This window comes from Oncorhynchus mykiss, chromosome 9 (assembly GCF_013265735.2).
Source record: "Oncorhynchus mykiss isolate Arlee chromosome 9, USDA_OmykA_1.1, whole genome shotgun sequence".
In the NCBI taxonomy this organism is placed as follows: Eukaryota; Metazoa; Chordata; class Actinopteri; order Salmoniformes; family Salmonidae; genus Oncorhynchus; species Oncorhynchus mykiss.
In genome coordinates, this window is record NC_048573.1 from 39,045,906 (window position 1) to 39,257,303 (window position 211,398).

At 44.4% G+C, this 211,398-nt stretch overlaps 3 protein-coding genes across 6 annotated transcripts; all 3 read left to right on the plus strand.

The window, feature by feature from the left end:
- Positions 1-18,244: 18,244 nt before the first annotated feature.
- On the plus strand, positions 18,245-26,480 carry LOC110532019 (translocating chain-associated membrane protein 1-like 1). The gene is made up of 11 exons (XM_021615603.2): positions 18,245-18,641; positions 19,033-19,093; positions 19,237-19,355; positions 19,667-19,783; positions 19,893-19,951; positions 20,609-20,693; positions 20,911-20,981; positions 22,154-22,258; positions 22,497-22,640; positions 22,787-22,947; positions 23,057-26,480. Exons 1-11 carry the CDS (start codon positions 18,522-18,524, stop codon positions 23,122-23,124), a joined length of 1,110 nt encoding a protein of 369 aa, XP_021471278.1. The 5' UTR covers positions 18,245-18,521; the 3' UTR covers positions 23,125-26,480.
- A 38,969-nt stretch (positions 26,481-65,449) lies between these two features.
- Positions 65,450-191,503, plus strand: LOC110531165 (nuclear receptor coactivator 3). Of its 4 annotated transcripts, none has more exons than XM_036987940.1 (23): positions 65,450-65,588; positions 143,909-144,050; positions 144,930-145,021; positions 162,618-162,725; positions 163,668-163,828; positions 176,285-176,385; positions 176,492-176,666; positions 179,496-179,678; positions 179,893-179,979; positions 180,195-180,335; positions 180,568-180,715; positions 181,196-181,734; positions 181,883-182,964; positions 183,180-183,318; positions 183,474-183,659; positions 183,936-184,166; positions 184,327-184,438; positions 184,549-185,038; positions 185,282-185,383; positions 186,341-186,581; positions 186,725-186,902; positions 186,983-187,220; positions 187,385-191,503. In XM_036987940.1, exons 4-23 carry the CDS (start codon positions 162,637-162,639, stop codon positions 187,394-187,396), a joined length of 4,635 nt encoding a protein of 1,544 aa, XP_036843835.1. In that variant the 5' UTR covers positions 65,450-65,588; positions 143,909-144,050; positions 144,930-145,021; positions 162,618-162,636; the 3' UTR covers positions 187,397-191,503. The 4 variants fall into 4 exon arrangements, with proteins under 4 accessions (XP_036843835.1, XP_036843837.1, XP_036843838.1 ...); XM_036987941.1 differs by lacking the exon at positions 65,450-65,588 and adding an exon at positions 122,128-122,503; XM_036987942.1 differs by lacking the exon at positions 143,909-144,050 and having other exon boundaries at positions 65,453-65,588.
- Positions 191,504-194,273: 2,770 nt separating this feature from the next.
- LOC110532020 (RNA-binding protein 38) lies at positions 194,274-210,721 on the plus strand. The gene is made up of 4 exons (XM_036987944.1): positions 194,274-194,783; positions 200,254-200,377; positions 203,168-203,222; positions 207,211-210,721. Exons 1-4 carry the CDS (start codon positions 194,574-194,576, stop codon positions 207,563-207,565), a joined length of 744 nt encoding a protein of 247 aa, XP_036843839.1. The 5' UTR covers positions 194,274-194,573; the 3' UTR covers positions 207,566-210,721.
- Positions 210,722-211,398: the final 677 nt, after the last annotated feature.

Here is a 211,398-nt window from a genome sequence, read left to right on the forward strand (position 1 = left end):
AATCTATCCCCTTACAAATCTAAATGACACCCAGCCCTAAACCCCCCTTCCACCTCTCCCGGGCAGCATGCTGCCCCCACTTCCTCTCCTCCCTCTTCATCCTCCTCCTTAAATCTCCTTCCACCCTCCTCACTATCCCTTCCACCCCCCAATCTCTCCCTGTCTTCACCATGTTCTGCCTGGCTTCCCACAGCCCCCGTTTAAAGAGACTCATGAGAAGCCAGAGCAGAAACCTGTCCCTATCCGTCCCTCTCGCTCTCCCTACACCTCTCTCTAACCTGGCCCACGTCAATACAAAATCCCCCCTTACCAAACCTAACAACACCCGTGCCCTAGCCCATACTACTCCGGCAAAGGCACAGTCCCAAAAGACATGGCGCACAGTCTCCTCCCTGCCACAAGAAGATCTTGGACAGGTGGGGGATTGCACCAAACTATACCGGTACATGATGGAACGTACTGGCAAGCACTTATGGAGGCTCAACCAATACAGGTCCTTGAGCTTGTTGTCCAGACCCCGCGCCTGCACTCCCTCCCAGACCACTTCCGAGATGCCCACTACAGGCGCCGGACTCCCTGCCTTTCTGACCTCCTCGTACAGGTGCCTGTGATCTAAACCTACTCGGGCAACTTCAACCTCAGGGTGCTCACGCAGCCACTTGGCCGCATGACCAAAGTGCCACGGCAGCTGTTCCGCCCGAGGACCCGTGTTAGACCACACCATTACGCTTCTCGCCTGATACGAGAAGAACACCCGCAGGAGGTAACCGGACGGGTGTATCACTGGATGAGCAAGCTCCGTTAACAAGAAAGAAACAAAAATTGCGTCCAGCTTGAGGGGGAAATGTGGTACCCCCCTACCTCCCTCCCCGATGGGACAAAGCATGCGTGCCCTGGCGACCCACTCGCACCTGCCACTCCACATGAACTGAAACACAAGCCTCACTAGAGGCCTCCTCAGACTAGCCGGCAATGGGTAGATGTACGCCAAATACAAAAGAGACGGCAACACATCCACCTTTAGAACCAGGACTTTGCCCATAAAAGACAAATACCTAGCCTTCCACATTGCTAGCTTCCTCTGTACCACTGCGATACGCATGTTCCAGTTTAGCGTCGCTGAGCCGGAGGTCTCAAAATGGACCCCGAGAATCCTCAGGGCCCCCTCACAGAGAGATAACCCCCCGGGCACATCCGTTCTACCGCGCCATCTTCCGAAAAACTTGACGGAAGACTTTGCATGGTTCAGAACTGCTCCCGACGCTCGGGTGAAATCCCCAAAGATGGCAAGGGACCTTGTCAGGCACGAGTCCTTGCACAGCAGCAAGGAAGTGTCGTCGGCGTACTGCGTCATCTTAACACGCAGCCCACCACTTCCAGGGATCAACAAGCCTTCCACCCCTGTGTCTGCCCTAATGGCAGCCCCCAGAGGCTCCATGTACAGAACGAAGAGGAGAGCCGAGAGTGGGCACCCCTGCCTGACCCCAGACGAGAGGTCAAAAACGTCACCCAAGTGACTATTTACACTAACTCGGCACCCCGCTCCGACATATAATGTACGAATCCATCCTATGAACTTCTCCCCAAATCCTAATCGACCTAACACTCTGAATAAAAATGATCTATTCACGCGATCAAAGGCTTTCGCCTGATCTAGCGCTGCTACCATTAAAGGCAGTCCTCTATCTTCAACCCAAGCGATGGAGTCCCTGATTAACTGTAGGTTCCATCTAATAGAGCGGCCCTCTACCCCGCACGTCTGATCCTCATGGACGACGTAGGGAAGGGCTGTGCGCAACCGGTCTGCTAAAACCTTTGCAAGTAGCTTGTAATCTACACACAGCATGGTCAACGGCCGCCAGTTGCCAAGGTCTGTTACTTCCCCCTTCTTATATAAAAGTAACAGCACACCAACAGCCATTGATCCCCCCGGGACCCCCGTCTCAAGGATGGCCTTCAAGACTTCGAGGACCACTGGTCCAAGTATACCCCAAAACTTGAGATAAAACTCAGCCGGCAGCCCATCTATCCCAGGCACCTTCCCTTTTCCCATCCTCCTAAGAGCGCTCTCAACCTCTTCTAGTGAGATCTGGGCCTCCATCACTTCTCTAATGTCCTCCGGCAACCGCCTGGACAAGTGTTCTAAAAACACATTTCCCTGCTCTACATCTATTTCCCTTTCCTTAAATAAACCTTGGAAATGATCAGTTGTCACCCTGACCATATCCTCTGGTTCTCTAACTATACTACCATTTTCTTCCCTAACGCCATGCATTACCTTCCTACTCTGTCTGGCCCTAACCGACTTAAAGAACATAGCAGAACAAGTCTCATTGTGTTCTAGAAAGCCACTATGCGCACGCTCCAGGAAAGCTCGAGCCTTCCGCTCCTGCAACTCCCTGAGCTGCGCCTTTAGGGTTGCGGATCTCTCCCAGTCAAACGACCCGCCGAGGTTGCCTGCCTCGTACTCAAGTTCAATTAACCTTTGGATACGATCCACCTCCCTCCTCTCCTCCCTTTTTTTCCTCTTGCAATACCCTATTATAAAAGCTCTAATCCTCACCTTAACTAATTCCCACCACTCTAACACCCCCTCGCACATGGACCGGAGACCCTCAAGCCTCCAAAAGAAACCATAAAACCCGTCAACAAAAGCCTGCTCCTCCAGCACATCCCGATCTAGCTTCCAGTACCCCCTACCAAAGAGGCAGACTGGCGACCCCACCTGCAGGAGCACCCCGTCGTGATCCGAAAAGAAAACAGGCAACAGCCGCCCAGACAACTTACCCAAAGACCTGGGTACAAAAATATAGTCGAGCCTCCGCTCAACCCCCCTGGAGTTGCGCCATGTAGGACCGTCCATTTTCGGAGTAGTGTGCAGACCACCATCTACCAGACCATGGCAAGCCATTAGCCTGGCAATGGCGCCTGCACTGCTATCCCCCCCTCTTCCTAAATCTGTATTAAAATCCCCCCCTATCACTAATTTCCTATTTGTGACACACAGGGGCGTCAGACAGTCCACCATCTCCCTCCTGTCTGCCACCACCTGTGGTCCATACACCACCACTAATCTAAAATTACAATCCCTTATCGTGACATCCACCCCTATAACCCTCCCCTGCATTACCACAAAAGAATCCTCCACTTTAACCTCCCTGTGCCCACACAAAATCCCTACCCCCGATGAGTGCACCCCCCCAACACCCCAAACCGACTCCCCCTTGTCCCACTCCCTCTTAAACCTATTAACATCCCCTCCATCCCTCAGGTGAACCTCCAGTAAAAAACAAAAATCAAACCCCACACCCTCCAAATAACTAAAAACCGCCCTCCTCTTAACACAATCCCTTAAACCCCTTACATTTAAACTAACAAAAGTAAAATCAGACCCCATGAAAGAATAAAATAAAAACATGTAATACACTGTAATTCTAAACCCAGACAGAAAAAAACAAAAACAGGAGACTCACCCGATGCTCCCCTGCTCCATATCTACCGGTGATGACACCATCTGTACTCCCAACATCCCCCCCTCTTCCTCCATCTCACCAACCCAGGATGCAGGAATAGTGTTTGGCTCCGGGGTGCCCTGCACCCTGGGTCTACCCCCACAATCCTCCCCCTCCCCAGTGCTGCAGCTGGATTGGAAAAAATTCGGGGAGGCTGAGTCCCCAAACAAAAAACTCCCCACCTCCTCCTGTACCCAGTCCTGAGTCCTGTTAGGTGTGTCCCCACCCAACAGATATTAAGAGCCTGTGGAAACCAGCAGCAACCCAGAGGTTTCTCCCACCCCCATCACTCTCTTGGCCATTCCCTCCCTCTCACTGTCGGCCAATCGCTCCCTCCTCTTCATTCTCTTCTTTGGTGATGACGGCAGTGGAGAGATACCAACCCCCCCCCCCCCCGCCAGCTCCTCCACCATACCCCTCATCTCTTCCACCAGGGCACATTCCCCCCAGTCCACTTGCTCTTCCACCGTCTCCACCACTCCTCCATCGCTTTCTTCTCTCTCATGCTCCTCCACTCGGTTGCCGTCTTCCGCCGCTTTTCCTGGTTCTCCTACTCCCGTGCCTTCCGTTTCCTTCTCTCTTCCTTCCGCCGCTTCTTGCTCCTCCTCCTTCCTTGTGGCCTTCCCCTCTGGACCTGTACTCTGATCATGAGGCGTGCTTCCTTCCCCTCCTCTTCTTCCCCCATCCCCCGCCCCTGCTCCCCCCCAGCCGCAGACGCATATGACTGCTGACGGGCCGGGCACCCCCGCCACAGGTGTGCTGACGAGCCACACCCATGGCACGTCTTAGGCTTGTCACAATCCCTCGCCTCATGATCCTCAGATGCACAAAATCTGCATTTTCTTGTACTGCATGAGGCGAAGATGTGACCGTAGGCCATACAGCGTCTGCAAAATGGGGGCTGACGTGCATAAAACAACGTCCCCCTGTCAGCCCCTAGGGAGAACATAGCAGGAGGATGGAGGTAGCCACCATGTCCCTTTGGGTCCTCTCTGAGGAGGGCCTGGAAACCTCTCCTCCCATTCCAAAACCCAAGGGAGTCTTTGAGGTGCCTTGCTGAGGAGACGTTATCCATATATCTCCCCAGAAAAGCCCTCACCTCTTCGTCCTTAACGTAAGGGTTGTAAATGTTGACAGTTACAACGCTAAAATTATTCTTCGCCAGGCTTGTTATTTCGTAGTGGCACATCGGCCTCTCACCTCCCACTGCTCTTGCCCTTCTCAGGATATCATCGTGTTTTGCCTCTGTATATAGTGCCACGTCATATGCTCCCTCCAACGAGTTGCCTTGGAAACAAAACACGTCCTTCACCGTCAGCTTTAGAATCCCCATCAATATTATCCTTCCAAAAGATTCCCGTCCTAAAGGCTCCATCTCCTTTTCCTTCCAAGCAAACCTAATCGTGTTAGCCAGCCCAATCCCAGGGACCGACCGTGTTGATGTATTTAGCACCATCTCCGCAAGGAGAATGGCGCTCGTTCTCTTCTCTTCCAAAACAAGTGAAAAGAAAAAAAACAAATGACTGAGCCTATTTTTTTTTTTATATAAAAAAAATGTATTATCATCAATACCATTCATTCTGTACAACTCATAATTTCCATACAAACTCAAATAGTGGTATTTTAATTTAAACAAAACAAAAACCCCAAACAAAACCTCAGGGGAGCATCTTCCCTCCCCGTCATCCTACAAACTACCTTTCCCTATCTCCCCGTCCCTAATCTATCCCCTTACAAATCTAAATGACACCCAGCCCTAAACCCCCCTTCCACCTCTCCCGGGCAGCATGCTGCCCCCACTTCCTCTCCTCCCTCTTCATCCTCCTCCTTAAATCTCCTTCCACCCTCCTCACTATCCCTTCCACCCCCCAATCTCTCCCTGTCTTCACCATGTTCTGCCTGGCTTCCCACAGCCCCCGTTTAAAGAGACTCATGAGAAGCCAGAGCAGAAACCTGTCCCTATCCGTCCCTCTCGCTCTCCCTACACCTCTCTCTAACCTGGCCCACGTCAATACAAAATCCCCCCTTACCAAACCTAACAACACCCGTGCCCTAGCCCATACTACTCCGGCAAAGGCACAGTCCCAAAAGACATGGCGCACAGTCTCCTCCCTGCCACAAGAAGATCTTGGACAGGTGGGGGATTGCACCAAACTATACCGGTACATGATGGAACGTACTGGCAAGCACTTATGGAGGCTCAACCAATACAGGTCCTTGAGCTTGTTGTCCAGACCCCGCGCCTGCACTCCCTCCCAGACCACTTCCGAGATGCCCACTACAGGCGCCGGACTCCCTGCCTTTCTGACCTCCTCGTACAGGTGCCTGTGATCTAAACCTACTCGGGCAACTTCAACCTCAGGGTGCTCACGCAGCCACTTGGCCGCATGACCAAAGTGCCACGGCAGCTGTTCCGCCCGAGGACCCGTGTTAGACCACACCATTACGCTTCTCGCCTGATACGAGAAGAACACCCGCAGGAGGTAACCGGACGGGTGTATCACTGGATGAGCAAGCTCCGTTAACAAGAAAGAAACAAAAATTGCGTCCAGCTTGAGGGGGAAATGTGGTACCCCCCTACCTCCCTCCCCGATGGGACAAAGCATGCGTGCCCTGGCGACCCACTCGCACCTGCCACTCCACATGAACTGAAACACAAGCCTCACTAGAGGCCTCCTCAGACTAGCCGGCAATGGGTAGATGTACGCCAAATACAAAAGAGACGGCAACACATCCACCTTTAGAACCAGGACTTTGCCCATAAAAGACAAATACCTAGCCTTCCACATTGCTAGCTTCCTCTGTACCACTGCGATACGCATGTTCCAGTTTAGCGTCGCTGAGCCGGAGGTCTCAAAATGGACCCCGAGAATCCTCAGGGCCCCCTCACAGAGAGATAACCCCCCGGGCACATCCGTTCTACCGCGCCATCTTCCGAAAAACTTGACGGAAGACTTTGCATGGTTCAGAACTGCTCCCGACGCTCGGGTGAAATCCCCAAAGATGGCAAGGGACCTTGTCAGGCACGAGTCCTTGCACAGCAGCAAGGAAGTGTCGTCGGCGTACTGCGTCATCTTAACACGCAGCCCACCACTTCCAGGGATCAACAAGCCTTCCACCCCTGTGTCTGCCCTAATGGCAGCCCCCAGAGGCTCCATGTACAGAACGAAGAGGAGAGCCGAGAGTGGGCACCCCTGCCTGACCCCAGACGAGAGGTCAAAAACGTCACCCAAGTGACTATTTACACTAACTCGGCACCCCGCTCCGACATATAATGTACGAATCCATCCTATGAACTTCTCCCCAAATCCTAATCGACCTAACACTCTGAATAAAAATGATCTATTCACGCGATCAAAGGCTTTCGCCTGATCTAGCGCTGCTACCATTAAAGGCAGTCCTCTATCTTCAACCCAAGCGATGGAGTCCCTGATTAACTGTAGGTTCCATCTAATAGAGCGGCCCTCTACCCCGCACGTCTGATCCTCATGGACGACGTAGGGAAGGGCTGTGCGCAACCGGTCTGCTAAAACCTTTGCAAGTAGCTTGTAATCTACACACAGCATGGTCAACGGCCGCCAGTTGCCAAGGTCTGTTACTTCCCCCTTCTTATATAAAAGTAACAGCACACCAACAGCCATTGATCCCCCCGGGACCCCCGTCTCAAGGATGGCCTTCAAGACTTCGAGGACCACTGGTCCAAGTATACCCCAAAACTTGAGATAAAACTCAGCCGGCAGCCCATCTATCCCAGGCACCTTCCCTTTTCCCATCCTCCTAAGAGCGCTCTCAACCTCTTCTAGTGAGATCTGGGCCTCCATCACTTCTCTAATGTCCTCCGGCAACCGCCTGGACAAGTGTTCTAAAAACACATTTCCCTGCTCTACATCTATTTCCCTTTCCTTAAATAAACCTTGGAAATGATCAGTTGTCACCCTGACCATATCCTCTGGTTCTCTAACTATACTACCATTTTCTTCCCTAACGCCATGCATTACCTTCCTACTCTGTCTGGCCCTAACCGACTTAAAGAACATAGCAGAACAAGTCTCATTGTGTTCTAGAAAGCCACTATGCGCACGCTCCAGGAAAGCTCGAGCCTTCCGCTCCTGCAACTCCCTGAGCTGCGCCTTTAGGGTTGCGGATCTCTCCCAGTCAAACGACCCGCCGAGGTTGCCTGCCTCGTACTCAAGTTCAATTAACCTTTGGATACGATCCACCTCCCTCCTCTCCTCCCTTTTTTTCCTCTTGCAATACCCTATTATAAAAGCTCTAATCCTCACCTTAACTAATTCCCACCACTCTAACACCCCCTCGCACATGGACCGGAGACCCTCAAGCCTCCAAAAGAAACCATAAAACCCGTCAACAAAAGCCTGCTCCTCCAGCACATCCCGATCTAGCTTCCAGTACCCCCTACCAAAGAGGCAGACTGGCGACCCCACCTGCAGGAGCACCCCGTCGTGATCCGAAAAGAAAACAGGCAACAGCCGCCCAGACAACTTACCCAAAGACCTGGGTACAAAAATATAGTCGAGCCTCCGCTCAACCCCCCTGGAGTTGCGCCATGTAGGACCGTCCATTTTCGGAGTAGTGTGCAGACCACCATCTACCAGACCATGGCAAGCCATTAGCCTGGCAATGGCGCCTGCACTGCTATCCCCCCCTCTTCCTAAATCTGTATTAAAATCCCCCCCTATCACTAATTTCCTATTTGTGACACACAGGGGCGTCAGACAGTCCACCATCTCCCTCCTGTCTGCCACCACCTGTGGTCCATACACCACCACTAATCTAAAATTACAATCCCTTATCGTGACATCCACCCCTATAACCCTCCCCTGCATTACCACAAAAGAATCCTCCACTTTAACCTCCCTGTGCCCACACAAAATCCCTACCCCCGATGAGTGCACCCCCCCAACACCCCAAACCGACTCCCCCTTGTCCCACTCCCTCTTAAACCTATTAACATCCCCTCCATCCCTCAGGTGAACCTCCAGTAAAAAACAAAAATCAAACCCCACACCCTCCAAATAACTAAAAACCGCCCTCCTCTTAACACAATCCCTTAAACCCCTTACATTTAAACTAACAAAAGTAAAATCAGACCCCATGAAAGAATAAAATAAAAACATGTAATACACTGTAATTCTAAACCCAGACAGAAAAAAACAAAAACAGGAGACTCACCCGATGCTCCCCTGCTCCATATCTACCGGTGATGACACCATCTGTACTCCCAACATCCCCCCCTCTTCCTCCATCTCACCAACCCAGGATGCAGGAATAGTGTTTGGCTCCGGGGTGCCCTGCACCCTGGGTCTACCCCCACAATCCTCCCCCTCCCCAGTGCTGCAGCTGGATTGGAAAAAATTCGGGGAGGCTGAGTCCCCAAACAAAAAACTCCCCACCTCCTCCTGTACCCAGTCCTGAGTCCTGTTAGGTGTGTCCCCACCCAACAGATATTAAGAGCCTGTGGAAACCAGCAGCAACCCAGAGGTTTCTCCCACCCCCATCACTCTCTTGGCCATTCCCTCCCTCTCACTGTCGGCCAATCGCTCCCTCCTCTTCATTCTCTTCTTTGGTGATGACGGCAGTGGAGAGATACCAACCCCCCCCCCCCCCCGCCAGCTCCTCCACCATACCCCTCATCTCTTCCACCAGGGCACATTCCCCCCAGTCCACTTGCTCTTCCACCGTCTCCACCACTCCTCCATCGCTTTCTTCTCTCTCATGCTCCTCCACTCGGTTGCCGTCTTCCGCCGCTTTTCCTGGTTCTCCTACTCCCGTGCCTTCCGTTTCCTTCTCTCTTCCTTCCGCCGCTTCTTGCTCCTCCTCCTTCCTTGTGGCCTTCCCCTCTGGACCTGTACTCTGATCATGAGGCGTGCTTCCTTCCCCTCCTCTTCTTCCCCCATCCCCCGCCCCTGCTCCCCCCCAGCCGCAGACGCATATGACTGCTGACGGGCCGGGCACCCCCGCCACAGGTGTGCTGACGAGCCACACCCATGGCACGTCTTAGGCTTGTCACAATCCCTCGCCTCATGATCCTCAGATGCACAAAATCTGCATTTTCTTGTACTGCATGAGGCGAAGATGTGACCGTAGGCCATACAGCGTCTGCAAAATGGGGGCTGACGTGCATAAAACAACGTCCCCCTGTCAGCCCCTAGGGAGAACATAGCAGGAGGATGGAGGTAGCCACCATGTCCCTTTGGGTCCTCTCTGAGGAGGGCCTGGAAACCTCTCCTCCCATTCCAAAACCCAAGGGAGTCTTTGAGGTGCCTTGCTGAGGAGACGTTATCCATATATCTCCCCAGAAAAGCCCTCACCTCTTCGTCCTTAACGTAAGGGTTGTAAATGTTGACAGTTACAACGCTAAAATTATTCTTCGCCAGGCTTGTTATTTCGTAGTGGCACATCGGCCTCTCACCTCCCACTGCTCTTGCCCTTCTCAGGATATCATCGTGTTTTGCCTCTGTATATAGTGCCACGTCATATGCTCCCTCCAACGAGTTGCCTTGGAAACAAAACACGTCCTTCACCGTCAGCTTTAGAATCCCCATCAATATTATCCTTCCAAAAGATTCCCGTCCTAAAGGCTCCATCTCCTTTTCCTTCCAAGCAAACCTAATCGTGTTAGCCAGCCCAATCCCAGGGACCGACCGTGTTGATGTATTTAGCACCATCTCCGCAAGGAGAATGGCGCTCGTTCTCTTCTCTTCCAAAACAAGTGAAAAGAAAAAAAACAAATGACTGAGCCTATTTTTTTTTTTATATAAAAAAAATGTATTATCATCAATACCATTCATTCTGTACAACTCATAATTTCCATACAAACTCAAATAGTGGTATTTTAATTTAAACAAAACAAAAACCCCAAACAAAACCTCAGGGGAGCATCTTCCCTCCCCGTCATCCTACAAACTACCTTTCCCTATCTCCCCGTCCCTAATCTATCCCCTTACAAATCTAAATGACACCCAGCCCTAAACCCCCCTTCCACCTCTCCCGGGCAGCATGCTGCCCCCACTTCCTCTCCTCCCTCTTCATCCTCCTCCTTAAATCTCCTTCCACCCTCCTCACTATCCCTTCCACCCCCCAATCTCTCCCTGTCTTCACCATGTTCTGCCTGGCTTCCCACAGCCCCCGTTTAAAGAGACTCATGAGAAGCCAGAGCAGAAACCTGTCCCTATCCGTCCCTCTCGCTCTCCCTACACCTCTCTCTAACCTGGCCCACGTCAATACAAAATCCCCCCTTACCAAACCTAACAACACCCGTGCCCTAGCCCATACTACTCCGGCAAAGGCACAGTCCCAAAAGACATGGCGCACAGTCTCCTCCCTGCCACAAGAAGATCTTGGACAGGTGGGGGATTGCACCAAACTATACCGGTACATGATGGAACGTACCGGCAAGCACTTATGGAGGCTCAACCAATTCAGGTCCTTGAGCCTGTTGTCCAGACCCCGCGCCTGCACTCCCTCCCAGACCACTTCCGAGATGCCCACTACAGGCGCTGGACTCCCTGCCTTTCTGACCTCCTCGTACAGGTGCCTGTGATCTAAACCTACTCGGGCAACTTCAACCTCAGGGTGCTCACGCAGCCACTTGGCCGCATGACCAAAGTGCCACGGCAGCTGTTCCGCCCGAGGACCCGTGTTAGACCACACCATTACGCTTCTCGCCTGATACGAGAAGAACACCCGCAGGAGGTAACCGGACGGGTGTATCACTGGATGAGCAAGCTCCGCTAAGAAGAAAGAAACAAAAATTGCGTCCAGCTTGAGGGGGAAATGTGGTACCCCCCTACCTCCCTCCCCGATGGGACAAAGCATGCGTGCCCTGGCGACCCACTCGCACCTGCCACTCCACATGAACTGAAACACAAGCCTCACTAGAGGCCTCCTCAGACTAGCCGGCAATGGGTAGATGTACGCCAAATACAAAAGAGACGGCAACACATCCACCTTTAGAACCAGGACTTTGCCCATAAAAGACAAATACCTAGCCTTCCACATTGCTAGCTTCCTCTGTACCACTGCGATACGCATGTTCCAGTTTAGCGTCGCTGAGCCGGAGGTCTCAAAATGGACCCCGAGAATCCTCAGGGCCCCCTCACAGAGAGATAACCCCCCGGGCACATCCGTTCTACCACGCCATCTTCCGAAAAACTTGACGGAAGACTTTGCATAGTTCAGAACTGCTCCCGACGCTCGGGTGAAATCCCCAAAGATGGCAAGGGACCTTGTCAGGCACGAGTCCTTGCACAGCAGCAAGGAAGTGTCGTCGGCGTACTGCGTCATCTTAACACGCAGCCCACCACTTCCAGGGATCAACAAGCCTTCCACCCCTGTGTCTACCCTAATGGCAGCCCCCAGAGGCTCCATGTACAGAACGAAGAGGAGAGCCGAGAGTGGGCACCCCTGCCTGACCCCAGACGAGAGGTCAAAAACGTCACCCAAGTGACTATTTACACTAACTCGGCACCCCGCTCCGACATATAATGTACGAATCCATCCTATGAACTTCTCCCCAAATCCTAATCGACCTAACACTCTGAATAAAAATGATCTATTCACGCGATCAAAAGCTTTCGCCTGATCTAGCGCTGCTACCATTAAAGGCAGTCCTCTATCTTCAACCCAAGCGATGGAGTCCCTGATTAACTGTAGGTTCCATCTAATAGAGCGGCCCTCTACCCCGCACGTCTGATCCTCATGGACGACGTAGGGAAGGGCTGTGCGCAACCGGTCTGCTAAAACCTTTGCAAGTAGCTTGTAATCTACACACAGCATGGTCAACGGCCGCCAGTTGCCAAGGTCTGTTACTTCCCCCTTCTTATATAAAAGTGACAGCACACCAACAGCCATTGATCCCCCCGGGACCCCCGTCTCAAGGATGGCCTTCAAGACTTCGAGGACCACTGGTCCAAGTATACCCCAAAACTTGAGATAAAACTCAGCCGGCAGCCCATCTATCCCAGGCACCTTCCCTTTTCCCATCCTCCTAAGAGCGCTCTCAACCTCTTCTAGTGAGATCTGGGCCTCCATCACTTCTCTAATGTCCTCCGGCAACCGCCTGGACAAGTGTTCTAAAAACACATTTCCCTGCTCTACATCTATTTCCCTTTCCTTAAATAAACCTTGGAAATGATCAGTTGTCACCCTGACCATATCCTCTGGTTCTCTAACTATACTACCATTTTCTTCCCTAACGCCATGCATTACCTTCCTACTCTGTCTGGCCCTAACCGACTTAAAGAACATAGCAGAACAAGTCTCATTGTGTTCTAGAAAGCCACTATGCGCACGCTCCAGGAAAGCTCGAGCCTTCCGCTCCTGCAACTCCCTGAGCTGCGCCTTTAGTGTTGCGGATCTCTCCCAGTCAAACGACCCGCCGAGGTTGCCTGCCTCGTACTCGAGTTCAATTAACCTTTGGATACGATCCACCTCCCTCCTCTCCTCCCTTTTTTTCCTCTTGCAATATCCTATTATAAAAGCCCTAATCCTCACCTTAACTAAATCCCACCACTCTAACACCCCCTCGCACATGGACCGGAGACCCTCAAGCCTCCAAAAGAAACCATAAAACCCGTCAACAAAAGCCTGCTCCTCCAGCACATCCCGATCTAGCTTCCAGTACCCCCTACCAAAGAGGCAGACTGGTGACCCCACCTGCAGGAGCACCCCGTCGTGATCCGAAAAGAAAACAGGCAACAGCCGCCCAGACAACTTACCCAAAGACCTGGGTACAAAAATATAGTCGAGCCTCCGCTCAACCCCCCTGGAGTTGCGCCATGTAGGACCGTCCATTTTCGGAGTAGTGTGCAGACCACCATCTACCAGACCATGGCAAGCCATTAGCCTGGCAATGGCGCCTGCACTGCTATCCCCCCCTCTTCCTAAATCTGTATTAAAATCCCCCCCTATCACTAATTTCCTATTTGTGACACACAGGGGCGTCAGACAGTCCACCATCTCCCTCCTGTCTGCCACCACCTGTGGTCCATACACCACCACTAATCTAAAATTACAATCCCTTATCGTGACATCCACCCCTATAACCCTCCCCTGCATTACCACAAAAGAATCCTCCACTTTAACCTCCCTGTGCCCACACAAAATCCCTACCCCCGATGAGTGCACCCCCCCAACACCCCAAACCGACTCCCCCTTGTCCCACTCCCTCTTAAACCTATTAACATCCCCTCCATCCCTCAGGTGAACCTCCTGTAAAAAACAAAAATCAAACCCCACACCCTCCAAATAACTAAAAACCGCCCTCCTCTTAACACAATCCCTTAAACCCCTTACATTTAAACTAACAAAAGTAAAATCAGACCCCATGAAAGAATAAAATAAAAACATGTAATACACTCAAATTCTAAACCCAGACAGAAAAAAACAAAAACAGGAGACTCACCCGATGCTCCCCTGCTCCATATCTACCGGTGATGACACCATCTGTACTCCCAACATCCCCCCCTCTTCCTCCATCTCACCAACCCAGGATGCAGGAATAGTGTTTGGCTCCGGGGTGCCCTGCACCCTGGGTCTACCCCCACAATCCTCCCCCTCCCCAGTGCTGCAGCTGGATTGGAAAAAATTCGGGGAGGCTGAGTCCCCAAACAAAAAACTCCCCACCTCCTCCTGTACCCAGTCCTGAGTCCTGTTAGGTGTGTCCCCACCCAACAGATATTAAGAGCCTGTGGAAACCAGCAGCAACCCAGAGGTTTCTCCCACCCCCATCACTCTCTTGGCCATTCCCTCCCTCTCACTGTCGGCCAATCGCTCCCTCCTCTTCATTCTCTTCTTTGGTGATGACGGCAGTGGAGAGATACCAACCCCCCCCCCCCCCGCCAGCTCCTCCACCATACCCCTCATCTCTTCCACCAGGGCACATTCCCCCCAGTCCACTTGCTCTTCCACCGTCTCCACCACTCCTCCATCGCTTTCTTCTCTCTCATGCTCCTCCACTCGGTTGCCGTCTTCCGCCGCTTTTCCTGGTTCTCCTACTCCCGTGCCTTCCGTTTCCTTCTCTCTTCCTTCCGCCGCTTCTTGCTCCTCCTCCTTCCTTGTGGCCTTCCCCTCTGGACCTGTACTCTGATCATGAGGCGTGCTTCCTTCCCCTCCTCTTCTTCCCCCATCCCCCGCCCCTGCTCCCCCCCCCAGCCGCAGACGCATATGACCGCTGACGGGCCGGGCACCCCCGCCACAGGTGTGCTGACGAGCCACACCCATGGCACGTCTTAGGCTTGTCACAATCCCTCGCCTCATGATCCTCAGATGCACAAAATCTGCATTTTCTTGTACTGCATGAGGCGAAGATGTGACCGTAGGCCATACAGCGTCTGCAAAATGGGGGCTGACGTGCATAAAACAACGTCCCCCTGTCAGCCCCTAGGGAGAACATAGCAGGAGGATGGAGGTAGCCACCATGTCCCTTTGGGTCCTCTCTGAGGAGGGCCTGGAAACCTCTCCTCCCATTCCAAAACCCAAGGGAGTCTTTGAGGTGCCTTGCTGAGGAGACGTTATCCATATATCTCCCCAGAAAAGCCCTCACCTCTTCGTCCTTAACGTAAGGGTTGTAAATGTTGACAGTTACAACCCTAAAATTATTCTTCGCCAGGCTTGTTATTTCGTAGTGGCACATCGGCCTCTCACCTCCCACTGCTCTTGCCCTTCTCAGGATATCATCGTGTTTTGCCTCTGTATATAGTGCCACGTCGTATGCTCCCTCCAACGAGTTGCCTTGGAAACAAAACACGTCCTTCACCGTCAGCTTTAGAATCCCCATCAATATTATCCTTCCAAAAGATTCCCGTCCTAAAGGCTCCATCTCCTTTTCCTTCCAAGCAAACCTAATCGTGTTAGCCAGCCCAATCCCAGGGACCGACCGTGTTGATGTATTTAGCACCATCTCCGCAAGGAGAATGGCGCTCGTTCTCTTCTCTTCCAAAACAAGTGAAAAGAAAAAAACCAAAGTGACTGAGCCTATCTGGTGCAACAAACACAGAGACAGGAACAATCACCCACAAGAGACCTAAAGAATATGGCTGCCTAAATATGGTTCCCAATCAGAGACAACGATAAACACCTGCCTCTGATTGAGAACCACTCCAGGCAACCATAGACTTACCTAGAATACTTAACTAAACACAATCCCATAAACTACAAAACACCTAGACAAAACAAACCACATAAATCACCCATGTCACACCCTGGCCTAACCAAAATAACAAAGAGAGCACAGAATACTAAGACCAGGGCGTGACACACACAACATAAAGTATGTAAACTTGATATACACAGTATGGAAAAATCTTCAAGTTACAATGTTTTCGTTATAACGTCTTCATGATACTTTAAATGACGTCACAAAATAGGCATCATTCCCAATATTCGGATGTTCAAATATATTGTCCCAGTGTCCATGGTTTGATGTTGTAGTTTTGGGCAGAGAACTCTTCATAAGACACAAAGACATTCTGATCACCCAAACTAGGCACCAAAAATAATTGTCTGCCTCCTATGGTTTACGATCAACGTGCGGGGTCATAAAAACCCCACATCCATCCCTCTCCACCTCTGTGAGAGAACGAGAGCTCTGTAGAGCTGATCCACTGTCACTTGATCTTTTGGATCCTCACAGGAGAGTCATGACAGTGTTTTGTTTTTCCAACTGATATTCAACACAACAACAATAAATGTATGTATTGTTTTGGAAATCATTAAAATGCTAGTTAGTATAGAGTCCTTACATGACCCGACTCTATTAGTCAATATGTAATTCATATACAGTAATTATATTTTGCTTCGTAGAAGCCTAGTGGTTAGAGTGTTGGGCCAGTAACTGAAATGAACCGAAAGGTTGCTAGATCGAATCCCCGAGCTGACAAGGTAAAAATCTGAAGTTCTGCCACTGAACAAGGCAGTTAACCCACTGGTCCTAGGCCGTCATCGTATATAAGAAATTGTTCTTAACTGACTTGCCTAGTAAAATAAAAATAATTCAGTCCCCCATGAAATAACACCATACATGGATCCTACTGATTATTCTCAACCACACTTCTACCTACACTACCGGCCAAATGTTTTAGAACACCTATTCATTCAAGGGTTTTTCTTTATTTTTATTTTTTTACTATTTTCTACATTGTAGAATAATACTGAAGACATCAAAACTACGAAATAACACATATGGAATCATGTAATAACCAAGAAGTGTTAAACAAATCCAAGTATATTTTATATTATTTAAATAGCCACCCTTTGACTTCATGACAGCTTTGCACACTCCTGGCATTCTGTCAACCAGCTTTACCTGGAATGCTTTTCCAACAGTCTTGAAGGATTTCCCACATATGCTGAGCACGTTCCTTCACTCTGCGGTCCAACTCATCCCAAACCATCTCAATTGTGGAGGCCAGGTCATCTGCACTCCATAACTCTCCTTCTGGTGAAATAGCCCATACACAGGCTGGAGGTGTGTTGGGTCATTGTCCTATTGAAAAAAACAAATGATAGTCCCACTAAGACCAAACCAGATGGGATGGTGTATCGCTGCAGAATGCTGTGGTAGCCATGCTGGTTAAGTGTGCCTTGAATTCTAAATAAATCACAAACAGTGTCACCAGCAAAGCACACCCACACCATCACACCTCCTCTTCCATGCTTTATGGTGGAACACACATGCGGAGATCATCCGTTCACCCACAAAGACATGGCAGTTGAAACCAAACATCTCAAATTTGGACTCCAGACCAAAGGACAAATATCCACCGGTCTAATGTTAATTTCATGTGTTTCTTAACCGAAGCAAGTCTCTTCTTATTATTGGTGTCCTTTAGTAGTGATTCATTTGTTTAATACATTTTTTGTTACTACATCAAATTAAATGTTATTGGTCACATACACATGGTTAGCAGATGTTATTGCGAGTGTAGCAAAATGCTTATGCTTCTAGATCCGACAGTGCAGCCGTATCTAACAGGTAATATCTAACAATTCCACAACAAAACCTAATATCTAACAAATTCCACAACAGAACCTAATACACACAATCTAATAAAGGGATGGGATAAGAATATATAAGTATAAAATATATGGAAGAGCAGTGACAGAGCGGCTGAGATGCAATAGATAGTAAAGAATAGATAGTGAAGGATACAGTATGCAGTATATACATATGAGATAAGTAATGTGAGATATGTAAATATTCTTAAAGTGGCATTATTAAAGTGACTAGTGTTCCATTTATTAAAGTGGCCAATGATATCAAGTCTGTAGGTAGGGGTGGCTGTTTGAGAATCTGATGGCCTCGAGATAGAAGCTGTTTTTCTTTTTCTGTTTTTCATGATTCCATATGTGTTATTTCATAGTTTTGATGTATTCACTATTATTCTACAATGTAGAAGGAAGTAAAATAAAGAAAAGCCCTTGGAGGAGTAGGAGTTCTAAATATATAGATTCTACAGAACCTACTGTATTGAGTATTCCCAACCCCACTTCTACCTCTGTACATATAATAGTTGTTTCTCTAAACATTGAACATTGTATTTTTCGATATTGGTCTTAAAAAAATGTTTTTAGAGGCATGTTTGTAATTGTTTTCGTAAATTCCTCACTACATTTGCTTATAAGCACAATACAAATGTACATTGATTCAAACGTAATGCAGCATCTTGATTGACTTCTCCACGTTGCAGTTTTCAATTGCGGGCTTTTATTTTGACGGTTTCCTCATTACCATACAAAATAGACGTCAGCATTTGTGCAGCTGGCAAAAAAAATACTGGTGGACGTTTAACTGACTTACGAACAAATCGCGTGTGTGTTTGGTACATCTTTTTTTGTTGTCGTTTCTTAGCTAACACATGACCTGCAATTTACCCAGTGTACTGGCAGTGGTGGAGGGAGCAAAAGAGGAGAGTTTGCATCTGTGTGCAAGCGGGGGGCAGCGAGTGACTGAAGTGCGGCAGGGAGGGAGAGCTGTATCGGTCAGCCATGGGTTTCCGAAAGAAGAACAAGAGCCCGGCGGTGCTGAGCCACGAGTTCGTGATCCAGAATCACGCCGATATGGTTTCGTGTGTGGCTATGGTCATTCTCCTCGGCCTGATGTTCGAGGTACAGTGTTAAATCCTGGGATGTATGCTGTATAAGTTAGCTTAGGTAGGGCAAGTAGCTAGATCTTTAAAAAAAAAATGTATAAAAAAAGCATCGTCTATGTTGACGAGGGGGGCTGGGCGCTAGCGTCTCCCTTCTCATGTGTCACACTGATTGCACACGGGGGGGCACTGTTCAAGCTAGTGGCTGCCTGGTCAGCTGGCGTTTCACACAGCCTAGTTGGCGATCTAATATTGCCAAATGGATTGCTAGCCAGTTAGCTTTGAAATATATCCGTGTTACAGCAAAATACGGGGATTGTTTACATTATCCACCCCAACCTCTGCCTAACACATTTGTACTGTTTTTGACTCTCACGCACATTTACACTTATGTCCTTCCTTTATTGTAGGTGACAGCGAAGTTTGCCGTCATGTTCATCACTGTCCAGTACAATGTGACGCAAGGTCTTGGTAAGTTTTTACATTTGTCTTTTGTATCTATTTTTAAAACAAGATAATTTGCCTTTTTATTACATTATTTAGTACTTGTATCCAATACCTTGTATTTGATTCCCTCAAGCCATGTTTTTTGTTTGTTCTTTGTGTGTTATCAGATGAGCGGGCTGAGCCAGTGAACCTGTACCAGTACGGCCCTAAAGACATGGCCACTGTGTTCTTCTACCTGCTCATTGCTGTCATACTCCACGCCTTAATACAGGAATACGTTCTTGACGTGAGTGGCTATGCACACAGACCCTGACACACTGTGTGTGTGTGACCTGAGAGAGAAAGCGGGACCTCTGTAAAGGTCGTTGCTCCACAGAATACATACGTCACTGTGTATGCGAGTGTCCCCCCCCCCCCCCTTCTTTTCCATCTCTCTGTGTGAGTCATAAAATAAGGTCTGGCCTTCTCTCATCAGCCTTATCCTCCTCACCCTCTTAGCCATTCTAATAGCATCCCCCCACATCCACTACACAGCCCACAACAAATGATAACTGACACGTTTCCCAGCTTCTCATGTCCTATTCTCTCTGATTTCAGAAAATGAATAGGCGGTTGCATCTGTCAAAAACCAAACACAGCAAGTTCAATGAGTCGGGACAGCTTGCTGCCTTCTACTTAATCTCCTTCATCTGGGGCTGCAGCATCTTAACAGCGGTAAAAAGGCCAACGAAGCACTGCCAGGGAACATTATGTGACGAGACGAGCACTCCATCCCGTTGTATTTGTTCTTTGGCTCACGCCTTCTCTTCTTTTCATCTGTTAGGAGGAATTTGCAACAAATCCTACTTTCCTATGGGCGGGCTATCCACACACCCACATGGTGTAAGTAAGGATTTATGCATTTCATTTTACACCTTCAGCTTGCTCGGTCATTATTTCAACAATATGTCAGTAGGCCAGGGTAAGACCTCTATTCATCACGGCTCGTTCTGTGTGTTCTTGTTTAGAGTTACCAAGCATTCTTGAACACAGGTTTTCTGGGAAGGCTTGGCTGTTTTGAGGTGGCACATCGGACAGGCCTTGCTTTCCCAGGGTGCATTGCAGCCCCAGTATTGCGTGTGGGAGTACACTTCTGCTGTATTGGGCTGCCTCATCAAATCCATGTTAGATGTCAGGTTCCCCTGAAATATTTATTAAGAATGGGGTATTTTACTCAAGCTAGACACACAGCGCCAGGTGTCTCTGTCTTCCCATCCTTTCCAGATTTGTCATTGTGTTACGAGGCATCTTATTTCTATGCCTTTTAATTTGTGGGAAATGGAATAAGCAGGTATGTATAGATTGTGAACGGAATATTTTCTCCCATATTACCTTTTTATTATTGATGTACTTTAATGTACCATCAAATAACATGTTTGTAAAATGCATATATTACGGGATTGAAGTTATCATGGTCAAACCTTCCAATCATATCCACTCCCTCCCTACATTGATAGACCTGATCTCTCCCTCTGCCTGCCTGTCACCTGTCCTCTGCAGCTTTCAGGTGAAGTTCTTCTACATTTGCCAAATGGCCTACTGGCTCCACGCCCTTCCTGAGCTGTACTTCCAGAAAGTGCGAAAGGTAAGCGCCCATGATCGCACCATGGGTTATGTCCTAAAGATGACCCATCTGTTATTTTAAAACCTGGAAGGATATATCTTGTTATACTGTAATTGTGCTACGTCTTGTGACTAATTCCCCAATGTTTCATATAAACATATACGGTTCCTATTCTTTATTCTCATCTTACACTGATACAGCAGTCATGAATAAAGGCTCTGTCCTGCTTGTTTCTCAGGAGGACATTCCCCGCCAGCTCTATTACATTTGCCTTTACGTCTTCCACATCACCGGTGCCTACGTCTTAAAGTGAGTGTGTCCTTTTCAGTGAAGTGGTCAGATAAGAGGATGAATGGGCTATTAGAATGGAGCTGCCGTTCGGAAGTTTTCTGTTTGCACTTTTATTTAGCCTGTATTCCACGGCCTTGAGTGAGCCGTTTCCCAAATAGTTGAATGAAGCGGCAGAACCTCTCTTCAAGCCGAGGAAAGGGTTTAGTATGGCAGAGGGGTAAACGCACTCCATATCTGGGTGCTCCCGTCATTGCAATGAAGTGTGTGTGAGCAGCTGTGGATATTCCCTTATCGCCTCGTGACTGTGTGTGAGGTGGCCTGGTTTAGTGTGATGGGACGATGCGGACAACAAGGGAGGTATTCAAACTATGCCAGAGGGATACCGCTGTCAAAACAATCCCGTTTATGTCATATATCCCAACGAGAGTTTGTGTGCTGGGTGGGGGAGATGGGCAGTCTTTTAAACTTACCACACACAGGTTATGTCTGACAAACTCATTTGTTCTGGGGAAAGTGGCTATGGAAAGATTTAGTAGTAATAGCAGATGGTAGAATCATCAGTAGTCAACTAAACCAGTTAGAGGTACTTCTGAACCGTGGCCCAATATTATGTAATGGCCCTCCGTCCTCTCTCCTTCAAGACCGCTGGTCTGGCAGCACAGGGTATTCATTTGATTCTAGTGCGCCCCACAGGGCATTCATTTGATTCTAGTGCGCCCCACATCTGTTCCTGATCACCGGGCATGGCCGACGGGAGTCTAGGGAAGGAAGGAGGATGTTCAAGACTATTTTCAAATCGCTTCAATGTGATGTATCCTGTACCCCTGTCGGGGCTGGCTGACCATGTCCTCAATCGGCCTCAGGGTTGACGTTTCCGCTAGGGTAGCAGCACTCGCAGTGGTGCTGTTCTTACCAAATAAAACAAATGCAATCTTTCTAATAGATCTGACACCTACTACTGAACAATATTGGAGTATTGCAGCTTATAATTGCATGCATCAGTTATAGGCTGTTATGGTAGATATGCATAAATCATCTGGATGTCTTTAAAAGACAATGCTTCCTGCTGCAAATGTGAATAATATTGAGTATTTCAGTGCTGTTAATCCCTGTACAAAAAATGCCATCTGAAGTTCTGATATGTTTCACCTGGTGCTGTGCTGACTTCCTGTTTCCTGTGTGTTCACTAGCCTCCACCGGCTGGGCCTGGTGCTGCTTGTACCTCACTCCCTGGTGGAGCTCCTGTTCCACGCCTCGCGCCTGTTCTATTTCAGTGACGAGAACAAGCAGAAGGGGTATGGATTGTACACTGGCAGTAGAATCTGCATACAGGGTTTTGGAGTTTAGTTAGAATTATCCCCAGCCTTCAGCAACTCACTCGTGTGCTCCAATGGGAGCTTGTCCTTCTATGTTGGTGTCCCCTGATTTTGGTTTGAATAACTTGGTAGTGATGGTGTCTTTACATCAGGGTTTCCTAAACACCCCCCCCCCCCCCCCCCCCCCCCCCCCCCCCCTCTGATTCTCCTTTCCCAGTTTCACTTTGTGGGCGATGCTTTTCGTCATCGCACGCCTCGTCACCCTCACCCTCTCCGTACTGACATTCGGCTTCGGACTGCCCCGTGCAGAGAACCAGGGATTCTCATTGGCGGAGGGAAACTTTAATGTGCTCACCGTTAGGCAAGTCATGTTCCTTAAGGTCACTTTTTAATTTGCCCTCTCTCCCCTTCTGATTGGGGCCTTGAGAGCAAGTTAGAACTTTTCCTCTATCTAAAAGAATTGAAGCCTGCTCATGGCTGGTCCTCATGTTTCCTTCCCTGACTCAGGATGACATGCCTGGCTGCCATTTGCCTCACCCAGGCCTGGATGATGTGGAAATTCATCAACTTTCAGCTGAAGAAGTGGAGGGAGCACAGCCAGAGCCAGGCTTCCAAGGTGAAGGCTATCAGCCCAAAGAGCAAGCCCCACAAGAAGGACCCAGCCCGGGGTGAGTCCCCCACCGCTGCCCACTCTAAACACCCACCTCCAGCCATTTGTAACTCTGTGACGCAAATATGTTTCTGACATGTTGTTCTTGTTCCTTTTTGTTTTGTTAGGTTCTGCCAACGGTGTTGGTCTGAAGTCTGATGACAAGACATCACCTCGGGCAAGAAAAGCCTTGTAGAGATGGAGGGCGAGAACTAAGTGAGGGGGCTGCTCTCAATGTGACACTTTTCACCACATAAAAAAAGTTAACTTACTGTTCGCCAAAACAACCACTTAAATGCACAAAGAAACCGTAACTTAACCATCTCTTGAGTTAGAACTGTTAAAAACTAGGTTCTGTTTTGATGACCTGATATGTTTGTGTTCAGTCGTTCTTTCTCAGGATGTAATTAATGTAGGCCGGGCATGGTCGACTGGTTCAACGCTTTAACTGGATAAATTGGTCAAAAAAGTGTCCCTTTTTGGAGAGGACTTCCTATTGCATCCAGCTTCAGGGCCTGATTCTATCAAACTTGTTAACCGGGTTTATGAGGAAGTCAAACAAGTACTGTTCAATTTGCATTAAAAGAGTGCATGTCAGGATTCATGTTCTCAACCGAACATGTGGAAGAAAGAATGGGGAAGCATTGGGCATGAAGTTTAGCCGTTTACCTGGCCGTTGGTTTCGATTGAATAGGGACCTCACCATTAACTCCTAAAAGGTGTCTGTTTACTGCCTGTATTGTTACCTGCCTTTTGCCATATGAAACCTGGGCTATTATGGGATTGAGGGCACTGTTTGTCATTAGTAGCCCCCATCTTCTGACTCAACTGGCCTTCATCCAGGAACCGGAACTCCTGACGGGAGATACTGTCTTTATCCATGCAGACCTAGATCTCTTGAGCAGATGATGCATTCGTGTAAGAGTAGGATTTGTGCAGGTGAGGTTTGTGTGTTTCATTCAGTTCAGGATTTCGATCCATGATATCTTCATTTAACAACGGCGGTCCTTTCTGCGCTCAAGTTGTTGTTAAGCTTCGAGGGTCATGGTTAGGTTTTGACGTGCTGTCATGTTTGAGTTTGCATATCTCAGAAGCATTCGGTGGCCTTTTTTTCACATCCGCTGGTAGAGTTTTGAGTTATTTATTTCAGTCGTATCTTGTTTAAAAAAATATTTAAAAAATAATAATGCTTTGGTAACTCTCTTAACCAGCATAGACGAGGTACAAAGTGAAACGCTTTGTCTCGGCGCTCAACCCAAATAATACAAAACTCCTTTAAGTGTCCTTAAAATGTCAGTGACGCGAGCTGTGAAATTTTCCTTGGGTTTCCTTTTCTGTTTGCCTTTTTTTTTATATCGGGGTATATGATGGCGGGCAGCTGCCTCCGGACACACCCACCTATTCTACTGTACGTCCCGTTCTCAGATGGGAGAGGAGTCTGTTGGTGCGTGTTTGAGCCTTTGTGCATTGTTACCTGTGGTAATGCTTCTGTTGCGTCCGTGAGGAAGTGAATGCGCCGCATGAGTCATGCTTTCGTCTTTGCTTTTTTTTCTTGGTGAGGGGGGAAAAAAAAGTTGTTGCCCTTGTGGTGTTATAGAATGCGACACAACCAGTTTATAGACTCCCCTCGTTTCCTTTTTGAATCCTCTACCTTGTTTTCATTTCACCCTTTTTTGTTCATTGGCGAAAGGCCTTTGTAACGAAGACGATGAGTGACAACTGAGTATATTCTATATAAAGTTAGTTGTTGGATGCTTATAACCTCTGGCCCTTCCTTAACCCTGTCCTGTATGAAAGAGATTCTGTGAGTTCTGTTTGCCAACTTTGGGGTGACGGGGGGGGGGGGGGGATTCTTGCTCCACCTTTCCAGTGATTTGGACGTTTGCCTTTGAACACTTATGTCCTACTGCAGACCCAATGCTGTTGCCACAAATGGGCCAGGTTACCACTCCTGCTATGGTGAACCTGATCTCAACTCTGCTTCACCAACTTCTCTGACTAGCGTTATAGTTGGCTGAATCATGTACTGGTCTGGGACCAGGCTACTTGTTTGGTAGGTTGCGTATTTATTTTTTTTGGCAGGAAGTACATGAGGAGTCGTGACTAGTTTAGTCCTCATAGAGTGTTATCTTAAGTTGAGTGTGGAGGACTTGTGTTCTGTTATGTGGCAATGTCTCTGAGGAGGAAAGGTGGAGCAGAGGACCTTTTTTACACCAGTCTGTACTTTACTGTATCGGATGTTTAAAATCTACATGAATCTAACGCTACACTGTGCTAAAAATGGTCCGAATTTTTAAAGCTATTTTTATATATTTGAAGAACTTAGTTCACCAATATTCGGCACACAGATATAAATATCTGAATATTATTTTGCATCCACATTGGCATGTTTTTCTACATCAAAAGACAAAGCTTTCTCCCCTTTCTAAGTCAGGGTTCACATGTCAGTTTCACCATCGTAGTCTATTTCATAGACTCGGCTGTATATATTGAGTAGAGTAAATGAGAACCACTCTGCCATAAGATGATGCTCAGAAAGCACTATGTGGAAACTGTCTACTGTAGTTGTATTGTATTCTACTGTAATTGCTATCTGCTGTCCATGGCACTAGGTAGCAAAGCTACTGTTTTATCAGCAAGGATCCTGATGTGTTTTTTTTTATTGTTCTAAGGTGTATTTAAATCAGTGGGTCGTCCTCCTCTACTAGCCTGATCCCAGACCTGTGTCTTCTTTAGCCAACTCCTCTGCTAGCATGACAACCATAGTCAGAGACGTTGACTAGGATATTAGTATCTGATCAAGGACCAGGCTATTGCTGACCCTGTAAAACAACACATTTCACTTCACCTAGCTGGTGTGTGGCACTAACACATCGAACTATATACAACACTTTGGTGAAGTGTTAATTACAATAAAGGAAAGATGATCATTTTGCCCTTCATCGATTCCTTTATGAATTGATTTGATGTCATGATACACTGAGGGGCCCGAGTAACAGGAGTTTCTCTAGCCAGGTTAGGACACACGCTAACCCTGTAGCATTGAGAAGAGTTGTCTTCTCAATGCTACAACCGCTATTGAAATATACAGTGTCGTGAAGCATGACACCAATGGATGCCCCTGTGTACTGTCAGCATGTTGGGTTGTAAGCACTGTTCTGTAGCCTAGCGCGAGTCTTGACTGCAAGGACCGTTTGATCTCTGGTAAGGTGGCAATGGGCCAACACAATGCAAAGACCCATGCTAATCATTTATTAGTGTATATCAGCCGTTTAGGGGGCAACGACCATTTGATGCATTTGCAATGGGATGCATACTCCTTCATAGCAGCCAGGTACACAGAAGAGAAACATGGTTATGGTTCATGCACTGTCCTTGTTTTGTGTTTTTGCTGCTTGCTTCTAGATTTTTTAAAAAATTATTTCAAAAAAAAACGTGTCGTCTCTGAAATGCTCTGGAATGTAAATTTATGCAAAAATCTTGGTATTTCTCAAATTTCTTTTGTTTGTACGTATTTCATGTTTGAATAAAGCCTTTGATTATCCAGAGTGATGCTGTCGTCTTTAGTGGGATTTGTTACGTAACCTAACGTTTGGAGTGTTTCTACATATGTCGGCGCGGGGGGTGCAGTCCTTTTAAAATACTCATTACTGTATTAGAATGAGGAATGTCTTGTCAGGCGTACAGCAGGGGCTTATGAGACACCATTCAACTGATGTTTATATTGCTGTGTCTGCCCCTCCCACTGTTTTTCTTATGTTCAACTTTAGATTGGTGTACCATCACACACTCATGCTTAATTTTCACTACATGGATACCAATTTGAAACTTCTGCAGACGAGGCTCACGTTTCTATTTTGACTTCATCTCAAAAGTATTTTCCATGATTATTTGTGCCATCGAAACATCAGAGGAAAGCAAGATTTTGTGTGTGTGGCTCAGTTGGTAGAGCATGGCGCTTGCGACGCCAGGGTTGTGGGTTCGATTCTCAAGGGGAATTGGAGCGGATTGTTTTAGATCTCTGAAGATCAACGGGGAAAGTTATTTCACAGACAAACAGGTGGACATTTTGTGTGAGGGCAGAAAGAACGATGAATAAAATACTGCTGCTTATCATTTGGATTATGCAGGCCGTTTTTGTAATGCTCCTTCCGATTACAAACGATGTTCGGCAATGGTTCTCCATTGTTCATGTATTTTGTTAAATAACAGGGTAGCTAGGCAATTAGCTGATTTTGTAAATGGTGCGCAGAGAAGACCAGAAAAATATGAGCCATTTGTTTTCAATATGTGAGGGTTACATGTTAAACAGTGAAAGTTACGTTGAAACTGTATTGTAGCCGTTACTGGGTTCAAAGGTTCACTCTGGGTTCAAAGGTTCACTCTGGGTTCAAAGCTACTTTGGCCTAAATATTTCTGTACCTTAAATAGTATTGTGTGTGTGTTGTGTAATTGTTAGATATTGTAATAATATGCCTTTACAGTCTCCACGTATTACTTCCTTGATCAAACAAAAAGCTACAAAGGAGTTTGCAAAAGCGGAGATGGACTATTTGCAAGGCTAATGGTTAATCAATAACTAATAGTTAAGCACATTTGGATCCGAGGCCTTCTAATTTTGTCATTTCAAATCAACGTTCAAATATGAAATTTCAACTACTGTAGGTATAACTAATACATTCCCCTACATACACTGCTCAAACAAATAAAGGGAACACTAAAATAACACATCCTAGATCTGAATGAATTTAATATTCTTATTAAATACTTTTTTCTTTACATAGTTGAATGTGCTGACAACAAAATCACAAATTATCAATGGAAATCAAATTTATCCACCCATGGAGGTCTGGATTTGGAGTCACCCTCAAAATGAAAGTGGAAAACCACACTACAGGCTGATCCAACTTTGTAATGTCCTTAAAACAAGTCCAAATGAGGCTCAGTAGTGTGTGTGGCCTCCACGTGCCTGTATGACCTCCCTACAATGCCTGGGCATGCTCCTGATGAGGTGACGGATGGTCTCCTGAAGGATCTCCTCCCAGACCTGGACTAAAGCATCCGCCAACTCCTGGACAGTCTGTGGTGCAACGTGGCGTTGGTGGATGGAGTGAGACATGATGTCCCAGATGTGCTCAATTGGATTCAGGTCTGGGGAATGGGCGGGCCAGTCCATAGCATCAATGCCTTCCTCTTGCAGGAACTGCTGACACACTCCAGCCACATGAGGTCTAGCATTGTCTTGCATTAGGAGGAACCCAGGGCCAACTGCACCAGCATATGGTCTCACAAGGGGACTGAGGATCTCATCTCGGTACCTAATGGCAGTCAGGCTACCTCTGGCGAGCACATGGAGGGCTGTGCGGCCGCCCAAATAAATACCACCCCACACCATGACTAACCCACCGCCAAACCGGTCATGCTGGAGGATGTTGCAGGCAGCAGAACGTTCTCCACGGCGTCTCCAGACACGTCTGTCACGTGCTCAGTGTGAACCTGCTTTCTTCTGTGAAGAGCACAAGGCGCCAGTGGCGAATTTGCCAATCTTGGTGTTCTCTGGCAAATGCCAAACGTACTGCATGGTGTTGGGCTGTAAGCACAACCCCCACCTGTGGACGTCGGGCCCTCATACACCCTCATGGAGTCTGTTTCTGACCGTTTGAGCAGACACATGCATTTGTGGCCTGCTGGAGGTCATTTTGCAGGGCTCTGGCAGTGCTCCTCCTTGCACAAAGGCGGAGGTAGCGGTCCTGCTGCTGGGTTGTTGCCCTCCTACGGCCTCCTCCACGTCTCCTGATGTACTGGCCTGTCTCCTGGTAACGCCTCCATGCTCTGGACACTACGCCGACAGACACAGCAAACCTTCTTGCCACAGCTCGCATTGATGTGCCATCCTGGATGAGCTGTACTACCTGAGCCACTTGTGTGGGTTGTAGTCTCTGTCTCATGTTACCACTAGAGTGAATGCACCGCCAGCATTCAAAAGTGACCAAAACATCAGCCAGGAAGCATAGGAACTGAGAAGTGGTCTGTGGTACCTACCTGCAGAACCACTCCTTTATTGGGGGTGTCTTGCTAATTGCCACAGAAGTGTGATTGACTTGGAGTTACATTGTGTTGTTTAAGTGTTCCCTTTATTTTTTTGAGCAGTGTATTTATTTGGACAGTGAACTTTTACACTCTGAGCATTTTGGATTTTGAGATCAAATCTTTGAGGTCGACAGTACACCTTTTATTTGAGGGTATTTTCATATATACAGAATCAGTCGAAAGAGTGTGCAAAGCCGTCAAGGCAAAGGGTGGCTACTTTGTTTTAACACGTTTTTTGGTTACTACATGATTCCATATGTGTTATTTCATCGTTTTTGATGTTTTCACTGTTATTCTACAATGTACAAATCAAGAAAAGCCCTTGAATGAGGTGTCCAAACTTTTGACTGTTACTGTATGCTTTACCGTTTTGACATTAAAGCACTATGTATCTAGTCCCCGCATTTGAAGGTGACATAAGTATTTGGACAAATTCACTTATCGTGTGTATTACATTTAGTCAAGTTTGTATGTGATCCCGTATTCCCAGTACACAATGACTACATCAAGCTTGTGACTACAAACTTGGATGGGTTTGCAGTTTGCTTTGGTTGTGTTTTAGAATACGCTGTGCCCAATAGAAATTAATGGTAAATGTATTGTCATTTTGGAGTCACTTTAATTGTGAATAAGAATAGAATATGTTTCTGAACACTTCTACATTAATGTGGATGCTACAATGATTACGGATAAATATCCTGGTGGAGGGGAACAAAATAGTCAGCTAAGAACAAATTCTTATTTTCAATGACGGCCTAGGAACAGTGGGTTAACTGCCTGTTCAGGGGAATGTTATGGGGCCATGGTTTTGTGCATTTGTAACTTTTTCATTATTATTCAGGGTAGGGTAGCCGGGTAGCAGGGTAGCCTAGTGGTTAGAGCGTTGGACTAGTAACCGGAAGGTTGCAAGTTCAAACCCCCGAGCTGACAAGGTACAAATCTGTTGCTCTTCCCCTGAACAGGCAGTTAACCCACTGTTCCTAGGCCGTCATTGAAAATAAGAATTTGTTCTTAGCTGACTTGCCTAGTTAAATAAAGGTAACATTTAAAAAAAACATGGTAGCATCCAAATTCATGTCAAAGGGTGGGGATCCTGACTGGGGGGGAAAATCCTGTGGTTGTAGATGCACCGACCTTGCTTCTATGGGTTGCAGAACTATATGGGTTGGTTCTGTTTAAATGTGAGGAAGATCCGGAGTTCATGAAAATGGCCCCAAAAGGGCCAAAGGAAAGTCTCCCCACCTCTTCAACAACAAAGACCTCACCAACCACGAGCAGGTGAAAGGGCTGCTGGAAAAGGTGTAGGGGAACAAAGGAAAGTCTCCCCACCTCTGACTTTGACCGCTATAACAAGGCTAATAAATAAAATATAAAAGGGGGTACCAGTACAGAGTCAATGTGCAGGGGTACAGGTTAGGCGAGGTCATTTGTAAAGTGACTATGCATAGGTAATAAACAGCCAGTAGCAGCAGTGTAAATAAAAATGTAAATAGTCCGGGTGGCCATTTGATTAATTGTAGCTCCTGGATGTCAGGAAGCTTGGTCCCAGTGGGCCGTACGCACTATCCTGTGCAGCGCCTTATCGTCAGATGCCGAGCAGTTGCCATACCAGGCGGTGATGGGCCTATAAGTTGTGGGGGCAATCACATGTAAAGCTGTAGGGTGCGGTGCAGCAGTAGGAGGGATTGCAGGGTTGATGGTGGGGCCGGATGCGGCACCCTACCCCAAAGGCCACAGATATAAACAAGCAGCAGTGAAAGTGATAAACTAGTGGCCGTGTTAGGGACTACGGCAGTTAGAGACGAAGACAGCTCTGGGGTGCGGAGGCTGTACAGTAGCTGCAGGAATTGTTTATGCTCTACACTGATTGTACAAAATATTAGGACCGACTTCCTATTATTGAGTTGCACCCCCTTTTCCCCTCAGAACAGCCTCAATTTGTTGGGGCACAGACTCTACAACGTGTCAAGCTTTCCACAGGGATGCTGGTCCATGTTGACTCCAATGCTTCCCCCAGTTGTGTCAAGTTGCCTGGATGTCCTGCTGTTGAGAGTGAAAACCCCAGCAACTTTGCAGTTCTTGACACACTCAAACCAGTGCGCCTGGCACCTACTACCATACCCCGTTCAAAGACATTTAAATCTTTTGTCTTGCCCATTCACCCTCTGAATGGCACACATACACAATCCAATGGAGTAAATAGTTTATTGATGTCAATAAGGGATCATAGCTTTCACCTGGATTCACCTGGTTAGTCTATCCCATGGAAAGAGCAGGTGTTATACTCAGTGTATATTTGACTGAACAAAGTAAAGAAAACACTAGCATTTGTAAGATCTGTCATTGCTCTGATCTGGAATGTGCAAATGCAAATAAAGCTGTTGACTAAACCTTTGAATTGCAGGGATTTAAGACAGGGTACGTGGGAGTCGATGCAAGACACAAGTAGAGACATTCAAAATTAAGCACAACTAAGGAATTATACATTACAATTAATACATGTGGTTTTATTTATTCAAATGAGCTAACTTGCTTAGGTCCTTTGCACTTAATCATGTTCATTGTGGATCCATATGAAGTCTTCAGTGTGTGTGCATGTGTATAACTGCAAATAGGCTGGTGTTTGATGATGCACTTTTGAGACAGATGCACAAGAAAAAGTGTGTTTTCTCATATCATCTTTTCCCCCTTTCCTCGCCATCCTCCCTTATTTCCCTCTGGTATTGAGGCTTCCTGTCTTAATGTGAAAATAATGGTACAATCCTCCTGATTATGGAAAAAGCAGGACTGCAATAAGCATCTTCTACCTTTGGCCCACAAGAGGGCAATGATGAGTCTCACCTGAGGGACCATTGCAGTCTGCAGGGGGATGCAGGCAGCTCGACCTGCATTAATAAATCACCACTCAGAGAGAGAGAGAGAGAGAGAGAGAGAGAGAGAGAGAGAGAGAGAGAGAAAGAGAGAGAGTCACTCACACACACACACACACACACACACAGTTACAGACGCTCTCACACACATTCAACCACAGAAATACGGAAGCACACACACACACACACACACACACTCTCAGACCTACAGTCAATATCGTTAGCGTTAAAAGCCACACTAAACAGGCGTACGGGGGAGAAATGGATAGAGAGAATGAGGGAAAAAATAGATTAAGAGAACGAGGGAGAGAGACACGGTAGAAACAAACCTCTGCCTCGGTGCTAAAGCATCTCGTGTGGGTGCTATGTTTCAGAGTGATGGGGATTTTCTCGGTGATCAGACAGCATGATGGATCAGTGGGAACCAGACAATCAGACTGCTCTGCAGGGTCGCCAGGATGACACCAGTTCTCGCACACACACTCTCCATCACACACACCACACCAGGCAGCAGCTATTCAGCTCTTTACAAGGCTCCCAAACCTCTGTGAGTGAGTGAGTGAGTGAGTGAGTGAGTGAGTGAGTGAGTGAGTGAGTGAGTGAGTGAGTGAGAGAGTGAGAGAGAAAGTGAGAGAGAATGACCCAGCGGTAAGGTTTCCCAGTGCCCAGAGTGAGGCTTTTATTAGCCAACGGAAAGATATAGGCCAGCGAAAAGTATTTACAAAAAAAGAATCAACGGGATCAAAAAGAGCTCTTTCAAACAAACACCCAGCAGCATGCCAACCTGTTGCCTGTCCCACAAACAATGAGAGGACAGGCCCCCTGAATATGTAGAAACTCCTCCTCTCCACGGAGAACATGTGCCGTACATATGCTTCAATCATCACTGCAAAATACAACACATGCAAATTAGAACATATTGTCTACTGAAAAGAAGCATTCTGTGACAATTACATCACACGTGTCCCTGAATACAATGACAAAATCTACACGGCTTATAGAGCCCTCACTCGGTTGGGTGAGTGGGTGTGTGGGTTGGTTTATGTAAGAGAAAGGGGAGAGGAAAGAGATGTGAAGGATAGAATACTCTGTCTGTATGTGGCCAGTCTGAGATCAACTCCAGTCTCCTATTGTGCCTGCTGACATCATGCGTATGTTCATCAATGGGCGTATTGAGTGAATATAGTCATTCACTTAATGACTAGCTAATGTCAGAAATGCTGGTGCTTTACAACGTATCACAGTTCAAAGGAGAGGTGAGCATCCTAAATTGTTGCAAATGAAACGACTGCTGCAGAATCTACCGTTGCCCATTTTGTTAACCTCTGTCTACAGGCCCTGCGACCTGGACAGTGGTTATACCTGGAGACTTATAGGTTGAAGGCAGTCCTGCATAGAGGTTTGTGTTGCCGTTCTCCATGCATGGAGTTGACAAGGATAACACATGGCAATGGCAGGGCTCTACGCTGACCATTTTTACAAGGAGCATGTGTGCGCCTCAGTTGAAAAATGTAGGCACACACAAAGAAATGAAAAGTATTTTAGATATTAAAGCTAGAATTCTTCCTTTTTTTTCTAGGCGCACTGGTTCTACTAAATTAAAATCCCAGGTCACACAGCAAAATATTTAGGCGCATATGCAAGTAAAATGGTCGCACTGTAGAACCCTGTACTGTACCACTGTATAATACAGCTTCTGCTTGTGTTGAATTGTTTTGCTCTTACAAATAAAAATAGTGTTTAAAATCATTCCGTTTTATTATCAATGACGTAATGCTTTTATCTCCTAGAGTGAACGCTTAACAGAGTGATATGTTTTCCATTACAGAATTCACTATATTTGCCGTTTGTGCAGAACCAGCACTTCACGGCCAAGGGACCTTTGGGACCAGATCTTCCCGCCTCCGGACCCCCAGAACCAAAGATCAATTGTCCTATGCAGTTTAGGGCTAAACAAAAATGATCTGAATAGACATCAATATAGAAAGCCACCAGACCCTGCCCTATTTTTACGGGTAAGCCTACACGACTTTGATTCATTGTAAGAATTATTGTAATTACAACCATTGTACAGTATGCATTGTCCATTGGTAAAAGTAACAACCCTTATAATTACACTGAATTTGCTATTTGCCCTTCAGATGCAACAACGTGTCTTGGAGGAGATTGGTTTGGAGGTTGTTCTCTCAGAGGGGGATATTGCCTACCTCACCCTCTTCTTGATATGCAGGGGGTTAAGGGTTGTTGTGAGCAGTGGAGAATTTCGAAAGTGGACCCACTTTGCCTGGCTGGACTGTAAGTAGCCAATGCAATTAGTCTGAAATGTAATTTGATATAGACGGAAAGTACTAAGTAAAGGGACTGAATACTTATGTAAATAGGATATTTCAGTGTTTTATTTGTAAATCATTTGCAAACATTTCAAAAAATCTGTTTTTTTGCTTTGTGATTTTGGGGTATTGTGTGTAGATTGATAAGAAAATAATGATTCAAGTCATGGGGTCTGAGTACTTTCCGAATGCACTGTAGGTACCAATCAACACGTCTCTTGCTATATTGTTCAGTATTATTCCATGTTTGAGACAATTTCAATAATGACCGTAAAAGAATGATGAACAGAAACGACATCTGTTTTTATGAAGCCCTTGTGGCTCAGGCAGCAGAGCAACAGTGGCATGAAAATGTTACAACACGGTTGATTGATTCAAGAATGGAATTTACCATCCTCTCCCTGTTTCATGTATCATGTCATCTTAGACAGTATTCTAATTATAAGCATGTTCAATTTAGTAATGTTATGTTCTCCCTGATTCTCCCTCTGTTCCTTGATACAGGCGTCGAGAGCATGCTACAGACGTTTGAAGTGTTGATGTGTATTAACGGCAATGAGTACTTCAAAGACAGTGTGGGGTACACAGGGAATTGGAAACGTGGAGTTCTCCGGGGGGGGGGGGGGGGGGGGGTATTTCACATGCCCATTTTTTCCTTGATGGTGCCTAGACTGCCAGTTTTAGGTACTGGGGAAAGAAAGAGCAGGGGGATGGAGGTCTGTTATGTCTGTGACAGAGGGGTGGAAGAGAAGGGGGGGGGGGGGTATATCCGTTACATATAGGTGAGGGGGGGGGGGGGGGTGGGCTGCGTGGGTACTGAGGAAAGAGAGAGAAACTCCATGAGGGATATATGATAACCACACCGAAGAACAAAACAACACTGCACACTACATTCCTACTAAACAGTTTGTTGAATCAATCACACAACGCATACTAATTACAATTGAACATGATAGACTCTGTGTACATGTGTTTTTGTGTGTTTGTTAGACTACATGCAGGAGACTACTGGTTGACCCATCAATCAATCACATTTTATTTGTCACATGCACCACATACAACAGGTGTACACATCAGACGAGTCCCGAGACGCTTGTGGGGGTAGTAGAGCAAGACGGAGTACGCCATCGTGAGAGTCTCATGTTTCCATAGAGGGGTACAATAATAGTTTAATAGTTTTTGTCGGCCAAGCCGTTCGGATGCTACAAACAATTCTGTGAGAAGACCGATTGCCGGGAGGTCTCATGGCCTGACAAACACCTCTCTAGCTCTGTCACCGCAGATGCGGAAGTGAGACATAGGCGAATGCGGTGGATATCTCTAACTTAAATGTACAGATTTGTATTTTTCTTATGCTAATTGATTTCCAGTACATCAACCTTAGGGGGTTTACAAAGTACAACATTTGCAAATAAAAAAAGGAAATAGTAAAACAAAATATCAATAACAAGGCTATACTGTATGTATACACTGAACAAGAATATAAAATGCAACATGCAAGAATTTCAAAGATTTTACTGAGTTACAGTTCATATAAGGAAATCAGTCAATTGAAATACATTGATTTGGCCCTAATCTATGGATTTCATAGGACTGGGCAGGGGCGCAGCCACGGGTGGGCCTGGGAGGGCATAGGCTCACCAACTTGGGAGCCAGGCCCTCCCACTGGGGAGCCAGGCCCAGCCAATCAATGAGTTTTTCCCCACAAAAGGGTTTTATTACAGACAGCTTTCTTAATCCTCAGTTTCATCAGCTGGCTGCTCAGACGATCCCGCAGGTGAAGGAGCTGTGTTATTGTCTTACTTTTTATTTGTACTTTTTATTTTAGCCTACTTGGTAAATAGTTTCTTCTTCTTGAACTGCACTGTTGGTTAAGGTCTTGTAAGCAAGCATTTCACGGTAAAGTCTACACTTGTTGTATTCGGCGCATGTGGCAAATAAAGTTTGATTTGATTTGGATGTGGAGGTCCTGGGCTGGCATGGTTCGACATGGTTTGCGGTTGTGAGGCCCAGTTGGACGTACCACCAAATTCTCTAAAACGACGTTAGAGGCAGTTTATGGTAGAGACATTAACATTAAATTCTCTGGCAACAGCTCTGGTGGACATTCCTGCAGTCAGCATGCCAATTGCCCGCTCCCTTAAAACTTGAGACATCTGTGGCATTGTGTTGTGTGACAAAACTGCACATTTAAGAGTGGCCTTTTGTTATCCCTAGCACAAGGTGCACCTCTGTAATGATCGTGCTGTTTTAATCAGCTTCTTGACATGCCACACCTGTCAGGTGGGTGGATTATCTTGGCAAAGCAGAAATGCCCACTAACAGGGATGTAAAGAAATGTGTGCACAAAATTGGAGAGAAATAAGCTTTTTTGGGGTACAGAACACTTCTGAGATCTTTTATTTTAGCTTGTGAAACATCGGACCAACACTTTACATGTTACGTTTATATTTTTGTCCAGTATGCAAGAAGTACCAGTACCGAGTCTGTGTACTGGCAGTTGACTTGATGAGGTAATATGTACATGTAGGTAAGGCTAAACTGCAAATACTCCGGGTAGCCATTTGATTAACTGTTCAGCAGTCTTATGAGATGGCTATCTTGCAAATTTACTTTGGATGATGTGTAATTTGTGTAGGCAGGAAGCATATGTACTGGCCCACACAATATTGCAGCAAATTAGATATTTTAAACTAAATGTAGTATAGAGTTAGGATGCAAGCCTGATGAACCACAGGACTCATCTTGTTGATGATACCAATGGACTTCATCACTTTACTGCAGACAAAGCACTTTCAAACTCCTATGTATGCTGCTTTGCCATCTTAGGATTTATGTGTTGAGTATAACCTGTACACAGGGTTGGTAAGTTACTTTCTAAATGTAATCTGTTAGTTACTAGTTACCTGTCCAAAATTGTAATCAGTAATGTACTTTCCCCTTAAGGGGCATCAGAAGAAGACAAAAATGTATGTTACCAATTGAACGACATCTATTGCAGGATAAATCCATGTTAAAGTTGACATAGTTGGCCAGATATAAATGTTACATTTTACTTTATGGGTTGGTTAAGCTATAGAAAATGTATGGGCAGAACTGAAAAAGCGTGTGCGAGCAAGGAGGCCTAGAAACCTGACTCAGTTACATCAGCTCTGTCAGGAGGAATGGGCCAAAATTCACCCAACTTATTGTGAGAAGCTTGTGGAAGTCTACCTGAAACATTTGACCCAACTTAAACAATTTAAAGGCAATGCTACCAAATACTTATTGAGTGCATGTAAACTTCTGACCCACTGGGAATGTGATGAAATAAAAGCTGAAATAAATCATTCTCTGTACTATTATTCTGACATTTCACATTCTTAAAATAAAGTGGTGATCCTAACTGACCTAAGACAGGGGATTTTTACTAGGATTAAATGTCAGGAATTGTGAAAAACTGAGATCAAATGTATTTGGCCAAGGTGTATGTAAACTTCTGACTTCAACTGTATGTGAGAAAAATGAATGCCTTATGCTGCCTTTGCTCTAGGCCTATTGTTTACCTTTTTGTTGGGGACACTTTGATATCTTGATAATATGCAGCTGTTTAAAGGGCAAATCCACAGATGAAACAATAAAAAAATGGCCACCATGCCTCTGTTTTAGTACAAAGCTGAGGGATGGGCCTGGAGAAACGTAACCACTCTCAGATGAATAGACAGAGCTATGGATGTAAGGACTGACCATCCATGATATCAACATTATTGTTTTAACCGTGTTATGAGGCTATAAGGCGTTTGTTTACATTTACAATGTTTACAAACATTGGAGAAAAACAAGCTTATATTTTGGGTTCTCATGGAGTGTGGCAGTTGAACTAAGCTCATGCAGGATTTACAAGTTATATTCTTCAAGAATCAATGGATATATACATGGGTTTTTCTTTATTTGTACTATTTTCTACATTGTAGAATAATAGTGAAGACAAATAACACATAATGTAGTAACCAAAAAAGTGTTAAACAAATCAAATTCTTCAAATAGCGACCCTTTGCCTTGATGACCGCTTTGCACACTCTTGGCATTCTCTCAACCAGCTTCATGAGGTAGTCACCTGGAATGCATTTCAATTAACAGGTGTGCCTTAAGTTCATTTGTGGTATTTCTTTCCTTTTTTAATAAAATGTCACCTTTTTTTAACTAGGCAAGTCAGTTAATTAAGAACATATTCTTATTTACAATGACGGCCTACCAGGGAACAGTGGGTTAACTACCTTGTTCAGGGGCAGAACAACAGATTTGTACCTTGTCAGCTTGGGGATTCGAGGCACTAACCACTAGGCTACCTGCCGCCTTGCTTTCTGGTTGGCTGGCATGTTTCACCCTCCAACTATTTCAGATCCACAGGAGGGCAAGTTTCACCATGGGAACCCTTTTAAGTGGCACGGACAACACCATTCAATCAAGAGCGTCTAACCTATAGCAGAGCGCTTTTGACACACCCACCGCTCCGAGACCAGTCCGGGACGCAGCTACCTATACTCGAAGAAAACTGCTGGACGTAATGACAAGACACTTCAAAAAAGAAAAAAACTTTTCCTCCCACCTATCTGTCTCATGTCTCAGGTAGCCCGCGAAAGCCAAGCAATTGACTAATACTTGTTATATTCTAATCATTCTCATGTGCCAACGTATTGCCAAGCTCCGTGCCATGGGGAGACTTGCACTCCTGTAGATCTGAAATAATTGGATGGTGAAACTTGCCAGCCAACCAGAAAATCAAAGCGAAGCAATTCAGGCGTTCTTGAAAGTCAGGAAAATCCTTGTCATGCAAATAAAACATTTTATAATTGAAAAAAATGTATTTTGCAAGCAGTAGGCATTTAGAATGAAATGTGAAGTGGAGCTTATAGTTACTGTATGTGATGACATCACTGGCCCTGAATACATTCAAAAGTATTCGGCAATTATTTATTCGAAAAACACAGTTTCCATAATTTCTCGCAATAAAGAAAGTTGGACAAAAGAAAAATCCACACCTATCAAACGGATTAAACTGTCGTGGATCTGTAGAAAATGACGTCTGTATCTGCCGTTCCCGCTACATTTTTTTGCGTCATTGCTTTTGTCGAATAAACCTGGGTCAACGGAAACCTGCCTATAGAAACACCATGTGCTCGAACGCGCCCCATTTGCCCTTCAATTTTATGAACAGGGAATTAACAGAAGCCTCTTCAATAAACGAGGAATAAAATATAATCATACATGACAAGAAAGTGTAACATTGTACCTGGAGAGGCACAAACATAGGTTTTGGCGCCAACAATATGTAACATGCCGACGCTCTTCTTTTACAGGTGATCAACAACAATCAAGAGGACATCTCTAACCCACATTATTATCAATAAATAAATGTGCTTCTCATCAACTGGGGCTCCGCACTGCATCGCAGTGCTATAGGCGTTACTACAGACCCTGGTTTGATCCCGGGCTGTATCAAATATGGCGGCGCACAATTGGCCCAGCGTCGTGATCCGGGTAGGCCGTCATTGTAAATAAGAATTTGTTCTTAACTGACTTGCCTAGTTAAATGAAGGTAAAAAAAAAAAAAAAAAAACGTAAATCGTCGCTGTCTGGTTATCAATAATTTATTTTAGATGAGTACACGGGACGATCATCAGCGTGTCTGTCTGCGTACTCCTCAACACATTTTCGTCCTTAACTTTACAGCCCCGAAAAGACAGTCCCAACCAATTAGAAGAAATCGGTCAAAATCACTCATGTTCTTTTAGTCTAATTCCTCCCCCTTCATCCAATGAGCATACATCTCTTTCTGAATCGTGCGAATTATGTGTAATTTCCATATAAATGAGCTTTATTAAAAAGGGAGACTTTCTAGTTTAACGAGTCTCATTTGGAATTCTGTATTTAATAAGACATGTAATCCTAGACTCGCCCACTAATAGCCAACGATTAGCATGGCTGTAGTATCAATGGTGTGTGTGTGTCTGTGTGTGCGTGCGTGCATGTGTGCATGTGCGTGCGTGCGTGCAGGGGCGGAAGTAGTGATGTGGAGGCCCCAGGGATTTAAAGTAAAGTTTTAATGTCCAGGGAAACATGAAATGCTTTTCTTCCAACTTCAAACCCCAAAATGCAGTAATCAAAATCAATGTAGCACAACAAAAATAACATAAGGTAGGACAAATTAAAATACGAAATAAGAACACAGAAAGTAAAACGCTATATACAGGGTAGACATGTAATTTATATTGAAAAAAATCAAATTAACAGAACAAGTGTTGGTTTCATGAGCTGAAATAAAAGAGTCTAGAACATTTCCATACGCACAAAAAGCTTACTTCTCTCAAAATGTTGTGCGCACATTTGTTTACATCCCTGTTATTGAACATTTCTCCTTTGCCAAGGTAATCCATTCCCATGACATGTGTGGCATTTCAAGAAGTTGATTAAACACCATGATCATTACACAGTTGCAGGGCTTTTGCGCAATTGCTGTAACCACACACCTCCAGAACCCAATCGACCCATTCAATGCTCTAATATTTACTGTACTATGCTTACTGACAGTGAGCTGTGAAAATATAACACAGTGCAGACATCCGTGCAACGTTCTGCATACAGTGGAATTCACTATTTGATGCAAGACTGATGACTATAAGAAATGTGCTAAAGGCCATCTTTTACAGTCTACGTGTAATTTTAAGGATAAAAATTATTGAATAGAAAATTATCTTAACAAAATTCTCTGAATAACTTGAAATAGATATACATTAAATATACATTAACCTCTTAAATTAAAATAAATGAACATTATCATCTATAGAATGATATAACAAACAAAATAATAAAACCAGTGGCAAATTTTTGAACTAAGTATACATACCAACTATAAAATAAGCAGCTGTGAAAGTGGAAATGGAAAACAACATGGAAATGGAAATGAAAAGGCCTGATGGTGGCGCTAGAGGAAAGGTCAAGAGGTCACCAAATCAATAGGTTTCTTCCACTTGGGGTCTTGATTTTGCACAACAAATATTATGGCAATCCAGCCATTACTTTGAGATACATCTTGTTCTCAGTCTGTTCTCAGCGCTGAGCCTTCTTGCTAGCAAAGTCACCAATCAAATCTTTGAAGTCCAGCTTTCTAGCTAACTGACTTTCAATGGACAGCATGGCAAGACTGCCTGGGACATAGTTATTTTTTTAAATCAGTTTTAGCTTACTAAAATCTATCTCACCACCAGCAACGGTCACAGGCAGTGTGCAAAATAGATGTAAAACAATGCACACTTCTCCAATAATGCCTTACAAATTGTATTCAGGAGACCAAGAGGGGACAAGTCATGGGGGAAAGTGGCAGCATATACAGTGTTCAGGTGTCTTACTTCCTTTTGAAACTCAAAAATCAAATCACTTTCAAATCAACTTTATTTGTCACATGCGCCGAATACAACAATTGTAGACCTTACCGTGAAATGCTTACTTACAAGCCCTTAACCAACAGTGTAGTTCAAGAAGAAAATATTCACCAAGTAGACTAAAATAAAAAGTAACACAATAAGAATAACCATAACGAGGCTGTATACAGGGGGCACCGGTACCGAGTCAGTGTGCAGGGGTACAGGCTAGTTGAGGCAATCTGTACATGTAGGTAGGGGTGAAGTGACTATGCATAGATAATAAACAACAGCAAGTAGCAGCAGTGTACAAAAGGAGGGGGGTTCAATGTAAATTGTCCGGTGGCGATTTTATGAATTGTTCAGCAGTCTTATGGCTTGGGGGTAGAAGCTGTTAGGGAGCCTTTTGGTCCTAGACTTGGCGCTGCGGTACCGCTTGCCGTGTGGTAGCAGAGAAAACAGTCCATAACTCCGGTAACTGGAGTCTCTGACAATTTTATGGGCTTTCCTCTGACACACCTATTATATAGGTCCTGGGCCGTTTGCATTACCCTCTGTAGAACCTTAAGGTCAGATTCCGAGCAGTTGCCATACCGGTCGGTGATGCAACCGGTCTGGATGCTCTCGATGGTGCAGCTGTAGAACCTTTGAGGATCTGGGGACCCATGCCAAATCTTTTCAGTCTCCTGAGGGGGAATAGGTTTTGTCGTGCCCTATTCACGACCGTCTTGGTATGTTTGGACCATGATAGTTCGTTGGTGATGTGGACACCAAGGAACTTGAAACTCACGACCCGCTCCACTACAGCCCGCATTTTCCTGTTGTTCACGATCAGCTGCTTAGTCTTGCTCACATTGAGGGAGAGGTAGTTGTCCTGGCACCACACTGCCAGTTCTCTGACCTCCTCCCTATAGGCCGTCTCATCGTTGACGGTGATCAGGCCCACCACTGTTGTGTCGTCAGCAAACTTAATGATGGTGTTGCAGTCGTGTTTGGCCACGCAGTCGTAGGTGAACAGGGAATACAGGAGGGGACTAAGTACACACCCCTGAGGGGCCCCAGTGTTAAGGATCAGCGTGGCAGGCGTGTTGTTGCCTACTCTTACCACCTGGGGAACGGCCCGTCAGGAAGTCCAGGATTCAGTTGCAGATGGAGGTGTTTAGTCCCAGGGTCCTTAGCTTAGTGATGAGCTTCGTGGGCACTATGGTGTTGAATGCTGAGTTGTAGTCAATGAACAGCATTCTCACGTAGGTGTTCCTTTTGTCCAGGTGAGAAAGGGCAGTGTGGAGTGCGATTGAGATTGCGTCATCTGTGGATCTGTTGGGTCGGTATGCGAATTGGAGTGGGTCTAGGGTGTCTGGGAGGATGCTGTTGATGTGTGCCATGACCAGCCTTTCAAAACACTTCATGGCTACCGACGCGAGTGCCACGGGGCGGTAATCATTTAGGCAGGTTACCTTCACTTCCTTGGACACAGGGACTATGGTGGTCTGCTTGAAACATGTAGGTATTTTAAAAAAAACATTTTTTTGGAGGATGGATCAGCTTAATGTTGCGTAAAGAATGTTGCTTCCAATGTAATTGTTTGCATCATTTCCAATCCCCCATATTTTTTTAGTAAATATATATATCCATACACGCATGCATATATATACACATACAGTGGTGCAAAAAAGTATTTAGTCAGCCACCAATTGTGCAAGTTCTCCCACTTAAAAAGATGAGAGAGGCCTGTAATTTTCATCATAGTTACACTATGACAGACAAAATGAGAAAACAAAATCCAGAAAATCACATTGTAGAATTTTTCATGAATTTATTTGTAAATTATGGTGGAAAATAAGTATTTGGTCAATAACAAAAGTTTATCTCAATACTTTGTTATGTACCCTTTGTTGGCAATGACAGAGGTCAAACGTTTTCTGTAAGTCTTCACAAGGTTTTCACACACTGTTGCGGGTATTTTGGCCCATTCCGCCATGCATATATCCTCTAGAGCAGTGATGTTTTGGGGCTGTTGCTGGGCAACATGGACTTTCAACTCCCTCCAAAGATTTTCTATGGGGTTGAGATCTGGAGACTGGCTAGGCCACTCCAGGACCTTGAAATGCTTCTTACGAAGCCACTCCTTCGTTGCCCGGGCGGTGTGTTTGGGATCATTGTCATGCTGAAAGACCCAGCCACGTTTCATATTCAATGCCCTTGCTGATGGTAGGCTTTGTTACTTTGGTCGCAGCTCTCTGCAGGTCATTCACTAGACCCCCCCGTGTGGTTCTGGTATTTTTGCTCACCGTTCTTGTGATAATTTTGACCCCACGGGGTGAGATCTTGCGTGGAGCCCCAGATCGAGGGAGATTATCAGGGGTCTTGTATGTCTTCCATTTCCTAATAATTGCTCCCACAGTTGATTTCTTCAAACCAAGCCGCTTACCTATTGCAGATTCAGTCTTCCCAGCCTGGTGCAGGTCTACAATTTTGTTTCTGGTGTCCTTTGACAGCTTTGGTCTTGGCCATAGTGGAGTTTGGAGTGTGACTGTTTGAGGTTGTGGACAGGTGTCTTTTATACTGATAACAAGTTCAAACAGGTGCAATTAATACAGGTAATGAGTGGAGGACAGAGGAGCCTCTTAAAGAAGAAGTTACAGGTCTGTGAGAGCCAGAAATCTTGCTTGTTTGTTATTGACCAAATACTTATTTTCCACCATAATTTGCAATTAAATTCATAAAAAATCCTACAATGTGATTTTCTGGATTTTTTTTCCTAATTTTGTCTGTTTTAGTTGAAGTGTACCTATGATGAAAATTACAGGCCTCTCTCGTCTTTTTAAGTGGGAGAACTTGCACAATTGGTGGCTGACTAAATACTTTTTTGCCCCACTGTATGTACATACACATACCTATATAGACATACATACTTTTTAAAAGAATATACCTTTATTATTATTCCTCGCAAACCCTTCCGCCGATCCCCCAATTGGAGTAAACTAATAAACACTTCTGCTTCTACCTTCAACCCATACATCATATACATTCTACAGACACAGTCTACTTTACAATATTTCTCTTGATTGTTCTTAGTCCTTCCTCTATTTCTGATGTCCATCCAGTTTGATTTCTATTTGTAACTATGCTATTTCACAAAAGCTCCGAACCTATATACATTCTACAGATCCCTTATGCCCTACATTGTTTATCTTGTTATTAGTCCCACCCTTCAGCTCCACTCAAACCCTCCCATCTGTCTCTCAACATCATCCATTTCGGATTTCTACTTGCCACATATTTTTCAACTGTGCTGTGATGCTTCACAAAATAATTGAACCTTCCTATTCTCATAGCTTCTACAGATTGTAAATTAAAAATAAACATTTTTGCTAAAATAATTATTATACTATTGATTGATTGACTATGGCTTTTCAAATCACCCAGTATTGCTATCTGTAGTGTTAGTTCTAGGCAAATGTTGCAACTCTTCAGCCATTCCTGGACCTGTGACCAAAAATGAGCTACATATGGACAGTACCAAAATAAATGATCTAATGACTCTGCCTCCTCACAGCAGAATCTGCAGAGCTGGGAAGATTGTATCCCCCATATATATAACATTCTATTAGTTGCAAGAATTTTGTATAGTAATTTATATTGAAAAATTCAAAGTTTTGAATCTGGCGTTGTTTTGCGTATCAATTCATAAACCTTGTGCCATGGAATGGGTACATCGAAAATCTCTTCCCAACTATTTTGCAATTTATATGGCACAGCTGTCAGTTTTTTGGTCCTTAAATGAAATTGGTATATGTTTTTATTTATCACACTTTTCTTTAACCATTTATGTTCTTTAATACAGGGCCGACATACAAGTTCCTTACTTTTTCCACCTTCCACTTGCCTCTTCCATTTTTGTGGTAATGCTGCAATTAATTGGTTGTAATTTTGGGCAGAGCAGACATTTCCATATGTCTGTGTTAGCTGCATGTGTGACATAACTCCACCAGTCCTATTTATGATATCATTCACTAAATGTATACCTTTTTTAAAAATTTCTTCAATAAATAATTATTTTTTAATCAATTAGTATATTTGAATTTAACCACAATATTTGTTGTACTATTTGTTCCGTCCTTTCAGGTGGATTAAACTGAAATTGCAACCAACTTTCTAAGGCTTGTTTAAAAAATAAAGGTATTTTGGAGATTATTTCCTTTTCAAACAACCGAAAGTGAGCAGGTGTAATCTGAATAAAGGGGAAAAGGCCCTTCCTGAATATAGGATGAGACATTCGTACCAATTGACAAGAGAACCAGTTTGGATTTAAGTATAACTTTTTTATGACTGATGCCTTTAGTGAGAGGTCTAATGCTTTAATATTTAATAATTTCTGCCCACCGAATTAATATTCGTTATATAAATAGGCCCTTTCAATTTGATCTGGTTTGCCGTTCCAAATAAAATTGAATATATTTTGTTCATATAATTTAAAAAGCAGGTCACTGGGTGTAGGCAAAACCATAAGCAAATAGGTAAACTGTGATATGACTAAAGAGTTAATCAGGGTGATTTTTCCACAAATAGACAGGTATTTGCATGGTAGCAAGATCTTATCTATTTTTGCTAACTTTCTATAAAAATGTATTGGAGTGAGATCATTTCTTTCTTTTGGGATTTGTATACCGAGTATGTCTACATCTCCGTCAGACCATTTAATTGGTAAACTACATGGTAATGTAAAATGTGCATTTTTTAGTGATCCAATACGTAATATGGTACATTTATCATAATTTGGTTTTAATCCAGAGAGGATAGCAAAAGTATCTAGATCCTCTAAGAGGCTGTGGAGAGACTCCAATTGTGGTTTTAAAAGAAAACATGAATCATCAGCGTACAATGACACCTTAATTTTTAGGCCACGGATTTCTAATCCCTTAATATTATTGTTTGATCTAATCTTTGCAGCTAACATTTCGATGGCAATAATAAATAGATATGCCGATAGTGGACAACCTTGTTTTACTCCTCAAGATAGTTTAAAACTTTCTGAGATGTAGCCATTATTTATTATTTTACACCTAGGGTTACTATACCTAACCTTAACCCATTTTATAAGAGATTCCCCAAAATTGAAATATTCTAGGCATTTATATATAAACTCCAGTCATACTTTATCAAAAGCCTTTTCAAAATCAGCTATGAAAACCAGGCCTGGTGTCCCCGATATTTCATAGTGTTCTATTGTTTCCAGTACTTGTCTTATATTATCTCCAATGTATCGTCCATGTAAAAAACCTGTCTGATTAGGATGAATAATATTTGACAATACTTTTTTAATTCTGTGTGCCAAGCATTTTGCTAGGATTTTTGCATCACAACACTGAAGTGTAAAAGGTCTCCAATATTTTTAATGGACTGGATCTTTATATATACCACATGGGTCCTGTTTCAGTAATAATGATATCAGACCTTCTTGTTGCATGTCTGATAATCTACCATTTATATAGGAGTGATTAAAACAAGCCAACAATGGTCCTTTGAGAATACCCCAAAAAGTTTTGTATACTTCCACTGGTATGCCATCCAGCCCTGGAGTTTTCCCATCCTTAAAGGCCCCAATCAGGCCTCAAGCAGTTCCTCCTCTGTAATTTGGCCTTCACATGAGTTATAATATATTACACTAGATCTTTCTTTAATAAGTTCCTCCATTTGTTTTTGTTTTTCAATTCAATTCAATTCAAGGGCTTTATTGGCATGGGAACATGTGTTAACATTGCCAAAGCAAGTGAGGATAAAGGTTTCCTCTAACTTATTCTGTGCCTCTATAGTACCGTTTTTATTGCTATCTAACTGTACTGTTAGTCCTTCAATTTCCTTTGTTAATATGGACTCTTTTGATCTAAATTGCTTTTGTTTTATAGATGAGTACTGTATTGCATTGCCTCTAAAGGCACATTTAAAAGTGTCCCATACAGTAAGGGGATCTGCTGTACCTATGCTATGTCTGAAAAAGTCAGTTATAAATTCTTCTGTCCTAGTTCTAAACAATTTATCATCTTGTAGGCTTTGATTACATTTCCAATATTCTCGCCCACGTGGAAGTTCTGTAAGAGTAATATATATATGCCAATTACGTGATGATTCTGTCCCCTATCAACACTTTTTAAACTTTTGGTGCCAGAGAGAATGGTATAAGAAAGTAGTCAAGGCGACTAGCTTGATTAAGCCTCCGCCTTGTATATCTCACTAGGTCAGGGTATTTAAGTCTCCATATATCCACTAATTCCAATATATCCATGACATTCATTATTTCCTTAAATGCCTGAGGGTGATAGTTTGTAGTGTGATTTCCTTTCCGGTCCATAGAGGTATTTAAGACCGTATTAAAATCCCCCATCATAATAATAGAGTCTAGTGTTGCTTGTAGAGTTAATAGATTCTTATATATATTTTCAAAGAAGCTTGGATCATCATTATTCGGACCGTATAGGTTAATAAGCCATGTCTGTTTATTGTCCAATAACATATTTAAAATAATCCATCTACCTTGAGGATCTGTTTGGACAATTTGCACATTTGGATCAAAATTATTGTTAATTAAAACCATCACCCCTTTTGAATTTCTTTGCCCATGGGAGAAGTGTATTTCGCCCCCCCCAGTTCTTTTTCCACAAAACTTCATCTAAAACTGTTGAATGGGTTTCCTGTAAACAATTAATATTATATTCCTTCTCTTTTAGCCAGGTAAATACTGATTGTCTTTTCTTATTATCTGCTAGGCCATTACAATTATAACTGGCTATACTTATTTCACCACTTACCATAATGAGACACAACTTTCAATTCTATTTATCAAAATATATGTTTGTAAACGTACCATTAAAAAGTAACATGATGATTGAGTGTCTACAGTGCCTTGCGAAAGTATTCGGCCCCCTTGAACTTTGCGACCTTTTGCCACATTTCAGGCTTCAAACATAAAGATATAAAACTGTATTTTTTTGTGAAGAATCAACAACAAGTGGGACACAATCATGAAGTGGAACGACATTTATTGGATATTTCAAACTTTTTTAACAAATCAAAAACTGAAAAATTGGGCGTGCAAAATTATTCAGCCCCTTTACTTTCAGTGCAGCAAACTCTCTCCAGAAGTTCAGTGAGGATCTCTGAATGATCCAATGTGACCTAAATGACTAATGATGATAAATAAAATCCACCTGTGTGTAATCAAGTCTCAGAATAAATGCACCTGCACTCTGATAGTCTCAGAGGTCCGTCAAAAGCGCAGAGAGCATCATGAAGAACAAGGAACACACCAGGCAGGTCCGAGATACTGTTGTGAAGAAGTTTAAAGCCGGATTTGGATACAAAAATATTTCCCAAGCTTTAAACATCCCAAGGAGCACTGTGCAAGCGATAATATTGAAATGGAAGGAGTATCAGACCACTGCAAATCTACCAAGACCTGGCCGTCCCTCTAAACTTTCAGCTCATACAAGGAGAAGACTGATCAGAGATGCAGCCAAGAGGCCCATGATCACTCTGGATGAACTGTAGAGATCTACAGCTGAGGTGGGAGACTCTGTCCATAGGACAACAATCAGTCGTATATTGCACAAATCTGGCCTTTATGGAAGAGTGGCAAGAAGAAAGCCATTTCTTAAAGATATCCATAAAAAGTGTCGTTTCAAGTTTGCCACAAGCCACCTGGGAGACACACCAAACATGTGGAAGAAGGTGCTCTGGTCAGATGAAACCAAAATTGAACTTTTTGGCAACAATGCAAAACGTTATGTTTGGCGTAAAAGCAACACAGCTGAACACACCATCCCCACTGTCAAACATGGTGGTGGCAGCATCATGGTTTGGGCCTGCTTTTCTTTAGCAGGGACAGGGAAGATGGTTAAAATTGATGGGAAGATGGATGGGGCCAAATGCAGGACCATTCTGGAAGAAAACCTGATGGAGTCTGCAAAAGACCTGAGACTGGGACGGAGATTTGTCTTCCAACAAGACAATGATCCAAAACATAAAGCAAAATCTACAATGGAATGGTTCAAAAATAAACATATCCAGGTGTTAGAATGGCCAAGTCAAAGTCCAGACCTGAATCCAATCGAGAATCTGTGGAAAGAACTGAAAACTGCTGTTCACAAATGCTCTCCATCCAACCTCACTGAGCTCGAGCTGTTTTGCAAGGAGGAATGGGAAAAATGTCAGTCTCTCGATGTGCAAAACTGATAGAGACATACCCCAAGCGACTTACAGCTGTAATCGCAGCAAAAGGTGGCGCTACAAAGTATTAACTTAAGGGGGCTGAATAATTTTGCACGCCCAATTTTTCAGTTTTTGATTTGTTAAAAAAGTTTGAAATATCCAATAAATGTCGTTCCACTTCATGATTGTGTCCCACTTGTTGTTGATTCTTCACAAAAAAATACAGTTTTATATCTTTATGTTTGAAGCCTGAAATGTGGCAAAAGGTCGCAAAGTTCAAGGGGGCCGAATACTTTCGCAAGGCACTGTATATAGCTGTACCATGATCTTTGCCTTTCTACTAAGTAAACCTCCAATTGGTCCCTACTATTCCACCCGCTAAAAGCCCTCCTCATCCCGAGGTTGCTTTGTTATCCCAATGCCCGGCAGACCACCCTCGACCCCCTGTATCCCATAACCCATAACCGACTGGGATCCATCCTTTGGAAAGAGCACACAGTGCCATTTACCGAATTGAAGTAGGTTAAGTGCCAAATGCATTTCCCTCACCTCGATTTGTATTATATATAGCTGTGGATCATCCTCTATTGTCCCTTACATCTTTTACTTCTTCCCAACAGTTGTGGGATACACACATACACCCACACACACTCAACCCATACCCCTAGACAACCATAAGCTCACTTACTCGACAATTGCACCACCCCAGAGCCCAACTCAAGACAGGTCTTGAATTACAAATGTACTCGCAGTTGCAGCTGCACGAGAAGGCCTGCAAAAATTGGGCAAAAATTAAGAGATTTTATTTATCATTGTCAGATCCTAGATGATGGAACATGTAGGTATTACAGATTCGGTCAGGGAGAGGTTGAAAATGTCAGTACACGTCCTGTTAAATCCGTCTGGCCCAGGAGGCTTTGTGAATGTTGACCTGTTTAATGGTTTTGTTCACATCGGCTACCGAGAGCGTTATCACACAGTCATCCAGAACAGCTGGTGCTCTCGTGCATGCTTCAGTGTTGCTCGCCTCGATGCGAGCATAAAAGGCATTTAGCTCTACTGGTAGGCTCGCATCACTGGGCAGCTCTCCTCTGGGTTTCCCTTTGTAGTCCTTAATAGTTTTCAAGCCCTGCCACATCCAACGAGCGTCATAGCCGGTGTAGTATGATTCAATCTTAATCCTGTATTGACGCTTTGCTTGTTTGATGGTTCTTCTGAGGGCATAGCGGGATTTCTTATAAGAGTCGGGATTAGTCTCCCGCTCCTTGAAAGCGGCAGCTCTAGCCTTTAGCTAGATGCAGATGTTGCCTGTAATCTATGGCTTCTGGTTGGGATATGTATGTACAGTCACTGTGGGGACGACGTCATCGATGCATTTATTGATGAAGCCGATGACAGAGGTGGTGTATTCCTCAATGCCATTGGATGAATCCCGGAACATATTCCAGTCTGTGCTAGCATCCGCGTCTTCTGAACAATTCCGTATTGAGCGAGTCACTGGTACTTCCTGCTTTCGTTTTTTCTTGTAAGCAGGAATCAGGAGGATATAATTATGGTTGGATTTGCCAAATGGAGGACAGGGGAGAGCTTTGTATGCATCTCTGTGTGTGGAATAAAGGTCGTTAGGATTTTTTCCCCCCCTGGTTGCACATGTGACATGCTCGTAAAAATTTGGTAAAACTGATTTAATTTTGCCGGCATTAAAGTCCCCGGCAACTAGGAGTGTCGCTTCTGGGTGAACATTTTCTTCTTTGTTTATGCCCTTATAGAGTTGGTTGAGAGCAGTCTTAGTGCCCGCTTCGCTTTGTGGTGGTAAATAGACAGCTACGAGTAATACAGATGAGAATTATCTTGGTAGATAGTGTGGTCTGCAGCTTATCATAAGGTACTCTACCTCAGGCAAGCAATACCTTGAGACTTCTTTAATATTAGACATCGCGCACCAGCTGTTATTGACAAAAAGACACACACCCTCACCCCTCGTCTTACCAGAGGTAGCGTCTCTGTTCTGCCGGTGCATGGAAAATCCTATGTCCTATATTGTCCGTATCTTCGTTCACCCACGTCTTTATGAAACATAATATGTTACAGTTTTTAATGTCCCGTTGGTAGGATAATCTTAAGTCGGTCATCAATTTTATTTTCCAATGATTGCACGTTAGCAAGAAGAATGGAAGGCAATGGGAGTTTAATCGCTCTTCTCCGGATTCTCAGAAGGGTGCCCGATTTGCTGCCTCTTTTCCGGTGTCTTTTCTTCACGTAAAAGACGTGGATCTGGGCCTGTTCCAGTGAAAGCAGGATATCCTTCTCGTCGGACTCGTTAAAGGAAAAAGTTTCTCCCAGTCCGCGGTGAGTAATCGCTTTTCTGATGTCCAGAAAGTTCTTTACCAAAATAGCACAATTGGTTGGGAGAATGTAAAACGTCATCCATGTTCTTCGGCGCCATCAATACCAGGTGTAAGATCTCTGGGATACTTACTGATCAGTGGTTGGCACACAGAAGGGACTTTATCCTCACTCATCTGCCCAACTTTCAGAACGGCAGAAAATGATTCTACAATTTTAGCAGTGGTGTGGAACCTAGTGTCCAAGTCACTTATGATATTGTCCATAGCAGTAAAAAAAACTGTGTTTCCGAAACACCATTGCTGCACTGTCCTGAGCTGTGTCCTCTTGAGAGGTCTTGGAATGGAATGGAATCTCTCCCTTTTCCTCTGGCGGCTGTGTTCATTGCTAAATTGAGGTGCAACATTAATTTGCTTAGAAATCAGTGTCGCCTCAGACAGGAGAGACTCCCATCCATCTCTAAGAGCCCGCATCTCTTCCTTTAAGGCTCTGATATTGGCTGCCTCTGTGTCAAGTGAGATTTTTCCTGACTGGAGAATCACATTCCTGTCCTCAATGCATTGCAGTATCTGCAATTATGCCAACTGACATGCCATTCAACACAATGCTGTTCACCTCCTTCTTCAGTTGGGAGTAGGGCTGGTTCAGGGGTATGGGGATGGGGAGACGGTGCTGCTGAGCCTGAAGCTGCGTCTGTTGGGCCTGGTACCAGGCAGGGGCAGGGGCAACTGATCTGGTATGAATAGCCTGCCTGCATTGATTAAATGTCGGCTAAAAGAAGAGTGAAATGTAAACACTGAATTTTCTGTGAAGATATTAAGTAACTAATGTTAGGGGAGCAAAAGTAGCCTATTTCACTATGGACTAAGCTAACAGGTTCATTTCCACCACACACAGACAACACCCACCAAATTGGGTGACAGTTTTCTCTCTCCTGTCTTTCTTTTCTTTCTTTTTGTTTTTGGGAGCCAGATTTTACTTTAGGAAGCTGAGACATCATGCTCCACTGGCACTCCTCACTCGCAATTCACTGCTCTAAAGTCACGATTGCGCCTGATTTGGGGGCAGGACCGAACCATTTCATTTAAATAGGGGGTTTGGGCAATACAGAGGCTCTCTGGATGTTTAGTTTTTGCAAAAAACAAGAAAATAAAAAGAAACCATTAGTTTTATTAGTACATTGTAAATATTAACTATGATAGGTTAATAATTTAATATTGAAAAGAATGTACCTAATGTTCTAATAATTTTTTAGGGCCCCTTAGTATCGTCCTAAGGAGGAGAGATGATTTGAAACGATTTGGTTGACCGTTTTATGTGTGGATTAATTGTTGAAGTAGAGGACCTTGTGCATTTCAGGTAAAATAACAACTCATCGCTTATATCCCAGGACAAATTAGCTAGCAACCGCAAGCTAGATAAATAAGACAAATAAGCTAGCACCTGCAAGCTAAATTGCCATAAATGTTAATTTTTTTCCGACTTGTTCCCAAATTAATATAATTGGTTCAGAGTTTGTTATGATATTTCAACCTGCGTGTCGTGATCATATTTGGTGTGGAGGGGACAAAATCAATTTGCTCACGATGGCGCACGCGCGTGTCCAGTTTGGGTATGGTGTAAGAGGGAAACATGACGTTACCCCGTTACCTGGCACATGCACAGATCAAATACCCCACTATCAAGCTGTTTAATCAGCATTTCAGTTGGACCTTGTTGACCAATAAAGGGATCTTAATCTGTGTGTCTCAGTGATACGGTCATAGAAAAAAGGTGCTCCTCATAGGAGAACCCTTTTGTATATACCTGGAACCAAAAACCAAAAGAAGATTCTTCAAAGGGTTCTCCTATGGGGACAGCCAAACAACCATTGTAGGTTCTAGATAGGGCCTTTTATTCTAACACGCTGACCACGCTGCTCGCGTTACATGCACGGGTGTTGCAAAATAAATGTACACATACATGTTACTCAATCATTGCATCCAAACTGTCGTCATAGGTGCAAAAAGTAGAACTTGGTTCTATTTGTGATGCTTCATGCGCTGCATGTCCCGCCTCTCCCATCTCCTCATTGTTTTTTAGGACCATATACACACGTGGGTGATTCAAAGAGGAACTGCCATCCACTCTCCAGTCCAGTTGGTGGTGATAATGCACCTTAAAGTTGGTTGCCAACCGCCATATAAAGTCCAAAGATGAAGAAGAAGAAGCCTGAAGGAGGAGAGATTACTAGAAACTAACTCGGTTTACTAATTTATCTGTGGATTAATTGTCAGAGTAGAGGACCTTGTGCATTTCAGGTAAAATAAACACCCAATGTTTGTATCCCAGGACAAATTAGCTAGCAACAGCAAGCTTACTAGCTAAATTGCCATAAATGTTACATGCGTTTCGACCTGTCCCCAAATTAATATAGTTGGTTCAGAGTTTGTTTTGATATTTCAACCTGTGTGTCCTGATCGCCTCTGATGTGGGTAGACAAAATCAACATGCGCACGCGGATGTACGTGCCTGGTCTAGTCAGCATGTAAGAGTGGATCACTATGGGAACCGCCGGAGAACCCTTTTAGAACTATTTTTCTAAGAGTGTATACCGGCTGTATTTCTGTATTTTGAAAGTTATATATCTTCAAAACTTGATTGCTGACATGCAAAAGATTTTGGGACTATATCAACAATGGACTAATAAAACAAATACCAAGAGATCGTTTTGGGGTGGAATTTTCCTTTAAGGCTCCAGTGTGCCGTGAGGAGGGGGATGTGGCGAATCAGTGTCAATGTCCAGCCAGCAAGCCAATGGGAGAGAGAGAATGAGGGAGAACTAAAATGAAGGAGGAGAGGAGAACAGAAAGGTGGGTGGAAGGTAGGCAGGGATAGAATAACTGTGAGGAGAGGTTATTTATCATGTAACCAACCACAGTAAAGGAGAAGAAATGAGGGGGTGGAAAGAAGGGGAAGGACGGAACGAGTTTAGTTGAGGGAGGAGAGGAAGAGAGGGAAAGGAGAAGGGAGGGGTGGGAGCATGGCAGTGCTCTGAATCTAGGACACCACCACTCCAAAACTGCATGAGCAACTCTCCTCAATCTAGAGCTTACATTACATTATGACTGTGTGTGTTTGTGCGCGAGTGTGCCTTTGTGCACTGTGTGTGTCAGTGGTGTAGGCAGAAATCCATTGATGACAGGGCCAGCAAAAGTGTAGGTTGACCAAAATTTGGGCACTCAAATCATCCTTCTTAGTTGAGATCACTTTATGAGTCGAAATGCAAGCCAAGTGCAATTCTCTGCTGGGTGCGGGGGATCAAGTGGGCCTACAATGTATTGTGTGATATCAATTAAATGATCAATAGACTGGTTATAGGGCCTAACTATAGTGCATGGGAGTAGAAGCACAGGCTAAAGTTATATTTCCAATGATAAACTTGGTGGTTCAAGTCCTGAATGCTGATTGGCTGACAGCCGTGGTATATCAGACCATATACCATGGGTATGACAAAACATATATTTTTACATATATTTTTAAGGCACCTCGGGGGTTTGTGGTATATCGCCAATATACCACGGCTAAAGGGCTGTATCCAGGCACTCTGCTATAAATATAGTTTTTCTGCATTTGCCTATTTCCAGATATAAGAAGAGAAATCCGCTTTTCTCCAAGTAGGCCTACCCCTTATTGTAATTAATGTAGAGTTCCTTATATTTCAAAACTTGTGTCTCAAGCTAAGCTATATGATGAAACGTAATAGATCAGTTGTTGTAGCCTGTTACTTGCGAGGCACATCAGAGAATAAATTGAAATAACTTGATTTTTTATTTCACTGGACTGATAATCGTGTCTCAGCGAGTTGAAGTGAGAAGCATGCTTCATGATTTCTAAAAGTGTTGAAATAAAACATTGTTGTGGTGCTGATCATTGTCTCTTAATGTACTAAAACTGTCTTTAAGGCCCTCGATTAGGTCAATGTAATCAGTGATTGATACAGAGGGGGACTGGAGGCCCTTCATGGCAAAATCACTGTCTCTTGAAAAAAAATTGTTTGCAATTTTACTTGTTTTTGCCAGCCAAGTTGGCTAGTGAGTCTGAACTACCTTGCTAACGGTGAGTAGCCTACACAGTGTAGCTTAGCCTACACAGCGATAGCACATAGTATCCGTGCGAAGTGACACTTGCCAAGACCTGCCCATTATTTTGAAATTGATAAGCTGATTGTTTTTGCTTTAGAATTTTTTTTTCAGGGTAAATAATCAAGCATAATTCAATTCGTCGGCGCATGGATTGGGTATTGAAAGCGTTCCATAGGGAGGCTGGCCCATGTTGACTCCAATTCTTCCCACAGTTGTGTCAAGTTGGCTAGATTGAAATAGGTGCCGGTACCATTTATATTTAGGTGCAGGAACTCCTCAATGCATTTGAGCTAATATTCTATGGGAGGTGCAGGAACTCAAGCGGAAGAAAATGTGAGTTGCCAGGTACTCAGTTCCGGTGAGTTCCTGCCCAAGTCAAGTACCAGTGCTTAGGTTCAAAAACAAATAATGTCCTGTTTGGAATGCTGACAAGTAGAGCAAAACAAAAAAACAAAAAAACAGACACTGTTAATTACTTGGCACCATGGGAAGTCTGTTTTGTGCGTGTATGTTTGTGAGCGCGTGTGTGTGTGTGTGTGTGTGTGCATGTGCGTGCGTGCGTGTGTCTATGTACGTGCCGGCAAGTGTGTGTGATCATGTCCATGCAGCTGGGATCAATAACAAACTGTGCGTCTGGCACCGTGAATATTTACCACAAACACAACACAACACACACAGCAGTGGCATGGCCAGCTGCGTTGGCAGCTGACGGCACCAGTAAGGTCAGGTGTTGGTTTTAGACCCAGTCTCACTGCTTCTATGTGTGCTGTTTTGTTTGGCTGTGCCCTTTTTATATTTTCCGTTGATTTTAACTCCTTAAATCCGTGTAATAATCTCCTGTGACAAACGGATGCCTAAAATTCCATGAGTAAGGATGAACCTTGAATCCAACTTGTTCACATACTGTACATTTAGTTTAGTGTGTTTTCACAGAGAACAAGCGCATGGGAGTCCCTAGAGGCAGTTTCTGAGGATGGACCTATTGCAACATTCATCTTCTCATGTTTACTGTTTATATTAACAATATCAACTTGTCTGTAAAAAAAAATTGCAACCTGAACTACGGTGTATGCTATTGCCCCCATGGTTGACCAGGCTCTATCTGAACTACAGTCTGCCTTTGTTGGATTACAGGAAAACTTAATTGACCAGAAATGAGTATTGAAAACAGGAAAAAAACGATGTATATGTTGTTCTCTAGAGCACATCAAAATAACTCTGAAGATTTATGCATATGTACTTTGGATGGTGTCCATATTGATGGTGCCCCTGCTTACAAATGTCTGGGCATCTGGAAAGATGAAAAGCTGTCTCTTAAAAAGCATATTGATGAGTTAGCTAAGAAGCTGAGAATAAAAATGGGCTTCTTCTATAGAACTAGGCCCTGCCTCTCGCTAAACAGCAGGAAGCAGATTTTTCAGTCGACTCTTCTATCGGTCCTAGACCGATGGCGACGTCTTCTATATGAACGCAGCTGCCACTTCATTAAAGCAGTTAGACGATGGCGACGTCTTCTATATGAACGCAGCTGCCACTTCATTAAAGCAGTTAGACGATGGCGACGTCTTCTATATGAACACAGCTGCCACTTCATTAAAGCAGTTAGACGATGGCGACGTCTTCTATATGAACGCAGCTGCCACTTCATTAAAGCAGTTAGACGATGGCGACGTCTTCTATATGAACGCAGCTGCCACTTCATTAAAGCAGTTAGACGATGGCGACGTCTTCTATATGAACGCAGCTGCCACTTCATTAAAGCAGTTAGACGATGGCGACGTCTTCTATATGAACGCAGCTGCCACTTCATTAAAGCAGTTAGACGATGGCGACGTCTTCTATATGAACGCAGCTGCCACTTCATTAAAGCAGTTAGACGATGGCGACGTCTTCTATATGAACGCAGCTGCCACTTCATTAAAGCAGTTAGACGATGGCGACGTCTTCTATATGAACGCAGCTGCCACTTCATTAAAGCAGTTAGACGATGGCGCACTGCCCTTTATTAAAGGCAACAATTTTAGTACTCATCACTGCATTCTCTACCAGGAAGTTGGTTGGCTCTCTTTGATGTCACCTAGATTGATACATGGCTATGTTTTCATTTTAAACCCTTTTACAAGAGGTCCCACTGCACCTAACGTCATAACGACACTTTAGACATACGAGTTACCACACCCGGGTCTCAGGGCTGGCTAAGTCTTGAAATTCCCTTTGGTCTCTACTGATTTTGGTAAATCAGTTTATTTGCGAAACAATCTTCAAAACGTTCTTAAGTGTGATGTTCTGGTGCCTCTAGGTCAATTTAGAAATCTGATTGAGGACCTTATTACTGATGAATGGGTTTGTTCTTTAAGACCTTGTTTTGCTTTCTGCTCACATTTTGTATGTTCTATTTTGATGTGTGTAACTTATGTAATTCAGGGCTCATCTGTAAAGGAGTCCTTGGTCTTAGTATGACTCCCTGATAAAATAAAGGTTAAATGAAAAAAAAAAAAAATAATCTGATTGATCTGCTATAATCATCAAGTCCTATTGATTTGGCTTTGTTGTGCTGATGGGAGCTCTACAGGCTGCAACAGGAGGTGGCCGCAGTAAAAGGAGGCTGCAGTAAAAGGTGGCTGCAGTAAAAGGTGGCTGCAGTAAAAGGTGGCTGCAGTAAGAGGTGCCTGCAGTAAGAGGTGCCTGCAGTAAGAGGTGCCTGCAGTAAGAGGTGCCTGCAGTGGTGGGATGGTAGCTGAGACTATGAATAGATGGGTGACAGAGAGATGATCAGCCCTCCTTGTTTTGTCTCTCCTTCCACACAGCGGCGGGAAGTACAGGTGCTGCTGGTGCTGCAGCATCCCCTGGTGGTGAGATGGTAAAACTGCAATAATTTGTGTTGTTTAAATAACAAAAACCTTTTAAAAAATTCTGTTACATTATTGATATAAAAGATAATGGGATTGGGGTGGAAGCGAGAGAAAAACATAGGATATTTATATATGGGAGAGCTCTTGGAGAGCGGTGCACTCATTGTACACTCGTATCTATTCTGTTGTGGGAGTTTGGAGTTGGACACACTGCTGTACGATAAACAGTTTAGCTTGAGTTAATCAGGTCCCTCTCCTCCCCCCTCTGTCCATTTCCTCTCTCCTCTCTCTCTCTCTCCCTCTTCTCTTCTCTCCCCTTGTGGTGTATATCACGTGATGTGGAGCGGTGCTCGCAATAGTTTACAATTCTAAACTTGGCGAAAAGGTAATGGAAAAAATATCACATAAGGAAGATTACATTCTCTCCCCCTCAGCTCGCAGGCCTGCTCCTGCCCATGTCAAACACATTGGTGTACTAGCCCATTTTATTTAGAAAGGTGATTTTTTTTGCCCCCCCACCGCTCGCTCGCACTCACCCCCACCCCTCGCACCCCCCCACCCCTCGCACAACACCTTCCCATCCTTATATCCATCTTTTTCTCTGTGTTGTCAGCCTCTCTCTCTCTTCCTCTGTACTCCTATCCACTCTCCTATCTATCCCACCCCCTGCTTTTCACCTCTCCCTTTTGTGTCTTCCCTCATCTACCCTCTCTCTTCCCTCATCTAGCTCCTTCCCTCAAAATGATACACCTGAGTCCCTGCAAGCTTCTCTATTCACCCCACGCTCGCTTTCTTTTTCTCTCTCCGCCTCTACACTCTTATAAAAATGGCCTCTAAAAGGGGTCTCCTGCTTCCCCGTAGGATAACTTTTTTTGGTTCCAGTTAGAATCCTTTTTTGGATTCCATGTAGAACCCTCTGTGGAAAGGCTTCTACATTGAATCCGAAAGGTTTCCACCTGGGACCAAAAAGGGTTCTTCAAAAGGTTATCCTATTAGGACAGCCAAAGAACCCTTTTTTGTTCTAGATAGCACCTTTTTATCTAAGAGTGTACCTGTCCCTCTGTCATATGTGGCAAAAGAGGGTTATTGTGATTAAGGTACGATATAACAATCTTATGCTATTAAGTCCGTCCTGAGCGGGCCCCTTATAATGAGGAATGGACAAAACCTTTCTCTCTCTCCCCCCGCACTCACTACCAACCCGAGCTCCCGCTCCACGCTCCGGCACAGCCATTACGATACCAAACGCTACTACAACATTGCAGCCAGCTAGCTACCACACCAAGATAACGTTGTGTGTGTTGAAGTGTGGAGGCGAACGTAATAGAAGAAGATGAGGCCAAAAATTGCTGAAGTAGCCTACTATTAGCTGGTGGTAGAATTACAGGTGTGTGCGTTTTGAATGCGTGTCGACTCGCGGAGGGAGTGAGCACTGGAGCGACTGTTTGGTTTTTGATTGTGTTATTGTTTGAACTGTCTCCTCTCTTTGTGGCACCCTTACTATATTTATTTGGTTTAGTCCGAGGGCATTTTGCTTTGCTAGTGTTCCTGACGATTTGACAGACAAGAGTTATTCAGTGATTCAGATGTCATACAGTCACCAGTTTTCTCTGTCTCGCAGTTCCTATGCGGATGTTGTGGGTGGCCTTGACGCGACTCCCCTAGAACTCTGAACTCTCGCCACGGTCCAATTATCAAGTGCACTACTGCTGATCTGCACTACGGGCCCATACTACTGTGAGAGCGTCAGCGTCAACAATCTAAGGACTTATCTTTATTGTATATTGTACCTTCATTGTTTTATTTTTCATTTTATATTTAATTTGTTTATCACTTTTTATTATTTGATACCTTTTTAAAAAGAGACTTTTCCCCAAAAAAATATCATAATGTTATTCTGGTCTCAAGCCTCTTCCCTGGGTAAACAGTGTGAGTTTCCACCAGATTTAAGAACCTGTATTGTAATGTTAGGTAGAGCTCCCTTTGCTCTGGTTTAAACCTGGGGTGGTGTAGAATCGGCTAGTACATGTATTTTCAATAGCGCCTAACACCTCTCTCTACCAATCTCCTACTACTCTCTACCCCCTCCCCTTCTTTTTCCCTACACGACACCTGTGTGCAAGTGGACGTTTCCAAACCCATCCATCTCCTCTGTACTTTCACTCTCTCTTTCTGCCTCCCCCTCTCCCTCCCACTGAGCCCCTGTGCGTTATACCTGTGTGTGCCACTGGCTGCTCTGCTGCTCCTGAATTCTCTCTACCTGTTTGGAATGTTAAACAGCCTCTCTCTGTCTATTCCCCTCCCTCCCTCTCACTGTCACTGCAGTACTGAAAACTTCCAGGATTCTGTCTCAGTAACATCCGGGACATCTCTATCCAATTACTGCTCTTTGACTTATTCTGCTCTACATGTGTTTGATACAGACCCGGGCTCTTTGCCTGTTCAGTTTCATGCGCGTATGTGATTATGAAGGAGGGTGGGGTATAGGACAGTTTTCCACCACAGTGTGTGTGTGTGTGTGTGTGTGTGTGTGTGTGTGTGTGTGTGTGTGTGTGTGTGTGTGTGTGTGTGTGCGTGCGTGCGTGCGTGCATGCGATCATTCCTACCCTGCTATACAGTTTGGAAGCCTGGACTCCATCGAAACATTTCACCAACGCCACCTCAGGATAACGCTTAACATCAGCTGGGAAGACAGACAAACCATCATCGGTGTCCTGGAGAAAACCAACTCCCCCTGTATAGAAGTCACCACTAGGAAACATCACCTCCGATGGGCCGGTCACCTCGTGAGGATGAGAAAATCGAGGCTCCCTAAACAAGTTTTCTAATCCCAAGCTCAGGGATAGATCCCGTGCCCCTGGAGGTCAGGGGGGAAGAGTTACCGTGACGACCTCAAAGCACGCCTCAAGAAATGCAATATAGATCAAAACAACTGGGGGATCCTCATGTCAGGACCAAAATCACCAACTCTTGGAGGCCGAAAGAAGGCAGCACTTATCTGGAAAAAGAGCATGCATTAAAACACAGACACATTTGCCAGTAACAACAATCCCTGTTCACAAGAGGAACCATCGCTGTACCAACTGCGACCAGATCTGCAGGCCACGGGTTGGCCTATTTAGCCATTTCCGGACCCATGGCCAGCCGGACCCACACCACAACCCGGACCCGTGATATCTCATATTCGACTACGAGGGATCCTAAAGGAAGAAGGTGTGTGTATGTGTGCGTGTTTGTTTGATTTTTACTGTCCTTGTGGGGACCAGAATTCTTCACAAAGATAGTAGAACAGGGAGAAAACAGGGAAATGTGCTGACGTTTCACCGGTCCCCACAAGGAAAAAGGCTATTTTAGGCTTAGGGGTTAGGTTTAGGGTCAGGGTTACGATTAGGGTTAGGGTTAGGGGTTTGGGTTTAAGGACATCTTTTTCAACCTCTCTCAGACATATTCTTTTTCATGACAGATGACTCTTTTTCACCCTCCTCCTCCTCTCCCCCTCTCTGTGCCCTCTCGCTTTAATGGGGGAGTATGGACAAAAGCACTGATAGTGGTTTGGCTTTCTGCATTGTGTGGTGATGGGGGAGGGGGGGGAAGACAAGACTCAAGCCCACCCCTAGTTCTGTAGAGAAAATGGAGAGGAGAGCACACACACACACAGTTACACACATAAACAGACGACAAACCTCATCAAAGCAAATCCAATAAAATATACTTTTAGGCTTGAAGAGTTGTCACCAAATAACTTCACGCGAGCAATGATTCATTCACATATATAGATGGGAACCAATAGAGAAGGTCAATCCAAAGAAAAACTAACTTTAGAATCAGGATGTTCCTGAGGCACTTTTCGCCGGGCAACACAATCCTCAACGCCGAGAAGCTATCAAGTACCAGTCTGTTTGTGCTGACACTGCTTCCTAAAAGAAGTACCATAATTGAAGGCCTTTCTCCGGCGGTATAAATAGCGTGTGTCTTGTTTGTCGAAGCTGTTTGGGACATGTTCAGAAAATGTGCTGCTTGCCAGCCTGCTGCTGCTGCTTGAGCTGCAGTTTTCACTTGGACACTTTTCATCACTAAAAACTTGATGTAACTTCTGCAGTGTCAGTCGTCCACCCCTTTTCTCTTTCACTCTCTCTTAAAAAAAAGGTTTGAAAGGACACATAGTACAAGCATCTTTCTTTTCCTCTGGTCGTGTTCCTTGACTTGGTGGATTATGCCCAGGCCAGGCTAATTGCAAAGTCCTGTTCTCCTCCTGCTCATTCCTCCCCCTTCGCTCTCTGTCGCCTCTCTTTCACTCTCTTTCTTTTAGCACTCTCTCTCTCTCTCTCTGGGTAATTCTCTGACTGGCTCTGCTTAATGTTTTCTATCACTCTCTCCCTCCTCATCTTCACCCACCCTGCACATTCACATCACTCACTGTTTCTCCCTCTATTTCTCTTGCACTCTCTCTCTCTCCTTTTCTCTCATTGTCCTCCTTGCCTTGTTTTCTGTATTTCCAACCATTTTTCTCCCTCTCCTCTCACACTCACTCAATCAACAAAACAAGTCTTACTGGAAAATTACAGTTGGCCCAGAACAGAGCAGCACGGCTGGCCCTTAAATCAACACGGAGGGCCAATATTAATAACATGCATGTCAATCTCTCCTGGCTCAAAGTAGAGGAGAGATTGACTGCATCACTAGTTTGCCTTTGTGGGAGGTATTCACGTGTTGAAAGCACCAAACTGTCTGTTCAAATAGCTAACACACAGCTCAGACACGCATACATACCCCACAACACATGCCACCAGGGTTCTCTTCAAAGTCCCCAAGTACAAAACAGACTCTAGGAAATGTGCAGTACTACAGAGAGCCATGTCTACATGGAACTCTCTTCCACATCAAGTAACTCAAGCGAGCAGTGAAATCAGATTGTACATTGTAATGTTGTGGTATTGTGGATTTTATATTGTACATGTGTATTAATAGATTAATAATATAATTACGTCTTGTATGATGCGTTGTTTTACGTAGGATGTAGGCTGTTTCATTTGATTTATTGTGATGTAATTGTTTTATCGCTGTTTGAACGCTAGGAAGAGTACTTGGCAGTAGCTAATGGGGATCCTAGTAAATACAATATACTAAATACTCAATTATAGCAATACATCTGTGTCCCTCTTCACCCATCTTCCAGCCTTTCTGCCACTCCATATCTGTTTTTACACTCTCTCCTCCTTCTCTCTACCTGATTCTCACTTTCTTCCTATCGCTCTCCCTCCCTCAATCTCTACCCCTCCCTGGCACAGCTGAAACCCTACTCTCTGCTCTGCCTGTGTGTGTGCCTACTCCCCTGCCTGCCTGGTATCACCATGGTGACGGGTTGGTGCTATCCTACCCTGTCTCTTCTTGGCAGGGGTACAGGTTCTGGGCCGACTGTGCAGATTGTGCCCCAGTCCCCAGGCCACCATGCAGGCTCTGACGCCACCGGTCCACACTGACCCTGCCAGCTTCCCCATATTGAGTCCACATATGGGCCTCATCTATAAGACATACAGGCCTGGAGGTCCCACTGTTCTACAGATACAAAATGAAACCACGCAGCCCTTTCCAGGTCCAGAAAATATTAGTACAGCTAGCAATTCAGAGTTAGCTCTCACTAAGGCGTAAAGACTGCCAGACTAAATCAAAGCATCATGTTATTTAATAGCAGTTCAATCAAACTCAAAATCACGGTTAAAGTGGTTTGATTGAATATGGCACCTCGCAAAGTATTACCACTCATAACAAATAGAGAGATACGTGATCATGTGCAAACGCAAGCAAGGTTTGAAATGATTATGTTTTAGTGAAATATTATATAATGTTTGAGTTTCTTGCAGTCAATTTGAAGTCTACAAATTATTAGCAATTATGTTCCTGGCCCCCTCACCATCCGCTCATGAAAAAATCGGTCCAGCGGCTGAATTTAGTTGATGATCCCTGCTGTAAATGTTATAAGTTTTACTTAGACATTATGACCAATCCACACCCCTTCTGCAAATCGTCATGACCATGTTAGAGCAGATGATAGCAGAACAGCCTATTAGGTAATACAGGCATTTGCACACAACAAGTCACTGTTTGCTTTTCAAGTGCTCCTCATGTTAACTAAAAATAAACACCATGGCATTTTTCTGCTCTAATATCGTCGCTGTCAGCCGTCTACACCAGAACTCGAGATCTCCTCTTGGGGGCATACGTAGTTGTAGTCCGTATCCGGGAGGTCTGCCCTAGCGAAAAGAACAGTGTTCGACGGGGAATAAAACTACTCTACCCAGAAACCCCAACGCTCAGCCACAAGCTGGCTTCTTGGGCTTCGGGAGTGTTTCCCATTTAAACAAACACAGCGCTGAAGATGGCGGAGAGTTAATAGCGAAACGAAGAAGATATCGGTGCGCTCACAGAGATACATCGATTTGGTGAGTTTACGACGTTTTCCCCTTTACACGTTCCTTCTATACCAAGCTCGGTTTTGCGCACGAATGGCATTGTCCGTCGTTCGGTTGGACGGACTTTGTTGTCCACTAATGTGTAGTAGGACTCTATACACTCTTCATAACACAATACAGGTTGGTGCGCCGCACACACGGGCACTGTGCATATTCCCGTTTATTTTGACAGCAAATGAAAAGTATAACTCCAGGTCCAAGCCAAGGTCATGGATTTTGGTTTGGGTATAGCGCGCTGAACCCTATGGTCTCTGGCATAGTGGCTTTGAACCTATTAATGGTCATAGCCGAGGAATTGAAAATAAAGTGCCCTTTAGTTTGGAACTTGAAGGGACACATTTTCTAACTTACTAAGAGGACAAGGTTGAGAGAGAAAAAAAGTGCTGTTTATGTTCTGGCACACTTGGCGCGGACGACACGACATAAATGACAGTATTTTCTGACTCGTAAACTAGCCTAGGACATGTTGCTTTCATTCGGTAAGTTCATGTCGCCCGGCGGCGCAGGGGTAAAGTCTAACCAAGTCAAATGTAAATGCGCTCTATCTCTCTCCCTCTCTCTCTCTCTCTCTCTCTCTCTAGTTCTCTCACTCACACACCTCTAGTCAAGGTTTACTTCACCGAAGGAGATTTAACTTTACAGCGAAGCCTTGCTGTGTGTTGCTCCATTATTACATTGTTATTGCTGCTCGAGTTTGTTACATGGTGTCAGTGTATGTCGGTACGTCGCAGCCTACGTGTGATACCCATCCTACTATTGATACACTGTAGCCAGCTGCAAATGTTGCTCGTCTATGTTCAAGTTAGATACAGGGCCACCCAATCAGATTGAATTTGTTGTGCTCTTTAATTGTCATTGTTCCAAACAGGGAAGGATTTGTCTTTTTACCTGAACATGCAAACATCATCAGATAGAATTTCTAGCAAGTGGTGCACTGGGTTCGTCAGATTTGATGAAACGGAACTGGGATGAATTCTCTTACAGGTTGGCGTTGCCCAAAAATATTGAACTGAAAGCGACACCCCCAATAAGCCACGAATATGACTGCACTGAGGCGTATGTCACAGTGCTTCTATGGCGTTATGCACCGTGTCACGGACTGTTTCATTTGTTCATTTAGCAAACAAGACAGCTCTTAATCCAGTTCCGTTGTCACAGCCATCACACAGAGTTATGGCCTATTTTAGCTTTAAAAAAAGGCAACATTTTGGTAAAATGTGTAGAATAGCACGAGTTTCCATATAAAACGGCAAATTATCCCCCGCCCCCCACTGGTTCCTTGCACAATGTTTGAAGAATCAACGGAATGATTTGAATAAAAAATAAACAATGTCGCTAGTCTGTGTGTGTTGTCAAATGTTGACTAAGGGAGTACATTCTAGTGAATTTAATGTTTAATGTTTATTGTTGCTCCGTCATTTAGTCCATGAAGCCCATCGCTGTTGGAGAAGGGGCGACGGGGAAGGGTTGTGATAGGTCATAACTCTGTACATGGATACTTTTAGGAGGTGTACACTGTGCAGAGATGTGATTCTGGTTCACATGATAAGGGTCCGAACGCCAATAAGGGACAGACGTGCGGCGTGCAAGTCAGACAGTGCTCTCCCAGGATACAGTAGACAATGTGCAGATAGTGTCGATGTTTCCTTTACCCGAGCCCAACGTGGTTCGTTTAATTTCCCGTCTCACATGTATGTCAGTGTCATCTTAGACTTTGCTGCAACTTGCCGTGTGTGTGTGTGTGAAATAGTTCATCTACTCTAAAGGTCCTGTCTTTCATGACCCTCCCCCAATCCCTATTTATATAACCATCCTCTTGCATAGTTATCTTACTTGAATTATTATAGAAACATCTATGATCTTATATATTGTCCTTCTGCTTATTAATATAGTGTCTCCATGTGTCAAAGAGAGAGCCTATGAGGTGTGTTGCAGGCAGCAGGGCCAGGGCAATAAGGTTGAGTTAATTATAAAAGCCTCGGTTTAAATTTAGCTCTGTGTCTCCGGCTTTGTTCCCGGATGACCTGGCTGTGTGACTGTGTTGCCTGGGTAGAGGGCCGAGTAGAGGGTGTGGCGGCCGGGCAGACAGCGTCTTCTTCCTCAGCGCCCCGCTGGCAGATTTTACAGTGATGTCTCTCTGTGGCCAAACCTTCAATTAACAGACACACGCTCACACCCTCGCAGTCACACACACTTGCCCCACCTCTCCCCTCCACGCTGGCTTACAGAGGGCTCCTAAATTGAGGTGGTGCAGGGAGACTGGACATAGACAGGCTGCTGGGCCTATAGGCCCCCAGATGGGGGTTGGGGATAGTAGTTGGATGGGGGGGGGGGGGGGGGGGGGGGGGGGGTGACAGTGATGCATGGTGTTTGCTAAATAGAAGAAGGGGGGTCGAGGGCAGGGGTGATGTTAGTGACTGGGTCCGGCTGTGGGGGTGAGGGGTGGAAGGAGGAGGATAGGCAATGGGTGCTAAGCAGAGGAGGCAGTGGGGACCTCCTACACTAGTCTGGGATGATGGGGAGGAGACAAGGGGGGATGTGTGTGTGTTGGTTCGGGGCTGGGGGGGGGGGGGGGTGTTTGTATTTGGAGTCCCTGCAGGGAAGTGGCTCAGGTTAAGCTACCTGTCACAGATCCCTCCGGAACTTTCATTACGCACACCTGGCCCCTATTCCCAGTGATTAGTAATTGTATAAGTGTGTCCTTGGTTTACCATTGTCGTGTCGATTATTGTTCCAATGTCCGTTGGTTCGTGTGAGTACCTGTGCTTTGGCTTTCGTGCCATTGTGGATTGTGCAGATGATTACGGGTCTTGTCCCGTGTGTTAATCATTGTGCCCTTGTGTTATTTATTCGAGGTACTCCTCGCTCTTTTGTTTGGGTTTCAACCCTGTGTTTTGTTACGTGTTTGTTTGGTCTTCATCCCCGTGCCTTTACACGGCACGCCGTAATTTGTGTATAGTAAAAAAAAATATTACGCATTCCTGCGCCTGTCTCCCGACCCTTTATTCCAGCGTGACACTACCTGCTGGAATTTTTTACCTCATTATTTGCCTTTTTGTCTGTTTCCTCCTGCTCTTTTTGCTGCAAGTTTGTTCATCACATCTCTTTCTTTTCAGTTTGTATGTGTCGGCCTCTCTTGCTCGCTCTATGGTGTGTGTGACAGTGCCCCTGTCTCCCCCAGCTGCAGTGTGATGAGCTGATCTGTTGCGTTGCCTCTCTCTAAACCAGAGAGAGGTGGCCGTCCTGATGCCTGAGGTTTTGGGTATTTTCAGGCAGTGTACCCTTCTCCATAAGGACAGATTTTTGGGTTGTCCTGTCACTTGGACCTCTAATTAAGCAATAAGGCCCGAGGAGGTGTGGGTATATGGCCAATATACCACAGCTAAGGGCTGTTGTTAGGCACTACGCCATATATAACAAACCCCTGAGGTGGCTGATTGCTACTATAAACCTGCTACCAACGTAATTAAGGTAGTGCAAATAAATGTTTTGTCATACTCGTGCTATACGGTCTGATATAACACGGCTGTCAGGCAATCAGCATTCAATTAAACTGGGAGGATCGTACCCTGAATGCTGATTGGCTGACAGCCGTGGTATATATTGGCCATATACCACACCCCCCCATGCCTTATTGCTTAAATGCAGATTAGTCTGGGATGCACAATACACACAGACACACACAGACTGACAGACTGACAACAGTAGCAGCTAATTCTATCTAGTTGTGGTGTATAACGTTGAGGTCTATGCCCAGGGCAGACCTTTATCTCCCTGTTTTTCTACTAGCACAGAAGAGAAAAGACTACTTGTTGCGTCACTGCCAAGTCATTCACTTCCTAAGTGAGCAGCATTAAACTGACAAACCCTGAACTAGCCACTCATTTCTGTACCGAAGACATTTTAGTGGCTGGCTCTTGCGATCAGGTCTGAAGTTAGAAGATTGCTTGGCACGGGCTGGACCGCTACGGGTTGTTTCAGAGAAGATTGCGTGTGGAGTCTGAGCACAGCCGCAATGAAAGTCTCTGTGCCCAGTTGAATATTTGTCCATTTGAATGGTTGCGGTATGTGTGTGCTTACGGCTTACAGAAGCAGTAGGTGTCAGGTTGCCGACGGAGTTGTGTGTGTGTGTGTTTGTGCGCGTGTGGTTTTGAAAGTAGGTTTTTCTGGTAAACCGGTTTTGAAAGCTCACGGAAGGCAGACCAGCATGCACTTGAGTGTCGCCGGTTAAGGTCGGAAGTAGAACTATCTTTAACAACTCGTTTCCGGTTTCCAAAAATGCCTGTTTTGTTGATCGCTGCTGTTTAAAATGTGGTGCGCTTAAGAAGCCCCTGTAGGAGGGAGGGGGAGAGGAGAGAGAGAGAGAGAGAGAGGACTGATTGAGATGGAGGAAGGAAACAGGACAGGAGGAGAGGGGACAGTTGGAAAGGCTGTTGTATGTGATTCTCTTCTCCTTATTTCCAGCCAGTGCCTCCAGTACACCTCATGTCCTCAGGTTTCTGATCTTTACTGAGCCGTCTGTCTCCCCTGTGAGAGGAATGCCAAGTGTCTCTCTCTCTCTCTCTTTTCCCACCCCCTCTCTTGTACCAATTCCATCACTTGCTTTCCCTCTTTTGCTCTGCCTCTCTCTCCCTCGCTATCCCAGACTCCATCTCTCCCCTCTCTCTCTTTCATTACTCATAATTCATTTAATTCTAAGTCTTAATCCCCTTTAAGGCTGAATCGCAGAATTCAGGCTAAATACGTTGTCTGCTCTTAAATGACTGGGAGGTGAGAAGGTGATTTGAATGTACAGGACGTTTTGTGTTTTTCCAAGTATGTATTGTGCATCCGTGTGTGTTTTGGGTGGGGTGCGTGTGTGCCTGCGTGTGTTTGCACATGCAAGGATGTGTGTGTGTGTGTGTTTTGTAAGCACATGTTTGCGTGTGAATGTATGCGACTGTGTGTGTGGATGGGATGGCATTGTCTCATGTGGGTGTTGTACCTGCCTGCCTGGTGCGGGTGTGTTGTGTGACTCTAGCTAGCGAGCTCTGCTGGAATGCTTTCCAGATGGAGCTGGTTGGAACCAAGTCTGTGACATCCTCCACCATGTCCTGCTCCCTCCAGCTCGACTCTCCTGTCAGCTCCGTGTTGCCTGTCCACAGACCAACAGCACAACACTAAATAATGACACATATTTTAATGGCCAAGGGCTGTAGGACCGCTTTGATTGACAATAAATGATTCAGTTACTCAATAATATTCATTAATATATGCATGACCTAATTACGTTCCCCCCTGCGTTTCCCTCATTTCGGTTCCTCCCCATGAATATTTTAATCGAGGTAAAATAAGTGGCATGTATTACCGTTTAATGACTACGTATTTGATTATTTTTAAAATGTTTTTATGCAACCAATTCATAGACACGGGAACCAATGCATTACCTCCTACTCTGACTCACTGGTGGACGATCAGTCAATGGTTTGGACAGAGTTGCTCTTTTCTTTTGTCTGAGAGTACAGGTCTACATACGTGTGAGGGAGGGAGGGAGGGCGGGATAAATAGGAGAAAGAAGAGGGGGGAGGAGGAGAGTGTCATTTTTATTAACGTGGCGACTCCCGCTAAAATTCAGGGAGTGCTGTTGCATCCAGCTGTTACTGGTTGGGCGAAGCTTCGTTGCCACGGCAACTCAGCCCTGCGCTCAAGGTCGTTCATCCAGTTCTGAACCGAGCAGCGTGCTACACACACACTCACACACACACAATGCTATGCACACGGATGGAGAGAGCGAGAGAGGAGGGGAGGAGAATGGGAGAGACGAACGGAGAAAGAGAAGAGAACCGCTTCAATGTGACCAATCACAAGCACTTCACTGCCCCCCTCTTTCCTCTATAAAGGAAGAAAAAAAAAGAGAGCCCCTGGCCTTGGGGGTTGTAGGTTCTTCTGCCAGTTGATAAAATATTTAGCTGGTCAGAAGTAGGGAGGGAGGAATGGAGAGAGGGGGATAGTTGGAAGAGAGGAGAGCGGGGGAGATGCAGAGGAGTGGTGAAAGGGGTTTGTGTTGTGTTCTCTACATGTTGCATTGCTCTGAGACTACTAGCTGATGTTGCTACCTGGAGTCTTCTTCAAAGCCTCTCTCTCCCAAGCCCAGGGCGTTGTTAGCCTCCCTGAGGGGTAAATGTGTATAGGGCTGGACGATATGGCCAAAATATCATATCACAATATTTTTCTCATCGTTAAAGGTATGTCCGTATTTTAATGGCATTTTATGTTCTTGAATCATCAAAGTTCTAAATATGATCAGTGCTTGACTTGGACTGAAGTAGGGGCCGGTACTCAATTTGGGTGCCGATACTGTTTGTATTTAGATGCAGGAGCTCCACAATATTTTTGAGTGTGAAGTTTGACCCAGTGGTTGGATTTTTACAGTGAGGAGGCAACGGCAAATGTTGACTTTTCTTGCACAGGGTGAGGCTTTTTATTTGCAGCCTGACAAAATACACTGGCCAAAGCCGTACAGATATTTACAAAAGAAAATAACAAACTGGTCATTGATCAAAGATCATCTGGATCCAAATATGTAGAGCTCTATCAAAAGAAAAACCCAGGCTGCAAATATGCCTGTAACCCAGCAGCATTCCCACCTGTCCTGTCCAACAAATAAGGAAATGACAGGTGCTTAAATACATATACCCATGATGCAACAGCCAATGAGAATCAGTTTTGCGTCAGGGTACCCAATTAACATTCAATTGCATGAATTTCAAAATACACATCCTCAGATGATAAACCCACATTAATAACCTTAAGTTACACATGTCAATAAAGGTTCGAACATTTCCTTAGCATAGATACACTTTGGGGTATGAACATTGTACGTCCCTCCAGGATAACCTATTACCGCATTACCCGTCAATGGAAAAACCATGCTCTAATGGGCCTCATTTGCCTGTCAATTCTCCGAACAGGAAGTGAACAGAAACCCCTCTTCAATCACAGAGGGAAACAAGGTAAATCCTTTACATTTCTACAGCTTTACCTAATTCTCTTGATAAACATGTTCGCATCACAGTTGGAACTGTTATACGTGTTAGGAAGAGTAACGTTTTACCTTGGAGATGCACAACAATAGGTTTCTGCACCAAACCATATGCCATCGCTCCAACCTCAAACTCTAATACACGTTTCTCATCTACCTAAGTCATTTTTGGGGGGAATTTTTACTTTATTATTTATATTTGGACTACTTTCACTTTTACTCCACTGCATTCCTAAAGAAAATAATGTACTTTTTACTTCATACATTTTCCCTGACACCCAAAAGTACTCCTTACGTTTCCGAATGCTTAGCAGGACAGGAAAATTGTCCAATTCACACACTTATCAAGAGAACATCCCTGGTCATCTCTGCTGCCTCCGATCTGGCAGGCTCCCTAAACATAAATGCTGAGTTTTTAAATTATGTCTGAGTGTTAGAGTGTGCCCTGGCTATCCGTAAAAATAAATACAAGTAAAATGGAAGTCGTACTGTCTGGTTTGCTCAATATAAGGCATGTGAAATGATTTATACTTTTGATACTTAAGTATATTTAAAACCAAATGCTTTTAGACTTACTCAAAGTAATATTTTACTGGGTCACTTTCATTTTCTATTAAGTACACTACCGTTATAAAGTTTGGGGTCACTTAGAAATGTCCTTGTTTTGGAAAGAAAAGCACTTTTTTTTGTCCATTTTAAAATAACATCAAATTGATCAGAAATACAGTGTAGACTTTGTTAATGTTGTAAATGCAAAACACCAGTCTCAACGTCAACATTGAAGTGGCGAATCTGGGATGGGGCGACTTCTTTGCAACTCTGCCTAGAAGGCCGGCATCCCGGAGTCGCCTCTTCACCGTTGACGTTGAGACTGGTGTTTGGCGGGTACTTTTTAATGAAGCTGCCAGTTGAGGACTTGTGATGTGTCTGTTTCTCAAATTAGACACTCTAATGTACTTGTCCTCTTGCTCAGTTGTGCACCAGGGCCTCCCACTCCTCTTTCTATTCTGGTTAGAGCCAGTTTGCACAGTTCTGTGAAGGGAGTAGTACACAGCGTTGTACGAGATCTTCAGTTTCTTCGCAATTTCTCGCATGGAATAGCCTTCATTTCTCAGAACAAGAATAGACTGGCGAGTTTCATAATAAAGTTATTTGTTTCTGGCCATTTTGAGCCTGTAATCGAACCCATAAATCCTGATGCTCCAGATACTCAACTAGTCTAAAGAAGGCCAGTTTTATTGCTTCTTTTAATCAGGACAACAGTTTTCAGCTGTGCTAACATAATTGCAAAAGGGTTTTCTAATGATCAATTAGCCTTTTAAAATGATAAACTTGGATTAGCTAACACAACGTGCCATCGGAACACAGGAGTGATGGTTGCTGATAATGGGCCTCTGTTCGCCTATGTAGATATTCCATTAAAACAATCTGTTTCCAGCTACAATAGTAATTTACAAAAAAATTGCTAAGGACATTGGACATTGCTAAATGACCCCAAACTTTTGAACGGTAGTGTATATTTACTTTTACTCAAGTATGACAATAAGTACTTTTTCTACCACTGGTACAGTGCCTTGCGAAAGTATTCGGCCCCCTTGAACTTTGTGACCTTTTGCCACATTTCAGGCTTCAAACATAAAGATATAAAACTGTATTTTTTTGTGAAGAATCAACAACAAGTGGGACACAATCATGAAGTGGAACGACATTTATTGGATATTTCAAACTTTTTTAACAAATCAAAAACTGAAAATTGGGCGTGCAAAATTATTCAGCCCCTTTACTTTCAGTGCAGCAAACTCTCTCCAGAAGTTCAGTGAGGATCTCTGAATGATCCAATGTTGACCTAAATGACTAATGATGATAAATACAATCCACCTGTGTGTAATCAAGTCTCTGTATAAATGCACCTGCACTGTGATAGTCTCAGAGGTCCGTTAAAAGCGCAGAGAGCATCATGAAGAACAAGGAACACACCAGGCAGGTCCGAGATACTGTTGTGAAGAAGTTTAAAGCCGGATTTGGATACAAAAATATTTCCCAAGCTTTAAACATCCCAAGGAGCACTGTGCAAGCGATAATATTGAAATGGAAGGTGTATCAGACCACTGCAAATCTACCAAGACCTGGCCGTCCCTCTAAACTTTCAGCTCATACAAGGAGAAGACTGATCAGAGATGCAGCCAAGAGGCCCATGATCACTCTGGATGAACTGCAGAGATCTACAGCTGAGGTGGGAGACTGTCCATAGGACAACAATCAGTCGTATATTGCACAAATCTGGCCTTTATGGAAGAGTGGCAAGAAGAAAGCCATTTCTTAAAGATATCCATAAAAAGTGTCATTTAAAGTTTGCCACAAGCCACCTGGGAAACACACCAAACATGTGGAAGAAGGTGCTCTGGTCAGATGAAACCAAAATGGAACTTTTTGGCAACAATGCAAAACGTTATGTTTGGCGTAAAAGCAACACAGCTCATCACCCTGACCACACCATCCCCACTGTCAAACATGGTGGTGGCAGCATCATGGTTTGGGCCTGCTTTTCTTCAGCAGGGACAGGGAAGATGGTTAAAATTGATGGGAAGATGGATGGAGCCAAATACAGGACCATTCTGGAAGAAAACCTGATGGAGTCTGCAAAAGACCTGAGACTGGGGCGGATATTTGTCTTCCAACAAGACAATGGTCCAAAACATAAAGCAAAATCTACAATGGAATGGTTCAAAAATAAACATATCCAGGTGTTAGAATGGCCAAGTCAAAGTCCAGACCTGAATCCAATCGAGAATCTTTGGAAAGAACTGAAAACTGCTGTTCACAAATGCTCTCCATCCAACCTCACTGAGCTCGAGCTGTTTTGCAAGGAGGAATGGGAAAAAAAATTCAGTCTCTCGATGTGCAAAACTGATAGAGACATACCCCAAGCGACTTACAGCTGTAATCGCAGCAAAAGGTGGCGCTACAAAGTATTAACATAAGGGGGCTGAATAATTTTGCACGCCCAATTTTTCAGTTTTTGATTTGTTAAAAAAGTTTGAAATATCCAATAAATGTTGTTCCACTTCATGATTGTGTCCCACTTGTTGTTGATTCTTCACAAAAAAATACAGTTTTATATCTTTATGTTTGAAGCCTGAAATGTGGCAAAAAGTGGCAAAGTTCAAGGGGGCCGAATACTTTCGCAAGGCACTGTAATTATGTGAGAAATGGCGGTGGAAAAGCCTTTGTGCGAAAATATTGATATACTGTAAGTTATGATGAACTTCACAGGCTGGTGAAAGTGCATGGTGATCTTGATGCTCCTTTCCAATAAATATTGAGGGTCTTAGTCGGGTGACATGATGATCGATGCCTTTTGACAAAACAAAATCAGTAGAGTTGAAAATGCAATGGAGACTCATAGAACTTTAGATTGTATTCGGTACATGAAAGCGTACGTGAAAAAGTACATTTTGTTGCACTGTCATCTCGCACCGATTTAAAAAAAAATCTGTAACAAACACACCACTGGTGGGCAGATTAGCATATTTTCTTAATGCGTATTCTAGAAAATTCACATGAAAGTTTGTTGCCAATTGGATGGAAACCTAGCTACTGACCATTTATTTTCAGGAAATTGGCAGTTATTGCCCTTGAGCTAGCTCTGCAGAGTGGTCACTAGCTGGCACAGCCACAAAGTCATAAAATCAGATTTTAAACCTAACCTTAACCACACTGCTAACTCTTAATGCCTAACCTATTTTTGATTTCAATTCATTTTTACGATATAGCCAATTTTGACTTTGCAGCTGGCCCATCTAGCGGAAATCGATCTCAGTTCTCCGTCCAGGGCAAGATTCATGGCGATAAACGTAAACTCAATGGCTGCTATTACTTTTTCCACAAGGGACATTGTGTCGATTTCTAAGGTGCTTTTGGAACCTGTGCTGTCTCACAGGGAAGATTCATGGCAAAAAATGTACATGTCCTCACTGGAAGCTCTTAGCAAATGAGCAGTTCTCAACTTTTGTCAGTCTCTTACTAATGGTAAGACCGGATGATTGTCAATATTTTTTTTTGAGTTTCCTCATGTAGTTATTACTTTTAACAAACAAATATTGAAATATTTTTTATGTAAGGTAAAGTAAAAATCCAAACCGGTCCGTGCATCAATACAGGTATATAGTAAAATCGACACAGTTTGTGTGTGAGTGAGACTGTCTGTTCCTGTGTGTGTTTCTCCATTCAGATCCACTTAGTGATGAGCCTGTGAGTGTCAGTGATATGTGGGGTCTCTTTCTGTTAGTGCTGGCTGCGTCCTGTTGGGTGGATGGGGGAGGGGGGGGGGGGGGGGGGGGGTGGAGAGTGGAGAGTCAGAAAACCCCAGGCTGTCATCCCCTTTTGAGCCCCAGGGAGAAGGTAGGGGTTGTTGGGGGAACCAGAGTTTCACAATTGTCCTTCGTTTCTGGACTGTAGGGTAATATGGATGGGTGATTCTCATTAAATCCATTTTAAACTTGTCTGTAGCAAATTGAGTTAAGAAGCCATGGTGTATCTCCAGAAATCAACTGGTATTCTGAGGATAAAGATGTCCAGTTTTGGGCTTTATTTTGTACACTTTCACCCCAAGTTCTCATTACCGAAATGCATCCGGATTAAATTCTCGGGCAATTTTCTAAAATCTTACGATAGAAAAACCTAATGTACAAACAGTGTCTGTGGACATCTCTTTACCGTAACAATTTTTTTCAAATTCCTGTAAAAACTCAAATTTGTTTTTAAATAAATAAGTTAATTTATTCACATACAGTACCAGTCAAAAGTTTGGACACATGCTCATTCAAGGGTTTATCTTTATTTTTTACAATTTTCTACATTGTAGAATAATAGTGAAGACATCACAACTATGAAATAACACATATGGAATCATGTAGTAACTAGGGTTGAACATTTTGGGGAATATTCAGAGGTGTAAACTTTCCGTGGGAATTAAAGGGAATATATGGGAATTAATGGAAATATATTAATAATAATACCACTTAAATCTAGATGTTTTTTGCATTGGATATATTTACCATAGCATATGGAGACAGAAACATAAACCTTTTACTTTATCATAAGTAGACATAATTGCAAATGATTAAATCCTTCCAATATAATTTTTTACAACTATTTAGTTAAATTCGTAACTTTAATTAAATGAGTTGACTCTTCACATGGGATGATTTCACTGAACAACAAAAGAAAGGGAATATTGAATGATCCCCAATGATCCTTCGAATCGCCCAAAAACGTTTCAATGTACATCTGTAAAATTATAGTCTAGAAACTAAAGCTTTGGTTGTCTTCCTCTCAGACTTCCATGTCTTCTCCCTGGACCTCCTCAATGTCCACCTCTTGAACATCAGAGTCTGAGGCCTCATCTTCACTGTCACTTTCCAACCTTGTTAAGTATGACTCGTTGTCAGGCTCACAAAGCCTAAAATTTGCCCGGATGGCCACCAATTTTTTTATCTTTGTTCTGGTCAGCCTGTTGCGTGCTTTGGAGTGTGTGGTCCCAAACAGGGACCAGTTGTGCTCTGAGGCGAATGATGTTTGTGGGATTTGGAGGATGATGGAGGCAACAGGGGAAAGAGCCTCAGATCCACAAAGTCCCTTCCACTGGGTGGCTGATGAGATATGTTGACACGACTGTCATATTGCATCTCCATCCCAAAGCCCTTGCTTGGAAGTGTACTTCGCCAGACTGCCAAGAACCTTGCCCTCATCCAGGCCAAGGTGGCAAGACGCGGTAGTGATGACACCATAGGCCTTGTTGATCTCTGCACCAGAAAGGATGCTCTTGCCAGCATACTTGGGGTCCAACATGTAAGCTGCGGCGTGTATGGGCTTCAGGCTTCAGGCAGAAGTCTTCACGCTTTTTGATGTATTTCAGAACTGCAGTTTCCTCTGCTTGGAGCAACAGTGAAGTGGGCAGGACAGTACGGATTTCTTCTCTTACATCTGCAAGCAGAGTCTGAACATCAGACAGCATGGCATTGTCTCCCTCAGTCTGTGCAATGGCTACTGCAATAGGTTTTAGGCTGCTTACCACTCTCTCCCAATATACATCATCCAGGAGGATCCTCTTGATTGGGCTGTCCATTTCGGCAGACTGTGATATGGCTATTTCTTGGAGAGACTCCTTCCCCGCCAGGAGACTGTCAAACATGAGGACAACACCACCCCAATGGGTGTTGCTGGGCAGCTTCAATGTGGTGCTCTTATTCTTCTCACTTTGCTTGGTGAGGTAGATTGCTGCTATAACTTGATGACCCTTCACATACCTAAACATTTCCTTGGCTCTCTTGTAGAGTGTATCCATTGATTTCAGTGCCATGATGTCCTTGAGGAGCAGATTCAATGCATTAGCAGGAACAGCCAATGGGTGTGATGTTAGGGTAGGACTCCTCCACTTTAGACCAAGCAGCCTTCATGTTCGCAGCATTGCCTGTCACCAGTGCAAATTAAAAAAATTATTCTAAAAAACCCAAATACAATTCCATGTACAGATAAATAGTGAAACACTTAGATTAAACAACTCCTTTGTAAGAAAAATGAAAATTGTATCGAAACAGTTGAATTAACAATCCTCAGTTAGCAGGCTCAAACAAGCTAAAACCCAGATGGTAGCAAAAACTAACTAGCAGAAATGGATAACAAGTTAGAAATGATTTAAACACCATTTGCTGTAGGCTACTATTTACTAGTTAACAAAAAAAGTATGTATGTCATAAAATATATTCACCCCACCCAGTATTGTAATCAAAACTTACCAGAAAGCATGTAGTCCTTGGCTCAGACAGTGTAGTAGTGTGGGATAAATAGCATCTCATTAGTGTGCAAGATCTTGAGAATCCGCTGTACATGTGATGGAAGATTGCACTGTGCATGCAGAGGGTTGCAAATCCATTGAATTGGGGATAGTTTATCCCAAAAATGCTACAGGACCTAGAATTACGTGTATCCCACAAAATACACGTACGTGCCTTACGTGTATCCCACAAAAAAGGTTAACCGTTATAAGCTAACTTCTTTGATGAATATAAACCAGGTTTCCGACCCTTTGCAACCCTAGTAGTAACCAAAAAAGTGTTTAAATCCAAATATATTTACAGTGCCTTGCGAAAGTATTCGGCCCCCTTGAACTTTGCGACCTTTTGCCACATTTCAGGCTTCAAACATAAAGATATAAAACTGTATTTTTTTGTGAAGAATCAACAACAAGTGGGACACAATCATGAAGTGGAATGACATTTATTGGATATTTCAAACTTTTTTAACAAATCAAAAACTGAAAAATTGGGCGTGCAAAATTATTCAGCCCCCTTAAGTTAATACTTTGTAGCGCCACCTTTTGCTGCGATTACAGCTGTAAGTCGCTTGGGGTATGTCTCTATCAGTTTTGCACATCGAGAGACTGACATTTTTTCCCATTCCTCCTTGCAAAACAGCTCGAGCTCAGTGAGGTTGGATGGAGAGCATTTGTGAACAGCAGTTTTCAGTTCTTTCCACAGATTCTCGATTGGATTCAGGTCTGGACTTTGACTTGGCCATTCTAACACCTGGATATGTTTATTTTTTAACCATTCCATTGTAAATTTTGCTTTATGTTTTGGATCATTGTCTTGTTGGAAGACAAATCTCCGTCCCAGTCTCAGGTCTTTTGCAGACTCCATCAGGTTTTCTTCCAGAATGGTCCTGTATTTGGCTCCATCCATCTTCCCATCAATTTTAACCATCTTCCCTGTCCCTGCTGAAGAAAAGCAGGCCCAAACCATGATGCTGCCACCACCATGTTTGACAGTGGGCATGGTGTGTTCAGGGTGATGAGCTGTGTTGCTTTTACGCCAAACATAACGTTTTGCATTGTTGCCAAAAAGTTCAATTTTGGTTTCATCTGACCAGAGCACCTTCTTCCACATGTTTGGTGTGTCTCCCAGGTGGCCTGTGGCAAACTTTAAACAACACTTTTTATGGATATCTTTAAGAAATGGCTTTCTTCTTGCCACTCTTCCATAAAGGCCAGATTTGTGCAATATACGACTGATTGTTGTCCTATGGACAGAGTCTCCCACCTCAGCTGTAGATCTCTGCAGTTCATCCAGAGTGATCACGGGCCTCTTGGCTGCATCTCTGATCAGTCTTCTCCTTGTATGAGCTGAAAGTTTAGAGGGACGGCCAGGTCTTGGTAGATTTGCAGTGGTCTGATATTCAATATTATCGCTTGCACAGTGCTCCTTGGGATGTTTAAAGCTTGGGAAATCTTTTTGTATCCAAATCCGGCTTTAAACTTCTTCACAACAGTATCTCGGACCTGCCTGGTGTGTTCCTTGTTCTTCATGATGCTCTCTGCGCTTTTAACGGACCTTTGAGACTATCACAGTGCAGGTGCATTTATACTGAGACTTGATTACACACAGGTGGATTGTATTTATCATCATTAGTCATTTAGGTCAACATTGGATCATTCAGAGATCCTCACTGAACTTCTGGAGAGAGTTTGCTGCACTGAAAGTAAAGGGGCTGAATAATTTTGCACATCCAATTTTTCAGTTTTTTTTTTGTTAAAAAAGTTTGAAATATCCAATAAATGTCGTTCCACTTCATGATTGTGTCCCACTTGTTGTTGATTCTTCACAAAAAAAATACAGTTTTATATCTTTATGTTTGAAGCCTGAAATGTGGCAAAAGGTCGCAAAGTTCAAGGGGGCTGAATACTTTCGCAAGGCACTGTATATTCTTTAAAGTAGTCACCCTTTGCCTTGATGACAGCTTTGCACACTCTCTCAACCAGCTTAACTTGGAATGCTTTTCCAACAGTCTTGAAGGAGTTCCCACATATGCTGAAAACTTGTTGGCTGCTTTTCCTTCAGTCTGCGGTCCAACTCATCCCAAACCATCTCAATTGAGTTGAGGTCGGGTGATTGTGGAAGCCAGGTCATCTGATGCAGCACTCCATTACTTTCCTTCTTGGTCAAATAGCCATTACACATCCTGAATGTGTGTTGGGTCATTGCCCTGTTGAAAAACAAATGATAGTCGCACTAAGCGCAAACCAGATTGGATGGCGTATCACTGCAGAATGCTGTGGTAGCCATGCTGGTTAAGTGTGCCTTGAATTCTAAATCAATCACTGACTGTGTCACCAGCAAAGCACCCCCATACCATCACACCACCTCCTCCATGCTTCACGGTGAGAAATACACATGCAGAGATAATCCGTTCACCTACTCTGCATCTCACAAAGGCATGGCGGTTGGAACCAAAAATCAAAAATGTGGACTCTTCAGACCAAAGCACAGATTTCCACCGGTCGAATGTCCATTACTTGTGTTTCTTGACCCAAGCAAGTCTCTTCTTCTTATTGGTGTCCTTTTTAGTAGTGGTTTCATTGCAGCAATTCGACCATGAAGGCCTGATTCTCCTCTGAACAGTTGATGTTGAGATGTGTCTGTTACTTGAACTCTGAATAATTTATTTGGGCTTCAATTTCTGAGGCTGGTAAATCTAATGAACTTATCCTCTGCAATAGAGGTAACTCTGGATCTTCCTTTCCTGTGGCGGTCCTCATGAGAGCCACTTTTATCATAACGCTTGATGGTTTTTGCGATTGACCTTGAAGAAACTTTCAAAGTTCTTGACATTTACCGGATTGACTGATCTTCATTTCTTAAATTCGTCTTAAATGAATGTTGAATTGTCGTTTGTCTTTGCTTATTTGAGCTGTTTTGCCATAATATGGACTTGTTCTTTTACCAGAGCTATCTTCTGTATACCACCTCTACCTTGTCCCAACACAACTGATTAGCTCAAACGCATTAAGAAGGAAAAAAATTCCACAAATGAACTTTTAACAAGGCACATCTGTTAATTGAAATGCATTCCAGGTCATGAAGCTGGTTGTGAGAATGCCAAGACCGTGCAAAGCTGTCATCAAGGCAAAGGTTGGCTACTTTGATGAATCTCAAATATAAAATATATTTTGGTTTGTTTTGGTTACTGCATGATTCCATATGTGTTATTTCATAGTTTTGCTGTCTTCACTATTGTTATACAATGTAGAAAATAGTAAAAAATAAAGAAAAACACTTGAATGAGTAGGTGTCCAAACTTTTGACTGGTAATGTTCATAATGAGGTTCTTATTCTCAAACATCCCCTTTACCCCACTTAGTCTTCTCATTACCGAAATAGCTAAAAAAGATCAAATTGGGAAAAAGTCCAATTAAATGTTATAATAATTGTAGAATTATGTTTTTTCAGGCCTTTACATTAGGGGATCAATGGAAACAAATATTATAAATGGATTTTGTTTATTACTTTTTGGGACTGTTGCAGCGGCAGGTAGCCTAGGGGTTAGAGCGTTGGGCCAGTAACCAAAAGGTTGCTAGATCGAATCCCCGAGCTGACAAGGTAAAAATCTGTCGTTCTGCCCCTGAACAAGGCAGTTAACCCACTGTTCCTAGGCAGTCATTGTAAATAAGAATTTGTTCTTTAACTGACTTGCCTAGTTAAATAAAGGTGAAAAATAATAATAATAAATGACAATTTTGTGGAAATTTTGCTAAAATGCTTTGTCCCAAAGGGGAGTGGGGAAATTTCCCCACGAGGGAAAATTTTCCTTGTTTTACTATCCTTGTGGGGACATTTGGGGATTTTAGGTCCCCACAAAGATAGAAGAACCAACCCACACACACATGCACACATTTTGTCACTTTCATGAGTATGACACTGATGCTTGTTAAAGGAGTCCGGAAAGGGGCGTGTGTAAGTGGGTTCTGTTTTAAAAAAAACTTTATTTCCATTGTTAAAGAGTGAGTCTTGTTTATCTGTTGAAGAGCTCCATCCCCTACACACACATACACATACACACATACATATACACACACACGTTATGTTCTTCTATACTCGTGGGTATTTACATTTAATTTCCATTCAAAATCCTATTTTCCCTAACACCTAAACCTAGCCCTTACCTTAACCCAAACCCTAAGTCTAACTCCTAAACCTAACCTTTAACCCCTTACCCTAACCCTAATTATAACCCTAACCTAACCTCTAAGCTTAAATAGTTTTTGTCCTCATGGGGACGTGGGAAGTGTCCCCACAATGGATAATTTTCCTTGGAAATTGTTGGTCCCCACAAGGATAGAAGAACCGACACACACGCACACGCACACACACATTTGTAAGGGTTGGAGCACAGCTAGCGAGTGACTTGACTCTGCCTGAACCCAGCTGTTATGTGACCACCTCCTCATCCCATTCACGGGTACATCTTGTCACCAGCATCCATCATCATCAGGGAAGGGAGACGAGGTTCTGCAGGATCCTACACCCCTCCCTGTCTCCACCCCCACCTCTCGTTACCTTGGCCTCAACCCTCCGAACGTGCTATGATCCAACATGGGTCTCTCGTTCCCTCCCCTTTTGGAGGTAATTTTGTTGTCGTAGTGATGTCACAGAGACGCGGTTTACCTGGCCCCAACCCTGGCAACAGTGTGGCGATGTACAGGTAACTGCCAAAATAAAGGGAACACCAACAAATTGTCCTAAAAGGGCATTGGGCCTCCACCAGCCAGAACAGCTTCAATGCACCTTGGCATAGATTTTTACAAGTGTCAGGAACTCTATTGGAGGGATGCGACTCCAGTCTTCCATTAGAAATTCCATCGTTTGGTGGAAAACACTGTCTCAGACGGCACTCCAGAATATCCTATAAGTACTCAATTGGTTTGAGATCTGGTGACTGAGACGGCCATGGCATATGGTTTACATCGTTTTCATGCTCATCAAACCGTTCAGTGACCGTTCAGTGACCACTTGTGTCTTGTGGATGGGGGTGTTGTCATCCTATAGCCATAGTAGGCCACCCCAGCATTTTTATGCATGGCCCTAAGCGTGATGGGATATCAATTTCTTAATAAACTCAAGAACCACAACTATGTGGAAGCACCTGATTTCAATGTACTTTGTATCCCTCATTTACTCAAGTGTTTCCATTATTAGGGCAGTTACTTGTGTATCCTCTTCTACAAGTTTACAATGCTGCAGGAGACTGGCAATTAAACACTCCTTATTATGCATCCTGGTCCTTTCATTTCTTCCTCTCCTCGGTGTCTTCTAGTAAATAGAGCCATCTAGTAGATGAGCACTCTGCTGATTTTCATAGCGAGGGAAGATCCTTATTCCTCTGTTCAGTGCATAACCCCACTCCCTGCGAACTGTAAAGAATTGTAATTCTGATCTATGCCAGCTTCTCTGCCAAGCTGGTGGATTCCAAACTCTGCCGTGGACAGGACAGCTGTAGCCACGGCTCTTCCTTCTCCAAATGGCTAGGCTGAGCATGGACAACAGTACATATAGAACTCAAAAGGATCGCTTTTGCGCTGAGCCTCTTGCCTAGATTAATCGCGGAGGGGAACACTGTCGTGGTTTTGTGGGTGTCGTTAATCAACCTAACCTCAATCTGCTTCATGAACTACTCTACTGTACAGCTGGGAGTTGATAAATACAGTAGACACCCACTTCTGTAGCATCAGCTTTCGCTCCTCTCTTGCTAGATTAAACTAGTAGGCCTAATTCCCCTGAGTCGCTCCAAGTTATATTAAATAGGCAGTGACAACAGAATTTCACTCTTTAGTGAGAGAAAGGGGACAGAATTGAAATATTGATTTCATGCCATTCAAGACAACGGCGCTCATCCTTACTTTTTTATTTGGGGCTTTTCTAGGTTTCAGTTTTTATTGTGAATGGTTAAGTGCATTCCATTAAGGCCAGATGTACAGCTGAGGGGGTGGCGGGTCGTGTCTGTCATCAACTATCTAAGAGTCTGTGTGTGTCCGTGTTGGTGTGCGTTTCTGTGTAGCCTGCCTGAATGGACCTCACCTTGCTCTTCTGCAACCAACCACCGGACCGCTAACGCTATGCTAACCAAGTAAACAAGACCGGCCAGCTAACACGATGCTAACCAAGTAAACAAACCGGCCATCTAACGCTATGCTAACCAAGTCAACCAACTTCCCTCTCAACTGTCACAGCCCTGGCTGGAGGGCTGGCTGGAGTACTGGGTGAGGGCTGGGTGGCACAGGTGGAGAATGCTACTGGTCATTTCCATGTAAAAAAAAGACCCATGAGTACCAATGTGAAGTTCATAGGAGCATATCAAATGAACGCTAAGAGTCGATATATAAAATTTAAAAAACGGACATATGAAGTTTTCAACTATTTTCCTTCCTAAAAAATTTGGAATAAGCAAAGGCTTTGATGTCTGGTCAAACAAATGGAAAAGGGGTTTTAGAAAACATCTACCAGAAAAAGTCTTAACCCTTTGACACGTACCAACTAGAGGTCGACCGATTACGATTTTTCAACGCTCATACCGATTATTGTGGGACCAAAAAAAGCCGATACCGATTAATGGGACGATTTGTATTTGATTTTTTACATGTTTTTTATTTGTAATAATGACAATTACAACCATACTGAATAAACACTTATTTTAACTTAATATAATACATCAATACAATCAATTTAGCCTCAAATAAAATGAAACATGTTCAATTTGGTTTACATAATGCAAAAACAAAGTGTTGGAGAAGAAAGTAAAAGTGCAATATGTGCCATGTAAAAAAGCTAACGTTTAAGTTCCTTGCTCAGAACATGAGAACAAATGAAAGCTGGTGGTTCCTTTTAACATGAGTCTTCAATATTCCCAGGTAAGAAGTTTTAGGTTGTAGTTATTATAGGAATTATAGGAGTATTTCTCGCTCTACGATTTGTAATTCATATACCTTTGACTATTGGATGTTCTTATAGGCACTTTAGTATTGCCAGTGTAACAGTGTAGCTTCCGTCCCTCTCCTCGCCCCTACCTGGGCTCGAACCAGGAACACATCACAACAGCCACCCTTGAAGCAGCGTTACCCATCGCTCCACAAAATCCGAGGCCCTTGCAGAGCAAGGGGAACAACCACTCCCAGAGCGAGTGACGTTTGAAACGCTATTAGCGCGCACCCCGCTAACTAGCTAGCCATTTCACATCGGTTACACCAGCCTAATCTCGGGAGTTGATAGGCTTGAAGTCATAAACAGCGCAATGCTTGAAGCACAGCAACGAGCTGCTGGCAAAACGCATAAAAGTGCTGTTTGAATTCATGTTTACGAGCCTGCTGGTGCCTACCATCGCTAAGTCAGACTGCTCTATCAAATATCAAATCATAGACTTAATTATAACATAATTACACAGAAATACGAGCCTTAGGTCATTAATATGGTCGAATCCGGAAACTATCATCTCGAAAACAAGACGTTTATTCTTTCAGTGAAATACAGAACCGTTATGTATTTTATCTAACGAGTGGCATCCATAAGTCTAAATATTCCTGTTACATTGCACAACCTTCAATGTTATGTCATAATTCTGGCAAATTAGGTGGCCCAAACTGTTGCATATACACTGACTCTGCGTGCAATGAACGCAAGAGAAGTGACACAATTTCACCTGGTTAATATTGCCTGCTAACCTGGAATTCTTTTAGCAAAATATGCAGGTTTAAAAATATATACTTCAATGTATTGATTTTAACTTCTTGATGCACCCATCCTGTTAGCGGGATAATTTTCACCAACACCCGCTGCAATAGCAGCAGTGCAATATTGCAAGTGCAAGTGCAATATAGCAAAACACAGCTTAGCTTGTTGTTAATCCACCTGGCGTGTCAGATTTCAATACAGCTTTTTGGCGAAAGCATAACAAGCCTTTATGTAAGGACATCTCTCTCAGTAGACAAATTATAACAAACAGCTAGCAGCCAAGTAGATTGGTCACGAAAGTCAGAAAAGCGATAAATTAAATCGCTTACCTTTGATGATCTTCGGATGTTTGCACTCACGAGACTCCCAGTTGCACAATAAATGTTCCTTTTGTTCCATAAAGATTATTTTTATATCCAAAATACCTCCATTTATTTGGCGCGTTATGTTCAGAAATCCACAGGCTCGAGCGGTCACGACATCGCAGACAAAAATTCCAAATAGTATCCGTAATGTCCACAGAAACATGTCAAACGTTTTTTATAATAATATATACTTTTGTATTGATTTTAAGAATGGGATTGATGTTTATGGTTAGGTACACATTGCAGGAAGACAGTCCTTTTTCGTGAATACGTACCGCATCGATTGTATGCAACGCAGGACACGCTAGATAAACTAGTAATATCATCAACCATGTGTATTTCACTAGTGATTATGATTGATTGATTTTGTTTTATAAGATAAGTTTAATGCTAGCTAGCAACTAACCTTGGTTTCTTATTGCATTCGCGTAACAGGCAGTCTCCTCGTGGAGTGCAATGTAATCAGGTGGTTAGAGCGATGGACTAGTAACTGAAAGGTTGCAAGATTGAATCCCCGAGCTGACAAGGTAAAAATCTTTAATTCTGCCCCTGAACAAGGCAGTTAACCCACCGTTCCTAGGCTGTCATTGAAAATAAGAATGTGTTCTTAACCTCTCTGGGGTAGGAGGGCCGCTTGCGTCCCACATGGCCAATAGCCAGGGAAAATGCAGAGCAACAAATCCAAACACATTTCTATAAAAATCAAACTTTCATTAAATTACACATGCAAGATAGCAAATGAAAGCTACACTCGGTGTGAATCCAGCCAACATGTCAGATTTCAAAAAGGCTTTTCGGCGAAAGCATAAGATGCTATTATCTGATGTTAGCACAACAGTAAACAATGAGAGAGTAGCATATTTCATCTCTGCAGGCGTGACACAAAACACAAAAATAAAATATAAATCATGCCTTAAATTTGACAAGCTTCTTTTGTTGGCACTCCTATATGTCCCATAAACATCACAAATGGTCCTTTTGTTCGATTAATCTCGTCGATATATATCCAAAATGTCAATTTATTTGGCGCGTTTGATCCCAGAAAAACACTGCTTCCAACTTACACAACGCCGCTACAAAATATCTCAAAATGTACCTGTAAACTTTGCCAAAACATTTCAAACGACTTTTGTAATACAACTTTAGGTATTTCTAAATGTATATAATCGATCAAATTGAAGACGGGATGATCTGTTTTCATTACAGGAGCAAAACAAACACTACTTTTCTGGTTACGCGTACACATGAAATGACTCTCGTTCTGATCTATGGTACTTCTTCATTACACAAAGGAAAAACCTCAACCAATTTCTACAAACTGGTGACATCCAGTGGAAGCGGTAGGAACTGCAGGAAAGTCGATTAGAATTCTGGATTCCCCATGAAAACGTATTGAAAAGACAGTGACCTCAAAAAAAAAAAAAAATCTGAATGGTTTGTCCTCAGGGTTTCACCTGCTAAATAAGTAATGTTATTCTCACAGACATGATTCAAGCAGTTTTAGAATGTTTTCTATCCAATACTAAAAATAATATGCATATATTAGGATCTGGGACAGAGTAGGAGGCAGTTCAGTTTGGGAGTGCTATTTATCCAAATGTGAAAATGTTGCCCCCTACCCCAAACAGGTTAACTGACTTGCCTAGTTAAATAAAGGATGAATAAAGGTGTAAATAAATACATTTTTTAAAAATCGGCCAAATCTGTGTCCAAAAATACCATTCCGATGAATCGGTCGAGCTCTAGTACCAACACACGGGTGTGTTCATTCAAACCGTAATATGAATTAGCTAATAGCTACCCCCCCATCAATCTTTCCAGCTTTCAACCTTTCGATAACCACTCAGCATGAAAGGGGGAAAAAATGTCATGCTCTGATCTGTTGGAAACGTCCTAAAATAGGTCTACCCGATTTACTTCTTATTCTTTGGGCAAATAGCCTACAGCTGTCTTCTCATTGGCGGGAGCAAGTTTGCTAGCACGAGCTTTGGACCGGACCAAGTTTAATAGTTGATGGAATGTTCCTTGCAGACAGGCCATGCGTAGCCAATGTGATTTATAGGATATTTATTTTAATCAAGCTATTTTCTACCTGCGGGCTGCAATGTTTTTATTTGTTGGCTTTATGTAGGCTATTTTTACATATTGGAAATGGAAATATAAGTTACTTTTAGATTTGTGTCACTTTCATTTAGATTGAATTTTGATTAACCACATGACATTGATTTTGCGATATGAAAAATGTGCATATGAAAATCATAACTGGCACGCGGATCAGTAAAAATGGTACGATAACTTGGCACTCCAAATGGAAAAAGGTTGCCAAACCCTGGTGTAGCCTATTACTGGCAACTTCAGGAGCATAACGGCAGAAATCTGCTAAGGCCAGCAGCAGTGGGAACAGTTATTGTTATTCTGGTTAGGCTATATTGATCTCTGGCTCCCTCTTTAGTAATTTGTGTGTCTTAATTTGTAATCGCAGTGCTTAAAGCATCAGACAAGCTCAGTAGCCTACATATAGTTGATTTTATTCTAACATAAGGTATATGAAAAAATATATATGAAAAAATACACATTTTAAAATTTCAACCAAGCGATTGGTCGAAAGCACAGACGACTCTCGGTCTACCAATATATATTTTTTTAAAGTTGGGGACAGCCCTAACGATTTGTCACCCGTACTGAATAGACGTGAATAAAAAATGAAGTACATTATGCTCCATATATACGGTATTCTACAGTAGAAACGACAACACGATATCCAGAAAATAAGACACTTTCTTTGATGGGAACGCACACATGTCCAAAGTTATTATTTGTAAGGAATACGAAAATGAAAATTTTACGAAAATACGAAAAATGTGCCAGGTGGAAAAAGTTTTTGCAAGACTGCGCAAACGCCTGCATACTTGATCTGGGGAAACACCGGGGAAGTGCTTGGGCTCTCGTCGAAAAGAGAAGTTTGTCCGGCTCGGTAAAGCCTCAAACCTAAATTGCCTGCAACAGTGAAATGGCCTACTTCTATGGGAATTACTGAGGAGGCTGAACATACCTCAATTCAAACTGTTGTAAGAAAATAAAACTTGTTTGAAAATAATTTGAAATTGACAAGTTGAAACACAGCCTATAGATAATTAGCAGGCAGCGTGTCTTTGTTTGAAGGCACCGCGGGTTAACTGTCCTGTTGCGTAACAATCACATTTTGGAACAGTGAGTGCATTGTGACATCACGCACATAAAAAAAACTCATGCTGGGGCGACCGTTAGAGATATTTGGAACTCAAACTTGAGAAAGGTATTAGAAATGCATCAAAACACAATCGTGTTGACGTAAACACCCCAGCCAACTAACACTTTTATATTTAGTTTAGTAAGCTTAAGAAACATTGCCATGTTGTGCATTTGAAATTCTGTTACCAAAAAATCCACGTCTTTAAGATATATTTTCAAATTTCTCGCCCTCACGAAGAGGGAGAGTGTCATGGCACCCCATTCTTTCTGCAGACATTGTTGAATTTTAATTCAGAGCACATAATTAAGATTTTTTGGAAAACATGGACACACAGTGTAAATAGTTAAAAGGATTCCTTGTGTATAGAGATTAATGGTTTGTTCAAGTTTGAAATCAGTGTTTTTTGTTATACATTTTAAGTGAAAAATCGTAGTCTCAGCGCAATTCCATTACCGTGGAATAGCCCTACTGCTACTAGTCATACACATGTATGTTAGCAGGAAAAGAAACCATTTGTCACTCACACTTCTGTGACAGGTCTCCAGAAAGTCCTTGTGGAGAGTATGTGCTTAGCCAAGCACGATCTCACTCGCTCTCTCACACTGGGTTAAAAATGTGAGAGAGAGACAGAGAGAGAGACAGAGAGGGCGGGAAGAGAGAGAGGGCGGAGAGGGCGGTGAGAGAGAGAGAGGGCAGAGAGGGCGGTGAGAGAGAGAGGGCAGAGAGTGAGAGGGCAGTGAAGAGACACACAGGGTGCAGAGAGCGAGAGTCACACAGGGTGCAGAGAGAGAGAGAGACACCGGGCAGAGAGAGAGAGAGAGAGAGACACAGGGCAGAGAGAGAGAGAGAGAGAGAGAGAGACACAGGGCAGAGAGAGAGAGAGAGAGAGAGAGTCACAGGGCAGAGAGAGAGAGAGACAGAGGGCAGAGAGAGAGAGACACAGAAGGCAGAGAGAGAGAGACACAGAGGGCAGAGAGAGAGACACAGAGGGCAGAGAGAGAGACACACAGAGGGCAGAGAGAGAGAGCGATACAGAGGGGAGAGAGAGACACAGAGGGCAGAGAGAGAGAGAGAGACATAGGGCAGAGAGAGAGAGAGACACAGAGGGCAGAGAGAGAGACACAGAGGGCAGAGAGAGAGACACAGAGGGCAGAGAGAGAGCGAGACACAGAGGGCAGAGAGAGAGCGAGACACAGAGGGCAGAGAGAGAGCGAGACACACAGAGGGCAGAGAGAGAGCGAGACACACAGAGGGCAGAGAGAGAGACACACAGAGGGCAGAGAGAGAGAGACACAGAGGGCAGAGATAGAGACACATAGGGCAGAGAGAGAGGGAGAGACAAACACAGAGAGAGACACAGAGGGCAGAGAGACACACACAGAGAGAGACACAGAGGGCAGAGAGAGAGAGACACACACAGTGAGCACAGCCTTGCCTTTCAGAAGGGTAGACACAGGAAAACCTGGCGCCGTGTAGAGGAAAGGCTGTGCAACCATTGCACAACAGCAGAACCTGAGACAGAGATGCATTTCCTGACAAAATGTTAAACAATTAGTGTTATTTCCCCAAATTTGAAACCCAAAGACCTCTCTGATGAGAGTAGGCTACCCGTCCTGTTGGGGGAGGACGCTGAGAGCTGTGGGAGAGAGGGAGAGACACGCAGAGGGAGAGACACGCAGAGGGAGAGACACGCAGAGGGAGAGAGGGAGAGACACGCAGAGGGAGAGAGGGAGAGACACGCAGAGGGAGAGACACGCAGAGGGAGAGAGGGAGAGACACGCAGAGGGAGAGACACGGAGAGGGAGAGACACACAGACGGAGAGAGGGACACCCACACACAGAGGGCAGAGAGAGACACACACACACACACAGAGGGCAGAGAGATACACACGCGCGCACACACACACACACACACACACACACACACACACACACACACACAGAGGGCAGAGAGAGACACACGCGCACACACACACACACACACAGAGGGCAGAGAGAGAGAGACACACATACAGAGGGCAGAGAAAGTGAGGGAGAAGGAAGAGAGAAATACACAGAGGAGGTGATGGAAGGGGGCAAGAGGTCCACAAAAAATAACATATCTCATCTATAATTCACCTGAAGTTTGATCAGCTAATGGATGGCTCTGCTTGGCCATAGAGATATGCTGCTCAATGTACTGTCCTCTATGGACTTCTAGTGCTCTGACTAGAGGTCGACCAATTATGATTTTTCAACACCGATACCGATTATTGGAGGACCAAAAAAACCAATACTGATTAATCGGCCGATTTAAAAAAAAATATATATATATACAGTGCCTTGCGAAAGTATTCGGCCCCCTTGAACTTTGCGACCTTTTGCCACATTTCAGGCTTCAAACATAAAGATATAAAACTGTATTTTTTTGTGAAGAATCAACAACAAGTGGGACACAATCATGAAGTGGAACGACATTTATTGGATATTTCAAACTTTTTAACAAATCAAAAACTGAAAAATTGGGCGTGCAAAATTATTTAGCCCCCTTAAGTTAATACTTTGTAGCACCACCTTTTGCTGCGATTACAGCTGTAAGTCGCTTGGGGTATGTCTCTATCAGTTTTGCACATCAAGAGACTGACATTTTTTCCCATTCCTCCTTGCAAAACAGCTCAAGCTCAGTGAGGTTGGATGGAGAGCATTTGTGAACAGCAGCTTTCAGTTCTTTCCACAGATTCTCAATTGGATTCAGGTCTGGACTTTGACTTGGCCATTCTAACACCTGGATATGTTTATTTTTGAACCATTCCATTGTAGATTTTGCTTTATGTTTTGGATCATTGTCTTGTTGGAAGACAAATCTCTGTCCCAGTCTCAGGTCTTTTGCAGACTCCATCAGGTTTTCTTCCAGAATGGTCCTGTATTTGGCTCCATCCATCTTCCCATCAATTTTAACCATCTTCCCTGTCCCTGCTGAAGAAAAGCAGGCCCAAACCATGATGCTGCCACCACCATGTTTGACAGTGGGGATGGTGTGTTCAGGGTGATGAGCTGTGTTGCTTTTACGCCAAACATAACATTTTGCATTGTTGCCAAAAAGTTCAATTTTGGATTCATCTGACCAGAGCACCTTCTTCCACATGTTTGGTGTGTCTCCCAGGTGGCTTGTGGCAAACTTTAAATGACACTTTTTATGGATATCTTTAAGAAATGGCTTTCTTCTTGCCACTCTTCCATAAAGGCCAGATTTGTGCAATATACGACTGATTGTTGTCCTATGGACAGAGTCTCCCACCTCAGCTGTAGATCTCTGCAGTTCATCCAGAGTGATCATGGGCCTCTTGGCTGCATCTCTGATCAGTCTTCTCCTTGTATGAGCTGAATGTTTAGAGGGACGGCCAGGTCTTGGTAGATTTGCAGTGGTCTGATACTCCTTCCATTTCAATATTATCGCTTGCACAGTGCTCCTTGGGATGTTTAAAGCTTGGGAAATCTTTTTGTATCCAAATCCGGCTTTAAACTTCTTCACAACAGTATCTCGGACCTGCCTGGTGTGTTCCTTGTTCTTCATGATGCTCTCTGCGCTTTTAACGGACCTCTGAGACTATCACAGTGCAGGTGCATTTATACGGAGACTTGATTACACACAGGTGGATTGTATTTATCATTATTAGTCATTTAGGTCAACATTGGATCATTCAGAGATCCTCACTGAACTTCTGGAGAGAGTTTGCTGCACTGAAAGTAAAGGGGCTGAATAATTTTGCATGCCCAATTTTTCAGTTTTTGATATGTTAAAAAAGTTTGAAATATCCAATAAATGTCGTTCCACTTCATGATTGTGTCCCACTTGTTGTTGATTCTTCACAAAAAAATACAGTTTTATATCTTTATGTTTGAAGCCTGAAATGTGGCAAAAGGTCGCAGAGTTCAAGGGGGCCGAATACTTTCGCAAGGCACTGTATATTATATATATATATATTTATTTGTAATAATGACAATTACAACAATACTGAATGAACACTTATTTTAACTTAATATAATACATCAATAAAATGAATTTGGCCTCAAGTAAATAATGAAACATGTTCATTTTGGTTTAAATAATGCGAAAACAAAGTGTTGGAGAAGAAAGTAAAAGTGCAATATGTGCCATGTAAAAAAGCTAACGTTTCAGTTCCTTGCTCAGAACATGAGAACATATGAAAGCTGGTGGTTCCTTTTAACATGAGTCTTCAATATTCTCAGGTAAGAAGTTTTAGGTTGTAGTTATTATAGGAATTATTGGACTATACCATTTGTATTTCATTAACCTTTGACTATTGGATGTTCTTATAGGCACTTTAGTATTGCCAGTGTAACAGTATAGCTTCCGTCCCTCTCCTCGCTCCCCCCTGGGCTCGAACCAGCAACACAACGACAACAGCCACCATCGAAGCATCGTTACCCATGCAGAGCAAGGGGAACAACTACTAGAAGGCTCAGAGCGAGTGATGTTTGAAATGCTATTAGTGCGCTAACTAGCTAGCCATTTCACTTTTGTTATAACAGCCTCATCTCAGGAGTTGATAGGCTTGAAGTCATAAACAGCGCAATGCTTGACGCACAACGAAGAGCTGCTGGCAAAACTCACAAAAGTGCTGTTTAAATGAATGTTTACGCGCCTGCTTCTGCTTACCACCGCTCAGTCAGATAATTAGATACTAGTATGCTTGTATGCTCAGTCAGATGATATGCAACGCAGGACACGCTAGATAATTTTTTTTTTTAAATTTATTTATTTTTTTACATTTTTTTATTTCACCTTTATTTAACCAGGTAGGCTAGTTGAGAACAAGTTCTCATTTGCAACTGCGACCTGGCCAAGATAAGGCATAGCAGTATGAGCAGACAACACAGAGTTACACATGGAGTAAACAATTAACAAGTCAATAACACAGTAGAAAACAAAGGGGGAGTCTATACACAATGTGTGCAAAAGGCATGAGGTAGGCGAATAATTACAATTTTGCAGATTAACACTGGAGTGATAAATGATCAGATGGTCGTGTACAGGTAGAGATATTGGTGTGCAAAAGAGCAGAAAAATAAATAAATAAAAACAGTATGGGGATGAGGTAGGTGAAAATGGGTGGGCTATTTACCAATAGACTATGTACAGCTGCAGCGATCGGTTAGCTGCTCAGATAGCTGATGTTTGAAGTTGGTGAGGGAGATAAAAGTCTCCAACTTCAGCGATTTTTGCAATTCGTTCCAGTCACAGGCAGCAGAGTACTGGAACGAAAGGCGGCCAAATGAGGTGTTGGCTTTAGGGATGATCAGTGAGATACACCTGCTGGAGCGCGTGCTGCGGATGGGTGTTGCCATCGTGACCAGTGAGCTGAGATAAGGCGGAGCTTTACCTAGCATGGACTTGTAGATGACCTGGAGCCAGTGGGTCTGGCGACGAATATGTAGCGAGGGCCAGCCGACTAGAGCATACAAGTCGCAGTGGTGGGTGGTATAAGGTGCTTTAGTGACAAAACGGATGGCACTGTGATAGACTGCATCCAGTTTGCTGAGTAGAGTGTTGGAAGCCATTTTGTAGATGACATCGCCGAAGTCGAGGATCGGTAGGATAGTCAGTTTTACTAGGGTAAGCTTGGCGGCGTGAGTGAAGGAGGCTTTGTTGCGGAATAGAAAGCCGACTCTTGAATTGATTTTCGATTGGAGATGTTTGATATGAGTCTGGAAGGAGAGTTTGCAGTCTAGCCAGACACCTAGGTACTTATAGATGTCCACATATTCTAGGTCGGAACCATCCAGGGTGGTGATGCTAGGCGGGGATGCGGGTGCAGGCAGCGATCGGTTGAAAAGCATAATATCTAGTAATATCATCAACCATGTGTAGTTAACTAGTGATTATGATTGATTGATTGTTTTTGATAAGATAAGTTTAATGCTAGCTAGCAACTTACAGTGGCTTCTTACTGCATTCGCGTAATAGGCAGTCTCCTTGTGGAGTGAAACGAGAGAGAGGCAGGTCGTTATTGCGTTGGGCTAGTTAACTGTAATGTTGCAAGATTGCATCCCCCGAGCTGACAAGGCGAAAATCTGTCGTTCTGCCCCTGAACAAGGCAGTTAACCCACCGTTCCTAGGCCGTCATTGAAAATAAGAATGTGTTCTTAACTGACTTGCCTAGTTAAATAAAGGTATAAAAAATATAAATAAATAAATACAGATTTCCGATTGTTATGAAAACTTGAAATCAGCCCTAATTAATCGGCCATTCTGATTAATCGGTCGACCTCTAGCTCTGACTGTAGAAATAGGCTGCATAGAACTGTCATTCTATTCTATACGTTTTTCTACTTAATGGACAGATTGGAGCTCGACGGGGAGGTTGACAGAGAGGTTGACGGGGAGGTTGACGGAGAGGTTGACGGGGTGGTTGACGGGAAGGTTGACGGAGAGGTTGACGGAGAGGTTGACGGAGAGGTTGACGGGGGGGTTGACGGGGAAGGAAAGTAGAGAAGGAGCTGTTGGTTTTAGGTAATGGGCTTGGAGTCTGAAGTTCGAAGGAACAGGAAGAATGGGTGATCCATTTCACATTCAATTATTGCATTTTCAAACAGGCCTTTTGCAAAACACCCCTTTATTTTGGCCGTTCGAGGTGGGGCTGCTCAAGCATGTCCTAAATTAATATTTCATATTTTGAACTGTGTGTGTGTGTGTGTGTGTGTGTGTGTGTGTGTTTACACCCTTCACTGTTTGACGATATTACATGTTCATATCAGTTAAAGATCAAATAACTGTTTCAATAGCACACCTTTTATTTGGTTGTCGTTCTGGCCATGTTTGTGGGGTTAAGTATGTCATCGTTTTCTATGTGCGTGTGTGTGTGTTTCTCATTACTCTCTGTCTGGACTGGCAACACACACGCATACCAACACACCATTCTGCACAGATGTCCACACTGCATCTGCTGCATTGGGCAGGAAGTTTGACCTCACAGGATAGTGGGCAACTGGCAGTGGTCAAGGGACTTTGTGTAAGTGTGGGTTTGTAGGGTGAGTAGCAATGGCAACACACTCACTCACTCTCACACACACACGTACCTTTACACACTTACATTTGTTTCTGCTCGGACAGACAACACTGTTTCACCCCCCCCACCCCCACCCCTTCCTTCTCTCCTAAACTCCACGCTGGAACAAAAACAACCCACAGACACTCTGCCTGACACCAGAGCAGGGCAAAGGCTATCCTGTAATGAGGAGAAAAGTGAGAGAAAAGAAAAGAAAGAGGCTACTGAGAGTGAACAGGGGGGGGGGGAGCCACCATTTTAAAGCACTCCTCGGTGAGGAGAGGTGTTGTAAGGAGATCTGTCACTGCATTAGGGCTGACCCCATTTAGTCGACCGGTCGATTGTTTGGTCGATCGGCCGTTGGTCAAGCAGTCGCAAATATATATATATATATATATATATATATATATATATATATGGCACATGGGACATCCTGTCTGATTGACGCCTGTCTCAGGGGACTAATCCATTGCGGGGCTGGCACAACAGTATCACCAATTTTACATGTACCATTAATTCACATCATTTCTAATCTACAATGTTTGTTTGCTTATGGTAATTTCTGTTGATGGGTGAAATATATTATTATTCCAGTCTTTCGCCGTTGACATTGTTGGAGTGGACACGTTCATTGCGGACCGCACAGCCTAGGTTACACTTGTGAGGAACACGTTTTTGGTTTATCTCATTCCATTTATTCATTGTCTTTTGTTTGCAGCGCTCCTGACAATGTCGAGTAAGGACGCGCACGTGATTATGCATAGATGTAGGCCCAGTCTACCTGGCCTGCGAGCAAATGTTGTAATAGCGTGTGTGTTGGTGGCAGGAGAATCGAACTTGGTATAAATGGAGTTGTTTAAAAGACTTAACAAAACGCCAAAACCAAAATTACAAGATCAGTAAAAGTGTGTACAAGAACCCGTCGCACACCAATACATAATACACAAACATACAAACAAACAATCCCCGACAAGGACGTGATGGGAAACAGAGGGTTTAAATACACAATGTGTAATTGATGGGATCGGAACCAGGTGTGAAGGAAGACAAGACAAAACCAATGGAAAATGAAAAATGTATCTGTGATGGCTAGAAGATCGGTGACGTCGACCGCCAAACACCGCCCGAACAAGGAGAGGGACGGACTTCGGTGGAAGTCGTGACAGATGCGCGGCTCTCGTCGGCACCAAACTCGGGGACGACCTGGAGGGCGAGGCGCAGGGCGATCCGAATGGAGACGGTGGAAATCTCGCAGCATGGAGGAATCCAACACGTCCTCCACTGGAACCCAGCATCTCTCCTCCGGACCATACCCCTCCCAGTCCACGAGGTACTGAAGGCCCCTCGCTCAATGTCTCGAATCCAGTATGGAACGAACGGAGTACGTTGGGGCCCCCAAGAGGGGCACAGGAACCTCAGACTCCTGGAGCAGGCCAGCCACCACCGGCCTGAGGAGAGACGCTGTAACCTATAACATACCTCGTTCACTCTCCTCAGGACGTTAAGTGGCCCCACAAACCACGGACCCAGCTTCCGACAGGGCAGGTGGAGGGGCAGGTTTCGGATCGGGAGCCAGATCCTGTCCCCCGGTGAGAACACCGGGGCCTCACTGTGGTGACGGTCTGCGCTTTCTGGCACAGTACGGCACGCTGAAGGTGGACATGGGCGGCGTCCCATGTTTCTTCCGCACGCTGGAACCAGTTGTCCACCGTAGGAGCCTCGGTCTGACTCTGATGCCTAGAAGCCAGAACCGGCTCATACCCCAATACACACTGAAAGGGAGAAAGGTTAGTGGAGGAGTGACCCAGCGAGTTCTGGGCCATCTCTGCCCAGGGCACGAACGCCGCCCACTCCCCCGGCCGGTCCTGGCAATAAGACCTCAGAAACCTACACACATCCTGGTTTATTCTCTCCACCTGTGAAACCCTGAGGTAAGTCTGCCCAAGACCCCCAGACTCCATGAATGCCTTCCAGACCCTTGACGTGAACTGGGGACCCCGATCAGACACTATATCCTCAGGCACACCATAGTGCCGGAAGACGTATGTAAACAGGGCCTCCGCAGTCTGTAGGGCCGTAGGAAGACCAGGCAAAGGGAGGAGACGACAGGACTTAGAAAAACAATCCACAACGACCAGGATCGTGGTGTTACCCTGTGAAGGTGGAAGATCGGTTAGGAAATCCACCGACAGGTGCGACCATGGCCGTTGTGGAACGGGTAAGGGTTGTAACTTACCTCTGGGCAGGTGTCTAGGAGCCTTGCACTGGGTGCTGGGTCCTTAGCTAAAGTGGGCCACCAGTACTTCCCACTAAAACAGCGCACCGTCCAACCGATCCCAGGATGACCAGGGGAGGGTGACATGTAGATAGATCAGCCGATAGCAGACAAAACATCCCCACAGCATGAGTACAGACAGCTGGGTACAGACACATAGCTCCTACCCTAGGAAGGAGACGGACTGTTGGAAGAACAGGCATTTCTCAGCCTTGGCGTACAGATCATGCTCCAACAGGTAACCAAGCACTTTGCGCACCAGGGACACATGCTCGGCGCATGTAGCAAAGTATATCAAAATGTCATCAATATACACCACTACACCCTGCCCGTGCAGGTCCCTGAAATTCTCATCTACAATCCATCATTCATGCATTCATCAATCCGTACGGCATGATGAGGTACTCATAGTGCCCAGAGGTGGTACTGAAGGCCGTCTTCCACTCGTCTCCCTCTCGAATACGCACCAGATTGGAAGCGCTCCTGAGATCTAGTTTGGTGAAGAAGCGCATTGACTCTATCGCTGTGGCTATGAGCGGTAGCGGGTAACTATACCTTACCGTGAGCTGATTTAGACCCCGGTAGTCAATACACGGACGCAGACCTCCCTCCTTCATCTTCACAAAAAATAAATTAGAGGAGACGGGTGAAGTGGATACCATACCCAAAGGAGCGGTGACCTCCTGAATTAACCCTGACCCTAATTGTCGACTATCTAAGGCGTGAACGGGGAAAGGCACATCCACGGGAACAATAGGGGTCTCTAAACTATGAGCTAACGCTCTATCAATGAAATTCCCAGCCGCGCCTGAATCTATGCCTTATGCTGGGAATGCGGGGAAAACTCAGGAAAAGTGACAGACACAAACACATGTACAACAGAGGACTCTGGGTGAGAATGGTGCCATCTCACCTGGGGTGACGCCAATCAACCTACACACAATACCCCATAATGACAAACCGAAAACAGGTTGTCAAATGTATAAAGAATGAAAAACAAAAAATACCTTATTTAAATAAGTATTCAGAACCTTTGCTATGAGACTCGAAGTTGAGTTCAGGTGCATCTTGCTTCTATTGATCATCCTGTTTGTATTGACCATCCTTGAGATGTTTCTACAACTTGATTAGAATTCACCGGTGGTAAATTCAATTGTTTGTACATGATTTGGAAAGGCCAAGCCATGAGGTCGAAGGAATTGTCCGTAGAGCTCCGAGACAGGATTGTGTCGAGACACAGATCTGGGGAAGGGTGCCAAAAATGTCTGCAGCATTGAAGGTCCCCAAGAACATAGTGGCCTCCATCATTCTTAAATGGAAGAAGTTTTGAACCACCAAGAGTCTTCCTAGAGCTGGCTGCGGGGCCAAAATGAGCAATCGGGGGAGAAGAGGTGACCAAGAAACCGATGGTCACTCTGACAAAGGTCCAGAATTCCTCTGTGGAGATGGGAGAAGCTTCCAGAAGGACAACCATCTCTGCAGCACTCCACCAATCAGGCCTTTATGGTAGTGTGGTCAGACGGAATCCACTCCTCAGTAAAAGGCACATGACAGCCCGCTTGGAGTTTGCTAAAAGGCACCAAAAGGACGCTTATACCATGAGAAACAAGATTCTCTGGTCTGATGAAACCAAGATTGAACAATTTTGGCCTGAATGCCAAGCGTCACGTCTGGAGGAAACCTGGCACCAATCCTATGGCGAAGGATGGTGGTGGCAGAATCATGCTGTGGGGATGTTTTTCAAGAGGCAGGGACTGGGAGACTAGTCAGGCTCGAGGGAAAGACAAACGGCCAAATACAGAGAGATCTTTGATGAAAACCTGTTCCAGAGCTCTCAGGACCTGAGACTGGGGCGAAGGTTCACCTTCCAACAGAACAACGACCCTAAGCACACAGCCAAGACAACGCAAGAGTGGCTTTGGGACAAGTCTCTGAATGTTCTTGAGTGGCCCAGCCAGAGCTTGGACTTGAACCCATTCAAACATCTCTGGAGAGACCTGAAAATAGCTGTGCGCGACGTTCCCCATCCAACCTAACAGAGCTTGAGTGGATCAGCAGAGAAGAATACAGCTGTGCCAAGCTTGTAGCGTCATATCCAAGAAGACTCAAGGCTGTAATCACTGCCAAAGGTGCTTCAACAAAACACTGAATAGTTTTTTAAACCATTATAGAATTCCTAGAATTTTTGAAATACACTGTGTAGCGTATGTCACAACAGGTGTAAATATATGGGTCATGACAGTATTATGATGATATTATGACAGTTTGTCAGCTGTTGCGACACGTTTATGACTATGTCATAACATGTTATGACCCTGGTTGTCAAGTAAAGTCTATCCAAAGTGAAAAACTGACTCATTTTTATTTGTCACAAACAACTATATTCCAAAGGAGAGCCTTTGACTTGACTGTTAGACCCAATGATGTGTTACTACGCATGAGCTTAGCTCGCCAACGTCGCCATGACATCGCCTACCAAGTGTGAACTGGGATTTCTGATGGAGGAGCAGTTTCAGCCTATTTTCATACTGTACTGTCTTTGATCAAACGTTTCCACGGTTCGTACGGTCATGAACAGAGAACAGACTAATAACTTGGTAGGCAATTCAAAACTTTCCACCCACACTTGCAAATAAGGCCATACAAAGTGGATGTTCTTTAAACATTTTTATTTTTTTTACTAAATGAACGATTCACTTCGACATTGTATTTGTTGGGATTTAGTTCAATCACGGTGACGGTGAGTCATACGAATGAGGCTTCCAATGTATGGGACATTGCTACTCAATACATGCTAGTCAGCCTGCATAGTAAACACTTCCAAGGTAGCTAAAATAAATATGACTAATCTCGAAGAGGTACATTTCCTGAAGAAAATGTGTGGGCTTGCTTAAGTTATATATTTGTAGCCTAACATAAGCAATTGCTCTTTGATATATTGAGTAAGTGAATTATTTCAAAAGGCATAAAACATTTTTGGTTGTAATTTTACAATGTTTTACATCAAGGGTGGTCAACCTATCCTCCAGGAGAACTAATGGGTGTGCAGGCTTTTATTCCAGCCCGCCTCTTAACAACCCACATTTTAGAAATGAGCTGCTCAACCGGACCTTGATAAACTGGCTCTGATATGTTTGAGCAGGGCTTGTTTGAGCATGGGGAGGGTGCGAGAGGGAGAGCGAAAATATTTTCTGACTGTAGATTTTGCACTGCTTTGGTAAAATTCTCCGCTCTGTCTGGCATAGGGCTGGGCTGTATACCGTATTTTACGATATACAAAGGAATTGATGCACGGACCGGTTTGGGTTTTTACTTTACCTTCTGTAACGGTATTTGAACGTTTGGTTAAATGTGATACGCTGTGTAACATCCATTTTTATAGTTTACTTTGCTGTCACCACTCTGCTCGCTCTCTCTCTCTCTCTCTCTCTCTCTCTCTCTCTCTCCCTGCCGCTTTCCACACAGAACTATCCCTGTCACTCAAGGAGCGCATTTATTGTTCCTCGACCACGAGACACCTATATTCAGTCTGCATGGTCAATGCAGCGAATGCAACAATGTTGATAACAAGGATGCTCTTTTCACGTTGCTTCTTAATATACATCTACTAGCATTATATAATTACACTATTAGTTTGTGTTTCTTACATCTGTAAACAGCTAGTTTGTCATTTCTTAGCAAGTTGGGCCTAAAATCTTGTTAGCCGCTAATGCTAATCGCTAGTTAGCTGGCTAGCTCGCTATCTAGCTAGCTAGCTAATACATGTACTGAGTCAGAGCCAACTTAATTACCTATACAGTCTGATAACACCCGTGATGGTGTAGACCTAAACCAGCATGTTGCAATAGTATCATCTAAATCAAAGCGGGATACACAAAGCATGAATATGTTAGCTACATTAAGTAGCTAAGTGAAAACATTTAATGTAGCCAAAGATTATAGGGTCCAACAGGAAACACTTATCAACACTTTGATTCCTACCCTGTCACAATAACTCCACTCTGGCATTTTAATTTGTTGTCATATCAAACAACACTGTATTCAAAGTACCCACTATTATATTGTAACTATAGAATTAGAACAACTATTCGAAGTCAAATCGCAATTGCAACATTCGATTAGAAATAGATTGTTTGCCCCAACGTGGCAGTGTGGTAATGATCTGAAATGAGTGCTTGAAATGCGAAAATTGATGAAAATGGTGAAAAGATTTGTTTTATTCAATTGAACAGATTAAAACAATCAGAATGGAGAAAGACCCGTTGAAATTACTTAGAATGTATGTGTTGCCACCATAGGGCCACGCACTACTCATAAAGCAAATGTAGAACCTTTATTATTAAAAAACATAAAATACCGTCAAATACCATCGTAGTCTGGCCTACATTCCTCTTTTGCATTCTGTATCACATATTAATTGAAATAGGCTATAGGAATAGGCAAATTACTCAATGTCACTTGTGTGCTGCCCTGCTGTGTGTTGCGAGAATCCATTCTTTACAGTGGTTAAAGCATTGTCTGTCACATCACGATGTCATCACCATCGACAATGGCTGTCAATCATCGTCGACAGACTATGCTATCGTAATATCGCTCAACCCTGCTTAGTACTAAGCATGGTCATTAAACACACAGTCACACAACTCCTGTACTCCCACTTTCATGAGGCTTGTAGGCGTACTGCTTAGCCCCAGCCATTCCTGACTCTTCCCTGTCTGTCTGTATGCTCTGCTCCCTCTATTTGCCAAGCTGCCCCTCCCCTTCCTTTACTGAGGCTATAATCTAACTGCAGCCAGCCTCTCTCCTCCTCTCTCACTCCCTCTCTCTCTCTCTCTCTCTGTCTCACACACACACACACACACACACACACACACACACACACACACACACACACACACACACACACACACACACACACACACACACACACACACACACACACACACACTGTTCAGCAGTCACTGCTCTGCATAGAGATATGGGTGTGCCTCTGCCGTTGTTGTTATGTATGTATTTTCTATCAACAACCACAAGTGGAACATGAAGACTGGGGCTGTGTCAATACCAAGGCATGTGTTCTGGCAGAAGAGAGGAGGAGGGAGGAGGGGTTGTTGATCTTGTGCTTCTGATCCTCCCCCACTCGTCTTTCTCTCTCTCTGGCAATTCAAAGGACTTTATTGGCATGGGAAATGTTATATGTTTACATTGTCAATGAAAGTGAATAGATGATAAGAAAAAGGGACATAAACAATCAAAAATGAACAGTAGACATTACACTCTTATAAGTTTCAAAAGAGTAGAGAACATAAAGAACATTTCAAATGTTATATTATGGCTATGTACAGTGTTGTGACAATGTGCAGGTAGTTGAGGTACAAAATGGGAAAAAAATAAAAAAATAATGTGATTCACTGGTTGCCCTTTTCTTGTGGCAACAGGTGACAAATGGTGCAGCTGTGGTGGCATTAGTGTTGTTACGATACCCGACGTTTGACTTTGATACCAGGTTAAGTATCACAATGCTCGATACTGTCACGATACCCAATACCAAAATGATACTACGGCAAAAAAAGAAGGGTTAATTAGCCTTCAGAATAGCATTTGTTCCAGACAGGTCTTTTCAGTTCAATATCATTACTTTTTATTTATATTTTTGAATATATACACTACCGTTTAAAAGTTTGGGGCCACTTAGAAATGTCCTTGTTTTTGAAAGAAAAGCAATTTTTTTTTTGTCCTTTAAAATAACATGATATTGATCAGAAATACAGTGTAGACATTGTTAATGTTGTAAATCACTTTTTATTGTAGCAGGAAACAGCTGATTTTTAAAAATGGAATATCTACATAGACGTACAGAGGCCCATTATCCGCAACCATCACTCCTGTGTTCCAATGGCACGTTTTGTTAGCTAATCCAAGTTTATCATTTTAAAAGGCTAATTGATCATTAGAAAACTCTTTTGCAATTATGTCAGCACAGCTGAAAACTGTTGTCCTGATTAAAGAAGCAATAAAGCTGGCCTTTAGACTAGTTGAGGATCTGGAGCATCAGCATTTGTGGGTTCGAGTACAGGCTCAAAATGGCCAGAAACAAATAACTTTATTCTGAAATTCGTCAGTCTATTCTTGTTCTGAGAAATGAAGGCTATTCCAAGCTAGAAATTGCCAAGAAACTGAAGATCTTGTAGATCTTTTGCGTTATGGTTTGCAAACAAGCTACTAGTGTAGTGAATTTATGTTGGCTTCAGCTGTAAGCTAGCAAGTTAAGTTGGCCTATAAAGCTGGATACTAAATCAAATCAAATCAAAGTTCAAATCAAATGTATTTGTCACATACACATGGTTAGCAGATGTTAATGCGAGTGTAGCGAAATGCTTGTGCTTCTAGTTCCGACAATGCAGTAATAACCAACGAGTAATCTAACCTAACAATTCCAAAACTACTACCTTATACACAAGTGTAAAGGGATAAAGAATATGTACATAAAGATATATGAATAAGTGATGGTACAGAACGGCATAGGCAAGATGGAGTAGATGGTATCTAGTACAGTATATACATATGAGATGAGTAATGTAGGGTATGTAAACATTATATTAAGTAGCATTGTTTAAAGTGGCTAGTGATATATTTTTACATCAATTCCCATCAATTCCAGTATTAAAGTGGCTGGAGTTGAGTCAGTGTGTTGGCAGCAGCCACTCAATGTTAGTGGTGGCTGTTTAACAGTCTGATGGCCTTGAAGCTGTTTTTCAGTCTCTCGGCCCCTGCTTTGATGCACCTGTACTGACCTCGCCTTCTGGATGATAGCGGGGTGAACAGGCAGTGGCTCGGGTGGTTGTTGTCCTTGATGATCTTTATGGCCTTCCTGTGACATGGTGTAGGTGTCCTGGAGGGCAGGTAGTTTGCCCCCGGTGATGCGTTGTGCAGACCGTACCTCTGGAGAGCCTTACGGTTGTGGGCGGAGCAGTTGCCGTACCAGGCGGTGATACAGCCCGACAGAATGCTCTCGATTGTGCATCTGTAGAAGTTTGTGAGTACTTTTGGTGACAAGCCAAATTTCTTCAGCCTCCTGAGGTTGAAGAGGCACGGCTGCGCCTTCTTCACGACGCTGTCTGTGTGGGTGGACCAATTCAGTTTGTCCGTGATGTGTACGCCGAGGAACTTAACTTACTTACTTTTGCCTTATGGCAAGGTGCTCCATCATACTGGAAAAAGGCATTGTTCATCACCAAACTGTTCCTGGATGGTTGGGAGAAGTTGCTCTCGGAGGATGAGTTGGTACCATTCTTTATTCATGGCTGTGTTCTTGTGAGCCCACTCCCTTGGCTGAGAAGCAACCCCACACATGAATGGTCTCAGGATGTTTTACTGTTGGCATGACACAGGATTGATGGTAGCGCTCACCTTGTCTTCTCCGGACAAGCTTTTTCCGGATGCCCAAAACAATCGGAAAGGGGATTCATCAGAGGAAATTACTTTACCCCAGTCCTCAGCAGTCCAATCCCTGTACCTGTTGCAGAATATCAGTCTGTCCCTGATGTTTTTCCTGGAGAGAAGTGGCGTCTTTGCTGCCCTTCTTGACAACAGGCCATCCTCCAAAGGTCTTCGCCTCACTGTGCGTGCAGATGCACTCACACCTGCCTGCTGCCATTCCTGAGCAAGCTCTGTACTGGTGGTGCCCTGATCACACAGCTGAATCAACTTTAGGAGACGGTCCTGGCGCTTAATTGAACTCAATCAGGATGACAGAGTGATCTTCAGCCTTGTCCTCGTCAACACTCACACCTGTGTTAACGAGAGAATCACTGACATGATGGCAACTGGCATATTGTGGCAGGACTGAAATGCAGTGGAAATGTTTTCTTTGGGATTCAGTTAATTTGCATGACAAAGAGGGACTTTGCAATTTATTGCAATTCATCTGATCACTCTTCATAAAATTCTGGAGTATATGCAAATTGCCATCATACAAACTGAGGCAGCAGACTTAAATTAATATTTGTGTCATTCTCAAAACTTTTGGCCACGACTGTACATGCCGTGTTACGTTATTCAAGTTTGTTAACTTAGATTTTGATTTGATTAGGGTCCCCATTAGCCGACGCCATTGGTGACAGCTAGTCTTACAAGTGTCCGGCACATAACTAAAAAATACATTACAGACTTTACAATTGACATACATTTAAAACATTAACGTGTGGGTGTGCATGTATCAGTTACACATACAGTGCCTTCATGAAGTATTCAAACCCCTTGACTTGTTGTTATAGCCTGAATTTAAAATGGATTAAATAGAGATTTTTAGTCACTAGGCTGCACACAATATCTCATAATGTCGAAGTGGAATTATGTTTTTTGATTCATTTTTTTCAAATTATGAAAGAAAAAATCAACTGAAATGTCTTCAGTCAAAAAGTATTCATTTAATAGTGTCGTGAAGAGGGCATGACAACCTATTCCCCCTCAGGAGACTGAAAATATTTGGCATGGGTCCTCAGATCCTCAAAAGGTTCTACAGCTGCACCAACGAGAGCATCCTGACTGGTTGCATCACTGCCCGGTATTGCAACTGCTTGGCCTCCGACCGCAAGGCACTACAGAGGGTAGTGTAAACAGCCCAGTACATCACTGGGGCCAAGCTTCCTGTCATCCAGGACCTCTATACCAGGCGGTGTCAGAGGAAGGCCTTAAAATTGTCAGACTCCAACCACCCTAGTCATAGACTGTTCTCTCTACTATTGCACGGTACCGGAGCGCCAAGTCTAAGTCCAACAGGCTTCTAAACAGCTTCTACCCCCAAATCATAAGACTACTGAACATCTAATGAAATGGCTACCTAGACTACTTGCATTGCTACTCTCTGTTATTATCCATGCATAAGTCACTTTAATAACTCTCCCCACAAGTATATATTACCATGACTAACCGGTGCCCCCGCACATTGACTCTGTACCGCTAACCCCTATATATAGCCTCGCTATTGTTATTTGCCCCCCCGCACCTCTCTGATTCAGAGGGTTTGGGTTAAATGTGAAAAAAACATTTCAATGGAATACATTCAGTTGGACAACTGACGAGGTATCCCCCTTTCCTGAATACTTACTTAAATGAAATATTTCTAAAAACATGTTTTCACTTTGTCCTTATGGGGTATTGTGTGTAGATGGGTGAGGAAAAATATATATTTAATTCGTTTTTGAATTTGGGCTGTAACCCCACGAAGTGGAATAAGTCAAGGGGTATGAATTATTTCTGAAGGCACTGTACATGTCAGTACATACACACAACAAGTAAGTCACATGTGGGAGAGGCGTTGTGCCGTGAGGTGTTGCTTTATTCATTTTTTAGAAACCAGGTTTGCTGTTCACTTACACCACAGTGCATTCAGAAAGTATTCAGACCCCTTTCATTTTTCCACATGTTGTAACTTTACAGCCTTATTCTAACATGGAATGAATTACTTTTTTCCCCCTCATCAATCTACACACAATACCCTTTAATGACAAAGCGAAAACAGTTTTTTTGAGATGTTTACAATTTATTAAAAGTAAAAAACATAAATACTTTATTTACGTAAGTATTCTGACCCTTTGCTATGAGACTTGAAATTGAGCTCAGGTCCATCCTGTTTCCATTGATCATCCTTGAGATGTTTCTACAACTTGATTGGAGTCCACGTGTGGTAAATTCAATTGATTGGACATGATTTGGAAAGACACACACCTGTCTATATAAGGTCCCACAGTTGAAAGTGCATGTCAGAACAAAAACCAAGCCATGAGGTTGAAGGAATTAGAGTAGAGCTCTGAGACAGGATTGTGTTGAGGCACAGATCTGGGGAAGGGAACCAAAACATTTCTGCAGAATTGAAGGTCCCCAATTACATAGTTGCCTACATCATTATTAAATGGAAGAAGTTTGGAACCACCAGGACTTTTCCTAGAGATGGCCCTCTGGCCAAACTGAGCAATCGGGGGAGAAGGGCCTTGGTCAGGGAGCTGACCAAGAACCCGATGGTCACTCTGACAGAGCTCTAGAGTTCCTCTGTGGAGATGGGAGAACCTTCCAGAAGGACAACCATCTCTGCAGCACTCCACCAATCAGGCCTTTATGGTAGAGTGGCAAGACGGAGGCCCATCCTCAATAACACATGACAGCTGGCTTGGAGTTTGCCAAAAGGTACCTAAAGGACTCTCAGACCATGAGAAACAAGATTCTCTGGTCTGATGATACCAAGATTGAACTCTTTGGCCTGAATGCCAAGCATCACGTCTGGAGGAAACCTGGCACCATCCCTATTGTGAAGCATGGTGGTGCCAGCATCATGCTGTGGGGATGTTTTTCAGCAGAAGGGATTGGGAGACTAGTCAGGATCGAGCGAATGATGAACAGAATAAAGTACAGAGAGATCCTTGATGAAAACCTTCTCCAGAGCGCTCAGGACCTCAGACTGGGGCGAAGGTTCACCTTCCAACAGGACAATGACCCTAAGCACACAGCCAAGACAATGCAGGAATGGCTTTCGGGACATGTCTCTGAATGTCCTTGAGTGGCCCAGTCAGAGCCCGGACTTGAACCCATTCAAATGTCTCTGGAGAGACCTGAAAATAGCTGTGCAGCAACTCTCCCCACCCAACCTGACAGAGCTTGAGAGTATCTGCAGAAAATAATGGGAGAAACTCCCTAAATACAGGTGTAGTGTCATACCCAAGAAGACTCGAGGTTGTAATCGATGCCAAAGGTGCTTCAACAAAGCAAAGGTCTGAATATTTATGTAAATATGATATTTCTAAAAACCTGCTTTTGCTTTGTCATTTTGGGTTATTGTGTATAGGGGGGAATAAGATAATAGAATTAGAATAAGGCTGTAACGTAACAAAATGTGGAAAACGTTCCATGCAGTCATGGCTCTGTATAATACTGTAAGTTTCCTTGAATTTGTGTTCTGGACCTGGGGACTGTGAAAAGACCCCTGGTGGCATGTCTGGTGGGGTAGGTGTGTGTGTGTCAGTGCTGTGTGTAAGTTGCCAATGCAAACCATTTGGAATTTCCAACACATTGTTTCTAATAAAAACAAAGAAGCAATGCTGTCAGTCTTTCCTCGATTCCTAGCCAAGAGAGACTGGCATGCATAGTATTGATATTAGCCCTCTGATTACAAGGAAAAGCTAAACGTGCCGCTCTGTTTTGGGCCAGGAGCCGCTTAACTAGGTCCTTCTTTGCAGCACTTGACCATAAAGACTGCACAATAATCAAGATAAGATGATACTAGAGCCTGCAGGACTTGCTTTGTGGAGTGTGGTGTCAAAGAACGCAGAGCATCTCTTTATCACGGACAGACCTCGCCCCATCTTTACAACCGTTGAATCGACATGTTTTGGCCATGACGGTTTACAATCGAAGGTAAAAACCAAGTAATTTAGTCTCCTCAACTTATTCAACAGCCACACCATTCATTACCAGATTCAGCTGATGTCTAGAACTTAGGGAATGATTTGTACCAAATACAATGCACTTTAGTTTTAGAGATGTTCTGGACCAGTTTATTACTGGCCACCCATTCTAAAACTGACTGCAACTCTTTGTTTAGGGTTGCAGTGACTTCACTAGCTGTGGTTGCTGACGTGTATAGGGTTGAATCATCAGCATACATGGACAAACAGGCTTTGTGTAATGCCAGTGGCAGGTCAATGGTAAAAAAAAAAATGTAACCGTATTTGCAGCATAAGTGGCGATGCAGCCAAGGCTCCCAGTGCGTTCAGTGTTTGCTCATGGCAGGCTAGAGCTAGCAATGAGTAAGTGGAGCAGGCACGGTGCTCTAGCACTATGGGGACATTGGCTGCTCTGAATGACAGACTTGTTGCCCTGTCAGTCAGTAGACTGGGTGAGATTATTACTAAAGTAATACATTCTAGTACCAAACCGTATTTCATGTTCTAGTACCGAAAAAGTACAGACGTTTTGGTGTACCATGCGACACTAGATGGCACTCAGGTATTTCACATAACAGATATGGGAAAAATTCGATTTGGTTTCGAATTCTTTATGGGTCTGTGTAATCTGAGGGAAATACACAACATGACCATATGTGTACACCTGCTCGTCAAACATCTCATTCCAAAATAAGGACCTTCCCCATACTGTTGCCACAAGTTGGAAGCACAGAATTGTCTAGAATGTCATTGTATGCTGTAGCGTTGACTTCCCTTCACTGGAACAAAGGGGCCTAGCCCGAACCATGAAAAACAGCCCCAGACCATTATTCCTCCTCCACCAAACTTTACAGTTGGCACTATACATTGTGGCAGGTAGTGTTCTCCTGGCATCCGCCAAACCCAAATTTGTCCGTCGGACTGCCAGATGGTGAAGCGTGATTCATCACTCCAGAGAACACGTTTCCACTGCTCCAGAGTCCAATGGCGGCAACCTTTACACCACTCCAGCCGACGCTTAGCATTGCTCATGGTGAGCTTAGCCTTGTGTGCAGCTGCTCGGACATTTCATGAAGCTCCCGATGAACAGTTGACCGGGGCAGCTCTAGCAGGGCAGAAATTTGCCGAACTGACTTGTTGGAAAGGTGTCATCCTATGATGGTGCCACGTTGAAAGTCTCTGAGCTCTTCAGTCAGGCCATTCTACTGACAATGTTTGTCTATGGAGATTGCATGGCTGTGGGCTTGATTTTATACCTTTAAACCTGTCCACTAATTTGAACGGGTGTCCACATACTATTGTATATATAGTGTATGTGTCTAATATGGTCATATATATGGCAGGAGGTTTGGAATTGCAGCTCATTATCCACCTCATTTTGTGGGTAGTGTGCACTAGAGGTCAACCGATTAATTAGGGCCGATTTCAAGTTTTCATAACAGTCGGGAATCGGTATTTTTGGGCGCCGATTTTGCAGATTAAAAAAAAATAATAATAATAATACCTTTATTTAACTAGGCAAGTCAGTTAAGAACACATTCTTATTTTCAATGACGGCCTAGGAATGGTGGGTTAACTGCCTTGTTCAGGGGCAGAGCGACAGATTTTCACTTTGTCAGCTCGGGGGATCCAATCGTGCAACCTTACAGTTAACTACTCCAACGCTCTAACCACCTGCCTCTCGTTGCACTCCACAAGGAGACTGTCTGTTATGCGAATGCAGTAAGCCAAGGTAAGTTGCTAGCTAGCATTAAACTTATCTTATAAAAAACAATCAGTCAATTATAATCGCTAGTTATAACTACGCATGGTTGATGATATTACTAGTTTATCTAGCGTGTCCTGCATTGCATATAATCGATGCAACGCTGGGGGAGGATTTAACAAAAGCGCATTTGCGAAAAAGCACAATCGTTGGACGACTGACTATACCTAACCATAAACACCAATGCCTTTCTTAAAATCAATACACAGAAGTATATATTTTTTAAAACCTGCATATTTAGCTAAAAGAAATCCAGGTTAGCGGGCAATATTAACCAGGTGAAATTGTGTCACTTCTCTTGCGTTCATCGCACGTAGAGTCAGGGTATATGCAACAGTTTGGGCAGCCTGGAACATTGCGAACTAATTTGCCAGAATTTTACGTAATTATGGCATGACATTGAAGGTTGTGCAATGTAACATGAATATCTAGACTTAGGGATGCCACCTGTTAGATAAAATACAGAACGGTTCCGTATTTCACTGAAATAATAAACGTTTTGTTTTCGAAATGATAGTTTCCGGATTCGACCATATTAATGACCAAAGGCTCGTATTTCTGTGTGTTATGTTATAATTAAGTCTATGATTTGATAGAGCAGTCTGACTGAGTGATGATAAGCAGCAGCAGGCTCGTAAGCATTCATTCAAACAGCACTTTTATGCGTTTCGCAAGCACAGCGCTGTTTATGACTTCAAACCTATCAGCCTAATGGCTGGTGTAACCGATTTGAAATGGCTAGCTAGTTAGCGGGGTGCGCGCTAATAGCGTTTCAAACGTCACTCGCTCTGATACTTGGAGTAGTTATTCCCCTTGCTCTGCAAGGGCCGCAGCTTTTGTGGAGCGATGGGTAACGCTGCTTTGAGTGTGGCTGTTGTCGATGTGTTCATGGTTCGCGCCCAGTTACGGGCGAGGAGAGGGACGTAAGCTATACTACACTGGCAATACTATAGTGCCTATAAGAACATCCAATAGTCAAAGGTATATGAAATACAAATGGTATAGGGAGAAATAGTCCTATAAATACTATATTAACTACAACCTAAAACCTCTTACCTTGGAATATTGAAGTCTCATGTTAAAAGGAACCACCAACTTTCATATGTTCTCATGTTCTGAGCAAGGAACTCAAACATTAGCTTTTTGACATGGCACATATTGCACTTTTACTTATCCAACACTGTTTTTGCATTATTTAAACCAAATTGAACATGTTTCATTATTTATTTGAGGCTAAATGGATTTTTATTGATGTATTATATTAAGTTAAAATAAGTGTTCATTCAGTATTGTTGTAATTGTCATTATTACAAATACATTTTTAAAAATCGGCCGATTAATCGGTATCGGCTTTTTTTTGGGGTCCTCCAATAATCGGTATCGGTATCAGCGTTGAAAAATAATTTTTAAGTTAATAATTTTTCTACTTTTGTGGATTGGGTGATCAGTCCTATGTTACAAATATTGGGGAAGATGACAGAGCTGAGGATGATGTTTAAATGTAGCCAATTTTGATTAGTGTTCTTTATGTTTTATCATATAATTTAGGATACCATCAACACCACAGGCCTTTTTAGGTTGGAAGGTTTGTATTTTGTCCTGTAGTTCATTCAATGTAATTGGAGAATCCAGTGGGTTCTGGTAGTCTTTAAAAGCTGATTCTAAGATTTTTAATTGATAATGTATGTGTTTTTGCTGTTTGTTCTTTCTTATAGAGCCAATGGATGTGAAGCTTGAACATGCTAATATAGTTACCATTGACTTGCATTGGATTTGTGCCACAAATGCTAACAAGTTAGCATTTGAAACAATGTCCAGTTAAACAAACAAATACAGTATCCATAAACTGCTTGGAGGGTAAGGAAACCAATATGGGTGAATTTGGAGGGGAGTTCTTTAAATAATAATAATAATTGTAGGAACAGCACCTAGTGGTCAGAACCTAGTCATGTCAAGATGTATGATAGGACATAAACCTAACAACTTCAATTACTAATTTCTCTGAACAGGGGGAAAAACATCATCAAATGAATTGAGAATAGGATGAAGAAATAATACTCTGGCCATTGCTAGACAGTCCTAACATAGGCCATTCAGGAACATTCAATGTCGTCTTGGTAACAAGTCCAGTGTATATTTGGCCTTGTGTTTTAGATTATTGTCCTGCTGAAAGGTGAATTTGTCTCCCAGTGTCTGTTGGAAAAAAGACTGAACCAGGTTTACCTCTCATGGTGAAATCCCTGAGCAGTTTCGTTCCTCTCCGGCAACTGAGTTAGGAAGGACACCTGTATCTTTGTAGTGACTGTGTGTATTGATACACCATCCAAAGTGTAATTAATAACTTCACCATGCTCAAAGGGATATTCAATGTCTGCTTTTTTTTTTTAGCCCATCTACCAATAGGTGCCCTTCTTTGCGAGGGATTGGAAAACCTCCCTGGTCTTTGTGGTTGTGTGTTTGAAATTCACTGCTCAGCTGAGGGAGCTTACAATTATCTGGATGTGCGGGGTACAGAGATGAGGTAGTCATTCAAAAAGAACACTATTATTGCACACAGAGTGAGCCCATGCAACTCATCATGTGACTTGTTAAGCACATGTTTACTCCTGAACTTATTTAGGATTGCCATACAAAAGGGTTGAATACTTTTTGACTCAAGACATTTCAGCTTTTCATTTTTCATTTAATAGTAAAAAAAAAAAAATCTACAATAATAATTACACTTTGCTATTATGGGGTGTTGTGTGTAGGCCAGTGACACAAAATCTACATGTTAAATTCAGGCGCTAACACAACAAAACGTGGAAAAAGTCAACGTGTGTGTGGATACTTTTGGGTGTGGCCATGGTTTGTTTGGGGGGGGGGGGGGGGTCTAGGCTGTTTGGGATTGTGGCTGGTGATACTGTGGTCTGGGTTTAGGTCCCCCTGGCGTGGGTCTTCTAGGTGCGGGGGGGGGGGGTCTCGCAGGTCCGGAAGGGGGTCTTGCTGGTCTGCTCGGGGTGTCTGTTGCTCCTGTAGGGTCCTGTTGAAGGTGGGGACCTGGTCATAGGGGCAGTTCACAAATCCAGGGTGAGGTGGTGGGCCAGGTAGACATTGGGTTTTGAGGCACAGTCTCGTGAAATTCTTGCAGGGTGGAGATGACCACTTGTGTGTTAGGGAAAGTGGAAGAAGCTTTTTCAATCACTCTCTTGAGTGCTTTGGCCACCCTTTCCTGCTGGGCCCTCAGGTTGTTTGTGCCTGTTTTGTATTATGTGGCTGGGGGACACACTGACACACACACACACACACACACACACACACACACACACACACAGCGTTCAGCAGTCTCTGCTCTGCATAGAGATATGGGTGTGCCTTTGCAGTTGTTGTGTGTGTGTTTTTTTTTTTTTTATCAACGACCACAAGAGGAACATGAAGACAGGGGCTGTGTCAATACCAAGGCATGTGTTCTGGCAGAAGGGAGGTGAGGAGGGGAGAGAAGAAGGAAGGGTTTTTGATCTTGTGCTTCTGATCCCCTCTACCCTCCCTCCCTCTCCTTCCTCCCTCCCTCTCTCTCGCACTCTCTCTCTCTCTCCCTCTCTCTCTCTCTCTTTCTCTGAACACAACACTTATCTAGAGACGGGGATAATGAAATCCGAATAAATACACACTCTGCCTTAGATCAGCAACACTGTTGTTCTGTCCTATATGGTCTGGGTCGTTCAAATAAACACGGAAAGAAATAAAAACAATAAAAGCTGTGGAGAATAGGTGGAAAAAAGAGAGGGAAAAACCTTTGAAATGGAGAGGCGAACCTCAGATCTATACAGTCGTTCTTGGAGTGGGTCAAAGTTCACCAGCAGCTATCGCTGTGTTCTGATTGGCTGCGGAAAGGTGAAATTTAAACCACAGTAAACTTTTGACCCCGCGGGAGATTGGGAGGGAACGCCCATCGCTGAATCGGGAGCGCGCATTCCTCTTTTGCTGTCCCTTCCTCACATTCCTTTTCTCTCTCATTTCTCTCTCTGTTCTCTCACTCTCTGACTCTCTGGCTTTGCTCTTTTCCAGTCTCCCCCATCCCTCTGTCTTCCTCTCGCTTCTCTCTTTCTCTCTCTGTCCCTCTCTACTCCCATGAATTGGTGCCACGCTGCATGTAGCCCAACGAACAAGAGGGAGGGAGGGAGTGAGAGGCACAGAGAGAAGGAAAGGGGGAGGGGTAGAGAGGGAGGAGACAGCAGGAGAGGGGGGGGGGTGGGGAGGTAGAGAGATTGAGAGCATGAGAAAGGACCGAGCGAGGCAGAGAAGAGGAATGCAGCCTTTTTGACTGTTTACCATAATGACACAAACTGCTCCCTGTTAAAAGACAGAGAATCCAAAGGAAAGAGAAGGGAAGGAATGTATAAATAGATGTGGAACTGAGGGTCTAGGCTCCAGCGTGCAGAGCGTCAGGGCGGAAGGGGGAGCCCATTTATTTTTTTACTGCTAATGCTTTGTCTCATTACACATCAAACGGTTTGAGGGGGTCTCGAGTCTGCCGATTTAACAAGCTTTCATGAGCTAACTAGAAGAGCAGCCCTCTCCCTCCCTCTCTCTCGCTGGCTACTTTGATTCCATGTGCAAATGCACGCACGCACACGTGCGCACACAGGCGGGCAGGTAGGCTGGCAGGCAGAGGACTTAACTGTCTGCTGTGCCGCGCTAGCTTAGTCGTAGCTAATTGCTTTCAGGCGTTCTGTCTCTCATCTCTGCTAGCCGAGTCACTCTAGTGCATCTAAAATAGTTTATTTAGTTAGTGTAGCGCGTCCCCTCTTTCTCTCTGGAAAAGAGTTTGTGTCAAACAAACACACACACCTGAAACATGGCTCAGTTAGCTATCAGCACAGGGAGGTTGGCACCCTGACAGGTCTATCGGGTGATTTGAAGTAATCCATTTTGGGATGGATGAAGTAGTAATTTGACCTGAGGATTGTTGTGATATTCACTGTTCAGCATGGGGATTTGTACAGGTAGGAGGAAGGGATATGCAAAAGGAAAGGGAGGCCAGAGTGATGACGAGGGGGAGGGTATGTGGGGGGCACAAGATGGACGGGATTTAGATTTTGGTTCAAGCCATTGAATCAGAGAGGTGTGGGGGGTGCCTTAATCAACGCCCATGTCATCGGCGCCCGTGGAACAAGTGTTGCTGGGAGGTTATCTGCCTTGCTCAAGGGAAAAATGGCAGATTTTCACACCCTACCGCCTCAGGATTCGAATCATCAACCTTTCGGTTACTGGCCCAACGCTCTTAACCACTAGGTACCATAGGTGACTCGTTTCAAGAACTATGTGTATGTCGCACATCACAACTTCACAGAAGTGGTATCTGAACATAAACATACATTTTTTTTATCAGATTGCATTTTTTGGCAAAAATGCCTTCTGGAACATGTGAACTGTGCCATCTGTAAATACGAATAAAATTGTTAAATTTTGAGCCTAGTTGACACTGCCACGGAAAAAGGCAGGAACCTTCCCGCTAGCCATGATTGGCTGAGGTAATGGCTGGGCTGGATATGTCGAGAGATGAGTTCGGCTTGGTCTGCCATGTAGCACGCTTCTTTCTGTCTATAGAATGAGCTGGTCAGTATGTGTAGGTAATCCTTTCTTACATGGCTTTTTTGAAAGATTTTTGAAATCAGTGGAATGCCTGGTGGAAGCAGAGTATGATAGCAAAGGATATGGAGAAAATTCTGGCGTTTGATTGCAAATACGCGGAGGGAGTCGAAATGGAGAACACAGAAGGCTGTTTTATAAAACACCGGTCTCCGGATTACATCTTCAAACTATGTGCAACCATGGCATCCGTGACAGAGAGGGACAAGCATTCATCCATGTATACAGATAAGACACTCAATTTACCAATATTATATGTTTCTAATTTTGTCATTTTCATTGCAAGTTAAAGCGTACTGTTGGCTAGCTAATGTTAGCTGGCTAGCTAGCTAATGTTAATGTGTATGATCTGTGTAGTAATATTATTCAGATCCCAGAGCCATTTGCATTGCTAGTTATAGCCACATGTAAGCTAGCTAGCTAACATTGCACCTAGTTGGTTAGCTACCTGCAGACTCATGCAGGATAGTAATGTCATGAGTTGGGAATATGGTCTATTGTTTAGCCAGCTAGCTAACTAGCTAGCTAGCTACATATCTAAACACCTTCTGCATCCTGTTCATGTGACAAATAAACATTGATTTTATTTGATATAGTGTGTGTTTACCAGAGACCGTAATGTGAAGAACAACATGACCTGCACCAAAGTCAAATTAGGATATAACGTTAGGCCAATGAGAGTGTCCAAGTTCTAAAATTCACAGGTAGAATGCCCAGCTTTTATTTCGTCACACTCACAACCGTAAGCTATTTTCTGTTATTAAGATAATTCCCTTGTAAATAATGATCTTGTTGTGAGTTTATTTTCCTGTAATAATGAATACAAATGAGATAAAGTTATGTCATTGTCAGCTATATGATATGGTCATTATTTAAACTGGCTAGCCAGCTAACTTGACGTTAACTAGCTAGCTAACAAGCTAGAAACTAACATTGTTTCGAAAGTTCCTTTTAGTTGCCTGGTTTGCTAGATTGACAAACACTAAATTCATTTTTACAGATGGGTTTATTGGTGTTAAAATACACCAGTTATTCTATTTTAGACCACCAGGCTGCTGATTTGGAACAATGTAAACAACACTAAATAAAGTATAAGCGTACGAGAGAGTCTGTTGTAACCTTTTTTTTGTTAAGAATTTATTACAGCAAAGACTAAAAACAGACGTATTCAGTCATGAATGCAATTTCCCGAAATTGAACAGTTTATTTATTGTTTAAGCTAATTATTCAAGGCTTGCTTTATTTTAAAACTAAAATGCTTAATTTAATTTCAAATCATGAAAAACTCGTATGCTGTGTGATGACGTGAATGAATGATTAATTGATACAGTAGCCTATAGGCCTATTGAAATATAGGCTTAAGTAAGTTACGGTATTAAGACTAAACAGGATGCGTTCTTTGGCATACAGCTCAATGGTGGTTATACAAGGCTGCTATACTAAGCCTACTAATGATGATGACGTTAGTTATTATTATAATAATAATTATAGTAATAATAACCATAAAAAGGAGATCAGGAAAAAAGAGCGGTATTATTATTATTATACATAATTTCCCCAACAATTTGTAACAGTGTAAACACCATTTCTTTTCAATAAATAATACCAGAGGCTGTTCTAACGAGGGGAAAAAAGTATAAAGCCTTTATTACAGCAAAGCAAAGATTCAAAACAGCCAAATTTGTGAAATTGTTTACTTTACTCGTTGTGTGAGGCTTGGTGCAACAGAAGCAGGATCTGTCTTATTTCTGTAGATATATTGAGGATTTATAAAGCCACGCACATTTAACAGTTAGACTACTGATTACAGACCTAATTAAGTTTGGGTTTCCTCTCCTCAGTTTTCTTAGACAATAAGGCAAGGGTTGTTTTCTCATCTCCTAACTCTGCTGCTGCCTCCGCGGCATTGTCCTATACGCTAGTTAACTTTGCTATTATGCACATAGCAACAAGGTCTAGGAAATTGACGGCAATTCAACAGCACACTGATGCGTTTCAGAACCGTGGACAGCGACCGCTATCGAACGAGGGAGGAAGAACATTTGTTATATAATAATATTTATTTTATTAGTGTTACATCATTGTTCTTATGTAATATAACCATATACAATTTCAGTAGCACATGTCTTAAACTGATGGACTGTGCCCACGGCCTCCATAATGGATCAGTCCACTCGGTGCAAATCAGACAGGTGTCTTGTACACCATGTTATTTAGATTATTTTGCTACTGCTTGACTAAAGAAATCTAGGGTGACTAACAGCCTGTCGACCAAACAATCGACCAGTCAACTAAATGAGTTCAGCCCTAATACTTTTGCTTAACGACAACAACAAGTTTGATGCTGGGCGACAATAGACCTTTAGTCTTGACATTTTTGGTCTCACATGTGAATCCTTAAAGAGATGCGGCCTCCCGAGTGGCGCAGTGGTCTAAGGCACTGCATCGCAGTGCTAGCTGTGCCACTAGAGATTCTGGGTTCAAGTCCAGACTCTGTTGCAGCTGGCCGCGACCGGGAGACCCATGGGGCAGCGCATAATTGGCCCAGCGCCGTCCTGGTTGGGGAGGGTTTGGCCGGCAGAGATGTCCAAGTCCCATCGTGCACTAGCGACTCCTATGGTGGACCGGGCGCAGTGCACGCTGACACGGTCGCCAGGTGTACGGTGTTTCCTCCGACATACTGATGCGGCTGGCTTCCAGGTTAAGTGGGAATTGTGTCAAGAAGCAGTGTGGCTTGGTTGGGTTGTGTTTCGGGGGACTCGCGGCTCTCGACCTTCGTCTCTCCCTAGTCAAAAAATATAAAAAAACATAAATAAAGAGATGGGTGGGGCTTAAGAGTGTTTGAACGATGCTGAATGGGTGTAGACAAAGAAGAGCTCTCCAGTAGGTGTACCAAAATATTCAAGGGCCATTTTCTTAAAAACTATCAACTTTCAAAGCAGAATTACTTTTCCATTGTTCCTCGACTGTAGTTTATGATTTACCATTGTCAAGCTCTCAGACTCTACTTTTATCCAATGTAAAAATAACACAATTTCAAACTTTTCTACATAGGACCGAATCCAGCCAGTCGGTCACATATGGTCTCACAACGTATAGCTCACATTTTTTTTTCTCTCTCTCTCTCTCTCTCTGTTTTCCTCTCCTCCACCTCTACCGCTCCCCCTCTCCCAGCCAATTACCTCACCCTTAAGAGACAGCCCATTAGGTAAGGGCAAAACACACACGCACACATCCCATTAGGTAAGCAGCACGCCCACCCCCGACACGCGTGCACACGTGGCCCCCATGAGATAAGACGCACCCCCACAAACATATATTACACACACACAGCCTCTTAGTTAAGGGCCCATCCCCCTCTAATGGGAAAGGAGATTGATATAGACAGAAAAAAAAGACTTCTCAAGATGTCGCTCTCCCTCTGCTTAGCTCGGCCCGGTTGAAATATTTAAAGCCAAGATGGTATTTTTCTTTCCTTTGTGCAGTCATGGATCTGTTGATTTTCTCTGATGTTGATGTGCGTATGCTCAGACAGTAGAGCAGGGGAAAAGGTAAATGCATGCATGTAGGGGATTTTGTGTTTTTAAATACAGGTTGGTGTGTGTTCTTTTCTCTTGGTGTGTGTGTGTGTGTGTGTGTGTCTGTGTGTGTGTGTACACTGCTGTTTTGGCTATTGATTTTCCAAAAGTGTGTGTTCGCCTATGTGTGTCTAGGCGCTACGTGTGGTTTTGCGTGTTGCCATGCAGTTTGTGTGGCTCTCCAGTGTGTGCTTTTGTCTGTGGGAGTGATGGATGGCAGGCAGGGAGCTAATGTGATTTGGATATGCCACCAGGAGAGAGTGTGTGTTCGTTGTGAGTGATAGCCTCTGTTTGTGCGCCTCACTGTGTGTCGGTACTCATCCGTGCATGCCTGTTTGTGTGCGTGTGTGCATGCTTGTGTGTGTGTGTGTGTGTGTGTGTGCGCCTGTCTGCCAGTGTTTGTGTGTGTGTGTGTGTGTGTGTGTGTGTGTGGCGTTTTAAGATTATCCACAAGGAGTGTGTCAGGCTGTTGAAGGCTTTCTGCCCTACCTCTGTAGATAGCTGAATCTGCAATGTGCACCCTCCTCTACCTCCCTCTATCTCTCTACTCTTTCCTTCTTCTCCCTCCCTTCCTCCCTCTCTCCGCCCTTTTCTCTCCCTCTTATTTCACTGTGCTTTGCAGTTTTTGGATGGAGGAAAAAAAGAGGAGGAGGGTGTGTGTGTTTTAGTAAAGGAGAGAAGAGGAGGAAGCTGGAACAGCCAGGGAGGGAGGGGTTAAAGGCAGGAAGGACGGATGGGCGAGAGGGAGCTCTCTCGGTGACGGTTATTGTGAGCCAGTTTACGTCTGTGTGGTCTCGTCTCATGTTTTCAGCAGTGGACCTGGATGAAGTTTGAGGATTGTACTACTAGTAGTTCCCAAGCGTGGCGTTTGGTCTGTCGTCACAATGTGCGCTGCACACTTAACTGGACAATGCAGTTATCCGGAGCAATTGAAACTATAGCACTGAAAGTTTTCTCTTGTCCAACATGCTCTTAGCGTAAGTCTATTGGACTGTATTACTGCTTTCACATAGGAACTATTTTGCATGTGAAAAAAAAAAAAAAGGGCAATGCTTATATGACCCCCTACAATCAGGCCCATTTTTACCACATTCCTGCCCCACATATGCCTTTCATACCTCCCGTGTGCATGCCTGTTGATGAGTGGGAGTAGAGTTGTGTTGATGTGGGTGGTTGTCTATTTGAATAAATACATTTGATATACACCATCAACATTTCAATCCATCATTCGTTCATTCAGGCAAGTCCTAAGACCAATAATAACATGCGGGACAAAATGTTCTAATACAATGATCTAAACTAGACAGGATGATCCGAGCAGCACTTACCTCAACGTGGCTAACATTTCCCCCCCCAGCCTAGGTGTAGCCTAACCGGTAGTTAGGGTTAAGAAAACAGTGCGTGCTTAAGTGGCGGGGCGACGCGAAGAGATGGGGCGAAGCCTTGCAAAGTCTTAAATTGCCAGATGGATGGTTAACTGGCACTACCGAGCAACTATCAAGAGCCTCGGCGTTAACGGCTACATTTCACACTCCGCCTGTAGGAAAGGGATACAGTATACAGTCTGTCCTTAACAACCCATGTCACCTGACTGTTGTGTTGCAGTGTAGTCACGTAGGCTATACATTAGACCCAGTGTCTGAACGGATGGCTCAGAGTTCTGTACGCTGGTCTGGCGTGCTCGACATTTGTCAGATGGAGCCGATTTACCCAACCTGAACCCCCTTTTCTTTCTCTCTCGTTCGGTCCCTTTGTTCCTCTCTCTCTCTCTCTCTCTCTCTCTCTCTCTCTCTCTCCCTCTCTCTTTATCTTTCTCTGAACTCTACTGTGAGCTCCAGCTTTTCCTTCTGACCTGAGCTAGCATTTACACTACATTGTGGTGTTTCTTGTTGCTTTTATGACTGCCGCTATATTCAGGACAGATCATGGTGTCTCACTGGCAGATCAGAGGTCTTATTATTGTATTTGGATAAGTAACCTGGTCTGTTTTTAATACTATAATCTAAGGGGGAGAAACATGTCCTTATGGGGAATGTGCGTGTGTTAGGTTACCAGGTGAGGACAGAGGGAGAACAGGAGCAGATGATTGGCCGGTGGAAAGGCAAGCTTCCCGTCAGCTTCACATTTCACCGTGGAGCCTCATGTCCGATCGCATTCAGCGATAGCATATCAAACCTTTCAGTGTTTGTCCTGTTGTCCAAGTTCAACACTTGATACTGGGACTGGGTAGGATACTCTGTTAATCCCATAGAAAGATATAGTGTAGCTCACTGTTTCTTTAAATAAACCACGTTCTCAGAACCTTTTTGGATCATTGGGAAATCCCTAAGCAGTTGCATCAGTGACACGGCTATGCTAAGCTAATTGAAGTATATATTTTTAAATCAACGTAGCTGTCTGATGCGCTCTCACGTCACACTCGGGTGTAGTGGTAACGTACAGTAGGTGGAATGGTGTGTCGTTTTTTTTGGAGAGCAGATTTCTGATCTCTTAAAGTTGTTGTGACTCGGGTTTGGTTTAGCGGTTAGCTGAAAGTGATCGAGTAAGACAATACATGGAGAGCGAGACACTGTGAAAGAATGGGGGTGAGAGGGAGGGATGGTTGTGTGTGTGTGTGTGTGTGTGTGTGTGTGTCATGGTTCCTGTCTCTCTGATGCTTTTTTCATGGCGCTTCCCTTCTGTTGCCATGGCAGCAGAGTGACTTTCAGGGCGGGGTTAGGGGGCGGGGCTTATTGATTGACCTATTACAGTAATGAGGTCTGAGTAGCCTCCTGTGTGCACATGCACGCACGCACGCACACAATGGCCCAGGGAGGTATAAAACACCCGCCCGCATATGCGTAATTATATTATAAATAGACCCACCAGAATGTTTGGAAACTATGTAATTTTCCCAGGGAGGGATATAATTATATATATATTTTTCACTCTAAATTATAGTGTTCTCTCTCTCCCACTCCCCTTTTACTTTCTAACCTCTCCCTTCTTCCCCCTGTTGTGCAGACAGAAAGAAAAGCAATGTGTAACACTGTTACCTGGTCATATCTTGACACTGCTTTACTGTAGGCCTGCTACCCAGTACTCTACCCTGCAACTTAGAGACTGCTGCCCTATGTACATAGATCCATTGAACACTGGTCACTTTAATAACGTCTACAGTATGTACAGTGCGACTTTTTGTTACATCACAGCCTTGTTCTAAAATGGATTAAATAGGTGTTTATCCTCATCAATCTACATGCAAAACCCCATAATGACAAAGCACAAACAGGTTTTTAAAACTGAAATATCACATTTACATAAGTATTCAGACCCTTTACTCAGTACTCTGTTGCACCTTTGGCAGCGATTACAGCCTCGAGTCTTCTTGGGTAGAACGCTACAAGCTCGGCACACCTGTATTTAGGGACTTTCTCCCATTCTTCACTGCAGATCCTCTCAAGTGCTGTCAGGTTGGATGGGGAGCGTCACTGCATAGCTATTTTCAGGTCTCTCCAAAGACGTTCAATCGGGGACAAGTCCAGGCTCTGGCTGGGCTTCTCAAGAACATTGAGACTTGTCCCGAAGCCACTCCTGCGTTGTCTTGGTTGTGTGCTTTGGTTCGTTGTCCTGTTGGAAGGTGAACCTTAACCCTAGTCTGAGGTCCTGAGCACTCTGGAGAAGGTTTGCATCAAGGATCTCTCTGTACTTTGCTCTGTTCATCTTTCCCTCGATCCTGACTAGTCTCCCAGTCCCTGCTGTTACTGTTGAAAAAATCCCCTCCGCATGGTGCCAGGTTTAGTTATGAATGATCCTATGTGACTACTGCTGTACACACCAGTGTGTGTGTGTGTGTGTGTGTATGTATACAGGTCTACATTTTTTTCCGGATTCTGACATTGCGCGTTCTGATATTTCTTCATTTCTTTCTATATGCTTTTTGGATTATGTGTGTATTGTTTTGTAATGCTTAGTATTATTGCTGTACCGTTGGAGCTAGAAACACATGCATTTGGCTGCACCAGCGATAACATTTGTCGACGCGACCGAATAAACTTTGATTTGATTTGAGGTGCTTCCATACAGGTGTGGTTCCTGAGTTAAATAAGCAATTAACATGCCGTCATGCTGCGGGTCATGTATAAACATGCCAAATTGCCCGTTATTGTGGCTACCATGGCTAGAAGAGGAGATCTCATAGGTTTGAAAGAGGGGCCTCAAATGAGCATAGGGGGTTTAAAGTGTGTGTGTGTGTGTGTGTGTGTGTCTCAGTCACTCAACCCAATTCAACACTTCTGGGAGATTCTGGAGCAGCACCTGAGACTGCGGTTTTCACCTCTATCAACAAAACACCAAATGATGGAATTTATCGTTGAAAAAAATGGTGTCGCATCCCACCTGTAGAGTTCCAGGCACTGCATTGAATCTGTTCTGGCTGGTAGTGGCCCAACGCCTTACTAAGGCACTTTACTTTGGTGTTTCCTTCATTTTGGCAGTTACCCGTAGAACGTGTTGTTGTGAAGTGTCTCTTGCCTCCAGCCTCACCTAGGTGATAAAGGTAATGTGTGATATATCACACACACACGCTCCACACGTGTCCCGTCACACTCTGTTATTGTTCTTCGGGGTTTAGCTGAGGATGTGTGTTTATTTCCCCACCTCCTTATCTTATCTCTGCTCTGCTTGTGTCTCGGGAGCAGCTTCACAGCCGGCCAGTCGTAGCTAACACACTGGAATGTGTCCCAGCCTTCAACAGTTATTTTCCTTCTCTCTCTCTCAATTCAATTCAATTCAAGGGGCTTTATTGGCATGGGAAACACATGTTAACATTGCTAAAGCAAGTGAAGTAGATATACAAAAGTGAAATAAACAATAAAAATCAACAGTAAACATTACACTCACAGAAGTTCCAAAAGAATTATGACATTACAAATGTCTTATGTGTTACAGTTACAGTGTTGTAACGATGTGCAAATGGTTGAAGTACAAAAGGGAAAATAAATAAGCATAAATATGGGTTGTATTTACAATGGTGTTTGTTCTTCACTGGTTGCCCTTGTGGCAACAGGTCACAAATCTTGCTGCTGTGACGGCACACTGTGGTATTTCACCCAGTAGATATGGGAGTTTATCTAAATCGGGTTTGTTTTTCGAATTCTTTGTGGATCTGTGTAATCTGAGGGAAATGTGTGTCTCTAATATGGTCATACATTTGACAGGAGGTTAGGAAGTGCTCAGTTTCCACCTCATTTTGTGGGCAGTGTGCACATAGCCTGTCTTCTCTTGAGAGCCAGGTCTGCCTACGGTGGCCTCTCTCAATAGCAAGGCTATGCTCACTGAGTCTGTACATAGTCAAAGCGTTCCTTAAGTTTGGGTCAGTCGGGCCTCCCGCTGTACTGCAGCGCTAGCTGTGCCATCAGAGTCCCTGGGTTCGCGCCCAGGCTCTGTCGTAACCGGCCGCGACCTGGAGGTCCGTGGGGCGACGCACAATTGGCCTAGCGTCGTCCGGGTTAGGGAGGGATTGGTCGGTAGGGATCTCCTTGTCTCATCGCGCACCAGCGACTCCTGTGACGGGCCGGGCACAGTGCGCGCTAGCCAAGGTTGCCAGGTGCACGGTGTAGCCTCCGACACATTGGTGCGGTTGGCTTCCGGGTTGGATGCGCGCTGTGTTAAGAAGCAGTACGGCTAGTTGGGTTGTGTATCGGAGGACGCATGACATTCAACCTTCGGCTCTCCCGAGCCCCTACGGGAGTTGTAGCAATGAGACAAGATAGTAGCTACTACAACAATTGGATACCACGAAATTGGGGAGAAAAAGGGGTAAAATTTAAAATACATTTTTTTTTTTTTAAGTTTGGGTCAGTCACAGTGGTCAGGTATTCTGCCACCGTGTACTCTCTAAGGCCAAATAGCATTCTAGTTTGCTCTGTTTGTCTGTTATTGTATCAAGTAATTATCTTTTTGTTTTCTCATGATTAGTTTGGGTCTAATTGTGTTGCTGTCCTGGGGCTCTGTGGGGTCTGTTTGTGTTTGTGAACAGAGCCCCAGGACCAGCTTGCTTAGGGGACTCTTCTCCAGGTTCTTCTCTCTGTAGGTGATGGCTTTGTTATGGAAGGTTTGGGAATCGCTTCCTTTTAGGTGGTTGTAGAATTTAACGTCTCTTTTCTGGATTTTGATGATTAGCGGGTATCAGCCTAATTCTGCTCTGCATGCATTATTTGGTGTTTTATGTTGCACGCAGAGGATATTTTTGCAGAATTCTGCGTGCAGAGTCTCAATTTGGTGTTAGTCCTATTTTGTGAATTCTTGGTTGGTGAGCGGGTCCCCAGACATCACAACCATAAAGGGCAATGGAGCTCTATAACTGATTCAAGTATTTTTAGCCAGATCCTAATTGGTATGTCGAATTTTATGTTCCTTTTGATGGCATAGAATGCCCTTCTTGCCTTGTCTCTCAGATCGTTCACAGCTTTGTGGAAGTTACCTGTGGCGCTGATGTTTAGGCCAAGGTATGTATAGTTTTTTTGTGTGCTCTAGGGCAACGGTGTCTAGATGGAATTTGTATTTGTGGTCCTGGCTACTGGACCTTTTTTGGACCACCATTATTTTGGTCTTACTGAGATTTACTGTCAGGGCCCAGGTCTGGCAGAATCTGTGCAGAAGATTTAGGTGCTGCTGTAGGCCCTCCTTGGTTGGTGACAGAAGCACCAGATCATCAGCAAACAGTAGACATTTGACTTCAGATTCTACTAGGTTGAGGCCTGGTGGTGCAGACTGTTCTAATGCCCTCGCCAATTCGTTAATATAAACTGAGCAAAAAAAGAAACATCATCTCACTGTCAACTGCGTTTATTTTCAGCAAACTTAACATGTGTAAATATTTGTATGAACATAACAAGATTCAAAATCTGAGACATAAACTGAACAAGTTCCGCAGACATGTGACTAACATAAATGGAATAATGTGTCCCTGAACAAATGGGGGGTCAAAATCAAAAGTAACAGTCAGTGTCTGGTGTGGCCACCAGCTGCATTAAGTACTGCAGTGCATCTCCGCCTCATGGACTGCACCAGATTTGCCAGTTCTTGCTGTGAGGTGTTACCCCACTCTTCTACCAATGCACCTGCAAGTTCCTGGACATTTCTAGGGGGAATGGCCCTAGCCCTCACCCTCCGATCCAACAGGTCCCAGACGTGCTCAATGGGATTGAGATCCGGGCTCTTCGCTGGCCATGGCAGAACACCGACATTCCTGTCTTGCAGGAAATCACGCACAAAATGTGCAGTATGGCTGGTGACATTGTCATGCTTTAGGGTCATGTCAGGATGATCCTGCAGGAAGGGTACCATAGGGAGGAGGTTGTCTTCCCTGTAAATCACAGCGTTGAGATTGCCTGCAATGACAAGCTCAGTCCGAGGACGCTGTGACACACTGCCCCAGACCATGTCAGACCCTCCAACTCCAAACTTATCCCGCTCCAGAGTACAGGCCTTGGTGTAACACTCATTTCTTCGACGGTAAACGCAAATCCGACCGTCACCCCTGGTGAGACAGAACCGCGTCTCATCAGTGAAGAGCACTTTTTGCCAGTCCTGTCTGGTCCAGCGACGGTGGGTTTGTGCCCATAGGCAACGTTGTTGCCAGTGGTGTCTGTTGAGGACCTGCCTTACAACAGGCCTACAAGCCCTCAGTCTAGCCTCTCTCAGCCTATTGCAGACAGTCTGAGCACTGATGTGGGGATTTTGCGTTCCTTGTGTAACACGGGCAGTTGTTGTTGCCATCCTGTACCTGTTCCGCAGGTGTGATGTTCGGATGTTCCGATCCTGTACAGTTGTTGTTACACATGGTCTGCCACTGCGAGGACAATCAGCTGTCCATCTTGTCTCCCTGTAGCGCTGTCTTAGGCGTTTCACAGTACGGACATTGCAATTTATTGCAATTGCCCTGGACACATCTGCAGTTCTCATGCCTCCTTGCAGCAGCCCTAAGGCACATTCATGCAGAGGAGCAAGGACACTGGGCATCTTTCTTTTGGTGTTTTTCAGAGTCAGTAGAAAGGCCTCTTTAGTGTCCTAAGTTTTCATAACTACCTTAATTGCCTACCGTCTGTAAGCTGTTAGTGTCTTAACGACCGTTCCACAGGTGCATGTTCATTCATTGTTTATGGTCCATTGAACAAGCATGGAAAACAGTGTTTAAACCCTTTACAATGAAGATCTGTGAAGTTTTTGGGATTTTTACGAATGATCTTTGAAAGACATGGTCCTGAAAAAGGGACGTTTATATGTTGAAGAGGGTGGGGCTTAAGCTGCATCACTGTCTCACCCCATGGCCCTGTGGGAAGAAATGCGTGTATTTTTTTGCCTTTTTCAACAATACACTTGTTGTTTTTGTACATGGATTTTATAATGTTGTATGTTTTTCCCCCAACACCACTTTCTATCAATTTGTATAGCAGATCCTCATGCCAAATTGAGTCGAGGGCTTTTTAGAAATCAAAGCATGAGAAGACTTTGCTTTTGTTTTGTTTTGTTTTGTTTGTTTGTCAATTAGAGTGTGCAGGGTGAATACGTGGTCTGTCGTACGATAATTTGGTAAAGAGACAATTTGACGTTTGCTCAGTACATTGTTTTCACTTAGGAAATGTACGAGTCTGCTGTTAATGATAATGCTGAGGATTTTCCAAAGGTTGCTGTTGACACATTTCCAACGGTAGTTATTGGGGTCAAATATGTCTCCACTTTTGTAGATTGGGGTGATCAGTCCTTGGTTCCAAATATTGGGGAAGATGCCAGAGCTAAGGAAGATGTTAAAGTGTTTTGATTTGGCCAATTGGAATTTGCTGTCTGTATATTTTGTAATTTCATTGAGGATACCATCAACACCACAGGCCTTTTTGGGTTGGAGGGTTTTTATTTTGTCCTGTAGTTCATTCAAGGTAATTGGAGAATCAAATCTAGTGTATTTCTGTATTGTTTTAGTGATTCACCATAGTGAAGACATAGACTCAGGTTTTTTGGGTCTCTATGTTTTTGGTTGGACAGGTTTCTCCATTTCTTTCTTAGGTTTTTGCATTCTTCATCAAACCATTTGTCATTGTTGTTAATTTTCTTCAGTTTTCTGTTTTTATTTTTTTTTATTTGATAGGGAAGCTGAGAGGTCAAATATACTGTTAATATTTTCTACTGCCAAGTTTACACTTTCGCTATTACAGTGGAACGTTTTGTCCAGGAAGTTGTCTAAAAGGGATTTGATTTGTTGTTGCCTAATTGTTTTTTGGTAAGTTTCCACACTACATTCAATCCATCTATAGCATGTCTTAATATTACTCAGTTCCTTTGGCTTTGATGCCTAATGATTGAGTATTGCTCTGTTCAAGTAGACTGTGATTTTGCTGTGATCTTATAAGGTGTCAGTGGGCTGACTGTAAACGCTCTGAGAGACTCTGGGTTGAGGTCAGTGATAAAGTAGTCTGCAGTACTACTGCAAAGAGATGAGCTATAGGTGTACCTACCATAGGAGTCCACTCGAAGCCTAACATTGACTATGTACATTCCCAGCGTGCGACAGAGCTGCAGGAGTTGTGACCCATTTTCGTTGGTTATGTTGTCATAGTAGTGCCTAAGGGGGCATATGGGGGAGGGAATGCTGTCACCTCCAGGCAGGTGTTTGTCCCCCTGTGTGCTGAGGGTGTCAGGTTCTTGTCCAGTTCTGGCATTTAGGTCGCCACAGACTCGTACATGTCCCTGGGCCTGGAAATGATTGATTTCCCCCTCCAGGATAGAGAAGCTGTCTTCATTAAAGTATGGGGATTCTAGTGGGGGGATATAGGTAGCACACAGGAGGACATTATTCTCTGTTAAGATCATTTCCTTTTGAATTTCTAGCCAAATGTTCCTGTTTTGATTAATTTAATAGAGTTAGTTATGCTCTATACCAAATTAGCATACCCCCTGAGTCCCTTCCCTGTTTCACACCTGTTAGTATGGAGGATGGGGCTGCCAGCTCTCTGTAACCTAGAGGGCAACCAGTGGGTCTGTCTCCACTATACCATGTTTCTTGTAGGATGACAATGTCTGTATTTCCGATTTCTTTGATGAAGTCCAGGTTCCTGCTCTTTAGGCCAAAGGCAGTTGACCTCAGGCCTTGGATATTCCAGGATGAGATAGTGAATGCTTTGTGTTCCATAAACTGTCCAGTGTTGTTGGTCGTGTGGTTTTGCATCAGGCCAGTAAGTGTGAGCAGATCCTGCTGAGCATCTGGTACATGCCATTGGCTTGGGCTAGTGTAAGAGTGGGGGTTGGGCCTGTTTCCCCGCTCATGGCTTGGGCGTATGTGTGACTTCCATGTTGAGGCCCTCTTTGCGGGGGTGGGGTGCATGGGGTGGGCAGGAGGGGCATAGGTCTGATCTGAGGGGGCCTAAATGGGGTGTGGGCATGGTTGACTTGGGGGAGTGTTGATTGGTTGGGGTGGGGGTGGGGGTTTGGATGTGGCTGGGGGTGTTGTGGTCTGGATGTAGGTCCTCTCGGCGTGGATCCTGTATGTGTATGTCAAGGGGTCTGGGAGAGTGTCTCGTTTGTTTGGGCGGGGTGTCTATTGATCTGTTGCTCCTGTATGAAGTGTTGGGACTGCGTTTGAGAGCGATGTCCTTTAGGGTCCAGGCGAAGGTGGGCACTGCTGCCTTGTATAGGTGGACCTGGTCACAAAGGGTGATCAAGTCTAGGGTGGAGGGGTGGGCCAGTTAAACATTTGGTTTTGAGGCACAGTCATGGGAAATAATTGCTTTTACCCGCTGTATGGTATCAGGGTGGAAGTCTTTTCGTGGTAGCAGGGTGGATATAACCACTTGTGCATTGGGGAAAGTAGTAGAAGCTTTTTCAATCACTCCGTTCAGTGCTGTGGCCACCCTTTCCTGCTGTGTTCTCGTCGTTTGTGCCTGTGTGTATTATTATGTATTATTATGTGGCTAGGTGAACCTAGTTGGTCCTCAGACAGAAGGTCTAGGGCGCGCTGGGTGTTTGTACACCAGAGTTTAGACACACTGTGTTTGGGAAAAAGTTTATTTTCTTGTATATATTTCCCATTTGAGTCCATAAGGAGAACAATCTGTGTCTTGTGTATGTCCTCAGTGGGTGTGGGGGGGTTGTCAGGAGGGCTGACAGGTGGGGTGCTCAGAGGGGGTGAGATCCCCTGGGCTTGGGGTTCTTTATTTGTCTGTCCCGCTGTGATGTCGACATGGTTAGGGTCTGGGGTGGACTGTTCTCCTGTGGTGGCGAGACTTTTGTTGGGAGCTGAGGTGGGCTGTTCTGCTGGCTTCTCTGCGGGGGTGGCCACCTCTCTAGTGGGTTGTTCTCTGTCACACTCCATCCCCCTTCTACCTCTCCTCCAGGAGTCTGACCCTCTCTTCTAGTGCTCTGTTCTTCTCCTGCTCCTGCTTTTTCTCCTGTTGAAGTTGTCTCACCATAGTCCAGAGTGCAGATATGTCTCTCTCCACCTCCAGCTCTCCGGGTCTTTTTAAGGAGGTGTTGTTGTGCTGGACTGTTGTCTGGGTCTGTGCTGCCTGGAGTGTAATCACCTGCTGTTCCAGCTCCACCTGCCTTACCTCCAGCTGGGCAAATGTATCCTTCATTTCAATGAGAGGGTAGTACTCTGTGCAGGGAGGTTGACTTTCCGCTTGGGGTTGCTCGTCTGTGGGGTTAAATAATGAAGAGGTCTGGTCTGACCCGCTCGGGGTGGGGGTATCTTTTTCAAGGGAGAGCTTCTCCTGCTGAGCTAATTCTTTGATTATGTGAAAGTTCAGCTGAAACTGTTTGGGGTTGCCCTGTACCAATACTGTTCGACTTATAGAGATTTATATTAGCTATTGTCTAATATCCTGAGTTTCCACCCCTTGTTAACCTGTCTGGGAACGGGGTTCCCGCTAGCAGAACCCCTCGCCAACAGCCAATGAAATTGCAGGGCGCCAAATACAAATCAACAGAAATCTCATAAATCAAATTTCTCAAACATACAAGTATTAGGCACCATTTTAAAGATAAAATTCTCGTTAATCCAGCCACACTGTCTGATTTCAAAAATGTTTTACAGCGAAAGCTCCACAAACGATTATGTTAGGTCACCACCAAGTCACAGAAAAACCCAGCCATTTTTCCAGCCAAAGAGAGGAGTCACAAAAAGCACAAATAGAGATAAAATGAATCACTAACCTTTGATGATCTTCATCAGGTGACACTCATAGGACTTCATGTTACACAATACATGTATGTTTTGTTCGATAAAGTGCATATTTATATCCAAAAATCTCATTTTACATTGGCGTGTTATGTTCAGTAGTTCCAAAACATGTGGTGATTTTGCAGAGCCACATCAATTTACAGAAATACTCATTATAAATGTTGATGAAAATACAAGTGTTATGCTTGGAACTTTCGACAAAGTTCTCCTTAATGCAACCGCTGTGTCAGATTTCAAAAAAACTTTACGGAAAAAGCATACCATTAAATAATCTGAGTACGGAGCTCAGAGCCCAAACCAGCCAAAATAAATATCCACCATGTTGCGCAGTCAACATTAGTCAGAAATAGCATTATAAATATTCACTTTGAAGATCTTCATCAGAATGCACTCCCAGGAATCCCAGTTCCACAATAAATGTTTGACAATAAATGTTAGATTTGTTCGATGAAGTTCATCATTTATTTATGTTGTTAGGGCGTTTGGTAAACAAATCCAGCGGAAAGGTCGGACGAAAATTCCAAAAAGTTATATTACTGGCCGTAGAAACATATCAAACGATGTATAGAATCAATCTTTAGGATGTTTTTTTCATAAATGTTCAATAATGTTCCAACCGGAGAATTCCATTGTCTGTAGAAAAGCAATGGAACAGGAGCTACCTCTCATATGAATGCGCGCGTGACTGAGCTCGTGGCTGCTGGCAGACCTCTGACTCATTCCCCTCTCATTCAGCCCCCCTTCATAGTAGAAGCATCAAACAACGTTCTAAAGACGGTTGACATCTAGTGGAAGCCTTAGGAAGTACAACATAACCAATATCCCACTGTATCGTCAATAGGGGCTGAGTTGAAAAACTACAGACCTCAGATTTTCCACTTCCTGTTTGGATTTTTTCTCAGGTTTTTGCCTGCCATATGAGTTATGTTATACTCACAGACATCATTCAAACAGTTTTAGAAACTTCAGCGTGTTTTCTATCCAATACTACTAATATATACATAATTTGCATATATTAGCATCTGGGACTAAGTAGGATGCAGTTTACTCTGGGCATGCTTATCATCCAAAACTGAAAATGCTGCCCCCTATCCCAATGAAGTTAACACTCCCCCCCCCCCCCCCCTCTTAACAGAGGGGTAGTGTGCTAATATAGCACTGTGCCACGCCAGGGGATGGTCTGTGTGGAAGATGAGGTTGCTGATGTTTCCATTTTTATAATAGTCAGCAAAAAGTGTCTCTTTATTTTCCATAAGGAGCTTCATTTTGTGCTCTTTTCGTGTCTTATCATACTTTACATACACAGGGTACTGCATTTTAATTACCTCTAATTTGGTTGGAGCAGACTGTGTGACTCTCCTGCCATTGTTGGGCTAAAGGTCTTTGACACCTCTCACTTGACATGTCAGTGCTAATTGAGGTTGTATCAAGCTTGGCAGCCTTAATTTAGCATTCAGTCCTTATAAAGTAATGTAATGTATTTTATCTTCTTGGCTTTTGGAAATAAAATATAGCTTCAGACTAAACATGACTCACTCAGTTCCAGGCATGATGGTGTTTTCAGGTTTCTGTTGTTTTCCAGAGCATTTGCTGTATAGCTTTGGAATAATCATCTTTGGTAGTTATAAGCCCTTTAAGTGATTCTGTAATTCCATACAAAACCAGGTTTTGAGTTTTGATTTGGAGTGAATGTTATGTTACAATGTATATGTCCCTGACAAAAAATCTAAGTTTATCTAACTCTAAATCTTTTTTTAAGAACATGAAAAATGCAGGAGCTCATCTGCTCATGACCTCTCAATTTCAATATATGGTGCTTTATTGGCATAGGAAACAAATGTTTACATTGCCAAAGCAAGTGAAGTAGATCATAAACAAAAGTGAAATAAACAATACAAAATGAACAGTAAACATTACACTCACAAAAGTTCCAAAATAACTCACCCTCTTCCATCTCCCTTTTCTCCCCCTCCCCCCCTTTCCTCAGTCTATAACAGTGCAGGTTTTGACACTAGCAGCTCTGTGCACATTTACACACATGCTCAGCACATGGCTGGCCTCAGCTTTGGCTCAGTGTAGTTCTATTGTTGCTCTACTCTACACACACTGGATCAGTTTGGACCGCAGTCCGTGGCTTCAGCAACTCTAGTGCCAGTTGAACTCCAGTTGGCCCATTCTAGGGAAGGTTGAACTCCAGTTGGCCCATTCTAGGGAAGGTTGAACTCCGGTTGGCCCATTCTAGGGAAGGTGGGTGGTAAACTAGCTAATCGGATTGTAGATTAGCTCAACGACTTACTTATCCCATTGTGTATGGCAAACTTTTGTGTAGGATGACAACAGTTATGTCTGACTACAAAACTACTCAGTTCTGCGAGAGAGTTCCTACCACCAAACTGTTTCATCATTACGTAGGACTTAGAAACTTTGAGTCTTCCCTGTGTGTGTGTGTGTGTGTGTGTGCGTGCGTGCGTGCGTGTGTGTGTGTGTGTGTGTGTGTGTGTGTGTGTGTGTGTGTGTGTGTGTGTGTGTGTGTGTGTGTGTGTGTGTGTGTATATAAACTTGACTGTTGAGTAAAGGTTAGGGATGTTGGAGTTGCAGTAGGTACTGTAGGTTCTTGGAAGGGATGACTCATGCGAACGCCTATTTCCTTATTTTTTGAATATGTAAATGGGGGTTTGGTGGCAGCCACGGTAGACACACCCTGGGCTGCTGCCTGCTAGCAGAGTTATTTCTGATCTCAGGACGGCAGTGAGGAGTGATCTTAACCAGGTCCTAGATCAGATTTTACGGCATGGCAATGATAGTCAGAGAAGTTCACAAAGGGCATTTCCATGTAAAAGGACCCATGAGCACCAACATGTGATTGAAAGCTGAATCTATATTTTTTAGAAAATAAGGCATAGATAAATGTTTCAACCATTTTATATCCTAAATTTAGGGAATAGGCAAATGCTTTGCTTTCTGGTCAAACAGATGGAAAAGGAATCTTAGAAAATTATTCCAGAAAAAAGACGAACGGTATTTGCGGTATAATGGCCTTACTGAAGAGCTCGGAGACTTTCAACATGGCACCATCATAGGATGCTACCTTTCCAACAAGTCAGTTCGTCAAATTTCTGCCCTGCTAGAGCTGCCCCAGTGCTGTTATTGTGAAGTGGAAACGTCTAGGAGCAACAACGACTCAGCTGCGACATGGTAGGCCACACAAGCTCACAGATGGGACCTCTGAGTGCTGAAGCGCGTAGCTCGTAAAAAAATAGCCTGTCGGTTGCAACACTCACTACCGAGTTCCAAACTTCCTCTGGAAGCAACGTCAGCACAAGAACTGTTCGTCAGGAGCTTCATGAAATGGGTTTCCGTGGCCGAGCAGTCGCACACAAGCCTAAGGTCACCATGCGCAATGCCAAGCGTCAACGTAAAGTGATGTAAAGCTCGCCGCCATTGGACTCTGGAGTAATGAATCACGCTTCACCATCTGGCAGTTCGACGGACAAATCTGGGTCTGGTGGATACCAGGAGAACGCTACATGCTCCAATGCATAGTGCCAACTGTAAAGTTTGTTGAAGCAGGAATAATGGTCTGGGGACGTTTTTCATGGTTTGGGTTAGGCCCCTTAGTTCCAGTGAAGGGAAATCTTAACGGTGACTGCGAGCCAGGCCTAATCACCCAACATCAGTGCCCGACCTCACTAATGCTCTTGGCTGAATGGAAGCAAGTCCCCGCATCAATGTTCTAGTGGAAAGCCTTCCCAGAAGAGTGGAGGCTGTTATAGCAGCAAAGGGGGAACCAATTCTATATTAATGCCCATGATTTTGGAATGAGATATTTGACAAGCAAGTGTTCACATACTTTTGGTCATGTAGTGCACCTATTTGGTATACAAATTGGTAACAGAATTTCTGCAAAATCATTAACGAAATTACTGCAATTGAATTGGCTACAATGGGTAATCGTAGTCGTCACAAAACAGAATTGGGTCACATGCTACAGTCTTCCCCTTCCACTGGTATACTGTTATGTTCATAACTGTTTTCTTTTTCTGCGTGGTCAAAGCAAGTGTGAAAACGGTCTGGACTCTCTCTCTCTCTCTCTCTCTCTCTCTCTCTCTCTCTCTCTCTCTCTCTCTCTCTCGCTCTCTCTCTCTCTCTCTCTCTCTCGCTCTCTCTCGCTCTCTCTCTCTCTCTCGCTCTCTCTCTCTCTCTCTCTCGCTCTCTCTCTCTCTCTCGCTCTCTCTCTCTCTCTCTCTCTCTCCAGTTAATGTCTCTCCCAGCTCTTACTGACACCTACTCGTAAGCCCCCGCTTTTATTCACTGTAACCAGCATCCTTACCCACTGAGCACCGACTGACAGCGGGTGTCCATGGATGTTGAAAATGTGTTCAGTCCATCCTGGCCTTGATTTCAACGTCCGGACCGGCTTTCGTTTCAACGTCTACAGATGTAGATGTTTGGTCCAAACATAGATGTCCATGATTTGGTCCAGGCCAGACCAGACCCAAGTTTAAAGAGTATAGTACAGTGAAGTAAAAACAGTAGAGTATAATACTGTACTGCACAATAGAGTACAGTACACAGCAGAGCACACGAGTTGACTACACTAATGTACTGAACTATACTGTACTCTACTGTGCTGTGCAATGCACTGATCTCTACTGTGCTGTAATTTGATGTCCGAAACATAGATGTCTGTTAGGCTTGGGGAGGTGTCCAGATTTTCAAATTGTCATACCGCCCTTCTCTTATCCCGGTATTTACAGTATTACCAGCATAGCACACAAGTGGGCGCTAAAAATGCAAGAAAAGTTGATTGGGCCTCTATTACCAGATTCTAATTTAGCACAAACAAATTGCAAAATTGCCGCTGTTATCTAAATGCTAATGAGCGAAAAACAAACAAACTAATTGCAAAAACATGCAAATCTATCTTATAAAGTTGTACAAGCATAGCTAGTAGCCACCGAATGCCATTGTCGGTGGGTGTGGACATTTACAAGCGAAAGTGAACGAGAGAAATTGTGCACGTGAACAAAGCTGTGATGCATGCTTTTCTGAAGAAGAAGAGCAGCACGTGTACACAGAGCAGAAAGGAGTAGGAACAAAAACGCTAGTAGGAAGCACAGGGGAAAAATGGCTGCTGTACAGACAACTCATCCACAGCTCTGGATCAAACAAGTTATCAAACATTTTAGCAGTGAATTGCACACAAGTGTAACTTCATTACCTCATGTGTGCTGCACAACGGAGACTCTCCAATAGATATAGAACGCTATAGACTCACCAGCTCCCGTCGTCTCCCGTTGTGCTGTTTACAAACAAACACATAACTGACTCAACTGTTCTGGGGAACTACGGTAAGCTTCATATCGTAAAATAATGTGACCGGTGAATTGTAAGAATGCTTTATCTCCTAACATATTATTAGGAGATAGTTGACTGCAGGTATCAACTTAAAAAGTAGCTACAATACGTAAATTATTCAGACCCCTTTACTTTTTCCACATGTTGTTACATTACCTTATTCTATAATGGATTAAATAAAAAAATCCTCATCAGTCTACACACAATACCACATAATGACAAATCAAAAACAGGCATGTCAGAACAAAACCAAGCCAGGAGGTCAAAGGAATTGTCCGTAGAGACTGGATTGTGTCGAGGCACCGATCTGGGGAAGGGTACCAAAACATTTCTGCAGCATTGAAGGTCCCCAAGTGCACAGTGGCCTCCATCATTCTTAAATGGAAGAAGGTTGGAACCACCAAGACTCTTCTTAGAGCTAGTCGACTGGCCAAACTGAGCAATCGGGGGAGAAGAAGGGCCTTGGTCAGGGAAGGTGACCAATAACCCAATGTTCACTCTGACAGAGCTCTAGAGTTTCTCTATGGAGATGGGAGAACCTTCCAGAAGGACAACCCTCTCGGCAGCACTCCACCAATCAGGCCTTTATGGTAGAGTGGCCAGATGGAATCAACTCTTCAGTAAAAGGCACATGATAGCCTGCTTGGAGTTTGCCAAAATGCACCTAAATACTCTCAGACCATGAGAAACAAGATTCTCTGGTCTTATGAAACCAAGATTGAACTCTTTGGCCTGAATGCCAAATGTGACATCTGGAGGAAACCTGGCACCATCCCTACGGTGAAGCATGATGGTGGCAGCATCATGCTGGGGGGATGTTTTTCAGCAGAAGGGATTGGGAGACTAGTCAGGATCGAGGCAAAGATGAACGGAGCAAAGTACAGAGATCCTTGATGAAAACCTGTCCCAGAGCGCTCAGGACCTCAGACATGGGCGAAGGTTCACCTTCCAACAGGACAACGACCCTAAGCACACAGCCAAGACACCGCAGTAGTGGCTTCGGGACAAGTCTCTGAATGTCCTTGAGTGGCCTAGACAGAGCCTGGACTTTAACCCGATCAACCATCTCTGAAGAGACCTGAAAATGGCTGTGTAGCAACGCTCCCCATCCAACCTGACAGAGCTTGAGAAGATCTGCAGAGAAGAATAGGAGAAACTCCCCAAATACAGGTGTCTCAAGCTTGTAGCGTCATACCCAAGACGACTCAAGGCTGTAATCGCTGCCAAAGATGCTTCAAAATGTGGAAAAAGTCAAGGGGTCTGAATACTTTCCGAATGCACTGTATATTTGGTATACCGCCCAAGCCAAACGTCTATGATTGGTTCAGATTTGGTCCCATTCAGACCAACCAAATTTGGTCTTGTTTGGGGGGCGGGGCTCATTAAGCCCGTGTGTCAAATAATACCCAAATAATACCCAACTATGCAAAGGAGCTATTAGGATACATCAACATGAAGGGAATGATATTCATATCTAGAATTATGCATTTCTGTGTAGTACAGATCAGCGACCCATGATAATATTCCGTTACTGGGTGTAAATCCACTTACTTTAGTTCAATGACCAATAAAGTAAATGTGTTTTTGTAAAATGTTCCGTGTAAATTGTTAAAAGGAGTCATTGTGCATAGAGTTGTATGGTTTGTAGCACTTTTGGAATCAATGGTTTTTGTTTGGCATACATTTGAAAGTGAAAAATCGGAGTCTCATGCACAATTCCGTTACCGTGGAATTGCCCCTAAGGCACATACAGATCTGGGACCAGTCCATTTATTTCACCCTCCTCTTTCTGTTTGTTAAGTTGTCCCTGCCTGTGGAGGTATTGTTGGTAAGAGTTGGAGCCGCGGCTCTGTCTGGTGATGGTGTTTGTTCCTAACACAAGTGTTAGTCAAGGAACGCATCCAATGAAGGCACTTACTGTGTCTCCAAATGGCCAAATGTTGCTACTCCCTTTCTGATTGGCTGGAATTAGGGACCTATGACAGCGGAGACGGTCACCCGCGTCTCATGTCGTAAATTGAGTCAGTGGTCCGTTTTTGTACAAGCTCCTTTTTTGTTGTTGTTGATGAACTTGGGGAGAATATAGATTGTATGATGGCCTTCCCCCACTCCCCCCTCTCTGGTAGCCCCTCTTTTTTGGAGCTGAGCTGGGCTGTGGATCCATTTTTTTATAAAAAAAAAAACATTATTATTAGCCTCTGTGGTGTGATTTGTTTAAGGGGAGGCCAGGTGCCAACATGTAGCTTGGCTCCTATTCTACTAGTCTGTAAGTGCCGGTTTTGTTGGAGGGGAATAGGGCTCAGCTAAAGCAGAGTCACCCAGAGCACACCCATGACTGAGGAGGACACACACACAAACACACATATAATGTAGCTTTATGTGGGCCTCACTGGGCTGTTTGTGTGTGCTGGCTAACGCAGAAACAGTCTCCCTTATTCTGTGCCAGAACACACAAAGAAAAAGAGAGTCAGACAGAAGGGGGGAGGGAGGGAGGGAGAGAGGGAGGGAGAGAGAGAGAGAGAGATTCTTACTGTATGTGTGAGAGTATATCATTGGCCATTTTTTAGTATGTCGTTTGCTCACTACACAAATGTGCTCTGCCCCAAAGCTGCAGTTGCATTGTCCTGATTGTCCGTTATGGTATGAATGTGTTCTGAATCGAGGTGTGTCTGCTGGCTGCCTGCCCGTATGAAACATCAGGCAGATCTCCAGGTGCAAACAGACAGACAGGCCAGGCCGATGGACAGACGAACACATAGGCTTCGCCCTGCGTTGAACTGAGGCTGATCTCCCCATTCTACCTGTGGCAGTCCTTTGCAGGGACAGACAGGCAGGCGGACCATGCTTTCCTACTGCACCTGTAGCCTCCCTACCTCCATACTGTCTGACTCGCCAGTTGACTCTCCAGATTCCCCCCCCCCCCGCAGTCCCAGTCTGAGATCCAAGTCATCTCTTTCTCCTCCTTCCCTCCTCTTCCACATTCTCTCCATTATTTAGCTGAGCCTCGGGCTGTGTTGTTGAGGCCAGACATTGATGACAGGCGGACCCACCGGGTGCGCCGAGCGCAGAATGGAACTAAAGACTGTAATTATTAAGGGGAGCAATCCTTTATCTGTCTTCAAATCACTTTGGACTCTAATGGTGTTTGTTTAACAAGACCAAGGTGAGACGATGTGAATAATTTAGTGATTTGTGTGGTTATATGCCGCGGCGGCGGCTTCATGCGCATAAAGGGAGGGACGCGCGCACACACGCACACCCCCAGTCTCTTTTATAGTTAAAGCACAGGCTCTTTTTGTGCAAAGTGTAATTGAGGAGCAGAGTGGGCTAAACAGAGAGCGTAGATGAGATGAGAAGAGGGGTCTGGAAAAGCCTTCGAGAGAGCGTGCCTCCGTGCCTGTAAGCTGAACACACACTCGATGCATCTTAAGCTCGTTCTCACTGTTCTTCAAGGCCCAACATGTCTACAGAAGCGACACATGCAGCCAGCTACTGTAGCATTTATTGGTGCTGTTCTTTAGGGCTTTGCTAAAGCTCAGAGTTGATGCGAGTCGAGCACAATGGTGCATTAATGATCCCACTGAAGGCCTCTCTGTCCCCTCTTTTCCCCCAATGCTTAAACACTCACTGGAAGTCCGTTTTTGTTTATGTGTGTGTGTGTGTGTGTGCGTGTGTAGCAGAGAATGTTTGGTCAAAAAACGAGTCGATTCCCCTTTGGTCACGGACATGCTATAAATCCACCCTGGTTAACCAGTCCCTCTTTCTCTCACTCTATTTCTCTCTATTTCCCACCTCTCAATTAATAGGAAACCCATCGGCTGACGGTGGTTCTTTTGTTGGTTTTGAGGATCCATACGTCACCATAACTAGAGACCCCCTGACAGCCCCCATCTGGTCCTCATCAAGTGGTGCCGCCAACGGTCAGGCTGGATGCTGTATGGCACACAGGCACGTACAGGCACACACACACACACACACACACACACACACACACACACACACACACACACACACTGATGTACAAACCTACACATGCAGGCACATGTTCTGTCTGTCTGTCTCTCTCTCTCTCTCTCTCTCTCTCTCTCTCTCTCTCTCTCTCTCTCACACATGCATACACTCGTGCATTACACACTCTAAAGCACAACAAAGATCAAATCAAATGTTATTTATCACATGCTTCGTAAACAACAAGGTGTAGACTAAGAGTGAAATGCGCACACACACACACGTACGCACATGCACTCACAATGCGCGTACACAGAGGAACATGAGGTGGCTTGGCCGTCTTGCTCGCTCACGCTGAAGGCAGGGTGTCATGGAAACGCCTACCTCTCACCATGGTTACACACTCCTTACCCCAAGAGGATAGTATTCTCTTCTTCCGAGGCGCTTCTTCCTCTCTGTATTTCAGCCCAGGACAAAAATGAAAAGGCAACATTGTTAGGATGACGGTCTAGTCTAAGCCAGTGGTCTGTTTGTGCGTGTTGGCTTGGTTTCACAGGCACTCGACCGCTCACCCCTCGGTCTCTCTCTAATACTTCTGTACTTGCTGTCAAAGTCATGTCACACCCTTTTTCGGGATTCAGAAGTTGTGTGTGTGTGAGCGCGTTCCCACAAAGCGTCCGACGTTTACCGAAAGCTCCAGGCTTCCTGCCTCATGTCTCCTGCTCCTCATTACCATGTGAATGATGTTTCCTGGGTGGTCATTAACAACTTGATTTAATAACGTATAAACATCATTTTGACAACATAACAGAATATAAAATGTCTTGCAAAAGTGCTTATTATTATTATTATTATTATTATTGTGTGTGTGTTTTATAGACACCAGCGTAGAAGACCAGTAGACCAGTCCAGAATAGGACCATTATCTCCCAGAGAGAACTCGTCTCGTCCACTCCAGGCTCCATCACAAGGTGGGTCACTTGTCATCACACGGCCGTTGGCATGGTTACCTGTTTAGGTGGACTAGGCCTATAATCTGTTGTAGACAGAGAGTGAGAATGGAGTGGGATCTCTATTGTTGACTTTTTACTCATCTGTTATGCAGCACAACATTCTCTCTGACCCCCTTGGCCAGACCATAGAGGTTGAGCGACACGGGAGGACATGGTCATTTAGACCGATGGGCTATTACTCCAGGAGCCATTTTGGATTTGTTTTGTTTCAAAGCGTTCTCCCCTGGGAGATGGTACAGGTTCCAGAGGGAGGAAGAAGAATTGGGTGAGCGATACAGAGGGTAGCGAGAGAGGCCGAAAGAGGGAAGGGATGAGAGAGGGAGGGCAGATTTTGTGGTAGAGAGAGGGAGGTTTGAGAGAAAGGTGGAAAGAGAGAGAGGCTGCTGGGGAGGCAGCAGGAGAAATCTAATTAGTCTCCCTGCTCTGCCTGCCATAGAGACAGAAATAAAGCATTAATCTTTACCTTAGTCTGCAGGTGACAGAAACACACCCGCACTCAAGTGAAGAGAGGGATGGTGGTGGTGTAGGAAGAGAGGTGGGGTGGATATGAGAGAGAGTATGCCTTTAGAGGTGGTATATAGAGAGCAGGGGGAGGAGAGGAGTAGATCAGGGGAAGAGAGGGAGGAGAGAATGATGGTTATGGAGAGGAGGGGGTAGAGTGGAGAAGTGGGATATCTGCAGGTGACTCTGGGATTCTGCCGCATTGTGTCACACGGACTTAGATCACCAGAAAGACTCCTCTACCCATAATGCCTCAGTCAGTCCTGCATGCCAACCATTCTCTAGTGTCAACCCAATGCAATATGGATTATGGATTTTTCCTAACTGGGCTAATTATAGTGGAGTTCACCAACCTGACTACAGCCAGTCATTGTCAGAGCAGTGAGCTAAATATCAGCACGGCTGTAGACGGCAGGTCTGACTGTCTCATGTTCCTACTGGGTGTTTACATGATCTGACCGGGGCGCGCTGCACTTCTGTTTTGTCAACAGAGATTATGAAACTGGGGCTGGCTGGCTGGTTGGGCAACAGCCGCCGCTGTCTGTATCGCCTAGCCTCACAACTCCCTCCCCTCGCTCACCAGACAACCACCTCCCCATCCCCCGCCTGCCCGACCGCCTCCCTGCTTGCCCCCTCTCTCGCACCCGAAAAAGAACGAGGAGAGAGACTTTTATCTGACACAGGAAACCTGAGTCTGTCTCGTCTGTCTGCCTCTCCCAGCGTTATATTTGACATTTAAGTCATTTAGCAGACAGGTGGGACAACCACATGTCACGGTCATGGTAAGTACATTTCTCCTCAATAAAGTAGGATATCATTGCGGTGCCAGGACAGAGAAGAGCTTGGACTGGGCTGATCGGGAAAGGGCGAAGAGACTAGAGGTGGCAGAACGGAGTGCTGGGGTTGGGATGTAAGGTTTGAGCATAGCCTGATGGTAGGGAGGGGCAAATCATCTTGCTGCTCCATAGGCAAGTACCATGGTCTTGTAGTGGAATGCGAGCTTCAACTGGAAGCCAGTGGATTGTGCGAAGGAGCGGGGTGACATGGAAGAACTTGGAAGGTTGAACAACAGGCGGGCTGCAGCGTTCTGGATAAGTTGCAGGGGTTTGATGGGACAAGCGGGGAACCCAGCCAACAGCGAGTTGCAGCAGTCCAGACGGGAGAATACAAGTACCTGGATTAGAACCTGCGTCGCTTCTTGTGTGAGGTAGGGTCGTACTCTACGGATGTTGTAAAGCATGAACCTGCAGGAGTGAGTCACTGCTTTGATGTTTTGCAGGGTGTTTGTTGTCCAGGGTCACGCTAAGCTTCTTTGCACTCTGGGAGGGGGACACCGTGGAGTTGTCAACCGCGACAGAGAGGTCTTTGAGTGGGCAGAGGCCTTTCCCGAGAGGAAGAGCAGCTCTATCTGGTCAAATTTAAGCTTGAGGTGGTGGGCCGACATCCACGCTGAGACATCTGCCAGGCACACAGAGGGACCGCAGCCGGTGGTCAGGGATGAGTTGATGAGGGAAGTGAGGAATGGGAGAAGGTCTCCAGAGATGGTCTGGGGGAAGGGAGGAGGGGATGGGGTCGGATGTCGTCAGCCTTCTTCTCAAAGTGGTTGACAAAGTCGTCCACGGGGAGGGGGAAAGGTGGAGAATTAAGGCAGGAGAAGAAGGTGGGAAAAGAGTTTCCTAGGCTTAGAGGCAGAAGCTTGAGTGAAGGAATCTGGCTTTAGCAGCAGATACAGGTGAAGGTAGAGAGGAAGAGGTGAAAGGATGATAGGTCCTCCGGAAGTTTCGTTTAGCAGAAGGGAGCGAAGGTAGAAGAGGAGCGCAAAGATTGCAAAACCGCATTACCATCTTGGTAGGGGTTAAGTAGCTAGGGTTGGAGGAAAGGGAGACAGAAAAGGAAACAAATGAGTAATCAGAAACCCGGATGGAGGTTGCAGTGAGATTAGTAAGAGTACAGACTCTAGTTAAGATGAGGTCAAGCGTATTGTCTGCCTTGTGAGTGGAAGGGGACTGGGAAAGTGTGAGGTCAACTGTGGCAAGGAGGGGAAGGAGAGAGTCAGAAAGAAATTAATCGAGGGCAGACGTCAGCAGGTTGAAGTCGCCAAGTACGAAGAGTGGTGAGCCATCTTCAGGAAATGATCTTATCGAGGTGTCAATTTCTCTAAGGGCACCTTGGTGGGCGATAGATGACAATGTGAGTGACTTGAGTTGGAACAGTGACAGCATGGAATTCAAATGAGGAGATGGACAGGTGAGAGAGGGAGAAAAGATCATCTCAGTTTAGGAGGAATTAGAACCAGATGCTCTCGGACTATGAGAGAAAAAGTAATCGGATGAAGAGAGAGCAGCTGGAGTAGCAGTGTGCTCCAGGGTGATCCATGTCTCCGTCAGGGCCAAAAAGTCAGGGGTTTTGAAGGGTAGCATAGGCTGAGATGAACTTGCCGTTCTTGCATGTAGATCGGCAGTTCCAAACGCTGCCGGGGACCAGGAATTCCACAGGGAGAGGCGCGAACAGGTATAGAAAACATACTCATGCACTATAAATGCAAAAGTATGTGGATAACCCTGGAGATTGCTCGACTCCGTTACAAAAACCTTTTTAGTACAGATATAACACGTTGGAGAATCGCGTCAGAGAGATTAGTCAAATGCTGTTGAAACATCAACGTAGACGGGCCAAAGAGAATTCTCCATACAAAGTCTATAGTTTATTTTCATGAACTAGTATTTGTTTTCTGCCTCAGTTTGTTGCACCAGCCTGTCTGTCTCCGCTCAATAACCCTTTTTAGACATTTGTTTGTTTGTTGTTTGTTGAGTTTTTCTCTAGTATGACTCATGTTATCGTGGGAGGCTTTTTCTTCTTGATTTTTTTTCTCCGTTTTGAGTCAGAGAACTGAGATAGACTCTCTCTCTCTCTCTCATTTCTGTCTGCCCCTCCTGAGTGTGTTGTGCATTTCACTTGTGTTAGTTGAGGTGTAACTGAAGTTGTTGTGTTACCTTACGCGCGCGCGCGCGCACACACACACACACACACACACACACACACACACACACACACACACACACACACACACACACACACACACACACACACACACACACACACACACACACAAAGCTAGTGTTACGGATCTGTTTGAGTGGAAAGTGAGAGAATGTTCCTCAGTACAAAGTCTTCATTGCAAAGTGATATAACATGGGTTGGGTAAACAGTAACACATTTTGCCTCCCATACACAGACACATGATCAAGGTACAGTCAGACCTACCTGTGCACCCGACTCCATCTCGTGTCACAGTTCCTCAGTCTCTCTCCCTTCACTCTCCTCTGCCCGTCTTTCTCTTGATCCTCTCTCTTCTCTCCTTCTCTATATCATCCCCTCTACCTATTGCCGTCCCTCACTCTACCCCTCTGTCTTTATCTTCCTTCTCTCCTTTCCTCCCTTCCCCTCTCACTTCCTGCCTCCCTCCCTCTCTTCCTCCCCCTCTCCCTCTTGTGCCTGCCTAGCGTCATGCCTGAAAACAGCTGCCTAATGGCTCTCAAAGACACAAACATCATCAGTCATGAGAGAGCTGCTCGTTTTGGACCCATCCTCCATCTTAAATCGTTCATGTTTATTTTCTCAATACACACACACACACACACACACACACACACACACACACACACACACACACACACACGGCCGTGCTATTACCATGTTGACTGCATCTTCAATACTCGCCCCGGACAACATGTCTACCTCTCTCTTTCTCTCTCTCTCCCTCTCCCTCTCCCCCTCTCTCTCTCTCTCTCTCACTCCCTCTCTCTCTGGATCTGCAAATGCCATCTCTAAACTGTATCAATAACCTATCAGTGTACTGCTACTGTAAATCAATATATTCCATGCCATATCTCACATTCTTTCTCTTTTTTTGGCTTGCATTGTTTATACACTGCTGAAGCGGTGAGTTCATGGGCAAGTCTTATTATTCTACTTGTGTTTATTTAGGGGGTAGATCAGCTTAAATATTGAAGACAGATTGTGCTTTCTATCAATGTAATTGTCTGCATCATTTCCAATCCCCCATCTGTAAGTGTTTGTAAATATACAGTAGCTCCATGTAAATGTTGCAATTTTTCGGCCATTCCTGAACCTGTGACCAAAAACAAGCTACATATGGGCAGTATCAAAACAAGTGATCTAATCAAATCAAATCAACTTGTATTTGTCACATGCACCTTACAGCAAAATTCTTACTTGCAAGCCCTTAACCAACAATGCAGTTTTAAGAAAGATAGTTAAAAAATAAGAAATTAAAGTAACAAATAATTAAAGAGCAGCAGTAAAATAACAATAGCAAGGCTATATATAGGGGTCGACCGGTTAGCATACGTGGGTAGAGTTATTAAGTGACTTGTGCATAGATAATAACAGAGAGTAGCAATGCAAGTAGTCTAGGTAGCCATTTCATTAGATGTTCAGTAGTCTTATGACTTGGGGGTAGAAGCTGTTTAGAAGCCTCTTGGAACTAGACTTGACAGTACCGCTTGCCGTGTGGTAGCAGAAAGAACAATCTATGACTAGGTTGGCTGGAGTCTTTGACAATTTTTCGGGACTTCCTCTGACACCACCTGGTATAGAGGTCCTGGATGGCAGGAAGCTTGGCCCCGGTGATGTACTGGGCCGTACGCACTACCCTCTGTAGTGCCTTGCGGTTGGATGCCGAGCAGTTGCCATACCAGGCAGTGATGCAACCCATCAGGATGCTCTCGAAGGTGCAGCTGTAGAATCTTTATAGGATCTGAGGACCCATGCCAAATCTTTTCAGTCTCCTGAGGGGGAATAGGTTTGGTCGCCCCCTCTTCACAACTGTCTTGGTGTGCTTGGACCACGTTAGTTTGTTGGTGATGTGGATGCCAAGGAACTTGAAGCTCTCAACCTGCTCCACTACAGCCCCGTCGATGAGAATGGGGGCGTGCTCGGTCCTCCTTTTCCTGTAGTCCACAATCATCTCCTTTGTCTTGATCACATTGAGGAAGAGGTTGTTGTCCTTGCACCACACATGCAGGTCTCTGATCTCCTCCCTATAGGCTGTTTCATCGTTGTCGGTGATCGGGCCTACCACTGTTGTGTCATCAGCAAACTCAAGGTTTTTTCTTTATTTCTACTATTTTCTACATTGTAGAATAATAGTGAAGGCATCAAAACTATGAAATAACACATGGAATCATGTAGTAACCCAAAAAAGTGTTAAACACATCTAATGTAGTCACCGTTTGCCTTGATGACAGCTTTGCACACTCATTTCAATTAACGGGTGTTCCTTGTTCAAAGATCATTTGTGGAGTTTATTTCTTGATGTGTGTTTGAGCCAATCAGTTGTGTTGTGACGAGGTAGGGGTGACATACAGAATATAGGTCTGTTTGGTAAAAGAACAAGTTCATATTTAGTTCAAATAAGCAAAGAGCAACAACAGTCCAATCCTTACCCTAAGACATGAAGGTCAGTCAATCTGGAAAATGTTAAGAATTTTGAAAGCTTCTTAAAGTGCAGCTGCAAAAAGCATGAAGTGCTATGATGAAACTGGCTCTCATGAGGACCGCCACAGGAAAGGAAGACCCAGAGTTCCCTCTGTTGCAGAGGAGAAGTTCATTACTGCACCTCAGATTACAGCCCAAATAAATGCTTCACAGAGTTCAAGTAACATACACATCTCAACTGTTCAGAGGAGACGGCATGAATCAGGCCTTCATGGTTGAATTGCTGCAATGAAACCACTACTAAAGAACACCAGTAAGAAGAAGAGACTTGCTTGGACCAAGAAACACGAGCAATGGACATTAGACTGGTGGAAATCTGTCCTTTGGTGTGATGAGTCAAAATTTAGATTAGGTGAATGGATGATCTCTGCATGTGTGGTTCCCAGGAGGAGGAGGTGTGATGGTGCTTTGCTGGCGACACTCAGTGATTTATTTAAAGTTCAAGGCAAACTTTACCAGCATGGCTACCACAGGATTCTGCAGCGATACACCATCCATGCTGTATCACAACCGGACGTGATTGGGAGTCCCATAGGGCGGCGCACAATTGGCTCAGCTTCGTCCGGGTTTGGCCGGTGTAGGCCATCATTGTAAATAAGAATTTATTCTTAAATGACTTGCATAGTTAAATAAAGGTTAAATACAAAAATAAAAACATCCCATCTGGTTTGCACTTAGTGGGACTATCATTTTTTTCAACAGGACAATAACCCATCACAGCTCTAGGCTTTGTAAGGGCTATTTGACCAAGAAGGAGAGTGATGGAGTGCTGCATCAGATGACCTGGCCTCCACAATCACCCAACCTCAACCCAATTGAGATGGTTTGGGATGAGTTGGACCGCAGAGTGAAGGAAAAGCAGCCAACAAGTGCTCAGGATATGTGGGAACTCCTTCAAGACTGTTGGAAAAGCATTCCATGTGAAGCTGGTTGAGAGAATGCCAAGAGTGTGCAAAGCTGTCATCAAGGCAAAGGGTGGCTACTTTGAAGAATCTGAAATATGAAATATATTTTGAATTGTTTAACACTTTTTTGGTTACTACATGATTCCTGTGTTATTTCATAGTTTTGATGTCTTCACTATTATTCTACAATGTAGAAAATAGTAGAAATAAAGAAAACCCCTTGAATGAATAGGTGTGTCCAAGCTTTTGACTGGTATTATATATAACATTTTATTGGTTGCAATAATTTTGTATAGTCCTTTAAATTGAAAAACTAGTTGGGTGTACCATGGAGTTGACGGACAAGTTCCTTTCCACTTGCCTCCTCAATTTTTGCTACAATCAGGTGGCTGTAATTTTGGATAGAGCAAACATTTCCATATATTTCTGTTAGCTGCATGTGTGACAACTCCACCAGTCCTATTTATGATATCATTTACAAAGATTATACTTTTTTTTTTTTTCTTCACAAAATATTTTTATATCAATAAGTATATTTGAGTTTAACCATCAGTTTTCTTATCATATTTGTTCTCTCTTTTCTGGTGGGTTAAACTGAAATTGCAACCAGCTTTCTGTTGCTTGTTTTAAAAATAGCAATATTTTAGAGATGATTTCATTTTTATATAACTGAAAGTGAAAGGTTGTAATCTGAATGAAGGGAAAAGGGCCATTCTTGAACACCTGGTGAGCCATTATTACTAATCTGCTAGAGAACCAGTTCAGATTTAAGTATAGTTTTTGTATGACTGAAGCCTTTAGTGAGAGGTCCAATGCTTTAATATTTCATTTCTGCTCTCTGAATTCATATTCATTATATAACTGGGTCGGTTTAATTTTGTTTGGCTTGTCGTTCCAAATAAAATAAAGTATTTTTTTGTTCACATAATTAAAAAAACAACAACAAGTCGTTTGGTGGAGGCAGGGCCATAAGTAAATAGGTCAACTGGGATATGACAAAATAATTAATCAGGGTGATTTTTCCACAAATAGACAGGTGTTGTCTATCCATGGTAGCAAAATCTTATCTGATTTGGCAAACTTTCAATAAAAATGTGTTGCAGTGAGATCCTTTCTTCCAGGATATGAATACCGAGTATGTCCACTTCACTCTCGGCCATTTTATTGTTGAACTACACAGGAATGTAAAAGTTGTATTTTTTAGAGATCCAATACGTGTATATGGTGCACTTATCATGATTTGGTTTTAATCCAGAGAGGATAGAAACATTTTCTAGATCCTTGATGAGGCTGTGCAGGGATCCAAAAATTGCGGATTTAAAATTTTAAAAAACGAATCATCAGCGTACAAGAACACGTTTGTTTTTAAACCTTGGATTTATAGCCCCTTGACACTATTGTTGGATCTGATTTTAATAGCTAACATTTCAATGGCCATAATACATATCGTGTTTTACTCCTGTTTCTGAGAAGTAGACGTTATTTACTATTTTACACCTAGGGTTACTGTACATAACTTTAACCCATTGTATAAGAGATCCTCCAAAATTAAAATAGTCCAGACATTTTTATATAAATTCAAGTTGTACTTTATCAAAGGCCTTTTCAAAGTCAGCTATGAATACCAGGCCTGGTTTCCCAGATTTTTCATAGTGTTTTATCTTTTCCAATACTTGTTTAAATTGTTTTTAAATTATTTTTTCCAATACTTGTTTAAATGATCTGGAATTGTGAATTAGTGAATTATAAGTGAAATAATCCGTCTGTAAACAATTGTTGGAAGAATTACTTGTGTTATGCACAAAGTAGATGTCCTAACCGACTTGCCAAAACTATAGTTTCTTAACAAGAAATTTATGGAGTGGATGAAAAGAGTTTTAATGATTCCATCCTAAGTGTATGTAAACTTCAGACTTCAACTGTGTATATATAATATTTATTATTATAATATATTTTTTCTTCACATTTTCAACCAGTACAATGATATTTTCCAATGGGGCTATACATTTGGGTGAGGTTTTTTTCTCGCCTGAGTAGCCTCGTTTCGCTGCCAAAAATAAAATGAAACCATCTAGTGTTCAGCGAAATAACAACAAATTGTCAAATATAGGTAGCCTAGTCAAATAATTAACATCCAATCACATTAACCGTTGCGCTCTCGCGGAAATTCCACTAACGTATGTAGCCAAACGTAGCTGCCGCACATGTTGGTATCTGTACTGATGGAGCAAAAGCCATGACAGGGAGACATAGTGGAGTGGATACTCGCATGCAAGCAGTTGCTCCCGACGCCACTTGGCTACACTGCAGCATCCACCGAGAGGCTCTTGCTGCCAAGGGAATGCCTGACAGCTGGAAAGACGTTTTGGACACTACATTGAAAATGGTTAACTTTGACAAAGCAAGGCCCCTGAATTCTCGTATATTTTCTGCACTATGCAAGGATATGGGCATGTAGCGCTTTTACAACATACGAAGTGCGCTGGTTATCAAGGGGCAAAGTATTTTTTTAATTGAGAGACCAGCTTAAAGTTTCCTTTACTGACTATAATTTTCACTTGTCTGACCTCTTGCATGATGACGAGTTTCTCACATGACTGGCCTATCTGGATAATTTTTTACAGGGTTACAGGGACCCCCTGCAAGTATATTCTATGTGCGGGACAAAATTGAGGCTACGATTAAGAAGTTGGAGCGCTTCTCTGTCTGCATTAACAGGACAACACACAGGTCTTTCCATCATTGTCTGATTTTTTTGTGTGCAAATGACCTCAAGCTTACGGACAATGTCAAATGTGATATAGTTAAGCACCTGAGTGAGTTAGGTGCGCAATTACGCAGGTACTTTTCCCGAAAATTACTCATATCTAAACAAGAGAGTCTCATTGAAATTGCAACATGTGGTTATGTGAAAATTTTATTTAATCAGAAGCCACTGCCAGATTTCTGGATTGGGCTGCGCTCAGAGTATGCTGCCTTGGCAAATCGCGCTAAGACACTGGTGCCCTTTGCAACAATGTATCTATGTGAGATTGGATTCTCAGCCCTCACTAGCATGAATACTAAATACAGGCACAAACTGTGTTTTGAAAATAATAATAAATAATTTTGTATCCAAGATGGCGTAGCAGTGCAGACGTTGTTTGTCTTTCTCCTGTGTAAATTTTGTATTTTTTGTCTTTTTTATGTATATATTTAAATATATTTTCAATCTCTTTTTCCATTTTTAAATTAAATATACCTTCCGGCAACCGACCTCACCCAATGTCATACGGATCTGCTATTTTTAGACCTTATAGCCAGAACCTCCATCAGAAGCTAGCCATCAGAAGCTAACCAGCTAATTAGATAATAGCTATTTAGTCATTGTTAGCCACTGCTAGCGGCCTTTACCTTTTGCACAGACACCAGCCGCTTTTAGACTGGATAATACTTGCCAGCCTGCCGGTATCGGACTGTTTTTCTCCACTACAACACCGGATTCCTGCTGTAAGCCCTGGACCATTACTCCTGATCATCCCAGCTAGCTGGCTGCCACCGAGTGGCCCAGCCCCGAAGCTAGCCTTGAGCCAGGCCCACCTCCCGGCCTGCTCAGTGGACCCTATGATCACTCGGCTACACAGCTGATGCCTCCCGGATTCTTCATTAACACGACTAGAATCCACTACACTACCGGATTCTTGCCGTAAGCTCTGGACCTTTGCATCGGATCATCACTGCTAGCTAACTGCTACCGAGTGGCTATAGTGGCTAACGCCCTTGTCCCGAAGCTAGCACCAGTTAGCCGCAAGCAAGGCTCATCTCCCGGCTAGCAAACAAAATTACTCCAGCTACACTACCTATTTTGCCAACTGGCCTGGAACCTTTGTCGACACGGAGCCCCGCCTTTCCATCACGACTGGTTTGCTGACGTAATTCCATCCATTGTGCCCTCAACCGGCCTTTTCCGGACGTCGGCGCAGGCGCTTCTACTAGCCCCGCCTGCTGACTTTTAAAAAAAAACTTTATGTCTCCCGCTTGCTAGCGTAGTAAAGACTACCTAGCGGCTTCCCTGTTTCATCTATTGCTGTTCACTGGACCCTATGATCACTTGGCTACTTGGCTGATGCCTGCTGGACTGTTCATTAGCTAACTCTCCCAATCAACACCTGTGATTGCTTTATGCCTCTCTTTATGTCTCTCTCTAATGTCAATATGCCTTGTATTCTGTTGTTTAGGATAGTTATCATTGTTTTAGTTCACTGCAGAGCCCCTAGTCCCACTCAACATGCCTCAGATACCTCTTTTGTCCCACCTCCAACACATGCGCTGACCTCACCCAGCATAACTAGTGCGTCCAGAGATGCAACCTCTCTTATCGTCACTCAATGCCTAGGTTTACCTCCACTGTACCCGTACCCTACCATACGCCTGTCTGTACATTATGCCCTGAATATATCCTACCATGCCCAGAGATCTGCTCCTTTTATTCTCTGTCCCAAACGCACTTGACGACCAGTTTTGATAGCCTTTCGCCGTACCCTCATCCTACTCCTCCTCTGTTCCTCGGGTGATGTGGAGGTTAACCCATGCCCTGCGTGTCCCCTGGTGCTCTCATTTGTTGACTTCTGTAACCGTAAAAGGGTGATGGTTTGTAGTGTGATTTTCTTTGCGGTTCCGCTGAGGTGCTCAAAACCGTATTATAATCTCCCACCATATTAATTGAGTCATGTAAGCTCAATACATTTTTTTATATTTTCATCGTTTGGATATAGATTAATAAGACAAATGTATTTATAGTCCAACAGCATATTTAAAAGGATCCACCTTCCTTGTGGATCTGTTTCAACAGTTTGCAAATTCGGATCAAAATGATTGTTAATTAATATATCATCACCCCTTTTGGGATTCTTTGCCCATGGGAGAAATATATTTCACCCCCACTCCCCGTCATTTTCCCATACAACTTTGTCTACAGGTGTAGAATGAGTTTCCTGTAAACAAAATATATATTATATTCCTTCTCTTTTAGCCAGGTAAAGACTGATTGTCTTTTCTTATCTGTAGTCAAGATTTAAGACTGCGATTTCTTATCTGCTAAGCCACTACAATTCTAACTAGCTATATTTATTTTACCACTTATCATAATGAGATGCAAGTTTTGATTATACTTAGCATAATAAATGTTTGTCAACTTACTATTAAGAAGTACCATGATAATTGAGCGTCCATATAGCCGTACCATATTTACACTGTTAAGCATACTGTGGCTGCAACTAAGTAAACCTCTACTTGTCCTCTTAATATTCCACCTGCTAAAACCTCCGGTGTGATTTAGAACGCTTATTTGGAACGTCCAGTTACGATTGACGCAACAGTCAACGTTTGAGCTGGAAACACAGAAACCTTATGTACAGACACAATCCTTCGGACTTTACGTCCTGAATGTGACCAGTTTGTTTACGTATGCAATGTTCAGACGTTCACAGAAGTGGCGACAGCATAACACAATCATCCAAACCTGGAAAATGTAGGCTACATTAGTCCTAGAGCTAACTGAGGAAAGATTTGATCTAAAACAAGCGGTCAAATTTAGCTGGGGGGGAATAGTTTGTGCTAGACTGGGCAAATGTCTGCATACTTTAATCTGGGGAGGTGTTTGGGCTTTCATCGAAGAGATAAGCTTGTCCGGTTCAGTAAATCCTCAAACATAAATTGTCCGCAACAGTGAAATGGGCTAGTTCATTGTGAATTCACGAGGAGGTGGAACACACCTCCATTCAAATTGTTGTTAGAAAAAAAACATTGTTAGAAAATAATTTCAAATTGACAGCGCAGGTTAACTCTCCTGTTGCGTAACAATCACATTTTGGAACAGTGAGTGCATTCTGACAGCATGCACTTAAAAAAACTCACTCTGGGGCCTTTTGAGATATTTGGAACTCACATGTGAAAAGGTTAAGAGATAGGGGCCCATCCTTTAAAAAGAGCACATGGTGTCACCTACAGTACAGAACCAGCTCCGCTGTCCCGTTCTGACCTTAGTTCCTTTGTTATGTCTTTGTTTTAGTATGGTCAGGGTGTGAGTTGGGTGGGTTGTCTATGTTAGTTTTTCTATGATTTGCTATTTCTGTGTTTGGCCTGGTATGGTTCTCAATCAGAGGCAGCTGTTCTCCTATTGTGTTTCGTGGGTGATTGTTTTCTGTTGTGTGTCTGCACCAGCCAGAACTGTTTTCGGTTGTTTCTCTTTGTTATTTTTGTTATTTCCGTGTTCATTTGAATAAATATGGACACATACCACGCTGCACCTTGGTCCTCTCCTTCTTCCACCATCGACGACCATTACATCTGCAGCAAACATCATTTCTAATGTTTTGACCTCGGTTGTACTGCATCATTATTAAAAAACATTGTTGAAAAATATCTATACATATTAAAATCTTGCATATCTTAATTTCTTCCCACAATTGACGATTAATATGCATAATAATATAAGCACTTCTACGAAGGATCGTTACCTATAACAAGGACTGGCAGTAGGAATTCATAGATTTTGTCAACAGATGTGGGATGCATACACTCGACTCACCCCACCCCTCTCAAACAAACAGCTCTGCCCCTTACTCCCCTTCCACCTATAGATCGACCTACAGATTTAATTAACCAATATCTAGTCCTAGCTAATGGAGCTCCGATAAACCCCTTCCCCCAACACCCACATACGCTGGTCCTCTGTTGTGACCCATCTTCCCAAGCACCTCTGTGTGTCAGGCCTTTTGATTATTCTGTGAAGGCAGGGCCACAATAATAACTCCCTTCCCATGGGTTACTGCAGCCAGTGTTTTCAGCACTGCCACCCCCTGGGTGGGGTATTCCACCAGAATTCCAACCGGCTAGGTACGAGGTCGTCAAGGTTCTCATTAGATGCTTTGAGAACATCCTTGTATATTATGCTCACCCATCCGGGGCTTTGGCTTTTGGACCTACCCTCAAATTATTGACTGGACGATACGGCTTTAGTGGGTCTCTGACCACCTTCATCTTTCTGTCATGGCTGCGTAGGCTAGTTGCAAGTAGGCCTATGAAACAAAACTTCTCCTTAGTGGGTGGGTCGCTCAGGTTGGTGTCTAGGATGTAGGGTTGGCACCATGTCATCATGATAGGACAAAAATAAACCAACTATATATTTTTATTTGAAAATGTACATTCCATATCTGCGCAAAAGCAACCATTTTCCTTTCTCATTCCCTTAACTCATCACACTTCTAATCACAAAAAACACACAGGCACCCCATCTTCCTACACACCCGCACTCCCCTCGCATATACACCCTTGCATACTCACATACTGTGCCTTTTATGTCCTCTGTCGCGTTTTTATTTCTACCTTGTTGATTCCTGCCAAATTTCGGGCCTTGGGTACTTTTGTGTTTCAGTTCCTTGTATTTGGGGATTTATTATTTAATGTCCTATCCTCATGTCCTATTCATGTTCTATGTATGAATACTATACATAAAAACATGTAATACAAATTATTTTGTTGTGTTTAGATTTTTTGGGGGGGGGCAAATGGAAGTGAGCAGAATATTAATTGAAAAAAGAAAAAACAGAGTTTAACCTTGGACTCTCATGTGGGAGACCTCAAGGCCCACATGCCAGTAACTACAGTAGGAGCATGTGGAATGGATGAACGACAGACAGGGGAAATATGGAGGGAGGCTCACTCGGAGAGAGAGGTGGACGACAACTTCATCAACGTTTACTTACATTCATTGTAGCTCTCTGGAGTCGTGGCCTGTTTCTCCCAAAATCGTCCTCCCCTTCCCATCCCACCCTCTCTTCCCCCCTGTACCATACCCAGTAACCACCACAGCCCCCCTGCTTCCCAGTGTGCCACCAGGCCCCAGTGTCTTTGGTGTGTAATTGACTTTACTCCCTGCACTCCTCTGGAAGAGCGGGTGGATGGGTGTCTCACGCCACACTGGAGGTGACCCATTTCCCTGGGGCATTCAGCAGCCCTCCTAATCAGTCATCCTCTGGGGCCGCCTCATTCACTGTAATTAGAACGCTGGAGCCATCTCTCTCTCCCCCTTTTCCCTCTCTTTCTCACTCTCGGTCTCTTTCTCTCTCTCTTTGAGAACTCTATCAATAGGCAGGCAGGCATGCAGGCAGGCATGATCAGGATTGATGGAAGAGGGCTTCAGTTAAACCCTTCCTTTAGCTCTAGTTCTAAGCGCCTCCTCTGAGCTCTCCACTGCCTCTCTTTAATCCCTCCCCCTTTCCTCTCCACCTCCCAGACAGACAGACAGATAGGAAAGCAGGTAGGACAAGGGAAGGGTTGACGGGGATGGATAGATTGAAGGAAACACGTATGGGAGGGAGGGAGGGAGGGAGGGAGGGAGGGAGGGAGGGAGGGAGGGAGGGAGGGAGGGAGGGAGGGAGGGAGGGAGGGAGGGAGGGAGGGAGGGAGGGAGGGAGGGAGGGAGGGAGGGAGGGTGGGACTGAGTGAGCGTGTTCTAAACAAAGCTGCTTGTGAATTCCTCAGAGTGAAACCTTTTTTTTTTGCCACATAATCACGTGTTTCCCTACATACAGAGCTACAGTATGACGCTTCCCAATTAAGGTCAATGTTGTTGTCTGGAGTGGAAACCAATATAGTACTGAGGGAGGAGGAGCATCACACCACCTTCCAACGTCATGGAGCTCCATTGGCTGCTTTTCCATTTGATTGATTTCACATTTAGACATGTTCATTTAGGTCAGAGATGGGCAACTGGCTGGTTGGGTGGTTGTGGCCCGCAAGGTGCGATTTTGAAATTTGATTGTGCATCATCAGTTTTTCTCTTATATCAGTCGCTGATAGTCACTCAATTAGCCCATGTCAGCTAAAGTCTTTTAGATTGGTAAGTTAGTTTAGCGGCCCGCTATCTAAACTTGTAGTAGTCTTAATCGTGGAAATACCGACCGGGGGCCCCCATTGATTTTGTTAGTCACTCTCACTCAGATATCATATTTAAAACTGGAGAAAATGTCTCTCCGCCCTATGACAAAATGTGTAGAATTGCAGGAAATGAACAACGACAACAATATGTCTCTCCGCTGTCAAGAGGGGGGTTGCTCAAATGTTTTGCTGGCAAGGTGGGCGGTTATGGATGTGGGTACGCAGACCCGCAAGCCACTGCGGCCCCTAATTATGAGTTGAGCCATTTTTTTATGTGGCCTCCACCCCCATCAAAGTTGTCCATCCCTGATTTAAGTGATGATGTCAGACCAGCGGGCATGATCGAATGAATAGGCAGGGTAGAACGTCTGTTCACAAGCCATTTTAGTGGGCTATCTTTTAGAACGTTACAGTGCACTATTTGGCACAGCTGGGATGACGAGGCAATAAACGCACTCTTTTCTTTTCTTTTTGTCATGCCAATCGAATGTCCTTGAAAATATTGAAATCCAACTGATTGATAAAGATTACTCCTAAGAAATATTACAAACAATATCTGCAAAACAAACGGATAGAATTATAGAATGGCAACACTGTTCCTTTCCGTCTGGTGGCTTGCTTTTCTATTCAGTAGAGGCTTCATGCATGTCGGTCAGAGGGTAACCATGTAATCAATGGAATAAAAATGATGCACTTGCTGGGAAGGTTAAGAAGGGCACTGGAGTGTGGTTCTCCTCCTGATCGTGCACTGCATCCCTCCTTTTCTTCTCTCTCTCTCTCCTCCATATCCCTTCCACGCCTTCTCTCACTCTCTTCCCTCCTCTCCCTCTTGCTCCCTCCCCTTCACTACACTTTTCCATCTCCCCTCTCTGCTTCCCTCTCTCCTCTCCTCTGTTTCCACTGCTTGGGACTCCCTAAAAACACACCGCTCCGACCACAAGTGACTTTTTGTAGCCTTAACCTAATACTCCTGACCTGCTGTATCGAAGCGGTGTGTTTGTAGGGGATCGCCACTGATCTCACTCTCTATCCTCTTGCTCTCATCCTTTCTCTCTCTCTCACCTCATTCACTTCCCCTCCTTTTGCATTCTCTCCCTCTGCCCCCTCTTCCTCTCTCTCTCTCTCTCTCTTTCCCTCCCTCCTACCTTTCTCCAGCGTCACTGGTAAATAAATGGACCAATCAGCGTGGACTTCATGCTGCCAGCTTCTCCTTTCCTCACTTCTCTTCCTCAACCCTCCCCGCCCCTCTCCACCTTAGACAGCCTACATTCCTGTAGACCGAGTGAGATGCATTGTAGGAGACAGACTGCAGTCTAACAGGGTTAGTCGTGCAGCGTGTCTTACTGTCGGAGACACTGCTAATCCTTGTGTGTCTGCGTGTGTGCGCGAGGTCATACACACACTCTACCCCGAGAGGAGGAGGCAGACGATGCAATATAGATTTTTCATATTGTGCCAATAGCGTGATTTGCATAAGAGTACCCTGGAGGTTGGATATTTAGCATAAAGCTTCTCCTACACGTCTGTGTGTGTGTCTCCCTCTGAGTTTGAGTATTATCCACAGCCATAAGGTTAGATGTGTTTATATATGGAGGTTTCCACACCTTCTAATTTCTTCCCCACCCAGTTACATTAACAACATCTTATTGACCATCCCTCCCATTATCTGACCTGTGGCTAAGCGTGTGTGTTTGTCCTGTCCCTGTCAGGTGCTGATATGTGTACACGATGAGTGGACTGGGGGACAACTCCATGGAGCCTTTGAGCTCAGAAAACCGAAAACGCAAGCTCTCCACCTGCGACACGCCCAGTCTGGGGTGAGTAGGGGGCTGGCGTGAGGCCATGCGATGGGGGTATTTGGGGATTTTCTTTTTTTTTTTTTATGTAAAAAAAACAACATACAAGTGCAAATCTATTTTGACAAGTCAGATACATTTTTGTTCATACATTTTATGAATCAACTTCCAAATTTACATTAAAACAGGGTGTATAGTCTTTTTAATGTAGCCTACTGTAAGTCAACCCTGACTTCTGAATCTGGAGATCTCTAGTAGTTGTAATCATTCACATTAAAGGTATCTAGTCTACACTAAAGTTTGATCCAGTTTACAACCGGTTTCACAATGTTTGACCATTTTGATTATTGGCTGGGATATTGAGTTAAGCTCAACATTGACCTGTTGGAAATCTGTTTATTTTTAAATAGTCTGAAAACGCATCCTCAAAGTCAAGACAGGTATAGTGTGTGTGTGTGTGTGTGTGTGCGTGTGTGTGTGTGTGTGTGTGTGTGTGTGTGTGTGTGTGTGTGTGTGTGTGTGTGTGTGTGTGTGTGTGTGTGTGTGTGTGTGTGTGTGTGTGTGTGTGTGTGTGTGTGTGTGTGTGTGTGTGTGTGTGTGTGTGTGTGTGTGTGTGTGTGTGTGTGTGTGTGTGTGTGAGGATTAATGCATACAATCATACCTGAACTAGAGAATGGTGGTTACGCGGAATGAGCCACATGCCCCAGAATGCTATATTGTAAATAACACAATGACTGCTCAGATTCGCTAACCATGGACATGTAACAACAGGTTATTTGGAAATAGGCCAACTTTCTTGAAACGTTTTGCAATGGAAAACAAAAACAAGTATTTCTCATTGGACAGTTTCAGGTAGCCCCTCCCTGTTTCAGTCCATTTTCTTGTGTTTGAATACAACCCTGATAAAACAATGGTAAATAATGTTGGTGAATGCCGGTAGTAAAACAGTGTCACCCCCTGTAGGTGTGAGCGAAGGCGGCGGGAGCAGGAGAGTAAATACATTGAGGAGCTGGCCGAACTGATCTCTGCCAATCTCAGTGACATCGACAGCTTCAACGTCAAGCCAGACAAGTGTGCTATCCTCAAGGAGACGGTGCGCCAGATCAGACAGATCAAGGAGCAGGGTGAGTAGACACACACACACACACACACACACACACACACACACACACACACACACACACACACACTGCAGTGGTGGCTAACCCATTAGTAATATCTATCACTTTCAAATCAAATCCCATTTTATTTGTCACATGCGTGTACACCTTACAGTGAAATGCTTACTTATACAAGCCCTTAACCAACAATGCAGTTTTAAGAAAAATAAGTGATAAGTAAAAAAAAACAAATCATTAAAGAGCAGCAGTAAAATAACAGTAGCGAGGCTATATACAGGGGGTACCGCTACAGAGTCAATGTGCGGGGGCACAGGTTAGCCGAGGTAATTGAGGTAATATTTTTTTAATTTTGTCATTTTATTTGATCCCCATTAGCTAATGCCATAACGCTAGCTAATCTTCCTGGGGTCCAACACCAATTAACAAGAAATTACAAACAACCACTATCAAGACTTCACAAACATTCAACAAGTAGACTACAGATAATTAAAATACCTGACAGGAAACACATTTAACATTCAGTTGATACTTTCTATTTCCTGTCCAGGTATATGGTCTATCACATTAGATGTTCTTTCTATTTCCTGTCCAGTCATATGGTCTATCGCATTAAATGTTCTTTCTATTTCCTGTCCAGGTATATGGTCTATCACATTAGATGTTATTTATATTTCCTGTCCAGGTATATGGTCTATCACATTAGATGTTCTTTTAATTTAATTTAAAAAATTTCTTGAAGGTGGATTTACTTTTTGCCTGAGAAATATGGATTGGTAAAGAGTTCCATTCAGCTATAGCTCTATATAAACTGTAGATTTAAGGCGATTTGTCCTTGGCTTAAGGTGTTTTAGCTGCCCTGAATTTGCCTGTCAAGTTTGGTGGTTATGTGTGTTGCTAATATGTACTAATTGGACTGAAAAATACTTGTATTTTAATTTTAAATATAACATTCCTAAAGAAAATCAGAAGATTAGATAGTAATTTGCTTTTAACGTGAAGACATGAGAGATTCTGATGCATTTTAATATATTCATTCGGTTAGAACAATGAAGAGCTAATCTGGCAACCCTGTTTTGAGCCATTTGGAGATTTTTCAGATCTTTCTTTGCTGCAGATTACCATATAACCAGACACTACTCTAAGTGTGATAGAACCAGGGATTGACCATATAACCGGACAGTACTCTAAGTGTGATAGGACCAGGGATTGACCATATAACCAGAGAGTACTCTTAAGTGTGATAGGACCAGGGATTGACCATATAACTGGGCAGTACTCTAAGTGTGATAGGACCAGGGATTGACCATATAACCAGACAGTACTCTAAGTGTGATAGGACCAGGGATTGAATCACCTGATTCAGAGTGCTAGATGTTACATACTCTGAACATTTTCTTGTAACAGCAATTCCCTTACCCATCTAAATAACAATATTGTCTTTGTATTTTGACCATGATAAAGCTGCGTCCAATATGACGCCAAGTAGTTTTTTTTTTCACTTGCTCTATATGTATTCTATTCATCGACAAATTCAATTGGGGGTCATCAGCAAGCATATACCTTGAACCAAATACAATACATTTAGTTTTAGAAATGTTCAACACCAATTTGTTCATATCAACCCACTCAGACACCATTCTTAGTTCACTGCTCAGGACATCTGTTAGCTCATTACATTCTGATGCTGCACTATACATTGTTGAGTCATCAGCATACATGGCCTCTCTTGCTTTGTTCATTACTGAAGGTAAATCATTAGTAAAGATAGAGTAGAGCAGTGGGCCTAGGCAGCTTCCTTGAGGAACACCACAATGTATATATTTACTACACTTTTTGTCTTCTCCTGGATAGATAGCCTTCCATCTAGGATAGAGCTGTATCCATACAACCATAACATTTGATTTTTCCTAGTAACAGTTCATGACCAATTACATCAAAAGCAGCACTGAAATCCAGCAACACTGCACCAACTAACCTCCTAGCATCCATACTCTTAAACAATCATCTGTCATTTGTGCTAAGGCTGTACTCGTAGAATGCCCTTCTTTGTATGCATGTTGGAAACCCGTTATCATACCATTACATGAGAAATAATCCTTGATTTGTACAGATACAATTTTTTCCAATAATTTACTTAACACTGGCAGCAAGCTTATAGGACGACTATTAGGACCAGTGAATGCATATTTTTTTATCCTTAGGTAGTGGAAAAACATTTGACTCTTTCCAGACTTCTGGGCACACCCCATACATCAAGCACTTATAAAAAATATGAGAGATTGTTGTAGATATTTGGTTAGCGGTAACGAAGTATTTTGGTGTCCGGATTATCTGTACCAGGTGACTTGTCATCCGAAAGAGACAGCAGCATCCTTTCTATCTCTTCCCTTTCTACTTGATGAAATTTGGACCTGCATTGCCTCTCCTTCATGATACAATATTTTATAAGGGTATATGACATGGAGCCATCAATTGGAATCAAAGCATTCCTCAACAAGTCCACTTTGCCTGTAAAATATTCATTAAAGTAGTTTGCGATGTCATGTGGTTTTGTAATAAATATACCCTCTGATTCAACAAAAGAGGCGGACATGTTTGAATTCCTACCCATAATAACGTTCTCCACAGCTTTTTCCCATCACCCTTTACTTCCTCAATTTTGTGCTGATCGAATCCCTTCTTCTTTCCTTTGTTTTAGATTGGTCACAAGATTTCTTAATTTACAATAACTTTGGTTATCAAACAAAGTACCAGATTTATCTGCTACTTTTTGGGCATCATAACGTTGAATCATTACATTTCTCAACTCATCATCAATCCATGGGGCACCATTTAACCTCACAGTGCATTTTCTTAAAGGGGCGTGCTTATCAGCTATACTCAGAAATGATTTCATAAACAAACTTAGTGACATTTCAGGATCATCCTTACTACACACTTATAACCATTGCACATTCTTAATCTCATCCACAAATGAGTCCTGATTGAACCCTCTGTACTTGTAGGTATAGTTAAAGTCACTATGCATAGGTAGTAAACAGAGAGTAGCAGCAGCGTGAAAGGGGGGGGGGGGGGGGGGACAATGCAAATAGTCTGGGTAGCCATTTGATTAGGTGTTCTGGAGTCTTATGGCTTGGGGGTAGAAGCTGTTAACCTTTCTGGCGCAGACGTTCCGCTAGCGACCCACCTCGACAACATCCGGTGAAATTGCAGAGCGCCAAATTCAAAATACAGAAATAGTCATGATAAACATTCATAAAAGTACAAGTGTTGTACATCGGCTTAAAGATGAACTTCTTGTAAATCCAGCCGCTTTGTCAGATTTCAAAAAGGCTTTACGGCAAAAGCATACCATGCAATTATCTGAGGACAGCGTCTCGCTTACAAAAGCATACAAACATTTTCCAACCAAGTAGGGGAGTCACGAAAGTCATAAATAGAGATAAAATTAATCACTTACCTTTGAAGATCTTCATCTGGTTGCAGTCACAAGAGTCCCAGCTACACAATAAATGTTTGTTTTGTTCGATTAAGTCCCTCTTTATATCCCAAAAACTCAGTTTTGTTGGCGCTCAAAGGTGGTCAAAACATGCAGACGAATACATCCTAATAGTACCGGTAAAGTTCGTCGAAACATGTCAAACGATGTTTATAATTAAACCTCAGGTTGTCAATTGTCTAAATAACCGATAATATTTCAACCGGACAATAGTGTATTTAATAGAAATGAAAAACAACGAAGGGCGCGCACTCAGTCATGCGCGCAAACCAGCACTGCATGATTTTACAGTCCACTGACAGAAAGGTCCCATTCTTCTTCATTTTTCAGACAACAAGCCTGAAACAATGTCTAAAGACTGTTGACATCTGGTGGAAGCCATAGGAAATGCAACCTGGGTCCTAACCCATTAGATACTTTATAGGCATTCAATTGAAAATACCACATCAACAAAACAAAAAACTTCCTGGATGGATTTTCCTCAGGTTTTCGCCTGCCATATCAGTTCTGTTATACTCACAGACCTTATTTTAACAGTTTTGGAAACTTTAGAGTGTTTTCTATCCAAATCTACCAAGATGTATATGCATATCCTAGCTTCTGGGACTGAGTAACAGGCAGTTTACTTTGGGCACACTTCTCATCCAGATGTCGAATACTGCCCCCAAGCCATAAGAAGATTTATGGCCTTTTGGACCTAGATTTGGCACTTCAGCACCGCTTGCTGCGCGGTAGCAGAGAGAACAGTCTATGACTAGGGAGGGCCTTCCTCTGACACCGCCTGGTATAGAGGTCCTGGATGGCATTAAGCTTGGCCCCGGTGACTACCCTTTGTAGTGCCTTGCGGTCGGAGGCCGGGCAGTTGCTATACCAGGCAGCGATGCAACCATGCTCTCGATGGTGCAGCTGTAGAACTTTTTGAGGATCTGAGGATCCATGCCAAATCTTTTCAGTCTCCTGAGGGGGAATAGGCTTTGTCGTCCCCTCTTCACAACTGTCTTGGTGTGTTTGGACTTTCACTGACTACACAGTACCACTGCTAGACATGGCTATCTCAGAAACAGTACTGTGGCTATGTCAGAAATGGCACCTATTCCCTATGTAGTGTACTGCTTTTGGTCAGCGCATGTGGACTGGACTAATACTAAAACCATTACCACTACTTCTATCATGTCATCCGAAATCTGTGGCTCCCAATGTTGTTAGTGCATGTAAAGCCTTTGGAGTGTTGTTGGCCTTGATGGTAGCCTTGCAGATGTGAACAGATGTGAGCACTGGAGTAGCACTGGAAAGCCAGCTGGTCTATGAGGGAGGCAGTAAGAACTGATAGTGTAGAGCAAGTCTGTAAGAGGGCTGGAGCCCTGGCTGTGTCTCTCCCCCAGAGCAGCTGGGCCTGAGGAGAGGAGAGGAGAGGAGAGGAGAGGAGAGGAGAGGAGAGGAGAGGAGAGGAGAGGAGAAGCTCAATTGCATACTCCTCGCCTCCTTCTCAAAACCCATTGGATGAGAAAGCCAGAGGTCCCTTCCCTCTGACCTTCTCCTCCAATGGGTTTCGAGAAGGAGGCGAGGAGAGAGGACGTGAGGAGTATGCAATTGAGTCTCCCTAGAGAGCTGTACAGATCTCACACGTGTCTCTCTCCCAGGGCCCAGGTGCACTGAGCCACAGAGCATCCATCACTCATATATCTCCCACTTTATTTCACAGCCTTTGCTGTTGGTATTTGTTTGGGGGAACTTTGGCATGGCATTATGTGCATGTCATTGGCTGTGTCTGTCTCTCTGTGTATGACAGAAACTGTGGTTGTGTAACTGTTACAGGTAATTAAAGTGAACTGCTCAGTCTCTGTTATTGTCTGACAATAATTCTCTATTGTACTGCATAATAGGCCGTCCTTGTAAATAAGAATTTCTTAATTGACTTTCCTAGTTAAATAAAGGTTCAAAATTAAGTTGTATACCTCCACTACACTACTTTGATACGCATCAGTAAGGAAGTATACGCAATGCCCACTGAAAAACAAGTGTTTATACCTGCGTATACCCTCCACTACACCACTGGCTCTTTGTGTTTTACAAAAAGTGCACTCTACATGAGTGACCTAGTATTACGGTTGCTGTCCTTTCAGAATCACCAACCTGTCACACACTTGAAGACCTATAGGTTCACCATTGTACTAACCTGTCACACACTGAAGACCTATAGGTTCACCACTATACTAACCTGTCACACACTGAAGACCTATAGGTTCACCACTCTACTAACCTGTCACACTGAAGACCTATAGGTTCACCACTGTACTAACCTGTCACACACTGAAGGTCTATAGGTTCACCACTGTACTAACCTGTCTCACTGAAGACCTATAGGTTCACCACTCTACTAACCTGTCACACACTGAAGACATATAGGTTCACCACTGTACTAACCTGTCACAAACTGAAGGTCTATAGGTTCACCACTGTACTAACCTGTCTCACTGAAGACCTATAGGTTCACCGCTGTACTAACCTGTCTCACACTGAAGACCTATAGGTTCACCACTCTACTAACCTGTCACACTGAAGACCTATATGTTCACCACTCTACTAACCTGTCTCACTGAAGACCTATAGGTTCACCACTGTACTAACCTGTCACACACTGAAGACCTATAGGTTCACCACTGTACTAACCTGTCACATACTGAAGACCTATAGGTTCACCACTCTACTAACCTGTCACATACTGAAGACCTAAAGGTTCACCACTCTACTAACCTGTCTCACTGAAGACCTATAGGTTCACCGCTGTACTAACCTGTCTCACACTGAAGACCTATAGGTTCACCACTGTACTAACCTGTCACACACTGAAGACCTATAGGTTCACCACTGTACTAACCTGTCACATACTGAAGACCTATAGGTTCACCACTCTACTAACCTGTCTCACTGAAGACCTATAGGTTCACCACTGCAGAAACATGTCTATAATAGATATAAAGGCTGTTAAGATATTCATGTTTCAGGAAAGGAGTGTATACAGCGCATTCGGAAAGTATTCAGATCCCTTGACTTCTTCCACACTTTCTTACGTTACAGCCTTATTCTAAAATTGATTAAATCGTTTTTCCCTCATCAATCTACACACAATACCCCATAATGACAAAGCAAAAACAGGTTTTTTGAAGTGTTTGCAAATGTATAAAAAAATCTAAAACTGAAATATCACTTTCACATAAGTATTCAGACCCTTTACTCAGTACTTTGTTGAAGCACCTTTGGCAGCGATTACAGCCTTGAGTCTTCTTGGGTATGACGCTACAATCTTGGCACACCTGTATTTAGGGAGTTTCTCCTTTTATTCGATACAGATCCTCTCAAGCTCTGTCAGGTTGGATGGGAAGCGTTGCTGCACAGCTATTTTTAGGTCTCTCCAGAGATGTTCGACTGGGTTCAAGTCCGGGCTCTGGCTGGGCCACTCAAGGACATTCGGAGACTTCGCCCATGTCTGAGGTCCTGAGCGCTCTGGGACAGGTTTTCATCAAGGATCTCTCTGTACTTTGCTCCGTTCATCTTTGCCTCGATCCTGACTTGTCTCCCAGTCCATGCCGCTGAAAAACATCCCCACAGCATGATGCTGCCACCACCATGCTTCACCGTAGGGATGGTGCCAGGTTTCTTCCAGACGTGACTCATGGCATTCAGACAAAAGAGTTCAATCTTAGTTTCATCAGACCAGAGAATCTTGTTTGTCATGGTCTGAGTCCTTTGGTGCCTTTTTCAAACTCCAAGCAAACTGTCATGTCCTTTTAATGAGGAGTGGCTTCCATCTGGCCCTTCTACCATAAAGGCCTGATTGGTAAAATGCTGCAGAGGTGGTTGTCCTTTTTGGAAGGTTCTCCATCTCCATAGAGGAACTCTGGAGCTGACCATCGGGTTCTTGGTTACCTCACTGACCAAGGCCCTTCTCCCCCGATTGCTCAGACTGGTGGCCAGCTCTAGGAAGAGTCTTGGTGGTTCAAAACTTTCTCCATTTAACTTCTTTTGGATAGGGGGCAGCATTTTCACTTTTGGATGAATAGCGTGCCGAGAGTAAACTGCCTCCTACTCAGTCCCAGATGCTAATATATGCATATTATTATTAGTATTGGATAGAAAACACTCTGAAGTTTCTAAAACTGTTTGAATGATGTCTGTGAGTATAACATAACTCATATGGCAGGCAAAAACCTGAGAAAAAATCCAAACAGGAATTGGGAAATCTGAGGTTTGTAGTTTTTGAACTCAGCCCCTATCGAATTCACAGTGGGATATGGGTTATGTTGCACTTCCTAAGGCTTCCACTAGATGTCAACCGTCTTTAGAACGTTGTTTCAGGCTTCTCCTGTGAAGGGGGGCCGGATGGGAGCTGTTTGACTAAGGGGTCTGCCTGCAGCCTCGTACTCAGTCACGTGCATTTCACATGAGAGGTATCTCTCGTTCCATTGCTTTTCTACAGACAATGTAATTCTCCGGTTGTAACATTATTGAACATTTATGATAAAAACATCATAAAGATTGATTCTATACTTAGTTTGACAAGTTTCTTCGACCTGTAATATAACTTTTTGAACTTTTTGGATTTGTTTACCAAACGCCCTAACAAAAGAAGCTATTTGGACATAAATGGACATAAATGATGGACATTATTGAACAAAACAAACATTTATTGTGGAACTGCGATTCCTGGGAGTGCATTCTGATGAAGATCATCAAAGGTAAGTTAATATTTATAATGCTATTTATGACTAATGTTGACTGCGCAACATGGCAGATATTTATTTTGGCTGGTTTGGGTTCTGAGCGCCGTACTCAGATTATGCTTTTTCCGTAAAGTTTTTTTGAAATCTGACACAGCGGTTGCATTAAGGAGAAGTGTATCTAAAGTTCCATGCATAACACTTGAATTTTCATCAACATTTATAATGAGTATTTCTGTGAATTCATGTGGCTCTCTGCAATATCACTGCATGTTTTGGAACTACTGAACATAAAACGCCAATGTAAAATAAGATTTTTGGATATAAATATGAACTTTATCAAAAAATCTGATGAAGATCATCAAAGGTTAGTGAATTAGTTCATTTTATCTCTATTTGTGCTTTTTGTGACTCCTCTTTTTGGCTGGAAAAATGGCTGGGTTTTTCTGTGACTTGGTGGTGACCTAACATAATCGTTTGTGGAGCTTTCGCTGTAAAGCATTTTTGAAATCAGACACTGTGGCTGGATTAACGAGAATTGTATCTTTAAAATGGTGCCTAATACTTGTATGTTTGAGAAATGTGATTTATGAGATTTCTGTTGATTTGTATTTGGCGCCCTGCAATTTCATTGGCTGTTGGCAAGGGGTTCCGCTAGTGGAACGGGGTTAGCGGAACCCCAGTCCTAGACAGGTTAAGAATGATGGAGGCCACTGTGTTCTTGGGACCTTCAATGCTGCAGACAGTTTTTGATACCCTTCCACGGATCTAGGCCTCGACCCAACCCAGTCTCGGAGCTCTACGGACAATTCCTTTGACCTCGTGGCTTGGTTTTTGTTCTGACATGCACTTTCGACTGTAGGACGTTATATAGACAGGTGTGTGCCTTTCCAAATCATGTCCAATCAATTGAATTTGCCACAGGTGGACTCTAATCAAGTTGTAGGAAATCTCAAGGATGATCAATGGAAACAGGATACACCTGAGCTCTGAATACTTACTTAAACAAGGTATTTCAGATTTGTTTGTGCAAAAATGAATAAAAATGTGTTTTTGCTTTGTCGTTATGGGTTATTGTGTATAGATTGATGATGAAAATGTGTTATTTAATCAATTTTAGAATAAAGCTGTAACTTAACAAAATGTGGAAAAAGGGAATGGATCTGAATACTCCCCGAATGCGCTGTATATTTGGCCTGGCGAAGTGGTTTTCTGCGATGATTGAATGGAAGCTGATAATTATGTTTTTTACTCGGCTGGTCTCAAGTCAATACCGAGTACCGAGACACTCATGTGTGAGACTGGTCTCGAGTACTACAACACTGACTTTTATTGTACTTTTGAGCGCGTTTCATTCCCCCATTAGATTGGCACTGGCTGGGGTACCAGCATGGAGTAGCAGGCTGAAGTTGGTCCAAGCAGACACTGATCTGAGGTCAGTTTAGTGTCCTAGATCTATCAGAGCCTAATGGAGTGGGTGGGAGGTGGCATGAACTGAGACAGAGACTGAGGCTGGGGGAGGTGACAGTTGGTCTCTGCCACCTCGACAGAAAGGGGAAGAGGGTACAGCTGGCGGTGACTTGCTGGAGACTGGTTGCCATAGTTACCGGAAGTGAATAATGAAGTGGCATTGGGTTTCACTTTTTACCCCTCTGTCTGTTTCTTTCTTTCTCTCTATTTGTCCTCTTTCTCTTTCTTCCTTTCCCTCTTACACTCTTTCTCTCTCTGTCTCTTACTTTCTCTCAATCGCTTTATCTTTCTGTCTACCTCTACCCTTGTCTTTCCTCTCTCCGACGTTATCCTGCACTAGTTCACTCGCTCCTCCTCCCTCCTCCTTCCAGCTTGCCATTTTGGCCTCCTCTGTATTTCAGTCCAATAAAGTGTAGCATCCTCAGGTTGCTCCTAGCATCTTAAGATATTGAGGAAACCACTGGAGCGTATCCTCCTCTCTCTCCCTCCCTCCCTCTGCCCTACCCCTCTTCCCTGTCTACCCCCCCCTCTCCCTTGCTCTACCTTTCTGTCTCTATCTCTCCCCCACCTCCCCCTCACTCTGCCACCCCCCTCTTCTCTCTCTCTGTCTCTCTACCTTCAGAGCGGAGCTGGCGGCAGGCAGGCAGCAGTGGCTGTGTTTCTTTGTGTTGGCTCTCTCTCCCCCCTGGGACCTAATCAGATGGAATGATTCCTGTAGCCCAGCTCCAGACAGCCTCAGCATTAATACTGCTGCTGCCTGGTGCCTGCCTGGGTCTCTGCATGCATGCCATTCAGCGAGTCCCTCTAGAGTCTCCCGCTGAATATAAAGCATGGAGGCGGGAAGGAAGGAAGGATTTTACCTAGTGCACAGCGTACACTACACTACACTGCTCTGGTCTACACCCAGCCATGGCCTGGTCTCAGCCCCATCGCTCCTTAGAGAAGCCTGCATATGGATGTTGCTCCCCTTACCTGGTGCTTTGTGCGGAGGGGAAAATGAGAAACGCTGACCCCTGGTGGTTGTTGGAGCTCTAATAAGTGGATTTGAATGTTGAGTGACACAGATCTGTGTTTAGTGTTTACGCCTTTCACAGCGCTGCTCTTCACACTTGAAATGTTTTCTTATTCGCACACACACTTATACAGAAGATGTTTGTTACTTTGTACTTGATTGTAAACTGAGGTACACTACCGTTCAAAAGTTTTGGGTCACTTAGAAATGTCCTTGTTTTTGAAAGAAAAGCACATTTTTCGTCCATTAAATTAACATCAAATTGATCAGAAATACAGTGTAGACATTGTTAATGTTTTAAATTGTAGCTGGAAACTAGATTTTTTATGAAATATCTACATTTGCGTACAGGCCCATTATCAGCAACCGTCACTCCTGTGGCACGTTTTGTTAGCTAATCCAAGTTTATCCTTTTAAAAGGCTAATTGATCATTAGAAAACCCTTTTGCAATTATGTCAGCACAGCTGAAAACTGTTGTGCTGATTACAGAAGCAATAAAACTGGCCTTATTTAGACTAGTTGATGATCTGGAGCATCAGCATTTGTGGGTTCAATTACAGGCTCAAAATGGCTAGAAACAAATAACTTTCTTCTGAAACTCAGTCTATTCTTGTTCTGAGAAATGAAGGCTATTCCATGCGAGAAATTGCCAGGAAACTGAAGATCTCGTACAACGCTGTGTACTACTCCCTTCACAGAACAGCGCAAACTAGCTCTAACCAGAATCGAAAGAGGAGTGGGAGGCCCCGGTGCACAACTGAGCAAGAGGACAACTACATTAGAATGTCTAGTTTGAGAAACAGATGCCTCACAAGTCCTCAACTGGCAGCTTCATTAAATAGTACCCGTAAAACACCAGTCTCAACGTCAACTGTAAAGAGGAGACTCCGGGATGCTCCGGGAGTTGCAAAGAAAAAGCCATATCTCAGACTGGCCAATAAAAATAAAAGATTAAGATAGGAAAAAGAACACAGACACTGGACAGAGGAAGATTGGGAAAAAAGTGTTATGGACAGACAAATCTAAGTTTGAGGTATTCGGATCACAAAGAAGAACATTCGTGAGATGCAGAAAAAATGAAAAGATGCTGGAGGAGTGCTTGGTGGAGGCAATGTGATGGTCTGGGGGGGGGGGTGCTCTGGTGGTGGTAAAGTGGGAGACTTGTACAGGGTAAAAGGGATCTTGAAGAAGGAAGGCTTTCACTCCATTTTGCCCCATGCCATACCAACACCACACCAACACCATGCCATACCCTGTGGACGGCGCTTAATTGGAGCCAATTTCCTCCTACAACAGGACAACCCAAAGCACAGCACCCCCAACTATGCAATAACTATTTAGGGAAGAAGCAGTCAGCTGGTATTCTGTCTATAATGGAGTGGCCAGCACAGTCACCGGATCTCAACCCTATTGAGCTGATGTGGGAGCAGCTTGACCGTATGGTAGTGTGCCCACCAAGCAAATCCAACTTGTGGGAGGTGCTTCAGGAAGCATGAGTTTACCTCAACAATGTAGAATGCCAAAGGTCTGCAAGGCTGTAATTGCTGCAAATGGTGGATTCTTTGACGAAAGCAAAGTTTGAAGGACACAATTATTACTTCAATTAAAAATCATTATTTATAACCTTGTCAACGTCTTGACTATATTTCCTATTCATTTTGCAACTCATTTCTTTCATTTTCATGGAAAATGTCTAAGTGACCCCAAACGTTTAAACGGTAGTGTATATCTGACTGAACGCTCTCCTTCCTTCGTCCAGGCAAAGCGTCCTCCAACGATGACGATGTTCAGAAGTCAGATGTGTCCTCCACGGGACAGGGGGTCATCGACAAGGACCACCTGGGGCCGCTCCTGCTGCAGGTGAGGTCAAAGGTCACGACTCTCCTCTTTGATTGGCTGTCTGTACCGTCTGGCCTCTTATTGGCCTGTTGTACTGACTCTTCATGTGTTCACCCTCTGTCCTCAGGCCCTGGATGGCTTTTTATTTGTGGTGAACCGGGAGGGCAGCATTGTGTTTGTCTCTGACAACGTGACCCAGTACCTGCAGTACAAACAGGAGGAGCTCATCAACACCTCCGCCTACAACATCCTCCATGAGGACGACAGGGAGGAGTTCCACAAGAACCTGCCCAAGACCAACGGTACGACACGCACGCACACACTCACGCATGCACACACACACACATGCGAACATGCGCACACACACAGGCCCACTCTCTTTGCATGTCTCTCAACATTCTGCAGTAGGAAGACAGGGTGAAGATGATTCAAAACCTTAGCTAGGAGATGTGGTTAGACACACACACATTATCATAGACATATACAAACACCTACTCTTCCCTCAGATCCTGCCTTTCTCGCTCGGTCCCAATAATGAGCGGTTTCTCATCAACCTCCTTGAGTGCGCAAGATCCTCTCTGATACACCGGAGCCCCCCCCCCCCCCCCCCCCCTCGCACACACACACACACACACACACACACACACACACACAGAGCCCCACCTGCTCACACACCCAGGAGCACACAAATATACACACAGAGCTAGTGCTAAGCAGACAGAGCGTGGCAGAGCTGTCAGTCACACTCAGTGGTCCAGACAGTGTAAAACAGGCCTATGCTCCATTCAGATCCCATGGCAGCCATCTGGAAATGGCTCACTATTGAATAATGCACCCCTGCGTTTCCCCGTGCTTCAATGCTGTGTGTGTGTGTACGTGTGTGTACGTGTGTGTGTGTTTATTTCTAAAGCCAATTAATTATGGATATGTGTGCTCTGCTGAACCTGCTCCCCGATTTAACTAACAATGTGTCATTGACACTCTCTCTCTCTCTCTCTCCGTCTCCCACCTCTTTCTCTGTCTCGTACTCTCTATACTCCTGCTTTGTTGAATAATGTGGTTGCTAGGAACTATAGTTTATTTATTTCGCTGGTCCTTTCTCCCGGTTTCCTTTTTTAATTCTCTCTCCTTCCCGCGCCTCTCCCCCATCATTACCTCCTACTCCATGAATGAAATACGCTCTCTTTGCACATTCCTGTGGGATGACCACTGATCACGCCAACTGGGACTTGCACCACATATGCACGCAGACACCGAGACACACACACACATTTTCTCTTACTCACACAATCCCCTGTGTGTGTCTAGAGTGCGGGAGGTTTCCTCCTGTATTTTCTCCCCTTTTCTCCCTGTCTACCGTTCTGCCCAGCCTCTGCGCTTGTTTAATTGTGTCTGAGGGGAAATGTCGGGCCTCGCGGCAAAGGCTAGGTTGTCTCTGTCCGGCTGAAGATTGGATCCTAACCGTCTAAGACCTTTTTAAAATCACCATTCAGTATCAGTTACGAAACCCACATGCCCTAGGGCATCCCAGTGGAGGCTGGTGGGGGGAGCTATAGGAGGAAAGGCTCATTCTAGTGGCTGGAATGAAATAAATGAGTCAAACGTGGTTTTCATATGTTCGTGTTTGATACTGTTCCATTAACTCCGTTCCAGCCATTGCATTGAGCCTTGTCCTCCTATAGCTACTCCCACCAGCCTCCTCTGCTCCCCGTACAGACAAACCTTCCCTCTCTCCCTCCACCTGCCCTGTCTGAAGGGGGGGGGGGGGGGGCTTGGTCCCTGTAGAGGCTTCAGACAAACGTTGGGGGGAGAGTGGGGTTCCAAACCTTCCTCCCTCGCGTCCTAATCACTGATCTCACATGACTGGAAAGGAGAATGGCACCTGTGCTATTGTAACACCTATTTAATTGTGTTTGTGTCCTTGGATCATTTCCTAGAAAAGAGAATGTAGGATGCAAGCTACTGTAGGACCTCTCGCTCTCTCTGAAGTTTAGTTCAACACCCCGCCCCACCTCACCCCCTTCCATGTGAAGGTGACCCTCTGTCTGTTCTCTGATGAGGAGTCAGGGCCCAAATGAGGATAGATGGCTGGGTGTCCCTGTCTACCTGGCCACTCTGCTCTGCTCCTCCCCTGACCTCGGCAGCAGCACAGGGCTGGAGGGATATTGGAAATCGACACGTCGGCTACATTAATCCCATGGTCCATTTAGCCGGGAATCAGAACGAAAGGGGATACTTTTGCTTTTAGATATGAGGGAAAGTAGTAATGCTGGTTCATCTGCCGTGTGTGTCCGGATATTTGAAATGTCATGATCAAAAGATTCAAACATGCACCTTTCTTGATTTAATCTCATGTCCGTCTCTAGCTTGGGGTGTCTTTGCTATATGCTCGTCACTCTGGATAAGCCTGTTTTCTCATGTCATTTGTGACTCTTGACTAAATATGTTTGTGTGTATACCGGACACACACAGTGTTTGTCAGTATACATGGCTCTCTCTAGCCATGGTTGTTTGTACATGTACAGGTAACTGCCAAAATGAAGGAAACACCAACATATAGCGTCTTAATAGGGCGTCGGGCCTCCACCAGCCAGAACAGCTTCAATGCACCTTGGCAAGTGTCCGGAACTCTATTGGAGGGATGTGACGACATTCATCCACGAGCAATTTTATCATTTGTTGTTTTGTTGATGGTGGTTGGAAACGCCGTCTCAGGCGCCGCTCCAGTGTTCAATCGGGTTGAGATCTGGTGATTGAGACGGCCGTGGCATATGGTTTACATCGTTTTCATGCTCATCAAACCATTCGGTGACCACTCTGTGATGTCATCCTATTGTCATCCTATTGGGCCAAAATAATGGCCTGCCCAGCATTTGTATACATGACCCTAAGCACGATGGGATGTTAATTGCTTAATTAACTCAGGAACCTCAACTGTGTGGAAGCGCCTAACTTCAATATACCTTGTGTCCCTCATTTACTCAAGCAGTTACATTATTTTGTCAGTTACATGTTTATTTTAATAATATATATATATATATTTTAATTATTTCTAATATATAGTCAATTTGAATTGACTATATATTTGAATGTACTACATGTATATTGAGGCGTGTGTCTTCTCTCCTCAGTGAATGGGGTGTCCTGGGGGGGGGAGGCGCCCCGGCAGAAGAGCCACACCTTCAACTGCCGCATGCTGGTCAAGTTTGGCAACACCCACGGGCCTGTAGAGGAGGGGCACGGAGGACCGCGCTACGAGACCATGCAATGCTTCGCCCTGACCCAGCCCAAGGCCATGATCGAAGACGGGGAAGGTACAGACACACGGGCGCACACACCGACGCATACACCGACACACACCACACACACACAATCTCACACACACACACACACATATGACACACACACTCTGACACACACATCCACACGCACACACGACAAACATATGGCACACACACACTCACAGACACACACAGTATGTATGTCTGTGTATGTGTAGGTTAAGTCATTATTTCCCATCCTCCTCAGACCTGCAGTCGTGTATGATCTGTGTGGCCCGTCGTGTGACCGCTGTGGAGAGAACAGAGAGCTTCAACACCCGACACGAGCTCACAGGTGAGACTGACAGCAACATAATTGACAGCGGCGTAGTTGACTTTTGCTACTTATGCCGCAAACCTGGCTGTATAATTTGATTTCATAGGGCCTTGTGTGTAGGAAAAAGGGTACAATACCCTTTTACATTTACAGAAATGTGTACAATATCCTTTAATAGGGGTGTATTATCCACGTTCAACAATGTCCATCTCGTCTCCTCTCCTCCCGTCCAGGTAAGCTGATCCAGATAGACCAGAACTCTCTGCGTGCGTCAATGCGTCCTGGCTGGGAGGACCTGCTGAGGCGCTGTATCCAGATGTTCCTACAGCACAGCGACGGACAGCCCTGGTCCCACAAACGGCACTACCACGAGGGTACGCCCACACACACACCTGTATCAATACACACATTTGTTACATGCGGAGTCACACACACCCTCCTGTCCCAAAACACACACACCTGTCTTAAAACACACATGAATGGCATCGCTAAGAGCCATTTTTGTCAGGAGACCACTGACCCTATACCTCATCTTTGATATATATTTCACTTCCATATCTTCATCTGAACCCATTGTATTTGCACCCTCGCCCCCCCCCCCCCCAGCTTTCCTGCAGGGTCACGCTGAGACCCCCTTATACCGCTTCTCCCTGTCAGACGGCACCCCTGTCACGGCCCAGACCAAGAGCAAGCTGTACCGCCACCCCATGAGCAATGAACCCCAGGGCTTCATCTCCACTCACCTGCTACAGAGGTACACACACACACCTGCTGCTGCTATGAGGTAGAAAACAAGTTGCACAACAGCCTTTGCAAGAGACAGAATACACACACACACACACACACAGTTGAGGTAGCTGATATCCACAATATCCTCTCTGGGCTTAGCAGATAGATCTGACTGCTTATACGGATGCTTCAGACAGTGAGGAAGGCCTTAAAGGCCTCCTAGTGGGTTTGTTCATTCTTCATTCTTCAGTAAAAGGAAAAGGTTGAATTATTGTGCTTGACAGCCACAGCCAGTAATGAATTAGGGAACGCCTCATTCTCATTGTGAATATTTTTTAATTTCTTATGCCCTTCAGTTCCATCTTCGGACTCTTCAAGAGACTCTTTTGCTAGACTTGATCTGTGTTTACAAGAATAAAGCGCCAAGGATGTCATGATAACCGCACTTCCCTCACATGCTCTTTTCTCCTCCTGTTCCTTCTCTCCTCCTCATCCTCTCTTCCAGGGAGCAGAATGGCTATCGCTCTGCCCAGACTGGTGGCATGATGCCTGGGGCTATGAGGCAGCAGGGCATGGGGGGCCCCAACCCCAACGCCCAGATGAACATGCCCCCTGGCGCAGGGATGGGGATGGGGGGTATGAACCGGGGCTATGGGCCCATGAATGAACAGAGCCACATGGGACAGATGGGAGGGGGCTCAATGTACGGAGGAAATGGAGGTGGGGGTGGGGGTGGCGGTGGAGGCATGGGCAACAGAATGATGCAGATGAATCAGATGAATCAAATGAACCATATGGGCCAGATGAACCAAATGAATCAGATGGGTCATCAGATGAACCACCCGGGTCCAGGGAACCACCCAGGCATGCAGCATCCTCAGCACCCACAGCAGCACCCCTTCCAAAGCAGTGGGGGGTACGGACTTGGGGGTATGAGCAGCCCCTTGGGGAGCCCCCGGATGAGTGGCCCTCAGCAGGGGTTCCTGATGTCCCCCCGAAATCGAGGCAGCCCCAAGATGGGCGCCAGTCAGTTCTCTCCTGGAGGTATGTCAATCACTATACATTTGCACAGTTTTGCTGTGCTTCATAAAACACAAGATAATCCATTTTAGGTTTTAGATATTTTGTGATGTTTTGTTATATGTAGAAGTTGTAGTACAGTTTCTAGCAGTGTGTTTTGTTTCTTTCCCAGGCATGCACTCCCCCATAGGCCCTCATGGAGGAGGAGGTGTGGGAGGAGGTGGCACCTCCTTTTCCAGCAGCTCCCTCAACGCCCTCCAGGCCATCAGCGAGGGGGTCGGGAGCTCCCTCCCTTCGACCCTCGCCTCCCCCTCCCCGGCCCACAAACCAGACAGCTCCCCCAGCATCCACTCCTCCTCTCAGTCCTCCCAGCCAAGCCAGCCGGCCAAACCAGGCCCGGACGGCTCCAAAAGCCCACCTGGGCCCGGCGAGCACCACCACCCCCTCCACCACCACCACCCACACACCCAGGCAGAGGGCTGCGGAGACCGGCTGGACAGCCAGGCCATGGCAGGCAGCAAGGAGCCTGGAGAGGGGGCCAGCGAGGCTGGGGTGGCCAGCTCAGAACCCACCCGGAGAGTCCCAGACAGTAAGGGCCATAAGAAGCTGCTGCAGCTGCTGACCTCCCCCACTGAGGAGCTGGGGTTAGGGGGAACCGGTCCGGCCTTGCCATCTGTACCTCCCCCACCAGGCAGCAGCAACATCCCAGCAGGGTCTGACACTAAGGACCCCACAGGAGGCATGACCAGCCCTTCCTCTACCGGAGTCTCCTCCTCTTCCTCGGCCTCCACCATTCAGGGCCCGGCGTCAGGCCCAGGTGGCGCTGCTTTGGCCAATGCTCTGGCCTCGGCCCACTACACGGCGTCGCTGCAGGAGAAGCACAAGATCCTCCACAAGCTGCTGCAGAACAGCAACACTCCCGACGAGGTGGCCAAGATCACAGCCGAGGCAACTGGGAAGGTGACCCTGGGGGGCCAGGAGGTCCCAGGGGAGACGGGGGCTGGGGGAGGAGGAGCAGGAGGAGTGACTGAGCCCAAGCAGGAGCAGCACAGCCCCAAGAAGGAGAAGACCCACGCGCTCCTCCACTACCTCCTCAACAAGGACGACACTAAAGAGCCCGTGGACGTGAAGCCCAAGCCTGAGGAGCTGGAAGGAAAGGGCCCCCCAGGAGCCACTGCCGGTCCCCCATCCAGAGGCCCTGGACCCACCCCTGAACATCCAGAAAGCAAGATCAAGTCAGAGCCACCTGATGAGGTAACCACACAGTGTGGGGGTCAGATCGTTACCTTGCTGGTAGATTATTCAAATGACATGAGTATTCGTACTGATAAGTAAGATATTGATTGAGCACCATTGGCCTTTAGTGTGAACATTTTCATTGCTCAGAAGTGCTGAACCTCCGTAGGTTGTGTACGTCTGAGTGTGATACTGTGTTGTTGCTGATACACGTGTATCTATCTTTTCACCAGTTGGAGAACCTGGAATCCATCCTGGGAGGTCTGAGGGGTTCTGGCTCTGAGTTCTACCCAGAGCAGGGAGGAGGAGGAGGAGGAGGTGCTAATGAAGGAGGGAACAAGGCCCAGGGTTGCCTCGATGACAACCTACAAGGTAGGACCGGTCACATTAAGCAGCACACACACAAACATAAAAAAAAAAAAAAAACGTTTTAGCCCTTGCTGCAAAGTAACTTCCACACAGAGAGTCTGGACTCCAGGCTACGGTTATGTACCTGTTCTATCTGTTGTGTCCCTCTGTGTGTTCAGGGAGTCCGGGGATGGCCCCTGGCCAACGAGGGCCCTTTCAGAGGGCCATGTCAGTGGACGCCAAGCCCCTCGGCGGTCCTGGAGGGGCGGGGAGGCGTCCCATGCTCATCAAACAGGAGAATATGTTGAGCAGCCCAGACGGATACCCGGGGAACATGGGTGTGTGTCCGCGAGGCGTTGGAACAAGTAACTAATTTAGTTATTTCACTCTCTCTTTCTGGATCTGTCATTTATGTCCTCTGTCATGCCCCCCCCCCCCCCCATGGGTGTGTGTCCGCGAGGCGTTGGAACAAGTAACTAATTTAGTTATTTCACTCTCTCTTTCTGGATCTGTCATTTATGTCCTCTGTCATGCCCCCCCCCCCCCCCCCCCCCCCCGCCTCCACTACCTAGGTCTGTGTTTCAGTCAGTGCCGTTGATGCTTTGTAAGAAAAATCTAATCTGTGGTTTGTGTCTCCCCAGGGCCGATGAACAGGGGCATGGGGGTTCCCCAGCGCTCTCCCATGGGGGGGTCAGGGGATTGGGGGATGCCCCGCTCCAGTGCCAGCCCCGTGGGCTCAGCCGGTCACCCTTCTATGATCCGCCCTGGCATGGACTACAACTCCAAAGGCATGATGGGAGGTCCCATGGTGGGCAGGTCCAACAGTGTTCCTGGCACTAGATCCATGCTGCAGCAACAGCTGATGGACTTGGGTACGTGTGTATGCGTTAGTCCATCAAATAAACATGGTCGGATGTAATCTCTGTGTATCTGTCTGCGTATGCATGTGTCTATGTGTCTGTAATCTGTAGTAATTGATTCTGAGCGATGGAATTTCTGGTTAATATGTGTTGTGTGTGTGTGTGTGTGCAGGATGTTCTGGTGAGATGGGGATGGGGATGAGTCCGTTCAGTCAGCAGGGCCAGCCCAACCAGTCTCCCTCCTGGCCTGACAGTGTGATGGGCATGGAGGGCAACCACAACAGGTAAAACTGGTCTTCCATAGTAAGATTTGTTCTAATATATGATTTATACCAGGACAATTGGCGGCCAGTTTTGTCATGTCATACTTTTAACGGTTCTCTGGGTGTTTCAGGCGTCAGTTTGGGAACGCCCTGGACGAGCTCCTGGCTCCGCCCACCACCAGCGAGGGCCAGAGTGACGAGCGAGCGCTGCTGGACCAGCTGGACTCTCTGCTCAACAACACGGATGGCATCGCCCTGGAGGAGATCGACCGGGCCCTGGGCATCCCCGACTTGGTCAGCCAGGGCCAGGGGCCAGAGCAGCACGGTGAGCCCTTCCCCGGCCAGGACCCCTCCATGGTGCTAGAGCAGAAGCCTCTGTACGGCCAGGGCTACCCCGGCCCCCCCTCCATGGCCATGCAGTCAGCCTACGGGGGGAGCCCCATTCAGGGCCAGCTCCAACAGGGGAGCTTCGGCCCCATGCTCTCCCAGATGGGCCAGGGGGGCAGCTTCGCGGGGATGGGGGGTATGGGTCACCCTCGCGCCAACATGATGAGACCCAGGATGATGAGCGCCACCAAACCCATGAGGCTCCAGCTGCAACAGAGATTACAGGGCCAACAGGTTAGACACACACACACATACACACACACACACACACACACACACACACACATACTCTCACACACACACACACACACACACACACATGTGCACGCACACACACACACACACACACACACATACTCTCACACACACACACACACACATGTGCACGCACACACACACACACACACACACACAGACATACAGATAAACACACACAGGACTTTATGTTGACAGGTTCTTATTTCCTTCCTCCCTCAGTTTATGAGTCAGACTCGGCAGGGGATGGCCATGAAGATGGAGAACCCTGGGGCGGGTAACCCTGGCATGAGGCCGGGCATGCAGCCTGGCATGGGGGGACAGGTAGGCACTCCCCTCTCCTCCACATACACACAACCTTTTTATTTTTTATTTTTTTATTTCACCTTTATTTAACCAGGTAGGCTAGTTGAGAACAAGTTCTCATTTGCAACTGCGACCTGGCCAAGATAAAGCATAGCAATTCGACACATACAACAACACAGAGTTACACATGGAATAAACAAAACATAGTCAATAATACAGTAGAACAAAAGAAAACAAAAAGTCTATGTACAATGAGTGCAAATGACGTAAGATACGGGAGTTAAGGCAATAAATAGGCCATGGTGGCGAAGTAATTACAGTATAGCAATTAAACACTGGAATGGTAGATGTGCAGAAGATGAATGTGCAAGTAGAGATACTGGGGTGCAAAGGAGCAAAATAAATAAATAAATACAGTATGGGGATGAGGTAGGTAGATAGATGGGCTATTTACAGATGGGCTATGTACAGGTGCAGTGATCTGTGAGCTGCTCTGACAGCTTTTGCTTAAAGCTAGTGAGGGAGATATGAGTCTCCAGCTTCAGAGATTTTTGCAGTTCGTTCCAGTCATTGGCAGCAGAGAACTGGAAGGAAAGACGACCAAAGTAGGAGTTGGCTTTGGGGATGACCAGTGAGATATACCTGCTGGAGCGCGTGCTACGAGTGGGTGCTGCTATGGTGACCAGTGAGCTGAGATAAGGCAGGGCTTTACCTAGCAGAGACTTGTAGATAACCTGTAGCCAGTGGGTTTGGCGACAAGTATGAAGCGAGGGCCAACCAATTCGAGTGTACAGGTCGCAATGGTGGGTAGTGTATGGGGCTTTGGTGACAAAACGGATGGCACTGTGATAGACTGCATCCAGTTTGTTGAGTATTTGGGAGCCACTTATGCCTAACCTTTCCTTCTTGTACATTACACACAGCCAGAACTGTAAATACACACACACACTCACTACACTCCTTCTCTGTCCCCAGCCTGGCTTCCTGAATGCCCAGATGATGGCCCAGCGTAGCAGGGAGATGGTGACCATGCAGATGAGGAGACAGAGGATGATGATGCTAATGCAGCAGCAACAGCAGCAGGCGGCAGCGGCGGCCGCTGGGGGATTCAGCCCCCCTCCCAACGTCACCGCCCCCGCCGGCATGGACACCCCCATGGGAGGCCCCAACATGGGCCAGCCGGGCCCCCAGCAGTTTGGCTACGGGGGAAACTACGGTGAGTTTGGGTTGGTTTGACCTTCAGGGCCACAGAGTGTTGCTGCTCCCTAGTGGTGAGTTTTTGTACTTGCAGTGAGACATGGAAGTGTGTGTGGGTGGTGTGTGTTCCCATGCTATAGCTCATGTAACATGTTCCTTCAGGTATGACCCAGCAGGGTGACCCGTCGTTCGGCCCTGCGGGCGGCAGCCCCCCCAACACTATGATGTCAGGCCGCCTGGGTCCTCAGAATCCCATGATGCAGCAGCATCCCCAGGGCGGACCCATGTACCAGAGTACCGAGATGAAGGGCTGGCCGCAGGGAGGCATGGCCCGCAACAGGTGTGTGACAGAGAGAGAGAAATAACCTAGAACAACCAGTGAACTAACTAACCCACCTCCTTCCCTCCCTGTCTCTCCAGTACGTACCCCCAGCAGCAGTTTGCCCAACAGGGTAACCCTGGGCAGCAGCAGTTTGCCCAACAGGGTAACCCTGGGCAGCAGCAGTTTGCCCAACAGGGTAACCCGGGGCAATACGGGGGCATTATGATAAATGGGGGCATGCCTGCCAACGGAGGAGGGGGCCATATGGGCCAGATGGGGGGCCAGATGGGGATGAACCCCATGGTGATGGGACGTATGCCGATGGGGCCTGATCAGGTACACAGCTGTTTATAGATTGTGTATGTGTGTGTGTGCATGAACATACAGTAAGCATGTGTGAGTGTTGTCAATATTTATGCACACACGCAGAGACACACACACACACACACACACACACTCGATGTCTACACAACTAACCCCATTACCTCTGTTCCTTACAGAAATATTGCTGAACCTGAGACCGAGGCGTGTGGTGGAACAGAAACGGACTCAATGTGATCCCTTTCAGAGAGAGGAGTGCAGTGCTCAGTGTGTGCCGGACCAAATGTACCTGTGAGTGGTATTCTACTCCCACCAGTTGGGGGTGCTGTTCCTCTGAACTCAAGGACAGTCTCACAAAACAAGACCGAGGACACACTCTATTCTACATGCACTTACATGAGACACGCCATGACCCACCAACACACACACACACACTCAAAAACAGTCACGTATGTAAAGCGGAGACGCACTGTGACACACACACACAAACTGACAGATACACAACTGTTTCATTCCTCCATCAGTCTTTAGTGATGTAGTTTCATTAGTCCTCTCTCTGGGTTCTATGTCTGTACTGTACTGGACACACGCCACTCGCTGGACCAAACAGACTGAAGCGGGGGACACCCAACTAATAATGATCTGGCTCTGACAGACACGGACGGGGGGACGGATGGACAGACATGAGAAGACATCCTCTCGTGGGATGTAACTAACGCTTTGTTCACCCCTGGGCATGGGAATTCTCTCTCTGCTTCGAAACATTGGAGGAATTATTCCCTAGTTCTGGTCCTGAAGGACCACTGTGTATGCAGTGTATCCCATCCGGTCTCTGAATCCACTCTTAATGAATGACATAATACACATGATGTAGTCCCATTGCTGGAGAAGGTGGGAGTTGCTTGTAATCACTGACACAGGGTCAGCTATTTTCACATCCCCCTAATAGTTAATATTAGGGACACTGATCCTAGATCTGTGGTCATGGGCAACTTCTACCTCTATAAGATAAATTACTATACTGATGAGCAGGCCTATAGTCAATGAAACAACTCCGAAGTAAGTAATTGAGAGTCAGTATACATACACAGTGGTCCTGCAGGAGACTGGGTTAAGGTACGACAGAAATAAATACTAGTTGGCTGTGATTGCACTTTACGGAAAGGCTGTCGTCAAAAGGATTGTGGAAATATTTCTTGGTCATAGAGGCCTTTACCCAAGAATGAATGCATAACAGAAAATCTTGTTTTGCTTTTGTGTGTGTCGGAGGATGGGGACTATTTTGATTGGAAATGGATTACCGTGACGATCATTATTCTAAATGGTTAACCAATTGAAAGGCAGTAAGCACAGATTTTATAGAACACTTTCTTCTGCAGTGTGTTGATTATGGGAAAGTTAGTGGATTTCAAAGGTTCTGATTATTAAAGTCGATCCTTAAAATGTGCTGACCTATTTCAGAGGGCAAAATTACCCTCAATATCTATACAACTATTCATAAATGATCATTTAAAAAAAGGTGAGTATATTGTATTTTTAAGGAGTAATTCGTAAGATTTACATTCTTGGTTACCTCATGGAACACTTGATAGCGATTTTTTGCCAGTTATTGAATAAGTTAATTCCTAAAGTAATCCACACACTGTGAAAGAAAGGGTATCCCTGATTTTAATGTATGTTTATGCAGATTTCTAGCAATAATATTTTGTCTTGGTTCTCCTGTGAGGGCAAAGTGAAGCATCATTTACTCAAAGTCAAAACGATGGTACTGCAGTATTAGGATACTACTCATCTTGTTTGGATTTTTTAACATTTTGTCTGTGAATATAAATTGTACATACGCTTCAAATGTATTATATATATATATAAATATATGCTTTTGTAGGTCACATACTGTTTTTGCACAGATTGTCAGGCTAGATATTTAAAGTATAATTTTCTTATTATGTCGTAGGTCAAGACAGCTTTTATTTTCAATACTTTAACCATGGGCGAAAAGCAAGGGGCTATTTCTCTGATCAATACTGAAATACTTTGGCTCGATTTCTCTCAGAAAGCTACAACTGCCACTTTTGTTCTCTCAGAAAACACTTTTTTTTATTTGTGATCTATAAATCATACATTTCTCTTTTTCAAAGACATTGTGTATATTTAGAGATGCTTGTGTGATCCTGTCTTTTTCTATTAATAGATTTGTTTTGTTTTAAGAGCAATCAAACACACACAATGCCAGAAGAGGATTTATGTGATTGTGTTAGACTTATGAGGGTCCATGTTTCTTACCAGTGTGTGGATTGATATTTTTTAGATAGGGCCCTATGACTCCAATGGCTCTACTACTCAGGCTCCCAAGTGGCACTGTGGTCTAAGACACTGCATCTCAGTGCAAAAGGCATCACTGCAATACCTGGTTCAAATCCAGGCTGCATCACATCCGGTTGTGATTGGGAGTTGGCCCAGCGTTTGGCGGGGTAGGCCGTCATTGTAAATAAGAGTTTTTCTTAACTGACTTAAAAGGTTAAATAAAAAAATAAAAATAGTTCCATTCCTTATAATTCCATACTCTATAATTGGCCAGGCTACTTAACAGCGACTATGTGCTCACAGGTATGCTATTATAGACAACCCAGAGTCATTACAATACTCTATAATTGGCCAGGCTACTTAACAGCGACTATGTGCTCACAGGTATGCTATTATAGACAACCCAGAGTCATTACAATACTCTATAATTGGCCAGGCTACTTAACAGCGATTATGTGCTCACAGGTATGCTATTATAGACAACCCAGAGTCATTACAATACTCTATAATTGGCCAGGCTACTTAACAGCGACTATGTGCTCACAGGTATGCTATTATAGACAACCCAGAGTCATTACAATACTCTATAATTGGCCAGGCTACTTAACAGCGACTATGTGCTCACAGGTATGCTATTATAGACAACCCAGAGTCATTACAATACTCTATAATTGGCCAGGCTACTTAACAGCGACTATGTGCTCACAGGTATGCTATTATAGACAACCCAGAGTCATTACAATACTCTATAATTGGCCAGGCTACTTAACAGCGACTATGTGCTCACAGGTATGCTATTATAGACAACCCAGAGTCATTACAATACTCTATAATTGGCCAGGCTACTTAACAGCGACTATGTGCTCACAGGTATGCTATTATAGACAACCCAGAGTCGTTACAATATCAAGACTGCTTCTCTAGTTTTCTCCCCTTCCGTTGGGCACAGATGCTGGTTTGTGGTGGTCGGTTTTTTACTGTATGTGGGCAGTAACACTGCGGTTAGTTATATTTGTGGCTTCGCTTTGTCAATAGGAAGAGTCAGCTCATGTTGAGGAAGGCTGTAAACTAGAGGGTTATTTGGATTTCCCTCTCTCTCTGTCTGGTTTGAAGGTTATTTTGGGACATTTTACATGGTTTTATGTTGAACCTTGATATTGCATTTACATTGTAGTATTTTCTGTGAAGCTTTGTGAGAAAATCTTTTAAGACATGCTCAATCCAAAGATTTTTGTTTTGTCATTCTGCAGTGCTTAGAAACCGGTTGTAGATGGTGCAAGTACTCTACTGGCGTGTGTATTTCTCTGCTGCACAACCTACATGTAATCTGTTTTTCTTTGTGTGTGTGTGTGTGTGTGTGTATTCCCATTCATACACCACATAGAGCTAACATGGGTCTGATTCTGCTGAAGTGATTTTAATCTTGTTTGTAATTGTTGTTTTATTTTCTTGATTTTTTTTATCTCTTATAATGTATGGCCAGTTCAAAGTTGTGGTGCGGGAAACAGTTGTTTCATGAGATTGACCACTCAGAAAAGAAGCTATTTTAGTGGCACTAACCTGAGGTAGAACGTCTGACGATAAGAGACTATCCCATGGACTCTAAAACTATTTACAATGGCTTCAATGCTATCTTATCTTTTAACACAACGGAGAGTATCTTTAAGCTGTTTGATGGAAACTTCATTACATCATGGAGTAGCCTAGAGTGATTTTTTTTTTGTTTCAGTCTTGATGAAGTATATTAAAAAATATTTGCCTACTGAATATTCAAAATAACTGTTTTCCGTGCTTTTGCTTAAAAAAAAAAAGAAGATTCCTCTTGATGTATCTACCCTTTGATTAAGTGGAAAGATGGGGGAATAAAATAACACTTGGTGGGGGGGGGGGGGTATACGGTCATAATTTCAGGATGTAAATTACTGTTGCATTTTTTTCTTACTTGTTTCTTGATGTTAATATTGATGTAAATACAAATTTCTATTTAAACATTACATTGTGTGTGTGTTGTGTTTCATTGTAGTAACAGTATGTTTCAAAGTTCCAAAATAGCTTGGCCAGAGGGAAGAGAATGAGATCTTGGGTTAGAGGGTAAAGCACTGGACTAGATGATAAAGAATAGGGCCACTTATCATATGCGTACAAATGACGTCTGGAGACTGAGGGTCTGCGTGAACTAGGGGCCCAGAGGTGAGAGAGTGGGAGGAGGTGAGAGTTGTCTCTGATGGGGGGGTGGTTGGGTTATTGTATGGTGGGTCAAGAGAAAGATGGTGGGTACAGTTGGCTACAGAGGTGCCAGCACATGTCATTTGGAATATGGGGTCTCCTTGCCACTGTACTACAGTGGTAATCTCAAACCTTTTCAAACAAAAGATGAATTTGAGACTAAATGCACACCAAGATCCTATCGCTGTCATCAAAAAACGAAATGTCTCAGCCCTTCTTTGTCTCATTGTTTAGTAGGCCTACTGAAGGTCAGAACATTTTATTGAATTGGCCTCTCCACGTGACCTTTTCCCACACAGATAGAGAGAGAGAACCAAAAATGTGTGCAGGGTAGTCATGCACCCCTAAAAATCTGAGTGGGCACAAAGTATTTGAAAATGGCCTGGGGGTGGTCCGGAGGGGGCCAGGAAGTTGGAGAATTTCGAATTTTTCAAACACCTGAAACTGCTTTTTTTTTGGCATAATCATTGTGCTTAATTCTATTTTTTTTGCGTATCTAAGCATACCTCTTGAGCTGTCTGTAACTAAATATACTTCTCTGCATCTATGTTAAAATCTGGATAAAAGATTGAAAGAATGTGAGTCTTATTCAGTACATTTAGTTTTTGCTTGCTTTTCTGAAGTCTACCAACCTTACCAGCAGGCATGCCAGCGAAGAGAGTTAGACAAGCTAGCTACTCTCACTTGATTGATGGCCTGAAATGGGTTCTTGGTAGCTAGTTCTGAGGTTTGGAGATGGTAACCTATCTGGGCTAGCTAAAGCTTCATAAAATTCCTAGGTGGCTAGTAGTTTTACAGAGAAACAACATTTTTTTTTTTTCTTAACAGAACATATCTGAGGGGTCACGTGTCCCCTACGGGCATGACGCCTATGTGTGTCAGTGGAGGCTGCTGAGGGGAGGACTGCTCATAATAATGTCTGGAACGGAGCAAATGGAATGGTCATGTGTTTGATGCATTTAAATACCATTCCACTCCAGCCCGTCCTCCCCACTTAAGGTGCCACCAGTGTGTGTGTGTGTGTGTGTGTGTGTGTGTGTGTGTGTGTGTGTGTGTGTGGACAGCCACACAATTACACCCAACCAAATCATGAGAAAACAAAAAGAGAATTACTTGACACATTTGAAAGAATTAACCAAAAAACTGAGCAAATTGGAATGCTATTTGGCCCTAAATAGAGTACAAATAGAGTACATAGTTGCAGAGTACCTGAAATTGTGACCACTGTGACTGACCCAAAATTAAGGAACGTTTTGACTATGTACAGACTCAGTGAGCATAGCCTTGCTATTGAGAGAGGCCCCTGTAGACAGACCTGGCTCTCAAGAGAAGACAGGCTATGTGCACACTGCCCACAAAATGAGGTGGAAACTGAGTTGCACTTCCTAACCTCCTGTCAAATGCATGACCATATTAGAGACACATATTTTCCTCAGATTACACAGACACACAAAAAAAATCAAAAACAACTCAAATTTGGATAAACTCCAATATCTATTAGGTGAAATACCACAGTGTTCCACCACAGCAGCAAGATTTGTGACCTGTTGCCACAAGACAAGAGCAACCAGTGAAAAACAATCACTGTAAATACAACCCATATTCATGACTATCTATTTTCCTTTTTGCACTTCAACTATTTGCACATTGTTACAAGACTATAAATAGCCATAATATGATGTGTAATGTATCTATCTATACCTTTGATACTTTTGTGAGTGTAATGTTTACTGTTAATTTCCGGTTGTTTATTTCACTTCGGTTTATCCATTCCACTTGTTTTGGCAATGTAAACATATGTTTCCCATGCCAATAAAGCCCTTTGAATTGAGCGGGAGAGAATACATGGTCACCTCAACATTACAACCTTTTATCTGGTCTTTCCTGTGAATGGTCACCCCTGGCGTGCGCTTTTGTCTTTAATCGTCTCAATTTCCTCTCACCTCAACTGACGTTTTATGGGCGTTACTGTCTCTAGCCAAGCCTTTTGCGCTTGCTGTAGCCCTTAATCAAAAGTGAAGGTGATGTTTTATGGTCAGCAACCTGGAACTTATAAAATGACAGCAACTCAGAATAAACCAGTCCCATGAACATGGGCGCCAGTTTCCATGTTACTTGGAACCAGCTCCACACCGTTTCAATTCATTGTAATACGTTTATTATCCGGTAGTCGTATGTCTTAGAACTCGACATAGTCCCGAAAGGCTGAAAACTGCTACATGAGTCGAATCAAAGCCTAGGCTATTAGCCTACACGTTAAGATGACCTATTGATCACGGTCAAGTATGTTCATGTGGATTCGTTGCAGCATAAAACGGTGTTCTTTGTGTCTTCAAAAGACAAAGACAGGTGTTAGGAGAACGTAAGGGTGCAGCTGGGAGGGCGTGAGCTGCGGAAAGACGTCACACATAAAGTTCACAGGGGGCGTTGCTTCGCTTATGTATTGGCCAAAAAGGGGAGTGGGCGTGTCTGAAACTCCCCTAATATAAATATATATCCCCCCCCCCCCCCCCCCCCCCCCCTCTCTTGTGAGATATTTCGAAGGAGTATTCAAGACACCTGTCAAGAAGGACCTGGAGTGTAGCCCGTACGTTGGTTGCCCTGCTTCGATATAACTCAAAGCATGGAATAAATAAGTATTTTTTGCATCGATACAGCTCGGACGAATCAAGCCTGATTGCGCGCTTGAAAACCAAACCATTGCGCATTTAAATCTTCCATCTCTCCAGCACCAGTTGTGTTGTTTGGAACTTTGATATACCGCCTGTGACTGTTTATATTGTGTGTTTTTTTCCCCCATAGACGGTTTACTTTTTCCATTCGGACGCAGCCGGACAAATGCTTTTCCATCAATTTGTTAACGGAGGTCTGGAGACAATGCATCCCACTATTCAGAATGACACTACTTTCACTAAGATTTTTGTCGGTGGTTTACCTTATCATACCAACAATGCATCCCTTCGAAAATACTTCGAGACGTTCGGGGATATTGACGAGGCCGTTGTGATAACGGACAGACAAACCGGGAAATCCCGAGGATACGGCTTTGTAAGTGTCTCCTACTTCATCTAACACGCTGTGCAATACCCCCTTCCAAATCCTTCCTTTGGCGGGACACGACGCATGTCAGGCTGACTGCTGTTATTTTCTACCCGTGTTCTTTGTTTAGAAACCATTTCATTTGACTGTAAATGTAGCGTATTGTAGGTTACAGGAAGTGGACCACTGTAACGTGTGAGAAATTGTGTGAGTAGTGCGCTACAGAGCGCGTTCCAAAGTGTCAGTTATTGAGCGCACGACATTTTGTTCCCTTTGGTGTCAAAACTCAGTGGTATCATGTAGCTTCACTGATATGTATTTTAATTACACTTTATATTACAAAAGCCTTATAACAAAGTTACTACATTGTAACCAATGATGAAAGTGCCTTGTGGCAGATAAGAAATACCCAGATTAGATTTTCTATCACAGGATACTTTCCCCTAGCCACCTCGAATTAGGCCATTCTCATGCTTACCCAACCACCTTGAATTGAGAACATATTGAAAGTGAGGCTAAAGTTTCAGTTATGTTTTACTGGGTAGGCTGGGCCCACTGCTCGTTTCCCACACCCAACTGTAAAACCATTACGTTTCCTTTACATTTTCTGTATGGATCTGTACATGTGCTGCTGACATTCCCTTATGTATTGGGCTGAAGGTGCTTGTGTAATCTGCAAAGCAAAGAGCACTGGTTCTTAATTTGGTGTTGCACACTTTGTTTCGGCCAACAAGGATGTGCAGTGTTTGTGGCGTTGCAGTCACATGTTTTATCATGAGTAGATTATCTCTTACAAAGTGTAACATCAATTATCTCAGAGTCCTGAATAACAACCCGCTCCCTCTCCAATCACACACACACACACACACACTTCCTCTCATACACAGACAAATACACACACACACACACACAATGATGAACAACATCAAATATATGTGTATAATGTGAGCGTGAGGGTTTTATTTGCTCTGAAATATATCACCCTAATTTGCACGCAAGTTTATTTACACAGTTCAGAACAGTGTTTTTAACCATGTGTAAAAGACAGTTGTAGTACGAATAGCAGGGGAAGATAAGTAAACAGAAAAATATTGGTTGTATTTACAATGTTGTTTGTGTTCCACTGATTGCCCTGTTTTCATCGCAACGGGTCACATGTTGCTGCTATGATTGCACATTGCAATTGTGGTATTTCACCTAACGGATAAGGGAGTTTATCAATGTTTAATTTGTTTTCAAATTCTTTGTGGGTCTGTGTGATCTGTGGGGAATATGTGTCTCTAATATGGGCCTACCTTTGGCAGGAGTTAAGGAAGTGCAGCTCAGTTTCCACCTCATTTTGTGGCAGTGGGCACATAGGCAGACCTGGCTCTCGAGAGAAGAAAGGCTATGGCAGCCTCTCTCAATAGCAAGGTTATGCTCACTATGCTTTTTTTAAATTTGGGTCAGTCACAGTGGTCAGGTATTCTGCTACTGTGTATTCGCTGTTTAGGGTCAGATAGCATCCAGTTTGGTATGTTTTTTTTTTTGTTGATTCTTTCCAGTGTGTCAAATAGTCATCTTTTTGTTTTCTCATAATTTGGTTGGGTCGAATTGTGTTGCTGTCCTTGGCTTCTGTGGAATCTGTTTGTGTTTATGAATAGAGCCCCAGTGTAACGTATACGCTGGGAGTTGGAAAGCAAGTTCAGGGAGTGAATCATTTAATAAATAAACAAACATGGACAAAACAAGAAACACGAGTAGCATGCAGACATGAAACAACGGAACAGAAACAATAACTCCTAGTGAAATAACCAAAGGGAATGACATGTATAGGGAGGTAATAAGGCAGGTGATTGAATCCAGGTGTGTCTGGTGATGCGCTTAATGATGGTGACAGGTGTGCGTAATAATGAGCAGCCTGGTGACCTCAAGCGCCGGAGAGGGAATATACGGGACAGTACCCCCTCCCTAACACGCGGCTCCAACCGCAGGACGCCGACCAGAGGGACGGTCCCAAGGACCAGTCTCTTCTGCTGAGGCGCGGGAGCCGGCTGAGGCGTGGGAGCCTGACGAGCCGACCGGGCCATTGGAGCCTGACGAAGCAGCCGAGGCATTGCAGCCTGCCGAGCCAACCAAGTCTTGCGAACCTGATGAGCCAGCTGAGGCATGGGAGCCTGACAAGCTAGCTGAGGCATCCTCGGTAGATTCGGCAACGGATGCTTGACTGGACAACCGGGTCTTGTTACTTGACGAACCTGCTCAGGCATGGAAGCCTGACGAGCCAGCTGAGGCATCCCCGGTTGCGGCACCCGGACCCGACGTTACATAGACTCACAAAAAAACTCCCTGATGCTCCGCTTTGGTGAGGCGTTATTCTGTAACGGACCCCAAACCTCACAACGATGGAGAGCAATGGGTTCTATAACTGATTTGAAGTATTTTTGAACAGATCCTAATGCTTGGGATGTCGAGTTTTATGTTCCTTTTGATGGCATAGAAAGCCCTTCTTGCCTTGTCTCTTAGATCGTTTAGGCCAAGGTAGGTATAATTCTTTGTGTGCTCTGGGGCAACGGTGTCTAGATAGAATTTGTGTTTGTTGTGCTGGCAACTGGACCTTTTTTTGGAATGCCATCATTTTTGTCTGACTGATTTACCGTCATGGCCCAAGTCAACCAATCTGTGCAGAAGATCTCGGTGCTATTGTAGGCCCTCCTTGGTTTGGGACAGAACCACCAGATCATCAGCAAACAGTAGACATTTGACTTCAGAGTTTAGTAGGGTGTGGCCGGGTGCTGCAGATTGTTCTAGTGCCCTCACCAATTCATTGATATAAGACTCTGGCCAGTTTATTAGGTAAACCCATCTAGTACCGGGTTGGACCCTTTACACCCAGAACAGCCAGAATTATTTGGGGCTTGGTGTTCAATCTTGCCCAATTGGTATCATGGGGCCTCACGTGTGCCAGGAAAACATTCCCCACACCAGTCACCACTGCCACAAGCATGCACCGTTGACACCAGGCAGGAAAGGTCCATGGACTCCTGCTGCTTATGCCAAATCCTGACTCAGCCATCAGCATGACGCAACAGGAACTGCGATTCGTTTTTCTATTTCTCAATGGTCCAGTGTTGGTGATTGTGTGCCCACCAGAGCCCCTTCGTGTTTTTAGCTGATAGTAGTGGAACCCGGTGTGGTCGCTTGCTGCAATAGCCCATCCTTGACAAGGATCCACGAGTTGTGTTCTCCGAGATGCCGTTCTGCACACCACAGTTGTACTGCGGCGTTATCTCTCTGTACGTGGCCCGCCTTTTAGCTTGCAAGAATCTTACCATTCTCCTTCGACCTCTCTCATCAACGTGCTGTTTTCGCCCGCAGGACTGCCGCTGACGGGATGTTTTTGTTTGTCGTTCCATTCTCGGTAAACCCTAGACACTGTCGTGCGTGAAAAGCCCAGGTAGACAGCTGTTGGATCTGGCGCACCTGGCACTGACGATCATGCCACGCTCAACGATGCATTGGTCACAAGTTTTGCCCATTCCTAACGTTCAATCGTACGTACACTATGCCTCAATGCCTGCCTGTTTTATATGCTGTAGCTATTTGTGTTTGTTTAATGTGTTCCAATTTCCCCAGAAGTGATTTGGTTCTATACATTCACATTGAGCTGTTTTCTGACATGCTGTTCCTTCTTTTTTCTTAGCGTATTTCGGTTCTGTTTTAGTGAAGATGTAGATTCTGGTTTTCTGGGTCTCTTAGTTTTTGGTTGGATAGGTTTCTTAATTCTGGATTTGCATTCTTCATCAAACCATTTCTCATTGTTAGTTTTCTTATGTTTTTTCGCTGGACTTTTTAGAATTTGATATGTTAGCTAATACTGTAGGTCAAATATACTGTTCTGTGTCTATTCCCTGTTTCACACCTGGTCGTTTGGTGGATGTGAATACCAGCTCTCTGTAACCTAGAGGGCAACCAGTGGGTCCGTCTCCTCTATACCATATTTCTTGCAGGGTGACAATGTCTGTATTTCTGATTTCTTTGCTGGGGTCTGGGTTCCTTCTATTTAGGCCAAAAGCCTACTCATGGGGTTGCTCGTCTGTGGGGGGTGTGGACCTACTCACTTTGGGTGGAGGAGTCGTCACCAACAGAGCTTCTCCTGCTGTGCTCTCTCTTTGATTCTGTGAAAGTCCTGTCGGAAGTATTTGATGTTGCCCTGCACGGCCACTGTTCCAGGCGGTCTCAGTTTCAGGGTCCTCCTTTTTCACTATTCAGATTTTCCACCCTCTGCCTCTGATAGAGGGGTAGTGTGCTTATGTTCCCAGTCTTGTAATCGTCCACAAATAGGGTCTCTGGATTGTCCCTGAGGAGCTTCTGTTTGTACTGTTTTTCGTGCAGTCTCTCTCCCTTTGTTCCCCTCCTACTCCCTTTCTCTCTCTCCCCCTCCCCATTTATAGCTCAATGCTCTCTTTCCCTCTCTCCCTCTCTGGGGTAGACTGTGTGTTAGCAGAAGGTAATCCCCTGGTCACAGAGGTGTGACGTGTTGGCGCTCTGAGATAAGGCTGCAGTTTCTTTTTTGACTTCCTTCCACACAGACAGACACCACCCCCCTTTGTCAAGCTGTGTGTGGTTATGAGAAAAGGGGGGGGGGGGGAGGGAGAGTGTCAGCGAGAGAGATGGATAAAAAGACAAGAGAGAGATGAGGGGAGCTGCGTTAAAGCAATGCATATTTTCCCTACATGCCTGTTCATACTCATGTTGATGAGTTTAGCAAGCCAACCAGTGCGTGTTCTGTCTCTGGCCCAGGCCGGACAGTCTTCCCGTTTTCAACCCTGACTTACCATAGCGGTCTAATTCCCCCGGCAGCCTTCAGAAACACAGCAATCAACCCGTCCAGAGCACAGACAATGTTCGCATAGGACTCCAGAGTATGATGCTTTGAAATAAAAGCAGAAAAAGAACGCAGTCCCATTAGTGCCCTGTACTGTTACTAATTTCATGTTTCGGTTCACTTCGCCTCATTTATTAGCAGAGTTTGCGACTACTCTTACTGTAATGCCTGAATCTATACTGTAATAGATGCAGTCACAGCTGTGTGTGTGTGAGAGAGAGAGAGACAATGAATGTGTGTTTCAATGTACCATGTTACTGTTTGCTCTTATTTAGCATCCCATTGTTAGTAACATAATGATAGAATTGAAAGATACCCTTCCCCCCTCCCTGCACACCCAGACACCCACTATTCCCTGTGATAGGTCAGGATGCCGGTGCCCCCTAACCTGAGAGACTTACTCCCCCACAGCAGCAGACGGCTCAGCCCTGAAATCCTCTGTTTCATACTTTACCATCACACACTATGTTATAACCGCACAGGATCTTACTATCTACTAGAGCTCAAAGAGTACAGTATGAACACTGATACGCTTTACTGGGATTACAGGGAGTTACCGGATTGATCAATTCCTGACACCCAAACCTGTGTGTTCTTTCCTCTTCCTGTCAGGTGACTATGATGGACAGAGGGGCAGCAGAGCGGGCATGTAAAGACCCCAACCCCATCATCGACGGTAGGAAGGCTAACATCAACCTGGCCTACCTGGGAGCCAAGCCACGCAGCCCACAGACAGGTGTTACACACACACACACACACACACTCTTTCTCTCATACACAGACATACAGGTGAGCGCAGCAGATGACACACTCTGTTGGCTACTATTATAGCTACATTCCTCTAGACTATACGGTACACAGACAACACACTTGGTGACACACGCAGCTTCTCCCTGAGGCCGTGTAGTCAGGCTCGTGTTAACTACTAGCCTACCACCGACCTGTTAACCACCAGCCTACCATCAGCCTGTTAACCACCAGCCTACCATCAGCCTGTTAACCACCAGCCTACCATCAGCCTGTTAACCACCAGACTACCACCAACCTGTTAACCACCAGACTACCACCAACCTGTTAACCACCAGACTACCACCAACCTGTTAACCACCAGACTACCACCAACCTGTTAACCACCAGCCTACCACCAGCCTGTTAACCACCAGCCTACCACCAGCCTGTTAACCACCAGCCTGTTAACCACCAGCCTACCACCAGCCTGTTAACCACCAACCTGTTAACCACCAGCCTACCACCAGCCTGTTAACCACCAGCCTACCACCAGCCTGTTAACCGCCAGCCTGTTGACCACCAGACTACCACCAGCCTGTTAACCACCAGTCTACCACCAGCCTGTTAACCACCAGCCTGTTAACCGCCAGCCTGTTAACCGCCAGCCTGTTGACCACCAGACTACCACCAGCCTGTTAACCACCAGCCTGTTAACCACCAGCCTGTTAACCACCAGTATGTTAACCACCAGCCTGTTAACCACCAGACTACCACCAACCTGTTAACCACCAGACTACCACCAACCTGTTAACCACCAGACTACCACCAACCTGTTAACCACCAGACTACCACCAACCTGTTAAGCACCAGACTACCACCAACCTGTTAACCACCAGACTACCACCAACCTGTTAACCACCAGACTACCACCAACCTGTTAACCACCAGACTACCACCAACCTGTTAACCACCAGACTACCACCAACCTGTTAACCACCAGCCTACCACCAGCCTGTTAACCACCAGCCTACCACCAGCCTGTTAACCACCAGTCTACCACCAACCTGTTAACCACCAGCCTACCACCAGCCTGTTAACCACCAGTCTACCACCAACCTGTTAACCACCAGCCTACCACCAGCCTGTTAACCACCAGTCTACCACCAACCTGTTAACCACCAGCCTGTTAACCACCAGCCTGTTAACCACCAGCCTGTTAACCACCAGCCTGTTGACCACCAGCCTGTTGACCACCAGCCTGTTAACCACCAGCCTGTTGACCACCAGCTTGTTAACCACCAGCCTGTTAACCACCAGCCTGTTAACCACCAGCTTGTTAACCACCAGCCTGTTAACCACCAGCTTGTTGACCACCAGCCTGTTAACCACCAGCCTGTTAACCACCAGCCTGTTAACCACCAGCCTGTTAACCACCAGCCTGTTAACCACCAGCTTGTTAACCACCAGCATGTTAACCACCAGCCTGTTAACCACCAGCTTGTTAACCACCAGCCTGTTAGCCACCAGCTTGTTAACCACCTTTTAGCCACCAGCCTGTTAACCACCAGCCTGTTAACCACCAGCTTGTTAACCACCTGTTAACCACCAGCCTGTTAACCACCAGCTTGTTAACCACCAGCTTGTTAACCACCTGTTAGCCACCAGCCTGTTAGCCACCAGCTTGTTAACCACCTGTTAGCCACCAGCTTGTTAACCACCTGTTAGCCACCAGCCTGTTAACCACCAGCCTGTTAACCACCAGCTTGTTAACCACCAGCCTGTTAACCACCAGCTTGTTAACCACCAGCCTGTTAACCACCAGCCTGTTAACCACCAGCCTGTTAACCACCAGCCTGTTAACCACCAGCTTGTTAACCACCAGCTTGTTAACCACCAGCCTGTTAACCACCAGCTTGTTAACCACCAGGCTGTTAACCACTAGCCTCTTTTTCCCATTGACTCCACACACTCACTCTCCTCTCAGCCTGTGGAGAAAATACAGGGATAAAATCTAGTGCACCACTATATAGATGACAGGATGTCATTTTTAGATGTAGCATATGTGTGAATGACGCACAGCAGTATACTGTACCTCTGTTGGGGTGTTGTTGCTATGTTACACTCCAAACATGCAGTTGATGAGATGTCAGAGCATGGTATTTAGGTATTTTGTGTGAGATGAGAGAGTCTGTGTGTGTGGTGGTGGGGGTGATCATGAGGGGGGGGGGGGGGGAGAAATAACAGCAGATCTGACTCTTCCTTGTCCTGTGTGACTCAACTCACCCAGGGAGTCATGATAAACAGAACATTACCATGGGGGGGGGTCTGTGTGTGTCTGTGTAAGAGTTAGGCACATTAAGTGTTTGTGAGAGGAAAAAGGAGTTTGAACGTAGTGAGATATTGAGAGGGAGGGAGAGCGCAATACAAGGAAGGAAGGAAGGAGAGATGAGTCTCCTATCTTCACATTCATGGTGAACTCAGGAGTCAACGAGGTCAGAGCTGTGTGTGTGTGTGTGGTTTCTCGTCAGTGTCCCCGTAGATTCTTGGTTTCGCTTATTTAAACAGTGCCAGAGTCTGTTCAGCTCACCAAGGGAGGGAAAGACGGAGGGACAGAGAGATGAAAAGTAAATGAGTGGTAGGATCTCTTCCTCCAGGCACCCTGTCCCTTATACAAGCTCTGTATGTCTGTCTGTCCTAGTCTGATTTCCATCTTGTCCTCTCAGATGATGTCCCTCACTGCTGTTTTTATATAGTGTCTGATGGTCTCTGACCCTGCTGGGTTCTCTCTGCCACACAGGTTTCTCCATCGGTGTGCAGCAGGTCCATCCCGCCCTGATCCAGAGGCAGTATGGGTAAGAAGGAACCACTCTCTCCGTCTCTGTCGGCCTCTTCCCCTAATCTCTTCCTTTCATCTTTTCCTCTTGTCAATTTGTCTGTCTAGTTGTGTGTTCGGCACATGTTGTAACTGACAGTCCCAGTGGTCTCGTAGAGTCTGAGAATGACCCCTCAGCCAGCTGTGCTACCATCGGTTACAAGAGAACACAACTCAGTGAGAATATCCAGACACTAACTTGCTTCACTTAACTGGCGGGCCTGCTGCTGTTTCCTAACATGGATACATTTGGACATGGGGATATTCTTAGCCTGCTTATGGCTCTCCCTCCCCCTCTATCTTTCTTTCCTTCTCTCTCTCTCTTCCTCCCCCTCAGTATCTTTCCTTCATCTCGCTCTCCCTCTATCTTTCCTGCATCTCTCTTGCTCTCTTTCTCTCTTTCCTCCCCCTCTGTATCTTTCCTTCTCTCTCTCTCTTTCCTCCCCCTCTGTATCTTTCCTTCTCTCTCTCTCTTTCCTCCCCCTCTGTATCTTTCCTTCTCTCTCTCTCTTTCCTCCCCCTCTGTATCTTTCCTTCTCTCTCTCTCTCTCTTTCCTCCCCCTCTGTATCTTTCCTTCTCTCTCTCTCTCTCTTTCCTCCCCCTCTGTATCTTTCCTTCTCTCTCTCTCTCTCTTTCCTCCCCCTCTGTATCTTTCCTTCTCTCTCTCTCTCTCTTTCCTCCCCCTCTGTATCTTTCCTTCTCTTTCCTCCCCCTCTGTATCTTTCCTTCTCTCTCTCTCTCTCTCTTTCCTAACCCTATGTATCTTTCCTTCTCTCTCTCTCTCTCTCTTTCCTAACCCTATGTATCTTTCCTTCTCTCTCTCTCTTTCCTAACCCTCTGTAACGAGTGTGTTGTGATAACAGGCTGAGTAGAGAAGTGAGGGGTTGGCCTGTGAGTCAGGGTGTGATAGATGGGTGAACAGTCTCAGTGGCATGGGATGTGCGTGTGCTTGTTTGTGTGTCTGTGGGAAAGAGCACTGTTGACACTTAAAACAGTTTCAGTCAACTCACGCATACTGGTAAGTGGCAGGCTATTTCTGAATATTTGGTACCAAAGTTATTACAGTGATCTACAATGATTGGACAAAACATTAGGAGCACCTTACTAATGTTTTGTTGCACACCCTTTTGCCCTCAGAACAGCCTGAATTCATCGGGGCATGGACTCTACAAGGTGTTGAAAATGTTCCACGGGGATGTTGGCCCATGTTGACTCCAAAGCTTCCTTACACTTCTGTCAAGTTGGCTGGTGTCCTTTGAGTGGTTGACCATTCTTGATACACATGGAAAACTGTTGAGTGTGAAAAACTCAGCAGCGTTGCAGTTCTTGGCACAAACCGGTGCGCCTGGCACCTACTACCATACCCCTTTCAAAGGCACTTACATCTTTTGTCTTGCTTAAAAATCCCTCTTTAACTTGCCTCCTCCCCTTCGTCTACACTGATTGAATTGGATTTAACAGGTGACATCAATAAGAGATCATAGACTGACCAGGTGAACGCTATGTCATGGAAAGAGCTTTTGTGCATGTTTTGTACACTCAGTGTACTTCACAACTAACTTAGTTTGACCCAGAAATAAAACATCTCTCTGGCATTTGTTTGGTCAGAAGGGAGATGACCAGAGCTGTCCATGGTTTCTGATGAGTGCTATACTATATTAGGCTAAATGATCCTTTCCTATTCTGTGAGGCCAGTCTTATTGGGGTGTGTGTTCTGTGGGAGCAGGGATTGTGATAGGCCCTTCAAACCCCCATGGCTCGCAGGGCTATTAATATTGCAGCCGCTGGCTTTCAATTATTGAATGATATATTGAGTGGTAAGGGAATTGAGGCTGACCCAAATGAGCCTGTGAATGAATTATGGTGGGCTGATTGAATGTCTCCTTCAGAGAACCAATGGACAATTAAAGCACAAGTGCACCCTCTCTTCTACTGGGTTTGATCTTGATTAAGTCGCTGTCTGTCTGCCACAACAATGAAAAGGACTTCCTATTTTCTTAATCTTTTGCGGAAGTCACTTAGTATGGGGTGGATTGATCTATCTTCATGAAGTCTTGACTACTACTACTCTGAAGTCTTGACTACCCCCCCCCCCCCCAAAAAAAACCCCATCCAAACTCATAATTGTGGCGGTAAGTAAGCACCAATAGAGTCGGGCTCCTTCTGTGGGGCTCTGTCTGTCTGTCTATCCTATTGTAAAGGGCAAATAACAAAGATAAACAGAGCGTCTGTCCCCAGCCTTGGTGTACATGGATGTTTAAGAGGAGAGGGGACTAATGGTAGGAGTGGCTGTGAAGAGGTGTGTGTGAATGCAAGTTGGGGGGGGGGGGTCAGAATGTGGTCCAGTGGCTGCCTGTAGGACCCAGAGTTGGCAAGGCAGCCGCTGAGGCACCATCTGGTCCAGCTAGCTGGCAGGGCAGACACCAGGCAGGGCGCTGACAGAGAAGTGAGATTTGGCACTTTATTCAAATTCTGTTCTTTTTTTGAAGGAGGAGAGGAAGGAGGAGGCCGGGCGGGTGCAGTGTGGTGGGGTGTGTTTCCTGTTGAAACACAGAGACAGGGTGGGGTTTGAGGGGAGGAGGGGGGGGATTATAGGGCTCAGTCACTGCAAACACACATCTGGGAAGGCAGGCAGGATTTGAGGGCTGGTGTGTGTGTGTGTGTGTGTCCATGTGTGAAGTTGTGTTGTCCTTTGCTGAAGTGGCAGTGTTACGGTGTCAGCATGCTTCAGTTCGGCTGGCAGCTAGCCAAAGTCGACTAGGCGAACCCAACGAGTGTGCCCGCATACTCCCTTAAAATGCATTCGCTTGAAAAATGAGAAAAAGCAGAAATAGTGCTGTTTGTCCGCTTCGAGACACTGGAGCAGTATACACTTCCTCAAAATAGCCAGAATTAATCTAAGATAACTCAAGACATCTGTCATTACTTTTGAACTTTTTGCAGAAGAGATCTTAGTCACACAATTTGACATCGAATGTGTGGTGAAGTATTGCATTACATCAGAACTAGTTGCAATGTCTCGTTGAATGACAGCAAAGTGTTCATGGAAGAATCCCTACTGTTAACCAATCACCGACGAAAGGGTGTAGACTTCGGCTACCGACTTTGGCTTGCCTCTAGAAAAAGTTTTGTGTGCCCGAACAACCGGAAAAACCCTCACCGAAGGTGATAATATATGCACAACGCCTTCCGAACTGTCTCGGCTGGGAAGCATGCGGTCGCCTTTAGAATGGCTCAAACTGAGCCTCTCTTGTAAAACAGCATACCATCCAAACTGAGCCTCTCTCTCTCTCCCCTCCTCCCTCCTTTATTATTGGCAGTCTCCTCATTCCCCTACATTTCCCTCCTTTACGTTCTCTTTGTTGCCTGTATTCTACCCTCTATATCCTCTGGACATGGAGATAGTCTCGCCTCTCCTGAGTCGTCCCCCCCCCCCCCCCCCTGTCTCTTCTCTCTATCTATTGAGCATTGGGGTGAAGTCCTTTTCCCTCAGGTGTTATTTTCTGCTTCCCAGGGACGTAATTAGACAAAGCTCTCCACTAAAATAGCCAATTATAAAAACCCAGTTGTTACAATCCCCCTGATGAAAGGGATTGACATTCAGAGACATTTTATCACGTGCCCATCTCACATTCTACGGTATTATTTTACAAGGATCCTGATCTACACATTGTGTGTGCTTGACGTAAATCTTTACATACAGTATTCGGGTAATACTATGCTAAAGCTAGCACTATTCGAAAGCTGAGTGTTCCATGCCATATGTCAGTCATTCACTGGGCATACTGGGTACTGTGTGTCCCCTGTAATTACAGTGGTGTGGTACATCATCTGTAGATACTCTAGTGTACGTGCCTCTTTCTCCACGATGGCTGAGCCGTATGTGTGTCCTCAGGCCTGTGTATACCTTCCCAATGTATAACCGCATGCTGTACACTTGTATCTATAATGTTCTCTGTCTCTTCAGATTGGCCCAGCAGTATGTGTACCCCCAGGCCTTCCTCCAGCCCAGCCTGTTGCTCCAGTCCCACCTCAGCCCCTCTCAGGCCTCCCTCTCCTCCCCGTATCTGGACTATAGCTCAGCCTATGCCCCCTACACCTCCACCCCCTCCACTGGCCTGGAGCACTACCCCTACGCCCCCTCGCCCTCCGCTAGCTACCTCCGCTACAGCTACTCCCCCGCCACACCAGGCCCTACCATGTCTGCCCCCCCCACCCCTCCCACACCCATCCACCTCTCCCTCAACCCCCTCACTGGCCTCTCTGCCCCCCCTGCAGCCTACCTCCAATATCCCCTCCACCACCCCGACCGTATGCAGTGAGGGGGGCCTGGGCTATGGAGGTGAGTGAGGGTAATCGGAGGGGGACACATGACAACAATGTATGCAGACTTGGAACAAAGAGGATTATTGCACTATGACCTGTGACATCATCAGGACGAGACTCCCGGAAACCAAGGAGAGAGTGGGGTCAGAATCCAAAGGGCTTTGTGAAAACAAAGAAAAACAAAACACACTGAGATTTCTTCCTGTTTTTCTATTAGGGTTATTATCCATTATTGTTATCGTAGTTGTTACTATACTACTATTGCTGTTGTCGCCAATGTTTATATGAATGTTTGACGAGCTCTCCTGGTGTCCGATGCCAAACGTGATGGAGTCAATGGACCATGAGAACACAAGAAGAGGAGAATTAATCATTCGAGAACCTACCACCTTCCACTCCTTACCCGCAGAGACCACCCACCCTCGTACACAAATAGCTACGACTTTTCTGAGCAGCCCTTTAAATGCAGTGGATGGGGTTTGAAGGTTGGGCGAAGATGGGTTGGATAGCCATTATAGGTCACCAGATTCTCCGCCTCACTCTTCCAGAAGTTACTGCTGAACATTTAATTAGCGAGGTGAGACAGACGCAGCATGATAGAATTAGAATACTAGAATGGACATGAACCTTCTTATGATGGTCCAAAGGTCAGCCATGTTGGTCAGGGTGATGGTCAACCATGGTTTGCCAGTGCTGTGATAAGGTATTGTGTAAAGCAATGAATGTGAAGAATTTATCAGTACTGTGTTAGCTAGCTAGCCAGCCAGGTTTAGAGAAATTATTCTATAAATTTGTCAAATTAACTGCCAATATACCAACATTCCATTCAAAAAATTGTGAATTCACAGCCATACACTGGCGCCAATCAGTTAATGGGACTTAGACACATTGTAAATGCAACAAGTACTGATATTGTATCACATAATAGCACTCACAGCTTTCTGTTTACATATATTTCAGAGGCTATTTTATCGCCCCCTCTAGTAATTTAGTAGGATTTACAGTACCTTCAGAAAGTACTCATACCCCTGCTACAGCCTGTTACAACCTGAATTTAAAAATTATTAAATATTTTTTCTTTCTCACCCATCTACACACAACTCCTCATAATGACAAAGTGAAAACATGTTTTTAGAAAGTTTAGCAAATTTTTTTTTAAGAAAAGAAAATATCTAATTTACATAAGTATTCACATCCCTGAGTCAATACTTTGTAGAAACACCTTTGGCAGCGATTACAGCTGTGAGTCTTTCTGGGTAGGTCTCTAAGAGCTTTGTACACTTGGATTGGACAATATTTGACCATTTTATTATTTTCAAAAGTCTTCAAGCTCTGTCAAATTGGTTGTTGATCATTGCTAGACATCCATTTTCAGGTCTTGCCATATATTTTCAAGTAGATTGAAGTCCAAACTGTGACTCAGCCACTCAGGAACATTCACTGTCTTTTTGATTTGCAACTCCAGTTTAGATGTGGCCTTGTGTCTTAAGTTATTGTCCTGCTGAAAGGTGAATTAATCTCCCAATGTCTGGTGGAAAGCAGACTGAACCAGGATTTTGCCTATGCTTAGCTCCATTTTTTTTATCCTGAAAAACTCCCCAGTCCTTAATGATTACAAGCATACCCATAACATGATGCAGCCACCACTATGCTTGAAAAGATGTAGAGTGGTACTTAGCAATGTGTTGTATTTGATTTGCCCCAAACGTAACACTTTGTATTCAGGACATAAAATGAATTGCTTTGACACATGTTTTGCAGTATTACTTTAGTCCTTGTTGGCAAACAGGATGCATGTTTTGGAACATTTTTTATTTTGTACAGGCTTCCTTCTTTTGACTCTGTCAATTAGGTTAATATTGTGGAGTAACTGTAATGTTGTTGATCCATCCTCAGTTTTCTCCGATCACAAACTATAATCACAAACTCACCCTTGGCCTCATGGTGAAATCCCTGAGCGGTTTCCTTCTTCTCCGGCAACTGAATTATCTTTGTAATGACTGGATGTATTGATACATCTTCCAAAGTGTGATTAATAACTTAACCATGCTAAAAGTGATATTCAAAAAATACCTCCCTGGTGTTTGTGGTTGAATCTGTGTTTGAACTTCACTACTCAACTGAGAAAATGTTAAAAAACATAAGTTTGACATTATCCCCATATGGTGTGTAGGCCAGTGACAAATTCTCAATTTAATCCTTTTTTAAATTCAGGCTGTAACGCAACAAAATGTGGGAAAAAGTCCAAGGGAAGACTTTCTGAAGGCACTGTATATGGGCAGCATCCTCTTCTGGACTTCCTTCAGGAATACCTTTCTGAATGTGGCCTTAACACCTCTGTACATTCTATTCTCTACTTCAGAATGTTGTTCTATGTCCATTTTTACAAGATTCATACCTCCAGTGGAAAATGTTTATGCACTCTCTGTTGTCTCTGCTTGTCCGTCTATCTGCTCTATTCCCATTTTCCATGTCCTCCATATTTGTGAGTAAATTATTGCAGATTGAGATAATCACAATTTCACTGAATATGCCATTTATTATTATTCTAATGGAGTATGGGATGAATATGTATAAGGTAGACAACACTGTAACATATGCTTTTTATATAATTGTTACCTAAGATATTCACGTCAAAGCAGATTTTAGTAAAGTATCTATTTCCATATTCATCATCATTCGAGACCTGCAGCAGCTGGGGTAACTGACTATCTCAGTATTTTTTAACATGAGCAGATGCAGAAAACAATACAGGCTGTGCTATTTGGTATTGGAATAGTAACGCGATGTTATAACGATACAATAGTTGTCTATCAGGGAAGGTGAAATGATCTCTGCTAGAACCTTCGTGTCCATACTTGACTGATTGATGCTATATGGGGGGGGGGGGGGGTGATTCAGTAGTTGTCTGTGTGTGTGAGGCAGTGAGTACGCGTGAGTGTGCCAGTGTATGAATGTGTTTTTGTTAGCTTCAGTGTCAGTCCCCATTGTGAGAGTCAGCGTTGTGCCATTGTCTCTGGGCCGGCTGCAGTTTAGGGTACAGAGCTGCTCCAGGAGTCTCTGTCTATATAACCACCTTATTCACATGTATGATGAAGCCATACAACCACGAGAAAATATGCATAATAAAAATAATTTGTAATTAAACAAAATGACATGACTGTTTTTTTTTTTTTTTTTTTTGAAAACCAAGATGTCATGACGTGTGCATTAAGTGTTGGTCTACATGCTCTGGTTAATTCACAGATGATGTTTTTGCTAGTGTGTGGACACTGGAGGTCTGGAGTGTTTGGGTGGCTTACCATTACCATCTGTGCTGGACATCTGTGTTGAGTGTGTGTGTGGTGGTGGTGGGAGTATCAGTTTTGAAGAAGACATTTCGAGAAAATATTCAAAGTGAAGAAAGACATACACTTGGATTACACACAGACTTCATTTCTACACCAACTCCTTCGAATCTTCCCTTTTTCAACCAGACAATAATTCTGTTGTGTCTGGGGTAAAACGCTGCTGTCTTATCGATGTGGGAAACACCCACAGCCTTAACCCTCCATACTCCAGCACACAGACAGTATTGCTCAAACACCGGAGGCTGGTGAGAGCTGGAACAAAGTCAACTGGAGGAGTCTCATGGCCATACTTAGTCATCATCACACACACATACAGACTTATTGGGACACAGAAACTGGCTAAAATAAACACACACCATCTGTTTTTGATCAGTGCTGAATACCGAGAGGAGACAGAGGAAGCCAGTTCAGACTAACAAGATGCACCTACTGATGGTGCCCTGGTTGGTACAGCACCAACAGCATCGAACAAATGTACT

What these genes read in the sequence shown, in the direction of transcription:
- LOC110532020 (XM_036987944.1), top strand. Translation starts at nt 194,574, where the DNA reads ATGCTTTTCCATCAATTTGTTAACGGAGGTCTGGAGACAATGCATCCC. An exon ending in GCCACGCAGCCCACAGACAG is followed by an intron (nt 200,378 to 203,167) that starts GTGTTACACACA and finishes TCTGCCACACAG; the next exon opens with GTTTCTCCATCGGTGTGCAG. An exon ending in CTGATCCAGAGGCAGTATGG is followed by an intron (nt 203,223 to 207,210) that starts GTAAGAAGGAAC and finishes CTGTCTCTTCAG; the next exon opens with ATTGGCCCAGCAGTATGTGT.
- LOC110531165 (XM_036987940.1), top strand. Translation starts at nt 162,637, where the DNA reads ATGAGTGGACTGGGGGACAACTCCATGGAGCCTTTGAGCTCAGAAAAC. An exon ending in ATGGAGGGCAACCACAACAG is followed by an intron (nt 184,439 to 184,548) that starts GTAAAACTGGTC and finishes TGGGTGTTTCAG; the next exon opens with GCGTCAGTTTGGGAACGCCC. An exon ending in GGAGGCATGGCCCGCAACAG is followed by an intron (nt 186,903 to 186,982) that starts GTGTGTGACAGA and finishes CTGTCTCTCCAG; the next exon opens with TACGTACCCCCAGCAGCAGT.
- LOC110532019 (XM_021615603.2), top strand. Translation starts at nt 18,522, where the DNA reads ATGGGTTTCCGAAAGAAGAACAAGAGCCCGGCGGTGCTGAGCCACGAG. An exon ending in CAATGTGACGCAAGGTCTTG is followed by an intron (nt 19,094 to 19,236) that starts GTAAGTTTTTAC and finishes GTGTGTTATCAG; the next exon opens with ATGAGCGGGCTGAGCCAGTG. An exon ending in TTTAATGTGCTCACCGTTAG is followed by an intron (nt 22,641 to 22,786) that starts GCAAGTCATGTT and finishes TCCCTGACTCAG; the next exon opens with GATGACATGCCTGGCTGCCA.